This window comes from Typopeltis vanoorti, chromosome 7 (genome assembly GCF_054136105.1).
Source record: "Typopeltis vanoorti isolate ZY-2024b chromosome 7, IOZ_Tvanoo_1.0, whole genome shotgun sequence".
Lineage (NCBI taxonomy): Eukaryota > Metazoa > Arthropoda > Arachnida > Uropygi > Thelyphonidae > Typopeltis > Typopeltis vanoorti.
In genome coordinates this window covers 18,131,795-18,420,152 of record NC_143555.1, presented here as the reverse complement: position 1 = coordinate 18,420,152, position 288,358 = coordinate 18,131,795, and the positions used below count along the sequence as shown (strand labels likewise).

At 36.0% G+C, this 288,358-nt stretch overlaps 2 protein-coding genes across 4 annotated transcripts; both read right to left on the bottom strand.

Moving 5' to 3' along the window:
- Positions 1-72: 72 nt before the first annotated feature.
- On the bottom strand, positions 73-612 carry LOC150104520 (protein GVQW3-like). Its single transcript, XM_090395571.1, has one exon. It carries the CDS (start codon positions 610-612, stop codon positions 73-75), a length of 540 nt encoding a protein of 179 aa, XP_090251697.1.
- Positions 613-47,443: 46,831 nt separating this feature from the next.
- Positions 47,444-279,072, bottom strand: LOC150104519 (splicing regulator SDE2). 3 transcript variants are annotated; one of them, XM_090395712.1, is made up of 9 exons: positions 278,873-279,072; positions 238,685-238,802; positions 220,532-220,643; positions 195,484-195,653; positions 167,218-167,299; positions 145,332-145,713; positions 120,643-120,800; positions 115,263-115,300; positions 47,444-47,716 (listed from the first exon to the last, which is right to left on the bottom strand). In XM_090395712.1, the coding sequence occupies exons 1-8, from the start codon at positions 278,972-278,974 to the stop codon at positions 115,270-115,272; spliced, it is 1,155 nt and encodes a 384-aa protein (XP_090251838.1). In that variant the 5' UTR covers positions 278,975-279,072; the 3' UTR covers positions 47,444-47,716; positions 115,263-115,269. The 3 variants fall into 3 exon arrangements, with proteins under 3 accessions (XP_090251838.1, XP_090251840.1, XP_090251839.1); XM_090395714.1 differs by having other exon boundaries at positions 120,653-120,800; XM_090395713.1 differs by lacking the exons at positions 47,444-47,716; positions 115,263-115,300 and having other exon boundaries at positions 120,224-120,800.
- Positions 279,073-288,358: the final 9,286 nt, after the last annotated feature.

Below are 288,358 nucleotides of genomic sequence, written 5' to 3'. Positions count from 1 at the left end.
AAAGGCCTCTTTAGGAATCGATCGAAGAACCGCTGTCACACGTTCTTCGATTGCCGCCATGTCTGCATAACGTTAGCGATCAACATTGTCTTGACCTTGGACTTTTGCAGGCAATTCATTTTGGGTCGCAGGGAAGACGGTGAACCACCATTCCATCGATTGCCGCTTAGATTCCGGATCAAACTGGTAGCACCAGGTCTCATTTCCTGTGACGATGGTTCGCAGAAAGGATGGATCCTGGTCACACACGGTAATGAAATCTCCAGAGATTTCCATGCATTCTGCTTTTTCTTCGTCTGTCAGCTCGTGTGGCACAAACCGGGAACAGAGCTTCCGCTTACCCAAATCTTTGCGGACGATAGTGCGCACCGTGTCCTTGCTAATGCCCAATTCCTCTGCCAGCAATCGTAGAGTCAGTCGCCGATCTCGTGCCAACATTTGTCGCACTCGCTCGATCTTGTCTGGGATTCTGCTTGTCGACGGCTTACCCGAACGTGGCTCATCCTCAGTCGTTTCCTTCCCGTCGAGAAAGCGTTTCAACCAGTCATAAACACATTTTCTGCTCACGGCTTCCATCCCGTACACTTGCACCAACATTTCATGCGTCTCCATCGCCGTTTTCCCCAATTTGTAGCAGAACTTGATGTTCAATCTGTACTGTGACCCTACCTCTCACACTGACTACGTTCGACTGCCCGCAGCGGGTTTACCTTGATGGTCACGTGTTCTTCATGCTAGGTGGCACTTTTCGACGTGTCTCTGGATAGTCATGCGCATGCACGCGCACCTGGCCCATGTTGCCGTTGAGATATCAGACCATTCACCAAACCTTTCAAACCGCCCCTCGTATATATATCCAGGAAACCAAAGCCTCATAAAGGTTGACTGTTGTCATAAATCTAATCCTGATTTTCCATAGTGTCAGCATAAGAATTAGTGTTACGTTCTGAAAAATACAGTTTCAACTATGAGGCAGCTGAAACTTCAGAGGCAAGGTTCAATCACTTTCATTCCTGATTAGTTGATGGATTAAAATTTCATATTTCTCTCTTAGTGTTGTTACTTTCCACTTTCGGGATTTTTTATTGTCAAATTTACTTTTCCGCTTTCCGTACATTTTGAGAGCACATATATGAAAGGTATTGTAATTAAGTTTACATTAAATTGTCAATAAAGAGCTAAACAAACTACAACAGTTCGCGCTAGCTACGGTTTTGCTGTGGTCTCGGTCACTGATATGTACCATACCTGGTTTGCCTCATTTCTGTATTCCGGCATATCATACGTTCATAATTGCAACTTTTACTACTCGTAAAAGCAGAGGTCATAAAGCGAACAGTCAGATTAAAGAAAACAGAGTTAATCGCCAGATGGATGTTTTCTATTCGCAAACATCCAGATGGGTGTTAATGAATGTCTTTAGATCAAAGATTAGTTTCATCAGGAAACTAATCTTGTGAAACCATACCCTACTTGCCATATTTGGACTTTGGAGCATAATTTCCGGATTATTTTTATGTGAATCCCATCCCTCGTGGATGGGATTCATATTTTTTTTAAAAAAATAGCATAAATACTATTTTAAATCGGAAAGGCTATTTGTGGAGTTGGCAGCAGATAAAATGAAACTCATCACAATCTGCATATGTACCATTGCTTTAATGTATACAACATTTAGGAGACTTTAACAATACTAGCAGTCCATCTTCCATGTACTATCCCTAACCCCAGATTTCGCACTCCAGAACATATTTCTATTATTCGTTTTTCACAATCTTTTACCGTTACAATTTTGAAAAGTATGTAGTGCCAGAGTTTTTTTTTTTATTTTTCTGAAATAATGCTGATCTGATATCCACTTTGCTTATGTAATTTTGTTTCTTTCTTTTCTTTTTTTTTCTATAAAGCGTTTTTATCCCAGGGAGTAGATTTAATAAAATGGACTTTTGTCGTAATATGGTATTACGGGTTAACTGTTCAAAAAATTAACACCACTGGTAACAGCTAAATTGTGTTCGCGTTTTTCTCAATTAGATTAACAAATATTGATGGATGGTGGTGTATTTTAAATTCACATTAGAATGTGTGATAAAAAATACGTTTAATTAAGGATTTCAATTATCAACGATTAGTTCAAGTTATCTCATCTTAGTTGATCCAATCACTCGAAAGCAAATAAATAATTTCTCTTATTCAGAAAGGTCACTCTGCGTATCCATATCGTGGGGAATTGGAAAAAGACCCGTCACAAAGAGACATCGCTGTTCCATCTGAAGCTAAATCCCCTCAAGCAACAAGTCTCACGAATTCTTGGGTGCAGGATCAAAAGGTAAGGTCATATTTGATCGCATTTCTAGACAACCTAACAAATAGACATTAATGCACTTGCAAGTTTCTTTATAAACAAAATTTCTTTTAATGTTTTTTTTTTCTTATATTCACTCCGCAGTTATCTTTTATATTTTATGTTTGTTGTACATATGTGTGTGTGTAGCTGTTTATTTTAACAGTTGCCAATTAAATCATTCCCACTGTTATATGGGTGGAGAGCACACGTGCATTTATTCAGTAGAACTGCAAAAAAAAAAAAAGTTTACCATGAAATAGTCACTTTTTTGTCACAGAAAATTAAGCCACTCATAGATGAAATACTATATATGCCTCTCCTTCCAGACATACAAGACGAAGGCAAAATTATTCCTTTCCCTATATACGGGGTATATCTGAACAGACATCCAAAGTGCTAAATAATCCCCATTCTGCGTTTTGAAACCACGCATGAAACCATCACTATCCTTTATCACCTCTTTAAGGAATGTACAAAGACTTGCTCAACCATGGACAAACAGGAAGAGCTGCTGGCTTCTCTTCATTCAGAGAATACGAAGTATATTTGCTACCATCATTAGGGAAATGAAGGAGTGGAATTTTTACCTCCCATCATATAGGATAAGCGGGAAGAAATCTACGGTACCATGCAGAAGTCTCTACAAGTGAAAGACAATTTTTGGGATCAGCAGCAGTGATGAAATTCACCAAAAAAAGTTGGGTAACAGTTATTTTGACTAAACTAACCTAATAGCACTAAAGGTGTTTTATCCAATATCAGAGGGCGACCAAAGTATGACGTTGAATCTTAGCATTAAAAAGCACTAGAATATGGAAATATCTAACATGAAATCCTCGATATTCATTATCATTTCTTAAATTATTGTAAATAGATAAATATATTAAAATCTAAATTTGTTGAATATTATATCGAAATATCATATGCATTATTACTTGTACATGAAAACTATGTTTATCCATTAAAGCTTGCTACATCTGGCCCTGGCTTATTGCAATTTAATTAGAAGATTCCGAGAGTGGATCAAATGAAATATTGCTACTATAAATGAGCGGCTGTGTTTGTCATAGTAAATAAGAAAATTGCAGTTGTGTTTTTTCCTCTATCTTAAAGGGGTTTTCATGACAAAATTATTAGTTTCGCTTCTGAAATGATTAGCAAGATCTAATGAAATTTCATATGATAATATGGATATCTCTTAATTTATAATTAGCAGTAAAATCGTAAAAACTTTTAAAGTTTTCATTATATTTAGTAATTACTCTTAAAATGGTCTTGAAGAAAAATGTAGAAAAAATGTCTAATGTGAATTGTTTCAGAGTATCGAGATAGGTATTTATTCGCTAAATTTTATTTAGACAGGACGGTTTGTTGGAGACAGATTTACCTCACTTCAAAGGAAAATTCGGTCACTTCTCAATTATAGCTCTCCTCAGAGTCGTACAAAAGTAAGTTTGTTTCTTTTTTTTGCATTAATATTTCATTCTGTTTATAATTTACTTCGATTCCTGTAATGAAACAGATACAGATCCTGTACTGAATTTAGGTGAGGTAGATACAGAGCTATCAGTCGTAACAGAAGAATTGGAAAGTGCTCAGATCAGCAGAGAATATACATGAAAAGTTCTGAAGAAGATGGCACACAGCAGAACACAAAAGCAGGAGGTTGTTCAGGATTTCTTGTCATACTTGCATACCTTCAACGCTATTTAAACTACAGTAAAATTCTATGTAAATCAATGATTATCTTATAAAAGGAAGCAGATATTATATCATATAATCTATAGGCCAAATATTTTTACAACTCAGTAATTTACCAAATATATGAACTATAGGTCAAAAAATAGTTTATCACAATTGTGCAAATCATACCGGGTCGAATGCTGGTCTTGAAATTCACGCTTGCTCTTGCTATCTTCAATCACACCTCTCACTCTCATTCAGGGAGTGAGAGGTGTGATTGAATCTGATTAGCGGAATAATGAATGACTGGCCATTTAAAACTATATATTTAGAAATTTATGTACATTTAATCATACAAATACAACATTTATTTCACAAATGATATTCTATATTTTTCAATTTAGCTACTTGAATACAAATTCTACCCTACGGTTCTTCTTTATGAACTGGTCAATAAAATCGTCATAAAAAGTTACAACTAACTTTATTTTCCCAAGCAACACGCACACCTGTAAAGGCTGGCTGAAGCTCACTGGCTAGAGTTACGTTGACTGCGTATGGCCTGTGTTTAAGCAACAGAGTGAGACGACGTGAAATTGCTATGCGCGCGCATGAAATCACAGTGCTGTAGCGAGGACCTGGAAGCTCCTACAACCGAGCAAGCCAAGGTAACTTTGACTAGACGAGCAAGCATCGGCCTTCGATACACAACGCAAAGCTCAATTATTTCCGCGCAAGCTTAAAACGTCTTCTGTCTACAAAAATAAAATCCTAAATGGAATGCTTATAAATGCATGCATTTATTAACAAATAAATATTACTTCTTTCTCAAGTAATGAGCTTGAGCAGCAAGCATGGAGAATTCGCCCCTGAAATCATATGAACAGGTTTCAGAGCAAGATTCTGTATAATAACTCGTATCCACACTCTTACACTAGTACTATAAATAGTAATGAATATCACCTTCCTGCATCTAGTGTAGATTTCGAGATAGGCTTTAATTATTAATGTCAATCAGAAATAAAAAAACAGCTTAAAACAACAGCCAATTCCAGCAAAGTATATGAAGCTATTAACAATTTTACATGGGTAATTTTTTAGATAATATATAGATAATTCTTATATAAGAACTCTACAGCCAATATGAAGCTGGTATATCAGAAAAGAATTTTAGCAAGGAGATCCGATATCACTCACTGTTTTCTGCTACGTTAGAAGTCTTTAGGAATGTATCGTGAGAAACTGTGGAATTAACATCAATAAAAGAAATCTAAATCGTTAATGTTTTGGAGATGGCGGCGTACTGTTGCAAAAAAAAAAAAAAAAAAAAAAAAAAAATCAGCTATCGTCTTTTTATTCCCGTATATAGGGAGTAGGCGAGGTCGTTTTAGCCCTATCTAACTTTTGGAGACTGAGTGGGCATTTCAATCTCCACTGGTCGCCAATCAGAGATAGCTGGCCCAAGGCTATCACTAATTAACTTGCACACATTGAAGTGAGACGGCTTAGCAAGTGCAGCCATCTCGTGGTCCCTAACAATATATTTAATGTCCGAAATAATGTGGGTTCTACGGTCGATTTTCTTCAGTTTCCGGGAGAAAACACCCGCTTGCCAGAGATCGACTAACTCGGGAACCGGTCGAAGAAAGGCTTAGAAAAATTTCCTCCAGTCGCCGACTAGATTCGAAAGTGAGTCTTCCTTCGTGCGGTCAAGCGCTGTTGTGTGCAAACGTCACATCCACTGATCATAACTCAAAACAAAATGAATAACAAATTCAGATCAAACTGAACTAATATTAGCACACGATTCTATTAACATTGTAAACGACTGTATTTACTTTGGACAGTTAGCTTTAAAAAACAGGAGATAAGAAATAAGTAGAAGAATGGAAATTCCGCCTAGAAATAGTTTTGGCTGTATAAAGATTATTATTATTATTATTGTACGGGCGCTTCCATGGAGTCCGAAGACTAATCGCGGGAGACCCAAACTATCCACACAATATCTATCATACCTCTCCTTGAACCCATTAACAGACAAGGCACTCACAACTGACTCCGGCAATTCATTCCACTCGTTCACAACTCTCCAAGCAAAAAGTCAAGTCCTCATACTCTGACTAAGCACACCTTTATTCAACTTCCAGGGATGACTCCTCTCCTTTTTCTTCTATCAACCAACGCCTGCAATCCACAAACCCTCAAATTATCCTCATAGGGAACATTCTCCACACCACTTACCATCTTGGTTGCTCTCCTCTGAATCTTCTCCACAGCTTCCTCCTCCCCAGGGAACCAGATTTCAGCACACTAATCCAGATGTGGGCATATCGATGCCTTATAAATAGCAATAGCAACTTCCTTGTCTCTACTTGTTGATATGTTCTTCAATAGCCAAGTAATCTTACGAGCTACCTTAGCAATATGTCCTCTAATCTCCAACTCCCTGTCTACCACTATCCCTAAATCTCTAGCTTCATCTATTTCCTACAGTACAGTGCCATCGATGTGATACACAGTTGGTTTCTATTTATCCCAAAATGCATAACTTTAAATTTCTCAACATTAAACTGACACCCAAATTCCTTCTTTTTTTTTTTTCATTCTTATTTCATTCCATTAGTGTTAAATTATTTCTGCACTAAGCATAATAAACGAATCGCAAAAATAAGAAGTATACAAGGTTGGTCGATTGGTAGAGCCTCTGCTACTAATGGCTCACGCAAAAAGTTAAGCAAGTTTGAGCACAGTTAGTAGTTGGAAGGGAATCAATCGTTCTATGCTGTTGGCACACTCTCCCTCGATGAGTCTTTGGACTCCCTGGAAGTGTTCACATAATAATAATACATATTCAATTTTAAAGAATAATTACAAATAAAAGAAAGAGGGAATTGTTTAAAAACTTTTAGATATTTTGTTATTCCAACTTTCATAAGACCTTTGATTAATTACTACTTAATCGTTATTCATTCATTACTAAGAATTAATTATGAACAGAAAACATGATTATATACACAGAGGTTTAACTTGACTATGATGTTATAAGTAACATTGCTTGAGTTTTCTGTTATATATATATTTTTTCCGATAAGTTAAGGGTTTTAGGTGTGTGGGGGGGGGGGAAAGGCTACTGATCTTTCTGTTGTGTCACAAATCCACTAAACTTGTGTAATCTCAAACGATTATTGCATTCATGGTGATCATACAAATACCAGCGAAGCCACCCCCTCCAGATTAAATTGGGAATTAGCAAAGGTGTTTTCTTTATTAATATTAATTATTCGATTTTTTGTAAACATTAAGCAGATATTCTGAAATGTATGGGTCATAATCTCCACAGTTTTTAATTTTTTTTTTTTTTTTTTTTTTTTTTTTTTTTATCCTGTAATGATTCACATTGTAACTGACTACGGTCTTGCTTTGTTAGTGAAAAGCTGAGGAAATGCGATGCGGAAATTATAAGGATTATATTATAAGGAAAGTTAAATATAATATTTCCTTATTTGTTGTCGCTTTTGTAGTTTATGTAAACTTCACCTCATCTGAAACCTAATAAAGATAAAACATTTTTACGCAGAATTATCTCCGTAGTATTTAGAAAAATAAGCAATTCAAATCGCAATTCATCGTATAAAATAAGCAATTCAAACCGTTACGGGACATAATCGTATACGATTATGTCCCGTAAATAAATGTATTTCTTTTACATACAAGTAAAATTAGTTTTTTTACTCATGATATAGAATGGAGATCACCAAATGGAAAGTCGCATCTGGACAGCGAATGATTTGAACTTGAGCGAAGAATATATATTATAGAGATGGCAACAATTCTATATATTTTCGGGGCAAGCTTCTTGTTTTGTGGTTGTCCAACATCTGCTAATTTTCATGTTCTAGCAAATAATAAACTGGAGAGGAGGAATTTCTCCGGTATCTGGCCCACTGAAAAGAACTCCTCCCTTACAATTAGTATTCCGCTAATCTACTCCTTGCTAAATGAAATATTGTCCAGGGAATCGCCAGCTCATGCGCAGCCACAGAACATCTGAACTACAATAACAAGCAAATCTTATTCTTCATATATCTATTAAGCAAACAATAATCTGAAACTTACTGATCCAAATAAGGTTATCAAAACATTCTAGTTTTGCATTTTTTTTTTCGAGTTCTGTTATTCTGATGTAGGATTTTTAAAAAGATCTATCACATTTGTGCACAGATGTCGAGAACAGTTGGCTCCAGATTTTCGAAAATTTCGATCATTAGTGTTTTAATTTACAATGATTATAAATATTTGCTTAGTATTCAGTAAGTAGCTATGAATCATTAATTAATGAAAACTAAATAGAAATGTGTTTTGAAAAATACAATATTGACTTCTGGTTTTTATTAATTTTCGTCTATTTCTTCTTCTATTAAGATATCTGGGCAGTCTCCGCAAGGTCCGGAGACCTCATCAGTGTTTTTTTTTTTTTCCTCTCAGTTCGTTGATAGCTTTATTCGAGTTGGTATTATTTTGCTAATTGTAGTGACTCCTGACGTAGATAGTTCACACATTTAATCTGAACAGGTGTATTTCCTAAAAATATTTCTTCTGTTCAACAGGAGTCGCAAACATTGGAAACGAACATGAAGCTCATCTCCAAATCGAGAGAAAATTTGGACTCTTCTAGTGGAGGAATTTCAAATCCTTCTGCTACTCTGGACCAAGATATGGTAAGAACGAACTGGATTATCCCTCAAAATGATACAGAATACAGTATATAAGGTGGGAACTTAATTTTAGCAGACATGTATTTATTTTTAATATCATTTTTATTCCATAAACTTTGATCAACTTTGGCTGACAACATTCAAAACATTGCATCGCAAAACGATACACTAAAACAGAATAAAGTAGTTGCATTTAGTGACAAACCCTCTTCGCACTACGATGTACAACATCAATAAATGAAGAAAAAATATTAGAAAAGGAGAATTTGTATTATCACATTATACAAAGATTTTTTTTCTTTCTATAGCTTAATTAGTCATACAAAGATATAAAATTACATTAATTCATGCAAAATGCGATGTGTGTGTGTGTGTGTGTGTGTGTGTGTGTGTGTGTGTGTGTGTGTGTGTGTGTGATTTGAAATAGGATATGGAAAAAAAAACCTTCATGCTTGTCAAATATTGCTAAATATTCTAAATTTTTAGTTTTTCAATAAAAATCATTGAAACTGAACAGGCAGAAGTAATTTATGTTTTTGTATATTCTTGTAATTTATATACATCATTGTGCTAATAAATTACTTCCCTTTTCAGGGAAAAATATTTACTTTCATCATTGTGCTCGAGAGCTACTTATTTACAACAGTGTGTTTTATGATAATCCTACTGAAATATCCAATATACATGTATTGTTATTGTGTATCATATTATATTAGTGAGCCTCTGTAGCTCAGTCAGTATAGACTAAGCCCTTTGGTCAGAAAGATCTGGGTTCGATTCCCGCCAGTGACGTTAGGAACCCTTATCTGGGCTCCTTTCGACGAAAGGTGAGTTAGCCGGTTACGGTGGTAGGAGGGTTTTTCGTCCTCCAAACAGGCAAACTGGTCCCGCGAACACACACTTCTGCAGACATAAGACACTCCTGGAATAAGGAGTAGCCAACCTATTCTGTAGGATTCTCGGTTCCGAATGCCTACATGGTAATAAGTATGGGTCTACGCGTGAGCTTAAGATAGGATTATATTAGTACTGTGGATGTGGTATATAATTCGAGAAGCTAACTCGAGAATTCAAAAATGGAACTTTTCAAACCTCCAATAAGCAGGTGTTGGCGGTCTCATACAGTAGGATAAAACTCGTTTTGAGTATCATCTGAATAGCAAGTAACTTGTAAATAATCATTTTTCTTCTCGGAAGCAGAAACTGTTTACCCAACATTAAATAAGTAGTATTATCGGTCACCTCCATACAACAGATGACCTTTCGGTATATGTTAATGTTTCATCGTTCTTGCGGAGTAGAAAAGTTTCTGAAAACGCTCATTTGTTTTGTAATAGAAACGATAACCTTCATAAGTGCCGCAATGTTGTACTCAAAATCGGTCTAATTTCGATGTGAACTGAACTCAGTTATGTTGAAAATACATTATTACACTGTGTAATTACACATAAATAATATTACTTTAACCCTTTAAACTAACCCCTCTTTAGCCGAAGTGCGAGGACAACGCGATGTTTGTGTTTCGGTTGGAAAGCTGAGGGTCTGAATCTCGTCTAGGACGCGATACCTTTTTAATAAGAATTTTTCAAATGGAAGTGAGTTAGCTCACCTCATGTGGATGTGATAAGGTATTCATTCTTCAAAATAGGAAAACTAGTGAATATATATAGATATTGTTTACAGAAATCTAACTTCTTCAAACAAAACTGTTTGAAGAAACTGCGTCATTGTCAAGAACTATTAAGAAGTAACTCTCCTGCATTTTTCATTTTTTTTGTTTTTTCTAATTCTGTTGCATAAAATCTTACGATGGCTTCATAATTTTTTTATGAAGCCATCACTTGCTTTCTAATCTTTTCTTTCAAGAATTGTTTAGCTATACTTCAAACTAATCCACATTAACTTATATTTAGCGTATATATAAAAGAAGGAAGGAATGATTTAAAAATCATACATAAACGAAATGAAGTTTACTCAGTAATCTTTGGCATTCTAAATATAAGTGTGTATTCCATGACACCAGGAGTGGAATAGTGAACGAATGTCTTTCATTGCACTTTTCATATTATAAATCTCTTTAAATAATATTTTTTGATAAGTGCATATTAGCGTACCCGAACACGATAAACTAATTTACTTCTAATGTAAATATATTTTCTTTACTTACAGCTAGAGAGACCTGCAGATGACAGTTTTGCATGTACGGCACTTGAGGATCAGAGGAGTAATATTTCTGCATGTTTACCAGCTTCTGTAGCTCATGAAGGCATATTAAACCAAAGGTGAGAATCTAACTGTACGCTTTCATGGGCATTGGTGTAGTGAACTGGTTATATTTGTTGTCCTTGTATTTTTTTTCTGTGTGAGTTCAGCTTGAAATGGACATAATCATCTTCATACCACTTTGCGCTATCTTTGGAGTGATTTACATTTTGACACATTTAAGTAAAAACATTCTGTGATTAGAAATGCCTACTTGGAAATCCGTCTAGAACACATGGCATATTTATCCTTTTCAACTGAAGCTGAGTATGAGTTATTTGGTCCCGCACAGTATGAAACAACCATTTTTTTTTATTCTATTATCGATCTGGTATTTAATTAGCTCGTTTTCTTTATTTAGAAACAGGATCAGAACTAAGAATGCGGAATAATTCGACATTTAAACTTGTTTTGCCACAAAGTTTGGATCCAATCAAAACACAAAATGATATTTTAAAACGTTATGCGCATGTTTCGAACGGTGTGCAAAACATTCACCGAAAAAAAAAAAAAAGTTCGCTGAATGGAGTGCATTCCCAGTCCACCATTTTACTGATGTTTTATTTTTCTAAATCAAGTGAAAATACGTTGAAACATTTTTAATGTTATCCGATTTAAACAGAAGATTCTGTAATGCTTTATTTTGGAATAAGATTAAAATAAATTTTGGTGTTTCTGAATACTATTTAATTACTTTTAAGCTTACTGTGAATTTCTCTTTGCTTTCCATGTAGACATCCTTTTCAGACTGCAGCAGAAAGTGATAGCGAGATGAGGGATAGTCATAATCTCAGGGACACCTGCAGCAAACTGTTCCCTCGAGAAGAAAGAAGGGGCTGGAGGAACAGTTACGCAGTATGTATATTGATTTGTTTTTACAAGTAGTTAATTTTCCAATATTCATGAAAGCATGAGAATAAATATAATAGAAATTGGTACTTAATTAATTTCATTTGGAGACACAAAATGATATTTTTATGATTATTCCAAATACAAGAAGTTTCGGGACCTTTTACTACACCGAGGTGCATACCAGGTGGCGCACCTCGCTGCCTTGCAGATCTCTCTCTCTCTCTCTCTCTCTCTATATATATATATATATATATATATATATATATATATATATATATATATATATAATTTCTTGATATTTTATCTAAGTATTTAAATGACTGACGTTATGATTTTCGTAGTTTGCATTTCTGTTGACTTCTTTTAAATCTGCGCTATTAGTTCGTAACATTTTTGTATTGAATTCCGAATTATTACACCCTCGGTGACTTTATGAATTGAAAAAAAATAAAATTAAATTAACACAGAAATATTTAGCGTCAGATCCTAATTACGAAAAAAGAATCTTAGTGGTATTCTATTTGAATATTTAGTAGACTATAGTTCTTTTTTTTAAACAAAACTATAGCAAGAAAGATTTTTCCGAACACTGGAGGAATAGATAGCTAAATAACATACACTTCGTTAATAATGAGATGGTTGGTAAGGGAATGGCTGATATCGGTTTTCCTGGTATTTCAAATAAAGTAGCTGAAATAAAATCTACAAATGATGTCGGATGAATCATGAGAATAAAATTATTTGAAGAAAAACACGAACAGAGAACTGAATGTCTGCTGCGGAAACCAGATGTAAGAAAGCAGAACAATGAAACATGGATCATTTATTAAATGAACTTCCCCTTAACAGAATCAACACTTTTCTGCAGTTGTAGAGGTATAAACAAAGATGTGGCGACCTTATTTTGTGATAAGATCTGTTTTGGATTGATTAAATAGTTGAGAGAGAGAAAACAATAATTGTAAATAAATTAAAATTTCTTTAATTTTAAATTAAGGAAAACTAGCTTTTTTAATGCTGAGAGAATGCGATACAGTGAACTCTTACTATACGGTGAATAATCTTATGTGCTTGAGTATTTTAAAAGGGAACGGAAATTCCGCTTGACATCTCAATTAATAAATGCTAGGTAACCCTACAATAGAAAGACATCAATACTGCCCTATCACATGTTAGACATAGAAAAGATGTCGTTGGCGTTCCTACAAGAATGAGAAATCACCTGGATCGGATGATATAGCAACAGAGTCTTGGAAACGACTATTAAATTATCAGTAATACAGTTCTACCTCCATGGAAAGTGGGCTTAATGATGCCGCCCTTCCCAAAAAAGGCAATCTAAACAACTCAGAAAATTACAGAGGAATCGCACTACTTCCTACCACGCTAATTCTACAGGATGCTTCTATACCAAATTGAACAATATATAATATCTCTTCTGCTCAAATTCAAACGGTTTATTGAAAAAACAAGAACTGCCGAACACATCCACTGGCTTAGACAGGAGCAAGAAATAAAACCTTCCCTTGATCTTGAACTCCATAAATTTCTCAACAGCTTTCGATTCAATCAATAAACAAAGGATGTTCATCTCAGTTATTAAGTCATTCCCTTGAAAATAATCAGAGAAATAGTAGAACCGTATCAGAATTATCCAGCAAGAGTAGTAGTTAATAGAAGATGACCAAGAACTTTCCTATTTCCACAGGAGTTTTTCAGGAACACTCTTTGGCACCATATCTTTTTATAACTAGTTTTGGGCTATGTATTCATACTCATACGAAATGGGTACGGAATAACTCTCGAAATTTAGGCTTAGTGACCATACTCTTGAAGTAAATGATTTTCACCTCCTACATCGATATTCTGTGAAAATAAAGCACAAAACTCTTCAATTCCATACAAGACTAACTAATCGCCACAAATACCAAATTTTGTCTGCACAAAACTACTAGTGTTCAGCCGTATTTACCAGACAGTTTCCCAGACATGAAACATCACTACTCAACGAGCATTTAACATCACCAATAGTTTTGTGACAGCATGATTGCGATCAATACTAGGATACTCACGGCAAGGTCACATTCCTAATGCTGTCATTCTTGAAGAAAGTCAGCAATGACCCCCCCCCTCAATAGAAACAATTCAGAAACATCAGCTGAGGTGATTGAGACGCAAACTAAATGTCCTTCACCAACGTTCAGTGCTCTATCTTCGACAGACCAACTAATGGACACGGAGGAAGACCAAGAAAACGGTTTTGGCACTACATAAGAAAATTCTTTCTTGAAGATGACTTCCGAACCGTTTGACATTGACATAGCATTTGGCACGAAACGGAACAACTTGTCTCGCTTTCATTTGATAGACTTTATCTCCATGAGTTGTTATATGAATTTGTGTATACTGTATATATTTTCCTATTCATACCTGAATAAATGATGATGACCGATAATTATTTGCGAAACCCTAAAGCAGTAATATAAAACCATATAGCCTAACTACAAAGTAATTTTAGGAGAACCCAAATAAATTTCCAAAGCTTATAAGATTTGGAAGCAGTTAGCAGACACTGATGCTACGACAGGATTTGTGTAGCTTGCGGTTGATCTTGTACACGAAACTCCACCGAAACTGGTGAGTTTATTTGCCACAGATTAATTATATTCGTGTGTCTGATTTTAATTGTTATTATAATTTGAATTATTAGAACATGGTGAAATTTTAAATGTCTCATTTAAGTTTCATTTTTAGCATTACAAGATGTTTTCTAGCAATTTGTATATAAATGCTCTATATAGCAGATTTCATTGTAGTGGAATGTTTCATGCAGAATGAGAATGTATTTTTGGGTTGCATTATAGAAATGTCTGTTTATAATATGCCAGAACCTTTTTCATTTTAAAGTAGCACTATAAGTTTAGCTTGACAGAAATACGCCTGATATCGCTAAATCCAAATGCCACACTTTTCTACTGAAAAGTTTAATTACTGTCATCGGCCTTTAGGCCAATGACAGTATCCGAGAAGAGTGAACGGGGAAGAAATGGAAAAGGTTCGTGTGTGCGTACACGCCCATTTGCATGCCCCTGCAAGATAACAGAAACGGAAGTAAAAGAAAAAAAAAGTAATTTGTTTTTGAATAATACGTTTAACTGTTCTGTTTTCTTTTAATTTGCAGAGTATCTATACTAACAACATGTCATCCGTTTCTGACCACGACAAGATTAAACCAAAGGAATCTATATATAACGTACCTGGAAATGTAAGTGTTTCGGACTATTCAAACAAACTCCGGGAAACTTCCAGAAATTCCACATGTACGCTAGAGCCATCTAGTCAACTATCTCCAATCTTAAGCTCCAGGTTTGTTCACGGTAATAACATGACAGTCTTTCGGACTGCACCGGCCTCTGGCATCACCGAAGAAAGTCATTTTGACCAAACATCTACTCATCGGGGAATAGCAAATGACAAAATACAAGCCAAGTTCGACAAGCAATCCAGAAACACGGGTTCCCATGCGGAAGATATTAATGAACTATATAAGTCGTCGTCAGAATCAGGACGAGGAACTTTACACAGCAGTGGACGTGGCGCTAAAAGTCCAGTGTTCAATAACAACGGTCCAGTAAATGCTGGAAGTGTTTTAGATACTAGTCAGGAATCGGACCACAGTGATACTAGGTGGATGCATCTTCATGACACAAATACGCAGGCAAATGTTCGCGAGAGATTTTCAAATTATACGATCTACCCACAAGAAACACAGCAACAGTGCACAGCAAAAACCGAAGACTTGGACAAAGATAAGGCTGAAAATAATACATCAGACTGTTCAGCAAGCGAGTGTTTATCAGTAACGCCTCCTCTGCCACCGCTGACTCCCCCTCTCTCCTCAGCGAGAAATTTTCGAGAGTTACCTCACAAATCGAAGTTTTCATTCAGGTAAGCTGGCTAGTGCTTTTTATGTTTCTTTTTCTTATTTATGAACATGAATAGGCGTTTAAACTTTCTTTTCTCATAATGTACAACAGGTTTCTAAATCATATTATTGCACAATCGTATTATTTTTTTCTTCCTTAACTAAATTTGCCTTACCATGGCCAAATTCCAAAACACGGTGTTAATCATTGATGGAAAAGACGTGAATTTGAATCTAATCGACTATATAAGGAATGTTTTCAGGGCATTTTAAACTGAAATTGAGTTATCAGGTATTTCGCTTCCTCGAAATAAACCATCGACACACAATATTGGAGTGAAAACTTCAGATAAGAATTCTACTCATAACATTAAATCAAGTTTCAACAACTGTTTCACATCAGGTAAACTCCGATAGAATTTTATATTTAACGCAACTGTGGCATAAGTAACTGTAAAATAACGCATACGGGCAAGGAAATGATCCAAGGGAAACCACTGTATTTGCGATATCTTGGACAGAAATAAGGCTAAAAATAATATAATCCAAATGTTCAAGCCAGTGCTTATAAGTACGCCTCCTCTGCCCTGCACTTTATTTGTGGTAGAGTGCATTTTGTGATTGCATTTTGGACAGTGGCCTTTCATTATCACGACCGAACACAGTTGTTTAAAATCTTATAAGCATATTTTAATCGAATGGGTAGGTAAAACTGTCGATTTCAAATTGTTTTCGATACAAATAAATTATAAAGGTGGAAGGTACAGAGAAACGTTTCTAAAGCAATTGTGAACCAAGAATCGGCTTGTTAACAAAACTGCTGCACGTTATTCGTCCAATCACACAGCGTCATGTACAAGTAGTGTTCCCTCTAAGAAACTCGGGTTATTAATCCCACAATTCATGAAAATACTACAGAACTCGCATTATTTAAATAATAGTTAATGTAAAGGCTAGGGACTGCGAGATGGCGCACTTGTCTGCCATCCTCTCCTCCCTGGATACCTATTAAAATCGTTAAGTCTTTGCCAGCTACCATTGATTGGCTAAGCGTGGAGATTAACTGTTCCTCCCCAGTCTCCAAAAGTTACTGCTAAATGGCCTCACCTACTCCTTTGTGGGAATAAAAGGCGTTAGCGGATCATTATTAGTCACACTGGCATGAGGGTAAATGCTTCATAGTTCTTTATGTATGATATAGTATTATATGAGTTTGAATTTCGATTGTCGATATTTCGTTATTATCGCAATGTCCATGACAGAATTACGTTAATCAAAGAATTGATGTCGTAATGGTCATAATCAAGTTCTATGTACACTCGAAAGGTACACACACACACACAGCATAATAATACATGATTAAGTTTACTTTATTCTTAACGTCCTAAGAGGATTTTGTTTTCAAATTAATCGGTTACATTTCGGGTTCCTCGTCTTAGGTGGCCTTCTTGGACGCTACTAAAGCTGCATCAATCTACCGAGCTTTGGTCTATCTTTAGACCTTTACTCCCTGCCATTTTGGAATCGGACACTTGCTCTCCTGTTCTGTTTAAATGATACCAAATTAGAGTAGTTATTCGTAATATCTTCATTTTAAAAAGGAATGCCATTAATACCATTTGTGCACTCCTATTTTTTCTCAGAATTCTTACCTGTAGCCTTTGATCAGCTGTTTTATTTCTAACTGATCTCTCAGACCAAGGTCCATATGTTAAAATTGGTTTAAACACTGCCTTGTATACTGCTAGCTTAATGTTTTGGCTACTCTCTCTCTCTCTCTCTCTCTCTCTCTCTCTCTCTCTCTCTCTCTCTTAGGCCATAATAATTTATTCATTTGGCTCCCAACTATGCCAGCTTTGCATAGTCTAAAATTTGCCATCCTCACTAAAAATTGTCTAAAACAGCTTAAATATTAACTGGTGTAGACACAAGTTTGTCCAAATACAATACAGGATCTCCAATTTAAGTTTTCATTGAAAACTCCCAATGAAGTTTTCATTTTCAGAGTTTCTCCTTTTTTTTTATTGTTGCTGTTCATATCAAATGTATTATTACGGCAGTTACTCAATTCAGTTAAAGAATTCTGAAGACTTCGTTGAGTTTAAGGGCATAATATTATGAGTAAGGATATAACAAAGTAATCGATCTTCAATTCTGATTTCATATTTAATGCTACTTTCTTATAGATTGTTAATAGTGCGTACTTTTTTTTTTATACCTGAGTGTACCTCAAATCATCTACTACCTCCTTCAGTCTAATTGTTGACTTACAACTTATACACACACACACACACACACACACACACACACACACACACAGTAAAACCCCTTTTTTTACACTTTTCAGGGGACTGATGGAAAAAAGTGCAAATAGCAGGAAATGTAAAAAAAACATTATAAAAAGGCTAAAAGATGACTTGCTGCTAGTATGTGAGTCTACATACTAGATTACAAAATTTAATAACTGAAAATAAATGAATTTACAATTACTTACATTTATCTATTTTAAAAAATCTTTAATTGTTGATTGTTTTTGCTTTTTTTTTTTTTTTTTTTTGACTTAGCGCCAGATTGCTTTGCATTGAGTTTAATGCTTGACCTGTTTTTTTACTATCGTGTTCAAAGTGGAGGCGGAGAGTCCAAGATCTTATGCTAAATACACACTATGTTCCGGCATGCCAATTTACACGTCGCAGAATTCCCATCTTTTCTTCTACCGAAATACATTTTCTGTATTTTTTCTCCATGTTACTAACATGAATAATCCACCACAACTTGAAAGCAACTTTCACACGCTAAATTACGTTGCAGAAATTCTGCAATATCAATTCGTACTGTGATTGAAAAATCACGGTATCGCTCATCACTACAGCACATGCGCGCAAGTCACCGTGATGGCGGAAACAAAACTACAGCCGAAAGCAACGCCGCCACCTGAGAACAGAAATGTGCAGATTTCCGCTGAATCGATTCGAAAATCGGTATTGCCACCGAGAAAAAAAAAAAAAAAAAACGCAAATCACGGGAAATAACGTCCATATGAAGTTGTTAATGGCGGGAAAACAATACATCGTGAGAATAGGCCTTAAGACGGGACCAACAGAAAATGACGTAAATTGCAGGAACGTAAAAACGGGGTTTTACTGTGTATGTGTGTATGTATGTATATATATATATATATATATATACACATACACACACACACACACACACACACACACACACCGTGTATTTCTCTGTGGAAGTTTACACCTTATAACTGTAAGTTTTGAAAGCTTTTCCTTTGAGTGGAAAATGTGATCCTGACAACCCTATTTGGTCTGTGCCCAGCCAAATTGCCCTGAAAGTGTCTCTTCTACAATTGAAGAGCATATTTCCAAAGTGATGTATCTCCAATTTTTAATTTTTTGAGCTGACTACGCCATCACGTTGCTAATTCCGGTGCTTTATATCTTCACCGTTTGTTTTATTTCCAATATGGTGTAAATCCCTATAAAAAGGATTTGCAATGTGGCGCATTTCGTTGTCGTATTTGTGGTTTTCTGAAAATTTGAACTTGATGGAGATACGTCACTTTGGAAATAAGCTCTTCAACTTCTCTTAGCCTTTTCTCAATGATGCCTGCATAAATATTACCTTAATGGTTCAGTATGGAACAGTGGCGGCCGGTGAAAATTTTAAGTGGGGGGGGCTGCATATATATATATATATATATATATATATATATATATATATATATATATATATAAAAAGAGAACTTTTTTCCTAATCAGTAACTAATTTATTAATAAATAAATTTACATATTAAAAATTGCTTTATTAAAAATATTTCATCCTCACCACGAACAAACACCAATAATAAAAGTTTTGTATCAATAGCAATGGCAAGTTCAAACGAATATCGGCGTTAGATCGCAGTGCATTTGTTTCGTAATCTAAAGCATTAATCGAACAATTCCAATTATTAACTATTCAATCAATGTCAAAACATAAGCTGTAACCTTTAACATGTTGTAATGCATTTATATAATGTTGTAAGCATTGTTATTATTTATAGACACAAACAAAATTTATTTTTTTAATTTTTTCCTTGGGGGTTCTGCAGTGTCTCAGTGCTTATGTACTGGCCGCCACCGGTATGGAACTTTCTCGATAATTTCCATTACCGGTATTTTATTTCAATTTCTATAACAGTAGAGCTGTACTATTACAGCTCTGCTGCAATTGTGTGGAATTTGAGTTCTGGTCAAGACTTCAGAAGTATGCGGTTTAACCCTTGTGAACTGTTATACCCAATATTTTAGCATTTCTGATCGAATATAATCTACTCCAGATACACATTTAATTTCCTCCGTCCATCAGCTCGTTGGATATAATCAGATGCCGTATGATCACTCCTTTCCTTGTTAATGTTCCATGCGATCCTGTCAATTCTAGGAAGATCAGGCATTCCAGACACACCATTCATCCATCCATCTCATTGAAGGTCTACCCCTTCCTCTTTTTCAAGGGACTTGACCTTCTATTATTGTTTTGAGAAGTTCTCCTTCCATCCTTTCGATGTGTCCAAAGTACTTCATCTTTCTTCTGCGAATATCTTTAAAGAACTTTAAAGATCTTCCGTTCTTTTCTAGCATCCATACATTTTGACCACCTTTCAGTATATGATATCCTCAAACCTGTAAAATCCTTCTGTAACACCACATCTCAAAAGCAGCTATTCCTTTTCCTATCAGATTTATTGGGTTCAAGGCCTCGTTGGAAAAACAGCTGCATCCAGAATCCTCAACTTTTGTTTCTGTGGAGAGAGATTGATCATTCCAGATTTTAGATAAGTCTCTGACTGTTGTGTTAGCCATTCCCAGACGTCTTCTGAACAGCAGTTCTTCACATTAATAATGGAACCCAGGTATGAGAACTTGCTGATTACCTCAATTCTTATGGTACGCATGTTTTTCACGAACTTCCCTGTATATTTCCTTTGAGAACCAAAATCTTTGTCTTGCTAGGATTGAATGCCTGTTTCATGCAGTAACATTATTTTATGTTACCTTTTTTAGCTTCTTTACTGTACGCTTTCCTCCATTTCTAATTTTTATTTCCAAGAGTTGGCCTCAAACATTTTGCCATCTTCCTGATATTTATCTTCCATATTCGTACGAACGTTTTCTCTATGACTTTTTGTTTGGGTACTTTTACACATGTTTTTCTGTGTTATTTCAGAACACCTACTGACTTAGTTTCTAGGAACATTTGATATTCTTTCTTATTTTCCAGGCTTTTCTTTAGATTCTTCAGCTCACAATGAAGTTAGGATTTTTTTGTCCTTGCAAACAACTTCACCACATGCTTTCCTGAGTGAATAAGTCAATATTTTCTTTAAAGTTTACTACTGTATCTCCAGGGTTGGGTTCTTTGCTTTCAAAGTCTTTATTCGTTCTTATCTTGAATAATAATTACATATTGGATTCTGCTATTCACTTTTGAAGACTACACTTTTATACTTTATGCAATATTCTTACACATTCTCTTTTTGAATGATTTCGATCCTTCTCAAAACTAAATGGTGATTAATTACTATTATAAATCTCCTGTATAGTATTTTATCCCGAGTTAATTTGAAGTTGAAGATATCACTTCAACAGTTTTCGTTTCTTGTGTCTTCTCCCGATGTGAATTCATTCTTGGTTGGAACATATTTGTAACCAGCTGATGTTCTGAATAGTGATCCAGCAGATGCTTACCATTATTACTAGATTTGCTCTTTTCTTTAAAATGTTCTTTCTAGATCTTATATTCACTTCCTCTGCTGTTTAGATCTCCACAGTGTGATGGAGTGGATTGGATGATATTCACTTATAAAAGTGATGACATTTTTATAAGTGGACTTTAAAAGCTGGATGTTACTTATAAAAGTGGCGTGCCAATGGAAGTATACATGAAGCACGTGGGTGGGTGGATGGATGGATATATATATATGCAACAATGTGCACATTATACATTCATACACCATTTAGGACTAAATAAGTGATGAGAGATAATTTTAATAATAATAAACATAATAAACATTCTCAATAATTAAAATAATTAATGCCAGTCAAGGAGCCTCTTGACTGGCGTTAATGGGGGGTATGAACGTACCTGAGTTTTTGTAAGTAATGATGGATGATGTATTTCGTAGTGAATTTGAGAAATGGCACCGAATTATATAGATGATAATTGTATCAGATGGAAAATAATGTGAAGCCAATAAATAAAATAAAATGCCAAGATATGAAATATTTAAATAAATGAAAAGGATAAAAGCCAATAAGTCGCGCGCGCACACACATAATAGTAGGGTATTCAGCTACCGTTGAATATTATTTGTTACTAAACAATTAAAAAAAAAAAAAAAAAAAAAAACTCAGTTTTTCTTTTTTTTTTTTTTTCATGAATGACTTAACCATTCCGAAAATACTTAGTGTGGTTTTGAAACCATGAACACCATTGCTACTGATAGTTTGACCTCTTTTGTCGATATACTTGTTTGCACATAAGAACGTAAGTAAGACAAGTCAGAACTGCAGTTTCTTATTCGTGTGGCAGCACAGAGAAAGACTTAACTGAATAGCGGATGCAATTTAATCTCTTCTGGGAACAGGTGCTCGCCTGCCCATCAATACTTAAGTAACAGGAAACCAGTTCCGCAATCTCTTGTATTGAGAAATGTTTTTTTTTTAAATATAAATGTTCATTCTAAATACAGAATGAAACAAGATTCTAAGGGCAAAATGTCATTTAGAATTTACTCGGAAGGAAGCTGAGGTATGTTATGTTAACAAAGCCGCTGTTACATTTCTCAATTGCATTTGGTCTATGGCCAGTTTGACTATCTTGCCACGTCCGCCATCTAAAATGGCTAAGAATAAAAGCAGTGGACGGGAAAAACTAACGTTGCGTTAAGTATTTAAGTACTCACAGTGGGTTCATCATCTGAACGTACAGGCACTTTATGCAGTTTTTCGACGTTTTGACATGAAGTTAAATCTTACTCTAGTTATCAGCATTGATATCTGTTAAAATCGGCCAAAATAGACAAACTAATTCAGTTTGTCTATTTTGGCCATAAATAATTTAATTGTAATCATAGCTGATACTTATGCACTTAGGGGAAGCATGATATTCTCTTTGGTTAGATCAGTTGGAATCCAGTTACTAGAGGACTAGTAACTAGTCTCATATGGGTAATGATGTGCTTCCTCCCTCAAAAAAAAAAAAAAAAAAAAAAAAAAAAAAAACTTTAAGACACCCTCAGGCATAATACATTCCCTCGTGTTCTTAATTGCTTTTGCTACTCTCGTATAATTAAATACGATTACTATAACGTTATAATTCATACAAATGCGTTTATTGTAACCACTCTCTACCCATAATAATTACATAATTCACTATTAAACGCTGGTGCTTTAAGTATTAAAGTTTTAAATTGTTTTAATGCTATGTAATCATTGTCGTCCAAAATTCTTGTGTTAAAAATTGGCCTTCCTTCCCCCCCCCCCCACACACACTAGCATCTTTTTATGGCCTCAAGTAGTCCTTTCAGCAAAATGCAGTATCTCGTTTATCCCGAGTTAGTTTGAAGTTGAAGATATCACGGCAAGAGTTCTCATTTCTTGTGTCTTCTCCCCATGTGAATTCATTCGAACATCATATAATCCATGAATTAACGTGTAAAAGACGATTAAGTTACCTTTTTCATGTTCTATTTCACATTAAAAAAAAAAGCTCTAACAAGTGGAATTTTCTGAATATCCATCTTTTGGCATAATCTAGTATTGGCTTGATCAGCGACTTATGGTATCATACTTTCTTTCAGGTACGCATCTAATTAAATCAATAACTTTCTGAATTTTATCAGTATAATTCCTTAACTTATTCGTTCATAACCAACATACCCTGATCTCTATATTCCGTAACTCTCTTAAGAGCCTTTCAATTCATTTCGCTTGTATCTTACACACACACTCGCGAAAGGTAGAAGGGCCTTAACAAATAAATGCCGTGTGTGGCCAGAGGTCAGGAATAGAGTAATGTGTTAATATTCTTTGGAAGTCCTCCAGGAGAGACTGTTCCAGAGTGAGGTGGATGGAATGAAAGACGACCGGGAGTAGCTGGATCAGTGAGTATGCAGTTCGACTGTAAAGGGATATTTAGCAGCAGCTGTTCGAGTTCCTGTGGATCTGGCAGAAACGGGAGGCATAATTGATGCTAGTACCTCTGAACAATGGCCACAGAAATATCTGAAGAAGAGACGAAATTCAGAAACTGATTTTCTATTTAAAAGTGGCTGAAGAGAGAGAGTGTAAGATATATCAATAGAACTGCCCTTTCCTTGAACAGCTATCATGAATTTTTAGGAAGGTCTTAGAGACACCACTCCAAACATGACAGCAGTATTCTTAAGGTCGGTGGAATTTGTACAGAATAGCTGTTCAGCAGAGACGTACTGTCTTAAGCGGAAAAAGTATGTCAATTTTTTTGGAAGATGATGCTATGGGAGTGATATGATTGTGCGAGGAAAGGTTTGAAGTAAGAGAGTCGGTCCTGGAATGGAGATTTGTTCTTGACTGTTGATGATGTTGAGCTGAACATTATCAAAATTAAGTGGAGAACAACTGAAGTACTTTTTTGCGAGGAAACAAGCAAAACGCTGTTTAGGAAGCTTTTAAATTGACTTTTCACTCCTGTTCAAGGTTATTGTGATATCAGTATTTAGGGCACTTGTTACAAATGATCTTGAATCTTTGAACACTCCATGGCTTATCATATGAGTGGAGTGTGCTATCATTAGTAAAACTGTGAATAGGGTTTGCAGCCAATGAAAACTGATCATTTATATAAATCGCAAAAAGATCTAAATCTAGCTTATCAATTCTCCTAACACTTCTCTACACGAAATTTTAATTCCCCACTTTCTCTTCCAGACTGACCTTTTAGGATTGTCCTGAAAGATTCTGAGATCATACAGGCACTTTTTCTTCTAACTAGTTTTACGCAATGAGCAAATAGCGTTTTGCTGATGGCGTGATGATTCATTAACCTAAGTTATGCAATTTTTCTTAATTATTCTCTAAAATACTAATTTTGTTTCTGAGAACCAAATCGTTCACGAGGCCAGAGTAGCAAGCTGCTGTATTTAATCGAATAACTCGTACTAAAAGGAAGTTGTTTATATTAATGAAATAGATTCTGTCAGTTTGTATACATTAATGATTCTCTTGTGAGAAGAATATTTTAGATTTGTTTCATAGTGAGGCTTAGGGAAAAAATATTCCGAAACGTAACATTACTGTGTGTGCAGCAACTGTCGGAAAGAAAAAAAAAATTCTGGTATTGTGGTTGTGCAACACTTCCATTGTACCACCTGTCCAGGTATAATTCCTAAGCCTTAATGGCTTTAGTCGCTGAGTATTACTGTCGCTTATATGGAGAAGGTGGTGGCATTTATCTGAGAGAGGAACAAACTTGACTATTCGTTTTCTCCGAATTTTTCACCAGACATCGCTATCCAATGTTTATTTGTGGAAAATATCGATATAATATGCTTACCGCAACCTTTATTGACATTGTTCGGCAGAACGCAGCTGTTTCTCTTTCTTTCAGTAGCATGTATCTTTAATATATAGGCAGCATTTGAAAATATCCGTTACTAGTATGAAAAATGTCTTGAACGTGAAGCACACCTGGTGCGTTTCTGCAATAAATTAGTGTGTATATATGCCTTTGCATACTCTTTATTTCGGTCTACCTCTTGTAGCCACATTGTGTATTGTAAATGTAAAATAATGCTAATTTTTATTTATTTTATTTATTTTTTTTTATTTTTGCTTCTTTTAGCGCCTTTCCAAAGAACCACCAGTCATGTTCTCGTGTCACTAGTAAAAAACTTCACGATGGTCCAAACCAGAAAACAGAAATCTCGCTACCTTCTTTCAATAAAATCACGTTAGATAAAAAGCGAAACACCCACCGAACTCCAAATTTAACCCAAAATACATATCGCTCATGGAATTCTAAAGGAAAAGAGTTTTATAGATTTTCTGGTCTACCTGAACAATGGCAAGAAAAATCGAGTCCGATGTGCGTCGTAAATAACAGCTTCACTTCCAACCATTTAGGTAAGTCTACTGAAACTAGTGGCTTATAGCAAAGATGGTTTCGTATACTTTTTCATTTTTCGCATAAAATCCCTCACTTTTCAGCACATTTTCTCCTGAAGCTAATTTAAATCCGTGGATAAACGTCGAGGTAAGTAATTCTCACTTTATCGAAAGTTTTACCTTGAGAATGAACTGTTGATGTATTTAATAATAAGTGAAATGATTTTGATAGTCCTCCACTAGAACAACTGACAGGACTTCTGAATGCCTCTTAACAAAAACGATGCATGTGTCACCCCTGAATTCGTCACGTTGTTTGATGTTGTTAGACTACGCATGCAAGCCATTTCAGTTAACCGAAAAGAGAAGTGGCCTCGTACTACTAAAGCATTTCCAATTGGCCTTACTCGATATAATTTTATGCAAATTAAGCAGGTTTGTGCGAACCCCCCTACCACTACAAAACGCATTTCTCTAGATTATTAACGTATATTACTTCAGTAACTCAGATACAAATGCAGCCAACAAAATTAATAAAACAAATCGCATTAATTCGCTAGAAATATCTCTAACGATAAATTTCTAACTAGTGTTTTCATAATATATAGTTAAATGATGGACAGTTACAATAACTGATGAAGGATCCGTTGATTCCGTTTTTTTTTTTTATAGTAAAAACAGAAGGTTCAGAATTCAGATACAACACATAAGCCTGATGTTTCGTTAATAGTAACACAACAGAAAAGTGGTGTGCCTAAGGTCTAGGTAGAACTTGAATAGATCGTTATTGTAAAGTGTGTATTTTATTTTTTAATGAATATCATTGGGACTATTAGTGGAGGGCTTTATTCTTCTCACGCGTATGCTTCCTTTAAAAAGGAGTGAATTCCTGGGCGATTTCGTTGTTACAATTTTAAATATATCCGGAAAATGGCTTCAGAATTAGACATATACGGTAGATCGACGGCATATATAAAACATGATAAAAGTTTGTTTTTCTTTATTTTATATATAGCTAAATAAACTATCCTTCAAACGTCTGTGTGTGTGTCCAGTTCAAGCTGGATTCAAGAAATTGAAATCGCTACCGAAGAAACTATAGCTAGGAGGCGTATTTGCGGGATGAAAAATCTGAGTTTACTAAATGCTATCACCACCACCGTATGATCCACACTGACACTCGTTAAGTCGAAAAGCTCTCATAAACGAGATTCGAACCCAAGCAAATGTTGAGACATCTCACAGTAGTGAAACGTCTCAGGATTTCAAGACGGGTGGGAAGAGATTTTTTGGAGGGGGATGGTAACTTAGTTTTCTTCTGAATGGAATGTTATTGCAATCCGGGGACTTCTAGCCTTCGAACTATTGCAGAATGTTAAAATATATCTGGAGGTCATCTGATATTATTGAAGAACCTTCTCTATATTTGAACTGATACAGTACATAAAAATGTTACCAGGACAATGGAATCTTTGTGATGCTTCCCTTTGAAGAATGACAGAATTGGGTTTTAATAAAAGGCCCTCACCAGTGGCACATATTCTGTTGTTCCAATAGTGAAAATGCTCGATACTGCGATTCAGCCAGTGGGCAAAGTGAATAGCATTCTCCCTCTCCAAACCACAGGTTGTGTGTTCAAATCCCGCCTTGTGTATGGAAATAGATTTAAAAAAAAAAAACTCCACTTTTAGTCAATGCAGGTAGTTGAGTTATTATTTTAAAACAATGGAGTGAGTAGGACAGAAAAGTTTATTGCGGCCATTTGGTATTCTGTATATTAATGAAATATTCTGAGATGTGAGATTAAAAATACCAGCGTGCGGCAGAAAAAAACAAACAAACTTTCCCTGTGCCGAAGATCGACTAACTCGCAGATCACCTGGGGAGTAGGAAGGGGAAAAAAATCAAAATAAGCAAAAAAAGTTTCTCTAGTCAGCAACTAGAATCAAACCTGTAAATCTTTCTTCTAGCGTTATGAACACCGAAAGTTGCCAACAAGCTACACAGATCTCATCGGAGTCTCGGTGTGCTTATAACCTTCGAGAAAGGATGCATATACCCATATAAGCAAAATTGGTTGATGGACAACAGCAATCGTCTTCTTTAAATTAGGATACAAAAGAACTTGATATTTTATACTAAAATTAGTATTAAAATCGATTTTTTGCTTAAATTCCAAAACCTTATTCTATTTATGATGAAAATACCGTGAGAATCTGCATAAGGAAGTCATTAAGAGAGGGCATCTGATTTTCTGAAAGCTTGCATTGTTTTACTCCTCCTTTAATTTTCTTTCCCACTGCAAAAAAAAAGTTGAGTTAAAATATATGCCTATATAATGTGCAAGTAAAGAATAAAATTGGGTTTTAAGGTATTTTTACTAGCAATTAAACTTCAAAGCACGAATGTTTTTGTAGACATGTTTGGTTCTAAAGTTTTCGCAGCTGTCGATTTCGAAGATTCGGCTTGGTGTAAAGGACATGGGTTCGAATTCCATTCATGAAGCTAAGAACCTTTATCAGGGATTTTCTTCTTCTTCCTTTCCAGGCTTATAAGCTAAGTGGCTTGTTCCGGACTCAATTCCATCTTTTTAAGGGTCTTCCTCTGCATCGAGTACCTTTTGGGTGGTAATTTAGAATTTGTTTAGGTATTCTGCTTCGATTCATTCTCAGTATGTGTTCTTTCCATTTTTCTCTATAGCAAATAACTACTTTCATTTAGGGAGGTTGTAATTCCTAGTTGTTTTCTGATTTTTCTGCTTTTCATTTTGTTCGTTATTGTCTCCTTCAGTTCTGCGCAGAAATTTCATTTCGGATGATTCAATTCTTCTTTCATCTGCTTTTTTTATTGTCCGTATCTCACTGCCATCAAGAGTTTTCATCTTGCAAACTGGCAAGAAGAACGCACACATTTAGCATCCATAATGCACTTGTTCATAATTAACTGCACTATCAGAGCATTAAATAGATTTAAACGATGCTTAGTTACTTGGCAGTGACAGGCCATTGAGCATATGCTCTGTGGTCTGTCACATTTTGTTATACGTCCAGTCATGCTTTTTTGGCCTTTGGGATGTAATGGGACAACATTTCTGGCAAAAACCAGCAGGGTTTCTAAATTACTATTGAACTCAAAAGTAAGAAGAAACATCTATGGGAGTCTCGTTAACTACTGAGTGTATCATCACAGATAAAAAGAAAATTTATTTAGTTCTTGCCTCAACGCATTCTATTCACCGTTCCAAGAGGGAAGAGAGAACATTCTCCACTAAACTATACATTTCGATCATACCATATCACCTCTTCTATTGAGCAAGCTTTCAATTCACCTTTCTTCAGTCGGTTCCAGTAGTAGAGTCCTGATATAGGTAATTTAATTGCATCCAATAGGAGACATAAGGAATTTGGTTTGAATATATGAAACCACGTATTCAAACCAAACACTCGTATTATCTGTACACAGTTCTGGATTAATAGTATACTGATATTTTCGCCCTGCTCATTGTATGCCAAACTTCACTCAGTGAACAGTCATTGTTAAAATAAAGTCCACAGTCCCTAAAAACTGGTGTGAATATCTCTCCTTCTGAATATAATAAATAAATCTCTAACTTGCTCCTGGATCGGGGGCGGGGTTGAGTACGAACGTCAGATTATTGAGGAAATAATTTTCTACACAGTAGTAAAATGGTATATTACCATATTATTAAAGACTCCGTATCCTAAAGCGTTACGAGAGGTTTGATAGGAAATTATATTCTTGTTTTAATCCTTTACCCAGGCGTAAGTAAAGTTTGAACTATCTTTACGACTAGTCTACTTAGAGCCTTTGTACACAGAGGCGAAATAACCTATGAGACCTCAATGAACGTCAAAATCGATCCAGGTGGTTATCTTTCCCATAATGTTTTTGCATCATGAGATACTGGAGGAAACTAATGAGAAGTCAACTCTTATGTATACAAGTAAACTTATCGTGAAGATACTTAAGGCTAAAACTGCTGGCTTATGTTTGGGACAAGGATTAAAACAAAAATATAATTTCATCAGTTATGATATACTGTACATCATTTTTATAATGCAAGTTGTAAATGTATACACTATGTCCGCAAAAGTAATTACACACCTAGTTGTGGTTAAAAAAAAACAAAAAAAACATTGCGTTTCAATTATATTTTTAGTGCCGATTGGGACCAGCTTGGGCCTAAATAAGAGCAACTACCTTTTCAGGACCTGCTTTCAACCAATTTCTCATGCGTCGCAACAAGAATATTCTTCCATTTTTCGCGCAAATTAACCCCTATTGCTGATGACGGCCGCTGTGGTCTGGAGATAATTCAACGTTCTAAGTCGTCCCAAAGATGCTCGATGGGGTTGAGGTCTAGACTCTGAGCCGGCCAGTCCAACACTTTAACGTTGTTTTGTGGAAACCAGTCTCGGACACAGTGTAGTATGGCGTGGAGCAATGTTGTGGTTAAACATGCAAGGGTCACTGCCATAGTACTTCCACAGTCGTGAGCATGAAGTTGTCCAAATAGCCATCACCATCGACGTCATGGTTTTGGGCATCTCCACCAATGGACCAAGCCCATGTAACTGAACCCCCCCCCCAATACTATTACCTAGCAAACCTGACAGTTGAAATGATGCAGTCTTGCCGGAACAGTTTCCCAGGGAGCCTCCAGATCGAAGCACGTCAAATCCAAACATCAGAATGAAACGTTTGGAAAAGTTATTCGTCGTTCTACAGATCCTTTTTCCAGTCATCTACGATCCAGGAACGGTCTTAAAAAAAAATACCAGTCCAGACGTCGTTTGCGTCAAGTGGGGTGATGTGTGGCCTGTTACAGGAAGTCTACCATGGTAACCTAAAGCATGAAACTCTCTGCGGAGAGATATCTGTGTCATTTTCCAGGTTGATTGGGAGGTCTGCCAGTGATGACATGCGGGATTCTTGAACTTTCCGAGACTGAGCTCGTCGATCTCGGTTGGAATGTTAGATCATCCCACATGCACTTTCCTGTTGTGATAGCGCTATCAACTTTCCATCTACAAATTACATAAGCAGCGGTGGACTTTTATTACCAGACTTACGCATACACTCCCTAAATATATGCATGTGGTAGGCTCCGAAATTGCATGGCACGTAGGGTATCTAAATACTTTTAATACAGTATATAATAATAAGCGAAGTTTATCTGGGGTCCTCCATTGGATCTTAGTTTGCTTATTTGCTTACTATATTGAGCAAGTGTGACGATAACGTGAACAGTTCAAAATAGTTAAAGAAAATTAAAATATATACTCGCATCATTAGCATTCATGATTTTTGATTTCATCAATTAATCCATAGAATAAACGAGTGCTAAAAAATATTCCCTTTTTTCCCTTTATTTTCATAGAGCCTCATAGTGATTTCCTATGTAGTACAGATTTGGGAGATCCGGATGTAACATCAACCACCACTGGTTTGGATGTGGAGAGTCTGCTTGGAGAAACAGATGATTGTAGCACTGACGTTAGTGCCACTACCAGTAATATGGATGGCAGTGAGGTTGGAGTGATTAGAAAGCAACTGGAAGGTTTGGAGACGATGTATTCAGAGGTAATTTAAATTTAGATCGAAGTACCATTTTACATACACAATTCATCCATTGTGTACTTAAGATTTTTTAAAAAAAAGCAAAACGTGTTGCTATCGTTATAAATAAACACTCACTTACACATAATCACACAGGATGAGTGATATTCTTAATAAATTAGAAAAGAGTATGTCCATCCTGTTGCGATTTCTGAAACAATCACAGTGGGTAGCGGTGATGATTGGCATAGCTGTTTCATTTCCAAGTTTGTTTTTTATTTGAATCCCATCCATGAAGAAATGTTGTACATTAGTAATCTGTGCTCAAACCAAATACGATAATTTTTTAAGCCACTAATGGCCTTTAGTGGCTGATCGTTTAGCACCCCTTTCATAACCGCGCGCGCACACACTCAATTTCGACGGATCCCTCTTGTCCTTTCTATACCTTCCGTGTAAGGAAAAATTTTATCAACAGATATCCTATAACGCCCTGTCAGAAGTTCATAGACTTTAATCATATCATCCCCCTTTCTCCTCTGTAACAGCGTCTGTAGTCCACATGCTCGCAATCTACCATAATCTTAATATCATCTTTGGAACTCTTTCCACAGCCTTTTATACCCTCCAAACTTAGGAGACCATATCTGTGTATAGTAGTCCAAGTACGGTCTTATCAAGGCCTAGTAAACAGGCTAAATGACTTGAACATCAATGACTTCCTTACGTGTCAATGTTTGTTTCGACATTGGAGTTATTCTGAGTTGTATTTGCAATTTTTGCTATATGACCCTGTAACTTTCTATCCACCATAACTCCAAGTATAATCACACCAATATAACATACCATTGGATATTTCATCTGGCCAAAGTGCATAATTTACACTTACCAACATCGAAATGAAAACCATTATCGGTTGCCCACGCTTCCAGCTGGAGTTGCAAATTTACCGACTTTATTTTTTTTTTATTACCGGTAATACGATAAATTTTCAAGACATTATCGGTCATTTTAAAATTTTGACACCAAATGCGAAAATTTTAATATAAACATCGTGCTGATATTTAATTTAATATTTTTATTTATTAAACACTTATAAGGCTATATTGTTATTTTTCTTAGTGTGTAGAAAATATGCTCTTAAAAAACAGTGTATTTAAACTACCATCCTCCAGTCGTGATCAAATCTTGGTGCAGATGGCTTGCGTTAGAAAAGGATCTCCCTCTCTGCTTCAATACTTGTGTGGCAAATTGTAATTACACATCAAAAGTTATCTGTAAAAATTTTTCTTTAATATTCTGCTCTTCGAAATATTTCATTTCTTTTCTTACTATTTCTTTATTTGTTTATTGTGAGTTATATATATTTGTTCATTATTAGATTCTTTTGTTTTAATAAACAAATTCACTTTTTCCTTCATTGTTAAATCTTTATTGGAAAATTCTGATCCGGGAGTTACAGCCAGCGATAGCGAAACTGAAGTTGATGATGGTATTGAATTTGTATCATTATCAGTTATTTGTTTTGCCTTTTTGTGTATCTTTTTCCTTGGTATGTATACGTTTTGAGCAATTCGAGAATTCCATTTGTTATAGCAGTTTTATTGCTATTATTAAAAATTCCGTAACCATCGCCAACATTTAATTTTTTAGGATTATGTAAATATCGTAAAACATCAGAACAAATGGTATCTCTTTCTTCCATTTCTTTTTTCCTATTTTCGAGCATTACTTAAAGTTTTTTGTTTACTTAGTTCGTCCAGCATGAATTCTAATGTTATGTCACTAACATGAAGATCTTTTTTCTTTACATCATGTTTCTACAGCTATTGGGAGAGTATCCAAGTTCACTTTCTTCTAAACTAATATTTGAATGTATATCAATAAGGCTCTTTCTTACGTATATATATATTTTTTTCATTTCAGAAAAACGTTTATTGGTCTAACATGGCCAAAAAAACTGTTCCAGCGAGTTTTTGAATCTAATTTCTTTGCCAATTTCCGCGTTTATGTGTTTTTACAGTATATAATCATTTTTTGCATGTTGATTTGCGAAATATTTTAATCACATTTCTTGTCGTCGTCCGGTAGCATCCTCTAGCAAGAAGGTTGCAGCAGATGAGCAGCTCTTCTCCATTTCTCTCTCTGTCGCTTCCATCATTCTTAAACCAGTCCATTCCACGATGTCATTGAACCACTCTCTAGTTGGTCTTCCACGTCTTCTCTTCCCCTCAAATTTCCCTTGTAATATAGTTCTTGTCAGGTGTCCCGAAGAACCTCTCAGAAGATGTCCTGTAAATCTGGTCTTTCTTCGCATAATGTTCTTGAGCCAGTGTTCTTTCCATCCCAACTCTTCTTAAAACTTCTTGATTTGACATTCTCTCTGTATAGCTAATCTTTTCCATCTTTCTATAACACCACATTTCCAATGCATTAATTCTTTCCATATCTCTCTTTCTTAGTGTCCATGACTCACTTCCATAACTTGCAATACTCCAAACTGTTGCTTTAACTATTCCAATTCTAACGCCTATTTTAGTGTTCTTGTTTATTAAAATTCTTTTCATTTCCATAAATGTCGATTTAGCTTTGCCTATTCTATTTCTAATGTCCAACTCTGAAGTTCCTTTCTCTGAGATCCAACTACCTAAATATTGAAATCTTTCCACTTCTAAAATCTTTCCTCCACATCTTATTTTTACACTATCTCCTATTTTTCTACCATTATCATTATCTTGGTCTTTTTTGTGTTAATTCTTAGTCCATACTCTTTAAAAGAGTTTTCAATTCTTTGAATAATTTGTTGTAACCTATTTTCACTTCTATCATCCGCATATCTTAAGTTATTAATGATTCTTCCGCTTATTTTTATTCCTTCTTCTACATCCTCAAGTGCCTCTCTAAACATTTGTTCACTATAAAAGTTAAACAATAATGATGATAACTTGCATCTTTGTCTGACTCCTCTCTCCACCGGGAATTCTCCTGTTTCCTCTCCATTTACACACACTGACGCTATTTGTGACCAATATAATCTCTTTAAAATTTCCAAATCATAAGAGTCAATATCAATATTTTCTAGAATGTCAAAAAGCCTTTCATGTTTCACTGTATCAAATGCCTTTTCAAAATCTAGAAATCCCAAAAACAACTTTCCACCATGGTTTAGTGTTTTATCCCCAATAATTCTTAGACAAGTTATAGCCTCTCTAGTTCCTCTGTTGGTTCTGAATCCAAACTGTTCCTTGTTCATTTAGTTTTCTATTTTATTCCTAATTCTCTATAAAATTATTTGCACCAAAATTTTTGCTGTGTGAGTTATAAGACTTATCGTTCTAAAATTGTTACAGTCTAAAACTCCCGTCTTTTTTGGAATGGGGATAAAAATTGATCTTCTGAATTCCTCTGGTAATTCTTGTCCTTCATAAATTCCGTTAATAATTTGCCATAACACTTCCATACCTTTTTCACCTATATTCCTTATAAGTTCTATCTGTATACCATCTATTCCAAGGGATTTTCCTTCTTTCATCTTTTGAATTGCTAGATTCAATTCCTCCCTCGTGATGCACAGTCTCTGCCTACTATGTTCTTTCCTTTGATTTTCTCCTCTTTCCCTGTCTTCGTAAAGTTTACTTACATATTCTTCCCATCTCTGTAATATCTTCTCTTTTTCTATCAGAATTTCACCTCTTTCATTCTTGATTGCTCCAGTCCTTAGCATCTTTCTCCTTCCTGTCATCATATTAATGTTTTTATAAACACCTTTTATGTCCTTTATTTCTGCCTTTGCTGTTGTATCTTTACTTAGTTCATCTAACCATACTTGCTTTTTCCTTCTTATCTCTCTTTGTATCTCCCTACTCAAGTCTTTATATTGCTTTTTTTTCCCTCCTCTAATCACGTTACTAATTTTTGATATTAATGAAGTAAGTTGCGTATTTTGTAAAACTGGTAACAAAATTGTCATATATTTCTAAAACCATCAATTTCGTTTTCAGTAAATTTTTCTGAATTTGAATCTTCGTCGTTACTTCCCCTGTTTCTTGAGAGTTGATGTTGGAAAGTACTTCAATTACAGCCAAATGGATCTCGCGGGCAATGCATAATTGTTTATCAATATTCAAAATTCTTGAAACATTTCATTAGAGTGCGCCATATGTTATTAATGAATTGACATTTTTGACCGAAATATTGAATTCTTTTAATTTGTGTCCTACAAATTCGACACATTGTTCTGCCGGCAAAAGATCCACAAATACGCTGCAACCCAAGATTCCAAAATTTATCAGCAGCATGAAGATCGATATTCATATACCGCTGGAGAGCGGATATGCTAACCACTCGGCCAATCAGGACGGTTAAAAAAGTTTAAACGGAAGTCCATCGCATCTATAATCTATGAATAAATTATTATTACGTGACACTACGAGGGAGTCCAAAGACTCATCGAGGGAGGGCACCTACTCTACAGGTGTCGCCACCACTCAATCCATCAACTACAACGAACCGCAACTACCTTCATCTACACCAACGCCATCTACCGCCGACCATCGCCAGTATTTTCACAGATAATCACAAACATCCATGCCCACGCGGGATTCGAACCGCAGCCTTTTGACTGGAGAGCGGATACACTAACCACTCAGCCAACCAGGCTGGCAAGTGGTGTAAATTCCACAAAGACTAAGATTTTCCCCTATATAAGCTTCATGCGGAAGTCAGATGAAGCCGGTATATTATAATTAATGTATTTTTACCGTGGAAGCAAGTTTTGGAAACGTAACTGATCTATTAGTAAATGTGCCAGGTTAATTTTTGGTATAATCCACTTTGGCCATGCCAAATTGTAAAGATGTACATCCTGTCTGTGTGTACGCGAAAGTTATTCATGTACGGCTCCTTTGTTTCCGAAAATGAAAGTTTTTTTTTTCTTTCAAAAAACATAATTTATATAACAATGGACATTGAATAGGTTAATCCTTCCCCAGTGTTCTATTATTTTCAACCAAGTATCCATCATTCCCTATACACAGTTTGGCCATTGCTAAGTGAGATGCTGAAAGTCACCCTCTTAGTCTGCTCCGACTTCTGAGCTCCTCACAAATAGCTCATTTCACTTCGTCGTCTTTCACAAATAGGATCCTCGGAATTACGCAAGTGGTAGTCAGAGGGGAACCAGATCCGTGCTATGGGCGTGTACTTGTGCAGTCACACAAAGAACAATAAAAATCCACACGAGAGTAAAGCTGAATCCATACCTGAATGTAAGAGTGTTGAGAGTGGAATTCCATGTGAAGAGAAGAAGAAACTGACTTACAGATTTAGCTTCACTATGATTGGTGTCACGTCAATGGCATAGTTTCCTCCTCGACGTTATCTTATGTTCAGTTATACTTAATTCTGTTTAAACAGTAACTACTATTTTGTTTCAATAGCGCACTTCTGCTACTGCTGATGTATAATAATAAACTTAGTACGCTTTGCTGGCTTATCTTCTGTGAACTAAAATATTTAATTTTTTTTTAACCTCATTACTCTCTTCGTGTTGGCATAATACCTGCATTGAAACATGGCACGGCCTGCTCCATCATCGTGTTGAAAGAGACAAAAGCAAAAGTCTGTTCTAAAACTGCAACTATGTAGAAAGTATTGCATTATTCAGAATTTTTGCACATCCAGTAGGATTCATTCTTATCACTTTCTTACTTTCCAAATCGAAAAATTAAAACATGGCCATTTAAACATGAAGTGCAATAATAAATGAAAACATTTATTATTGCATTTCATGTTAAAATAAAAATTGAAAAAAAATCAGCTAACGCCTTTTTTATTCCCGTATACGGGGAGTAGTTGAAATATTTAAAAACTTATTAAAAATCAAACAGTATTAAGAATGTATACATGGCACAATCACAGCGAGACAGTTCTCATAAATCAATAAATTAAAATATTTTTTAAAAAATGTTTTATATATAAAAAAAATCAATGCACTGATAGCACTAAGCAAGCCAAATTGCTGCAGGTTCGAAGCGGTTGTTTGGTTAGTTATTATTAGTGTTATTGCAATTGCAGAGGAGCATTTGTAGTCAAAATTAATATTTTTCTCTGCCCTTGCACATTTTTGCGTTATTCTAATTAGACCACTTTTATTTACATAACGATTCGAAAACATAATTTGTGGACGTGTGGAGCGAGTTAGATGGACGAAAGATGGACTATATAAGATGGATAGTTTGCATTTGAATGGATTCGGTGTAAGGAGACTTGAAAAAGGGTTGTTGAACGAAATGAAGAACCAAGGAAACTAGATTTATTAAGGGGGGGGTTAAGTAGATATGCAGACCTTAGGGAGGCAGATGAGTGCATGAATGAGAATAATATGCCCGAGCGAATAAGGAGGACAACAAATCAGAATGGGATAGTTAGTATAAGGCATCAAGGTAGGGATGGGACTAATGGGTTTCTGCAATTCATGTATACTAATGCTAGTAGTATTAGGAACAAGAAGGAAGAATTTTTGGCCATGATTGGCACTTCCAGACCACAGGTTATTGACATTAGTGAAACATGGCTGACTGAAGATGATATAGCTAGTGGGATTGAATGTGAGGGGTATAATGTGTTCAAGAGTGACAGGGAGAATAAAATGGGGGAAGGAGTATTATTGATGAGCTGCAGCAAAGGAGAATAGAAGTTGAATTTCAGGATAGAGAAAAGAGCACATTTGAGGCCATTTGGTGTGAAATTGAGGCTAGCAGAACAAAATATACAATTGGGGGCTGCTATAGACCAGGTGATGGAAAAGATGGTGGAGATAGTATGCATAAGCAAATAGAAGAAATGAGTGGAAGGAGGGTAATTATTATGGGAGATTTCAGCTATGGTAACATTGATTTGGAAGGAGGAGAGGACATGGGAGGAAGGAATTGGATTTTATGTGGTTATTAAGGGATAACTATCTGTGACAGCATGTAATGGAAAATACTAGGGGTCAGAGAGTGCTTGACCTAGTAATTGCATCTGAGGATTTGACTGTAACGAATATGACCACATTGCCACCAATTGGTGAGAGTGATCATAAGGTCCTGACTTGGGAGGTGGCTAAAGGAGTGGAATTTACAATTAAGATAGGGTACATGTGGAATTATCGGGCTGGTAAGTATGACAAGCTTAGGAGTTTGATTGGTTCAGTGCCATGGCATGTGCAACTGCAAGGGCTAGAAGTTGATAGTGCAAACACTTCTTAACCGCATGAGAGGCGGTTAAGAAGTGTTTGCAGGAGGCAATGGCTGACAGTATATTTAGAGTCCGAATATTATATCAAGTATGGATTAAATGGGTGAATAACACCATTAAGCTTGAGCTGCAAAAAAAAGAAACAACTATGGAGGGAATTTAAGGAGAAAGGTGACCTGCAGGCACATGAACGGTATAAAGGCCATGCCAGAAGGGTGACGAGTGTGGTAAGAAAAGCAAAAGCGGATTATGAAAGAACATCAGCCATGCAGGATAAAGAGAATCCCAAACAGTTTTTTCGATATGTTGCAAGTAAAAGAAAAAATGTATATGGCAGAATGATTTTAAAGAATGCCGATTGTAGGGAGGTAACCGAATCAGTTGATTTAGAAGAATTACTCAGTGAGCAATTTGCAAGAGTATATCATCCAGGTAGTAACATTGCAGAAATGGAAGAACCAGCAGCTTATATGGGAATTGTGGTGAATGAAGTGGAGGTGAATAGTCTATTACAAAACCTCAATGTTAATACATCGGCGGGATTGGATGGTATACCAGCTCTGTTGTACGAGAAGCGGCTAAAGAATTGTCAGTGCCGTTGACCATTTTGTTTAATTTGAGTCTCGGGGATAGGTTAGTCCCAAGGGGGTGGAATGAGGGGAAAATAGTTCCACTGCATAAAGGGGGTTCCAAGACTGCTGTTGAAAATTATCGGCCGATCAACATATCAGGAATTGTTGTCAAGGTTTTGGAGAAAATAGTCAAGAGGAAAATACAAGATTGGATAGATGAAAATAGGATAGTGTAAGGGGAATAGCATGGTTTTGTGAAGGGTAGATCATGCCTCAGTAACTTGCTCACGTTCTATAACACAGTGAACGACTGAACTGGATAAGGGTAATGGGTTTACAGTGATTCTACTGGCCCTTGCTAAAGCCTTTGATAGGACGCCACATAGAATTCTAATCAGTAAACTGCAGCATATGAGAATGGATATAGGGTTGGTGAGATGGATAGGAGGGGGGGGGGTTGACGGAGAGATATCAGAGAGTGGTTTATTCATGAGTAGAGTCCAAAAGACGGCCTCTGACTAGTGGTGTGCCACAGGGTTCTGTTCTTGGACCACTACTGTTTAATTTGTTCATTAACGATATAGGAAAGGATCTGAGAGGAACTGTGCATCTGTTTGCAGATGATGCAAAGTTGGGTAGAGCAATAGTGAATGCTCAGGATGTCAAAATTTTGCAGGATGATTTGGAGGACTGGCTAAGGAGAATTGATGTCAATTTAATGTGGAAAAATGTCAGGCTTTGCATTTTGGGGTGAAAAGATTAGCAGCAGTATATAACATTGGTGGAACTGTACTCCAGGAGATTGACGAGGCCAGGGATTTGGGAGTGTTGGTGGATAGGGAGTTGAAGTTTAGGGGACACATCGCAAAGGTGGCAAAATCAGCTCATCAAATCACTAGGTTGCTGAAAAACACTTTAACGAGCAGAGACATACAGGTTATTGTTCCTCTGTATCGAGCCTTGATAAGACCCCATTTAGACTACTATGCCCAAATATGGGCGCCAGGGTTTCTTCTTGATGGGGAGGAGATGGAGAGGACCCAGAGACGAGTGACCAAGATACAGGACTATGGAATGAACCTTATGAGAACAAGTTGAAGATTTGTGGGCTGCAGAAATTGGTTGATAGGCGAAAAAAAAGGGGTGATATGATTGAGATATTCAAATTACTGAAGGGTTTCTATAAGATTAATTCAGAAGATATTTTTCAGAATAGGACTGGTAGTGGGAGGACTAGGGCCATCCATGGAAACTTGGTAAGAGTGTGGTTATCAAGGGTGTTAGAGCTAGATTTTTTACTTGGAGAGTGATAAATGAGTGGAATAAGCTGCCAGTCTGTTGTGGGTGCCATGACTGTAAATGAGTTCAAGGTGAAGTATGATAGATACTGTGTGAATGTTGAATAGTTGTTCTTGACATGATGGAAAACTCTATGGAAAACTGACTGCATATTCTAATAACAGATGGGTATTTTAATCTAGTTGGATATGTATATCTGAGTTCATTAGTATTTATTTTTTCTTTTAGATTCTAAAAGCGCTTGGACTGCCACGAGGGATCAAATCTTCCAATTCACGTGAATTGATGTCGGACTTTTCGCGTATGTCGCGTCGAAAAGCGCACGGTAGTATTTTTTCCCTGACAAGTCGTCCTGGTGGCGGAAGAACGCCACACACAAGCCGTGAGAAATGGTCATCTAGCGACAAAAGGAAACACAAAGAATATCGAACTGGGTAAGCAGAGATATTGTTATTCTTTCAGAAAAGTATTACAAAAAGAAGTTCGGTGTATTGTGTCTAATGCGACTTGTGCAATTGTTGAATGAGCATGTTACTAGTATCAATTACAGTAAACCCTCGATTTAACGGACAAAATTTCCGGTCCGTATGTTACATGTGAAAATTAACACCCTGTTAATTTTAAAATGCTTTTAACCAAGACTTGCGTATAATTAAATTAACAGGTTATTTTTTGGTATTAATTACCTGTTATTTTTAACAAATTTTGGCGAATAGGCCCTCATATGTTGGAAAAACACTGTAGTAATTTAGCCGACATAAATGAGTCACCGCTCATAAAACATATTCGGAGAATGATTAGCGCATGGTCACGCCAATCGCGCTGTAATTGGTTCTTTTGTCGCGTGGTGTGACTTTTGCGTCAGTTTTAACGCGTTCAAAGCAGGATTACCTAAACCAAGCGCCACAACATCGAACATTAAGTTCACGCCGGAACGGAAGTGTCTGGATATATCATCATCCGAAGACGAATAAATAGGAAAAATATTTTGTATTTTTATAAAATTTAAATTTTGTTTTGTTTTTAAGAACATTATATCTTTATTTAAATATAATTAAAGCTTATTTTCGGGGGGGGGGGGGGGGAATGTTGATTTATTTCGATATAGATCGCAGACTTGTTTTTTAGAGTCTCAAAACCACGGTGAGGTTATAAGCAATAATATATATCGAAAACTTTTCTGTGAAATTAAATTTTTCCTAGCTACAGTACTTAATTTTAATTACGTAAAAGTTTCTACATAAGTAAAAACATGTAAATTAGCTAATTTGACAATTTTTTAACATACGCATTCGAAAATCAACTTTATTATATAACGGACTTTCGGATTTAACGGGCACCCCCTCCCCCGAATTAGTCCGTTATATCGAGGTTTACTGTACTGTCACTTTTATTTGATTTTTTTTTGGCGGCGCGGGGGGGGGGGGGGAAGATTGGGTGAGCATTATTCTCAGTTAACTTGACCAGCCACATCAGGATTTCACTTTACGGCAGTTATGCGACTGTTGATATGGAAGTTATAGCAAGATTCTGGAATATCATAACGCAGTCAAAAGAACTGAATTATATTTGCAAAAAAAAATTAAAAAAAAACTGATTTCATTTCAAACACAGGCCCGGCGCGAGGCAGGGGTGGAATGGGCGGATGCCGCAGGCAGAAAAGTGAAAAGGCGGAAAACTTTTGTTACAATTTTACAATTATACTGGAGTTATTAAATAAACTAAATAAATAAATAAATAATTAAACAAAAGTTTAATTAATACTGGAGTTATTAATTAAACTTTTGTTACAATTATACTGGAGGCAGAAAAAATTTAAAAAAAAATTAAATTGGATACATCATATTTAAAAAATATTAAATTTATATCTACATATTTATAAAGATAATTATATTTTAATCTAATTATATAAGCTCCAAATAATTATTTTTATTTTGATAATCCCTGGGACAGTACCGTCGATAGTGTGTAGCATAGAGGCAGCCTGCTTCATGGCTCTGCTTAATAAGGGCGCTCGTTCAGCCGTATTATGACAAGATATTTTACAAAAATACAGTGTTTAGTTTACCAAATAAAAAAAGCGCCATTTCCCATTGACAGTTAAATATGTGCTTATTATATTTTATTAATAAAAAAATTAGTCATACATACCGAAACTAAATATTTTCCAACCCACTTATTAGATCAGGCGTTCCTAACCCTATGCCCGCGAGCACCATGGCGCCCGTTGACCAATTTGTGTGCACGCCGCTGTTCAATCATGTGCCGTATAGTTTGAAATAATCACGCAACAATTCATGGCATGCTATATGACGCATGCGTTAACGCATACAATGTAAAGTAGACGCGCATTCGAAGTTGTTCATTATCTGTTGCTAGTTATATGCGTATAATTTTAACGGTGTCTTGTACTTACATTTTTGAAATATTTTGATTTTTAATCCTAAAATGAGTGAATCAAGTAAAAGACAACACGAACCTATAATTTTAACACTGACTGGGAGGAAACATTGTTTCGTTAATTTTAAAGATAATTGTGTTTGTTTGTTGTGCGTTGCAATTCCGGAAAAACACAATGTTGAATGTCACTTCCAGACAATGCTACTTTTAATATGAATTATCCACCTAAATCTGAAATAAGAACGAAAAAAAAAAAATCAACTAAAATCGAACCTGTCGAACAAGATAAAATCGTTTTGGGGTTCCACATACCTTTGCGAATAATTGTTTTCAACCATGAATATCATAAAATCAAAATATAGATCACGACTCACTGATGAGCATCTTGATGATTGTTTAAGAACTGGAATATCATCATATTCTCCTAATTATGAAGCACTATCCAATGAAATGCAATGCCAAAGATCACACTAACTTACATAAATATATTTACATTTTTATATAATGTAAACTTTGTATGTATTCATTTAACAATTCAAAAAATTTGCTTGAAAAAATGGATGATGCGCATCGCCCTACCAGTATTTTAGAATGTGTTCTAGGAAACAAAGTTGGGAACCCCTTTATTAGATACTTAAGGAAACAATCCATAAAGTATCATACGATGTGAATTTCATAAACTTTTAGTCTCTCTCTCTCTCTCTCTCTCTCTCTATATATATATATATTAAATTATATTATTCATGAATTCTCCTACTCAAATTGTGAGTCACTATCTCCCCGACTTTAACGTTTTAGCGATAATTTGCTCCCTGCAGTAAACAATACGTCCTCCACAGCAGCAACTATACTGCAGAAACACGAAAAACAATTAGTTTTATCATGTCACTGAATAAGGTTCACAGACATTTGCAGACTGTAATATATTTCTCAACAAATAGTGCAATTACAGACAACTGGGAATATAAACACTACCCCGTCATGAACGTGTTAAAACTAAGAAATATATAGTAAATGTATTTCAGATATTATGGAAATCGGTTTAAGAGAATAAGCATTTCCATTCAGTTATCAGCTTGCTTTTTGTTTGGTTCACGCGATCTTTTGTTAATACCGCACCAATCATATGCACTTCTTAATAGCTGTTCTTTCTCTGTTGGCCTACAATCGCGCACATCTTTCACTTCTCATTAGTAATTTGTCAATGATTGTTTATTACGTATCTCAAGTCTTAAATTACTGGTAATTTTTGCTTGATATAAATGGGAAAGAAGATGACTCTATTTGGGTAGATAACTTTGATTGCACGCAAGGAAACCACTCTCTAGGACAGAAGAAGTGAATGAGAATAGAAGCTTCGTGGTAAGTCATAACCATTTTCAGTTTTTTTTTTTTTTGAAAACTTTAGTTTCCGAAACTCCTCGCATATATCTCCAACCACGATTTTTTAGTAAATTTCTTTAATTTTGGGAAAAAAGTGCGAGTTATATTAGAGTAAATACTGTCAGTTATTTAGCTTTCAAATTCCTAAGTATGGATCATTGGTTAAAGGCTGGATTTATAAAACGCACAAAAGAGAGCAATACAGCAGATATAGAAATAAGCAAGTTCACACTTCTCATTGATGATGAAAAAATGTATAGTATCTTTATAAATTTTTTTCTATTAAAAATAAAGCTTTTTTTTTATTTATTTAAATGTACATCTAAATTCAAATAAAACAGACATTTACAATGAAATATATTTTTATTTACCGGTATTTATTATTATTTTTTCTTTTGATAAGGTACTTGGTAATAATGAAAATGGAAGAAGGGGTACACAATTATCTGAAATTTCAGAACCACTGATCTATCCAAATATTTAGTCTGAAACATAGATGTATATTACGCTGTTCGTTTTCTTAAATTCCGCTTCGAATTTGAATAGACGAAACAGCGTGATATGCACTTACATTTTATTCAGCGTCATTTCAATTTTAAATGTGAAACATATTGAGTGTATGGTGTATTCTGTGTTTAAGGGACTTTGGACAATTTTTGACATTATTTTTAATTGTGCTTATTTTTGGATTTTTGATAGACAAATAAAATTTTAAAGATAATAGTTTATAAAATATAACCATATCAATCAGAGGCGCATTTTGATAAAATGCCAAAATCATTCGTTGGGCAGTATACTTTACGTCTTATATTGCCCTCAATAATTATAGTTAACCTTTAATTATCAAATTTTCAAATTATTGTATAAATTAATTATTTATAGTAAAAATCCGAAATAGGCAACTGTTTAAAATCGATTTTTTAAAAAAATAAGATTTAATTGTTTTAAAACTTTAAAATTGATAAATAAATTAACACGTATTAATAGAAAAAGAATTTATCAATACAAAATTTATTGCCATTTAGATCAGTAATTTGAAAGAGAAAAAGTTATCGGGAGCTGCTTTTCTCAAATGGAAAAGAGAAAAGGAAGAGCAAGTAAAGAAAGCAACAAGCGATATAAGATTTGGAATTTGTGTGAGCAAGGGAGTGAAGAGCAGGTTTTTTGCATGGAGAGTGGTGAGTGATTGGAATGGATTGCCCGAGAGTGTGGTGAGTGCAGAGACAGTGAATATATTTAAGGCGCGGTATGATAACCTATATGTATAATAGTGGACCTCCCACGATGAGTCTTTGACTCCATGGAGGTTTTTATAATAATAATAATTATTATTATAAATCGTTCACATATACGCAAAATTTTCTTACATGCCAGTTCGCTCTCCCTGTATTAATGTGTATTATATTATTAGCTCGCCGAATGAATTTTGTTGCCTCATATTTATGAAGGTAAGTTTTTAGTTAAATATGTGATTTATCTTAGTAATGATTTTTTAAATAAATTATTCATTTTATTTTCTTTGTAGCCATGTTGTTTTTAACTATTTTTTTTAATTTTATTTTACGAACTCTTGCATATATTTGAAATTGTGCCCATTGACTACTGTAGGGAGTTTTACCCTAATATTAAACAAGGTAATTTTTAATTTTATTTTGCCAATTTATTTGTTTTCTTAATGCAGTAAAATCAGATAAAAATGATTGTATGAAGGGGCGAGACTTGGCAAATGGCGATTCAATTCTAAATTTTTTACTTTGTTTTGGCCCATACTTTATGGAAAAAAAATTTTTTTTTTTTTTTGGATTTCAGAAACAAACAAAAATAGCAGATCAGAGAAACAAAATTAAAACCCTTTCTGGTCAACAATACGGAAAAAGACCAGCAGAATGAGAAGTTATTCGAGCTCGGCAAGAAAATCAATTGCGGAAAATTTTGAAATTATCAGAAACAAGTCAGTGAAAGCGACGTTCCCGTAGAGTCTCCCACTGACAATGAGTCTGAAAATTCTAATTTGTGTTTAGATGATAATCAGGCTCTTGAGAAACATCCAATAGCTTCGACTTCAAATACAAGTATCTCAACACTAAATTACGAGCTTTTTGATGATCCAGCTTTATGGCCAAACTTGTCCAATTCAATAACTGATATATTAGTAAAACGAGGTCCTCCTGCTGAATCAAAAGAGACTTTTTTTCCACGCGATGAACATAGTAGAAGTTTTCATGTATTGCATTATAATAGGATTTTGAGTAACGGAGAAATCATTAAAAGATCTTGGTTAATTTACTCAAGTTCAAAAAATGTAGTATTTTGTTTCTGCTGCAAATTATTTTCTAATATTCGAACTATGAACTTAATTTCGGAAGGAAATAAAGATTGGAAACATATATCCCAAGTTCTTCAGCGCCACGAAAAATCTCAAGAACATTTTAATAATTTTGAAAAATGGATTGATTTGTAAAAGTGTTTAAAAAATGAAACTACAATTGATAAACATCGGCCAAAATTACTCAAAAAAAGAACAAGAACACTGGATGCATGTTTTAATATGCATAATATCGGTTAAATTTCTTGCAAAAGAAAACATATCGTTCAGAGGAAGTTCATATACTCTATATACAAATAATAATGAAAAATTTTTGAAACTGATTGAATTATTCTCAAAATTTTTAGTATTACAAAAACATGTAGAACGCATAAAAACAATGAAATTCGCGTTCATTATTTAGGGAAATGTATACAAAACGAAATCATTAATATATTGAGTAATGAAATTTAAAAAAAAAATTGTATCTAAAATAATGAATGCTAAGTATTTTTCAATAATTGTTGATTGCACCACTGATATTTCGCGGCAGGAGCAAATGTCCTTAATTGTAAGATGTTTCTATAAAAGAAAAAAAGGAAGAAACTGAAGATATTATACAACTAGATGAAAGAATTCTAGATTTTATTAAAATTAATAATACAACAGGAAGGGGTATGGCAGAAGTAATTTTAAAATTATTAAAGAAAAAAACTTAAATATTCAAAATATCCTTGGTCAGGAGTATAACAATGGGTCAAATACGAAGGGGAAGAATGCAGGGGTACAAGCACTTTTAAGGAACAAAAATCTTAGAGCATTTTTTGTTCCGTGTTGTACACATTCCTTGAACTTGGTATTGAGCGATGCTGCAATGCAGATACGGTTTTATTTTTTGACATTATTCAGTCAATCTATAATTCCTTTCGTCATCGATGGGAAGTTCTTCTAAACCACATCCAAAATTTTACTTTAAAACCTTTATGCACGAGATGGGAAAGTCGCGTTGAAGCTGTAAAAACAATACGAAATAAGTAAAAGAAATACATGCAGCTTTAATTTTCATCACAGAAGATGACAGCTTAATTGGGCAACAAGGCATTAAAACAAAATTGGAAGCTAGTTCATTAGCAAAAAAAAATAATTCTTTCAAGTTTATATTTGGCACATTTGTTTGTATGATATTCTAAGTGAAGTCATTGCATCTTGCAAACAATTAGAAAATATCACTTGCAATATTATGGAAGCCTTGAAATCATTTGATGTCACGAAAAAATTCTTGACGTCATACAGAAGCGAAATTAGTTTTTGAAGCCCATAACTTTGCTCTAAATATTGGTTAAATGCTGATTTCCAAAAACTAACCACACACGAACTCGACATGTAAAAACTCAGTTCGATTATGAATGTCCTGACGAATCAATTACTAATTTTGGGCAACAGTTTCAAATTAATTTTTAATGTAATTCTTGATTCGGCAATAACATCAATTACTGAGAAATTTGAACACAGCTAAATAAATATAAATCAATTTTTGGGTTTCTCTTTAACATTGGTAACTTAAAATTTATTATTATTATTTCGGGAAACTCCAGGAGTCCTTAGACTCATCGAGGGAGGCCCTAAACAGTATCTATCATACCTTGCCCTGAACTCGTTCACTGTCATAGCACCCACAACAGACTCTGGCAGCTTATTCCACTCATTTGCCACTCGAAAAGTAAAGAACCCAGCTCTAACACTCCTGCTAACCACACTCTTGCCCAGCTTCCATAGGTGTCCCCTAGTTCTCCCACCACTAGTCCTGATCTCAAAAATATCCTCTGAATTAATCCTATAGAATCCCTTTAGCAATTTGAATGTTTCAATCATATCTCCCCTCCTCCGCCTATCAACTAGTTTCTGCAACCCACAAATCTTCAACCTGTTCTCATATGGTTCATTCCATAGACCTGTTATCATCTTAGTCACTCGCCTCTGGATCCTCTCCACCTCCTCCCCATCAAGAAGGAACCGAGGTGAGCAAATCTGGGCATAGTAGTCGAGATGAGGTCTTATCAAGGCTCGGTACAGAGGTTCAATAACTTGCTTGTCTCTGCTCGTCAAGGTATTTTTCAACAACCAAGTGAGTTGATAAGCTAATTTAGCTACTTTTGCAATGTGCCCCCTAAACTTCATCTCCCTATCCACCAACACTCCCAAGACCCTGGCCTCATCAATCTCTTGGAGTACAGTTCCACCAATGTGGTATACTGCTGCTAATCTTTTCACCGCAAAATGCATAACCTTACATTTTGTCACATTAAATTGACATCCATTCTCCTTAGCCCAGAACTCCAATCTATCTAAGTCATCCTGCAAGACTTTGACATCTTCTGCATTCACTATTGCCCTACCCAACTTTGCATCATCAGCGAACAAATGAGTTGTTCCACTTAGATCCTTCCCTATATCGTTAATGAACAGATTAAACAGCAGTGGTCCAAGAACAGAACCCTGCGGCACACCACTAGTCACAGGCCGTCTTTTGGACTCTACTCCTGAATAAACTACTCTTTGATATCTCTCCATCAACCAACCACCTATCCATCTTACCAACTCTATATCCATTCCCATATGTTGTAGTTTACGGATTAGTATTCCATGTGGTATCCTGTCAAATGCCTTTGCCAGTTCCAGCAGTATCACTGTAAACCTATTTCCCTTATCCAGTTCAGCCGTCACCTTGTTATAAAACTTGAGCAAGTTACTGAAGCATGATCTACCCTTCACAAAGCCATGCTGTCCCCTGTACAGTATCTCGTTTTCATCAATCCATTCCTGTATTTTTCCCTTGACTACTTTCTCTAAGACCTTGACAACGACTCCTGATATGCTGATTGGTCGGTAATTTGCAACCGTAGTCTTGGATCCTCCTTTATGCAGTGAAACTATTTTCCCCTCTTTCCACACCTTCGGGACTAAACCAGACATGAGACTCAGATTAAACAACATGGTCAAAGGCACTGATAATTCTTTAGCCGCTTCACTCAAGACCCGTGCCGGTATACCATCCAATCCCACAGATGTGTTCACATTAAGGTTCTTTAATAGACTAGTCACCTCCACTTCATTCATCACTATTCCCGTATAAACTAATGGTTCCTTCATTTTTTTCAATGTTACCACCTGGATGATATGCTTTTGCAAAGTGCGTGCTCAGTAACTCCACTATATCGACTGATTTAGTGACCTCCTTACCATCGTCATTCCATAAAATTATTTTGCCGTGTACAGTTTTTTCTTGCTTGCAGCATATTGAAAGAACTGTTTGGGATTCTCTTTTACTTGCAAAGCTAGTTTCCTTTCATAATCCGCTTTTGCTTTTTTTTTACCACACTCGTTACCTTTCTGGCCTGCACTTTATACCGTTCGTGTGCCTGCAGGTCATCCCTTTCTTTAAATTCCCTCCACAGTTGTTTCTTTTTTTGCAGCTCAAGCTTAATGGTGTTATTCAACCATTTAACTCCTACATGTTTTACTATTCGGACCCTAGGTATACAATCAGCCATAACCTCCTGTAAATGCTCCTTGACCACTTCCCATGCTCTATCGACGTCCAGCCCTTGCAGTTGTACATGCCATGGCACTGATCCAAGCAATCTCAGCAATTTGATAATGATACAGTAATAAAAGCTTGTTTCGACTTAGAAACTGTTCTGTCTGATGATGATCAAAAAGATATTTCAGCAATAGATTTATTAGATGAATTAAAGATATTGTCTCGGAGGATATCAAATAATTATTCTCCCAAAGAAATATTAAATTATATTTGTGCAAATAACTGCATAAGTCTTTTTCCTAATGTGTACACATTACTACGAATTCTTTTAACAATCCCAACTACAGTTGCAAGTGCAGAGCGCAGTTTTTCTAAATTAAGACTTATTAAAAATTATTTGACGTCCACAATGTCCCAGGAGAGATTAAATGTCTTAGCTACTTTATCTAATGAAAGTGACATAGCAGAGACATTAGATCTAGAAGTAGTAAAGTCTTTTGCCGAAATTAAGGCTAGAAAGGTTTCTTTTTTTAAATAATTAAAACTGTTAATTTTTAATTTAGATTTTTTCATATTTGTTTTGTCATATTTAATATGATTTATGTAATATAAATTGTGTTAAAAATATGTACTCATTATATAATAAACACAAAAATATTTTATTTATTACATTATTATTATTTATTTATTCACTATATATATATATATATATATATATATATATATATATATATAGATGCATATACAATTTCGACCGAAGGGTGGAAAAAAAAATCTTGCCCACACTCAAAAATTTGCTTGGGCTGGCGCTGCTTCTAGCCTGCTGCTTATAATTTTCATAACAACATCCTTATATGCACATCTTTTTCTTATGAATTTCTTGCTTAATAATAGTATACATCCATTTTACTCCTACCTTATTTATTCTTTAAGATCTAGGGACAAATTCTGATAGTGCATCATTTAAGTATTTTTAAATGCTTCCCATGACTGTGAATATTCTTCCCGTCCAGCAAATCCCATTCCACTGAACTCAGTATCCTCCTCAGATGGTCATAATTCTTGCTTTGTGGTTCAGCATGTCACTTTTCCTGAACAGAACATTCATAAACTTACTCACTTCCCAAGTGAGTAAGTTTATGAATTGATCACTGTCACTAACCAGGGGCATAATAGTTAACGTCTTTAACTGAAAACCCCCTCTGACACTATAATCTGATCTTAACACTCTTTGACCACAAGTTTCTTCTCTTACATACTGCTCGAGGAAGTCATCTCGCAACAAATTCAGCTCAATAAATTCAGTTTCGTTCTTCTCATGTGATTTTACAGCTACCCAATCAATCTTGATATAATTAAAGTCCCACATTATTACTTTTTTTGCACTCATCATTTTTGATGCATATCTTCATCACTAACAACCAACAATCCACCAGGTTTGTGACAACTCCCCACTATGTATTTACATAGTGGGGTGTTGTCACAAATAGATGGCTTGAAACTCATTGATACATAAGTTGCTACTATTGCAGTCATGGCCATATAAAACCCACTTATATAAGATATTACACCATAACAGGAGAAAAGGTGAGAATCTATGCATAAGAGACCAGGTTATGCAACTGTGTTAATGATATGAATGTGAACATAATCATAGAGATGGTTCTGGTGAAAGGATAATTGTATGCTCGTCCGGTTTGAACTTGTGCAAGGATATCTACATAAATGGGGCACTACATATGAATAGGGATCTGTAAGTTGTCCAACTGGATCATGCAAACTATTGAGATGAGTATGCAAAAAAAAAAAAAAACCTGGAGTTTTTTTTGTGGCTTTCCTGTACAACAAAAAATGCCCTCATAGAATCATCTGCTGCATTTAATTTAGGAGGAAAGAAACCTAAATGTAAATACAAAAAGTAGCAACAACCCCCCCCCCTCCCCTTCCTTGCAAAGAATATGGTGGTAGCAGTGAAAACTTTAATGCTGTATTTTTAGACAAAATTTGAGGTAGCATTAAATGAACTGTCTTTGATAAAGTGAAATACCATTTTCAATAATCACATCACTTATTATTAGTTATATTGTTCTTTAAATAATGTTAACTCTCACAATTATTTAATTTTAAATCCTTAACAAAATTTTTCTTCAAACCAAGATTAATACGGAAGGGAACGTTTTCAGAAATATGAGTGATGCCGAATGTTTCTCATTTGCAAAGAATGACATTGACTCCTGTTGAACTGCATAATGGTCCATTTTCCTACTTATGTATAAAGCAACATTTTGTGAAGCATGTCCATTTATAAGGTCATCGCAAATGTTTCACCCGTATAGGTAATATATTTAAACTTATGTGAATACTTTTTTTATGTGCAGATGTCACCTTGCAAAATTCACATAGAAAATGCCAGATTATATGGATTGGAAAATCAGCCATGGCATTCTGAGTGGTAGCCACACACATTATTCTTCTTCTCTCTGTCAGGTGTCTTCTCCCTCCAGGAGAATGACTACCATGTGTCTCCACCATGTTCTATTCTGCGCCTCTCTGCTGCATTCCTCATATGAGAGATAAGTCCAGTCTTCTATATTTTTCATGCGCTCGTCTTTGTCTTCTTCTCATTCTCTTTCCCTCAACAGTTCCTTAGAGAAGTGTCCTTTGTAGGCAGTTATGTCTCACAATATGTCCAAAATATCTGACTTTTCTCTTTTTAATTTCTTTCATCAGGCTCCTGTTGACAACTGCCATCTCTAGTACCTCTTCATTTGTCTTTTTTTCTTTCCATAATATTCTCATAATTCTTCGCAGCATCCACATTTCAAAGGCCTCTAATTTTTACACACTCAGATTGGATAGTGTCCATGTCTCTACTCCGTATAATAACGTAGACCATATGTAGCATTTGGAGATTCTTAGTCTTGTTTTCAGATTTAATTCTCTAGATGTTTGTAGATTTTTCATACTGTTGAAAGTTGACCTTGCGATTTCAATCCTTTTTCTAATTTCATCTTCTGTCCTGCCTTTCTCTGTGATCAAGTGTCCGAGGTATATGTATTTTTGCACCTGTTCTAATTTATTTCCTTTTATATCGATGCATATTTTTGGTATTTTCTTTTCTCTTGAAATTATCATGATTTTTGTCTTTTTAAAGTTGAAACTGAGGCCATACTGTTCGCTATACTTGAGGGTTTCATCTATAAGAGTTTTAAGGTTATTTGTTTTTAGCTAGAAGAACCGTGTCACCTGCATATCTTAGGTTATTAATATTTCTGCCCTCTACAGTGATTCCTTTAAGGTTACTAATTTTATTAAATATTTCTTGTGTGTATAGGTTAAAGAGAATCGGAGAAAAGACACAGCCTTGTCTCACACCTTTCTGAACTGGGAATTCTTCTGAGGTCTCTATTTATTCTCAAAGATGCAGTCTGTTCCCAGTAAAGATTAGTTACCAGCCTAATGTCTTTTCCATCCATGCCTATTTTTGAAAGAATTTCAATTAATTGTTTATGTTGGACATTGTTGAATGCCTTTTTGTAATTTATGGAGCAGAGGTACACATCTTTTTGTTTTTCTAGATATCTTTCTATGATTGTTCTGACGTTGAAAATACCTTCTCTTGTACCTACATTTTCCTTGAAGCTACTTTGTGTATAATTTATTTCTATGTTTATTTTTCTTTTATTTCTTTCAAGAATAACGTATAGGAGGACTTTTGATACTTGACTGATGAGGCTGATTGTCCTGAACTCTTCACATCTTGTAGCTTTTGTTTTTTTGGGGGGAATTGGAACGAAAATTGAGTGATTAATATCTTTGGGTAGAAATCCAGTCTCGTATATTTTATTGCATAATTTTGTTAGAAATTTCAGTCCTCCTTCATCGAAAGCCCTCAACCATTCTGCCAAGATGTTATCTATTCATGCAGCTTTGTGGTTTTAGTTTTCTGACGGCATTTTCAACTTCATAGAGTGAAATGGATGGTCCTTCTAAATCAGTCTGTTCAGGAATATTATTTCTTTGTTCCTCATATAATTTCCTTGTGTATTCAATCCATCTTTCCATGATTTCTTTTTTATCCATTAGAATATGGTCTCTTGCGTCTCTAGTGACACTTGCATGGTTTGCTGTATTTGTTCTGCTTGTCATTTCTCTGATCTTTTCATGCATTTCTCTGCTTCTGTGTTTTCTATCAAGGTTTTCTATATCTATACATTTATATTTAATCCATTCCTCTTTGGTTTTCCTGCATTCTTTTTTTATTTCTTTATTCATGCTTTTATATTCAGGTTTATTTTTAACTTTTTTTCTTTGTTCCATCAACGTCAGTATTTTTTCATTCATCCAAAGTTTATTCCTTTTCCTTTTTTAATTGTGGGAGTGTATTTTTGGCTGCTTCATTGATGCTATTCTTGAATGTTTGCCATTTAATTTCATCAATTGGCGTTCTATTTTCTGTGTGAGTTGTGGTGTCAGACTTCAGGGATTTTGTGAATTCTTTTATAAAGCAATCTTTAACATCTTGGTTGTTAAGTGAGTCTGAATTATAAGTTTCTCTTATGAATTGTTGGCTTGGTATCTTAAATTTTATTTTGATTTTTGCAATCACTGGGTTGTAGTCCGATCTTATGTCTGCTCCAGGATATGTTTTTGTTTGTGTTATTGCATTTCGGAATCTTTTGCTTATTATTATATATAGTCAATTTGATTTCTATAGATGTCCCCAGGACTTGTCCAGGTATATAGTCTTCTGGGAGGATGTTTAAACAGTGTATTGGCAATTATTAGGTCATTGGTTTCACAGAATTAAATTAATCTTTCACCTCTTTCATTTCTGATTCCAAGCCCTTGGTTTCCCATGCAAAATGAATTTTTTCTGAGCCCACTTACACTTCCCAGTTTCAAGCTCTTCTTCCATGTAGCTATAAGAGCTGATGGTTGCAGGGGTCTCAACCACATCTCTAACTTCATATTGTGACATGGTGTGTTTCATGGTTGACAATAGATAAATACGTGGTGAGGCTCCGATCTCTTCCACGACGGCTGGCCACAAGTCCCTTAGATGTCAGGAGTGTGCCCTCGATGTGACGCACATCTTGCTGTCATGCCCTTGATCAGTCAGTGTTGATTCTTCTGCCATCTTGGCCATTCCAGACTAAGTGCACATAAAGGGGGGACATTCCATATTTACAGCATTCTATAAAGCTGATACCCTCACTTAGTTTAGTCCGCCAGCCGAGACGGTTTACTGGGGTGTGGCCGCTGGTGTGCACTACTAACTTCTTGAAGCCATAAGTGAGAGTTGAGTGTATGTGAGGACCAGAGCCCAACATCCTGATCCTGAGATCAGCGGCTGACATTGATACTAAGGTGCTACCTCTCCATACATTCTTCTTAGTAGTGTAATAACACTTAGTGCATCACATGGCATAAGCCTTGTTCCTCTGCATCCCCTAGAATGCTCATCTAAACTGACTCAGTTTTCATATTTTCCTTAACAAAAGATACTTTTTGTATTTTCTTAGGCAAAGAGAAAAAAAAACTAGAATAATATGGTTCATTTTTGTATTCAGCATATGCAAATATTAAAATTATCAACTTCTGCCTAAAGGTAAACTTAAATCTTGTAAAATGTAAACAACACAAGTAGTTTACATTTTATTCTCTAATTATCAAACCTGTCATTAATATTAATAAACATACTTGATTTCAGGTGTATTTATTAAGGAATAAACGACTATTTTTAAATAATGTTACTCTTTACAAAAAATTTTGTACTCGCCCTGTATTCATTTTTGATAATCAAGATCATTATTCTCCTTAGGAGAATGAAAATTTTCCATACACTGGTGTAAGTTGATATCACATTGATATCATATTTGTTCTTTTAATCTTTGGCAAGATTTTTAAAATGCTAGAGTGAAATGCTTCTCATGAAACTGAAGAAGCAATTGAAGGAAAGTGAAAAATTTAAGTATGGCATAAGTATGACATCACGTAAGGACAATTCCTAAACACTGATTTATATGTATATTTGTTCTTTTTCTGTTGTCTAGTGGAGCGGGTAAACGTCTTCAACGTTTAGAAAGCCATGTTGTCACATTAGCCAGAAGTGTCGCTCATCTGTCCTCAGAAATGAGAACTCAACACGTGCTGATTCAAGAGCTTGGGAATGTTAGGCGAGAAGTAGCATGGTTGCAGCAAAAGATAAGAGAAATTGAACTGACTGCAGATGGAGCTGGAGGACTGAACTACCTCATGCAGTTTGATAAAGACACCTATCTTTCTCTGTCCAAAGGCTGCTCACTTTCAACACTGCAGGGCCTTCTTAATCCAGATAGAGCAAAGAAGTTAACAAAGTAAGTATGCCAGTGCTATGTCACCACTCACATAACAGTAGTACTAATGAAATTAGCTGTTTTTTTAGATAATCCAGAAACACTGCTCAAGAGATAAAATTTGGTTATCCTTCGAACCACTTCAGGTGCCACAGTGAAATTAAAACCCACAGCATTTTGGTTGAGCATGAAGATGGTATCCATTATGTCTTCACTATTATTTAGAGACAAAAAAATAGTGTAAGATATTCTACTTGCTATTCAAAATATGATTACTAAGTGACATTTTAAGGAATTACTCATGAGTATGACCACCTACATGTTGGGCCTCCTTTTAGAACTGAACTACCACAGATGGTGTCCTCAGTTATTCTGAACCAAGTAGACAAAATAACATCCCAAGGTCAACAACCAAGTGAGGTATTGCCGTTGACCAGTGAATGTTGTTTTTCACATTATCCCACAAATGACTAATATTCAATGGGATTCAAATCAGAAGAATTTGGTGGCCAGGGAGTACACACAAAATGCATATTCTTTGAACCATGATTGCATAATGCAATCCTTTTGATATGGAGCATTTTCCTGCTGGAAACATCCAGATCCATCAGATCATGCTGTCATCATGTAGAGCAATACTTGGTCTAAAACAACCGTCCCCCCCCAGCAAAGTAAGTATCAGTGGTCAAGGTGTGTTCAGATGGAGATGAGAGGAGCCAGTTCCACAAGAGCAATACCCCATACCAGGATACACCAGCCTGTTTCTGGCTTGAGTATATGTCCTTATTCGCATGAAACTAGTATGAGATTGATGCATTTATCTGAAAGTGTGACGAATGAACCTCTAAATGCAATGTAAAGGTAACCAAATTTGTATCTTCACCATTCAGGACGTGAATGCTTAATATGACAAATTATTCTTTAATGGGGGTTCTGTTAGTAGTTATGCAGATTACACAGATTTCCAAGGGAAAAAAAATAACATATAGATATTAATTTGTGTAATATGTAAGTTATAAACTTAAATTCAATCACCTCTAAAATTCTCAAATCATTTGATAAGAGTAAAATCAAATGATACGCTCCTACCACAGCTGGCTCTAGGCATTCACAAAGCAAGTTCGTGTTTGCCATGGCACACATTTAAAGGCAGCAGTCTGTCAATATATAAAATAATTTTTTTTCTTAGAAATCCTCAATATTGTAATTTTGTGATTATATTAAAATATAATTTGACTACATTAGTAAGAGAAGTATTAATTTAATGAAATACAAATTTGTTCTTTTTTTTCCTTCAATTTTGAAATAAAAAAGGATGGCAAATAACTTGGAGCACGTTGACTCATATACCATTTTTCAGGAATAATAACATTATTCACGAGTAAATTAATACAAGTATACACAATATTATATACACTCTCAAACAACTATTATAATTTTGGTGCTCTCTTTTAAAATGGCAAGTAAACCTAGTCTGTGGCCAAGAAAGTTAAGCAATTCCCTTAACAGATTCTTTCTGAACCCAGATAAGATTGTATAACTTCATAATAGTAATATTTCTTAAATTCTCAAAGCTACAAGTTACCTGATCAAGAAATGTAAAGACGCCATGCATATAGGACTGCATTTGAATGTTTCTCTGCTGTTCCAAACAATAGAGGGTGGTACATAAAGGAAAACTTTATTTTTTAAGTACATGGAACTAAAAAATAAACCCTATTATCTGCTTCATCGAGGTGGTTAGTGCTTCAAAGCATCTAGTTGATGATTGATAAAAACCTGAAATTTAGGGGACATATTGCAAAGGTGGTGAAGGTGACACAGAGGATTGATGCAATAATAATAAGGACGTTGACCTACAGAGATAAAACGGTTATCATTCCGTTGTATAAGACCCTGATCAGACTACTGTTCTCAGATTTGGTCCCCAGGATTTGAAGGGGATAAATTAACTGTGGAAAGGATACAAAGGCGGATATCAAAGATGGGTTCAGGACTGTACAACGATAGTTATGAGGATCAGATGACGGAATGTGGACTGCAGTTTGGTGGATAGAAGGAGAGGTGATATGATTGAGACTTTTAAACTGTTGAGAGATGGTTACAGGGTTGACACTGGGGAGTTCTTTCACTTGGTTGAACAGCAGGAAGGAGTGATGACAAGAGGCCATCCCTGGAAGTTACGAAAGGAATCTATGAGCAAGAGGGTGAGGAGTGGTTTCTTTGCATGGAGGGTGGTTGAACTATGAAATGCATTGCCTGATGGAGTGGGGAGAGCAAGAACGGTCAATGAGTTTAAGGAGTGGTATGATAGATTGTTTCTTAGGGGGGACCGCCCCCCTTGATGAGTCTTAATAGACTTTGTGTTTCTTAGGAAGGACCTCCCACGATGAGTCTTTTGCCTCCATGGAGGCCTGAATAATAATAATAATAGATCAATTTAAGCCTGATTGTTCAGAATTCACGGCACTGTCAGTGGTAGCATGATTTCGTCAGTCCTCAGAAAAAGAAGATAGATCGTTTACTTGACTGACTTAATTAATCATGTAGTTTCCAGTGCAACTAGCATGATTAATATCTGTAAGGCACGAAAGGTGGTAATTTCATCTCCACTCCTGCCCACTCGTATCTGATTCAGCTGTACTGCAATAACACTTTCAACCTTCCTTAAGGGCTATGTAATTGCCCCAACACGTTCGCTGCCAACTACGAGTATACTGGTAGTTGGTATATGAGCCCCCACAAACCAGCTAAGAATATACTCGTATGACGCTCACCGCCGGCAACGAGATTACCCGTACTAACCTTGAAGAAGTGAAAATGTTTGGCGTGTGGAGCTAGCAGCAAAAATGTGTATACTCGTAGATGGTATATGCTCCTCACAAGCCAAACTACAAGTATACTCGTATGTCGATTACCGCCGACAACGAGATTACCCGTACTGACCTTGAAGAAGTGAAATTGCTTGGCGTATGGGAACAAACTATGCCGAAGTAGCGTGGCAGCGAACGTGTTACGCACTTCTCTCTTAAATAAAGCTATTTCACTTCAGAATTAAGTAAATGCTTGAGACATATAAACTGAGATGTAGTTAGGAGGAGAAGAGCCTATCCTTGGAAGTTATGAATGGTAACTGAGAATAAGGCTTTTTTTTTTCCTTTTGAATGGAGGAGGATGGTTGGACTGTGGAATGTATTACCTGATAAATAAACTGAGATGTAGTTAGGAGGAGAAGAGCCTATCCTTGGAAGTTATAAATGGTAACTGAGAGTAAGGCTTTTTATTCCCCTTTTGAATGGAGGAGGATGGTTGGACTGTGGAATGTATTACCTGATAAAGTAGTGAAAGTATGAACAGTGAATAACTAAATGAAATGGAAAAATATACTGTGTTCTGTAGGATGGGCTTGCTATGATGTCTTGACTCCATGCACGTTCTTAATATTTTATTTATGCACGAACTTTTCTGTTAATAACGATTTGTATTTTACTTCTCATTTGCAGTCTTCATAAGTGATTAACATCTTATATATACACACACACATAAATCTGTGTGGTGGCCTTTTAAGGTTATGTTTAGGCCTTTATCCGTTAATTAGCATTCTTTTTATTTGAGTTTATTTTTAATCAATTTCTATTTCTTCTACCAAACTTTTCCAAGATCCCATACAACCATTGTTGTATGAGGATGGTCTGAAAAGTTCTCGATCTCACAATGAAAAAACGAATTTATAATTTCAAAATTATTTTTATTTTTCAGCATAATCTCCCTTAGAATAATGCATTTATTCAAGTGAAGCTCCAGCACTATTATCCTGTTCCTATAGTGGTTCTCAGTAATATCTGCAAAATACCCCTCTACAGCTGCAATTACCTCTTGATTCAAAGAAAAATGCTGACTAGCGAGGAAGAGTTTTAGTTTTGGGAAGAGATAGAAGTCAGAGGGAGCCAAATCTGGAGAATAGGGTGGATGCTCCAACAATTCATAAAGCAGATCCCTTAATTTTCCCATTGCCAAAACACCTTTGTGGGCAGGTGCATTGTCCTCATGAAAGATGATTTTTTAATTCTGCAAACCAGGTCTTTTCTCACGGATGTTTTCATCTAGTCTGGTTAAAAGATCGGAATAATATTCGCAGGTTATTGTTTTGCCCTTTTCAATATCATTGATAAACAAAATGTCTCAAGCATCCCAAAATACCGATCCCATGACCTTTCCTGCTGATGGAACTGACTTTGTTTTCTTTGGTGCTGAACAGCCGGCTTGTCCACTGTTTTGACTGTTGTTTGGATTCTAGTGTGTAATGATGAATCCAAGTCTCATCCATAGTAATAAATCGACACACAAAATCAGTTTTATTCTTGTTAAAACATTCCAAGCACTGTTCAGAGATTTTCATGCAAGTGCATGTTTGATCTCCTGTGAGCAAGCGCAATACCCATCTTGTGCAAAGCTTCTTCATTTGCAATTCTTCACTTTTGCTTCAGACAGCTGTATAAAACAAACTACTTGATAGAATGACTTGCAATTTTACATGGATGCTTATAACAGATGTACCAACTTAGAAGAAATAAAATCTTGCCAATAGTGTTGCCATCTATGGGTGAAGCCCAGAACTTTTCAGACTTTCCCTCGTATAATACACATCACTGTCTGACTCCTCTTTTTACATCTGGCCATTGTAAAGTATGTTATTTGATTTTATTACTGATTCCAGTCATATGCATCATTTATTATCCTGAAATGTTCTAAATCCAGACCAGTTTTCTAAGATTCCTGAAAGTTTATCATAAGAGACAACATCAAATGCTTTTCAAAATCTATGAATCAGAGGTAGACCTGTTTTCATATAGCAGCTGAATTGTTGCATATAATTCTAAGATTTATTATTAACACTAGACATCCTTGGAGTCGAAAGACTCATCTTGGAATGTAGATACTGTTAGATACAAAGCTTAACACACTATACTTTAAACTCATTCAATGTATCCTCATTAGCTACACATGCATTCCATCAGCAACCACCTCATGCAAAGAACCTGCTCCTTATGCCCTTGCTCACACCTTCATTTATAGTTTCCTGCGTCCTCTCCTATTCTATGAAAAATTTCTTTTGCATTAACCTTGTAAAAACCTCTTATCAACTTGAATGCCTCACTCATATCCTCTCTCTCATCCTCCTATTTCATAGATTTTCAAACTGCATTCCTTCAATCTGTTTTCATATCTGACATTCCAGAGAACAGTTACTACTTTAGTCACTCTTTGCTGGACCCTTTCTAATTTATCCTTATTATGAAAAGCAGGGGACCAAATCCTGGGAGAGGTCACCTAGTCATATTGCAGAATGCTGTGCAGTTATCTCTCAGATGTGGAGGATCTTAACATGCAGAAATAAAGGTTATGGTTCCGTTGTCCCCCACTCCCAGGTCTCATCTCAACCAACTTCAAAATTTCTCCACCAAGGGTATACTTTACAACACTGAACACAGTCCCACTCATACAATTTATTCAAGTTCTCCTGTAAGCAGGGCTGGCCATCTCGGGGGTGCAATGCTCCCAGGCCCAATGATTGAGTGGGCACAGTCAGTACACATTTGCGGAAATGTAATATATTTCGAATGTGTTTTTTTTTTTTTTTTTTTTTTTGTTTTCCTGTGCCAAAATCATTTGCAAGTAAGAGGTTTTACAATACGTTTATTTCGAATCCTTTAATTTTTACCTTTGAAAAATATTTTAGGGCCCCAAAAGGTTTCTTGCACCAGTCCCTTTATAGAGAAGGCCGGCCCTGCCTGTAAGGCTACACTTCCTTTCTGCACCATCTGCAAACAGTTGTACATCCTTCAATTAAACTCATTCCATTATAATTAATATACAAATTATACATCCATGGCTTCAAAAACTGACTCCTGTAGCACACCACTAGTAATGACTAATCTTTAGGAGTACCGCACCCCTCCATACATAACTTCCTGATATCTATCTAACAACCAATCACTAATCTAGCATCCAATTCCATTACCAACTTGGCGTGTGGCAATCTATCAAAAGCAAGCCTTTACAAAATTAAGTATACCACAGTATATATATATATATATATATATATATATGCCTCTCTCTCTCCAACACTTTCTCTGGAGTTGTGGTTAAACAAATCAGCCTATAGTTTGTAGCCTTTACCTTCTATTCTTGAGACATTAAATTAAGAAATATAAAAACATTAACGCAAGAAAATTTTAATTTGCCAAATATTTCAGTCTGAAATTAACAGACTATCCTCAGTGGCTTGATAGGAACAGTTTTTACAAGGTGGAATACAAACAATTGATCACTCAAAAGTAGAATGAGCCACATGATGTTACATTGCTAAGCACTAAAGAGAGAGAGAAATTTCATCAGAGTGATGAACAAATTATAGGTAATAATTTACAATTTCATATAATAATCTTATTTAGAAATTCAATTAAAGATAAAATCAGACTAATGTCGGAATTAGGTCTCAATTAAAAAAAAAAAAAAAAAAAGCTAGTGTGTTATCCGGATTAAACTTCCCATATTTTTGAAAAGGATAGGCAATCGTTTAGATTCAAGTTAGGGTGTTGAAGTAAGGCCTCAGCACTCACTTTGAATAAGCATTCGAATTTATAGCGATACACAGAACTTGATATACACCAGGCAGCAACAAAATGTCCACCTATTTCCCATCTTCTAAAGATGAACGGTAAAATATTATCCTAAGAAATAATTGAAGCATTGCTTATTAAGCTAAATGTTTTGTAATCAGCACAATTCAGTGAATTTACCTTTTTTGGCATTGGAATAGCTATCGTGTTTTTTGTAGTTTTTTTAAGCAAGTTGCTAAAATATTAACTGGATGATACCTTTTATCTTCAATTAAATCTGGACTTGGCATTTTATTTTTCATTCTTCACTTAGAATTATGGAATCATCAGTTTGATTCTCAATGTGTTTTTAGGTCGTCCTTGTTGTCAAAATATGGGTCTTTAATATATTTTTCTCGGCATAATAGGCTGGCCTGGTTGGCCGAGAGGTTAGCATATCCACTTTCCCAGCCAAAAGGCTGTGGGTTCGAATCCTGCCATGGATGTTTGTGATTGTCTGTGAAAATACTAGTGGTGGTCGGTAGATAGAATTGTTGTAAGTGCAATTAGTTGTAGAGTAGGTGTTCTCCCTCAATGAGTCTTTTGACTCCCTGGAGGTGTCACATAATAATACGATATGTCTCTTAGAATAATTAATAAAGTTTTTATTATTATTATGAACATCTGACCTCCATGTAGTCAGACTCATTGTGGGAGCTACACACACAATGCTCATACACCCATGGCTTAAACTGATTCATTGTCTACATCAATATGCCCTCAAGAGAGGCATTCAACTCTCCATGCAAAGAACCTACTTCTCACTCTTCTGTTCACACCCTCCTTATACAGTTTCTAGCAGTGGCCTCTTGTTCTATCCTCTCTCCCATACCATTAAAAATTTATTCCATGTCAACCTGATAACAACCCCCTGACTATCTTATGTCTCAATCATATCCCCTTCCTTCTATTCACGAGGCTTTGCAATTTACATTCTCTCATTTTGTCCTCATACTCCACATTCTAAAGACTACTAACCACCTCTGTGAATCTTCTCTGGACTCTCTAACATCCTTGTCACCGTGAAAACCATTGACCAAAAATAAGGCCCGATACCTTATATGATGTCATCATAGCTTCTTTATTTCTGCATATCAGGCTTCTCTGCATCATTGCCATTATCCAATGTGATGTCTTCACAACATGTGCAACGTGGTCCCTGAATTTCAGGTCCTTATCCACCACCTCCCAGATCTCTCACATCTCCTAAGTTTCACCACCAAGTGTATACTTTGCATCCCATCGTTGCTTGCTAAAATTCCAAAACTTGCGCTTTGCAACATTGAACTGACAATTCCACTTACTTGCTCATTTATGCTATATATTAATGTCCTTTTGTAAGACCATAATATCTGCATTGCTTACCCCATTTTTGCATCATCTGCATATCACCAGTTAAACCCATCCTAATATCATTAATATACAAATCGAACAATAATGGTCCCAAAATTGACCCCTGGGGCACACTGCTGGTGACCCTCTTCTTTTGGGATACTGCATCCCCACATCCAACTTTCTGATACCTATCTGACAGCCAGTCACTGATCCAACTAAGAAGTCTGTTATCTAATCCCATCCATTTTAATTTATTTAACAGCTTGTTGTGTGGCAGTTCTGTCAAAAGCTTTTGCAAAATCAAAATATACAACTGTATATGCATCTTCCTTGTTTAAGGCATTTGTCATCTTGTTATAGTACATAAGTTAATAAAGCATGCTCTTTTAACAAACCTATGCTGATGACCACAGAGAATACTGATGTTATCAACCCATTTCTGTATCCTGTTTCTCACCAATCTCTCTAATACCTTCATCACAACTCCAGATATACATATTTGCCTATAATTTGTAGCCACACAGCCTTACCACCATCTTTATGCAGGAGAACAATTTTATCTTCTTTCCACTCCCATGGAACCCATTCTGTTGTAAGACACAGACATGCCAATGCTACTGCCAGTTCCCGTAAGACAAGTGGTAACATGTTATTGACATCAAGGTTATTTATTTCCTCAAATACCTCCTGCTCACTCACATCTGAGTGAGCAGGAGGTCATACAACTGAGGTGTTTGTTCCTTTTCTTAAGTTAGTTCTCAGTTTCTTGACATTTGCCATTCAACCATATTTCTGAGTTAATTCTGTAATTTTCTACTTTACTTAGATCTTTACTTTCTAATTAACTTGGAGTTAATTAAAACTAATTAACTAAAAAACTAATGAGTCAACTATTATTTCCTTATTTTTTGGAGGTATTACATCTTCTGATGTTTGGGAAGATTTTAAGCATTCTAGGATTTTAAAAACAATCAGTTTCAAATGTGAATATCAATCACTTCTGTCATTCTTTAGGTCTATTAAAACATTCCATTTGAGATCTGATAATCTACTTACTCCCTAGTTTTTTTTGTTTGGAATGTCAGATATAGAGTGGAAGATAAAACAATATTGGCTATGTAACAATGAAGGTGGTCTACATTGTGAGGCACCTTTACAGAAGATTTTCTGAATCAGAGATGAGTTAGCAGAGATTTTTCTGCTTAAAACGGTTTTTCATCCTGGGAAAAAAAAAGGGGGGGGGGAGATAACCTGAATCAGAGGAGAAATTCCATTTTTAAAGAAGATTGTTGAGCATTCTCTTATTAGTTCATTTTTGGGATCTCACTTTTGCACAAGACCATTTTTTGAATTAACCTCCTCAGTGGTAAATATGAGGAGTAAATATTGTTTTAATACCATTCGAGGTGTAAGCAGGCAAAATTCCTTGACTAAGGCTATTGCATTTAAAGGATGTTGACTTCACATCAGTTGCCTTAGTTCATTCCTGGATCATAGTAAATTTCATTAGTACCACGTATTAGATGTGATTTCTCTATACCTTCCTTGAGCCATTTCTTTTTCTCCTTATCCATCTCAGAACCTTCTTCAAATCCAACTATTTTCCCTACATCCAAGGGCCATTAGCACGTGAAGGCAGCTGGATGCAATGTATAATGTGAGCTGTTTTTTAAAAGATAATAGTAGTAAGAAAAGATACTGTTTATTTCATGACAAAACTGGTTAAGTTTGCAGTATTCAAATTGACAGTTTCTTGTATAATTCTGTGGTGGCCACCAGTTTGACTACTACACCTAGCCCCCCCCCCCCCACCACCGCCACCATTTAAAGACTACGTTATTCATAACTTAGTTGATGATTTTGAAGCTTGCTATACATGCGGCATGCATGCATTCCATTGTTTAACAATGAGACAGAAATGTATGTGTACATGAAATATAGGCAGTGGGAAACCTAAGTGTCTTGATCTCAGGATTTAGCAGTGGTGGAGATAGTGTTTCAAAAATGTTAGACTTATGTATAGATTTAGCCTTGGGCAGTTTAGCAGATGGTCATGATTGTGTATGTCAACTGAAAGCAGAATATGTGGAGAGAGAGAAATAGAACTGCTAAGTAAGATGGAAGGAATGAAGACTTCAACTCAGTGAATGAAGATCTTGGAAGAATAGGGAGATTGGCCTAGTGTGAGAGGAATGAGTAGATGTAAGAGAATTACATCAGAGAGCAAGGAGGAAAAATGATAGCGGATATTTATCTTGCTGAGTAGAGATGGGAATCGGATGACATAGTTAACTATTTAATAATCAGTTTATTAGGGTTCAATCCTGGTTCTGCTTTATTCCTAGAAGCATAATGAACTTCCCACAATGAATCTTGTAACACCATGGAGCTCAGGAAAATAATAATAATCTCATAGGGCATAACATACTTCCTTTTGGACATGTATATTACTTTGCATTATGAGAGAAAATCCAGACTAGTTTCATCAGTGGAATTGAAAGCCTATGTTAATGCATAGGCTTTTCATATATACAAAAAGGAATGGTGCATCATCATCATCATTATTAAAATAATCTGAATCAGAGATAGTAGTAGAAAGGAGAATCCCAAGGTGTTTTTTGCTATGTGGCGAGTAGGAGGAAAGATGATAGTGGATTTTTATCTTGCTGGGTAGAGATGGGAATCGGGTGACCAAAACAGATGACATAGTTAACTATTTTATGATCGCTTGGTTAGAAGATCATTATCTTTGATTATGAAACTTAGTCCTTGAATATTGAAAATAATTCTTCTGCTTTGATTTAGTTGGTCTTGTATTTTGTAAAATCATGGTGACTGTCTTCATTTTATTGACATTTTCCATTCAACCATTCCACTACCCAGTCTGGGTAGTGACTCTTCTCATAATGCAAAGCAATTTCTGAGTCCCAAAGGAGGTGTGCTACACATTATATTTTCTTTTTCCCTCTTTTACCTTGCAGTGTCAAGGGTTTTCTATTCATTGAACTGCAACTGTACACAAGGATAAGGTGATTAGTCCTATGCCTGTAGAAGCATTGAGTGCTCAAGGCCAGTTTGCCTGATGAAAACCTCCAGATAAACTGGGGAGGAAAAACCTTGCAGTCCATGGCCAAGACTGGCCATGTCATCCTAGATATGTATTGCAGAGGATTTATTAATAATAAATTAATACAAATGTGCATATGCAAAATGATATAGCAATAATAAACCACAGAAGAAAAGATTTACATGAGAAATTTGAAGAACTTAATAGAAACACTAATGAAGTTGGATTACAAATTAACAAAGAGAAGAATATGCAATGTGAAAAAACAATAAATGAAAACATTACAAGATATAACATAGGTGAATACAGTTTTGAACTTGTAGATAGTTTTAAATATTTAGGTTCATTAATAACAAACAAACAATATCTGAAGAAATTAATACTAGAATCATGGTTAGAAATAAATGTGATTATATTTATAAAAAGTTAATGAGTAATAAGATTCTTAATCGTAATTCTAAACTAAAACTTTATAAAACAATTATAAGACCTGTAACAACACATGGATGTGAAACGTGGCCACTAACACAAAAAGATAGATTGAGAATCTTTGAAAGGAAAATATATGGACCAATAAAAGAAGAAAATGGGATATGGAGAATTAGAACAAATAATGAACTTGAACAACTAACTAATGGGGAAGATAATATATAAACCCACAAAGAATAGCATGGTCAGGGTATATAGAAAGAATGGAAAAAATAGAGTTAAAAAAATATATTTGAATGGAAACTATTAGGACAAAGAGAAAAAGATGGACTGATTATGTACAAAAAAAATCTTACAGCTCTATAAGTTAAGAATGGCTAAAAATTGTTCTGCAAGCTAAAACTCAAAGTTGTAAAGCTAGAAGAAGAAGAAGAAATGTGTTGCCAGTATTCTTACCACAAAAAATATGGGATAGAAATAATTTATTGATTAGTCAACTATATTCATGAAATTTACATGTTTCTCATCACCCAGAAATGTAAGTGAATAAACTAAAAAAAAAAAAAAAGATTATAACAGCTAACATAAAAGTGTGCATATGCTATGAAGTTATTTGCTGGTTTGTGGTCTGCTGCGAACTAGTGGTAGCTGCATGCATGTCATGTTTAACTAGAGAAAACCAGACTTGATGTAAAATCATCGCTTGCTTTCTGTTGCACTGTTAAGGATGTTTTGTCGTTTCAGCTGACTCCATGAATGATCTTGAGAAAGTCTATGCAGTTAGCCAAGTGGCTTTGCGCTTTGCAACCACATGCCTGGGGAAGGAGTGTCCTAGGTTCGATTCCCGTCAACGACGCAGGTTTTTTTCTGCCAGTTTATCTGGTATTTTTCATCCCACAAGCAGGCAAACCGGTCCGAGGACACACACAGATTACAGTCAGGAATACTGACCAAGCCATAGGTCTGTTTGTCAGCCTATGCCGGTTCTGGAGCCTGGCTAAAAAAAAATTTTTTTTTTTTTTTTTTGGGGGGGGGGACTAGATGGTAACGTGAACTCTCGTAAAAAGGGGAAACGCTGTATCATCACACGGAATTTAATTTATCTTGAGAAAAATCTAATCTGTGGACTATTTGGGTTTGTTGCCATAATACTTATTTGTTTTCAGTTGTGTGTGTACTGTCATTCCCGATTTGTTTCTTCTCATTCTCTACGTCTTTGATATGTTCCAGTTTGCATACCTGACCTGCCTGTCTGTCTATCCAACGTAGCAGAAACTACAGGTACAATTGATCTTGTAGAACCTAGGTTTGAGAGGTGGATGGTTGGTGTAGATGATGATTGTAGTTGGGGTTCGTTACAGTTCGTGGATTGAGTGGTAGAGACAGAGAGCTGTAGAGTAAATGCCCTCCCTCGATGAGTCTTCGGACTCGCTGGAGGTGTCATGTAATAATAATATCATTCACATAAAGTAAAGAGCTGAGATTAAACCTGATATTTCATATCAGGTTTAATACCACTTTCCTTCATAACCTGATCCATATAGATAATGAATAACAGAGGGAATAAGGTACATCCTTGTCTGACACCAGAGTTAACATCAAACCGTCTTCCTGTACTTTCAATTCTAACTACTGACTTATAACTCAAATAAAGACTAAGTATTGCAAATAATATGACAAAATGTCATTATTTGCATATTGACTAAATATGACAAAGTGCCAAGAGTTTCTCTTGGCACTTTGTCATATGCCTCTTGCAGGTCTACAAAAACTGAATTCAGATCATTGTTATATTTATATTCCCACAGATCTTTGTTATATTTGTCACATTATGACAAATAGTTTCTGAACTATTCATTGTAATGTGAAAATCTGATCCTAATATCCTGTATTTGGCCTGAATCACCAAGCTTCCCTTCCACAATTCTTCTCAACCATTTCTCATATACATTTGCATAATCTTACTAGGAATACTTAGTAAGGAAATACCTCTGTAATTCTCACATTCAATTTTTTATTTCCCTTTTTATTATGGGTACTATTGAGAGCTCTACTCCCAATCATCTGGCATTCGTCCTTCTGAACTATGCAGTGCAGCCACTCTAAGACTTTTATACCTCCATACTTCAGCATTTCTGGTCAAATATCTACTCCTGCTGCCATCAAATATTTCAGCTTTTGATTGATTTTTCTACTTCAGGTATAGATATGCAATGAGGAATACAAGTCTGAGTGTTTTTTACTACTGTGCTGTCATCACTGCTTGTTTCATTTAGCAATTTTTCAAAGTAATTCGTCCATACTTCAAGGATATCTTTTTCTCCTGTTTTCATGTCACCTTTTTCATCTCTAACTCCTTTTACAGCACTCTTTCCTCCATTTCTGAGCTTTATCAACAGCCTCCAGAATACTTTGCCACCTTCCTGATATTTATTTTCTATGTTCTTACCAAAGTCTTCCCATGACTTTTGTTTAGCTAGTTTTACACACTGTTTAGCTTTCTTACATTTGTCTCTGTATTCTCTAAGAGCATAAGCTGACTTATTTGCCAACAACTTTTCATATGCTTTCTTCTTTTCTTCACTGCCTCCTCCTTAACTTCCTGTGTCCACTATGGAGTTCTGATTTTTCTATCATTGCAGACAACCTCACCACATGCCTCTCTGGCTGAGTCATCAATGTTTTCTTCAGGGCTTGCCACTGATTGGTAGAGCCTCTGCTACTAATGGCTCACGCAAAAAGTTAAGAAGTTTGAGCATGGTTAGTAGTTGGAAGGGGTTCAATCAATAATTCAATGCTGTTGGCACACACTTTCCCTCGAGTCTTTGGACTCCCTGGAGGTGTCACATAATAATAATCTCCAAGGTTTGGTTGCTGTTCTCAAACTCTTTCATTCACGTAAAAAGATTATTTAATAGTATAATTTTTGCCTGTGTGTCACAGGCATCTTCAGTACATTTTAAGCTCAAATTATACAATAACTGACAATTCCTTTTTGAAATTGTCAGTTACTGTTTATTTTGAGCTTAAAATGTTCTGAAGATGCCTGTGACACACAGGCAAAAATTATACTATTAAATAATCTTTTTACGTGAGTTTTTCATTATTAATTTTGTATTTATGTCTGCTCACGGTTTGCCATTATTAAAACTTTTTGAATAATGTTTATGTATTTTAGTCTACAGTTCACATCTGAGAGCTGCTCAACTTTTATTTGCTTTTAAACTTTCTTACATGTTCTTCTTTTCAATATGAAATTCATTTTTATCCTGCTCAAAACTAAATAGTGATCACTTCCAATTTCAAATTCTCTGTATGCTCTAGTGTCCTGCACCAATGGGAAAACATTACTATCAACAATAACAGTCAATGAGACTTCTCTCCATGCGAATTTGTGCACATTATGTTGAAACATTGTGTTAGTAATAACCAGTTCATGTCCTGAGCAGAAATCCAACAGGTATTTGCCATTATTATTAGCTTTGCTCTTTTCTCTAAATTTTTGCGAAATGTTTTTGTATGTTTGACGATCATTTTCTACTCTGCTATTTAGTTCCCCAACAAGGACCAACTTTTCCTTTTTCATTGTCAATTGCTTTCTCTAAAGCTTCAAAAAATTCCTCCACTTTTACCTTAGTGGAACCATAGGCTCAAATAAGTCTCATTGTCCCATTCCCCATTCTGATATTTGCCCACATCACTACTTGATACTGCCTGCCATTCAGGAAGACTATCCTCATATTTAGTGTTGAATACTATAGCTACTCCTTTTCCCTGAATATAACATAACATTTTCTATGTATTGCATAGAAAGATCTCACCAGTTTTTGTCTTGTTTTTATTTCATTTCAGTCACCCTTATTATGTCAATCTGGTACTTATTCAATTCCTCAGCTAGCTCCATTTCTTTGCTATCAGGCTTATATTTATAGTACCAATCTTGAACTCTGATGTTGAGTTAGGATGTGTTTTAGTATTTGTTCCAGTAGCTGACTATTTGCTATTCGCCCTGGTTCCCTGGCAAAAACAATGGGGGCCTTGTTTAAACGGGCAATTCCCCAGCCAGCATGAAATTTTATCGTACTGTACCATCATTTTACGTTGTGGTTTTACGCCAATAAAAATATAATTTTATCGGCTAAATCCCAAATTGCCAGCCCATTCTCATCGATTCATTCAGTATCTTGGTAGATACCTAATAGGATGCACCATGAAAAGGTGAGAATTGGACATTAGGTCAGAGTCAAACATAGAACTGCTACAGTGAAATTTCCGTCATGCATAAGGATGAAGAACAAGGTATCAAAAATAGGAGAGACGTGGCTGAGACTATAAATTATAGTGCTTTCCATAGATATAAAAAATTTCTCACATGGTGGCACATAAGAACAACATAAGGCCATCCTGATAGTTGAAGAGAGAAATAAGATTTTTTGCATGAAGGGGAAAGGTGAGAGAGAGAGGAATGCATTGTGGTGGTCATCATTAAATCAAAAACTAAATAAATTTAAAGCATGGTATAAACATTATTATAACAGTTAAAGTAAACCTCCTTGCACTGGCTCTTGTGAATTTATGGACACCTAAAAATAATAATAATACTTCTAACAACATACTTAAGTCAGTCCGTGTTCTTTCAGGTTTTTCGGTGATGAACCCCCACTGCTTCGACAATTTTTAAAAGAACTTGGATATCAGGTAAAACTGCATGTATTCAAAAGTATATTGACTTAAACATAATTTATTCAAGGAAATCTGATAATCAAATTCCTAACATGTACCATCTAGAAGTGTACAGGATACTATGACAGTAGCATGATTTACATTATTACTAACTTCTTATCAAAATTTTTATCCATATTTTGTCTGTTAATTATCAGGACATCAATATTTTTAGTCTTCTATACCCATTCTAACTGCATCAAACACCTCTCTTGCTTGTTAATAACATCTGGTTCCTTCCTAATGTCTTTCTTTTTCATGCAATTTAGCCATTGATGATATGACTGTTTACATGTCTAATTTTTCAAAACTTTCATAGCTCAGTCAGTATCAATTATGCCTTTGCCTGGAAAAACATGGGATCAAATCCTGTCTATGACATGAAGAAATTTTAATGTGCTTCTTAAGTGAAGGAGAATCAGCCAATTTCAGATAGATTTGCCAGGTTTTTTTCCTTCCAAAAACTGAACCTTTTCATTCTACAAAGAAGCCAAAAGAACACATGCATCTAAAAACATCAATGTATGGCTATGAGGCCAGTGTACACTGGCCCCACAGTATTTTACAGTACATCAAACACTAATTGGTTTTCAAAACTCTCGTCTATAGTGTTGAAAGTTTATTTTTCACTTGGTTAGACTATAATAAATTTAGTTTAATCCTTTATCCAAGTGTGAGCAAACAAAGTTTGCACCTGAAAGTATTTTCAGGACTGGGGTAAGGTGGTACAACACCAGGCAACTTGTTGCAAAGGTAGAGCAAGCTCACAACACTCCTATCTCAGTATCTCCCATAATACAAAACACATCTCCTTGCAGATATGCATAATGTTATGCATTAAGGGGAGGGCCACTACCCAGACTAGTTTCGACCTTTATTGAGGTCTCTTCAGTGGAAGCCAGGCCCGAGTGGAGATACCAGGCAAAAGCATTAGCAAGGTCATCTCTACCTATAGGAGTTGCCAAATGGGTGTGCCACCTTTTTATTAAATTACTCTGGATTTAGAGAAAGATGTTGAAAGTTTATAATTCACTTGGTTAGACTATAATAAATTTAGTTTAATCCTTTATCCAAGTGTGAGCAAACAAAGTTTGCACCTGAAAGTATCTTCAGGACTGGGGTAAGGTGGTACAACACCAGGAAACTTGTTGCAAAGGTAGAGCAAGCTCACAACACTCCTATCTCAGTATCTCCCATAATACAAAACACATCTCCTTGCAGATATGTATAATATTATGCATTAAGGGTTGTGAGCTTGCTCCACCTTTGCAATGAGTTGCCCGGTATTCTAACACCTTACCCCAGTCCTGAAGATAGTTTCAGGTGCAAACTTTGTTTGCTCACACTTGGATAAAGGATTAAACTAAATTTATTATTATTCTCATCTGTAGTCTTGATTCTTTGATTCACTGTTTTATTTCTAACTTAACTCTCTGATTCATAAGTTAAAATTGGGTATGAACCCTGAGATGCATAATGCTAGTTCAGTGTTTTGAATAATTTATCCATTCCATATATGGAATTCATTTGGCTCTGCTACTAGCTTTATTTTCTTTTTATTCTATTTGTTATCTATATTTAACTTGCCATCTTCACTAAACATTGTGTTTAAGCAGCTAAAATATTTCACTTGTTCTATAGGTTCACCATTCATAATGCCAATATTTTCAATGATCCTACCTATTTTCCTCTTTTTATTGCTAATTTTTATGCCAAATTAATTACAGCAGTTGTTTAATTCAGTTCAGGAATCCTGCAGACCAGTTTTTTTTATAACATTATCATCTGTATAATAGAGTAAATGGCTAATGTGAATATCCCCAATTTTTATATCAGGTTTAATTCCCCTTTCCTTCAAAATATGATCCATGACGATGAATGAGAATGGAAATAGCATGCACCATTGTTGTATAGCATTTGACATAAAACCATGTTCCTATATCTCCCTCAATTCTAACTGCTGCCTTACAACTTAAATATAAACTAGTACTGCTCTGTCTAATGCTCCATTTACTCGATATAACTGTAGCAGTTTTTTATATCGATACCTTGTCATATGCCTTTCCCAGATCTACAAAACAATTTTCTGTTCATTGTGTAGAATTATGGAGCCAAATGCCATAATTCTCCACACATAATTTACTTTTTTATTTTACTTAAAATTAAAATAACATGTGAAGTTTCAACCTTTATGTTAAGGTCATCATGAATACATGCAACATATATATACAGGATGGTTCAAAATTCCACATACAAACTTTGAGGGGAGGTAGAGAACATCAACCACATTCATATAGTAAAGCATGACCAGAAACGCCACCTAAAAGTGATAGGTGGCGCTGTTCACCAGCACTCCAGGTGAGCAATTGGGGCTTCCTCATTCAAGCTTTCGACGTTGTATGAAGAACATACGTTGTTTTATGAATGCTGAGATAGAAGATACATGCACCTCGTTTACCATGTTATGTATCCAACTACTATTGAACTGTTCAGTTACGCCTAATAAAGTTTTTTAAACTACTTACTGTCTTGTGTTATTTCTGTATCTTTGTGTCCCTGTTAGTACCTTCCAGTGGCGTTTCCGGTCATACTTGATTTTGGTTGATTGGTCGAATATGGTTGATTTTGATGTTCTCTACCTCCCCTCCAACTTTGTACGTGGAATTTTGAATCGCCCTGTATATATAAAAACAACACAATATACTCACATTAGGTCACAAGCTACATTAAGATACGGTATAGTAGGCTACAGCACTGCTAACCCTAGCCTGACCTGTGAAGGATAAAGAAAACAAAAAAAAAGATAGAGGATTTTGTTATTCCCCAGAAGGATCTCTTTTAGTCCCAACTTTTTAAAGACAGGTAGGCAGACAGATTCCACCCTTCAGGCCTTCGCTGATAGTGAGCCCAAGCCATCAATTCCATGACTACTGAAAGAGTATAAGAGACAAGTGCGGCTATCTTGTAGCTCAAAACTCTACCATTCTGTAATAATGGAAGTTCTACACTTGCCCATAACAAAGATGGACTAACTCAGGAACTAGCTGAAGCAAGGCCTAGATAAAGTTGGGAACCCTAGGGGTATGGATGCAATTTTTTTTTCCTCTGAGCTACACAGGCACCCAAAAATAAATAATAAAATGGAATTAACTACATGTGTATACTGTTTAATGTCTGGGGACGACCAGTTAGATAATGATCTCTATTTCTATTCCTCCTGCTTTGTGTATCCAGTATATGGTTATTTTATTTGGAGAATTGTTGGAGTTCTGCAGTCATGCTGGTCTGTGATCCTTTTTCCCCAGATATTACACAGGTTGCAGATTGGCCATCCAAAACATTCTTGTTGATACTGAAATTAGTGTACTTTGAATATTCATTCTTACCAAGTTTAAGAATATTCATTCTTACCTCCCTCAACCCTCCATTAAGGATCCCTGTTTTCCCCCACGAATGGTAAGTTACAACTGCACTGAATTGGGTATACACTGAGGTGGGCAAGGAGCAGAGTAAACTTGAATTTTATAGGTGGTTTAAATGTATTCTTAATGTTGTATTTTTTCAGTATTCTACAAAAAACACCCAGCTTACTGAGATGGCTGAAGGAGCAAAGGTTCTGGTTTCTGTTCTCCTCTCTTCATGTGTTGAGTGGTAATCTTCAAGTGCATGCCAAACATGGAGAGAGACTAACACTGCCTCCATTTCAAGCATGAAGCAATAAAAATGGTGGTGCCCAAGATCCCTCAGAAAATCAACAAATTCACCCTTCTTGTTCCATATTTCTTTCTTTCAATCTACATTCCTATAATTAAAATCTATCACCTTCTTTTTACATGTCCAACCAATTTATCTAAACATTTTGCAATCACTACTCTCTACATTCTCTTGCTTACAGCAACATCCTATTATACTCTTGTTAATTTGAAAGTTGAAGTTTCCATCTTTCTCTTTTGGTGGACACAATTCCTCTATCATGAACAGAATCACCTCCCCTCAACTCTCCATTTCTATTCCTGACAATATATCATCCTCAGACAACCAAGTTTTTTTTACACCAATTCCTTTTGTCCATACTGACTCAAGCAACAAAACCAACTCGGCTCCCTTTCTAATATTCCTTATTAGAAACTGAATCACTGAAAAACTTCCTCTCAAAATAGAATGCTCTCTATACTGATGATTTCACAATTTACTGTAGCATGAAGGAGATTGAAAGACAACAATCAATTTATCATGGCAGTTTGCGTTTTTAGTAGAAAAAGGTGTCTGTGTCTGCCAAAAATGCACTTTCCACACCATATTTAACCACCATACCAGCCTTGACATTACATATATCTATAATTGCAGGGATGCAAAGTGTCTATTGAAGGCAATATAAACGTCAGATCTTATAGAAATAATATTGATGTGGAGCATATATTTTTGATATAGTTTATCTGTGTGGGTATTTGGGTAGTTAAGGGGACAAACTACTATCCCATTAGCAACAAAGGTAAGGTTCTTAAGTTCATTTCTGACAGAAAGCTATGTTTCTAGCAAATAAAAGAAAGCATCAAATATCCTTTGCACTGTCCATGGAATGGAGTGCTGATTGATGTTCCTTGCTCTGCCTTTATCATGCACTTTTCACTTACTTAAAGTCTGATATGGGTCTAAGTCTATGCTTCTGCAAGGGACAGTGCCTTGAGGGTCAAATTCTATTCATCATTAAGGTATAAGAATAGCTACTGATGCATTTTGCACAAGTAAACTGCTCTTTCACTTCAAAGGCAGGTGTTTAACCATACCCTAAAATTCCAGTTGTTGCCTAAGTATCCACATAGCAGTATTATTTTCCCTACATTGGGAAGTTCAATATTACATGTATTTGCAATTTGCCCATTTAGTATTTATTCATGTGAAAGAGATTATACAAGCTGGTGGAATGAATGTTGTCATCACCTGCACTGAACATGATAGTATTCCTCCATGGCAAATCTGCACTAGAACTCTGATTTATTATGTATCTATACTGATGGGTTGAGATCTGAAACTGCTGTTGGTTGTGCTGCTGTTTTTTTCTGTCCAAATGAATGCAGTAATTATACTGCTGAGGTCCATGTCATTCATTTCACTTGAACAACATAAGAAAACTGCTTCGAAATATATGATATAAATATATGGACCCAATGAGTTCACTACAGGTCATCCCTTCTGTGCACAATCCACAGCCACTGTTTTATGTTCTACAGTTATTGCAGAGAAAGACTCTTAATTTTGATGTTTCATTGTGCTGGATATCCAAGAAATGGAGAATCTGCTAACTTTAAGAAAAGTTGAAGCCAAAGAACAGAGGTGGCATAGAAGTTAACTGAGTTTTTGGAGTTGGATTGTAAATGGGTGTTGGTTAGCAGCAGCTCTTGTTCTTAGCACTTTAGAGAAATGTGGAGGAAAGATGTTAGCCAATTCAGCAGATCACCATCAATGAAAGTATCTGTAGAACAGGTATAAAGTGGATCTCTCTCCCTCTGTGTATGGGAGAGAGGGATCATTAATTCTGAATAGCATTAAACGACTTTAGGATTTTGGTGCGCCACATGAAATGAGTGAGATGATCTACAAGTTGTATAAAGTTAGCAACTGGTGATATACAAAGTAGTGTCTTGAACACAAAAGTACATATTTTTGTTTTGGCAGCTCCAGGAGCTGTGATTATGTTTGTGCCAGAAAAGTGTAGGTCATTCCAAAAAGATAAAATATGATCATGTCTGAATATCTGAGTATTACTGAAAGTTAAGGGAAGAGATGTAAAATTTTGAGAGAGATTAAACAGGACTGAGTTTTGTTGGGATTGGAGTTTGCTTTATGCCACTAAAATACAGCTAGGCTATCACAGTTCAGGGCAGGGTGGATCTTAAGGGTTCTAACAATCATGCAAATAGTGCAAAATGTTTTTTTTTTATTTCACTGAGAAAATTTGTGTTCACCCAATATTCAGCATGATCATCGACACTGTCATCCTTATAAACTAGCAAAGTATTTATTAAGGACATTAGAAAATCAAATGAAGAATAAACAAACTAACACACACATTTATGTCAGTTCTGATATCTGTTCTTTATTCACTGTTTCATATTTCAAAAATTAATTTTGCCCTTTTGTGAGCATGGAAATTAGTAACAGCAAGCAGCCCTGCAGATAACTTCAGTGATGCTAGATTGGATTTGACTCAAGTCACCAGCTGACAGAGCATTTTTGTTAGTATTATTTATGTCTCAGTATCTCCCTGGAGTCATGAACTTATCATGCAAGATTTGCTTAACACAATCTATCATACTGCTATTTATGATTTAATCCTTTATCTAAGTGTAAGCAAACAACGTTTGCGCATTAAGTAACATCAAGACTGTTCTACTTATATAGAAGGCTAATGACTTCACAGTAATTGCCTTAGTATCCTGTAATGCAAAGCACACAACCTTTCATTAGTGTATAATGCTATGCATTATGGGAGGAGCTACTACTCAGACCAGTTTCATAAGGCATGACACTAGTTGACTACTCATGTGCAAGATATGACTTCTGCATTACTTCAACCTTGGGATCTCTTCTGGGTATGGCTCCCACTGATGAGACCTCAATAAAGTTTGATACTGGTCTGCATATTTGCTCTTCCCATAATGCATAGTATTATACACTTCTGAAAGGCTGTGTGCTTTGCATTACAGGATATTAATGTTAAGTCGTTAGCCTTCTATATAAGTAACACAGTCATGATGTTACTTAACGTGCAAACGTTGTTTGCTTACACTAGAATTAAACCAAGAATATAATTTCTTAACACCTTTAATATACAGTATAATCAAGTGAAAAAACTTTCAATATTCCATGGTCCTGATATTATTTTCTATTATCTTCCATGTACTCTAAGATTTCATTTCTTCGAAATATTAGTGACCAGATTGGTGGAACCACCACCATCTTTTATCTTGAGAGGGCAGTGACCTTCATAGTAGTACAGCAATCCTCTTGGTTGTTTTCACCACCACAATATGCTCCCTAAACACCAAATTTCTACCATCGTTCATGATCCCTTGCTTCCTCCAGTACATAACACCAATTGAGAATGCAGTCTCTTATCAGCTGACCCTAAAATTTCAAAACCTTATACTTAATTATGTTAAACAAGCAGACTGATTTCCCAACTTTCCAGCTTATTCAAACTTCCTGAACAGCCACAACATCTGCACTGTTATTAACAATGCTCCACAGCTTCCAGTCATCTTCAAGCAATTAAATTTCTCCCTGAAATCTAGTGACAACATCACTGACATAAAAGTTAAACACTAATGGCCCAAGTATTAAGCATTGTGGAAAATTTAATTTGCTGTCCTCCTTTTCCCGATGTTGCCTGCCATAAACAATTAGCTCAGCAGTAAAATGTCAGTCCGCTAGCACTATTCGAATATAGTAAAACATATACTGTAATTTAATTTTTATAAATTTTGCAGAATCATTTAACAGGTTGCCACATGACAAACTGATATACAAGTTGCAATGTATTGTTGTTTCAGTGATTCCTGTACTATCTGGCTTCACAAATTAGCATTATAACAGAAGAAAAACAGTGAACTTAATATACTTAATAGCTATATATTTCAACCTTGTAATTTTCAGGCAGTTGAATACAAAGTGGAACAGGAATAATGGATTATTTAAACACAAGAGCCAGGTGATGTTATATATACATAGAACATGAATGAATAACAGAGAAAACAGTATTATTATTTTTAAAAATAAATTTTAATAATGTGTGATTAGAACAAGACTATCATATGTTTGATAGTGAGAGGCAGTCACTCTGATTCACAATATCCTATCGTTGTTACCATAAGTTAAAATGTCCGTTTAAAGAAAGCACTAAGCCTTACTGCACTGTTGGAACCTGAATGACTGTCTCTCGTTATTAAAGATACGGGAAAGTCTTATTCTAATCACACACCATTTAACTTTTTTTTTTAAATAATAATGTTTCCTTTGTTCTATGTATAACAAAATGTGGCTCTTACTGTTTTAAAATAATTTGTGTTCTACTTTGTATTCAAGTTTCTGGTTCAAATATTGTGTTATGCTAATTTGTGCAAGTTGCATGTAGGAGAATGTACAAGTTCATCCTACATTTCAACTTATGTGGCAACTTGTTAAATGATTTTGCAAAATCCAGAAAAAATATAATACATCAACAACTATCCTTTTTCTTTATTATAAAAGGTGACTATATTACTGAAACAGTATCCCCCTTAACAAATCCATGTCAATCTTCAGAAACATCACCCTAACTTGATTAATTTCTCAAATCTTAATTTCTAACTGGTCTACAGTCTGATGCATCTATTCTACCCTCCCTCCAGCAGTAAACCTTACTTTCCTTCTGTTTCCTTCATTTCAAAACCTTATACTTAACTATGTTAAACAAGCATAGCGATTTCCTAACTTTCCAGCTTATTCAAACTTCCCGAACAGCCAGCTCCATAGTATTGTCATAATTCCTTTAAAACATAACATTTCATTGATCCACTGCCTGCCTTTCTGATACCTAAAACACTTAAATACATCATTCTCTTCATGCACTCCTAAACATAGACCTTCCCCATTCCTACAGGAAACAAGTCTGCTTTTCCATGATGAAATAATTCAATAAAGATAAACAGGTCTTCTATATCATCTGTATTAGTCTAATTTAGGACTTGGGATTTTCCTTGAATTATAATGTTAGTCCCTTTACATATTCCAATTTTGCCTTCCTTACTATACTTCATGCTCTGGAGAACAGTTGGTTCTCCACCAATTGGTTATACACTTTTTATTTCATAACATTTTTCACTGCAATTCACATTCGATTTCTCTGCTCTCTATCTTGCTTGCTCAAAGCATAAAACTTGCTAGTGTTACTATTAATCTCATTCCCAAGTTAGGTGATCTTTAGAAGTAGGTAAGCCTTTATCTCCTAGAACTCTGATTTTAATTCAACAACTTGGAGAGAGAGAGGGGAAAAAAATCACCTGTAGAACACGCAATAATACTTATTAGGATTAGAAACATGAGCGAGTGGTGCAGTTGACTAATTTCTATAAGACAGAGTGCAACCTTCTCCCTTTGGAAACAAAGAGAGAGAATAATAATTTTTTTTATATTTATCGTGGGTGTTTATGATATGTTTATCATCAGAAATGCTTGCAGTGTTGCACTGCATAGTTCCGAAAGCCAGAACAGAGGGGATGAATTCCAGATGATTGGAGTAGAGCTCTCATAGTACCCATATATAAAGAGAGAAATAAAACTGAATGTGAGAATTATACTTATTTCCCTACTGCATGTTCCTGGTAAGATTTATGCAAGCATACTTGAGAAACGGTTGAGAAGGATTGTGAAAGAGAAGCTTGGTGAAGAACAAGCTGAATTCAGGCCAGATACAGGTTGTTAGGATCAGATTTTCACATTATGACAAATAGTTAAGAAACTATTTGTCGTAATGTGACAAATATAACAAAGATCAGTATTTAAGTTTTGTAGAATAAAGACTAAGTATTGCTTGATATAATGCCCCATTGAGTTGTAACTCAGCAGTTAGAATTGAAAGAAGTACAGGAAGATAGTTTAATGTTAAATCTGGTGTCAGACAAGGATGTACATTATTTCCTCTGTTATTTATTAGCTACAAGGATGGTCTGGGAAGTTCTCAGCCTCAACCATAGATGGCAACACTATTGGCAAGATTTTTTTTTCTTTCTGAGTTGGTACATCTGTCATAAGCATCCATGTGAAATTGCAAAGCATATATAAAACAAGCAGTTTGTTTTATACAGCTATCTGAAGCAAAAGTGTTGTCTGTATCCTTTGAAATGGATAAAATTGAGTATCACGTGGTTATAAAATGCTTTGTAAAAGAAGGTTTAACACCAAAAGAAATTCATTCAAAGTTCATAAAAGTTTATGGGTACTCTTCTTCGTTTTGGACAATTAAGAAATGGGCTGCCTTGAAGATGATCCATGTGAAAGACGTCCAAAAAGTGCAACACCACCAGAAATCATTGATCAAGTGCATGATATGATATTGGATGACCGGCGAGTCAAAGTGCGTGAAATTGCTGAGACTATAGGCATTTCAAAAGAATGTGTAGGATATATTTTGCATGAAGAATTGCAAATGAAAAAGCTTTGCGCAAGATGAGTTCCTAGCTTGCTCACTGGAGATCAAAAATGCACCTCCATGAAAATCTCTGAACAGTGTTTTAACAAGAATAAAACTGATTTTGTGCATCGATTTATTACTATGGATGAGACTTGGATTCCCCATTACACACTAGAATCCAAACAAGTCAAAATAGTGGACAGAAGCTTGTTGTTCAGCGCGAAAGAAGACAAAGTTGGGCCCATCAGCAGGAAAGGTCATGGCATCACTGTTTTGGGATGCTAAAGTCATTTTGTTGATTGATTTTTATCCTTATCTTGAAAAGGATAAAACAGTAACCAGGGAATATTATTCTGATCTTTTAACCAGAATATACGAAAAAATTCATGAGAAAAGACCCAGTTTGCAGAAGAAAAAAATCATCTTTCATCAGGACAATGCACCTGCCCACAAAGGTGTTTTGGCAATGGGAAAATTAGGGGAGCTGCACTATGAATTGTTCAAACATCTACCCTACTCTCCAGATTTGGCTCCTTCTGACTTCTACCTCTTTCTAAAATTAAACTCCTCCTTGCTGGTCAGTGCTTTTCTTCAAATCAAGTTGTGATTGCAGCTGTAGAGGGGTATTTTGCAGGTCTTACTGAGAACCACTACAGGGACAGGATAATGGCGCTGGAGTATCTCTAATAAATGTATTAGTCTTAAGGGAGATTATGTTGAAAAATAAAAATAATTTTGAAATTATAAATTTGTTTTTTCATTGTTAGGCTGAGAACTTTTCAGACTACCCTCGTACTCGTTCATTTTTAAGATATGATATACTGTGTATAGTACTAACCAACCACCTGCGTTTGATGCAATAGACTATCTATAAATATATTTACTCTATCTTATTTCATTAATGGGAGAAAACTCCACTAATTCTAAACCTTGGAGGAAATTCCAAATCTAAGGGAGGATTCCTTCCTGAGTAGGTCAGTGAAGAATATTAGTCAAAGAACCATTTTCAAATAAGATTTAGGATTAAATATGTTTCATTACATATTTATTCCTAAATGGTGTATGAATGTATAACGTGCAAATCTTTACTATATATAAGTTCTTAGTTAATAATAAATATATCTTTCCTGAAACCTAGATACCTCTAGACGGATAAATACACACTCTTATCATAAAATGCAAAAGGCGTATTATACTCCTCAAAACTCTAATGCCTTTAAAATTTTAAGATGGAGCCTGGAATCACCCTGTACATAGGTCTGGACCCATCTTGCATTTTTCCAATATAGTACAAATGTTGACAACCTGTAATGTAGATAGAAAGCAAAATGTTAATAACCTCACAGAAAGTTCAAAATGTCCTCTGTTGACTACACCACTGAATTCATAATTTGGTCCTATAATTAAGATCTCAAAGGTTTTGGGTCAGGTATTGAGGAGACCATAGTAATCCACTTTGACCAATCCATCATTCAACAAACCTTTGATCCCACCATCTCAAGACTAGTGGCACTCCATCATGAACGAACACATTTTTCCTGACTGCCAAGGGAAAGTCATTCACATCATAGAAGATGTTAGCAAGAAGTCAGTGTACAAAGTCTTGTAAACCTGTTTGGAAAAACATATGGTCCTATTACAATGTTACATTGGAAAACTGCTGCTGATGTCTTCACTGATTAACTGTGTGAGGTTTTTGTTTGGCTACATACGATTGCTGCAATAATTGAAAATAACAGCAGCCATGGTCTGTGAACATGCTACAGAAATCGTTAGTCCTGTGTATCATTGTATAAATCTCACAAAATGCCAGTCGACGACGATGATCATCGGATAAGAGTGCTTGAACTCGGGGAAGGGATAGGAATGAAAATTATTTTTGGAGTGCTTTCCATACAGCAGCTTGGGAAACACCATTTCCCACTGCAATTCTTATGCTAGTGCATGGATTTTGTGCAAGATTCAATTTTTTTTTTTAGTTCCTGGATCTTCACTTCATCATATGAATACTGCTTAAATAAGATGAGCTAGAGTTCAAGAGAAAAGTTGATGACTAGGGAAAGTCTCTTGATAAAATCCATGTGCTTCATGTATCTTCCATTGGCATGCCACTTTTATAAGTAATGTCCAGTTTTTTAAAGTCCACTTATAAAAATGTCACCGCACCACTTATAAGAGAATATCATCCAATTCACTCCATCACACTGTGGAGATCTAAACAGTAGAGGAAGTGGATGTAAGATCTAGAAAGAAAATTTTAAAGAAAAGAGCAAATCTAGTAATAATGGTAAGCATCTGCTGGATTACTATTCAGAACATCAGCTGGTTACAAATATGTTCCAACCAAGATGTTGGAATGAATTTGCATGGAGAGAAGACAAGAAATGAGAACTCTTGAAGTGATATTTTCTACTTCAAACTAACTCGGGTAAAATACTATATAGGAGATTTGAAATAATAAGTAATCACCATTTAGTTTTGAGAAAGATAAAAATCATTCAAAAGGAGAATGTGTAAGAATGTTGCATGAAGTAGCAAAGTGTAGTTTTCAAAAGTGAATAGCAGAATCAAATATGTAATTATTATTCAAGATAAGAATGAATAAAGACTTTGAAAGCAAAGAACCAAACCATGGAGATACAAATATAAGAAATATAAGATCTGATAATGTTGGAGTCTTGACAGATAACAGATTGATTTGGAGGAAAATTGCTGATATGAAATTAGTACTACATGAAAAACTTTCATCATTACTATCATAATATCCTGTTCATCCCTTGAGGGTAATATCAGGAATTTGATGATGGCGATCATGGGTGTTTGAGCACTGACTTACCTAATGTCATTTTGTATTTAATAAACAGCTCCACTACCAAACAAACTGAGGATATTGCCTGTGTGTGTTGGGGGGGTTATGTTAAAACTTTCCAGACAGTACTCTTGACAAAACTTTGAAGAAAATAAGCGCTCTGGTTCAGATATGTTTATTGTGAATTAATCACATGGACTAAACTTTACATACATTATCTGAAAACCATCTTACATCTATCTTCAAGTTAGAAAAGTGGTCAGGTACCTTTTTTTTGATACCGTTTAGACACCAATGAAGAGCTAAAGAAATTACTGGTAGTGATTGAGGTAGAGTATATGAGGCATTAAGTAAAAATAAATTAAAAAAAGTGAAAACACATGATATGTCATCAAGTATAATGATAATGTTTCTAGGAGTTAACAACAGCAATAACATATTTAATTTACAATAGTCTTACAAGAAGGAATATATCTCCAAAGGAATAAGAGGATAAAATTTACAAGAAGTGGGATGAGAAGTGAGGCTTTAAGTTAAAAACCAGTCAGTATCTGGAGAGTTAGCAGCTAAGATATCAAAAGTTGAAGACTAAGATGCAGAACTGAATTTGTAAATGATGGAAGGTCATATTTTAGAAATTAATATATTACAACAAGGTGATGATGTACAGGGCATGGGAGATGCATAAACGATAGTATATGAAGATTTAATATAGGTCTTTGATGGATTGTGAACATAGCAAATTGGTATTTGAACTGGGATAGATGGGGTAGGATTAACAAGCTGGATAAGAAAAGGAACCTGTTTTTGGTACAATGCAACTTATGTTATTCAAAAAGGTTTCAATAAGGATATACAGTTATTTTCAGATGATGCAAAACTAGGGAGGACTATAAGGAGTTGAAAGAAATCTTGTGGCTTTATAGATTTATAGCTTGTGGATTTATAGCTAGTTTATGTAGGATGATTGGTACAAAAACAAAAGTCAAACTGCACCATAGTAAATGTAAGAGCTATAAATAAACTGTCAAAGAAAAATTCAGTCAAATAGAAATGAGTAAGCAATATGCATGCATAAAAATCAAGTTTAGCAATGCAGTATCTATATATAAACAAGGTTACACAAATAAACAAGGTCAAAGGCTACAGCAATACATAATTAGTCAAAAATTAACTAGTAAAGATATGTATCATTTACTAGTTAAGCAATGCAGTATCTATATATAAACAAAATTACAGTCAAATGTGGCTATACAATTTAATTCTTTGTAGAAAGTTAAAATCATCATGCAATCTGCATGAGCATATGTGGCTTGGCTAGATGAGTAAAAATTTCATTCCTCTCTCGCTCTCGTGCATAAAGTGCTGGCACTCCACCACAATATGACAAATAGTGAGACGTGTATTGCATTTTTCACACATGGGAGGGTCATCAGCCCTCAGTAAATAAAAATGTGTGAGATGACTATGACCTATGCAGAGCCTAGGAAGAACAACTTCCTCACCTCTTTTCATAAGTTGACTAGAATGCCAATGCATAATATCATATAATTTGTTTGTCAATGCTTCCTGCTACTGCGCAATTAGCTTTGATCTTATAAACTATCTGTAGTCTGTATATGGTAGTCAAACAGTACGTGGAGAAAGTATGAGCTGATTTAGCATCTGCAGTCTCATTTCCTTTAATTCCAATGTGGCCGAGAATCCAGCACAACTGGACATCAAAATTAAGGATTTTCATTTTGTATAACAGATGTTAACACCTCATACAGCACTAGATGTCGATTATACATAGAAGAAGAGTCTGTAAAGAGCTCAATGAGTCTGTATAAATTACACTTTTGGTAGTGGTTTTCTTTTATATGTGCAAATGCAAGCTGAATGCCATGTAACTCTGCTTATAATTACTGAAATCAGGTGGGATCAGGTTGGAGATAATTTCAGGAAACACAGCAGCTCAGCCAACAGATGTATCAATTATATATTTGGTTTAATCCTTTATCCAAGGGTAAGCAAACAAAGTTTGTGCCTGAAATATTTTCAGGACTGGGGAAACTCGTGGAAAGGTGGAGTAAGTTCTGATCACTTGCCTTAGTAACTCCCATAATGCAAAGCACATCACCTTGAGGACGTGTATAATGCTATGCATCAATGGAAGGGCCATTACTCAGACCGGTTTCGACTTTATTGAGGTCTCATCAGTGGGAGCCAGACCCAGAGGCAAGTGATCAGAGGCTGAGATAAGTATCAGAACTTACTCCACCTTTACCAGCCAAGTGAAAAAACTTCCATCAACTATCTCTAATCAAGAGAATTTTAATAATAAGGTGTTGACACCTTTTGGCAACTGGTATATGGTATGACTTCTGCATTACTTCCACCTTAGTATCACCACCTGTGGGCCTGGCTCCCACTGATGAGACCACAATAAAGGTTAAAATAGGTCTGGGTAGTGGCCCTTCCCTTAATGCATAGAATTATACATGTCTGCAAGGATGTGCTTTTCATTATGGGAGATACTAAGGAAAGTGATCAGAACTTACCCTACCTTTACCACGAGTTGCCCAGTCCTGAAAATACTTCAGGCGTAAACTTTGTTTGCTTACACTTGGATAAAGGATTAAACCAAATATATAATTGGTAGCATAGCCAAGTGAAAAAACTTCCATCAGAGGTATTAATTGTTGACCCATCAGTCTAGATGTGCAAGAAATCGTAGTGTGCTGCTCTGTGTACATTAAACAATTGTAGGTAAACAGGTGATGGAGTATGAGACTTCGGTAGCTGACAAAGTGAGAGGTTGGGATAGAGTGCAAACTTGCCATGGAGGGATGCTGTTATGTTTAGTGTAGGCAATGTTGTCAACACTCATATCAACAGCTTGTACAGTCTCTTTAACATGCATAACAAAAGGAAGTGTGGCAGTCTGAAGTGTGTGATATTGAGCTTCCCAATGCAGAGAAAAGACACTAGTCTATGTAGGATGATCTGATAGAAACTTTATCTTTAGGACATCATTAAGAGACAATTGTTTCCATCTAAATGATAGAGCCAGTTCAATGATTCATCATACAGGCTTTGAGTGAGTGATGTGCAGAAGGCACCAGTAGCCATCTATACACCCTGATGATGGATGGGATCCAACCATCACGTTACTCCTTGAAAAACCATAATCCAGCTTTGAACATATACATGCACGATAAGGATGGAGCAATGAAGATCAGCACCTCCACTAGAGGACAGAGTGCAAAGGAGGTTCAATGCTCTCTTGCACTTTTCTCTTAATTGTCGAATATGTGCAAGGAATGCAAGTTTTCCGGTCAAAGATGACTCACAAGAACTTGGCTTCTGTAGCTCTTGGAATAACAGTTCATCTCATTCTTAATTCAGGATCTGGGTGAAGAGTGCGTTTCTGACAGAAGTGTACAGAGATGCTTTTTTCTGTTGAAAACCTGAACCCATTACCAAGAGCCCACAGAGAAACATGATTAATTGATTGAGGTTGTCTTGCAATTACCCTCATGTTATGAGAATGACAGTAAATTGTGAAGTCATCAACATATATAGTATTGTCTACAGTGGGAGGAAGCTGTGATTGAATTAACTTTACAGCAAAAAGTGTCACACTTAATAGAGGGAGCCTTGGAGCCCACCCTGTCTGTTCTTGATGATATGGTCGAGATAGCATACTTCCCACTCTGTCCAGGTGAACTTTGAAGTGAAAGTGAACAAGTGAGAAAGTTTTTAATAAATACAGGAAGATGTACTCTGAGACCCAGCTTATAGAGGTCTTTTAATATGCCATATCTCCAGGCTGTGTTATAAGATTCTTCCATGTCAAAGAAAACTCAAACAAGATGTTATTGCTTCAGAAATGCATTTCTTATACAAATTTCTAAACAAAGGTCTAAAGATGAACAATGTCTACAGAACCTACATTATGCAATGAAGAGAAGATCGTTGCTTTCTAGAGAAGTCTGGCATTAACCATTTTCACTAGTGTCTTACAAAGACAGCTGGTCATAACAATAGGTTGATAATTATTTGCTTGTGTTGGATCCTTTCCTGGTTTGGGGATAGTAATGACAACTGACTTATGCCAAGAATTCAGAACCTCTTCCTCTGCCAGTATTCTGTTGTATATTAAGAGAATGAGATCCACAGAAGATGATGGTAGATGTTTTATCATTTCATAATGGATGTCATTTTGGAAAAATATGAAGGTGTTGCTGAGATTTCTGGCAAAATTTTCTCCTGAAGTATTTACAATAGCTTTTGGGATCAGCAATAACACTTCCATTATGATCTAAGGTACACAAACGGTGTGTTCTATATCTACCTTTCATTTTCTGGATTTTATCCCATACAATTTTTGGACTGGTCATTTGATTCATTGATGTGGTAAATTGGATTCATGATTGTTTTTGACTCTGATGTCACAAATAATGTACTTTGGCATGAGCATGTTTAAAAGCTATTAAGTTTCATGTGGTGGGGTATCTATGAAATATACCCCATGCTCTGTGTTGATCCTTTTTTTTTTTTTGGCTATCTAGCATTCTGGGTTCCATAAAGGCTTTGAATAGAATAGAAATAGAGATGATGTTTTCAGGATGGAGGCGGTTGCTGCCTGGACAATGCACTCTGTTATATACTTTACTGCTTCATTGATGGTATCAGCATTATATTTTGCAAGATGAGAAAGTGTTTCAGTCAGCCTAGTCCATTTTCCATATGGGCATCCATGTGAGTGAACATGGTTCCTATGAAGACATTGTGCAAAGAGCAGGAAAGTGATCACTTACATATATGTTATCTTCAATGTCCCACATGAGCAGTGGAAAAATGGAAGGTAGCAGATTGTACGATCAATTGTACATGAGCAGATATGAGCAGGTAGGCATATGGAAGAAAGTATTGAGTCTATTATTCAAAAGGGAGAGGTCATTATTATCAAGGATTCTTTCAATGATTCAACCTCATCTATTAGTGTTGGCGCTACCCACAGAGTATTGTGACCATTTAAAGTCACCCATCAAAAGTATGGGTTCAGGTAGTTGCCAAGAATTTCATTTAACTCAGCAGTAAATAAACTGAAAATACTATAAAAAGAAATCCCACGGAGAGGCGAATCACTACTGCTTCCAGATCAGTATTAAGTTGGCCATGATGGAAAGGAATATGCCTGCCCACTTGGATAGCTCCTCCATGAGCAGGACTACCTCCAGTTGTCCTTGCATACAATGGTGAAATACCTGAAGGTATTTCACACTTAAGACCCTCATTGGGTCTTAAGTACATTTCCCTGTAGAAAGAAACAAAGTTTGTGTTTCTGCAACAAAATCTTTATCGATATTCTGACAAAATCCACGATAGTTCCATTGTAAAAATTTTCCTATTGTTTTGGCTTTATAGACTTATCTGTAGGTGTAAAAGTTGTGCAATTATTAGCATAATACATTGCAGGATTTTGTTATGAGAAAATGCTAGAGATGGTGGATAAGAATATAAAGTTCAAAGGTCATGTTGCAAAAACTACAATGTAATAATTCAGAGGATAACTGTAATATTGACACATAGGGATGAGATTTTTCCTCTTTTACATGGCCTTGATACGACTGCACCTGGATTACTCTGTGTAGATTGGTCTCCTGGGTGAAGAGAATAAAGAAGCTGTTGAAAGAGTGAATAGAAGAGTAACCAAGATTATATCAGGATTATGGAATGTCAGACAGATGCTGGTAAACAAGAGAGAGATGGTATGTAAAGGCCCTATAAACTTCTGAATAGGTGTTAAATTGTCTCATGGAAGTTGGGAAAAGAACATGAGAACATCTAATAAAATTCACTTTATGTGTAGTTAAGGGGCAAGAGCTAGATTTTTCTCTCAAAGAGCAAGGGCAGTGAGTGGATTAGTGGAAATGAGTTCAAGAGAAGGTATTACAGATTGTGTGAGTGTTGTACGGTCTCCCTCAATGAGTGACTTCCTAGGGTTCTCAGAAAATAATAATAAACGTGTTGGAAGAACAAAAATACATCTTATTTTGTTTAACAGTAAAACAAACAAAAATTAATCTTTTTTTTTTTAACCAGTGTACATGCCAATAAATGTGGGTGCAATGTGCTCATTGAAATTGAAATAACATTGATATAGAGCATAAATAGGTGGCATAAGATTTTGTCTGAATTTTTTCATTCTATGGAAGTTAGAGAGAGAGAGAGAGAGAAAAAAAATAAGACCATCCAGGGAAGTTTGCGTGCAGTTAAGTAAGAGATAAGGGCTAGATTTCTCTCACAGAGTAGCGAGTGGAACATTCTGCCTGTTGAAGCAATGGGTGCTTCTAGTGTGAATGACTTTGAGATGATATGACACTCCGCATCGGTGATCCATGGCCTACTTAAATGAGTCCCTGACTCCCTGATAACTCATTTACAAGATTGTAAATCTACAGCACAGTAAATCTTGGAGTTCTGTTCTAAATACTATAATATCTTGAGAAGGATTCTGGATACTTTTTCAAGCCACTGGAGGTAGCCCTGTTCATGGAGGGGCTATCCAAGAGGGCAGACTGCGAGATGAAAATCGTCTGATATTTAATCTATATACATTATTTTTATTTTGTAGAAATAGTTGATCTGATAATTGTACAAAGGTTGTCAAAATTTGCAAGCTGACAGGTGAATGTTATCAAATTACCAACAGGTGCTTTTAAGCATGTTATGAAATTTTCAAGAATAGAAATAAACGAGTAAGATGTTACTGTTGAATGTCGCACTCCTTTTTTGACCTTAGTGAAAAGGGACACAATATTTGATCTGATAATTATTATTATTATTATTCAGGCCTCCATGGAGTCAAAAGACTCGTCGTGGGAGGGCCTTCCTAAGAACATAAAGTCTGTCAAGACTCATCGAGGGGAGGTTCCCCCTAAGAAACACGAAGTCTATCATACCACTCCTTAAACTCATTGACCGTTCTTGCCCTCACCACTCTATCAGGCAATGCATTCCACGGCTCAACCACCCCCCATGCAGAGAAACCACTCCTCACCCTCTTGCTCACAGTTTCCTTTCGTAACTTCCAGGGATGGCCTCTTGTCATCACTCCTTCCTGCTGTTCAACCAAGTGAAAGAACTCCCCAGTGTTAGCCCTGTAACCACCTCTCAACAGTTTAAAAGTCTCAATCATATCACCTCTCCTTCTATCTGCCAAACTCTGCAGTCCACATTCCCTCAGCCGATTCTCATAACTATCCTTGTACAGTCCTGAGACCATCTTTGTCATCCGTCTTTGTATCTTTTCCACAGTTAATTTATCCCCTTCAAATCCTGGGGACCAAATCTGTACAGTCTTGAGACCATCTTTGTATCTTTTCCACAGTTAATTTATCCCCTTCAAATCCTGGGGACCAAATCTGAGAACAATAATCCAAGCGTGGTCTGATCAGAGACTTATACAACAGAATGATAACCCTCTTATCTCTGCAGGTCAGTGTCCTTCTCATAATTGCAGCAATCCTCTGTGTTACCTTCACCACCTTTGCAATGTGTCCCCTAAACTTCAGGTTTCCATCAATCATCAACCCCAGATCTCGTCTCCAACTTCCTCCAGTATAACTCCTCCCATAGAGTATGCAGCATCCCATCGATGTTTCCCAAACCTCAAGACCTTACATTTTGCTGCATTAAACTGACACCCCCATTCATTTACCCTATTCAAATCCTCTTGCAGGGCTACCACATCTGCACTATTACTAAATCCTTCCCAGCTTCGCATCATCCGCAAACAACTGAATATCCCCCTGCAATCCACTGGCTATGTCATTGATATAAAGGTTAAACAATATAGATCCTAGTACTGAGCCCTGTGGGACCCCACTTGTAACCTTCTGTCTCCTTGAAACTGCTCCACCATACACAACTCTCTGATAACTATCAGACAGCCAATCCTGAATCCAGTTGATAACTCTGACATCCAGACCCATGTGTTGCAACTTAAATATCAGCTTATCATGTGGCACCCATTCATAATGCCTTTGCTAAGTCTAAGAAAATTGCAGTATACTCCTTTCCCTCATCTAATGTTCTTGTAACTTTATTATAAAAGGCTAGCATATTGCTAAAACAAGAGCACCCTTTCACTAATCCATGTTGACTCTCACAGATAACATTACCCTCATCTGCCCAGTGCTGTATACGGTCCCTCACTACTTTCTCCAAGATCTTAACAACTATTGATGACACACAGACTGGTCTATAATTAGACACTTCCAGTCTGTTACCACCCTTATGCAATGGCACTATCTTACCTTCCTTCCATTCCCTGGGCACCTTTGCCGAAGCCAGACTTTCATTGAAAAGCCAGGTTAAAGGCAATGTCAGTTCCCTAGCACATTCTCTCAAAACTCGTGGTGAAATACCATCCAGTCCCAAAGCTTTATTGACATCCAGAGTTCTCAGTATCTGAAACACACTCTCCTCCTGTACCTCTAAACCTTGAACCTGCCCTATCCCTCTAGCATTAAAACTGACTCCTCCAGGATGAAATACTCCAATAAAGTGGTCATTGAACAATTCCACTATGTCCTCTGCATCAGTCACTCTATTCTCATTTTTATCCCACAATATCATTCTTCCACAGTCATTTCTGCTCCTGCTGGCCACATAGCTAAAAAATTCCCTAGGATATTCTTTGGATCTTAGGGCCAATCTCCTCTCATATTCCAGTTTTGCTTTCCTTACCACACTAGTCACTCTTCTGGCCTGTGTCTTATATTCTTCACACATCCTCTCTTCACCTGTCTCCTTATATCTCTTCCATAGCCTCTTTTTCACATGCAATTCCTGTTTAATATTGATCCACTTTACTCCAAATTGTGTCCTCTTCTTCACTCTTGGTATACAACTTACCATTGCTGCTAACAAATATTTTTTCACAACTTCCCACACACTAACGATATCCCAGCCTTCCAATTCTTCCCTCCATGAAACTTCCCGAAGTTGACGTCTAAGACTATTATAATCACCTGCATTATAATTCCACATAAGTTCCCGTCTCTTTGATACTCCTGCATGTCTATTCATTTTCCAAGTCAAAACCATATGGTCACTCTCTCTCCAACTGGTGGGAGAGATGTCATCTCAGTTATTATCAACTCTTCTGATGCTCTAACCAAATCTAAAACTCTTGAACCTCTTGTTCCCTCTGTTACATGTTGCCTAAGACATTTGTCCCTCAAGAATTCTAGAAATTCCATTCCACTATTGCTACATGCATCTTCCTCTCTCCAATTTACACTACTGTAGTTAAAATCTCCCATAACAATCATTCTTCTTGCACTAGCCAAACTTAGCTGTCTAAACATCTCCTGGTCCCCATCCTCTGTGCTCCTGGGTCTGTAGCAACACCCCACTAAATATCCTGTCTTGCCTACCTCTACCTCACACCATACGCTCTCAAAATCATTTGTCTCACTTCCTTCCAAATTCTCCACTCTTCGAGGACATAGGTCATCACTTATCATAAGCAGTACCCCACCACCACGCTTTCCCCTCCTATCCTGACGAAAAATGCTATACCCAGCGACTTCTATTCCTGTTATTATATCCCCTTCTGTCAACCACGTCTCAGTGATCCCAATAATTTTTGGCCAGGCTGATGCTATCTGCACCACCAATTCCTCTCCCTTATTCTGGATACTCCTGGCATTAGTATAAAGCATATAAATGCCATTGTTTCTATACCCAGCATCATCCCTTCTAGACTCCACTGGGCTTAGTGTTACCTGACATCGTCTCCCTTCTCCCAAGTATCCATTCCCACAAGAGGCCACCCCTGCTATCATCCTCCCTGGGACACACTGACTCGTTCAGAACAGCAATCTCTCCAGATGCCTACGTCCTTCCTCATTCAAATGTAAACTGTCTCTCGCATACAATTCCTCTCTTTCCTCAAACGCACTCCAAGCATCCACATACCAGTCCTCTCTTGTCACACATTCTTGCTATTATGCCATTCAATATCACCGCTCTTCTGCTCAGCTTATCATACCTAGGCAACACACACACACTATTTTTCCTCTCTCTGTCTTCTTCCGTACAGTCTCAAGCAAAAACCTCATATCTCTCGCTGCCCGACTTACATTACCACTCAAGTCATTCGTTCCTACCATCACAATCATCTCATCCACCCTTTCACCTCTCTTAATTGCCATAGCCACCCTTTCTATTGTTCCTCCTGGCAAACACTCCTCACGCATCCTATCTTGAACACCACGGATCATTGAGTCGCCATACATTATACCTCTTACCGTTCCCTCTCTCCTATTGTTTCCATTCTCTCCTCTTCTTTCATTCCTATAGGTCTCTCTCATTCCCTCTCCTCTATTGCTATTCTCTCTTCTAGCATTCTCATACCTCTCTCTCCTACTGTTTCCATTTTCTCCACTTCTAGCACTTCCATATCTCTCTCTCATTCTGTATCTCCTACTGTTTCCATCCTCTCGTCTGCTAGCATTCCCATACCTCTTTCTCATTCCCTCTCTTCTACTGTTTCCATTCTCTCCTCTTCTAGCACTCCCATAACTCTCTCATACTCCCTAAATTCTCTCTCTCTGCTACTCTGATTCTCCTTGCATTTATCTCTTCCATTCTCCTAATCTTATCTTTCATACTTCTGCTCTCATTCACAAGACATTCCACCTCCTCTTTCAACCCATGTATCTCCCTCTGCAGGTCAGTCACTCTTAATCTAAATTCACTCTCCCAAACAAAACCATCTCCTAAACTTTCACAGTCACTCACACCTTCCACACTATCAACTATTATTTTTTCATTCATATATATATTTTTTTCATTCTCTCCTATCACACTACTTGTCTTCCTACATTCATTCCCCGTTCCTGGAGCAACAAAGTCGGATATCAATATTTCTAATGCACTTATTTCTAATGTTTCCTGTTATTTCGATATTTCTAATGCACTTTAAAAACTGCCTGCATTTTGCGCATATATGCTCTCTTTCACAAGCCGCATATCTAATTCCCGAGACGCATACATGCCGCAAGTACTGCATGTCACAAAGTCCCTTATGATATTGCTAATAATTGAGTTCCTAAATGGCGGAGGACTTGGCGATACGCCACTTGCGACTGCTGCTGAATCCGTCATCATTCCTTACTGCCGAATAGCGTAATCATTAATTATTCAATTAATAAATTCCGTTAAATAAATAGAAAAGAAAAAGTACAAACAATTACAAGCAAAACAAAACATTTAAGTACACTAAATAAAATGAAATATAACTAAATACAGTAACGAAAACTTAACTTCGTTTTGTCTTCCACCGTTATGCATTCGATTCCGAAGGTAACCAAAACATATTATATCGCGACAGCAACTAACTTCCAAAAAAACAACCACTGAAGTACACTCGTATTCAAAGAAACAATTTAGCACTCAAAAACATAGAAAAACAGGGAAAAAAAAAACGGACTATTCACCAATTAAAAATCACTTTCTTCTACACAGCTCAAATACACCACCACATGCTACGGCGACGCTAGCGCCACTCAAGCACTTCCTTTGCACAATTGTGCAAAGATTGTCAAAATTTGCAAGCTGACAGGTGAATGTTATCAAATTACCAATGGGTGCTTTTAAGCATGTTATGAAATTTTCAGGAAGAATAGAAATAAACTGGTAAGATGCTACTGTTAAATGTCACACTCCTTTTTTGACCTTAGTGAAAAGGGACACAATATATCTATATCCATAAATCACGCTTGGTAATTATTTAAAGTTTTTTCATTTGGTTACACTATAAATTATATATTTAGTTTAATCCTTTATCCAAGTGTAAGCAAACAACATTTGCGCATGAAGTATCTTCAGGACTGGGGTAACTCGTGGCAAAGGTGGACTGACTTCACATCACTTGCCTTAGTATCCCATAATGCAAAGCACATCTCCATGCAGACATGTATTAATGCTATGCATTATGGGAAGAGTCACTACTCAGACCAGTTTTGACCTTTATTTAGGTCTCTTCAGTGGTAGCCAGACCAGAGGTGATACCAAGGTTGAAGCAATGCCAATTTCCATATACAAGTTGCCAAAAGGTGTCACATCTTATTATTAAATTACTCTGGATTAGAGAAAGTTGTTGGAAGTTTTTTCACTTGATTAGACTATAAATTATATATTTAGTTTACTCCTTTATCCAAGTGTAAGCAAACAAGTTTGCGCCTGAAATATCTTTAGGACTGGGACAACTCAGTCCACCTTTGCAACGAGTTGTCCCCAGTCCTGAAGATACTTCAGACGGGGAGGTAAAAATTCTTTATACTTTTTAATATGCATATGTATTTTTAGTACACAGAAAACGTTAATTTGAGGTATAAAGATCCTATTTACCAAGTCATGGTAAATTGAAGAAAAGGCGATATGGCAGAAAATGATAGCAATATGCAAGTGAAGGGGAGTTAATGTGTAGACTTTGTTCACTGTCTACAACATGTGCATACATTTATTTAGAAGTCCATCCCTGAACATGTGTATCATATAATATAATATATAATTTATTGATTTCTAAAATATTTAGACATATAGAATGATCACCTTGAGTGACATTCTAACTTATAATGTTTACAAAATTCAGCACTAAGTGATATATGATTAATTTTCTACATTGGATTTCAATTAAAAATTTCAATTTTTGCCTCTATATTATATTTACAACACATGTTCTTCGAATATTAACGATATAGATTGTACAGAATTTTCAGTATAATGAATGACTAATATAATAATGCTAATAATAATAATAGTTTAAGTTAAGGGATATTACATCCCATATCGTTCCTTAGCCGAATAAGAAACTCAAAGCATTTCATGACGAATATAGTAGAAACTATATAAAGTTTGGCGATTCCAAGTGTAAGCAAATACCTGGAAACTGCAGCAACTGACCCTAAAGGTAGTGCAAGCTACCTTTAGGGTCAGTTGATAGTATTAAAATACTACTATTAATATATCTAATAATAATAGTATTTTTTTTTCACACTGAGAAGATTTATCATACATAGTATTTACGTATATATACATGAGACATATTTTCTGTACATTACAAAGATTCAGTACAATATGCAGATTTTTTTTTTTTTTTTTTTTTAAGGTTTGAGAAAGAGTGATTATACATACAAATTTCTGTATTTGCTTACAAGGATTACTTGTAGATGAGTGAGGCAAGTTAATCCCACCTACTTCGAAGCTTGGGTTAGCTTTTATGAAGAGAGTGGGATTTAGCCTTCACTATTTGTGTTGTTGCTACTGTTTATGTATAGAATGTAGGCATTGGATGTTAGTGATTTGTGATGTGTATATTAGTGTTAATGGTTTCTTAACTTTGTTGGTATATTTTCCAGAGTTCGTTTTTTAATGTTCTGTAGTTATCTACGTGTTTTAACTTTCTTGGTAGGTTGTTGAAGGGTGTGGGGTTGTAGAGAGTTGTTGTAGGTCATGTTATACGATATGTGTCTCTGTTGTTTTGGTAGGTGATGTTGAAGTAATTCCTTGTTAATGTCATGTAGTGTTTCAGGTTTTTAATGCTCAGAATTCTGTGTGTCGCTGTGTGCTTGTCGGATATTGGTTGTTGCGTGTAAGGTGTCCAGATTACTGTTAACACGATTTTCCTGTGTAGTGTTTCTAATTTTGTGAGGTGGCTGTTTGATGTATTTACATAGACTGTTATTCCGTATCTGAGTAGGGATTTGCAGATACCGTGATATAGGAGTTTTTTTTATGTTGGGTGGAATAATGTCTTTAACTTGGAAGAGTTTTGCTGCGATGATCCGGAGTTTGGTGTGTAGGTATTCTATATGTTTTGTCCATTTAAGGTGGGAATCTATATAGAGACCGAGGTATTTTGCGTGTGTTACAGGTTTGATTTTGGAACATTGGCAGGTATTTTTGTTGTTAATGCAGCGGTATGTGTGACAATTTATCGATAGTGATGCAGGGAGTATGATTCTTGGGTTATGTAATATCAACATCTGTATTTTGGTGCCGTTGATTAGAATTGCGTTTTGGTGGAAGTATGTTGTGATTTCGTTTAGGTCTTGTTGTGCTTTGCAGAGAGCTGTGTTAATGTCTGCGTGGATTGCTAGTAGTGGCGTGTCGTCTGCATATTGAAATATTTGACTTCTTATGGATATGTTATGAACATCGTTAATGTATATGTTGAATAGAGTGGGTGATAACATGGCACCTTGAGGTACACCATGTTTTACTTGTATACTCCAACTGTGACATGTACCTATTTTTGTTACTTGTGTTCTGTTTGAGAGGTAGTTCTTGAACCATGTATGCAGTGTTCCTCTTATGCCTATAAGAGGAACACTGCATACATGGTTCTTCTATAAATTCTGAAAATTTATACTTCTGTAAATTTTTATTCCTATTAGATTTATGTAAATTAACATGCATCAGCTTGTTTTTACTAGTGTGAACGCAACTGAATAATACAATGATTTTAATATTCAACATATTTTTTTCATTTTTCTTCCCAGAAATATGCCTCATTGTTTGAGGCTGAGAAAATTGGTGTTACAGAACTTCCCTACTTAACAGAGGAACGCCTAGAGAAAATTGGAATACCCATGGGGCCACGAATACGAATTCTTCAAGAAGCTCAATTATCATATCGACTAAATAAGTACAAAATTTATGTTGTCTGAATAGCTTACATTTTGAGGATTCCACAATACAGGCCCATAAAGTAACCTATTACTCACAAAAATGTTCCACTGGAAAAAAAAAAAACTTAAAGAATTTGTTTCTTTTCACCAGGAGCAGATTGGTGCAACTTTGCAAGAATAACATATTAAGTTGTTCTGCAGTTTAATGTAGAATAAATAAATTTTAGTATTCTGTTGTATATGCACTGTTTATTTTTTAGTAAGGTTACATATTTCTACTATATGCTAACATTAGGGAACAAGGAGCTCAGAAGAAGTATTAAGCAGGTGGATAGAATGGCTGCAACGATTTGAAATAATGCAGTATTGGTAGTTTTGAATTTTTGGGTGAAAAACCCTCTACCTTCGTATGAACCTGGCTAATTCACCTTTAGGTCGAAAGATATCAACCAAAGGGCTTCGACTGAGCTACAGAGGCTCTTATTTCAAATAATGAGGAGAGCAGATGGACAAAAAAATTCAACTTCACTCAAATACCACTTGTTACAAGAACTTCACTGCATTGACTAAATACACAACCAGCTGAATAATATTGAGGTATCAAATGATATATATTTTTCCATGTAGTTATTATTTTTTTTTTCCAGTTGCATTTAAAATTCATGGAGTCAATACACATAAGACAAACTCAAGATTTTGCCCAACACTCAACTTATTTTTCACTTTGTAAAGAAGAAAAGTCAGCCAGATATTCAGAGATAAACAAGAAAATAAATATGACCATCATGACAAATTGTGTGGCACATAATCTAAGACTAATTATCAAAGAGAAGATTTCCATTTCACTGCATATCCAGAATTTTTATAACTGAAGCCATAGATGATCAATTGTATAATCAAGAATGGCGGGTACACTTTTTTTTTATTGGTCAAGATGACAGTGAGAAGATTCTGGAGAAATCAATAGATAGATGTCTGATATTAAAGTACAAAAAATAACCACAACTTAAGTAAGAGTTACATTCTATAAACCTTCATGTTACACAAGTTGGATTAATATGCTTTACAGTAATTTACCTTTCAAACATGTTAATGTATGCAGTTGTACATTAACATATTTTAAAGTTTCTTTATTATTTCCATGCGATACATACAAATTAATTTTAATATGTAGTTATTAATATGTCCGCGCGGTTAGCCTAGTGGCTTTGTGCTTCGCAACCATATGCCTGGGGAAGGAGTGTCCTAGGTTCGATTCCCATTAGAGACGTGAGGAGCTGAAGGATCTTCCTCAGCCATAGCCAAGTTAGCCGGTCTTGGGCGCGGCAGTAGGGTTTTTTTCGCCAGTTTATCTGGTGTTTTTCATCCCGCAAGCAGGCAAACCGGCCCCTTGAACACACAGGGATACAGCCAAGAATACATTGAGGCATAGGAGTGACCATTCTATCCTCGTATTTCGGTTACGAAATCCAAGCATGCTTGGAAGGTTGTGGGCCTTAAAGGCCTGTTAAAGCCATTGGGATAGGATAGGATAGTTATTAATACAAAGTAATATAATACAGTATACATAGTATTAGAATATAGAAAAAAAAGTTTAGACCTGCCATTCAACCTTCCTTATAACATTGGCAAGAGATGACTGAATGGTGGCTTCTTTCCTCTCATAAAATTTAGTAATAGATGTGTGAAAGCATGACTTATTGTGACGCCAAAATCACATTCTATGGCAGTTAAGCTCTGTCCACCTTCATATTTCTATATAATGTTCATTTTCATCTCTAGATCAATTTTGATGCATTTACACATGCATAATTTTTTACTCTATCACATTTACTCTTTGTTGCATCCATACCCTGTGGTAGAGGATGAATGTAATCTACTACAGGGTATAGATACATATACGAATTCCTGCTGTCTGGAATTCGTCCTGGATGACTGGAGTAGAGCTCTCAATAGTACCCATATATATAAAGGGAATTAAAACTGAATGTGAGAATTACAGAGGTATATCTCTACTGAGCTTTCCTGCTAAGATTTATTCAAGTATACTTGAGAAACGGTTGAGAAGGATTGTGGAAGCGAAGCTTGGTGAAGAACAAGCTGGATTCAAGCCAAATAGAGGCTGTCAGTATCAAATTTTCATGTTACGACAAATATAGTTGAGAAATAATGGGAATATAACTAAGATCTGTATTTAAGTTTTGTAGATCTGGAAAAGGTGTATGACAGGGTAACAAGAGAGAAGCTGTTCAGAGTGCTACAGTTGTATGGCAATGCAGCATTATATCAAGCAATACTTAGTCTTTATTTGAGTTGTAAGTCAGCAGTTAGAATTGAAGAGGTACAGGAAGATTGTTTTATGTTAAATCTAAATAAATCCAGTGCAAGTCTGTTAGAGTCCCTGACTAAATTTAATAACTCTTTTAATAGATTTGGTATGAAGGCCAGCAATAACAAGATAAGGACAATAAAAACAGGAAGAAGGATTGAAACTATCAACTGCATTTTGAATGGAGAACCAGTAGAACAAGTAAAACATTTCAGCTACTTTGGCACGATTTTTAGTGAAAATGGTAAATTAAATATGAATGTTCATTAAATATGAATCCAGTTATGGAGAAAATAAAGTGGACTGAAAAAATCACCAATGAAGAAGTATTACAAAGAGTTGAAGAAGAAAGGAATTTACTAAAGACCATAAGAAGAAAGTATAACTGGATAGGACATGTATTAAGAGGAGAAAATCTACTGAAAAGAATGATAGAAAGGAAAATTGAAGGAAAGCAACAAAGAGGAAGGAGACGACTAATGATGCTTGATGATATAATGGGCACAAGAGGGTATCAGGAAATGAAGGACGAAGCAAGAGACATAGGAAATTGGAGGAAGAGAATCTGCTGAGTTATATCATTGGACCTGTCAAGACACAGAACACTGATAATGATAGACAACAGAGTCAACAAAGCTGGTATGGTAGGAAGTCAACTGAATAAATTTATATGGAATAAGAGAGAAATTAGTCAAAACACACTAAATTAAAGATTAGAGGGGTGAACAGATGGTATCAATGGCAATATCATATTAAAAACAAGGCTATTAGGAAAGAACTTGACATTGTTAGCATCAAGGAATGCGTTAGCAGAGCTAATCTCAGATGGTATGTCACTTAAACAGAATGGAAGAGACAAGATTAGCAAAACAAGTGTTCTCTGTCAGGTTGACAGGAAAAAGACCAAGATATAGGTGGATTGATACAGTAAAAAGTGCCTTAGAAGATAGAAATATAAGATCTAATAATGTTGAAGTCTTGACAGGTAAAAGATTGATTTGGAGGAAAATTGTAGATAGGAAGTTAGTAATGGTGTAAGTTTACCATGCAGTACTATCATATCTTGTATACTCCTTGAAGGTATATGTCAGGAATTTGATGATGATGATACATACAATACTAAACCTAAACATAATAAATTGTCAGTGCCCTTGACCATTTTGTTTAATTTGAGCGTCAGGACCTGGGTCAGTTCCAAGGGGGTGGAAAGAGGGGAAAATAGTTCCACTGCACAAAGGTGGTTCCAAGGCTGCTGTTGAAAATTACCGGCCAATCAGCATAACAGGAATCATTATCAAGGTCTTAGAGAAAATAGTCAAGAGGAAAATACAAAATTGGATAGAAGAAAATGGGATACTGTATCGGGGACAGCATGGTTTTGTGAAGGGTAGCCTCAGTAACTTGCTCACGCATTATAACACAGTGACGGCTGAACTGGATAAGGGTAATGGGTTTACAGTGATTCTACTGGACCTTGCTAAGGCCTTTGACAGGATACCACATGGAATTCTAATCAGTAAATTGCAGCATATGGGAATGGACATAGGGTTGGTGAGATGGATAGGAGGGTGGTTGAAGGAGAGATATCAGAGAGTGGTTTACTCAGGAGTAGAGTCCACAAGACGGCCTGTGACTAGTGGTGTGCCACAAGGATCTGTTCTTGGACCACTGCTGTTTAATTTGTTCATAAACGATATAGGAAAGGATCTGAGAGGAACAGTTCATTTGTTTGCGGATGATACGTAGTTGGGTAGGGCAATAGTGAATGCAGATGACATCAAAATTTTGCAGGATGATTTGGATAGATTGGAGGTCTGGGCTAGGGAGAATGGATGTCAATTTAATGTGGCAAAATGTAAGGTTATGCATTTTGGGGTGAAAAGATTGGAGGCAGTTTACTGCATTGGTGGAACCGTGCTCCAGGAAATTGATGAGGCACGAGATTTAGGAGTGTTGGTGGATAAGGAATTGAAATTTAGGGGACACATTGCAAAAGTGGCCAAACCAGCTCATCAAATCACTTGGTTGCAGAAGAATATGTTGACAAGCAGAGACAAGCAGGCTATTGTTCCTCTGTATCGAGTCTTGATAAGACCCCATCTCGACTACTGTGCTCAGATTTGGTCACCTAGGTTTCTTCTTGATGGGGAGGAGGTGGAGAGGATCCAGAGGCGAGTGACTAAGATGATAGCAGGTCTGTGGAATGAACCGTATGAGAACAGGTTGAGGATTTGTGGGTTGCAAAAATTGGTTGATAGGTGGAAGAAGGGAGATATGATTGAGACATTCAAATTACTGAAGGGTTCTATAAAATTAATTCAGAAGATATTTTTGAGAACAGGGCTGGTTGTGGGAGGACTAGGGGACATCAAAGGAAACTGGGCAAAAGTGTGGTTAGTAAAGGTGTTAGAGCTGGGTTCTTTACTTTTAGAGTAGTGAATGAGTGGAATGCGCTCCCTGAGTCTGTGGTGGATGCTGTGACAGTGAATGAATTTAAGGCCAGGTATGATAGATACTGTATGAATGTCGAATAGTTGTGATGAATAGGATTGGGGCCTCCCTCGATGAGTCTAATGACTCCCTGGAGTTGCCCGTAATAATAATAGTAATATAAAAAAATATTATTCCGCAACACAAATGTTTCACTAAAAATAAAGTTTACAGCACTAAATCAACTGCTAGCCACACATCACAGTGCCATCTTCCCAATTTTAACTACCTTTAACGTGTGTCCCAGCAATTTCCTATCCATTACTGAAGGCAGTGCAAACTGCACAGCAAAAGAGTGAAAAGCAATGTTAGAGATGGTGCAACAGAAAAGTGTGCAGAAGGATAGTGAGTGCATTGACTTAATATGATACTACAGAGATCAGGAAGCAACTCATAATAATGAGATATGGAGAATGTACAGCAGAAAAGAGGTTTAGAATGTTTAGAGTACTTCTGATGAGAGAAAAGGGAAGTATGCAATGTAGGTGTATCTGAGCAGAGAGAGATGCAGGTACAAGAAATGGTTCTTTGAGCAAGCTGAATTGTATATGCTGCTTGTTAGAGGTTGTGATGAGCAGCACTGATACATTACAAAGCAGAGTGGAAATTAGGAAGAACATTTGGAACTAATGAAAATACTGACAATGTACTATTTTTTCTATATATAAATAACAGAAGTATCAGGAAAAAGAGAAATGAGTTTGTGGCCTTGATATACTCAGTATACCAAAAGAATGTCTCCTGATATCAGTGAAACATGGTTAACAACATATGCTGTCCTGACTTGAGTAGAAGTTTAAAGATATAGAATGTTTCAGGAGGGTGAGAGATTAGTTATAACAGCAGGCAAGCTACGCCCCATCAAGCACGGAAGTAGGAGGATAATAATAGTGATGCCTTATTGGTATCAGAGGTGAGCAGAACAGGATATTTAGCAAAATGTTGGTACAGATTGGGAATAGAGATGGCAATGAGCATGAAATATTTTGGCAAATTAGCTTAGTGAGTGCAGAATAGTGATCACTGTGGGAAATTTCAACTCTAAGAATATAGGGACAAACTATCTTAGGCAGTATATAGCAGAGGTTGTTATTGCTGATGCTATTTGAGATTATGGTTGAAACAAACTAAGGCTGTGAGACCAGTGTATTTTGTCTATCATCAGTATAGCCTTCTGGTTAAGATGAAAATCTCATACTTCCAGGAGGAAAAAGCCATGTCCTTTCCGTGTATGACAGGTTAACTTGCCATGGTAGACAGAACATTAGAATGAAGAGTTTCAGATTGTGAATGGGACATCATCCTTGTTCAATATTGGTGAGAATAATTTTGACATTAGGGGATGAGCAGGTATTTTACAGTCTCAAGAAGAAAGGAATTTGTGGAAAACAATGATTAAGATAGATTTAGAATCCAGCAAGCTTGAGGCAATATTGTAGACGGAAGAATTTTTAAAGAGAGGTTGGTGATGCATGGGAGCTAGTTAAGAAAAGTTTGTTAACAAAAATGGCTTCGTATCTCCAGATGAGAAAAAGTTATTTGCAAAAATAGATGACTAAAGATATCACACAAGAATTTCATAAAAGGGGAGGAGGAGAGAGACTAATATTGCAGCCCATGGAAAAACCAATAAACAGTTCTGTTATGTGACGAGTGTAATGTTGCAAAGGTGTTGAAGACAAATCTTTCCGGAATGCTGACCAGCAGAGAAGTTATGATTCCATTGTATATGTCCTTTATCAGATTGAATCTATGTTATTGTCTTGGATCATGTTAAGTTTAACAGGAATGAAGAGACTTTAGAGTGGTAAAAAAATATGATTAACAAAAAATGATGATTATAAAGATGGACATTTAATCTGCACTATATAGTAGATAGAAGATGAATTGGTAATATCATCAAAACATTATGCTGTTGAGAGGTACTTACCAGATGGAAACTAGGAAAGCTTTTCAAAAGATAGAAAGAAGGAATAGACAAGAGTTACACTAGTGGCCAAAATTGTGGAAACCTTTTGGAAAAAGTGTATTTCTGAGGTTTGATGACTCATAACACCACTTTTTTTTTGGAATAATACCATAAAATTATATATCAATGGAAAGATAAATTAATCAAAGATGTACTGCAATAACTTTTATGAAGGATTTTTTATTAGAACAGCAGTTATAAAGAAGAAAAGTAAAACACATAGAAAAAATGAGATATACAAAATTCTCACAATGCAAGTTAATACTTAGTTGGGTAACCTTTAGCATTAATTACGGCTTTACAAAGCCTTCCCATGGAGTGAACCAAGTTTTTTTTTCTGCAGCTGTTATAATGTGAAACCAAGATTGAATTATTGCTTCTATTAATTGGGTTTTATTGGTGGGTTGCTTCTGACTAACAAGTTTCTTTAGTCGGCTCCATAGATTTCGATTGGGTTAAGGTCTGGGTTATTCCCAGGCCATTCCAGCAGTGGAATATGATTATCTTGAAACCACTTTTTGCACACAGCAGCAACATGACATGGAGCTGAATCCTATTGAGATATAAATGCTTCATTATCTTGGAAAAGATCACGTGTGGAAGGCTTCAGTTTGGGCTCGAGTATTTCATTTATGTATTTTTGGGCATTTATATTCCCATTAATCACGCAAATTCTGCCCACACCTTTTGATGTCATACAACCCCAGATCATAACACTAAGTGGGTGTTTCACGGTAAGTGTAATGCAATCAGGATGCAAATCTTCTCCTTACGTATTTTATGCCATCACTACCAAACAGGGAGATTTTTGTCTCATCACTCCAAATAACACTGTCCAGTTAACATGAGTTTTAGCCCAGTTTAATCTTTTCAACTTTGTTTGAGAGATAAAAATGGCTTTTTTCATGGAATTCTAGCATTTAGACCAAATTCCTGCAGTCTGCACTGAACAGTCCTTGCACTCAACTTCACATTGTATTGCGCCATTTCATCTTGTATACACCCAGATGATTTTCTTCTGTCATGTAAGCACAGTCTCTCAATTCTTCTATCACTTGCTGTTGTGCACCTTTACCAATCTGGTTTTGTAGTTACTGAGTCTCCTTATACCTCTTCAAAAATTTAGAAATGCCACCTTTGGTTAAGTTTCCACCAATTTTTCTTCTAATTTCTTGTTCACTTAATAGTACTTTTTACATCACTTTCTGGGTGACCAGTCAACTCTTTGCACCATTTCTTTAATTTATTACGTTTTACAAGCTCACTAAATGAAAGAACACAAAAAAAACCCAACCAACTTGATAGCAATCACATAACACACTGACAAATGTCCTCCTCTCAGCTCCAATACATGACATCAATAGCTGAATCCTACTGTGACCTTATTGGCTCATTGCCAAAACAAGATGACACCTGATTGGTTCTCTAAACACTCGTGCTCATTGGCTACATTCAAATGAAGGAAAGCTACTTCATATCAACCTAAGCAAATTGTGCTTCTTTTTTATGGTTATTTGGCTATAACTTTTCATGGAATACAGATAATTAAACAAACTTTCTTGCATTAAATTCTTGATTAAATTATCTTTCCATTGCTATATAATTTTATGGTATTACACCAAAAAAAAGTGATGTTTTGAGCCATCAAACCTCAAAAAAACACTTTTTCCAAAAGGCTTCCACAATTTTGGCCACTAGTGTAGATTAGATGGAATTAGCTGAAGCACCTTTAGATGAAGATGAATTTCATTATCCAGTATGAGACCACCGTCATCCTGCTTACTGGAGAATCCTGAGTATTTTACCTTTTGTCCACTCATGGTACTACATGTACAAGAGGAATGTACAATTTTTCGTGCATGGGATTCAGAAAAAACTAAAACCAAGGCCAGTATATTATGTCTGTTGACTGCACACATTTTTCTGGCCAGTTTGCCTATTTGAAGAAAGAAAACAGTTTGAAGGGCAGGGACTACTACTTCCACATAAAACCAGCAAACTCACCAACTGAAAAGCAGTTAAATTTCATCCCAGATGAAATTGAAACCCAAATCTTTAAAAACAAGGGCATCATTGATACAGAATGAACTACGGAAGCAACTAAAAATACAACAGACCATTCATGGAACATGGATACAACCATGATAGTGCAAACAGTGAATGAATAAGAAGTGCAGATTTTAGAAACTGCAGATTCTGTAGCCAAAAGGTAGATCTCCTGCAAAGAGTTGCATAATGTGGCAATCCTGTGATAATAACAATAATAATGCAAAAATTCTCTAGACAGTTTTATGGAAAGTATATGAGAAAGTGAATGAATCAGTCTGTAAGAAAGGAAGGTAATAATCAGACTGCCCTTTTCTGGACTTTTCAATGCACTGCCCACTCCCTAAATGTGAGTGCAACATGAATATCACGTATGGTGTTAGCAATTGTACAAGTGAAAAGTCGTGTTGTGAGCAGAAAAGAACACCTAATTTTTTGGAGGATGAAAAGACTATCAAAGTGATATGTTTGTGACAAGAAAGGTTAGAAGTGTAAGACAGTTCAAAAAGAGAAGATCTTATTTGAGATCTAGGTATTATCAGAAGCAAGAGAAAGTGAGATCTTCCTTGTGAGAAATAAAATTGCATTTTCATTTAGAAATTATGTTCAAAAGTTTATCCTTGTCCTGCTGAAGAACAGCAAGGAGATGTAAATTAATGTAACCAGTTAATGGAAGATCTTGAAGCTTGGAATGATTGTTATGGGCTTTGTTTATATGAAGTTTTTTTGGTTTAATGACACATGGCTCTAGCACCAGTACACAAAGTAATAAATAAGCAGCACATAAAGATATAAAAAGACAAATGTAATGTCTCAGCAGTACATTAGCTAACAGATAAATTAACAAATATAAAAATCAGTGTAGAAAAAGATGAAAAAAAAAGAAAAAAGGAGCATAAAAAGCCCTGCTTTAAAAGCATATATACATAATTTATATAAGATGGTAAACACTGCTACTCTGTAAAAATCTGAGAGCTCAGACAAATTATGAATGCAACTAAAATAATGACTGCACTCATTGGTGAAATGTGGGCAAACAATTAAAATACGAAAAACAGTCAATCCAGTATCATATAACACAGTTATGTGATACTGGATTGACTGTTTGCTTACACACTCATTTCAATAGGAATGAGTGTGTAAGCAATTAAAAAAAGATGACTATGACTTATGTGAAGCAGAGCAAGTACAACTTCCTCTTTCACGGTTGCAGTGTAGATTAGCTAGACTCCCACGATTGAATTTTCTTCTCAATTCAATAGTTGTTATATATTGGTCTCTGCATTTCATGATGACTGCCACTGAGATAAAAATCTGTCTTATGATCTGCCTGTAATCAACGTATGGGACAGACAGACAGATGATGGAAGCTCTAAACAAGCTGATCCAGCTTGTTTCTCTTAACCCCAACATGGCTTGGAATTCAAAAGAAGTGCATATCCAGGTATAGCTTTCATAACTGATAAAGGACATGTTGGATTTGAAAAAGCCATGGATATGTTTAGCAGCTCTACACATTGTATTGCCTATAGTGAATACGTGAATCTGAATATATTATGCAGTTTAGGTAGAGATGCAATCTCACGTATTTTAAAATCCAAGCTCTAAACAGCTCAGCAGTAAGTAAAGTCGTTATATTCTAGGAGGATCTGAGGAGATATTATGTTGTCTGGGAAGATAGAAGAAGATACAGTATCTGATTTTGAATCGTCAGTATAAAATAGGTTGACCAGACTTTCAAAACAAAAAAAAAAGGACATTTTGAAATGTTCAGCAATTAAAAAAAAGAGACAAAAACAGGACACTTCTGGTACGCTGAACATAAAAATGGAATAACATATAATTACAATACACAGGACTGACGTGTGCACTATAATTATGGAGTATCGGCATTATCATTATTATTATATATGAAGACATTATTTCATTATTTCTTCCAAAACTGTTGGTTCTTTCAAGATGCACTCAATACACAAAATGTCAGTGTGTCTTAATCATAATTATTGTTTTCACAATCTTGGTGTTGAAGCGGTTCTTTTCATCAGACCACTAAGAATTCATGAGAGAAAAAAATTCTCTCTACAGCTGCATTTGTTCCTGGGATTGCCATAACAAACACAACAACTTGCAGTATGTTTTTGTAGTAGATATTTTTTCCTTGGATCACCTTAAACATGTCACACCACTTTTTGTCCACTTCAGCATTTGTGTCCTTCCATTCTTCCATCTTGGAGTTTCAAAACATTATTTATATGGCTGACTTCATCAAATAATTCATCTTCATCAACAATACTGAATATTTTGCAGTCAACATCACTGATTACTTTTAGGCTGCTTGCAACTTCAGCCCAAGTTAGTGGAGTTTTCAACTTAATCCAGTGAAATGCTTTCAATGGCTAGAAATGATAAGTCCATTTGCTAAACATTCAAGGAAAGTATCATAAAATAAATTTGTAGTGTCTAAAAATTATTTTTTATAAAAGACATCCTCATCCTTGAACTCTGAAATAATTAATGACATTTTAAATGTTTGAAAGTTCTCAGCTTTCTTATTTGTAATTTTCTGTCTGAGCAATTCTAATTCTTCTACCACTAATGTCGCCAAAATATTTTCCCTTTATCCACTCTGTTTTTCATTTTCATTATCTATATAGATCACATTATGAAGAAAAGTGGTATTAAACATGATATCAAAACTGAAGATGTTAATGTCAGCTCTTTACTTTATGCGGACGATGTTATACTTCTAAATAAATCTGCTACAAGTTTGCAAGATTCCCTGACTAAATTGAATAACTGTTGTAATAGATATGGTATGAAGGTCACAATAAAAATACAAAGACAATGAAAATAGGCAGAATTGTTGAAAATGTCAACTGCGTTGTGAACAGAGAACCTGTGGAACAAGTAAAACATTTCAGCTACTTAGGCATGATTTTTAGTGAATATTACTATTATTACGTGCAACTCCAGGGAGTCATTAGACTCATCGAGGGAGGCCCAAATCATATTCATCACAACTATTCGACATTCATACAGTATCTATCATACCTCGCCTTAAACTCATTCACTGTCACAGCATCCACCACAGACTCAGGGAGTGCATTCCACTCATTCACTACTCTAAAAGTAAAGAACCCAGCTCTAACACCTTTACTAACCACATTTTTGCCCAGTTTCCATGGATGTCCCCTAGTCCTCTCACAACCAGCCCTGTTCTCAAAAATATCTTCTGAATCAATTTTATAGAAACCCTTCAGTAATTTGAATGTCTCAATCATATCTCTCCTCCTCCGCCTATCAACCAATTTTTGCAACCCACAAATCCTCAACCTGTTCTCATACGGTTCATTCCACAGACCTGCTATCATCTTAGTCACTCGCCTCTGGATCCTCTCCACCTCCTCCCCATCAAGAAGAAACCTAGGTGACCAAATCTGAGCACAGTAGTCGAGATGGGGTCTTATCAAGACTCGATACAGAGGAACAATAGCCTGCTTGTCTCTGCTTGTCAACGTATTCTTCTGCAACCAAGTGATTTGATGAGCTGATTTGGCCACTTTTGCAATGTGTCCCCAAAATTTCAATTCCTTATCCACCAACACTCCTAAATCTCGTGCCTCATAAATTTCCTGGAGCACGGTTCCACCAATGCAGTAAATAAATTAAATATGGAAATAGACAACAGAATCAACAAAGCTGGTATGGTAGGAAGTCAATTGAATAAATTCATATGGAATAAGAGAGAAATTAGTCGGAACACTAAATTAGCTGTATACAAGACAGTATTCAAACCAATTTTAACTTATGGATCTGAGAGCTGGATCAGAAGTAAAACACTTGACCAGAGACTAGAGACTGCAGATATGAGAGTCCTGAGAAAGATTAGAGGCATGAACAGATGGCATCAATGGCAATATCATATTAAAAACTAGGATATTAGGAAAGAATTTGATATTGTCAGCATCTAGTAATGCGTTAGCAGAGCTAATCTCAGGTGGTATGGTCAATTGAACAGAACGGGCAAGGAAAGATTAGCAAAACAAGTGTTCTCTGCCAGGAAAACGATCCAGAGGAAGACCAAGATATAGGTGGATTGATACGGTACAATGTGCCTTACACGATAGAAATATAAGATCTGATAATGTTGGAGTCTTGACAAGTAACAGACTGATTTGAAGGAAAATTGTAGATAAGTTAGTAATGATGTAAATTTTTTATGTAGTACTATCATATCCTGTAAACCCCTTGATGGTACATGGCAGGAATTTGATGATGATGATGATTTTCTTTATTGTTGCTGAGAATATTTTCAGCTGGCTTTGCATGAAATGGAGCCAAAGTCTTGATTGTTGGTTACTGAAAAATGATTTCAACAATGTAATATTTATCTTGTGATAAAAAGTAAGATCTGAGTCCATCATACATGTCAATAATCCTATTCATAGCTGGTAGTAATGATAACCATCTTGTACACTACCTAGAACACGCTTGTATTCAATTTCTGCAAATGCACAGAAATTCTTCAATTCCTCTACTAATTTGCAGAAAATCTATCACTTTAACCTGTAAATGTGGAAATACTGAAATATTTTATTTACAATTGTTTTGATATCAATAAGCAAAATATCAGCACTCGTCTGTACACCATTATGAACAACATGAGCAGCACAGCCAATAGCATGAATGTTCATTTTTAACCCTCTGTTGAGTCTTGAAAATACATTATTGGAACCACCTCAATTTGTATCCACCAAAGTTGGTGTTGCAGTTATCTGCAGAAAATGCAATAATTTTCTCAGTCAGCTGCTGTTTCTGTAAAATATCCAATATATGATATGCAAGCAGTTCTGCTGTTTCTCCTGTTATGTTCTGAAAATCCATCACTTTAACCTGAATACCTTTATTTAGGCTGAAGTACCTAACAAGGACACGCACCAACTTCAAATCTCTGTGGTTTGATGTGTCTACCATAACTGACACATATTTGGCTTGTTTCAATTCAATTGCTATTTCTCGCATTGCATAAAGTGCCAGGACATTCACTAAAATTGACTGGCACTTTGTTCTCCCATAAATTTCTTTTGAAATAAACTTCTCACAATTGCAGAGATGCAGTCCATTGACCTCAAAGAAAGGTTATGTTTCACTACATGAAATGCAAACAAACCTTCTTGAGCTACAAGACATTTACTTTCGCTAAATGTTGTTGGAGATTTTTTATTAACTTGTGCAAAAAGCAAATTTATTAAGTTAGCTAAATTTATCACCTTAAATGGTATATAGCAGTAGGAGTATACAGGATATTCTTTATCTCAAATAGAGATGGAGAATATCCTGTTAATAAGATCTGCTTTTCCTGAGGGGACCCACATCAGAAAAAGTAAATTGCATAGATTTTCCCCTACCCAACAAACTCTTGTATTATGTTACTGTTTTTAGCTTATTATTATCATATTTGAACTGGTACAATATCATTATACAATTTTGCTAATAAAATTGGAATATTAAAATTAAAATGAAATATTAATTTTTTTTCTATGTGATCTATAATAAGAATTACTGCATTTTCCATTAGGCAATCCATACTACATTTATAAAAAAACAAAAAAAAATCAACAGGAAAGGAGCAGCTGTGAATGCTGTATACAGAAACCAAAGTGCTCATTAATCTTTGCTTTCCATGGACTCCTTTGCTAAATAATATGCTGAGGTTTTAAAAAAATAAAAAATAAAAAAATAAATTTTAAAAAAATTGCACATCATTTCTCATAAAAGCAGAAAAACAAACATCTAATATATATACAACATCACTAATAGTTCATAATTAACCATATTAAATAAGATCAAAAGGTGACAGATACCAAAAATATTAATACATACACAATTTGGTGTTGTATTATAAAATATTCAAAGCATAATTCATAAAAATGCTACCAAATACTTAAACTTACAACGAAATCATTGAACGAACTCCTTCAATTTGAGATACCTGTAACAACAGACTGTGCTTCAATTCTTCATACTGATTAAAAAAAAACTGAGCAAAACAGTTAATGGAAAGGTTGATCAATCACTTCAATAACAGATATAGTTATAGAAGCAGCAGTATATTTCTAGTTTCTCTGATTACTCAAACTATATTTAAGCAGAGGGAAGGAGAGAGAGAGAGAGATTTCTTTTTTAAACACAGAATAATGTTTTGAAAATAACTGTTTGTTTAGGGCAGGCTTTAGCTTTTGAATTTTTGGTTCAATGCAAACAGATAATGCATTTTTTGTAACCATATAACCTATAAAGAAACTCATGTTTTTAATAATGTTATCTATTAATGGGGATGACTCGACTCCGAATCATCCCCACCAATTCATCATTAATGAATCCAGGTGACAAGATCTTTACACAGTAGTCCAGATGTGGCCTTATTAAAGTTTTATTGAGGAGAATAATAACCTCCCAACCTTGCTTGTCAGTATGTTCTTCAACAATCACCCCCAAGTTTCTGTCCTTTGTTTCCTCTTCACCAGATATGCATATATATTCCATTCCTTTCTCCTTTCATTCCATAAAGAAAATGCAGACTACAGGTGTATAATACACCCCTAGCAGGATGTTCCATAGCATTTTCAAAAACAAAAATAATTTTCCATTTTAAATTGAATTATATCAAAAATTGCAAACCTATTTATTCATTTTTTTAAATCCTACACAATGAGAAAAGTATCCCATCCCATCATCTTGGACTAAAAAATTCAATGGACTTTTCTTATCAATTGTATACCCATAAAGTGTCATACAAATTTCAGCTTCCTAGTTCCACACAGAGTGGGTAAGCATTTAACTTGTCAATCAGCTGTCGCTTAATAATATTCACACTTGGCCATTCAGCATGTATACAAAAATACTGCACTTTGGAGTGCAACAATGCAGAATGCTATTCAATCATACGAGGGTGGTCTAAAAAGTTCTCAGCCTCGACCATAGATGGCAACACTATTGGCAAAATCTTTTTTTCCAATTTGGTACATCTGTCATAAGCATCCATGTGAAATTGCAAGTCATTCTATCAAGTAGTTTGTTTTATACAGCTTTCTGAAGCAAAAGTGTTGTCTGTATCCCCTGAAATGGATAAAATTGAATATTGTGCGATTATAAAATTCTTTGTAAAAGAAGATTTAATGCCAGAAGAAATTCATTTGAAGTTCATAAAAGTTCATGGGCACTCTTCTCCTTTGTTTTTGACAATTAAGAAATGGGTTGCCGAGTTTAAATGCTGTACCAGCCTTGAAGATGATCCACATAAAGGACGTCCAAAAAGTGTAACAACACCAGAAATCATTGATCAAGTGCATGATTATGGTATTGGATGACCGGTGAGTCAAAGCACGTAAAATGGCTGAGACTATAGGCATTTCAAAAGAATGTGTAGGATATATTTTGCATGAAAAATTGCAAATGAAAAAGCTTTGCGTGAGATGAGTGCTGCACTTGCTCACAGTAGTTCAAAAAAGCACTTGCATGAAAATCTCTGAACAGTGCTTGGAGCGTTTTAACAAGAATAAAAATTTTGTTCATTGATTTATTACTATGGATGAGATTTGGATTCACCATTACACACCAGAATCCAAACAGCAGTCAAAAGTGGACAGAAGCCAGTTGTTCAGTGCCAAAGAAGACAAAGTCGGTTCCCAAAGCAGGAAAGGTCATGACCTCAGTGTTTTGGGATGCTAAAAGCATTTTGTTTATTAATTATCTTGAAAAGGGAAAAACAATAACTGGAGAATATTATTCCGATCTTTTAACCAGACTAGACAAAAAAATTCGCGAGAAAAGACCTGGTTTGCAGAAGAAAAAGCTCATCTTTCATCAGGACAATGCACCTGGCCACAAAGGTGTTTTTGGCAATGGGAAAATTAAGGAATCTAGCACTATGAATTGTTGGAACATCCACCCTCCCAGATTTGGTTCCCTCTGACTTCTATCTCTTCCCAAAACTAAAACTCTTCCTTGTTGGTGAGCATTTTCTTTGATCAAGAGGTGATTGCAGGTGCAGAGAGGTATTTTGCAGATCTTACTGAGAACCACTACAGGGACGGGATAATGGCACTGGAGCATCACTGGAATAAATGTATTAGTCTTAAGGGAGACAATGTTGAAAAGTAAAAATAATTTTGAAATCATAAATTCATTTTGTCATTGTTAGGCAGAAGATTTTTCAGACCACCCTCGTATGTCGTTATGTTTTCCAATTTTCTTTCCCCCTTAAATTTAGAAACAAAAATGTGAACAGAAGTTCACAAAAACAGGAAGTTTTCATTGAACTGCTTAATTTAACAAGCAATTTTTCTTCAGGGATACACAAATGATCTAAGAGATCTGGTTAAAAATCCATAGAAATAAATTAAAAACCAAGTAGCCAAGAAATTATATCCTTGTTTTATTCTTCATCCAAGTGTAAGCGAACAAAGTTTGAGCAGTATTATTTTTCTTCATGACTAGGCTACTTGGATATATAGACTAACGACTGTAGATTAATTGCCTTAGTATCTCATAATGCAAAGCACACATCCTTCCAGGTGTGTATAATGCTATTCATTATAGGAATGGCCATTACTCAGACCAGTTTTACCTTTGTATCTCTTCTGAGTGTGGTTCTGTCTGAAAATCCGAGTTGTGGTCCCAGGTACAAGTTGCGAAGAAACTTCGTATGCAAACTTTGCTTACACTTGGAGAAAAGATTAGACAATATAATTATTTGTCGTTTTTAATTTAATTTATAGCCAAGTGAAAAAACTTGCTATGAAAACACAGAACTGATAGACATAACATGCAATGCAAGTGGGATTAATTGTCCTATCACAGTTTTGATTAGGCTAAAATTAAACAAAGTTACACGATGATAACAAGCCATCAAGCCTAATGTGATAAGGAAGAGGTGGTCAACTGAGTTTTTTCTTTGTTAAATATGTGAATTCTACATATGAAAGGTTGTAAACCTTAGTACCATAAAAGTGTGGTGAGAGTCAGATACTTGAGAAACCCCACTATAGAGACAAAATATTAAACTTTTTCAAGCCACACCTGAAGCTTCCTACAAGATAATGAAAGTCATCTAGCACCTAAAAGTTCAGTTAGTTTCTTTTAACTTATATATTTTCATTGCACTTCCTTCTTGAAATTATACTGATCTAACAATTCCTTAATAAATATAAGTTAAAACAAATATAAATTAAAAGAAACTAACTGAACTTTTAGGTGCTAGATCACTTTATCTTGTAGGAAGCTATAGATCTGGCTTGAAAAAGTTTCATATTTTGTCTCTATAGTGACAGTTATAAAAGCTGAAGTAAATTAGAAGCAGCAAGTTCAGCAGATTAAGCAGCACACATTTGATCTAGTTACTTATGGAGGGAGACAGATACACTGCACAGTTAATAGTTTTATGTTACAAACTTTATTATATATTTTAGATTAGAAAGTAAAAAAAAAAAAAAGAGGGGCATCAATCAGTGATGTGATATTACAAAAGATTATACACACAAAGTGACAGCCAAAATTTTGATAATGTAAAAATGTACTTATGATAGCATTTGCTCAAGTTGACCTTTAATCTGATATCAAAACAGTAAACGATTGATTTGTAAACTGATTTTTTTTATTAAAAATAAATTTTCTATTTAAAATTACATTTTCTAATATAGAAGTGACTATCAGCATGGAGGGATTCTTATCTTCTCAAGAAAAATGGATTATGGCAAGTAAACTACCTTGCTATACTGAAACTTTTGAGCTTGTAGATGGAATTATAATTACAACTAGTATATAAATTTGCTGTAATATAACGATGTCAGATTTAAGCAGCATGATCCATAATTAAGCGTAGTGGTATAACTAACACCAAGAGGAAAAAATACATTTATTAAACTCACTAATATTTTGCTGGTTTTTTCTACCCAGCATAATCAGAGCTCAACGAAACTGTGACAGGCACACAGCACTAAACCAATTAATTGTAGAAACAATTTAAATCGTAACTAACATCTAACATCCTTATATGGCACTCTCTATGGATCAGATAACTACAAAGTAAATTCAGAGAAGTCTGGCTATTAGGTCTTAAAATGATAATTTGCCAAAGATCTGGGAGACTAATACGAAACCATATTTTATTGAGGTTGGGATCGTGCTTCATAGCTGATTCTGAGAATAGCCTTTCAAACCTGTAACGACTTATGTAATAAAGATGTTTTTCTCCAACTGATCCTATGTGAAAGAGTATCCACATAATGGCTGCCAATCCCGACTTGCCATATAGATGATCTCGGATGTAATTTTTATGTTCTTCAAGAACTGATCTACTAGTCTGTCCATACAAAAGTAGCAAGCTGAATGAAAGGTTTGAAAGGGGTAAGGAGATCATATATGCAAAGAACTTGGGATATGTTTTCTGATGTATCTTTAACATATATGTTCTCCTAAAGATCAACTACATCCTCTTGAACACCCAGGAGTGTATAAAGCTCCTTGTGCCTGCAAGTTAGTCTACTTCAGACAGACTAGTAAATCAGTTAACACAGCTTGAAGAACATAAAAATTACATCCAAGATCATCTGTATGGCAAGTCGGGATTGGAAGACCATGCTCCTTCACATACGATCAGATGGAGAAAAACATCTTTATTACATAGAAGTCATTACAGGACTGAGAGGCTATGATCTCCATAGAATCAACATTAGCTATGAAGCACTCTCCCAATCTCAACAAATATGGTTGCATTAATTTACCAAAGATCTGGGAGACTATTATTTTAAGATCTAATAGATAGACTTCCTGAATTAACTTCGTAGTTATCTGACCCACAGAGGGTGTCATGTAAGTTACAATTTAAACTGTTTCTGGAATTACTTGGTTTAGTTCTGTTTGCCTGTTACAGTTTCACTGCGCTCTGATGCTGCTAGGTAGAAAACCAGCAAAGTATTAGTGAGCTTAGTAAACGTACTTTTTCCTCTCAGTGTTAGTTATACCATTAAGCTTTATTATGGATAATGAACTGTACGAATTAAGCAGCATGAGTACCAAATTGACTGATTTTTTTCCCTTTTTATATGGATCAATTTTTATTGGCATTATACTAGTTATATTAATACACGACAGATGAAAAGGATTTTTATCTATTATGAACAAACAAAACTAAACTTCTAGGAAATTATTCCACTAGCTAATGTCCAGAGTAAAGGAAATAACTGACCAAATACTTTCATTTATATATGTATGTGAATTCTCATTATTCTTTTCATAAATAAAATTCAGTTTTAACTTGAAATTGTTTTTAACTTTTCATTACGAAATGCCCAAAGGCGTTCTGCTCTCTGCTGAAGTGTTCCACCACATTTCATTTTCAATGCCAGTAAGGCATATTTTAATCGATCTAATCCTAACTCTATCAGCTCTTCAATACTCTGAAACGCAATCAAGTCCAATGGTTCTTGTTCCTGAAATTAAAAACAATTATTAATGATCAAGATGGCAATAATTTTAAAAACATTTCATTATAGCAATTTAGTTTCAACATAAAATGCTAACAATAACATATCTTTTATGTATAACAGCAAAACAGTAATTAATAATAAATATTATCAATTGATGCAGAAATTAATTATTTCCACGTTATTTTAATACACTGAACCACGTTAAATATTATTCTAATTTTGTGAATGTTTCCAAATAACAGTTTTCTTATAATTTATGTTACATTTCAAATGTTTACATGGTTATATAATCTACAAAGTACATAGTTTAGATGATGCTAATTCATATTTGATGATAATTATTTTCTATGCAATATATCAGAATTGCAAATCCTTCGTCATTCTAATTTTTTGATTCGAAGGTATATATTATCTGTTAAATGTGTGCATGTGTTCTCTAGTCAGTAAAATCTTAATTCCTTTAGCTGAAAAGCCATTAGAAATGCTCCTCACATCCCAAAATTGAAGATCCATTGGCATGCAATCCAAGATTCATAAAATCATGGAATGTGGATCTCTCATAATCAAAGCACAAGGACAAATGAGACAATAATAGATCATGAATATGAGGAAAGTTTACTCACGTTTCCGGTGCAGAATCAAATTCTTTTCAGTTTTTGGAGCATTGACTCTTTCATTGCCAGTCATTAAAGATTTCAGTAAATTGCACCAAATTCTATACACTTTCTGTTCTGCAATGAACAGTGACCACTAGCAACAAACAACACTTGCTAAATATGCTGGGAGGATTGAACATCCCCCACACAGCCCAGACTTTATCCTTCTTGTGACTCCTCTTTGATCCTGAAGCAGATTCAAAGGGCAACACTTCCAGTCATATGCTGAAATGGAACACAATGTTACACTGGATTACCTAGCAATCAAAGAACTCTTCCAGAGTATTTTTTTTTATGTTGAGCCCATACACAAGAGGTTGGTGATCAACCTATAGTGCATTAGTACTGTATATGAATAGTGGGTTGGGAAAGGAGAAACTTGTTTACATTTGATTTAAATGCCTGTATATTGTATTCCTTATGCCTGTATATTGTATTTCTTCCTCCTTCATCCCTGCTACTGCTGTTCCACAGAACAGCAGTAGCAGGGATGAAGGAGGAAGAAAAGAAACTTGTTCTGTGGATTTCAAGGTATACTGAAATGGCAGCTGTGGGTCTTCCAATGGGCTAAGTATTAAGTGGGGGAATTACTGATGCTATTTCAGATGAACATTTGCTGTGGAAATATTTACAGAATAGAATACACAAGCTGCAGAGACCAAACATCTGTGTTAAAGTGGAGAGATTGAGTTTGTAAGAGATGGGTCATTTATCAATCTAATTGCTCTCCTCTGTATTGAGATGCATTTTGAGGTATCTTTTAGGAGTCCCACTCCAAATTTGAGAGCAGTATTCGATAGCTGGATGGATTTGTGTGCATAAGGTTAACAGCTATTCAGAAGTGAAGTAACGTCTTGAGTGAAAGAGAAATTTTAGTTTTTTTGGAAGCAGAGGATGCAATGGTTGTGATGTGTTTATGCCAGGAGAGGCTTCTTGATTCCAAGAAGAGAAATCTCATCTTGTCTGGAAATTTGAGTGTTATCAAAAATAATACTGGGGGAAAATGGTTCTTTTTTTTTCTGAGAGAGAAATAAGACAGAACTGGATTTTAATAGCATTGAAATTGATAAGGTTGAATAGCATTGAAATTGACAATGAGCCCCATTGGAGGATGGCTTGGAGATCAGAATTGAGGGCAGTGGTGGTTGATGTTCTGTAGGTTGAGGTGAGTTGTGTAGAGTAATGTTTATCAAATGAAAGGGATGAGTACAATGTGCTGTCATCTGCAAAACTGTGTATTGGGTTAGAGGTCAACTGAAGTAGGGCATTAATATACAGAAGAGGGTTAGTGAGCAAACAGAATCTTGTTCAACTCCGGCATTACTTGGATGGCGAGAGGATAAGGAACCATCTACCATCACCCATAGTGTGCATCCAGACAGAAAGCTGGCAATCCAGCTGCAGAAGTCCTGAGACAGTCAAAATGATAGAAATGAGGTGAGTGAGATAGGGAGGTAGTTAGATGGCAGTGAATATAGATCACCCTTCTTGGGAATGGGTTGAATATAGACCAACTGCCAGGCTCTGGGAAAGATACCAGTGGAGTAAGTATGTACATGCAGCATAGGATAGGAGTCAGTTCTGGTGCACAAACCTTCAGGACAATAGGAGGAATGCTAGTGGGGCCAGAAGACTTTTTTTTGCATCTAATTTAGACAACAGGTTTCTGATCTCTTTCTAGCAAAAGAATATAGAGGCAGTGGTGGATTACCCATTAAGGCAATGAGGCACGTGCCTAGGGGCATCAAACTTTAAGGGGTCCCCAAGTCATTTTCCTATAGTGTTTTAAAATATTGTTTTCAGTAAAATCATAAAAATCTTGATTATTTTAAGCGAAAATTTTTTTCAAATAATTATTACATTCTAATACATATTTTGAACAGCACGCACTATCTATGCTTTAAATAATGCCATTGTCGGCGCTAGTTGACAAGCTTCGTATTTTGAACAGCACGCGCTATCTATGCTTTAAATTAAACCACGTTACCAATGTCAGTGCACGGCACTGTTGACAGCTTGAAGGTCACGAAAACTGATTGCATTGCTGAGATAGGAAGTTTCGCCTGGTTCCTCCTTAATTCATTTGTTATTGAATCGTGTAAGAATGAGGTGTTTGTTTCAAAAATAACTTTTTAGTGTGACTTTTCGTGCTTTCATTATTTGAGTGTAGTGCAAGTAAAAAAAAACTTCGTAAAATTGTAAAAAAAAATGATAAAAAATTTAAAAAATAAATAAATAAAAAGTTTTATTATTTATCATCCTTTAACCCTTTAACAGGAAGAAAAATCCAGAAGTTCAAAAAATTCAGAAGTACAAAATTTCATTTATTTGCCACCTAACTTTTATTTTTTTATTATTTTTTGGGGGGCACCCAAATATAATTTGCCTAGGTCCCTAACTATCCTTAATCTGCCACTGTATAGAGGACATTTATTATTGTCAGTTATGAATGTGCTGGAGGCAAAGTGTGAAGCCAGAAGATTAGTCTTTTCTGTGGGTGATGATGCAATAGAGCCATTTGGGTATGATAGGGGTGGGAATAGTGTTGGGCAAAAGTTACAACCAATTGTTTTGGAAAGAGTCCAAAAGGCACAGCTGCCATTTGGACAGGCTGCAAGTTTCCTGTTTTTTGCCCATTCAAATTCTGTTTTGGAAGCATTCATAGTTTCATGCATCTATTTTGAGTTTAGGTATAAGCACTGGAAGATGGAATTCTTGATGTAAGCCAGTTGTGGTATGCTTGATTTTTCATTTGTACAGCCTTGGTACATCTTTAATCTTTTGGAGAACACAGGTTTAGTTTGGTGATACATTCGGTGCATGTGTTTGGATTAAAAGACTAGAAACAATAATCCAACTGGGAATGAGGTACAGAAGTCACAGAGGCTGTCCCACTTAGCACTGTTATAATGCCAAACTACTCTTGTATGGGAGTGGCTGTGTAAGAGTTGTTGCATGGGGGGGGGGGGGGGGTAACTGAAGGAAGATCTAGCGAGTTTGGGGAGTGGTTCAGGTTTTCTGGAATTCTGGTTGGCATATGAATAATTTGTAAGGTTGTTAGTAATGGCAAATCTCAGCATCTCTGCCTGCAAGATCTGTACAACTGGAAAAGGAAAGCCAGTTGGTGCTGTGGACATTAAAATCTCCTAGGAGGATGATTTCAGTGTTAGGAGTGTGAGAATGGAGAAAATCAGTTTTTAAAGAAAGGAAATTAAAGAGCTCAGAGTGATTGGTGGCATTATGAGAGCAATAGAGAAAATGAATTTGATTGAGTGGGGAAGGGATATTTTCAACTAAAGAAGATCAAAGTTAGGTGATTCTAGATTAGGTGCTCTCTGGCAAAGGTATGTCAGAGCAGATATATGCGTGCTCTTGGGTCGAAAGGAGTTAAAGATTGTGTAGTTTGGAAGGTTGAGAGGATTAAGATAGAATTAACTGCCTTATCATGATCAAAAACTTAAGAATCCAAGATAACTAGACTTAACTGGCCTGATAGTTGAAGGAGGATGAAAGCTTTTAAATTTTTGTTCCCCAACCCATCCTTCCAAAATATCTTGACATTATGTTCAAGTTCAAACTCAAACCTAGTTGTTTTTTTTGTTGTTGGAAGTTTTTCCACCTTGCAGACATGTATAATGCTATGCATTCTAGGAAGGGTCACTACCCAGACCAGTTTTGATCTTTATTGAAGTCTCATCAATGGGAGCCAGACCCAGAGGTGATACTCAGGTTGAAGTAGTGCAGAAGTCATATCTTCATACACAAGTTGCGAAAAGGTGTCACACCTTATTATTAAAATACTCTGGATTAGAGAAAGTTGTTGGAAGTTTTTCCACTTGATTATATTATAAATTAAAAACCGGTTGAAACCGGTCTGGTTAGTGGCCATTCCCATAATGCATAGCATTATAAATGTCTGCAAGGAGATGTGCTTTGCATTATGGGATATTAAGGCAAGTGATGTGAAGTCATCAGCTTCTTTATATGAGTTGCCCCCAGTCGTGAAAACAGTTCAGGCACAAAACTTGTTTGCTTACAAATGGATAAAGGATTAAATCCAGTATATAATTTCTTGGTATCTTTAATTTATAGTTCCTCCCCCCCCTCAGAACAAGTATAGTCTACCTTCAAAGATTTTAAGTATTCCAGAGAGTGAGCAAGTGTGAATGTATGTGTTTTAACAGAAATTCCATAAAAAATAAATAAATAAATAAAATAAATGTTGTGAGCTATAAGCTAAGGGCTACATAATCTAGAACCATATTTTAGAGAACAAACATGTTACTTCGAGACAATTCTTGGGACATTAATGGTCTGGTGATGTGTAACATAATCTCACCAATCCAAGCCACTAATTATTTATGCCCTTCCCATGGTGTAGCCTGTTTCCACAAAGAAGACTCTGAAGAGCATTGCATCCATAAATACATAACTTCTTAATTAGAGGATATGCCAACAAGACCACTGGATAGCATATGGCTTTCACTGTAAAAGAGTCCCACTTTACTTATTATTGCTAGATAGCTATATTCCATCTATAACTATTCTCCATCAAAATGATGAAATACATAATACACAATTACAGTATCACAGCAGATCCAAACTCACCTCCTAAATAAACAAACCATGCCACATCCACTTCAGATCCTCAAAGCCTATGTACACTGCCTCTCAGACACACACACACTCAATTGCTATTTATATTTTATTTAAACTCCATAGCTCAGCTGGTAATGGACATGACATTTTGTTGGAAGGACCTGAGTCTGAATCCTGTCTAGGATACAAAATGACGAATTAGCAGGTCTCATCCAGAGGTGGCAGGTTCTAACTCTCCCCCACCCCCCCAAAAAAAAACAACAAACAGTACTGAACTTTGACACCCCCCCTATGAGATATACTTCAACTGCAGGCACATTAATAGAAAAGCATCTGCAGAGTCTACACCAGCCTTAACCTGGACGGCAGCACCCCCTGGGAATGATGGGGGGGGGGGGGGCAGTAAGCATTAGGAGCACTCAGGGGGCTGTAAGTATTATAATACTACTAATATAATAAAAGCAAAAAACTCCGTATTTAATCTAGCATCCCTATTTATATTGTATGTTTAGCAACACTGTTCAAATTTCAACGTAGAATTTTTTACATCGCAAATAATTTGGGCTATTTTTAGCAGAATCCACTACTTTTATAAGCTTTATCTGCTATCTGACAACCCTGGTTTGCAGTTTACATCTGGCCCATGGTATCAACGAAGTGTGCCACACTTTGTTGATATTGTGTAGCACTGTAGCCCATTAAAATGAGTGAAAAAAGAAAGCATTGTCAATATTCAAGTGAATATTTAAAATATGGAGTTATTCCATCTACAAATAATGAGCAGTTATCAATGTGCTTAATGTGTGAAAAAACTTTCTCAAATGAAGGAATGAAGCCTTCAAGAATGATTGAGCATTTAACAAAGCACCCAAATAAAGCAAAAAAGGATGTGGAGTGCTTTCGGGAATTAAAGACTAGATTTAAAAATTGCCCTGGAGTTGAAAGCTTGGTTTTGCCTAATAAAGTAACCAACAAATGGGATTTGTTGTGTCTTACAAACTTTCAAAATTAATTGCCAAATGTGGAAAGAAACATAACCGATAGTATGTGGCTTTCCACATACTATCGGTATTGGAAAGATGATTGGCCCAGGTATAAGTAATATGATGTCGGCACAGGATAATGTTATGTACCAACTCTTTATATGGTTTGCATATTCTTTAACTATATTACCTTTGTATCTTTATCTAATCTTGTTAGTTTTATATATACCCTACTCACTCATACAAATTTCCCTTTCTTTAAAGAAGCTAAATTTAGGCCGTTCTTAAGTTTAGTCTCGTGTAATTTAATTTATGATTAGGGCTTTGTCCAAGTATGGGACGCTGCTCTTAGGCATATCCTCTGAGACAGTTCATCTGATAATATTGACAAATTTATATTTTAAATGCACCAGCCAATACTGAGGATAGATGAGGCTCTTATCCAAGGTGGCTCTCTCAGAGTGACACACAGTAATAAACTTCCAACAATTATTATTATTATTATTGTTGTTGTTCCGGGAAACTCCAAGGAGTCGACAGACTCATCGAGGGAGGCCCTAACATCATGTCAAGAACAACTATTCAACATTCACACAGTATCTATCATACCTTGCCTTGAACTCATTCACGGTCGTAGCACCCACAACAGACTCTGGAAGCTTATTCCACTCATTTACCACTCTCCAAGTAAAGAACCTAGCTCTAACACCCTTATCAACCACGCTCTTGCCCAGCTTCCATGCATGGCCCCTAGTCCTCCCACCACCAGTCATATTTTCAAATATATCTTCTGGATCAATCTTATAAAAACCCTTCAGTAGTTTGAATGTCTCAATCATATCACCCCTCCTTTGCCTATCGTCCAATTTCTGCAACCCACAAATCTTCAACCTATTCTCATAAGGTTCATTCCACAGACCTGCTATCATCTTGGTCACTCGTCTCTGGACCCTCTCCACTTCCTCCCCATCACGAAGAAACCCTGGTGCCCATAGCTGGGCACAGAAGTCCAGATGGGGTCTTATCAAGGCTCGATACAGAGGAACAACAACTTGTTCGTCTCTGCATGTTAAAGTATTTTTCAGAAGCCAAGTGATTTGGTGAGCTGTTTTAGTTACTTTTGCAATGTGCCCCCTAAACTTCAACTCCCTATCCACCAACACTCCCAAATCCCTGGCCTCATCAATCTCCTGGGGTATGATTCCACCAATGCGATATACTGCTGCTATTCTTTTCACCCCAAAGTGCATAACCTTACACTTTGCCACATTAAATTCACATCCATTTTTCCTAGCCCAGTCCTCCAAACTATCCAAATCATCCTGTAAAATTTTGACATCTTGTGCACTCACAATTGCTCTACCCAACTTTGCATCATCAGCAAACAAGTGAACACTTCCTCTCAGATCCTTTCCAATATCATTGATGAACAAATTGAAAAGCAGTGGTCCAAGAACAGAGCCCTGTGGCACTCCACTAGTCACAAGACGTCTTTTAGACTCCACTCCTGAATAAACCACTCTTTGATATCTCTCCTTCAACCACCCTCTTATCCATCTCACCAACCCTATATCTATACCCATCTGCTCCAGTTTACTGATTAGGGTTCCATGTGGTATCCTATCAAAGGCCTTTGCAAGGTCCAGTAGTATCACTGTAAACCCATTACCCCTATCCAGTTCTGCCGTCACTGTGTTATAAAACGTCAGCAAGTTACTGAGGCATGATCTACACTTCACAAAACCATGTTGTCCCCCATACAATATCCCATTTTCATCTATCCAATCCAATCCTAATAAATAAACTAATTTCTGTTCTCTTTATCTTAGCATGCAGTCATGGCTCTAAATATCAAATCATACTTGTGGGTCCTTCCCGCTAGGTTCGATGGTAATTTTATGAGTGGCTATTTGAATTCATATAACAAGCTGGACACAGGCAAATGCTATGAAACGTATTTATTAAATCAAGAAATCATACATGAGAAAACATAAATGCATGGTTAACTATACTGAGTTGCTAGCGAGACCTCAATTTCAATATTAAAATTACAATACATGAACAAATTACTTGGACCATTTCTATGTATAACTTAACAAACTTCTAGCTTATGTAGCCTATCCTTTATCACTGACATGGTCACTTGTTATATTTCTCAACATATCACAATCATCTCTTATACAAATCCCTTCTAGGGAAACATTTCTCTAACAAGGACAGGTCAATGCTAAATTAGGGATGGTTCCTAAAGTTCCTTACAATAAGTCCATTACACAAAATATCCTAAAGATTTCGCACATAAATCTTCAACTGGAAAACAGAATATGACAATCTACATTACCGTTCCTAGAATGACTTTCAGTTCTTTCTTCAGCCTTTCTGGACATCAAGGCTCCTTCAAGGTCTACAATTCTCCGGGTCACACACGATAGCTGCACGGCCAGATTCTCTGAATTGGAAAGGCTATGTGCCGCTCAGGACTTTCACTAGTATCGCAGGCACACATCTGGATTACCGTTGCACGATATAGCAAATCTATCCTGGTCTGAGGAAATTGCTAGCCCTAACTCGCATGTTACAGCAGACGACTCATAACTTCCACGGCCAGCCTAGAATCTTCTCTGCTGGCGGAGACCGAGAGCCAACGTCCAGGAGGTCAGGAAACAGGAACCAAAAAGAGCTGTGTGTGTGTGGAGGGGGGGGGGTGCCGTTTATATTGCCTGCATCAATCTCAGAGATTCACGCACTTTGCCACATTGTTTATCGCACACCGCACACCTCCACGTGCGCATGGCGTGTTTTCTTAGAAAGTTCCAGCTTCCTTTTCGTATAACTTCATTTTCCCTCCGGCCATATACTATTTTGGACGGCTAAAATGTGACCCTTGGACCCTAGCTTATACACTTTGCTTTCTTATAATACATGAACAAATTGCTTTAAATAAATTAATATCCTAAATAGATTTCTCTATTAGACTTCCTGCAAAACAGGTTAAGTCTCACATATTTTTCATATTAAATATTTCTTCACTTCTATCTTAGTGTTATTTATACATATATACATGCCGTTCATATATTACCCAGAGGCAAACATATGTGCTTATTTTCCTGTTTGTCGGGAAACTCATGTTGAACTGTGAAAGAATTGGAATTTCTAAGATGCATAATCTATCACAATTCAACAACAGACAACGAGACAACTTTACTTGACAACGAAGCTTTGTTAATGGCCTACATGCGCTATATAAATACTAACGAAGAAATTATTGAAGAGTTCCTATTTGTGGAATAACTGAAAATTGACACAAAGGGTTCTACAATTTTTAAGGTTGTTAAAGACTTTTTAATGCTAAAAACATTCCTATCACAAATATTATTGTGTATGCAACTGATGGAGCACCAGCTATTATTGGTCATCAGTGTGGATTTATAGTACATTTAAAAGAAGCAGTTCCAGGACCTCTTTACAATTCATTGCATTCTTCATACAGGACTCAGCTGCAAAACACCTTAGCAGTAGACCACATAAGACTTTGGATGGTGTTATTAAAGCAGTGAATAAAATTAATTGCCAAATGTGGAAAGCCACATACTACTCTCATCTTACTGGCTATAAATGAAGTTTTAGATAAGATGACTGGCCCAGGTAAAAGTAATATGACGTCAATTCTTCTCAGCAATAGTTCAGTATCAACAAGAATACCTGTATTTTTTGGGAACTTTGCCATGAAAATGAAGAATTTGAGCATCTTTTGCTTTCTTTTGCTTCGCACTGAAAGTCAGATGGCTCTCAAATGAAAACTGTCTGTAACGTTTTAATGATCTCTACGATACTGTATTTTGGAATTTCTTAATTCATGCGATGAGAATGTATAATGTTCTAAAAAAGGAAAAGTTGACATCGCATATCTTTCCGATATTTTCACCAAATTAAATGTGGTTAACATCAAACTGAAGGGAAGCAACATGAATCTTATTAAATCAAAGGAAATTATAACTGCTTTTATCAGCAAATTAACATTCTATAAGCAGAGCATTGAAAGACTAGATTTTCTGCAGTTCCCAAGACTACAAATAATAGATCACGATTTAATATTAGATACAGATTTAGATTGTTATTGTTCCCATCTTCTGACACTGAAAGAAAACTTGATGATCAGATTCAAAGACTTTGATGAACTTAAAATACCTGATTGGGTCATAAATCCATTTCTTTCTTATGCCACTTCTGTTCATCCAAATTTGTGTGAAGAATTTATTGACTTAAAAAATGATTTTGGAGCTCAAGTACACTTTCAGTAGTGTGGATATGAAAGATTCTGGAAAACATGCAATGCACATATCCCCAGCTTTGGCAAGAAATAAACTTACTGCTCATTGCTTTTCCTTCTTCATACTTGGTCGAGAAAGGATTTGGCATAGTGTTGCATTGCAATTGTTAGCTAAGCAGTGTTATATCTCGGCCTCTTTTCTTTCTAATTTTTATATATATATGTGTGTGTGTGTGTGTGTGTGTGTGGTGATAAGCTTTAAACTTTTCTTAAACTATCATCAGTGAGTGTCTTTCATAACTTTCAATCTAGGCCGGTAAGCAATTTTACAAGATGTGAAGACAAAGGAAATGTCGTTAATTGGTGCCAATTCCTTTGTTTCATTTCAGGTACTGGTTCCTTCTTAATTTTAGATAAAATTTATATTTATACTGCACCACCCTAAAATGTATTTGATGAATATTTATTCATGGAACCAAACACAGTCTCGTAATTCTTAAACAATCTCGCTGTTAGGATTTATCTCGCAGTCGTAGCCCCTTAATTTATGTTTGTCAATCTTATCCCCCACTTAGGTGCGAACTTTTATGAACGGTTCAGTAAAATGGACATCAGGCAAGTCTTCATATTCAATTCAAAAGAAATTAACATTTAATATACTGAACAGACATAATACATGTTATAATCAATTTTTACTGACATAAAATTAATTTTTAATATTATTGGGAAGAGAGTAATTTCACTTATGACTGCTAAATCTCCTGTAACATATTAGATAATCATTTCAAATCATTCCTTCTAACAAAGATCTAACTCTCATCTATGTAAGATACCATTAAAGACTATACTTTCTATAATTCACATACATTCACAATTATCTTCTCACTACTATTCAAGTTTTCATCGTAATCGGTTACCTGACTAAAGTTTACGGACTGCTCTCCTTCATTATTACATTGATTTTTTTGCGTTCTCTTTTCTTTCTTATGTTCCTTTTCTGATTTACTTATTTTTGGAATTATCAGTTTCTTTGATGATAATAATTTGGCCCAAGGTAGATGTGGGATAAATATCGCTGAGCATCTGTTCTTTCTCTTTAACTGCATTGTAACAATCCTCCAAGTTTGTTAGTTCTTTCTTGTATGCAGTTTCTCTCAATTCTAATTTTAAACCCTGCTTGAATTGATGTAATACTGCTCAATCCAGGTGAAGTCTATCATTACTTGAGACACTGAGACTGTTGGATAGGGTCAGCGGACGATTGAAATATTCTGATACACTTTCCCTATCCTTCTGAGCGCTTCTCTGTAACTTCCATAGATTAGGCCCTATGCTTCTTAGTTTGGAGAAATGAGAGATTAACACATCTTTAAATTTTTGATAATCTAAAGTTTTTTTCAATATCAGGGAGGAATACAGGAAGTTTTCGTTTTGCCAATTAATTTACTCCTAAATAAAATCAGCAACTGGAAATCAGACCAATTTGCCAATTTTCTTAGTTCTTCGACGTATGAGAAGAATGCCAATACGTCATTGGATTCCTCCCCAGAAAATTGTGGAAAGACTTCCTGCGGATTCACTGTCCTAAAAAATTCGCTGTTATTCATTTCCATACTGGATGCTAGAGCCATTTCAATGTATCAATTACAACTTTCTTTTTTCCAACAAAATTATAAATTTCAAAGTTTTTTAGAATTTATCTTGCCTGATTTATTTTACAACCTGTTCACTTTGGTTAATTTATTTTAATATCTTAATCCCACGAACCAAATCCTGTCGAACTGCGTCATTGTTATATCTCAGCCTCGTTTCTTTCTAATTTTATTTTACTTTTATTCATATATATATCTTCTTTTCTGACCTCCCCTTTTTAGTAATTTCTTCAACTATCATCAGTGAGTCATGTCTTAACTTTCAATCTAGGCCGATAAGCAATTTTCCAAGATGTGCACATTTTACAAGATATGAAGACAAAGGAAATGTCGTTAATTGGTGCCAATTCCTTTGTTTCATTTCAGGTACTGGTTCCTTCTTAATTTTAGATAAAATTTATATTTATACTGTGCCACCCTAAAATGTACTTGATGAATATTTATTCATGGAACCAAACACAGTCGGTCTCGTAATTCTTAAACAATCTCACTGTTAGGATTTATCTCGCAGTCGTAGCCCCTTAATTTATGTTTGTCAATCTTATCTCCTGCTTAGGTTTGAACTTTTATGAACGGTTCAGTAAAATGAAAATCGGGCAAGTCTTCATATTCAATTCAAAAGAAATTAACATTTAATACATTGAATAGACATAATACATGTTGTAATCAATTTTCACTGACATAAAATTAATTTTTAATAATATTGGGAAGAGAGTAGTTTCACTTATGACTGCTAAATCTCCTGTAACATATTAGATAATCATTTCAAATTATTCCTTCTAACAAAGATCTATATAAGACACCATTAAAGACTATACTTTCTATAATTCACATACATTCACAACTATCTTCACTCTATTATTTCAATTATTCACAGTTATCTTCTCACTACTATTTCAATTAAAGTATAGAGTTCCTAAGTTTCATCAGCATAACTCCTAAAGTTCTTTCAAGGAGAGCTCAGTCCTGAGTTGAAGATTTACTTATATCTAAATTAATGTCCCCTACACAATTTTTTTACATAACAAACAAGAGTCTACATTACCAGTAGTTGAGGATGCACTAGGCCTTCATGTATATCCCTACAGCACTTTCAATTTCCAGATTAACCTTCCAGATTTACCTCGGCTTTTCTATACATCAGTTGAATTCAGACATGACACACTGCTGACAGGGAAAACAATTCTGGCTCCCCGCTCGCTCATCAGTCAGCTGGGCATGGGTCTGTGATCTCTGGCTTGATCTGGAACTTAATCATGTCAGGTCATTCCATAGCCTAGAAATGCCCATGGACACTGCCGCTAGCTGTGATGACCTCACGATGGACTTCACCGTTGATGATCACTCCAGTACAGGGGACGAGAAAAAAGCCTCGAGCTGGCGGCGCAACGTGATGCGCACCCTATGTTTCTTGCCTACGTCATCCTGATTTCTCCCAGTGCATCACTCCTATGAACACCTAGCGCCAATCTCACTCCTAGCGTTCTATTCGGAGGACATCTGCGTGCACATTCTATTAGGTGCACGTGTATGACTTCAGGCCATTGCTGTATAATCAGATTACCTTTTGCCTTCAACATTGTAATAGCACTTTGTTGGATCCTATTTCGTCTTAACCTATACCTTGGACCCATCAACTTGTCACTACAATGTTCTTAAAAAAAAATAAGTTGCTAGTTGATTTCTAATCCAAATATAGAGAAAATTTGTATTTATTGACTGCACCACTCTATATCTAAATTAGTCAAAGAATTAAAGTAAAACCAACTCTCAACTATTTCCTTTTTATGTGTTGTTATTATATATACATGACAAGTTTATTTAACTTATTTATTTCACCCACTTTGATTCGATTATTTTATGAACGGTGCAGTAAAAGAGATTCAGACAAAGTACAACTTAGATCAACAAAACAAACATTTAATATAGGCTTACAAATTATACACTTTAGTTTAAGTCACTGAATAAGGTATTACAAACATTTTGGCTCATCTGGTATAGTCATATCATTTCAGGCAATGGTTAATCTGTTGTCTGAAATACAGCTTTCACAAAATTCAATTAACCATTTGAAAAATGCAATGTCATAAGTTCCTTAGTAACCAACTACAATAATATCTTATAGTTACTTAAGTTTCAAATACAATATAAAGGTGGCAACACTTCTTCACAAGTATACACTCTTAAAACCACACTCCAGCTATTCTCTGCAAAAGTTACTGTTAATGTAGGGATATTTTAGGAAGAAACACACACATATCTCTGCATAGGAGTAACAAAGTTGGTTAATTCTTACCGGTATTTTTCCTTGTTCATCTACTTATGTATGGACACCTTTTATAACTGTATTCACTTAAAACAATTAACAGCACTCATTAAAAACAAATCCTCTTAGTAATAACTGAATAAATTAATGGTCGCAATTCACATAATTATAAGGTTCTTGCTTGGAGCAAAACGCTTGTACTATCTTTGACATCACTTAACCAATTCAGTATTCTACCAATAACTCATGAACTAAGCACGCAGCAATTCTTTAACTTGAAGTTTTTATGCACAGTTGCCTATTCTTCCAGCATTTAATTAATCTTTCAGGAACTATATCTCTTAGCACAGCTGTCATTTAAATTTAACTTTGCTGCCTCTACTAATTCTCTTAGTTACTCCGTGCTATTCTTCAAGTTTCTGTGTGTCCTTGAAAGGTCAGTCTAGAGTCAAAATCCCAACTAAATTATCGCTAGTCATCCAGTTGCTACTTTGTTATCTTCCATTGCTTTATTTGTCGTTCTGCAACTTATTAGCTAACTCGCTCCTCGACAAGTAGACCTTAGCGAGCTACTTGACTGACTCACCGACTCACTGTTATCTCTCTACTTGCTATTATCCCACTCTGATTCCCTGAATGAATCGTTTTGTCTCTTCTTCGTTTATATATCCCCCTCTTCCCGCCGAAATTATTCTCGTGCTCTCTTTTTATTAAAATCCTTTTCCAGCCCTTCAATACCAATCTGCCACGCTCTATTCTAAACTCGCGCTAGCTATCTTACATATGTCTCCATGACAACTAAAACAAAATATAATAAAACTGAGGCACTGCACAACGTTATACCTCTACATACAGGAACAAATAAGGAATATTTACATTTCAATTAATATGCAGTTAAAATGTTGAATACAAATCCTTATAATATTAACATAGCAATAAATAAAATAAACTAAATAATATTTTAATACAGAGTCCTTTCACTATTATTATATATCCTTGATTTATTAATTAATTATTAATAGAACTTAAAAGGTAGTTACATGAATATTAATTTATAAACAAGTGATTTACATTAAATAATAATTACAAGTCTAGCTTATGTGATGGAAGATCATGTTAGATTCTGAAGTAAATATTAATTACTCAAATCTCTATATATTCAAAATCCAACAACTTACATAGATTACACATAGTTTAGACTTCACAAAACACTTAATTAATTTCAACATAATGCATTAGGTAAAACTTTCTTAAATATTAACGTAACTGATAATTTACAATTGATTATTTTTCTCTCAATATATCGATACTGGCTCCGGAATTGATAAACCTTGTTAAATCTGAATGAAGGTAAAGGTTTTGATTTTTCCTTTCATTCAGAGTATAACAGCAGCGAAATAGATCGCAAATAAATGAAAGAGGAGACTTGAGACTTCAAGTCTCCTCTTTCATTTATTTGCGATAAATGAAAGAGGAGACGAGGAGACTTGAGACTTCATTTGTCGAATATTGAACCTGATATTGAAAAATTAGCAGGACCTCATCAGGTGCAGGGTAGCCATTAATGACTGGCTTACTAAATTCAGTAAAATTTATATCTTTTGAGTAAAAATTAATTTACATCAGTCATTAATTTTTAATAATCAGTTCAGCTATGTTGATGGTAATTTAGGTTTGCCTAATAATATATTATAATTATCTTATTGAGTCATTAATCTAGTGTAAAATTGAGCAGGGGAGGCAGCAGGACATACAAATAGTTGAAAGGGGACAGACATCAGGCAAAAAAAGGTTAAGAACTGCAGGTCTACACCATTACATTTATCTGTAGCAATGGTGTTCATGTTGGAAGAAAGAATGTTTATTATTGAGCATTATTTTCATTCAATAAGGAGTTGGTAGAGCAAATGGCCCAGGCCTACCTGGTATACACCAGGTAGGTCTTTAGTAGAGCAGATAAGGGATGCCAATTTAGGTTTTTTTTTTTCAGATATAGGGTATGGTGATGGATTTAGAGTAATCCTTGTTGTGAGGGGGGGGGGTTTACTGGTTTCAATATTTTTTGGATTTGGGGGGGGGGGGGTAGCCATTGGCTAAGAAAGTGTTGAGAATGTGGTTTAGTTCTGTATACCACCATGACCTGCCTCCAAACCTTGATGAAGTAAGGGATAAAATTACACAATATGTCCAGCAGATGTCCCAACCCGTGTTCTCCAAGATGACAGAGAACCTTTTGAATGCACTATGAAACTTGTCTTGAAAGACAAGGTACCTGTTTCGAGCATGTAATCTATCATTATTAATGCTTTACTCAACCAAGATTCCACTGATAGTTGTGGATGTACCATCATATGTAAACATATAATATTTTTAATAAACCTGTTTGCTCCTTAACATTGCAATTATTTAGTATTGTTTCTTTGTTTGTGCCATACTGTATAATGATCTCAGACTTAGTTTCTTTTGGGCATGATTCAACCCTATTTCTTCTATTTCTAATAGATTAACTGGCAGCAACAACAATCACTGTTCACTTCAAGTAACTACATTCTATGTGATTCCTTTCATCAAAAGAGAGGTACATACATATATTAATTCACATAAGTACATGGAGAGTACAAAGCACTGAACCATGTAACAAGCAAATTATGGATATCATCTCTCCTCTTGTAATCTTATCAAAGTTTACTTTTTCTACAGAATACTCTTCCCCTAGCCACTATCAGCTTCACAATCTCCAGCATTACAATTGCATCAAATAGAATGATTTCCATGATTTATATGCTTATTATTTGTGCAGGCATTTCTATTAGTCTTACAATTTACTGTGGGAGTGCTAAACATTATTCACAGAATGCTTATCATTCTATGAATATGATAAAAGGATCCTATTAAAAAATTAGTCATCACATTCTTGTTAACTACACTCTTACTCAATCCCTGAATGTGTGTGTGGGGGGGGGCTTCCTTGTTTTTTCCCTCCTAAGTAATAAAAGTTTCTTCTGTATCTATCCTATAAAATACCCTTGGTCACCTGCTGGTGAATCCTCTCTCCCCACCACTTTCTCATATCTGCAAAAATCCAGGCATGACTGAATCTAAACAGAGAAGTCCAGAAGTAGTTGTATGTCAAGGCCTTATGGAAAGAGTTCATTATCTCTACTTGTGTGTTTCGCAATATTTAACTGATCCTATTTGGAATTTTTACCCATTTTTGTATTATGTCCCAGGAACTTCAATTTCCTCTCCACAATCACCCCAGAGATCCTTAGCCTCATACGTTCCTTACACTGCAATTCCATCAATGAGATATGCAACCTGTGTGCAGCCTGATATTTTGCCACTCTGACCTGGCAACCAATATCCTTTGCCCACAATATCCATCTATTCAAATCCAGGCCTCCGCATCACTTTCATTTATGAGGGTGGTCTGAGAAGTTCTCAGCCTAACAATGTAAAAATGAATTTATAATTTCAAAATTATTTTTATTCTTCAACATAATCTCTCTTAAGACTAATAGATTTATTCCAGCGATGCTCCACCACTATTATCGCGCCCCTGTAGTGGTTCTCAGGAAGATTTGCAAAATACCCCTCTACAGCTGCAATCACCTCTTGATTCAAAGAAAAACACTGACCAGCAAGGAAGAGTTTAATTTTGGGAAGAGATAGAAGTCAGAGGGAGCCAAATCTAGGGAGCAGGGTGGATGTTCCAACAATTCATAGTGCAGATCCCTTAATTTTCCCATTGCCCAAACACCTTTGTGGACGCATTGTCCTGATGAAAGATGATTTTTTTCTTCTGCAAACTGGGTCTTTATATTCTGGTTAAAAGATCAGAATAATATTCCCTGGTTATTGTTTTACCCTTTTCAAGATAATTAATAAACAAAATGCAAAATATATCCTACCCGTTCTTTTGAAATGCCTATAGTCTCAGCAATTTTATGCGTTTTGACTCGCCAGTCATCCAATACCATATCCTGCACTCGATCAATGATTTCTGGTGTTGTTACACTTTTTGGACATCCTTCATGTGGATCATCTTCAAGACTGGGACGGCAACATTTAAACTCGGCAGCCCATTTCTTAATTGTCAAAAACGAAGGAGAAGAATGTACATAAACTTTTATGAACTTTGAATGAATTTCTTCTGGCATTAAACTTTCTTTTACAAAGAATTTTATAATCGCACAATACTCAATTTTATCCATTTCAGGGATACAGACAACACTTTTGCTTCAGACAGCTGCATAAAACAAACTACTTGATAGAATGACTTGCAATTTCACATGGCTGCTTATGACAGAAGATGTACTAACTTAGAAAAAAAAAATCTTGCCGATAGTGTTGCCATCTATGGTCAAGGTCGAGAACTTTTCAGATCTCCCTCGTAAATGATGTGATCTCTATTTGGCCTCATGGTCTAGACTAGGACTATAATAATAATGACTTAAATCAACTAGCCACAAAACATTTTACTCACCCACAATACTCACTTTTTATGATGCACTCACTAGTGTGACATGATCCAGTTTTTGACTTGTCTTTGCATGACAATTTTATTATTTAAATAACAGTATTAAAAAGCATTTTCGTAATGTAAAATTTTCAAGCATTTGATTACACTAAGCTAATTCATGTTGTGAGCTAGGGCAACACTATATTATGATTGCACACTGACTTAAGGGGAAAAGGTGTTGGAAGAATAAGAGGCATAAATGTACTACAGTATTTAATTGTGATACATTAAATACTGTAATACATGATTGGTTTGTCAATGAAATCACATTATGGGAAAAATATAACTTTTTTTTTTTTTCAAATAATACATGGTCTATTACATATATCATGCATACTTAGGGATCCCAGATGTCCCATATTTTATGGACGTTTTACGAAATTTATTCTTCAGAAAAGTATTGCAAGAGTGAGCAAGGCAAGTCTGATTAATTAATAAGAATATTGTCAGGTGAGAAGAGCATTAGTGTATTAACAATCTATTTTGTATCTGTAATAGTTAAGTAAAAAACCATTTGAAGGCAACTTAAAGTGGCTTAATGAAAATATGCAGCCTAACAATTGGATTTACTATTTGTTTACTTATACTTAGTAAAGTGTGTGCATAGTAAACCTTACCACGCACACACTTGGAAAGTTAGAATCATTTTGTAAGGCTGGCATATGTGATGGATGTGCATACTAAACTTTCACCTTTAGTAATAAGCGTCCCGTATTTTTTTTCCAATGTATCTGGGATCCCTATGCATACTGTATATATGTGTAAGATTAATACTGAACTAATTCGATTAAATTTAAATGTATTCTTGATATGAAAAACTTACTTGAAGCCTTGTACACTTCAAGTGTGTGACATTTACTGTTTTCAAGTAAAACACTAACTATAACATGTAATGGCAGCTCATTTCTCTCTCCTTATGACTGAAATGACAACCAAAGCATGTAGTGAAGCATGCATGGAGTGAAAAGAACACTATATAATACCTGCTGTGAGAAAAAGGGATTTTGGAACTTGATAACAGAAATTTATGAAGCCTTTCATATAGAAAGAAAAACGTTTAAAAGTTATCAATTGTTTTACAATCATGACAACTTTGGGGGGGGGGGGGGAGGATACAGTAGGTAGAATTTTAATGACCATTCATTTTTTCATAGTCTTTCATATTAGAAAGAAAAATAAAGTTGTGAACCTTAAAGGAGATAAAAGGACAGAAGAAAGTGAAGATTATTCAAGTTATGACTAAGTTAGGGAGATAATAAATTCCTCATTATTTTAAAGACGGATACGAAACTCGGAGATAGAAATCCAAGAGTTTCATGCCGAAGAAGTTTCGGCGAGTCCAAGCACAAGTCAACACCTGGTAGTACAACACTAGGGCAACTCGGAGCAAAGGTGGAGCAAGTTCCATCACTATCCTTAATATTTTCTCATAATGTAAAATGCAGCTCCTAGGAGATGTATTACTGTTTAACATTATGAGGAGAGGTCACCACTCAGACTGCTTTCGACCTTTATTAAGGTCTCATCAGTTATGTTATAAGTTATGACTTTTCGAGAAAACTGGCAGTCAAAATTGCAAGTGTTTTTGCAATTCTTTAAAATAAATTGCTGTATGTTCAAAGTAAGAATTTCAGATCCACAAATTTTATTTCCAACTCTCTGGAAATAAAATTTCTTTAATAAATTTGTTGACAGACACCAATGATTAAATAACTTGACAGTGAACGAGATGATGTTTTCAAATGAAACAAAAAGGCGTAAATTATGCAAAGAAAATAATATATTTTGAATGCATTTAGAACAAGGTTAAAAATTCACTTGCCACTTGTCTCTGATAACTTACCAGTGCTAAGTGGATTTCTGGGGCCTTGGACTAGACACATTATACTCTTCCCTTCCCCTCAAGTTGACATCCAAGAAAACATTTTACTATGGAAAAACAGACTAAAAACAGCCAATAATAAGAGATGCCACCACATTTTTCTATCTAATGGCTAATTCCAATAGCATTAACAAGACAGTTAATTCTTTCCCCAGTTCTCAACCTTCTCCTCAGAAAGATAATAATACAATCAGTATTCATACTATGCATGGGATATGTCATCAAAAAACGGCATTTTTTTTTAAAGTATAATCTTGCACTTTTTTGTAGTATTTCTACTTTCTCTTTAAAAAACCAACCTAATTTAAATAAATATGGATGTGTTACAGTTCCTAAAATAACAAACATTAATTCTCAGGCATTCAGTATGAAGGGTGCCTGTGCCCAAACTATGGGTCCCGAGTTCTCATTATAAAGATACTTTTCATAGTTAGGATCCAGACTTTAGTCTACCAAGTTTAGTTTCACTTTACTTTCTGCTGATTGTGTGTGAGTATGTGTCAATTTATATTGTATTATATGACTGAAAAGAAATACTAGATGCATTAAACAGTTGTTTAATTCTTTCAAAGTGCAATTTTCACTTCATTAAGCCTCAAACATGAGTTCTACTCAGCACTTAAGTTCACACACATGAAGAAGAGGTGTACTAAATGAAATAAGTAATGACATAAGTAAGAAATCACTTGATAAGAGGCTGATTGATGACTGATATTTTTTATGAAACAAACAAAATAAGAATACATTTAGAAATGTTATGGTTTGCTATGGTTGGTAAGAGAAGAATACTGTGTCTTCAGAACAATTACCAGAGTGAACAAATTGTACATGTACAGTGATTCTTGCATAGGTGATCACATAACTAGGGAAGTTTTCTGGCTGGCTGTAAATTTCGGACTGTATTCTACTCATTTTAATTGCCAGTTTGCTGATATATGTATAATATAGAAATATTATTATATTATTGTATCTCTATGGAGTCAGACTCATTGAGGAGATCCAAACTATCCACACAATCTATTGTACCTCTCCTTGAATCCATTACCAGACAGAGCACTCACAACTGATCTGGGAACCCTATTCCATTCATTCATCTCTCTCTCCAATTGAAAAATGTAATCCTCATACACTCTTACCCAAGTTATAGGGATAACCTCTTGTCTTGCCCCTTCTAGCCAAGTGCTAAAACATTTCCCCATCAATCCTATAAAATCCTTGAAGTAATTTAAATATTTCTATCACATCCCATTGTTTTTAACTAACAACCAACTTTTGCAATTCACAAACCTTCAAGCTATCCTCATACAGAGCATTCCACAGACCACTCACCATCTTGGTCACTCATCTCTGGATCCTCTCCACTACTTTCTTATTCCCAAAAAATCCAGATCTGAGCATAGTAATCCAGATGTGTTCATATTGTCTTTTATAAAGAGCAATGATAACTTCCTTATCTCTGCTTATTAGTGTGTTCTTCAATAACCAAGTACCCACTTGATGTACCTTGGAAATCTTAGCATAATATGACCTCTAAACTTAAACTCTATCTACTACTACTCCCAAATTCCTAGCTTCAATTTCCTGGAGTACAGTTCCCTCAATATGGCACCCAACTTATAATCTTTTTGGGCCCAAAATGCATAACTTTACACTTTTCTGCATTAAATCAACTTCACTTATGTTCTGTTCATACTGTCAGCATATTTAAATCATCGTGCAAGGCCTTTATGTCATATCGATAATGATAACCATACACAACTTTGCCTTATCAGAAAACAACTGAAATATCTCCCTTCCAATTATTTCCTATATCATTTATGTACAAACTAAACAGCAGTGCTCCAAGCATAGAGCCTTGAAGCACACTGGTCATCACTTGCTTTCTCTTGGATTCTGCTCCTCCACATACTACTTTTTGGTATCCTGTCCACTAGCCACCCTTGTATCCCTATTATGTTTCATATCTATCTCCATTTGTTCCAGTTTGCATAACAGAGTGTGGCATCCTGTCAAACACGTTTACAAAATCCAATAGTATAATCCTGGTACCATTCCCTTTATCCAACTCAGCTGCCACTATTATAAAAATTTAGCAAAGTGCTAAAGGCATGACTGCCTCTTCACAAAGCCATGCTGCCCCTCATAAAGCATCATATTCTTATCCACCCATTCTCTTTTTGCCCAACTTTTTCCAACACTTTTACCAGAACTCCTGAGATACTGATTGATTTATAATTTACTACTACAGACTTAGATCCACCTTTATGCAGAGGAATTATTTGGCCCTCCTTCCACTACCTTGGGACTTTGCTAGAACTGAGACTTAAATTAAACAGCCTAGTCAAAAGCATCACGAGTCCCTTGAACACTCTTGTAAAGCAAACTGATATCCCATCTAATCCCACAGATATATTCACACTGAGATCCTTCAATATCCTAAGTACTTCCAAATGATCAATGTCTGTTCTCACATCAGTCCCTGTCACCTCTACTGCAGCTGAAGTTAATATGAGATTAAAATAATATTAATAATACTATTAATAATATTAATATAAGAACCCACTAAAAATACTGAGAACAACAGGACCTGCAGAAATTTAACTAGTAAAATAATTTGAGAGAAAAGGCTAGCAAATAAAAAATTAATTGAAGAAACTGAAGATAATGCAAATAACTAAAATAACTAAAAGTATAACAATCAATCCAACTTGGTTGTTATATGTTGTTGAGCTAGCAGATAATTTTAACTATCTAGATATCAATATCAAAACAGAAGATGGCCAATCATGGATATTTTTCAATTTTACAACTCTTAAAATCTAGAATATTATCAAGAAAATCCACAGAAAAACTCTAAGCTATATATGGCCAATATTAAACCATGGCAACTGTAAGCATGGCCAACAACAAAAGAAGATAAAATAAAACTTATCGCATTTGAAAGAAAAGTACTGGGAAAAATTATTGGAATAGTTTACAATTTAAATAGGTGCATAAATGAACAAAGACATAATGAGGGACTTGTGTTATATGTTTCAAAATTCCAATTCTATTATTTATAAGAAGTAAGAGCTGTTTGGTCACATTTGGTGAGCAAATAACTCATTAATTAGAAGTACTTACAAATAAAATTGACAAAAGACCCAGGAAGATCCCAAGCATGATGGATGTAGTAATGAAAGATCTAAGACAGCTGGATGAATGCTTTACAACAGATGCTACATATGACAGAGATAGATGAAGAAACCTAGCGCTGGCAGCATTACACTTAAATGATCCATTTAGCTGCTGAGGAGGAGCAGGTTATTCCGCCCTCTCTCATAAATAAGGTTACAGACAGAACTGGAGAAATCTTCTCTCTATGTTAGTTTAATTAGTTATTAAAGCTCATTTCAGAAGATGATCAGAGTACCAGCAAAACAAGTAAAATAGCTATTAAAACAATCCTGTAGGCACATATATCATTTCTCAAAACGAAATCAATAGCAATTATGAAAGCCACTACAGTCTGCTTAATAAGTTCAGTTTTTTTTTACTTTGAAATTTGTTCATATAGACTCAGTATTTTATATTTCATATGTAATATGAACATATTATATACATCTTCTGCCCAGTGTTCCCACACATTTTTTTTAAATTTAATACTGCAATAAAATTAGTTTCATTATTTCAAAAACAAACTATCATGTCAGCTAACTACTTACTGATTCATCTTTAAATTGGTCTACCTGTGAAGCAACAGCATTATCATCAGCAATGCGGTTTAATGATTCATCTGCTATCTCACAGCTGTTCACTTCAATATTGTCATTTACTTGAGATTCAAATGAACTTGGGGAGGAAGAAGTTGTGGTACTGCTACATTTGGAGATGCTGGTGACTCTATTAGACTCAAACATTTTGCTGTTGCTTGCTACAGATACTTGACTGCTCATGTTTACCTGAGTGCAGTGAGAGAAATCATCTTTGTAATCAGATGAATTGAGATAGTCAGTAGTATCAAAATCTTTAAAGACTGGAAGTGGTTCCTCTGATTTGCTCCCACCTGCCCCATCCTCTTCTGAATCATTTTCTTCTAATTCCAACCTAAAAGTATTTAGAGAGAGAGAGAAAGAAAAAAGAAATGGATCAAAATCCACACAGATACTTAGTTTAAAAAAAAAAAATTGTCCTTGTATGAAACATATTAAGGATTCAATAATGTATGAATGAATGAATGAAACTTACATTCTAAATAATAAGTATATTATTTAGAATGTAAATTCATGTTTATATAAAGATCTATGTAAAAGTTTTTTCTTTTCCCAATGGAAAAAAGACAAAGACTGATATGTAAATATTTCATCCCAAGTATCTTGGAACACTTGGGATGAAACAGGGTAAACTACATGCTAGAATCTTTTTTTAAAAAAGTGCAGACGCAATAAACTCATTCCAATGATGGCAAAACTAAAAGAAGTCATCAAATCTCCAGGTGCTAATAAAATCTACCAGAAAGCAAGCCATTCCTTACTACTTAATCAGTTACAAGTTTCTAAACATGAATTGGCAACAAATAATTTAAAATTTACAGAACTAGAAGCAGAATTGTCAAATACGTTAAATCAAGAATTGCTATAATTGATTATCAGTGTCTCAAAAAATTCAGGGATAAAAGCATGCAATAAAAGTAATATTAATCTACATAAAAAATAACTTAACTTGCTAAATCGATCTAAGAAAATTACTAATAAATTACAGACAGAAAAATGGATGGTCAACTTATCTAACCGTCCACTAACAACAGATGAATTAAATGTTCTAGCAAGAAGTCATAAATTTGAAATTTCACCTAAATGCTTTCCATATTTAGATTTTATACATAACATTGAGAGAAACATCGGCCATCTTTCCAGTATTGAAGCCAACAGACTTCGTTTCGAAATAACAAAAATCATCTATGATGCCAAATCTTCGAACTCAAATATCCCACCATCAGAATTGAAAGCTCTTACCTCCTTAAAACGTAATAAAAACATAATCATCACTAGAGCTGACAAAGGAAATTTGTATCTAGAACCAAAAACCACTGTGGTTGTAGATACCAATTCATATGACCGAAAAATGAATTTACTACTCCGAGATCGAAATACTTATGCCAACCCAGATTATGATCCTACAAAAAGACAACTCAAGAAACTAAACAAGTTACTTGATGAAACCTCTTCCTTAGATGAAGAAATAATTAAAAAACTCGGGACATACCATGCTTGATCTCCTAGAATATATGTCTTATCTAAGCTTCGCAAGAATTTTTTTTCACAAGAAGGAAAAAAAAACGTTCCACTCAGACCCATCGTAGATTCTATTAGCAGCCCGACTTATAAGTTATCAAGATTTTTATCTAACCTTCTCCGTCCTCACATAGGCCACTCAGCCTCAGAGTTCCACAGTTTCATGCAAAAATAAAAGACATTCAACTGTTAAAAATCGACATGTTAATTAGCTTCGACATTGCCTCCCTCTTCACTAACATTCCCCATAAGGAAAAAGTAGAGTTATTAACTCAAAAATTTCCATGTAATATTGTTGAATTATTCAAATTTGTTATTACGTCTGGCTACTTTACTTGGAAAGGAAAAATTTACAAGCAAGAGGAAGGAACAGCAAACGGGTCTCCCTTTATCACCAAACTTAGCAAACCTGTTTCTATAATACCTTGAAGAAAAAATTTTCACATTTGAACCCAAACCAAAAATTTGGCTACGATATGTCGACGACGTCTTTGCAGTCTGGGATCATTCCAAACAAGAATTACACCTGTTTCTAGATAAAATAAATTACAAACTCATCAACCAGATCTATAACTTGTTACCTTCTCCTAAAGACAAACTCTCACCTCTGATGTTACATGGCATGTATGAGGTCCCATGCTCCTGCAAGTGTTGTCTTACTATGGACAGGTAGATCTGTTCAGAAATGCATTTCGGAACATCAGGACCACAAGCGTCTTTTCAAACCACAGAAATCAGGCCTCGCTCAACACAGAGTTGAAACAAACCATAGGATCCATTGAGAAAAGACAAAACTTTTACATAGATCTTTATATAAACATGATCATCATCATCAAATTCCTGACATGTACCCTCAAGGGGTGTACAGGACATGATAGTACTACATGAAAAATTTACACCATTACTAACTTCCTATCTACAATTTTCCTCCAAATCAGTCTGTTACTTGTCAAGACTCCAATATTATCATTATCAGATCTTATATTTCTATCATCTAAGGCACGTTGTACAGTATCAATCCGCCTATATCTTGGTCTTCCTCTGGGTCGTTTTCCTGCCAACCTGGCAGAGAACACTTGTTTTGCTAATCATTCTTCGCCCATTCTGTTTAAGTGACCATACCATCTGAGATTAGCTCTGCTAACGCATTCCTGGATGCTGACAATGTCAAGTTCTTTCCTAATATCCTCATTTTTAATATGATATTGCCATTGATGCCATCTGTTCACGCCTCTAATCTTTCTCAGGACTCTCATATCTGCGGTCTCTAGTCTTTGGTCAAGTGTTTTACTTCTGACCCAGCTCTCAGATCCATAAGTTAAAACTGGTTTGAACACTGTCTTGTATACAGCTAATTTAGTGTTCCGACTAATTTCTCATTTAATTCCATATGAATTTATTCAATTGATTTCCTACCATACCAGCTTTGTTGATTCTGTTGTCTATTTCCATATTTAACTTACCATCTTCACTAAAAATTGTGCCTAAGTAGCCGAAATGTTTTACTTGTTATACAAGTTCTCCATTCACAATGCAGTTGATATTTTCAATGTTTCTGCCTATTTTCATTGTCTCTGTCTTTTTAATGCTGACCATACCTTATCTATTACAACAGTTATTCAATTTAGTCAGGGAATCTTGCAAACTTGTAGAGGATTTATTTAGAAGTATAACATTGTCCGCATAAAGCAAAGAGCTGACATTAACATCTCCAATTCTGATATCATGTTTAATACCACTTTTTTTTTCATAATGTGATCCATATAGATAATGTACATCCTTGTCTCACAACAGATTTAACATTAAACCATCTCCCTATACTTCTTTCAATTCTAACTGCTGACTTACAACTCAAATAAAAACTAAGTATTGCTTGATATAATGCCCCATTGACACCATATAACCGTAGCGTATTGAATAGCTTCTCTCTCTTGGCACCTTGTCATATGCCTTTTCAGGATCGACAAAACTTAAATACAGATCTTTGTTATATTCCCATGCTTTCTAGACTATTTGTCATAAAGTGAAGATCTGATCCTAACAGCCTCTATTTGGCCTGAATCCAGCTTGTTCTTCACCAAGATTTTCTTCCACAATTCTTCTCAATTGTTTCTCGAGTATTCTTGCATAGAGCTTGGCAGGAACACTCAGTAGGGAAATACCTCTGTAATTCTCACATTCAGTTTTATTTCCCTTTTTATATATGGGCACTATTAGAGTTCTACTCCAATCATCGGGAATTCGTCCCTCTGTCCAGACTTTCTGAACTATGCAGTGCAGCCACTGCAAGACTTTTATACCACCATACTTTAGCATTTCTGGTCGAATATCATCTACTCCTGCTGCCTTTCCACATTTCAAGCCTTTGATGGCTTTTCTACTTTAAGTATGGATATGTATCCTGACTGTATGCCTGTTGGGTGTTTTTTTACCACTGTGCTATCACTGCTTGTTTCATTTAGCAATTTTTCGAAGTAATTACTCCATACCTCAAGGATATCTATTTCTCCTGTTTTCATGCCACCTTTATCATCTCTAACTCCTTTTACAGCACTCTTTCCTCCATTTCTAAGCTTCTTCAACAACTTTCAGAATATCTTACCACCTTCTTGATATTTATTTTCTATGTTCTTGCCAAAGTTCTCCCATGACTTTTGTTTAGCTAGTTTTACACAGTGTTTCGCTTTCTTGTATTTGTCTCTGTATTCTCTAAGAGCAAAAGCTGACTTATTTGCCAGGAACTTTTGATATGCTTTCTTTTTTTCCTTCACTGCCTCTTTAACTTCCTGTGTCCACCATGGAGTCCTGATTTTTCTATCCTTGCAGACTACCTCACCACATGCCTCTCTGGCTGAATCAATCAGGGTTTTCTTCAAGGCTTGCAACTGAATCTCCAAGGTTTGGTTCCTGTTCTTAAACTCTTTCATATAAACATGAATGTTTATATAAAGAAAGTGCTGAAGCCCTACTACACAGACCAAATTTAAACTGTAATGACGTTCTTGCAATTCCTAAAGTACAGGTAATTGTTATACAAAATAGTGTAAAATAATCTCTTTATATATGTTATCTTTTTTTTTTTCCAGTTATATTTTAATTTAATTCTATAGCATGCTACTGCATGCATATTGGGATTCCATTGTAATTATGCACCCTAACTGTATGTTATTCCTAGTATTGTTTGAATTACTGTACTGAGATACTTGGTATTACTGTACTGAGATACAAGATACTTGGTCATCCCAAGTATCTTGGGACATCCTCTTAAAAAGAGGATGTCCCAAGTCTTAAAACTTATCACTGAGGTTAGTGCGTGTGTTTTTTAGTGTCATATACAAGGTGATTAAATATTTGGTACCTGACCACTGAAAACATAATATAATAATTTAACAATGGATGATGACAACATGCATTATTGCAGATTACTGGATACTAAGTAGGCTTAGTATCAGGTAATATAACACACACATCCTTATGGACATATATAATGCTATGCATTAAGGAAAGGGCCACTATCTAGAACGGTTTCAACCTTCCTTGAAGTGAAAAAGTAAACGAGGGTGCTCATCATAGGCCTAGAGTAGTTAGTATAGGGGTACAAGAGAACCAGATAGTATCAAGAGAAAGAAAATATAGTATGATAGATAGTATGGGAGAATAGAGAAAAGGCTTCAGTGTCAAAGACTATCAGTTTTTCTTTTTCACCAATCTCATATAGATAAACGACCAAAAGACCAATTAAAACTAAAGTGCAAAGATGACTGATACCCAGGTGGTTAGCCTTATCTCAGTTAACCACCTTGAGTTGTCCTTCTCTGCCAGGGATTGCTCTCCAGTCATCCTTGCAAACGACTATAAGATTACACTGAATTATGAGAATGGAACCATTTAGAAAACCTTTCATAGCAAAATTTGACTATGAGCAAACAAAGTTTGCACCGGAAAATATCTTAAGGACTGAGGTAAGGCAGTACAACACCAGGCAACTCACAGCAAAGGTGGATCAAGCTCTCAACTCCTTGTCTCAATGGGTAGTGGCCCTTACCTTAATGCATAGCATTAAGGGAAGGACCACTACCCATACTGGTTTCGACCTTTATTGAGGTCTCGTCAGTGGGAGCCAGGCCCAGAGTGGAGATACTAAGGCAGAAGCAACAGGAGAGGTCATCCTTACCTATAGGATACTGAGACAAGGAGTTGAGAACTTGATCCACCTTTGCTGTGAGTTGCTCGGTGTTGTACTACCTTACCTCAGTCCTGAAGATATTTTCAGGTGCAAACTTTGTTTGCTCACACTTGGATAAAGGATTAAACTAAATTTATTATAGTCTAACCAAGTGAAAATAAACTTTCAAACATCTTTCTCTAAATCCAGAGTAATTTAATAATAAGGTGGCATACTTTTGGCAACTCCTATAGGTAAGGATGATCTCTCCTATTGCTTCTGCCTTAGTATCTCCATTCTAGGCCTCGCTCACTGACGAGACCTCAATAAAGGTCGAAACCGGTATGGGTAGCAGCCCTTCCCTTAATGCAGAGCAGTATACATGTCTGCAAGGAGATGTGCTGTGCATTATGGGAGATACTGAGACAAGGAGTTGAGAGCTTGATCCACCTTTGCTGTGAGTTGCTCGGTGTTGTACTACCTTACCTCAGTCCTGAAGATATTTTCAGGTGCAAACTTTGTTTGCTCACACTTGGATAAAGGATTAAACTAAATTTATTTTAGTCTAACCAAGTGAAAAATAAACTTTCAAGCAAATATTGACAGAATTTTATCTTCTCCAAGTGAACATTGCAAAATATGGGTGGTCTACACCACCTAGCCAACAATTTGATATCTCTTAGAATGCTTCTTTCTAAATACAAAAATTGTCTGAGTGAACAATAAAATTTCCACAATACAATATTATAAAGCATTTGAATGTCATATTCCTGGTTTTCAAATCGATATTTCTTTCTAACTTTCCATAAATGTTCTTTTAATTCGTAGAAAGTTTTTTTACCTTGGGCTATACGTTAAAGCAATTTTATAAACTTGGTTTTAATCCTTTTTCCCAAGTAAGCAAACAGACAAGTCAGTCAAGTTTGCACCTGAAGCATTTTCAGGTCTGAGTCAACTCATGGTAAAAGTGGAGTAAGCTCTGATCACTTTCCCTTAGTATCTCCCCTAATACAAAGCACATCTTGCAGAGATGTATGATGATATGCATTAAGGGAAGGGCCACTACCTGGACTGGTTTCGACCTTTATTGAGGTCTCGTCAGTGGAAGCCAGACCCAGAGATGCCAAGGTTGAAGTAATGCAGAGCTTATAAATTTTACCTATACAAGTTGCCACAAGGTGCTTTGACCTTATTAAATAAAAATCTCAGAATGAAAGAAAGATGTAGAAAATTTTTTACCTTGAGTATACTATACGTTAAAGATACCAAGCAATTTTATAAACTGTTTTAATTCTTTTTCCCAAGTAAGCAAAGAGACAAGTAAGTCAAGTTTGCGCCTGAAGCATTTTCAGGTCTGAGGCAACTCGTGATAAAGGTGGAATAAGTTCTGATCATTTTCCCTTAGTAGGCATCATATCTCCGCAAAGAGATATGCTTTACATTAGGGGTGATACTAAGGGTCTTTTAATTCATTAACGGTAGTGATGCGAACACAGATTGTTAAGAAAATAACTATTTATCAACTTAAAAGCTAATATTTCGCTGGTATTATGCCTAGCATCTTCAGAGCACACAAACACAGTTTGATACAATAGCGAGACAACCACAATCCGGTGTAACAGTGGGGCTAGTATAAGTAATTGCAGTGTGCAACAAGACTCAAGTCCTAATTAGGCGCCATCTAAGTTATTAAAAAAAAAAAAAAAAACAGTAGTCCAAAGTTTTGCAAAAAATAGTAGTCCAAATAGTAGTTTTTGAAAGTTTTGAAAAATAGTAGTCCAAAGTTTTGGAAAAAAAAAAAAAAATTTAGTCTTAGGATGACTGTCTTCCAAATCTTTGGTAGATTTATACAGCCATACTTGTTAAGGTTTGGAGTATGTTTTAAGGCTTCTGTTTCCAGGAACAACCTCTCTGACTTGTAGAAGCTTCTGTGCAGTACTTTTGTTTTTTTCCAATTGATCCTGTGTGCTGGGGTATCCAAAGCATAGTCTGCCAGACCCAACTTGCCATAGCGAAAGTGCCAGACATAATTTTTGTGTTCACCGAGACGGATGTCCACAGTAGGCTCGATGACATGAACAGGGCATTTCATAGACTCCTGGATGTGATAAAGGAGTGAATCTGTCCTTAGGTGAACGGATGAGAGTTGCCAATTTCACATAAGGTTTAAATACGGTGTGCAGTTGGTGTTTGTTAAGCACCCTAGATATCTTTTCAGATGTGCCTTTAATGTATGGGATGGTGATAGTTTTGTTGTAGTCTTCTGTGGTAGACAGTGGGGGGGGGGAGATTTCTGGGTAGCATTTAGTATTTTATCTATCTTATTGGGATTATAGCCATTGGTCAGGAAGGTGTGACACAGGTGAAAAAGTTCAGCAGTGAGAGCAATGTCATTGGAACAGATTGCTCTAGCTCTATCGGTTAGTGTTTTTAAGATACCATATTGTTAAGAAGGGTGATGGTGTGATTGTGTAAATATCTCCCTGTATGTGTGCCCACAAACAATCACACCATCACCCATCTCAACAATAATCTTAAAAACACACAGTTTTAATTCATTAATTATAAAAATCAAAATTCTCTCCCATTGCTGACAGGTGGTGGATACTGCAAAAAAATAACCTGTTCTGTTATAAGTAATGGAATGTCCAACACAATCCATAATTTGTCCCAAATATGCAGAGTAGGAGGGAAGCTGTAGAATGCATGTTCTACTGTTTTAAATTCGTAACAGATGTCAGAGATTGGATCTCCAATGTTAAAGTACCCCCATTTCATGGTATTGATTGGAAGGTGACCATATGCAATTCTCCAAGCAAGATTCTCCCTGTTAGGGTATCCTTGGAACTTCAATAAGTTATGAAACAAAGTGTTGTTGTCAGTACCCAACTGCAGAAGTTTGCAATGAATGAGATTAAAGATTTCTTTGTACTAAATTTTACTTTTTTTAATCTCTGATCTTTTGGACCTTTAATAATCATTTACTCCAAAAAGGGAAAGATGAAAACCCAGGTAGTACCAGAGAAGGTCTGCACATGTGTGATTGGTCTGCAGTATTTTATGGATTTTTGGAGCTGTATTACTTAAATAGAAGAATTTTAAGACTGGAAGCCCAAATCCGCTTGCTTCTTTGATAGTTGAAGAAATTCCTTTTTAACTTCTTGGTATCAGCTATATGACCAAAAAAATTGCATAGGCTTACTATATAATTGCTTTTCTTCAGCTTCTGTGATGTCTGTAATATTAATTATGTACAACTGAGCAAGGAAGATTATTGTTTTGAGTAGTGTGGCTTTAGAAGAAAAGGAAAGTGGTCCTATTTTTCCAATCTCGAAGTTTCAATTTTATTGCAGATAAGTTCTTGAACAGGTAATATTGAGTGAGTGGAGAAGTGAATTCTATAATGAAGGATTTTCTCTTAAGAGTTAGTCCAAAAGGAATGCCTCCAAGATCCAACTTTTCAAAAGCTTTTAATTTTGTCTTGCTTGCATTAGTAGTTAATCCACTGATCTTAATGAATTTTTCCAAAATACCAATATATATATATATATATATATATATATATATATATATATATATAGAATCACTATCCTTCAAAGTGCCCACTACATCATCGCCATATGCTATACCTTATTTTCCTTCATAGCGGAAGGAACTGTTATTCCTTACACAGTATGTGCATTGTTGACTTCCTGTAAGAACGGTTCAAGAACCAGAGCAATGGACTAAGAAGTCAACCTTGCTTGACTCTTTTTTTGAATTTTGACTAGTTCTGACAGGAACTCATTAACTAGGGTGCAGGCAGTTGCATTGGCACAGGATAATGGATAGTAGCTTTTTACCCCACACAAATTTGCTGGAGGATGTGGAACAGAAAGAGATGCTGGACATTATCAAATGCTTGAATAATTCTACTGCTCACCATGGAACTCCATACACCTGTGTGCTTTTAATTTTGTATCTCATTCCCACTTTGAGCATGTTATTGATAATGCAGAAAAATATTTGTAGTCAGTATTAGATAGAGAAATAGGTCTCCATCAGTGGGAGCCAGCCCCAGAAGTAATACCAAGGTTGAAGTAATGCAGAAGTCATATTACGAGGTGGTATCAAAAAGTTTCAAGACTAGCTCTGTTTACGAGAAATTATATCACCTTCAAAATAGTCCCTTTGCATAGCAAAAAAGTGCTCCCAGTGTTCCTGTCACTTCTGGAATGTGTCCTGAAAGTCTTCTTTTCGAAGCGTATCAAGCACATCTTCTGCGATTCGCATGGATCCCTGCAATGGTGTCAAAATGGCGACCTTTGAGCTGGATCTTCATCTTCGGGAAGAGGCCGAAGTCTGCAGGAGCCAAATCTGGTGAGTAGGGCGAGTGCAGAAGTGAGATCATGTTGTTTCCAGTGAGAAACTCACGTGTGAGGAGAGCTCGGTGACAGGGTGCATTGTCATCGTGGAGTATCCAGTTTTGTGCATGCCACAGATCCGGTTGCTTTTGCCAAATACTCTCCCTCAGGTGCCTTAAAACTTGGCAGTAGAACTCGCTATTGACAGTCTGGCTCCTGGGGACGAATTCTCGATGCACAATGCCGCAAATGTCGAAAAAGACGATGAGCATGCACCTGGTAGAGCTGCCGACCTGGCTCGCCTTTTTTGGTCATAGAGATGATGGGCTCTTCCACTGTGAAGACTATTGCTTCGTCTCAGGGTCGTACCCATACACCCAAGTTTTGTCACCAGTAATGATTCTCAACATGAAAGACGGGTCATCCACGGCACGCTGATGGAGTTCTTGGCAGACTTCGACACGGTGTTCCTTCTGCTCTTGGGTTAGCAGCCTGGGGACGAACTTGGCAGCAACACGACGCATGTTCAAATCACATGTGAGGATTGCCTGGACTGTTCCGTATGACACACCAACAATGTTGTGGGGTGTTCTCCGACGATCCTCATGCACAAGTTGCCAAATGGTTTTGACATTTTTGGGGGTTGAGCTCATTGAAGGTCTTCCTGATCTCTTGTCATCTTCCAGTGATGTTCTTCCACTCTTGAAGGTGCGTGCCACACAAAACACCTCGAATGACTCATTGCAGCATTGCCGTAAACTTGCTGAATCATCTCAAACGTCTCTGTGGCAGATTTGCCCAGTTTCATGCAGAATTTCACATTCGTGCTTTGTTCTAACTTGCTGTACATGATGAAATCGCAGACATGGTTAGAATAGCACCAGCTGCACAGCTCCCGATGTACACAGAACAATGTCTTTTGGCATACTGACTTATGAAGGTCGGTGCTCCCTGTGACTGTGTGTGCAGCCTTGTGCTGCCATCTGTCGGCGTGTTACAAACCTAGTCTTGAAACATTTTGATACCACCTCGTATTTCCATATGCAAGTAGCCAAAAGAAGTTACACCTTATTAGTAAAATACTTTGGATTATATATATATATATATATATATATATATATTATATATATTTTAACTCCTAATTCTAAGTATGCAAACAATTCAGTTTGCACCTGAAACACAGTTCAAGTCTAAAGATGTTACAACACCAGGGCAACTCATTGTAAAGGTGGGTAAAGCTCTGATCACTATTCTTAGTATTTTCCCATAATGTAAAGCACATCTCACTAGAAGATGTATACTGCAATGCATTATGGGTGGGGTCACTACCCAGACCGGTTTCAACCTTTTTTGAGGTCTCCTCAGTAAGTAGATAGACCCTAAATACCATACCAAGGTTTTAGTAATACGGAGCCTTATCACCTTTACCTATAGAAGTTGCAACAAGGTGTTTTTATTTTTAATTTTAGATTTGAACTGTGTTTCAGGCACAAACTTAATTTACACACACACACACACATATATATGCATACACACTACCTTAGTATCCTATAATGCAATGTACATATCCTTATGGACATGTATAATGCTATGCATTAATGGAAGGGCCATATCCTGACCAGTTTTGACCTTTATTGAGGTCTCATCAGTGGGACCCAAACCAATGCACATAACTGTAAGGATGTGTGTGTGTTGTATATTGTATGTGTGCATTGACTATTTGTATATAGAAATATGACTTCTACATTACTTCAATATAATTCTTCCCATAATACATAGTATTATACATATCTGTAAGGATTTGTGCATTGCATTATCAGATGCTAAAGCAATTGATGTGAAGTCATTAGCCTCTACATACAAGTAACCCAGCCATGAAGTACTTCACATACAAACTTTGTGTGCCTACACTTGGATAAAAGATGAAACTGAGATTATAATCTCTTTAATTTAGTTATTCATACTAGCACTTCACAGTATTAATCTGCAAAGAACAGGGAGACACACATCTGAGAACAGGTAGTCAGACTTCTCCAAATTAACTTACTTATCTGGCACATAGAGGGTGCCATTTGAGAATATTAGTTTAATTTTAATTACATTTGGATTGCATCCAATGATTTAGTTGAGTGTCTTGTCGAAGTTAAAATTTATTCTCAGAAGATGCTGGTTAGAAAACCAGTGAAATATTCGTAAGTTTCTATAAATTAATTTTTTCTTCTGTTGGGTGTTGTTAATAACATGAAGCACAGTATGAAAATATCACAGGTGATATATATAAAAAAACACTTATGTAAATAAGAAAAGTACATATAGGAATGGCATGAGTGTACAAAATGTGAATCTGCCCATTCTAAAAATCGTCTGAGAAATATAACATACCTAAAAAAATTTCGTATATCTATTTACTTATATATCATATGTTTATTTAATTTTTTTTAATCCAATGACTACTGTTTCTCCTTTTCTTTGTTAGCTATAATGCTATTTTGAAAATAAATAAATAAATAAATAAAATAAGCAAAAACACCTGAGAAAGTGCTTACTGCCGTCTTTTTTTTTTTTTTTTTTTGCATCTGTTGATAAATATAATAACTTTGTATGTTGAAAATGTCACAGATTATAACAAAATATAATAATTTGTTCCATCAGCACTGTTCTTATTATCATTAAACTTCAACATGAACCATAATGAACATATAATCTTCAACAGTATAGCAAAATATATTTAAGACGATCTTTCCACATGCAGCAATCACAGTCATAATCATGCATCTAAATACATCTCTGAAAAATGAAGTACTGCAAAACATTTTTTTTTTCCATTAAGAGAGGTATCATAAAAAGAGGAATAAGTATTTTTGAAAGATATCAAAATTTTGAAAAATGCATACATCTGATCAACAAATATGACTAGACTCATCCATGGCTTCTAATTTCAAGTCAGAGGCCATGGTTAGATTATGGATTCGAGAAAAGAATCAAGAGTTAATGTTATATAAAGCAGGAATTCTTTAATTTTTGAAATATTAAGAAATATCATTTTGAAATATGCACTTTTAATATGATATATTACAAAATTCAAATTCAAATTCAAATGAAGTGTTGTAAAAAAATAAGCTGTTAGCAGGTTACAAAGAATAATATTTAAAATAAACAGCAATTTAAATATGTTTGATTTTTTAAAATTTTATTTAGGCCATTAATTGGGAAAGTGATGTTAGTTGTTAAGTTAGCATTAAGAATTAATGGAGAGATGGTTAGATAATGTACCCTTATACCTGATTTTGTTTATCATGTACAGCAAATGCTCACTGTAACAAACTAAAAGGTTCTTTATATAGGAAACTTTTACTATATTTATTTAATGTAATGAAAGGTTCGCTATATCCTCTGTTATAACTAATATTTAAGGAATTGACAGCATATACTAGAAATATAGATTAAATAAACTTTAATATATACTTTCTGATATTTCGGCGAACGTCACGTTGCCATCTTCTTGGGAACTTACTACAAAGACACGTGCACACGAGTACTAATAACAGCAAATGAGACTGAAGCTAGGAAGCTAGCGTTTTCCTAAATTCCTGATGGTGCCCCCTGGCGGGCTATATTGGTAGTTCTTGGCCTTTGGGATGAAGTTCTTCTGATAAAAGTTTCCCAAATTTGGGGCAGTCTCATGCATCCAAATTTGTTGAGGTTTGGCATGTTCCTAAGGGCCGATGCTGATTCCATGAATAGTCTTTCATACTTGAACTTTCTGCGGTGTATTACTGTGGCTTTCTTCCATCTTATTCTGTGGCGAGTATCCAGAGCGTGGTCTGCAAGCCCAGAGTGGCTGTACTGGTGAAATCGGATGTAATCCTTGTGTTCTGAGATTCTGATATTTGCTGTCCTGCCTGTTTGGCCAAAGTAGGACAGTTTACAGCTGCAAGGGACCTGGTATACACCAGGTAGGTCTAGGGGAAGTGGTTGGTCTTTGGTGGAGCAGATAAGGGATGCCAGTTTTTTATGTGGTCTGTAACAAGTGGTCAAGTCATGTTTTTTTAAGATTTTATTGATTTTTTCCGAGGTGCCTTGGATGTAGGGAATGGTGATGGAGTTAGAGTAATCTTTTTTGTGAAGGGGAGGGGGTGGTGGGTTGTGGATAACTGGGTTAAGTATTTTTTGGATTTTTTGGAGGGGGTAGCCGTTGGCTGAGAAAGTGTCACGGATGTGATTTAGTTCAGTGGTTAGGGCTTGATCATTAGAACAGATTATTTTTGCCCTGTTGAATAATGTCTTAATAACTCCATATTGTTGTGAGGGGGGGGGGGGGGTGATGGGATTGTTGGTGAATGTATCTGCCTGTATATTCACCAACAATCCCATCACCCCCCCCCTCACAACAATATGGAGTTATTAAAATATTATTCAACAGGGCAAAAATAATCTGTTCTAATGATCAAGCCCTAACCACTGAACTAAATCACATCCGTGACACTTTCTCAGCCAACGGCTACCCCCTCCAAAAAATCCAAAAAATACTTAACCCAGTTATCCACAACCCACCACCCCCTCCCCTTCACAAAAAAGATTACTCTAAATCCATCACCATTCCCTACATCCGAGGCACCCCTCGGAAAAAATCAATAAAATCTTAAAAAAACATGACTTGACCACTTGTTACAGACCACATAAAAAACTGGCATCCCTTATCCGCTCCACCAAAGACCAACCACTTCCCCTAGACCTACCTGGTGTATACCAGGTCCCTTGCAGCTGTAAACTGTCCTACTTTGGCCAAACAGGCAGGACAGCAAATATCAGAATCTCAGAACACAAGGATTACATCCGATTTCACCAGTACAGCCACTCTGGGCTTGCAGATCACGCTCTCGATACTCGCCACAGAATAAGATGGAAGAAAGCCACAGTAATACACCGCAGAAAGTTCAAGTATGAAAGACTATTCATGGAATCAGCCTCGGCCCTTAGGAACATGCCAAACCTCAACAAATTTGGATGCATGAGACTGCCTCAAATTTGGGAAACTTTTATCAGAAGAACTTCAGCCCAAAGGCCAAGAACTACCAATATAGCTCGCCAGGGGGCACCATCAGGAATTTAGGAAAACGCTAGCTTCCTAGCTTCAGTCTCATTTGCTGTTATTAGTACTCGTGTGCACGTGTCTTTGTAGTAAGTTCCCAAGAAGATGGCAACGTGACGTTCGCCGAAATATCGGAAAGTATATATTAAAGTTTATTTAATCTATATTTCTAGTATATGCTGTCAATTCCTTAAATATTAGTTATCATGTTTAACCAGCGTATAAGCCTCTCAACAAGAATATATCCTCTGTTATTCACCATCTATATGGATCACTAGTTTTGTTAGAAATAAAACACTTGCTGGAGACCACATATATCAGGGTTAGGGTTACCACACGTCAGCATTCATGCGGACATGTCCACATTTTGATAATGAAAATATCTGTCTGCATACATTTTCAAAAAAAAACCGTTTTGTCTGCATTTGTGTGGGAGCATTTCAGCTTTTTTCTCCAGGAGTTTCTCCTGTGTTCGTAACATTGCTGAAACAAGAATGCAGGAGGTTGGTTATATTATAGACCAATTGAATCAATAATCGAATCGAATTGTGCTTTTAGATATCCACACACTCATTTTTTTTTTCAACTTTTCGTTCTCTCTCGCTGGCCTCACGTAAATGGCATTACTGCATGCTTAGTGCTATGATAGTGGTGGTGTTTGAAGTGGAAATCAAGACGCATCCTTAGTTTTGTTCGTTCTTAAATTAGTATTAATGACCTTACCAAGTAAGATATTAAATTATCAAATTATTCTTCTGGTTCCCATCTGCCATACGGCCGCGGGAGGGTAGCTAAATGCTACCATTCTAGGGAGAGATGATTATGAGCAAGGTGGTTTCCCCTTGCCTTCCTTGCCGTAAGTATTTATGACTGTAACCTGTGTGTTCACGGGGCCGGTTTGCCTGCTTGCGGGATGAAAAACCCCAGATAAACTGGCGGAAAAAACCCTGCTGCCCATGCCCAAGACCGGCTAACTTGGCTATGGCTGAGGAAGATCCTTAAGCTCCTCACGTCGTGGACGGGAATCGAGCCTAGGACACTCCTTCCCCAGGCATATGGTTACGAAGCGCAAAGCCACTAGGCTAACTGCGCGGACTATCAAATTATATTAGAATTAAAATATATACCACGTTTTAGGTTATAACTGTTATGTAGGCCTACCTAAACATTATGATATAATTTTATATCATCTTAGTTATATTTATTTCAGATTATCTGGAGGATGTCTAAAGCTAAAAGAAAGTGCTCTTTCAATGATAATCATAGGAAAAAATTTCCATGTTTTCGCCCTGGATGTGAGCCATGGGAAGATGAATGTATGGTATGCAGTCTTGGTACATACGTTTCGGTCGCACAGCATGGGATAAGAGACTTGGAACTAGTGTTCCAAATTTCTGACATTCTGGAACCTTCGGGAATCTAGAACAGGAAATCGTATTTCCAGAGAATTCCCGAAATAATCTTTTTTATTTAATTTTCGTTGATTATCTGTAATAATGGCTATAACAGTAAATGTTAATAAACAGAAAAGCCGTAGAGAAGGTTGGGCAATCGGAGTTCGTGGCCCCAGCGCAGTCTTTCAGAGGCTTTGAGACACTCCTATATGTAAAAGGTCGAAGCAAAAAATGAGTAAATGAAATTTCCTAAATGGAGATCGACCGGAATTTCATGACTACTGCATCTCTTGCCCTGAGTGCTAAACAGGGGTCACTACGGTATCATTTTGGCTAGGTTTCTGTTATATTTCAGGTTTTCTCAAAATATAAAAAATGCAATTAATGCAAACTTTATTTAACCAAACCTTATAGTATACAGTGAGTTTTTAGATATATCACACAACGTATTAGCATTCCCAATCTGATTTAAATATTTTATTTATTAAATTAAACATTAATAGAAAACAAATGCAAATATTATTCGTTTGAAAATTAAAAAATACTTCAAATATTTGTAATTTTTAAAATGAAACTTTAAGAAACATAGAGCATTAATTGCCCGATCAGACAATCGTGATCTTTGCTTTGCAACAAACATACTTGATGTGGAAAAATTTCTTTCATTTTCTGTAGACGTTGGTCGAATTGTTAAGAGTGCGTCTAAAAGCATCTTCAAGTTGGGAGTGAGAGAATGCGTTGTTTCATATAAGCTCATCTCCTTCCTTAGAGAAGCAAATATTTTGTCTGCATGCATAGGGCTAGGCTTTGATGTCGAAATTGATATTGCTTTAGTCAATTCACTCTTCATATCAGATTCTGATTTAATGTCAGAACTCTCTGTAAGGACATCCTATTTCTTTTATTGGAACTTCTTCTGCTGTAAATGTTCCTTTAAAAAGTCTTTCCATTAATGACTTCGCCAATCATGCAATTTCATTCTTACTTAACAAGAAAAAAATTCATCCTCTTCCATCTCACATAAACAACTAACGTTGCTCAAGTACTTTGTGAGAGACACAAGATCTCTATTTCTACGTTTAACCAATTCAAATTTTATTTCCTTTAAAAACATTTGGCTCATTGAAGAATTCTGTTTTTCTAAATTACTGAACAGGAACTTAAAAATTCCTTCACTTGTGAGAATATTAGCTTCTCTGTTGCTTAAAGCTTCAACTGCTAATCTTACAGGTTTTAAGTCGATATACCTCTCAATATTTCATAATACTCTTCTTTCCAGAAGTGATCGAGTTTCAGCTCTCGTAAAACAGTCTTAATAGGATTTACAATCTTTAAAAACTCTATCATTCTCTCCAGCGTGTTTTATAGTCCAAAATGACTTCTAGTTCCCTCTCTTTACTCTTGGTTATTTTTTAGTTATTTCTTGCTGTTGAATAAAAAACTACTCCTGAGGTACTACTTGGTAAGGATTATACCATCCATATCCCAAAAGACAATGGCAAGAATCTTCCTTGCTGACTTTTGGGTTCGGAACCTCTTTGGCTGTGGAGAAAAAAAAAATGTTGTATCTCCACTCCACTGATTATTGTTTGGTCTCTAGGTGATAGTATTGAAGCCATGTTTCACCAAGAGTCATAATACAAGGCAAAAAATTTGCATCTGATTTCTTAAAATGACCCAAAATCTCGTGAGATGACAGTAAGCCTGGGAAACCATTCCTCTGAGTGCTTCTGCATGTCCAGACATTAGTGGATAATGACCCAAACTTGTTCCCTGGATATCCCTAGGGTCTTTGTAATGTTTTTGACTGGTATTCATCTATCATCAAGGATCATGGCATCAATGTTTTCAGGTGTGCTTGCCGTGGAAGGAATTCCTGACCTGGGGACATCTGTTGTCTCAGGATGCCAGCTTTAAACTTGGCCACCCATCTAGCAACTGTTGGATATGCTGAAAAACTTGATGACATGCAACTCAGTGTCTTTGAATTTCTTCAAACCCCTGACATGTCTTCTTATATATTCTAAAAGAACAAATTATTACAATTTGATGACACATAGAGACTAAAAGGTTTTAAGACATTTTCTTTCTTGTGGTTATATCAGTTGCTTTATGATCATTTTTGTTATAGGTGTTTATCAGAACTTTTCAGATCCCCCCCCCCTCTCATTTACTACAATTTTATGCTTATTCCAGTTTACAATGCATAATAAACTTATGGTAGGTTCTACTTGCTATAAAGAATTGTGACCAATGTTACATTTCCATTATCAAATACTGCAATTTCAGAAAAAATATTTTCCTTCCTATTGATACTGTTTTCATCTGAAAAAATAATATAAAGAAATGCAGTGTGCATATCCTTTTTTCAAGTAAAACAAAAGCATATTCCAACTCTGAATACAACAACTTTTCAGTATCCTCTAAATTATTTAATAGAGTTGATTCTCATTATAGCAAATACCACTATAGTAAACTTGCTTGGTTTTACAAACTACTAAAAAGTCCCAACCAAAGCCAAATCATACAATAGTGTGATAAGAGAAATTCACTACAGCAAACTATCTACTATAACCAGTGCTTTTTTTATGGGGGGGGGGGGGATAGTATGCAACAGTACTACATACTGGCACATTTATTAACAGTGATGTGTGGCATGTGGATGTGATCTGAAAATTTGTAATATTCAGTCATTTTTTACACCTTTATCTAATATGTAAATAAGATTAGTTATTTAATGAAATATATATTTATCACTACATCTATTGTTCATGATATTTGCTATATAAATTTTTTTTTTTTTTACTAAAATTAAGGGGATATTAGATTCCACATAGTTTTAAAACCAAATAAGAAACTCAAAGATCGGAATCAGAGAGTTTCTTGCCGAATATAATAAACTATAAAGTATCGGCGAACACTAGTGTTAGCCAATGCAAGTGATCCTAGTAGGTAGTACAATCTCGGGCAACTCGTTGCAAAGGTGTGTAAAGTTCAGATTGCTATTCTTAGGTATTTTCCATAATGTAAAAACACATTTCCTAGGAAATGTATGCTGTTATTACATTATGGAGGGAGGTCACTACCCAGACCGGTTTCAGCCTTTTTTGAGGCTTCATCAGTGAGTAGCTAGACCTAATTCTTTTTTTTTTTTAATATTTGATATGGAACATTTTCATTTAAAATGATTGCATGCATTTTTTTTTTAAATATACACTTGTACAATAAATTTATACTGATTAAACAGTATGTTATATACTAATAATTTGCTGTTCATATTCCAAAAACATTATCACTCTATGAAAGGGGGGGGGGTTCTTTTTATATCCTTTTAATTTTATATTTTTCTTGCTATCAAAGAAATAGTACCAGCACCTATTGTTTTGCAAAAGAAACACTGACTACAACAACTATTCTTGTGGTCACTATTAGTTGGGTAGAGCAAGAGTTGACTATACTACTGCTGTCTCAACACACTACTGAACCTTTGAAGAAAAAAAAAAGTATTGTGATGTGTATCCTCTGGCAGTAATACTGTTTTGTGATAAGCAAAAAGCATTATTCTAGCATTATTTCAAAATTGAATGTAGACACTATGAAAGTTCCATAAGTTGACCAGAGAGCTTGCAGAAATACGTTCCTTGGCATTCTTGGAACTTGCAATATTCCTGCACACTCTCTGGTCAACTCAGGTAACTTTCATAGTTTCTACATTCGACTTTGAAATAATGCTGGATCTAATATACACTTTGCTTATGTAATTTTGCATTGCTGAACTGAAGCTTTTTGGCTCTTTATTTTAGTAATTACTTTTGTGCACCGACCGAGAGTTCGCTTATGAAAAATATATTTCTGACATTTCAAATTCCTTAGAACTGAATAAGAGTTTTTCTCTCTTAAGGTTTCTGCCTGGTCTCTGTAGAGATGCAACCAGTTCGAAACAGCTATCAGGCCAATAAAACCTTATCAAAATGGACTAATAAAACAAGAATATATAGGCACTGCCCAAAGAACATATCTTTGGGCAGCGCCTATGTCTTTTAAGTAGGCCACACTAAGGTAACTCGTGATTACTGAGGAATGTATTCCCACAAGCTCTCTGGTCAACTTATGGAACTTTCATAGTTTCTACATTCAGCTTTGAAATAATGCTGGATCTAATATACACTTTGCTTATATAATTTTGCATCGCCGAACTGAAGCCTTTTGGCTCTTTTTTTTTTTTTTTAAGTAATTACTGTTATGAAGAAAGCTATTAATAATCTAAATAATCCTACAAGCAAATTATTGAGGAACAAATATGACACCTGCAAACTAGCATAAGCAAGAATGCTCCTAAATACAGTTGACTCTCACTACAGCAAACTTCTAGGGATTAGTTTGTTATAGTTGATAGCCTGTTATAGCAAATTTCTTTTAGTGCAGCACTGCACTTAGGGGATCACTGGTTAAGACTTTTCAGTAGTTTGCTATAGTGATGGTTGCCACAGTGAGAATCAATTGCAGTTTCCTCTGTCTTGAATTTAATACCTATTGGCTTAAGGGATGAGGGAGATGAAGCTGTAAAGATTTGCCACAGGCCAGATAGTTTTGATAAGTTCAGTATATACCCAGCTTGATGTCCCCTAAACATTATTAGTGGTTATGACTTCGAATAGTTTTAGCTCAATTAGAAACAGCAAGATGTGCATCCTAAGTTCACTATTCAGAAAAAAATAGTTTCCGTAAAACACATCTCTCTATATGATTACCATTAGTCAGATTAACTTAAAAACAAACCAATCTATATACAAACAATAAAAATGGAAAGTGGCCTTAGATGTTTTCTGCTAGTAAGCAGATACAAGAAAAATTAAGGTTATTTGATTTTCCATATCCATGCAGAGTTGGTTTTCCATAGTCAATCATCTGAGACTTGAAGAAGATGGTGAACATTTTTTTGTTTCTTGCTTAAACAACACTCCACTTTGATATGCTACTGTGTTGGCCAGATTAAGGTAATGTCTACATTCATAAGTTTGATTATGACTGCTGGGAAGCAATTCCTGATAAGAAATTTTTTTAAAAAAACTTTTTCCATTTGCAATAGTAAGCCTAAAACAGCACAGCTGCTGTTTTTGGCTTACCATATGCTAATAAATAGGATTTTTTTGACAGCTCATAATGAGAATCAAACTGGACTGATACATTTTGATATAATGGCGGTTGCAACAGTGGAAGTTGACCATTTCCTGAAGACATAAAATTTTATTAATGCACTGCATTACTGTTCTGGTATGGAAAGGTTCTCTCACATATCAGAAATAAATTTATTTATACTTACCAGAGACATGGTTTTTTAACACTTTTACTTTTATCATCAACCTTCCTTTTTTTATTTGGTAAAGAATTCTTTTTGGAAAAACCTATAAAAAAATGAGTACTTAATACTTTTAGCATTAAAAACCTTTTTCTTAAAAATGTAAATAAGAAATGACTGCTCAATGTAAATTATACCTTTGAATTAACAAATTTTGTACCCAGAATAGTATTCTTGAAGAATTTGGGAAGACAGAAAGAAATGGAGAGCTTTGATCTGCCTGATCTGAGAATTTCTTGTTGGCAATCTATTTAATTATCAAATTTTACTTCTTATTTGTAATATAGCTTGTATGCATAGTGAGCACCCCAATACCACAACTGGAAAAACATTGCAACCATCAAATGGAAAAAAACACTTTGATTCTCATTATGATCAGAGGAATCTTTATGGGCTTTTTCAAGTGAAAGCAAGTTAGCTAATTTCAAATGGAGGTAGCAGGATTTATTCTCACAGAAACTTGGATTTTTCATCCTACATACAGGGTAACTTGTCAAACAACATATACAATTTATAGACAAAAATTACATTATAACAACCAGTAGTGTTACACTGGTTTCATAAGATGGGGCTGTATCTACCTATATGGGACTTGTGGCTGTTGTATCATCATATGCTGAATAAAAAATAAATGTATTATTATTATTATAATAATAACAGTATCTTCATGGAGTCAGAAGACTCATTATGGGAAATCCTAATTTGACACACAACACCTATCATATCTCTCCTTAAACTCATTCACAGGCAACTCACTAACAACCACCTCTGGTAACGTTCCATACATTCACCACCCTCCAAGCAAATCTAGTCCTCAGCATAACACCCTTGTTAACCACACTCTCTTACATAATTTCCCGACCCCTTGTTCTCTTCCTTCCTGCACTATAAAGAAAAAAGTCATCAGTATCAATCCTATGAAACCACTTTAATAACTTATATGCTTCTATCATATCTCCTCTCTTGCACATATCAGCTAGTCTTTGGAGTTCACAGACCTTCAGTCTTTCCTCATAGGCAACATTTCACAGACCACAATAATCTTTGTCACTTGCCTCTTGATCCTCTCCACAACTTCATCACCAAGGAATCCAAGGTGACCAAATCTGTGCAGAATAATCCAAATGTGGCCTTATTAATGCCTTATAAAGTGGAACAATAACTTCCCTACCCATGCTTGTCAGTGTGTTCTTCAACTACCATGCAAGTTGATGTGCTGTTTTATATTCTCTGTACAAAATAACCTCCAAGTTTCTTGCCTCATCAACTTCTTGCAGTTCAATTCTATTAATATAGTATACAGCAGGTGGTCTCATCCTCCTCAAGCTCATTACATTACACTTTGCCATGCTAAACTGACAGCCATTTACCTTTGCCCATACTGACAGCATATTGAAGTCAATGTGCAAGATATGCATCACCTTCACTGACTATCACTCTTCCCAATTTTGCATCATCAGCAAACAAGTGGACATTTCCTGTCAAATTATTTCCAGTATCGTTAAAATATCATATAAAGTACAAATTAAACAATAGCAGACCAAGTTACTGAGCCCTGAGGTTTACCATTAGTCACTTGCCTTCTCATGGGCTTGGCTCCTCCATAAACCACTCTTCATAAACAAATCACCAGCTTTGGTTTCATTCCCATTTGCTCCAATTTTCTAAAACAGAGTTCCACGTGGAATCATGCAAAGTCAAGCAGTATCACTAAGTAAGGATTTCCTTTATTCAACTCCATTGTTACTTTATTACGGAAAGTAAATAAGTTACTAAGGCAAGACCTATCCTTCACAAAACCATGTTGTCCCTTATAAAGTATCATATTTCTGTCCACCCAGTTCTGAATTCTATTTTTTTTTTCAATTTCTTCAAAACCTTGACCATCAACTCCTGTATGATTGGCCTATAAATTGCTACTTCTGTCTTGGAGCCTCCCTTATGCAGTGGAATTATTTTTTGCTCTTTCTACTCTACTGGAACTTTACCAGGTCAGAGGAGGTGCTAATTCTCTTGCACATTTCCTAACACATGGGCCAATATGCCATCTAACTCTATGGCAGTGTTAGCATTAAGGTTCTATAATACACTAAGTAACTCTATTTCTTCTATTCTCTTGACTCTCAACAGTCAGTGACACATTCGACATTGCAATATCACAACCAAAATTTTCCAAAATGATCACTAAGTAATTCAACTAACTGAAATCCTAGAGAACTTCTTAGGATTTATTTTGGACTCATCAGCTAGCTTCCTCTCATAATTAGCTTCGGCCTTCCTTACCATACAGGTTACCCTCCCTGCCTGTATCATGTACTGCTCATGGATATGCTGATCAACTTTTTCTTTATACTTCCTCCACAACCTTTTCTTTATCTGCAATTCCTGATTAATAATACTATTTATCCATCTTATTCCTAATTGAATTCTCCTCCTGACTCTGGGTATACAGTCTGATACTACTTTCCTCAAACACCCTTTGACAATCTCCCATGCACTATCAACATCTCTCCCCTTAAAATTCTCGTGCCATAGCACTGCTAAAAGCTGATTTCTCAGCTTGTCATAATCACTAGCCTTGTAATTCCATGTATACCCCTTGTTAACAGAAAACTCAGCACTTCTTAGAATCTTCCAGGTCAAGACAACATGATCGCTTTCCAAGTGGAGACAGGGACTAAATCAGTAATTGATATGTTCTCTGATGCTATGATCAGATGCAACACCCTTGAACCTCTTGTCCCTTCCATTACATGCTGTCTCAGGTAATTATCTCTTAGCAACTGTATAAACTCCATTTCCTTCTCTCCTTGTGACCATTCCCCATGGTTAAAATCCCCCCATAATAATTACTCGCTCTTCAATCAACATGCAACTTTGCTTATGCATACCATCTACATTCTCCCTTATATCCCAGGGATTACGACATCAACCAATTACATATTTCATCCGATCAATCTCTACCTCATGCCAAATAGCTTCAAATGAAGTGCCCTCTGCATACCTGTCATCTTGAGGCACTTCTACTCTTTTTGGCTTCAACTCTTGGCCTATCATTAGCAAAACTCCTCTCCCCCCATTCTGCCCCCTGTCCTCAAAAATACTGTATCCCTTACATTCTATCCCCATATCATTCTTAGTTAACCAAGTCTAATTAATTCCTATAATTTTTGGCCAAGTTGTACTAACTAATGCCAAAAATTCCTTACACTTATCAATAAATGTTCTCAATGATATACATCCAATCCAATTAAATGATATCACTCTTAAAAAATTCATTCCTTTTATCAAACTCATCCATCATTCATAAAATGAATATTCAGTTTAATTTCTTTACAAAAGCTTTTGCACAATCTGAACTTCATACCATTTGCTATAATCGCTCTTCTGTTTAATTCATCAGTGTCGAATCTTGGTAGCACAGTTCAAGTCTGTTCCCACAACTACAATAATGTTACTCACTCTATCCCTTTGCAACTTCACAGCCTCCGGTTATATCCCTAAACTTTGACCTTGGATAACATGCTTTAATGACTCTACCATCTCTCACACTCTTAATTATAGAATCCCCCATACAGCACAATATCTTTTTTTTCTCTTTTTAATCTTCACATCCCTTACATCCACTGCTGGTCTTGTCCCTGTTCTTCTCTCATTGTAAACTCTCAATAAAGATATTTCTAGCATGGAATGCTTTATTTATTATTCAATAATATCAGATATGCTAGATGTAATTTATTTCTTGCAATCTAATTACATTTATGTCAGGAACAGACACAATTAAATACATACAGTCAAGTGAATTCCTGCCTGAAGGAAAACATGAATGAGACACTGCCTGGAATGAACATGTTAATTAAATAAGATATATATTGTATCATAATTTAAAAAAAAAAAAAAAAAACTATAGACAACTACAGTTTAGTAGATTGTTGCTATAGGAACGATAATGTGGAAAATGGTGAGATGGAATTGTTTAGGCAAATAAGATGTGTGTGGTTAACTGGTGTGGCTAAAAAGAAAAAGGTGATCGTTATGAGCAGTATCAGTTATGGTATATAGACTAGAATGAAGAGTGTCTGGAACTGAAGAGAATAAATTTGGTAGACTGGTCTATAATTGGCCTTAGTCTTATCATCCCCTTTTATGAAGAGGAACAGTTTAGCCCTGTTTCCACTCCTCTGGAACTTGGGCCAATCTAAGACTCATTAAAAAGGTAAGTTAAAACTGTTGCTAACTCCTTAAAACATTCCTTCATTGCTAAGGCTTTATTGGCATCAATGAGCATTTAGGCTTAAGTGCTGGTTTACACTCATAATACAATTTAATGGAATAACTACAGCACAAACAGAAATGATTAAACAGGTTTAATCATTTCAATATTTTGTCTGTGTCACAAAGACATCTTAAGGAATATTATTATATTATTATTATTACGTGACACCTTCAGGGAGTCTAAAGACTCATTGAGGGAATGTACCTACTCTACAACTCTCTCTCTCTCTACCTACTACAACAAACTGCAACTACATCAACACCACCTTCCACCCACCATCACTAGTATTTCAAAGAGACAATCACAAACATCCATGCCCATGGTGGGATTCAAACCTGCAGCGTTATGGCTGGAGAGCGGATAGGCTAACCACTCAGGCAATCAGGCTGGCATACAATGCTAAGAATACAATGCCAAGAATAAAATTGTAATAACACAGACAAAAGCGCACAAGAAAGAAACAATAAGTTGAAGAAATGATATTAGACAATTAAATACATACAGTCAAGTGAATTCCTGCCTGAAGGAATATATACTATATATTAAATACATACTTGACTGTATGTATTTAATTATGTAATAATATTTCTTCAACTTATTGTTTCTTTCTTGTGTGCTTTTCTGTGTGTTAATACAATTTTATTCTTGGCATTGTATTCTTAGCAATAATATTCCTGATATTAGACTTGGGAAGTTTGTATTTGCTGTGCTAGAGAATGAGTATTTTCTTCCATCTGATTCTGTGCAAGGTATTCAAAGCATGGTCTGCTAGACTTGAATGACCATAGCTGTGGCAGGATTTAGCAGTTAATAAATGGTGCAGTCTATGAGCAATACATTCTTTTTCTTTTATTATTATAATCACTGGAATTGAGGACAACAGTAGCATCATTTTTTTCAACTCTAGTAACAATTATGTTGTTGTCTTTACATAGTGCTGACACTACATAAAAAAAAAAAAAAAATCTTACCAAGTCTCAGAAAAAAACTCCATTAAAAAGGCTTCTGAAAAATGTCACATTATGACTGCAGAGTTTGGTGGATAAAAGAAGGAGAGATGATATGATTGAGACTTTTAAACTGTTGAGAGGTGGTTACAGGATTGACACTGGGGAGTTCTTTCGCTTGGTTGAACAGTGGGAATTACGAAAGGAAACTGTGAGCAAGAGGGTAAGGAGTGGTTTCTTTGTGTGGAGGGTGGTTGAACCATGGAATGCATTGCCTGATGGAGTGGTGGGAGCGAGAACGGTCAATGAGTTTAAGGAGTGGTATGATAGACTTTGTGTTTCTTAGGGGGGGACTTCCCCTCGATGAGTCTTGACAGACTTTTTATGATCTTAGGAAGGACCTCCCATGATGAGTCTTTCGACTCCATGGAGGCCTGAATAATAATGATAATAATAATGAGCTCCTCAAATTGTTAAAAAAAACACCTCAAACCTTTTAGTTCCTCCCTCCCTCCAGATATATGAAATCCTAAAAATTCGTAAACCCAATTACCCTCTCTGACTCCACAGTAGATGCTACTGACAACTCACCTCCCCCTTTAAATTAGCTAAACAGTTAGCCAAATCTTTAATTCCATTTAATGGCCAAACTACTTCTTAGATAAAAAAAAAAATAATTCCACACATTTCAAATCCCTAATCCAGAGGTTAGTTTTAATAATGATACACCATGATATCATTATTGTGAGCTTTGATATCATCTCCTTATTCACAGACATTCCCCTTTCTGACACTCTAAATTTACTGAAAAATGCATTCCCAAAAATTCTTTAATTTTGCCATCCATACTGATTAGTTTTCTTGGAAGGGCACCTTATACAAACAGAAGATATCCATGGGCTTTCCCTTGCCAGCTAATTTCTGTATGAAGCAGTTTGAAAAACATGTTCTTGATACTACCAATCTCAATCCTTCTATTTGGTTAAGATATATTGATGATGTGTTCTCTATTTGGCAACATGGCTTAAACACACAGTTCTGTCTTATTTCTCACAAAAAAAGAAACATTTTCTCTCAATATTATTTTTGACAACACTCAAATTTCTAGACAACATGTGATTTCTCTTCTTGGAATCGCCCTGACATAAATACTTCACAACCATTGCATCCTCAGCTATTATAAAACTAGAATTTCTTTTTCTTCAGCTCAAGACGTTACTTCACCTCTGACCAGATGTTAACTGTATACAAATCACAAATCCATCCAGCTATTTATTACCTATAACATGCATGCCACAGTAAATAGCTTTTTAATTATGTAAATATTTCATCTCCAATTTACCAATTATGGAGATGAAACATTTACATAATTAAAAATTGGAGATGTTAATGTCAGCTCTTTGCTTTATGCGGATGATGTTATACTTCTAAATAAATCCGCTACAAGTCTGCAAGATTCACAGACAAAATTGAATAACTGTTGTAATAGATATGGTATGAAAGTCAGCAATAAAAAGACAAAGACAATGAAAATAGGCAGAATCATTGAAAATGTCTACTGTGTTGTGAATGGAGAACCTGTGGAACAAGTAAAACATTTCAGCTACTTAGGCACAATTTTTAGTGAAGATGGTAAATTAAATATAGAAATAGACAACAGAATCAGCAAAGCTGGCATGATAGGAAGTCAACTGAATAAATTCATATGGAATAAGAGAGAAATTAGTCGGAACACTAAATTAGCTGTATACAAGACAGTATTCAAACCAGTTTTAACTTATGGATTTGAGAGCTGGGTCAGAAGTAAAACATTTGACCACAGACTAGAGACCGCAGATATGAGAGTCCTGAGAAAGATTAGAGGCGTGAACAGATGGCATCAATGGCAATATCATATTAAAAACGAGGATATTAGGAAAGAATTTGACATTGGCAGCATCCAGGAATGCGTTAGGAGAGCTAATCTCAAGTGGTATGGTCACTTAAACAGAATGGGAGAGGAAAGATTAGCAAAACAAGTGTTCTCTGCCAGGTTGGCAGGAAAACGACCCAGAGGAACACCGAGATATAGGTGGATTGATACGGTACAAAGTGCCTTAGATGATAGAAATATAAGATCTGATAATGTTGGAGTCTTGACAAGTACCAGACTGATTTGGAGGAAAATTGTAGATAGGAAATTAGTAATGATGTAAATTTTTCGTGTAGCACTATCTTATCTTGTATACCCCTTGAGGGTACATGGCAGGAATTTGATGAAGATGATGATGAAATATTTCATCTTATGTATCACAGATATCAATACAATTATCAAACAACAATAAGAACTGAATTCAAAAAACAGTAATAAGCATGCTTAAATTGGAATCCTTCTATGTATATATGGATTAAAACTATGGGACTGAAATTAAAATTAATTAAATTAAATCAAAACATTAAAACTAAAATTAAAAACCCGGACACTGGGGAGGGCAAATTAGTCTTCTCATTGCCGGTCCCAAGCCCGGAAAAATGGGGAGGGTTGGCATCCAGAAGGACATCCAGCCATAAAAAAAACCATGCCAAAACCAAGGATGAAATGTTGAATAACAGAGAAAGGACCACGGCTAGGGCGTACCCCGTAAGCGACGTGCAGTTCAGTCACCCGAGGACTGTGAGAAGTGGGCTAGGGCTACTGAACCAAGGATGGGTTTGGCTAAAGAAGCTAGTCCAACAGAAAGAGAATGTGTGTAAAGTAAGAATCAGGTCGCTGAATGTGGGTATGATGAATGAGTAAGATAGTGGACATGATGAGATGAAGGAAGCTGAAGATCGTGTGCGTGCAGGAGACAAGGTGGAAGGGCAATAAAGCAAAGGAGCTGGCGGAGGGATATAAACTGTTTTATAGTGGTGTGAATGAGAAGGGAAGAAATGGAGTTGGAATTATTATCAATAAGGAGGTGAAAGGTGGAGTCTGCGAAGTGTGCCGGAAGAATGATCGGATTATGAGCGTTAAGCTTGAGATGGGAGGAAGTGTGGCTACTATAGTGTGTGGCTACGCCCCACAAGTAGGTTGTGATGAGGAGGAGAAAGAGACATTCTGGAGAGAACTTGATCAAGTAGTAGTGGGAATCCCTGATGGTGAGAGAGTGATCGTCGGAGCTGATCTGAATGGGCATGTAGGAAGGCGATGAAGCGGTGAAGAAAGGGTACATGGGGGTTGGAGTAGTGGTGAAAGAAATGAAGAAGGTAAAAGAATCATAAAAGGGACCGCCTGAGGATAAGGAGGCATGGTGGTTGAATGAGGAGGTGCAGTTGGAGATCAAGGAAAAGAAAGAGGCAAAGAAAAAATGGTACATGACTGGAACTAGAGCCGACAAGGAGGCATATAGATTAGCGAAGAAGAATGCAAAGAGAGCTGTGGCAAGGGCGAAAGCGAGGGCAGTTGATGAGGTTTATGAAGAACTGGAGAGAAACGGTAGTGAAGCTCAGTTGTTGAGAATAGCGAAAGCCAGAGATAAGGCCTTGAAAGACATAACATCAGTCAAGCAGATAACGGATGCCTCAGGAGTAGTATTACAAGAGGAGGACAAAATCAGAGGAAGATGGAAAGAATATTTCCGTAAACTACTAAACTCTTACCAATAATGCTACCTGGTGTATACGAAGTACCATGTTCATGTAATTTGAATGACAAACAGGAAGATCTATAAATAAACATATCTTTGAACATCAAGAACACATCCATCTTATCAAATCTCACAATTCTGACTTTGCACAACATGGAATTGAAAATGCTAACCACAGGATTCAGTGGCAAAACACTGAGCTACTACATAGATCCATATATAAACATGAACGTTTATATAAAGAAAGTGCTGAAGCCATACTTCATAGATCCAGTCTTAATCGAAGTGACTGTCTCACTATTCCAAAAGTTTGAGAAATTGCTATCCTCAATTGTATTAAATAATTTATCTGTTATATTTTAATTTAATTTAATTAATTTTAATTTCAGTCCCATAGTTTTAATCCATATATACATAGAGGGATTCCAATTTAAACATGCTTATTACTGTTTTTTTAATTCAATTCTTATTGTTGTTCGATAATTGTAAAGATGAAATATTTACATAATTAAAAAGCTATTTACTGTCAGTTGTTTCTGCCATATTTCAGTTAGTATCAGCATGATACAGTTCAAATGATGGGATTCGTCAGACCAGGCAACACTGTTCCAGTCATCAGCTATCCAGTGTTGGTGATCACTTGCCCACTAAAAACATCTTCCCATTCACAGCTGACAGCACTGGGATCTGGGATGGTCGTCCACTCTTGTACTCCATTCGTGACAGTGTGCAATGGACTATGCACTCCAAGATGATCTGACCACTACTATTATGCTGAGCCATGATCCGACCCATTGTGGCCCTCCTGTCTTGTTTCACAATCCTTGCCATTCTTCTCTGACCTTGTGTATCAAAGAGTTGTTTCCATCCACAGGACTGCTGTTGGCTTGAAGTTGTCTGGTTATTACACCACATTGTGCCTGAAAAGCCCAGAAGAATAGACATTTGTGAGATATTGGCACCAACAATCATATAAAGCTCAAAGTCACTTAAGTCATATCTTTTATCCATTCTGATACATCAAAAAAAGTCTGATGCCTATCTGCCTGATTTTTATAGCAAACTGATTCCACATATTCAAGAATGGTCTTGTCCTAAATAGGGAGGCATTCCTAATAGAGCGGCAACTCCATGTATATTTATATTCTGATTTGATACTACTGATGGCACATCTAAAAAAAGAATGCTGGTCCACCCCACTCTTACTTTCAATGCCAATTTTTGATAAAACTATGCAAATAGATTTCAGCTACTTTTCGTGATGATAATAAACAGCTGCGAACAGACTGTACAAGCTGAAAAGTGAGATTGATCATTTGAAGGGGGGGGAAAATGCAGAAGTGTTTTACACATTGAGAAATTGGTGTACTGATGTAAGTATAATGGGTTGGAAGGATGGACTGAATTTTAGGCAGTTCATTCCTTCTAAGAGATAAATGTTTTGGAATAAGTGTTTGTCCTTTGTGACTGTGGAACAGGCTATATACAGGGTGGTTCAAAATTCCACGTACAAACTTTGAGGGGGAGGTATAGAACATCAAAATCAACCAAATTCACATAAGAAAGCATCACCAGAAACGCCACCCGAAAGTGATAAGTGGCACTGGCTCCAGGTGAGCAATTGGGGCTTCCTCGTTCAAGCTTTCGATGTTGTACGAAGAACATGCATCGTTTTATGAACACTGGCAGACATGCACCTCGTTTACGGGTTAGCTGAGGTAATGGATGAGCCACAGTAAGAATGTATTGCGAAAGGTACTCAAACAGACGTGTACCATATCACCAAATGTTTGCACATTTGCATCATAATTTGTGTAACTATGGATCATTCAGGGATCACAGGCATGATAGTGGGCGGCCACGATCAACACAAAATCCCACCATGGAAGAGGAGGTGTTGCATGCAATGAACAATAATCCAGAGACAAGCAAACATGCCATTGCCTCCGCTATAGGAGTATCTCGATCCAATGTATTACGCATTTTGCACTCTTGAGTCCTTACATCCGTTTCATTTGCAACGGGTCCAGTTACTGATGGCCAAAGATTATCCTCGATGTGTGGAATTCACGCAGTGGTTTCAGCAGAAACGAGACATAGACATGGATTTTCCAACTTGTGTTTTGTTCACGGATGAAGCTTCATTTACCCACGAAGGGGTCTTCAATCACCACAATGCTCAAGTGTGGGCCCATGAGAACCCAAACGTTGTGCAATCACATGCTGCACAACAACGCTTCGCCATTAATGTATGGGCAGGTATCGTCGCTGACTGTTTAGTAGGCCCATACCTGTTACCATCCCAACTAGACTCCCAGAAGTATCGAACCTTCCTGGAAGAAGTTCTGCCAGATTTACTGAACAATGTTCCAATGACTGTGCATCGGCAGATGTGGTTCCAACACGACGGGGCTCCAGCCCATTTTGGCATTTCTGTGTGTCAGTATTTGGACAGGTCCTTTGGGCTCGATGGATTGGGCATGGTGGACCCGTCGCATGATCCCATGCTCACCTGATTTATCGAGCATTGATTTCTTTCTGTGTGGGGACCCTTAAAAGCTATGGTGTATAAAATGCCTGTTACCTCTGGCATGGACCTCGTGGCAAGAATTGGCATTGCTGCTGCTAATATCTGGGAAACTCCAGGTATTTTCAAAAATGTACGGCAATCAATGCATTGTCGGTGTCAAGCATGCATCACTGCTAATGATCGTAACTTTGAGCACCTGATATGAAACCATATTATGTATCCAACTACTATTGAACTGTTGAGTTAGGCCTAATAAAGTTTTTTTACACTACTTACTGCCTTGAGTTCTTTCTGTATCTTTGTGTCCCTGTTAGTACCTTCTGGTGGCATTTCCAGTCATGCTTTTCTATGTGAATATGGTTGATTTTGATGTTCTCTACCTTCTCCTCAAAGTCTGTACATGGAATTTTGAACCATCCTATATAACAGGGGTGTTCAACCGGTCGATCGCGGAGTGATTTTTGGTCAATCTCTTGTGTATTCCTACTTACTTACAAATTTAATTAAAACTGAAAACATAATATTTTATTTATGTATTATTTTTAATGCACTTTAAGTGTATTGCTATTGTTTATTTATTTTTCGTTAAAATTGTCAAATCAGTAATTTTCTTATAAGTCCGGGTAAATGAATTAATTTGGATCAGTGAAAGTCAAACAGCGAGCCAAGTGAAAACGATTATAAGCAAAGGGTAAAAACTCGATTGTAGTTTAAATATTAAATATTCCAAAGCACATTACATCAATTTTTTACTTAGATTAAGTCCCATGTGAATATTGTAAAAAAATAAACTTTGTTTGTCTCGGTATAGTTTGTATTAGATGTTTTTGTAAATAACTCTTTTGAAGCTAACTGTATATACTGCTTTAATAAGAATATGTTAGAGTGTTAAAAACAAAGGCAATGTTTTTGTCGCTGAAGCTGTACATGGCGGCATTAGAAAGATTGTTAAACTTGTGTGTATGAGAAAGGCTTGCGGGCTCTAAGTGTAAACATCTCCGAAGTCAGTCAGAAAGAGTTCAAACAACTTTACGATGGCCGGCAACTTGCAATCAAAAGAAAGCCGAGGAGAACAAAAGGCGTGCCGAACTTGAAACTTGAGATGAAAGACTCATACCGATTCTTTGTGGATTGTCAAACTTCATGTGAGGTCTCAGAGGAGGACTAATAAAAAGATAAGCCACAGATAAGGTTTCAAATTTCCAAAAGGAAAAGTTCCAATTGCCGGAGAAAAGTTTCCAAGCCAGGTTAATGTCAGACATTCACCAGTGTGCTGCATTTTCATTACAATTTGATGAATCAAATGACCTCACTGATATTGCTCAGTTAATAGTATTTATTCGCATGGTATTTCAAGATTATTCAAGTAAAGAAGAACTTTTGAAAATTATACCGTTATTGGGAAAGACTAGGGGAGAAGACATTTTTTCGGCATTTGATGAATTTGTGAAACAACACAAACGTCCCCTTTTTAAACTTGTGTCTATTACTACTGATGGTGCTAATGCAATGATAGGTAATAAATCAGGCTTTATTTCATTATGTAAAAACGATGACAAATATCCAAAACACAAAAGATGTTTTGGATATTACATTTAAAATTGTAAATTCTGTTCGAGGAAAGGCCCTGCAATTGCGGTTATTTAAATTACAGGCAGATAATGATAGGGAATTTCTGTTGTACAATGTTCGCTGGCTCAGCAGAAGTGAATTTTTAGAAAGATTTCTTGTTAATACAAGATAAAAAAAATAAAAATATAAAATAAAAATAAAAAAAAGATAAAAAAAATTTTCTTGATGAAAAAGGAGATATTTATCCACAATTGAGTGATAAAAGATGGTTGTTACACTTATCATTTTTAGTAGATTTCTGTACGAAATTAAGCAATTTAAATTTAGAGTTACAAGGTAGAGATAAAAATTTAATTGACATGTTAAGTTCAATAAAAACTTTCCGACTATACTTACTTTTATTAAAGAAAAATATAAATGACTGCGAATTTAGATATCTCCCATATTTATTAAAAATTTTTGAACAAAATCAAGACATGCTTCGCAATGATTTAAAAGAATTTATTCGTGAAATAGAATTAGTTGAGGAAGAAATAAATTCAAGATTTAAAGATTTTAATAAAACTGAAATGATTGCATCTTTTATCAATAATCCATTTCAAGAAAACTCGAACATCACAGAAATTTCAAATAAAATTAGTAGGCTGTTTGTTATAAACCAAGCTGAAGTAGAACTTGAGATAATAAACATTCAGAATAGTTTACATTTAAAATCAATAAACAATGAAGTCATTTGGAAGTATGCACATGAAAAATTCCCAATATTAACTGATATTGCGCGAAAAATTCTGTCGTGTTTCGGATCGACATACTTGCCAGAATCCGCTTTTTCAAATATGACCGTCATAAAAAATCAATTAATTAAAACCAAATTACAAATGATCATTTGGATCATTGTCTGCGATTGGCCACTTCTTCATATCAACTTGACTATGAAAATATTGTGAGGTCCCAACAATGCCAAATTTCACATTAACTTCTTTTTTTTTTTTTTTTTTTTAATCAACCGGCATTTCCTGTAACTTGTGAGTTTATAATCAATCTGTTGTGTTTTTCTAACTTTGGTTTTCCAAAATAGAGAAATAAATATTTTATTCCAATATATTTGTTTGTTTTTTTTTGTTGTATTAAAATAATTAAAAGATAAATAACTTTTTAAATACACAAATAAAATGTTGTATATTTTTTTAGTTGTTTATTTGTGCATAATAAGATATCAGGTTAGGGGAACGTGATCTATATAAGGGAGTAGATCGCCAAATAACTTTTTATAGAAAAGTAGCTCGCGTAGTAAAAAAGGCTGAACACCATTGCTATATAAGATCCTATTGCTTATACTGGTTCTGATACAGCAGTAGTAAATGAGCTTTGGTTATATGATATTAATATGATAATAATGATAACAATACTATTAGAGCCACATTTAGATAAAAGGCATTGTTTATTTGTTTACAATTGGTATATACAAGTTCAGATTTGTTCAAATATTTGTCCTAAAGAAAAACAGGTGCATATGTGACAGGTATGACAAATTGAAAAAATATGGCTTGATTTTGTGTGGGGGGGGGGGAATGAACATGAGTCAAAGATTTGTGATGAACTGCTTTCTGTCTTAATAAACATGATGAGTTTATATATGTACTTCATTTCATAATGGACGTTATGGTAACTATGGATAATAATGACAGAAACACCAGACAAAAAATTGCAAAACCAGTTTGTGTGCCATATTATAATGCAAACATGGCATTGGACTTGTAGACAGTTATATTCAAATAAGTTTTTCAGAAACTATGAGAAAATCAAAGAAATGGTACATAAAACTTTTCTTTCATCTGTTGGATATTTCTTAATAAATGTGTACATCCTGTTTCTTTTGAAAACTGGGAAGAAATCTCAACCAACCGACGTTAGGCTACAGGTAATTCACCAGCTAACCGAAGAGTACAATAAACTAAGGAAATCACCTAAAAGTGGAAGATCTAGAGCTCTTGATCCACTGCATTTGACTGGAAGACAATTCCCAGCTACTGTGCCTTCTACTGATGGGGAAAAAACAACTCAAAGAAGGTATGTGTGCTGTGAAATATATTTTTTCCCTTTTGGAGAGAGAGGGGAAAGTCAAAAAAAGCTCACTCAAAAAAAAAGGTCCAAAATCATTACAAAAGAAAATAAATTCATCCTAATCAAGAATGCAAACTCACATCACATGCATTAGCTGTCACTGGATAAAGAGTGGAGATGACAACTGGCAAAAGTAAAATTTGAGATGTTAAAAGATTTCCAGATGTCATTTGATATGTTTCCTTGGTTTCTGCTGAGTTGAGAGATCTGTGTATATAGATAACTGTAATGGATTCTTATATCTGTTTTTGTGCTAATAATAAACACCCGGAAGAAATGTGTGTGAGAGAGAGACTAGTTAGTATAAGTTTCAAATTGCCAACTAATAAAAAAAAATCCTTGTTAAAGCTCAGCTATTCAGTTTGTAATGCTATGATATATTCATAGTTTCAATGGCATCTGCAACACAATAATAGTAAATTCACTGAAATTAATCATATATTGCCAGCATAAAATAAGCAATCCACAGACCAAATATAAGGTAAATACAACAAAAAGTTAACCATAACAAGTGCCACAAGCTGGAAGTATCATATCAAATATAAATAATCATTTCTGATATCTGCATAGGACAGGAGTATCTCATAAACTTTCAGGATCACTTTCAGGATAAGGCAATCATTCTGATTTAAATTCAGATGGTGTAAAAGGACATATGAATATTATATGAAGCAGACAAATATCATTCCAGCAGATACTGCATTGTGTGATATCTGACTTTTGAAGTTTAAGATACTCAAATGTAGTATTGACATCCACTAATTATTTTTTTCCAGTGACTGGTCAGAAAAACCAAATTATGTTAAATTACACTCATAAGGAGTCTGGTAAATGAGCCTGGATTGAGTTTAAACAATGGTGAAAGAAATGGGAAATTAAATGAGGTGATTGAAAGTAGTGGTAAGATAATGCATGCAAAAGTTGCAGCTGCAGAAAATCAGGACAATGTAGAAGGCCTGAATATGGAAATAGCTTGCTTGTGTAGTCCATTCACAGAAAAAAACACAAGACTGAAAGGTTGCAAAAATTAATGATATTTGTAATGCTGTCAAGAATGTAGAAAGGGAAGGTGAAAGGATTAATAGTTTTGGCTGGAACCAATGACCTGAGAGGTGAGAAGTACTGCATGAGGGAATATGGGAAAGGGCTACTGGAAGAAGTGAAAAAGAGGAGCGAGAGGATGACGTTTGTAAGTCTGCTACCACACTAAGATAGAGGCAAACTGAGAAGGAGAGCAAAAATAGCTAATGAATCAATACACAGATTATGCAGAAGGAATGATGTAGAGTTTGTGGACTTATGGCCTGAGTTTGATGGACAAAGATTTGTACAATGCTGATGAAGTGTACTTAAATGGATTCAGAGTTATATATTTAGAAAGAGCTTTGTTCACTGAGAGTGCAAAAGTGCAAAATCAGGAAAACTAAAGAAATTAGGATGAATGCAGAGAATATGCGTGGAGGCATTCATGAAGCAAATGAGCGTGAGAATGATCTACGATAGCAGAATCCAGTCTCTCAAGAAAAATCTTGAATGAATAGGATAGTCAATTCAGGAAGTACAGGTGGTGTTGGGGGCTTAAAGGGATGCTGCAGTTTCTATATAATAATACCAGAAGTATCAGGAACAACAGAACAACAGGAGGAGTTTATGGCATTCATGGCATCCAAAAAATTAACAAAAATCCTAAGGAAATATGACCTTACAACTAGTTACAGACCATATAAGAAATTGGCATCTCTTATCCACTACACTAAAGACAAGTGCCAAAAACAAATCCCCTAGACCAGTGATGGTGAATCTTTTTACCCAGGTGTGTCAAACTTTTTTTTTTAAATATTGACGTTGTTGATGTGCCACTTGCATATATGCATTATAAATGTAATTACATAATCATAAATGATGACTTATATATATCAGATTAGGCTGTCTATTTAATAGGACATTGATATAAAATCTATGAATTCATATTATACAATTAATTTAATAAACTGAAATTACAAACTTACATTGCATTTAATGACTTTTCTGTTGCTGAGTACTGGTAGAAAGTTCTTTCAATGAACAAACCTACCTTCACCTTAACTGAGAGCGATCTTACACGATTTATCACAGTTTTTTCATCAGAATACCAATATTTTTCAACATTCAAGGTGTGTCACCTGAAACCCTCAAGTGTGTCAGTGCTGACACGCATGTCATAGGTTCGCCATCACTGCCCTAGACCTACCAGGGGTATACCTAGTACCTTGCAGTTGTAGACTGTTCTACTACAGCCAAAAAGGCAGGACATCCAATATCAGGATATATGAACATGAGGACTACATTCAATTCCACCAGTAAAGCCACTCAGGACTTGCTGACCATGCCTTGGACACTGATCACAGGATATGCTGACAGAAGGTCACTCTATTATACCACAGCAAATAAAGTATGAAAGACTATTCATCAAATCTGCCTCAGCTCTAAAACAAACACTCTCCAAACATCAACAAATTTAGGTGCATGAGACTTCCCCAAATTTGGGAAGCTTGCATTTTAAGATCATCAACCCAACAGCCAAGACAACCCAATTTAGCCCACTATGGGGCATGGTTAAGGACTCTAGGTCTGATTTCTGTTGCGTTTATTCAACCTAATTTGCTCATTGTAGTGCTTGCATGCACATATCGTTTTTTGTGATTCCTGATGATGGCAATGTAACACTGTCGAAAAATAGGAAGGTATTGATTAAAGTTTTTTTAATTAATATTCTAGTATACGTTGTCATTTCTTGAAAAATTAAAAGCTAAGATTAGAAGTTAGTTGGTTAGAAGGCAGTTCTTTTGAGTCAATCTGGTAAGAGATTAAGGCCAATAGCACAAAATATAAAATTGCTTGCTGCTATAGACCAGGGGATGCCATGGATGATGTGGAAGACATGCATCAGCAGATTAGTATGAGTGCAAGTTGAATAATTATTATGGGCGACTTCAACTTCGAAGACATAGATTGGCAGGAGGAAAGATGACAAGACAGAAAGAAAATGGAATTTATACACTTTACTTGAAGCAGAATATGACGGAGGGGACTCGGGGTACGAGGGTGTTGGATCAAGTTATAGGATCAGAAGATCTATCCATAACTAAGGCGACTATATTGCCTCCAATGGGGGAAAGTGATCATGTAGTCTTGACTTGGGAGGTTGCAAAATATGTGGAAATTCCATGGAATTATAAGGATGATTATGATACACTTAGGATGTAGCTTGAAGCAGTACCATGGCATAAAGATCTGCACAGAAAGGATGTTCATAATGCATACGGAATAGTCAAGGGGCATATAGAGGAAGGAATATCACACTGTATACCCAAATTCAGGAGAGTAAATCAGGTAGGAGTTAGATGGATGAGTAGTATCATTAAGCATGAGCTGCAAGCAAAGAAAATGCTGAGGAGGGTATATAAGGAGAAAGGTGACCAGCTAACTCATGAACAGAACAAGCATCAGGCAAGAAAGGGACCAGCAATGGTAAGGAAGGCAAAATTAAATGAGAAGAGATTAGCTGAGCAGGCAAAAGGAAATCCCAAAAAGTTTTTTTCATTATGTGGTAAGTAGGAGGAAGAATGACTATGGAAGGATAACTTTAATGAGTGCAGGTGGCAGAGAGGTAACGGAGGCACATGAAATTGGCAGGAGGAAAACAGAGGTTGAAGAGTTGGAGGTACTTAGTATATTGTAGAATCTGAATGCAAATACAGCTGTGGGATTGGATGGGATATTTATGGCCTGAGATTCCCTGTAATGATTTCTGCTCCTGCCAGGGTTAGACCTGCAATTATCAGGATAGCTTGTTTCCCTTATTTGGCGATCCTTTAGTTCAGCTACCATGCTATATAGTCTTGGGAAAATAAGGTGGTGGGTTTCCTTCCACATCACAGTGATGCAGCCACAAAAAACCTCTACTGTCCATGCCACACTTGTCTGGTCTTCAGCATCAATCCAGTACCAGTAACATAGCTGCTCACGGGCAGACCGGGATGTTCTTTTTGAGCATTTCACTGTTTTCCAAATGCTACATAATCACAAATGAATTCTTTGTGTAATATTTTCCTGTCAGCCTCCCTCTACTGTGATCTTTTGTCTTTCTTTTTACTCTCTGAATTTAGTTCATTAATGATTTGTTGAAGTTCTTCTGCAGGGTTTCCTAAGAGAACAATGCATTCAGCAAATCACAGGTGATTTAGTTCTTTCCAATTTATTATAATCTCTCTATTTTTCAATTCCAAATTTTTAAAAATTTCTTCTACAGCTGCAGTAAACAGATTAGGGAAAATGTCATCTCCCCATCTAATTCCATTTTTGCAGGAAATTTCATATTTGCCCCTGATTTTATAAATGCAATTGAATTTTTGTTTATATGACTAAGTATATCAATAAGTTCATTTTCAATTCCTTCTAAAAAATATGTAACATGGAAAATGAATGAAATGCCTTTCAAAATCAATAAAGGCTGATCCTTAAGGTTTTTGGTATTCATCTGTCTTTTCAATAATTTCTCTTATTACATACAAATCAATACTGCTGTAGTATTTTTTCACCCCTCCTCCTTTATTCCTCATTATCATCTATTTCCAGATGTGCACCTACAAGGGTGCTCAGGTTACTATGACAGCACTACATGAATAAATTTACATTATTATTAATCTCCTATTAACAATTTTCCTCCAAATCAATTTATTAACTTGTGAGCACTCCAAGATTGTCATATCTAACATTTTGCGATTCTAAGGTATTTCTGACTGAATCAATCCACTCCATCTAGACCTCGGTCTTCCTCTGGGTCTCTCCTTCCTACCCCCTTGGCATCAAAACCTGTTTTGCTAATCTTTCTTCACCCATTCTATTTAAGTGGCCATATCACCTTAGATTAGCTCTACTTACATATTCTTGAATGCTAATAATATCAAGCTCCTTTCTAATATCTTCATTTTTAATATGATTCTGCCATTGATGTCATCATTCACACCCCTAATTTTCCTCAGAATCCTCATATCTGTGGTCTCTAGTCTTTGATCAAGTGCTTTATTTCTAACCCAACTCTCAGATCCATAACTTAAAACTGATTGTTTTAAGTTATGTTTTATACTGCTAATTTGGTGTTTAGGCTAATTTCTCTCTTATTTCATATACATTTATTCAGCTGGCTACCCAATCATACCAGCTTTGCTTATTCTGTTGTCTATTTCCAGATTTAACCTACCATCTTCACTAAAAACTGTGCCTAAATAGCTGAAATATTTTACTTGTTCTATAGGATCTCCATTCAGAATGCCCTTCAAGTTTTCTATGCTCCTGCCTATTTTCATAGTTTTGGTCTTTTTATGGCTGCCAAATTTGTTACAGCCATTATTCAATTTAGTTAGTGAATCCTGGAGACTTGCACTAGATGTGTTTAAGTGGACAACATCATTCCTGTACTTCCTTCCATTCCAACTGCTGACTGACAACTTAAATATAGACTATGTATTGTTCTGTATAATGTTCCATTCACCCCATATAATTGTAGTGTTTTGAAAAGCTTATCTATAGGCACTTTGTCGTATGCCTTTTCCAGATCTACAAAACTTAAGTACAGATCCCTGTCATATTCCCACGATTTCTCAACTATTTATCTTAAAGTGAAAATCTGATCTTGACAACCTCTATTTGGCCTGAACCCGGGTTGTTCCTCTCCAAGTTTCTTTTCCACAATCCTTCGCAACCTCTTTTCAAGTATGCTTACATAAATCTTACCTGAAACATTTAGGAGTGAAATTCCTCTGTAATTCTCACATTCAGTTTTATTCTCTATTTTATAGATGGGTACTATGAGAGCTCTACTCCAATCTTTGGAAATTCGACCTTCTGACCAGGCCCTCTGAATTATGCAGTGTAGCCACTGCAAAACCTTTACATTTATTTCTGGTCGAATATCATCTACTCCAGCTGCCTTTCCACATTTCAAGTTTTTGATGGCCATTTCTACCTCAAGTATTGATATGTACTTCTTTTTGTATTTCTATTGAAAATTTTCTAGTATGGTTCTGTCACTGCTTGGTTCATTTAACAGTCTTTCAAAGTAATTACTCCAAACATCTAGAATATTCTTATCTTCAGTTTTCGTGTCACCTTTATCATCTTTGATTCCTTTTACAATACTCTTTACTCCATTTCTAAGTTTCTTCAATAGCTTCCAGAACAATTTGCCATTTTCCTGATATTTATTTTCTATATTCTTACCAAAGTCTTCCCATGACTTTTGTTTAGTTACTTTTACACACACAGCTTAGCTCTCTTATATTTTTCTCTGTATTGTTTTAGGGCATCTGCTAAAGCCTCCGTAGCTCAGTCGGTATAGGCGAAGCCCTTTGGTCGGAAAGACCTGGGTTCGATTCCCATCCATGATATGAGAAACCCTTATCTGGTCTCTTTTGATTAAAGGTGAGTTAGCAGGTCTCATATGAAGATAGAGGGGTTTTTCTCTCAGAAACTCAGATTTTTTGTCCCTCAGAACATGTAAACTTGCACTGTGAACACACGCTGCCAAGGTCAAAAAACTATATACTTAATCTCTCATTAGGAGGGCTCAACCAGTCCTAAGAGGCGGTCAAGGACATGAATAAAATAAATAAAAGGGCATCTGCTGACTTATTTAGTAGGAACTTTTGATATGCCTTCTTCTTTTCCAGGACTGCTTCTTTAACTCCTTGTTAAATATACATAAAAACATCATGTACACCATGATGTTCTTATTTTTCTATTATTGCAGACAACTTCACATCTCCCTAGCTGAATCAATCAACGTCTTCTTCAGAGTTTGCCACCGAGACTCCAAGGTTTGGTTCTTGTTTTCAATTTGCTTCATTTTTCCTTCAAATAATGTTTGTATAAGTTAAGTCTACAATTTACTCACAAAAGCTGTTCAACTTTAATTATTTTTAAAACTTTTTACATAATGTTTTTTTCAATGCAATATCCATTTTCATCCTGTTTAGTACTAAGTAATGGCCAATTCCAATTTCAAATCCTCTGTACACTCTTGTATCCTGAATGAGCAAGAAGATATTACTATCAACAATGACATGGTCAATGAGGCTTTTATTTCTTTCATGTCTTCTCTCTATGTGATCATCTTTATGTTGAAACATGGTGTTAGTAATGACTAGTTCATGTCCTGAGCAGGTCCAGTAGATACTTATTATTATTAGCTTTGTCCTTTTCTCCAAATTTTCTCAAAATGTTCTTATATGCTTGGTGAGATTAATTTCCTACTCTACTGTTTAGATCTCCAACAAGGACCACTTTTCCATTTTCTTTATGTCAGTTGCCAGTTCTAATAACTCAAAAAATTCCTCCACTTCTTCCTTGGAAGAACCTTCTGTGGGACAATAGGCACAAATAAATACTTGAAATTGCCTTCCAATCAAGAAGTTTATCTTCATGTTTGGTATTGAATACTATCGCTACTCCTTTGTTTCCTTGATCCTTATTGCCTGAAAATAACATCCTGTACTTATTATTTAGTAAGATCTCACCTGTTTTTGCCTTCTTTGTCTCAGTAATGCTAATTATGTTCACATAGTACTCATCCAATTCTTCTGCAAATTTGATTTCCTTTCCATTAATACTCCTTATATTGATGGTTCCTATCTTCTGATGTTGGATTTATTCTTCTTCATCTCTAGATGTTGATTTGGAGCTTGTTCCAGTAGCTGACTTATCATTGTTTGCCTTGGTTCCCTGACGAAAACAGTAGCCGCTTTGTTTAACCAGGCAATGCCCCCAGACAGCACGAAATAGCTCTATAGTTTAAGCCAATAGAAAGTACAAATTGTTTGGCTAAGTCCCAAATTGCCAGCCCATCCTCGTTCGTTGAGTACCCAGTATATACCTACTAACAGGATGCACCATGTGAGGGTGAGGATTGGACATTAGGTCAGAAGCCCCAGTCAGTTCTCTGCACTCCTGAAAGGTGATGTGGAGGTCTCCTCCAATTTTCCTTCCTTCCTTTATTCTGTTGGTAATGATAGCTGTAAAAATATTGCCAATTGCTGGAGGCTGAGTGGATGGTAATTTTTAATATCTTCCTTTTTAAATGTATAATAAGGATAGCATTATTGCAACTCTTTTGTATTCTCTTCTGTCCTAAATAGGATGTTTGGTTTGCAACCTCCTTACAAACATACATCTCACCTTTTCCTAGTGCCTTTCTATTCAATGCTTCACATTGCATCCTGAAGGTCTTTTAAATCAGGACATATTTCTTCTTCCATTTGGAATATTTCATTTTTGCTTTCATACTGGTTTCAGTTTTGGGAGTCATCATATAAGTTGGAATAGAAAGAATCTATTCTTTGCCTTAATCTGTACTCCATTTTTATTTTTAAGGGCTATTAATTTATTTTGCATAATAGTCAATTCTCTTCTCATCCCTTTTAGACATATTTTTTTTTGTAATTCTGCTTTTCCTTATTATGAAGTTTCTAATTTTTTGTGTCATCCTTTTCCTTATTGTTTTACATAGCTCGGATAATTCTATTCTACTTATATTGTCTACATCATTTTTTTTTATTTCTCTTTTCTTTCTGAGAAGGTTTAGAGTTTCTTCAGATAATTTTCCTTCATCCTTCTTTAGGTTAGGTTAATTCCACCAATATCTCTTCCTCTATTTAGTAGGATTTCTGTTATCATCTGATAGTTTTTATTCAAGCTTTAATTTATATCAATATTATCAAACTAGAGGAACTTTTTCTAAGCCCTTTTTGACTAGTTCCTGAGTTAATCTATCTCTAGAACAGGCAAGTGGATTTTTTCTCCTGGAAACTCAGATTTTTCATCCTGTAAACTCAAGAAAATTGAATCGACTGTAGAACCCACACTACTTCAGACATTAAAAATATTGTGTTATGGTTAAGGACCACAAGATGGCAGAACTTGTTGTGCTGTCTCTTCACTGTGGCCACTTAAATTATTGTTAGCCTTTGGTCAGCTATCTCTGATTGGCTACCAGTGGAGACTGAACTGCCCATTCAGTCCCCAAAAGTTAGATAGGACTAAAATGGCTTCACCCACTCCCTATACGGGCATTAACTGATATATTTATTTATTTATTTTATTATCAAACTTTGCTTCTCTCTCTCTCTCTTTTTTTTTTAAGAGTTATTTCCAAATTTGGTAAATTAACAGAATATTTTACTTTTAATCAGTTTCTGTGTTCTGATAACAATTTCTGATCTCACTAATCTACGGTCAGTAACTGTATTGAAACTACTGATTATATCTGTCTTGGAGACAACATTTTCTGTTGGTTAAAATATAGTCTATTTCAATAAACACCTCTCCATGCCTGTAAGTAAAAATAAAAATAAGTATCAGCATATTAAGCAGTGGCATAATCAATTTAAAAATACCAGCAATGTTTAAACACACACACACACACACACACACACACACACACACACACACACACACACACACACACACACACACACACACACACACACACACACGTGCAGGCGGGCGGGCACACAGCAATCAAATTCTTAAGAGGTATGCTGAAAGCAGATAGTCCCAAAGTTGTAGCTATTCCTACTGAATGCCATACTTTTGAAAGTATTTATTCCCCAAAAACTAATTCTAGAGAAAGCGATACTTATTCCTCTTGCTGTATAATGCACTGCTTCCCATATATTCACTATAGTAAGTGTATACATCTTCTGTCAATAGGCACTAATTACACTTTCTAGGACATGAACATATAAACCCCAGTACTCTATGGTCATTCAAAACTTCTTAAGCTGGTAGTACTTTTTAGAGATAATATATTGAGGAATGATGTAGTGAATTTTTTTTTTTTTTTTTTTTTTTTGGGGTATCTACCTGGATACTGAACAAATGAGGATGGGCTGGCAATTTGGAATTTAGCCGACCAAATTGTATTCTTATTGGCTTAAACCAATATACAAAATCAGGGTACAACTTGACAAAATTTCATGCAGGCTGGGGCATCACCCAGTTAAACAAGGCACTCGTTCTTTTCACCAGGAAACCATGGCGAACAGCGAAAAGTTAGCTACTGGAACAAATCTGAAAGCACACCCCAACTCAACATCACCAGAGTTAAAGATCGGTACTATCAACATAACAGGCCTGAATGGCAAAGAAATGGAGCTAGCTGAGGAATTAGATAAGTACCAGATCGACATAATAGGGGTGACAAATAAAAAAAAAAAAAAAAACCGGTGAGATTTTGCTGGGCAATAAATACAAAATGTCATATTCAGGCAATGACAATCAAGGAAAAGAAGGAATAGCCATAGTATTCAACACAAAATACGAGGCTAATCTTCTTGAATGGCAGTCACTCTCAAGTAGAGTAATGTGGGCAAATATGAGAATGGGGAACTGGACAATGAGACTTATTAGGTCCCACAGAAGGTTCTACTACGGTAGAAGTGGAGGAATTTGATGCTTTAGAAAAAGCAACTGACACAATGAAAAAGGAAAAGTTGGTCCTTGTTGGGGATCTAAATAGCAGAGTAGGAAATGATTGTCAGACATACAAAAATCATTGGGAAAATCTGGAGAAAAGAGGAAAGATGATAATAATTGCAAATACCTGTTGGATATCTGCTCAGGATATGGACTGGTTATTACTAACACCATGTTCCAACATAAAAATGTGCACAAATTCACATGGAGAGAAGAAGCAAGGAATAAGAAAAGTCTCATTGATTATGTTATTTGTTGATAGTGATGTTTTCTGACTGATGCAGGACACAAGAGTGTACAGAGGATTTGAAATTGGAAATGATCACCATTTAGTCTTGAGCAGGATAAAATTGAATTTCATATCGAAAAGAAGAACATGTAAGAAAGTTTTAAAGCAAATAAAATTTGAGCAGCTCTCAGATGTGAACTGTAGACTAAAATATAGAAATATGATCGAAGAAAAAATGAAAGAGTTTGAGAACAGGAACCAAACCTTGGAGATTCAGTGGCAAACTCTGAAGGAAACATTGATTGATTCTGCCAGAGAGGCATGTGGTGAGGTAGTCTGCAAGGATAGAAAAATCAGAATTCCATGGTGGACACAGGAAGTTAAAAAGGCAGTGAAGGAAAAAAAGAAAGCATATCAAAAGTTCCTGGCAAATAAGTCAGCTTTTGCTCTTAGAGAATACAGAGACAAATACAAGAAAGCGAAACACTGTGTAAAACTAGCTAAACAAAAGTCATGGGAGAACTTTGGCAAGAACATAGAAAATAAATATCAAGAAGGTGGTAAGATATTCTGGAAGTTGTTGAAGAAGCTTAGAAATGTAGGAAAGAGTGCTGTAAAAGGAGTTAGAGATGATGAAGGTGACATGAAAATGGGAGAAAAAGATATCCTTGAAGTATGGAGTAATTACTTCGAAAAATTGCTAAATGAAACAAGCAGTGATAGCACAGTGGTAAAAAACACTGAACAGGCATACAGTCAGGAATAATATCCATACTTGAAGTAGAAAAAAACCATGAAAGGCTTGAAATTGTGGAAAGGCAGAAGAAGTAGATGATATTTGACCAGAAATGCTGAAGTATGGTGGTATAAAAGTCTTACAGTGGCTGCACTGCATAGTTCAGAAAACCTGGACAGAGGGTTGAATTCCCAATGACTGGAGTAGAGCTCTAATAGTACCCATATATAAAAAGGGAAATAAAACTGAATGTGAGAATTGCAGAGGTATTTCCCTACTAAGTGTTGTTAGCAAGATCTATGCAAGTATACTTGAGAAACAGTTGAGAAGAATTGTGGAAGAAAAGCGTGATGAAGAACAAGCTAGATTCAGGTCAAATAGAGGCTGTCAAGATCACATCTTCACAACATGGCAAACAGTTGAGAAAGCATGGGAATATAACAAAGATCTGTATTTAAGTTTTGTCGATCTTGAAAAGGTATTCGACAAGGTGCCAAGAGAGAAGCTATTCAATACGCTACAGTTATATGGTGTCAATGGGGCATTATATCAAGCAATACTTAGTCTTTATTTGAGTTGTAAGTCAGCAGTTAGAATTGAAAGAAGTACAGGGAGATGGTTTAATGTTAAATCTGGTGTGAGACAAGGATGTACATTATCCACTCTTTTATTCATTATCTATATGGATCACATTATGAAGAAAAGTGGTATTAAACATGATATCAGAATTGGAGATGTTAATGTCAGCTCTTTGCTTTATGCAGATGATGTTATACATCTAAATAAATCCGCTACAAGTTTGCAAGATTCCCTGGCTAAATTGAATAACTTGATATGGTATGAAGGTCAGCATTAAAAAGACAATGAAAATAGGCAGAATTGTTGAAAATGTCAACTGTGTTCTGAATGGGGAACCTGTGGAACAAGTAAAACATTTCAGCTACTTAGGCACAATTTTTAGTGAAGATGATAAATTAAATATGGAAATAGACAACAGAATCAACAAAGCTGGTATGATAGGAAGTCAATTGAATAAATTCATATGGAATAAGAGAGAAATTAGTTGGAACACTAAGTTAGCTGTATACAAGACAGTGTTAAAACCAGTTTTAACTTATGGATCTGAGAGCTGTGTCAGAAGTAAAACACTTAACCAAATACTAGAGACCATAGATATGAGAGTCCTGAGAAAGATTAGAGGTGTGAACAGATGGCATCAATGGCAATATCATATTAAAAACGAGGATATTAGGAAAGAATTTGACATTGGCAGCATCCAGGAATGCGTTAGGAGAGCTAATCTCAGGTGGTATGGTCACATAAACAGAATGGGCGAGGAAAGATTAGCAAAACAAGTGTTCTCTGCCAGGTTGGCAGGAAAAAGACCCAGAGGAAGATCAAGATATAAGTGGATTGATACAGTACAAAGTGATTTAGATGATAGAAATATAATATCTGATAATGTTGGAGTCTTGACAAGTAACAGGCTGATTTGGATGAAAATTGTAGATAGGAAGATAGTAATGATGTAAATTTTTCATGTAGTACTATCACATCCTGTACATCCCTTAAAGGTACATGTTGTAAGGAATTTGATGATGATGATGATGATTATTTTTTTTTTTTGTATCAGTAAATGCTGAAAATAAATTCTGATATCAATATTCGAGACTTTATGATTACTAAGCTACATTACCTTGCATGAGAGCACTATCAATCTGTTCATGGAGTTCTGATCGCTGCTTATCATAAACTGGATCACAAAAACTATGATTTGGGAGAGAAGTCAATCTTTCTAGTTTGTCCCTCCTCCTTTTGGCTTCAGCTTCTTCACGTTCAGCCTGTGTTGCTAACCACCTCTTCAACCTAATATTAAAATCAGTTAGCATGATTTACATACAAACATCTTCAGTCATTCAGTTATTTGATTTTAAAAATATAAGAATCTGAATTAAGAATATTAAACATCACATTAAATGTAATGAGGTGATCTGTGACTATTCATATGATTTTAGACTCCAGGTATCATGTCATTCCATGAAATGGTGGTGTGATGTAGATCTGTGCAAAATATGAGTGCAAGTGGCATAGCTTTTTCAAAAATGGTGAGGTGCTGTGAATGCTTGGGGAGAGAGAGATTGAAGATATTTATGTGGAGAGGATTAATAGGAGATGAGAGAGTTTGGATGTGCAAGAGGTGTAAGATGCTTATGGATTATGAAATGTCATTGAATGTGGGCAGTAATGGGCAAAAGATAATGTATGTAGCTACAGGAGTAAGTGAAATTGACGGTATGGGTTTGAGTTGAGTGCTTGAATGGTAATGGTAAGACAGTGGACGTGCAAAATAGTGAAAATGCAACTGGTGTAAATGGCAGTGAAAAAGTAATTGAGGAGATGGAAGTGAAGTTGGTAAAGTTGAGGCAAGAGATTAAACACATGAGAAATGAACTGAGGAGAATTACAGATCCGCATTGAAATGTGAGGAAAAATAGAACAAAATGTTTGAAAGAAATATCAAATGATTTAAGAGTAACAATGTCATCATCATCATCAAATTCCTGCCATGTACCCTCAAGGGGTGTACAGGATATGACAGTACTACATGAAAAAATTACATCATTACAAACTTCCTATCTACAATTTTCCTCCAAATAAGTCTGTCACTTGTCAAGACTCCAACATTATCAGATCTTATATTTCTATCGTCTAAGGCACTTTGTACCGTATCAATCCACCTATATCTTGGTCTTCCTCTGGGTCGTTTTCCTGCCAACCTGGCAGAGAACACTTGTTTTGCTAATCTTTCCTCGCCCATTCTATTTAAGTGACCATACCATCTGAGATTAGCTCTGCTAACGCATTCCTGGATGCTGACAATGTCAAGTTCTTTCCTAATATCCTCATTTTTAATATGATATTGCCATTGATGCCATCTGTTCACGCCTCTAATCTTTCTCAGGACTCTCATATCTGCGGTCTCTAGTCTTTGGTCAAGTGTTTTACTTCTGACCCAGCTCTCAGATCCATAAGTTAAAATTGGTTTGAACACAGTCTTGTATACAGCTAATTTAGTGTTCCGACTAATTTCTCTCTTATTCCATATAAATTTATTCAATTGACTTCCCACGATACCAGCTTTGCTGATTCTGTTTATTTCTATATTTAGTTTACCATCTTCAGTAAAAATTGTGCCTAAGTAGCTGAAATGTTTTACTTGTTCCACAGGTTCTCCATTCACAACACAGTTGACATTTTCAATGATTCTGCCTATTTTCATTGTCTTTGTCTTTTTATTGCTGACCTTCATACCATATCTATTACAACAGCTATTCAATTTAGTCAGAGAATCTTGCAGACTTGTAGCGGATTTATTTAGAAGTATAACATCATCCGCATAAAGCAAAGAGCTGACATTAACATCTCCAATTTTGATATCAGGTTTAATACCACATTCCTTCATAATGTGATCCATATAGATAATGAATAACAGAGGGGATAATGTACATCCTTGTCTCACACCAGATTTAACATTAAACCATCTTCCTGTACTTCCTTCAATTCTAACTGCTGACTCACAACTCAAATAAAGACTAAGTATTGCTTGATATAATGCCCCATTGACACCATATAACTGGAGCGTATTGAATAGCTTCTCTCTTGGCACCTTGTCATATGCCTTTTCCAAATCGACAAAACTTAAATACAGATCTTTGTTATATTCCCATGCTTTCTCAACTATTTGTCGTAAAGTGAAGATCTGATCCTGACAGCCTCTATTTGGCCTGAATCCAGCTTGTTCTTCACCAAGCTTTTCTTCCACAATTCTTCTCAACCGTTTCTCAAGTATACTTGCATAGATCTTGCCAGGAACACTCAGTAGGGAAATACCTCTGTAATTCTCACATTCAGTTTTATTTCCCTTTTTATATATGGGTACTATGAGAGCTCTACTCCAATCATCGGGAATTCGTCCCTCTGTCCAGGCTTTCTGAACTATGCAGTGCAGCCACTGTAAGACTCTTATACCACCATACTTCAGCATTTCTGGTCGAATATCATCTACTCCTGCTGCCTTTCCACATTTCAAGCCTTTGATGGCTTTTTCTACTTCAAGTATGGATATGTATTCCTGACTGCATGCCTGGTCAGTGTTTTTTTATCACTGTGCTGTCATCACTGCTTGTTTCATTTAGCAGTTTTTCAAAGTAATTACTCCATACTTCAAGGATATCTTTTTCTCCTGTTTTCATTTCACCTTTATCATCTCTAACTCCTTTTACAGCACTCTTTCCTCCATTCCTAAGCTTCTTCAACAACCTCCAGAATATTTTGCCACCTTCGTGATATTTATTTTCTATATTCTTGCCAAAGTCCTCCCATGACTTTTGTTTAGCTAGTTTTACACACTGTTTAGCTTTCTTACATTTGTCTCTGTATTCTGTAAGAGTAAAAGCTGACTTATTTGCCAGGAACTTTTGATATGCTTTCTTCTTTTCCTTCACTGCCTCTTTAACTTCCTGTGTCCACCAGGGAGTTCTGATTTTTTTATCCTTGCACACAACCTCACCACATGCCTCTCTGGCAGAATCAATCAATGTTTCCTTCAGAGTTTGCCACTGAATCTCCAAGGTTTGATTCCTGTTCTCAAACTCTTTCATTTTCTTTTCAATAATATTTCTGTATTTTAGTCTACAGTTCACATCAGAGAGCTGCTCAACTTTTATTCGCTTTAAAACTTTCTTACATGTTATTCTTTTCAATATGAAATTCAATTTTATCCTGCTCAAGACTAAATAGTGATCACTTCCAATTTCAAATCCTCTGTACACTCTGGTGTCCTGCACCAGGGAGAAAACATCACTATCAACAATAACATAGTCAATGAGACTTTTCTTATTCCTAGCCTCTTCTCACCATGTGAATTTGTGCACATTTTTATGTTGGAACATGGTGTTAGTAATAACCAGTCCATGTCCTGAGCAGAAATCCAACAGATATTTGCCATTATTATTAGCTTTGCTCTTTTCTCCAAATTTTTCCAAAATATTTTTGTATGTCTCACAATCATTTCCAACTCTACTATTTAGATCCCCAACAAGGACCAACTTTTCCTTTTTCATTGTGTCAGTTGCTTTTTCTAAAGCCTCAAAAAATTCCTCCACTTCTACCTTAGTAGAACCTTCTGTGGGACCATAGGCACAAATAAGTCTCATTGTCCAGTTCCCCATTCTCATATTTGCCCACATTACTCTACTTGAGACTGACTGCCATTCAAGAAGATTAGCCTCGTATTTTGTGTTGAATACTATGGCAACTCCTTCTTTTCCTTGATTGTCATTGCCTGAATATAACATTTTGTATTTATTGCTCAGAAAGATCTCACCAGTTTTGGTCTTTTTTGTTTCAGTCACCCCTATTATGTCGATCTGGTACTTATCTAATTCCTCCGCTAGCTCCATTTCTTTGCCATTCAGTCTTCTTATATTGATAGTACCGATCTTTAACTCTGGTGATGTTGAGTTGGGGTTTGTTTTCAGATTTGTTCCAGTAGCTGACTTTTCGCTGTTCGCCCTGGTTCCCTGGCGAAAACAACGGGGGCCTTGTTTAACCGGGTGACGCCCAAGCCGGCATGAAATTTTGTCATGTTGTACCATCATTTTTTATTTTGGTTTAACCAATAAGAATACAATTTGGTCGGCTAAATCCCAAATTGCCAGCCCATCCTCGTTCGTTCAGTATCAAAGTAGATACCCAACAGGGTGCACCACGAGAAGGTGAGGATTGGACATTAGGTCAGAAGCCCTGGTCGGTTCTTCACATTCCTTTAAAGGCTATGTGGAGGTCTCCTCTCAGTTATACAGCTTTGACCCTTAAGCACTGGAAATTAATTTGATGATTAGAGGTGTGGTGAGTGAAAATGTGCCAAGGCTCATTTTCTGAAAGGTAGAAATAGATCTGAATGAGTGAGTGTGTAAGGATGTCAGTTTAATGTAACAAAATGTAAGTTTTTAAAATTTAGGAAGCAAAGATGGGATGCTGAGTACAGGATTAATGGGGATATCTTAGAGTAGGTAAAGGAGATTAACAATCTGGGGATGGAGGGGGGAGCAGAGTGATTGAAACATTGGATAAGAGGAGTATGAGAGCAAAAGAGTTGGTAGTGGTAGTTGGCACAAATGTTAAAGGAGAGTGAAAAAGTGTGCTGCCGAAGTATGATAATGATGAGTTGGGAAGGCGAGCAAAGATTATGAATGGTTGAAGTGTATCCTAGCAGACTTCTGTGAGGAAAAAGCAGTTCATTTTGTAAATGTGTGGGATGAATTTGAGGGACAGGTACAGCCGTATAAAAGAGATGGGCTACATTTAAATGGAGTTAGTGTGGTCAGATAGCAAAACTGTTATTGCAAGAGAAAATGACTGAAGTGAATGGAAGACATGAGGAAGCAAGAGGTGTCATGGAAGAGCAAGAAAGTAAGGTAGGAGACTTTATAAATGGAGAGAGAAGGAACACAAGCCAGATAAGAAATGTGGGTGTAGGGAAATCACAGTGGACAGAGAGACACTGCATGAGAAGTGTAGATGGTTTTGGGAATAGATGTGTGAGTGTACTAGATGTGGGGGTGACAGTTAAGCTTGGAGAGAAGTGTGATATCAGTGATTATTAGAGGAATAATCAGGTGAAGTATGGAAGAGTCATATCCAAGAAGTGGGACTTCTTACAGAAACAGAAATTAGTTAGAATGAGGTGAACAGGATGAAATGTTTAGTAGGGTGTTGCTATAGGCTTGATAATGTGAAAGATGATGACGAGAAGGAAATGTTTAGGCAAATTAGTCTGACAAATAAAAAAAAAAGGGTGATCATTACAGGCAATTTCAATTATGGTAATATACACTGGAATGTGGTGTCTGAAACCAAAGAAAATGAATTTGAGGTTTTGAGGGACAGCTGTCTTAGGCAGTACATAACAGAGGATGCACAATGATCGAGGATCTAGGATTTGATTATCCCATCAGAAGATATTGTAAATGAATTGTCAAATCTTCCTCCAGTTGGTGAAAGTGGCCATGAAGTAATCACCTGGTTGGTGACCAGCCATATCAGGATGCAGGTGATTATGACAAATTGAGGAGGTGGCTTGCAGCAACTTCATGGAATGAGGAATTGAATGGGAAAGAATCAGTACCACTTGGTCTCTACTTAGGAACTATCTTGCAGAGACAATGTTGAGTGTATTCCAAAAGTCAGAAGATTAAATAAAGTAAGTGTAGGATGGAAGATTGAAGAGGTGAAGCATACAATTTGGCAAAAAAGGCATTGCGGAGGTAGCACAAGATGAGTGGCAATAATCAGTTACGTGAGGAGTACAAAGAGCAAACAAGGAAGGTGACTCACCTGGTAAGTGTAGCGAAAGTGCAGTATAAGCAGTAAATGGTGCTAAAAGAAATCCTAGGGATTTTTTGTTGACATGTGGCCAGTAGAAGGAAGGTTTACAGGAGGATGTTGGTCAGTGATAATGGGAGAATGTAGTCAGTGATAATGGGAGAATGATAAACAATGTGGAGAATATAGTAGAGGTGTTTAATGAGCAGTTCATTAAAGTATTCCATCCTTGTGATTGTAAAATAATGCAGAACTTGGGAATGGGAAGGAACCACTGATGATGAGTGAGCAAGCGGTACATAAGGAATTGAATGCTCCAAGCACTGTTCAGAGATTTTCATGTGACTGCATTTTTGATTTGCTGTGAGCAAGCGCAGCACCGGTCATCCAATACCATATCGTGCACTTGATCAATGATTTCTGGTGTTGTTACAGTTTTTGGAGGTCCTTCACGTGGATCATCTTCAAGGCTGGTTAGCCACGTTTAAACTCGGTAGCCCATTTCTTAATTATTGAAAATGAAGGAGAAGTGCGCCCATAAACTTTTATGAACTTCATATGAATTTCTTTTGGTGCTAAACCTTCTTTTAAAAAGAATTTTATAATTGCACAATACTCAATTTTATCCATTTCAAGGGATACAGACAACACTTTTGCTTCAAACAGCTCTATAAAACAAACTAATTGATAGAATGACTTGCAATTTCACATGAATGCTTATGACAGATGTATCAACCTAAAACAAAAAAAACTTGCCAATAGTGTTGCCACCTATGGTCGAGGCTGAGAACTTTTCAGACTACCCCTGTATAGGCCAATCTGCTTATGTGGAGTTATTAGTCATCGTGTTAGAGAAACTAGTGAGGACAAGGAATAAGAACTGGGTTAACAGCAGCAGAATTCTGTTTGATGGAACAGCTAGGTATCAACAGGTTGTGTATGTGGGACACTAACCCAAAAAAGGAAAGTCGCTAGTGGTGTGCCACAGGAGTCAGTTCTGGAGCCATTGTTGTTAATTTGTATGTAAATGACATTGGGAAGGGCTTGAATGGTGATGTACAATTGTTTTCAGATGATGCTAAGTATGGTGTGAAGTGGAGAATAGTACTTGAATAGATTGTGTGAATGGACAAGCATGTGGGGATGTCACTTTAATATAGCTAAGTGTAAGGTTTTAAAATTTGGAGCACAAAGATGGGATATAGATTATTGGACTGTTGGAGATATCTTAGAGGAGGTGGAGGAGATGAAAGATCTGGGAGGTGATGGTGGATAAGGACTTGAAATTTTGGGGACATTTTGCTAAAATTAAGAGGAGAACACAATGGATTAAGACCCACGTGGTTAGCTTAGTGGCTTTGCGTTTCGCAACCATGTGTCCTGGGTTCGATGCCATTGCCAACGCGAGGAACTTAAGGATCTTCCTCAGCCATAGCCAAGTTAGCCGGCCTTGAGAGTGAACAGCAGGGTTCCCCCCCCCCCCCCCAGTTTATCTGGGGTTTTTCATCCTGCAAGCAGGCAAACCGAGGGAGAAAAGGAAGGAAACTCCATATGAATAAATAAATAAATAAATGGATTAAAGCAATGATGCAGAGTAAGGCTGTTATGATTCTGCTGCACAAGGCCCTGATCAGGCTGCATATGGATTATTGTGCAGAGATATGGTTGCCTGATTTTCAAAAGGATGATGAGTTGATGGAGAGGGTTTAGAGATGATTAACTAAGTTTGTTTCTGGTTTCTGAAATGTGAAGTATTAGGAGAGACTGAGAGAATGCAAAATTTCAGAGCCTAGTGGATAAAGAAGGGGGAGGAAGCGATCAGAACATATAAATTGGTAAGGGATAATTATCAGATTAATGTGGATAGATTTTTCACAGAATGTCTGAAGACAGGAGGAGAACAAGAGGCCATTACTGGAAGCTATATAAGGAAGGTGTGAGCAAGTAGGTGAGTAGTAGATTTTTGCATGGAGAGTGGTAGATTGGAATGCACTCTCTGAAAGTGTTTTTGAGTGCACAGACAGTGAATGCATTTAAGTTAAAGGTATAATGAGCTGTGCTTGTGAGAGTGGGGGGGGGTGACCTCCTGCAATGAGTCTCTTGACTCCATGGAGGTCTGATGATGATAATTTCACATGTCCTAGATGGAGTTAACATCTAAGTCTTTCCTATCAAAATGCAAATTGTTGTGTCATCTTCATAACTGTGGAGATATTCCAACAACATGTGCAATTTTACTATTACTTCTGTGAAGTTATGTGATAGCCAAGCAGTAATGCTGAAGAGTTGATAGTCATCCTCTTATGTTACAGATACAGTAATTCATAACAATTTTATATGGCTGTTTGATTTTTCCACTGAAAATGGTCCAATTTATACCAAGATCTACATGACTAAATAAAGATTCATAGACAGCCTTAACACCAAATTTCAGTAATCTCCATCCTGCAGAAGTTATTATTTTTATCAATTTGAATTTTTTCCAATTTTGATAGTATGACTTGTTCAAATTAAATCAAAATGGGCATGACTCAACGAACAAGAATAGAGATCCTAAATACCAAATTTCATTAAACTCCCTGGCAGAGTGGAGTATGTAATGAAGCAAGTTAACTGTGCAGCAATTCAAATCATCCAGCCAAATTAATTTAAATCAAAACTAAGTAAGTACAAATTTTAGTAAAGATCACAAAAACAATATAATAAAATCCTTATCCAGAGAGGAGAAGTAACAGTATGCATAAATGGGCAGAAGAAGCAGAACTAATTACAGTGACTCCTTTAATATCCATCATCAACTAGTTAGATAATAGTACAATGGATGTCAAGTCGTAATAAAGTTACTAATCTGAACACCTGCTGGTGGTGCTGCTAGTAAACTGAAGCTGTTCAATGGTACGTAACATACATACCATTTCCAGATGCAAAAAGGTAAGTCAAAGGAAATTATCTCTTGGTTGTTACAAATGATTTGAGAGGCAAGAAGTATTCTATGAGGGAGGATGTAAAGGAGTTGTTACAAGAGGCAAAACTGAAGAGCGAGAAAGTGAAGACTGTAAGTCTCCTACCACACTATGATAGAGGTGGACTGAGGAGGAGGACATTGATAGCCAATGAGTCTATATGTGTATTGTGCAAAAGGAATGATGTAGAATTTGTGGATCAGTGGTCTCTGTTTGACAAAAAGAAGGATTTGTACAATGCATCTAAATGGTTTTGGTGTCAGGTGTCTGGAAAGAGCTTTGTTTACTGAGCATGCTGAAGTGCATAAGTGTAAATGATAACAAAAATTATAAAATGTGTGAGAAAGAGAAACAGAATACAAGTCTTACAATAGCTACACTCTATATGTGCAGCTATGTGTTATTTAGATAAAAACACAACTGAGGTTTAAAAAAAATTCAGTTGAGAATAACAATTTCCAAACTCTAAGGAAAGAAAGAAAGGCAGTCATTATGATTAGTTTTGGTCAATGAAATAGGGCTTTAGCACTTTCCTTGAATAAACATTCATATTTATATGTACAGCTATATAAAAGTATGGTATTATTCCTCCACTGGAACCTGTGGCTAATACCGTGATCTCTGTGTTATGCTAGGCCAGATTTTTGAGGTTTGATAAACTGGATATGGTCTTGATGCTCAGAAATATGTTTTTTGACTGATCTTCCTATTTGTCCATAATAAGTTTCATGAATATGGAACTTGGTAAACACCAGGTATGATCATTGATGAAAAGCTGTCCTTTGGATAAGGTAAGAAATTATGAATTTGATTAATGGACTTGAGTTTGTTTCCTCATAATCTTTGCTACATGTTCAGAAATGCCCTCATGTAAAGGTATAGGCAGTTGACTTCTTCCCTCAGAGTTTGTATGGGGGTGGGGTCTATTATCTTCTGTGTTATTTTCACATTATAGCCATTTAGTAAATCTATTGGATAGTTTCCAGTTTTTGTTGAAAGATCCTTCAGAGGAACAAATTTTGTGTGCTCTGAGCACTAATAAATATAGACTAAAAAAACTAATACCAACCTTTACCAGGTTAAAAGAAGTTATTAAATCACCAGGTGCTCGTAAAATTTTCCTTAAAGCTAGCAATTCTCTATTGCTTAGCCAGTTATGCATTTCAAAAATGGAATTAAATATAAATCTTAGAAAACCAACAGAGATGGCAACCAATCTATCGAGTATATTAAAATGTCACAAAATGTAGGAACTAGAGCCTTTGAAACAGTGTTATAAATCTTAATCGAAAATATTCAACCTTATTATAATTGCAGAAAAATACATTCAAATTACCTATTGACAAATGGGTTACCAATTCATCAAGGCTGAACTCTAAAAGAAGATGAACTGAATGTCCTAGCACAAGTCATGTTCGTTATTTCTACTAAATGAATTCCCTATCTAGAATTTATGCAAAATACAGAAAAGAACATCTTTCTAGCAATCAGGGTAGCAGATTTTGTTTTGAAAGTGGCAAAGTTATTTCTGATGCCCATCTATCAGAACTGAATATTCCATCTTCTGAATTGAAAGTCCCGAAGTCTTTAAAATGCAATGTATAACAACATTTCATCATACGCAAGCTAACAAAGGAACACATCACTGTACTCTTGAATTCCAAATCTAATTAAAATAAAATTGCTCCTTCACAATAGGTACTCTCTGATTAGTAGGGATTCTACCAAAATTCAATTTAACAAACTTAACAAGTTATTGGATAAGACCACATTGACAGAACAAGAAGCTATTAAAAACCTTGAATATATTCTAGGAGTCGTTCCATGCAAAGCTGCAGACTATATTAAAAGATTCCATGTTTATATTCTGGGTGGCTTGTAAGTTTTTTTTTTTTTTTAGGTGAGATGAATTTCATCATCACTGCCCATGTTTATGGGAGTCCTGAAGTGGCTTGAAAAAGTTCCATGTCTGTTCTACAGAGCAGGGTTTCCAGACAATGTAAAAAATAAATAAATGAAAAAAAAAATACAAAAAATAAAAATTAATTTAATAAAAATGGGGAAAAAAATCCTTAGTCCACCCAGGGTATGAATGTACAACAGATTTATAGAAGCCATTTATGGATGAGAGTATACATAAAAAGACATGGCAAAAATAAAATAAAAACAATTGTCCACTTCAATCTATTGTGGATTGTAGAGGGAGTCCCACTTATAAACTTTAGAATTTTTTTTAACCTTCTACAACCTCTCATAGAAACACCCTCACCTTTGATAAAATATTCTATAGAATTTTTCACAAAAAATAAAAGATAAAATTGGCATCTTTGGATATGATGGTGAGTTTTGACAATGTCTTATATTCCTGATACTAAAACAATAGAATTTTTAGCCCAAGAATTTCTATCAGACATTGTGGATTCATTCATTCAGGATCACATTTGGATACATCATGTGGAAGGATAAACTATACAAACAAGTTGAAGGAACTGTGATGTGCTCACCACTATCACCAATTTTGCTATCTGGAATCATGCAGAATTAAAACTCTGTTTTTTTTTTTTTTTTTTTTTTTTTTTTAAATCAACAATTTACATCCTTGAATTTAATTTACACTACATAAAAGAAATTTCAACAGAAATTCCTGTTTTTTTTTTTTGTTTTTTTTTTTGTACAAGCATATCAAATGGAAACATGATGGATCATTTTCAATATCTGGTTAAAAATATGGTTAAAACTGTACTTGAATTACAATAGTGCAATTCAAGTATAGTATTATACAATCCTTAGTGTCCAGATCATACAAAATGTGTTCCTTTAAAGGATCTCTCCAACAATAACTGGAAACTGTCAAACAAACTTTACTAAATGACTACAATGCAAGAATGACACAGAAAACAATTAACAGTCCACTATACAAGATCCAAGGGAAGAATGAGCCCAAACTCTTGTACCTCATATCATCATCAGTTGCATCAGTCTTGGGACTGGTAGCTCAGCAGCAATTTTCTCCATTCCGCTCTGTCATTGGCTTTCTTCTTAACCTCCTGGTAACTCTTCAAATAAGTGCTGTCTTTGATTTGGTCAAGAAAGCTTTTCCTTGGTCTGCCTCTTCTTCTTTTCCCCTCTAATTATGCCTTCAGTTATTCTTTTCACAAGTCTATCATGTTGAAATATATGTCCAAACTATCTATCCCTTCTAATTTTGATCGATTTTATTAGAGTTCTTGTTTTGTTTATCTCTCTCAGGACTTGTTGGTTTGATTTTTTTTCTATCCATTTTATTTTGTTCATGCGATGCCAGCACCTCATTTCAAAAGCCTCCAATCTTCTTACATCTTCTCTGCCTAGAATCCAGGTTTCACATCCATACAGTACAATTCTCCATATCAATATCTCTACTAATTTTTTTTTTCAATTGTAGGTTGAGATTTCCTGTTAAAATGCTTTTCATCTTAGAGAATTGGGCTTTCGCATTGTTTATTCTTGATCTTATGTCTTCTCTTGTTCTGCCATCTTCTGTTATTAGGCTTCCTAAATATTTAAAGCTTTTCACTTGTTTTATTTGTTCCCCGCTGATGTCTATATGCTCTGTATTATAGGGATTTTGCCTGTAACAACGATTTTAGTCTTATCTGTGCTGGTTTTCATTTTATATTTCTCAAGGTTATTATTTAGTAATTCTAGCATTGTTTTTAACGTTCTTCTGTTTTCTGCTACAAGGGATATGTCATCAGCAAATCTTATACACATGACTTGTTCCCCAATTATCTTTATGCCACTATTTATTTTATCTTTAGTTTTTCCTGAATGGCCTTTTCAATATATAAATTAAATAAAAGTGGTGAAAGCATACATCCTTGTCTTACTTCACTCCTGATATTTATTATTTTCTCCTTATCATTGATTTTAATCCATCCATTTTGATTTTTGTAAATTTGATAAATTATTTTCCTATCCCTCAAATCTATGCCGATATTAGTTAGACAATTTAGGAGTATTTGCTGGTTTACTTTATCAAACGCTTTCTCTAAATCAAGGAAGCAAATGTAAGTATTTTGACTAAGGTCTAATCTTCTCTCTATTATTGTTCTTAAACAGAGTATTGCCTCTCTTGTTCTTTTATTCTTTCTGATTCCAAATTCGTCTTCATCCAATAGACAATCTATTTTTGAATAAATTCTATTTTGAATAATTTTTAGCAGAATTTTGCTAACATGTGAGATTAAAGCTATTGTTCTAGATTGGCTGCATTTGTTTGCATTATTCTTTTTTGGTATTGGTATTATGGTTGATTTCATATAAACTCCTTTGGTATTTCTCCTCTATCATAGATTTGGGCTATTAATTGATAGAGTAAGGTTTTTGTCTCATCACCTAGATTTTGAAGCATACGATAAATCATCAGCTGGATTTTGTACCCCATATATTAAGAGTATTTCTGAATGTGCAGCAAAGATTATTAGAAAATATGAAATACTTTCAAGCCTATCAACCAAATTTGCAATCTTCTCCAAAGGAGAAACTCTGGATATCAAAATTGGAGATGTTAATCTCAGCTCTTACTTTATGCAGATGATGTTATACTTCTAAATAAATCAGTACAAGTCTGCAAGATTTCCTGACTAAATTGAATAACTGTTGTAATAGATGTTGGAAGTTTTTCCATTTGGTTAGACTATAAATTAAAGATACCAAGAAATTATATACTAGATTTAATCCTTTATCCAAGTGTAGGCAAACAAGTTTGCACCTTAACTATGTTCAGGACTGAGCAACTCGTATAAAGAAGCTAATGACTTCACATCACTTGCCTTAGTGTCTCATAATGCAAAACACATCTCATTGCAGAGAAGTATAATGCTATCACTTGCCTTAGTGCCCCATAATGCAAAGCACATCTCAGAGATGTATAATGCTATGCATTATGGGAAGGGTCACTACCCAGACCAGTTTCAACCTTTATTGAGGTCTCTTCAGTGGGAGCCAAAGCAGAAGTGATACCAAGGTTGAAGTAATGCAGAAGTCATATTTTCATATACAAGTTGCCAAAAGGCTTCCAACAACTATCTCTAATCCAGAGTATTTTAATAATAAGGTGTGACATCTTTTGACAACTCATACATGAAAATATGACTTGTGCATTACTTCAACCTTGGTATCATGCCTGGTCTGGCAGCCACTGACGAGACCTCAAGAAAGGTTGAAACCGGTCTGTGTAGTTGACTAATTTTGACGGTAATATATCAGAACACAGAAAGATAAGTAAATAGTTATTTATTGACTTATTGCTGATATTTCACTGGTGTTATAACCAGCATCTTCAGAGCACAAAACACAATTTGTCACAGTATGCAAGACTACAACATGGTGTAATAATGGGACTAGTTTCAAAAATTGTAGCAACAACACAAATTAGGTACCATCTATATTAATAAAATAAATAAATAAAACAGAGGAAAAAGCAGGTACTAGTTAACTGTGTTTTGTGGGCTGAAGATGCTGGTTATAACACCAGCGAAATATCAGCAATAAGTCAATAAATAATTACTTATCTTTCTATGTTCTGATATATTACTGTCAAAATTAGTCAACATGTAATGAACATATAAGCCTTTCTACATGGTCTTGGTGGTGACCCTTCCCATTATGGGATACTAAGGCAAGTGATGTGAAGCTATAAGCTTCTATATACGAGTTGTCCCAGTCCTGAAAATAGTTCAGGAGCAAACTCGTTTGCCTACACTTGGACAAAGGATTAAACCAAGTATATAATTTCTTGGTATCTTTAATTTGCTGTAATAGATTTGGTATGAAGGTCAGCAATAACAAGACAGAGATGATGAAAATAGGCAGAAGCACTGAAAATATCAATTGCCTTGTGAATGGAGAACCTTCATTCATCATCATCAAATACCTCACATCTACCCTCAAGGGGTATACAGGATATGATAGCACTACATGAAAAATTTACATCATTACTAACTTCCTATCTACAATTTTCCTCCAAATCAGTCTGTTACTTGTCAAGACTCCAACATTATCAGATCCTATATTTCTATTGTCTAAAGCACTTTGTACTGTATCAATCCACCTATATCTTGGTCTTCCTCTGGGTCTTTTTCCTGCCAACCTGGCAGAGAACACTTGTTTTGCTAATCTTTCCTCGCCCATTCTGTTTAAGTGATCATACCACCTGAGATTAGCTCTGCTAACACATTCCTGGATACTGACAAGGTCAAGTTCTTTCCTAATATCCTCAATTTTTAATATGATATTGCCATTGATGCCATCTGTTCATGCCCCTAATCTTTCTCAGGACTCTCATTTGCTGTCTCTAGTCTTTGGTCAAGTGTTTTACTTCTGACCCAGCTCTCAGATCCATAAGTTAAAACTGGTTTGAACACGGTCTTGTATACAGCTAATTTAGTGTTCCGATAATTTCTCTCTTATTCCATATGAATTTATTCAATTGACTTCCTACCATACCAGCTTTGTTGATTCTGTTGTCTATTTCCATATTTAATTTACCATCTTCACTAAAAATCGTGCCTAAGTAGCTGAAATGTTTTACTTGAATTCCACAGGTTCTCCACTCAGAACACAGTTGACAGGTTCAACGATTCTGCCTATTTTCATTGTCTTTGTCTTTTTATTGCTGACCTTCATACCATATCTATTGCAACAGTTATTCAATATAGTCAGAGAATCTTGCAAACTTGTAGAGGATTTATTTAGAAGTATAACATCGTCGTCATAAAGCAAAGAGCTGACATTAACATCTCCAATTTTGATATCATGTCTAATACTACTTTCCTTCATAATGCAATCCATATAGATAATGAATAATAGAGGGGATAATGTACATCCTTGTCTCACACCAGATTTAACATTAAACCATCTTCAATTCTAACTGCTGACTTACAACTCAAATAAAGACTAAGTATTGATTGATATAATGCCCCATTGACACCATATAACTGTAGCGTATTGAATAGCTGAATGGAGAACCTATACAACAAATAAAACATTTCAGCTACTTAGGTACAATTTTTAGTGAAGATGGTAAATTATATATGGAAATAGACAACAGAATCAACAGGAAGTAAGTCAACTGAATAAATTCATATGGAATAAGAGAGAAATCAGTCAAAACACTAAATTAGCAGTACATAAGACAGTGTTCAAACCAATTTTAACTTATGGATCTGAGAGCTGGGTTAGAAATAAAACACTTGACCAAAGACTACAGATCACAAATATGAGAGTCCTAAGAAGGATTAAAGGCATGAATAGATGGCATCAGTGACAATATCATATTAAAAATGGGGATATTAGGAAAGAACTTAACATTTATAGCATTCAGGAATGTGTTAACGGAGCTAATCTCAGGTGGTATGGTCACTTAAACAGAATGGGAGGAAAGATTAGCAAAACAAGTGTCCTCTGCCAGGTAGGCAGGAAAAATATCCAGAGGAAGACCAAGATATAGGTTGATTGATACAGTAAAACACCTTAAGAGACAGAAATATAAGATTTGATAATGTTGGAGCCTTGACAAATAACAGACTGATTTGGAGGAAAATTGTAGATAGGAAGTTAGTAATGATGTAAGTTTTTCATGTACTATTATCATATCATGTACACTTGAGTGTACATATCAGGAATCTGATGATGAACTGTATTAAATATATTTTTACCCCAATAGTGTTTCTATCCTTACTGAAAGAGGACTCACGTACAGAGAGATTCTAACATAACACACATGGACTCTTGTTTCTTTTGCTCAAATTTAATCACTGTTGTTCATTTACACTGATGTCATATGATATATGACAAAATATTTGTAGAATAAATAATTTTTACTGTGGTTCACATAACTGTTATGATAAAACATAAATGACTTACTCCCAATCACCACTAATCCTATTTACAGCTTTGCTGATAAAAATATCTCCATTCATCCTCCTCACATTTGGCAAACTATGCAGTGCTCAGACATCCCAAGCAATCAAGATAATCTTCGACCAGTATCTTAAGCACTGATTTGCATACCATCCTTCATTGGGAAAGGACAATCCGGTCACCTTAAATACTAACAAAACACAGTCTTGCCTTTTCTCTCTCAAAAGGGATCTCAGCCCACCTATCTAACATATATCAATCATCAGACAAGATCAGATCTATCCCCCCCCCCCAGACTAACATTTAACCCCAGCCACTCCAGGATTGAACAATGACAGCTTTCACATCATCTAAAAAACTTGGCTCTGTCTTCTGCTAAAGAAGCTATTTTACACCCACCCAGGTACTAACTCTATACAAATCCACTCATCCTTAGACTAGTGTTTACATGTTTTGGGATGGTGCAGCTAAAAATGCTCATGCAATTCGACTCATAGATGATCCCTCCCACATATTCACTTGACTTCTATTGCATGCAAATCCAATGTTTAAGCACTATGTCTATTCCACAAGTACTTCCATGGTCACCACTCTACTGAACCAATAAGCACCATTCCTCCACTTTCTGTTGGGCCTGTTAAAACAAGAGCAGCAACTAGCCAGTATCCTTTTTCAGTGCAATTGTAAATATAGTGAAACTGCTTCTCCTCTGAAACAGCATTCTTCAAGAACTATTCCCAAAAAAATATAACCTGCAAATCTGCAAAAAAAATATCAAGGAACTTAATGAATCCTCACCTGCACCACTCTGCACACAGCACTGACATGCTCATAGGTTCGTCAAGCTCTTGTATACACAAGGATCAATATGTGTGATTTTATAATTATGGAAGCTCTGCAGGTCTCAGTATATTAGGAAATTATAAAACCCTTTTAATAACTGATATGTTTCTTTTCAGCCTAAAACCAATTATATAATCTACAAAGCAATCAGTCATCACAGAAAGCATTCCACAGACTTGTCACTATTGTTGACAAATCTGTGGAATGCACTAACCTATGCACAACAGTCAGGATGTGAGTGTGTTAAAACCATGTTAGGAGGGATAATAATCTGCTTCTCTCAACATGTCGGTAATTCTTTAACCACTGATGAATAATCTGAGGAGTTATACTAGCCATTTTTGCAATATGCCTGCAGACCTTTAACTCCACATTCACCATTGCTCCCATATTTCAGCTTCAACAACCTTCATTAGCACAGTACAATTCCATTAATGTAGTATATAACTTGTAAAATTCCAAAAACCTTATACATCAGTCACGTTAAAAACTGACAACCATTATCCTATGTCAAGCTACTTAAGCCATCCTTCAGGATCTCTACATCATCTTTATTGCTACTGCTGCCCAAGCCAACTGTGCACTAATAGCAAATAACTTGATAACCCCCTCCCTCAAATCATGTCCAATATCATTATGCTCTATTAAAATGCAGTGGTCCAAGCACAGAGCCCTGAAGCATGCTACTGGTCAATCACTTATCTTTATGTGGTTTCAACTTTGCTGCCCTCTGATGCTCAGCTACTATTTTATCCAATTAGTCAGCTTCATATCTATACCCTATTTGCCACAGTTCCATGTGGTATCTTGTCAGATGCCCTTGAAAAGTGCAGCAGTACCATTAGACATTTCATTATTTGTAATAAGGGAAATGACTAATGGAAAAAAATGTCTAAGGGAAATAAAAGGAATCTTTTTATAATAAAATAACTTAATTGTTATTTTATAATAAAAAAAAAGTGAGTCATACCAAGGCAATGCCTATATTCACAAAATCTGTGGCGGGAACATGAGGAAGAGCACAATTATATATCCAACTATCCGTCCCAGAATTTTTCCAATACCTTAACTACCACTCCTAAGATACTGATATCAATCCATAATTTGCTATTTCTGTCTTGGAGCATTCTTCATGTAACAGAAGTATTTTGTCCTTATTCTACTCCCATGGGTGATGATTTCTTTTTAATGGTGTAAGGACAGCAAAGGTTATAGTAGTACACAAGATAAGACAATTACAAACATCCATGCCCACAGTGGATTCAAAACTACAACCTATGGGTTGGAGAGCAAGCAAGCTAACCACTTGGCCAACCAGGCCGGCACTCCCCTAGGTATCGCTGTAAAAGTGATCCTCCGGTAACCCAATGGCACTCATTAATTATCCTTCTGCAATCATTCTTCCATTTACTTGTCTTGTAGCAAAAGAACTCTGATTACCTTTGTCCTGTTTGATAAATTTGCTCTCATAATCTGATTCTGCCTTCTTTGCCATACCTCATTTGTACTCTGTACTGCTTGTGAGTTTGCTATCATTTTTCCTTATACATTCCTTCATAGCAGTGGGTTTATTTTTGTAGCTCTGGCTTGATTGCTACTCATTTAATTCCTACCTGATTTATCCTACAGACTGTGGATATATGTAGTCTGACAGTGTTTCTTTCAAATATCACCTTAACCAGTGCTAACATCTTTCCTTGCAGATTTTTACAATGGCATTTGTTTCAGGCCACCTAGTAAGCTTCTTTTAATCACCTGCCTTATGGTCCCACATATATATCCTTTCTTAACTGAAATTTCCACATTTGGCAACCTCATAGGTCAAAAGTGCATGATCACTCTTTCCAATCAGAGGCGATGTGGCCACCTTGGATACTGAACAAATCCTCTAATGCTATCAGAGATCTGGCATTCTCTCAAACCCTAATCCCATCAGATGCTATTTCAGACTGCATAAATCACATGCTGTATGAATTCCATTTCTTTCCATCCTTGCGACCTTTCACCCATAATAATTACTCACCCTACACTCATTGTGTTAATCTGCTGATGCATACTGTTTTCGCACTCTCCCATGCATCCCCCCCACAACCTTTAACAACAATCAACTAGATATTCTGTCCCAATAGCTTCTATCATAATAGACTGCCTCGAATGCAATGCCTTCTGCAATTCTGCCCTCTGATGAACTATTACTGTTTTTTCTGCAATTCTTCTGCTATCATTATCGATGCCCCTTCCCCCATCCAGTTCTCTCTATCCTGCAAAAAAAGAAACTGTGGAGGGCATATAAGGACAAAGGTGACCAGCTAACTAACAAACAGTACAGGGATCAGAAAAGAAAGGTGACAGCATAGTAAAAAAGGAAAATCAGATTATGAGAAAAAAATTAGCTGAACAGGTAAAAGAAAATCCCAAAAAGTGCAGATGGTAGATAACGGAGGCATATGAAATTGTTGAGCTACTGAGTGATCATTTTGCAAGAGTACATGATCCAAGTGATGATATTGTTATGACTTAGGATACTGCTAACTTGTTATGCAATATCCTAAGTACCTCCAATTCATCAATCTCAGCTATGTGAGAGCAGAGGTTGATGAATTTGAGGTAATTAATACTGCAGAATCTGAATGCAAATACAACTGTGGGATTGGATGCGATATATAGGCTTGCATTTTAAGAGAATATGCAGGGAAACTGGTGATGTCTTTGACTAGACTGTTTAAATTAAGTGTCAGCTCTGGCAAAATCCCAAGAGAGGGGCAGGAGGACAAAATAATTCCTTTACATAAGTGAGGATCTAAATTTCTGGTAGCATCTCAGGAACGTGGTAAAAGTACTGGAAATATTGGTCAAAAAGATACCAGAATGGGTGGATAAGAATATTTACTTTTAGTATTTTAGCGTGTATGTGATTTTTGTGTGTTTTTTGAGTATTTTAATAGTAAATTGATAGATACGATTATCTGTGCACATGGCTCCCATAAAGAGGATTACAAAGATGATGTCCAGGTCACCATATTTGTCTAAAAATCTGTGATAGTGTGATAGTGGTAGCAGGTACAAATGCTTTGAAAGGAAACAAAAAGGCTATGAGTGAGAATGTGAAGGAATTGCTTCAAGTAGCAAAAGAGAAGAGTGAGAGAGTTAGGATGGTGAGGCTGTTGCCACAGTATGACAGTGAAGAGTATAGAAGGAGGGCCATAATTGCAAATGACTTTATGTGTGAATTATGTTTGATGAGTGGTGTGGAATTTGTGGATGTGTGGAATTAGTTCGATGGGCAAAAGGATTTATATAAAATGGATGGTTTGCATTTGAATGGATTTGGTGTACGGAAATTGAAAAGGTGTTGTCGAATGTAGTGGAAGTGAATGTGCAGAATCAGAGAAACTAGAGTTATTAAGGAGGGGAGGGGGTATAGATATGCAGATTTTAGGGAGACAGTTGAGTGTGTGAATGTGTGTAATATGCCCAAGCAAGTAGGAAAGACCATGAATCAGAATGGGATAGTTAGTATAAGGCATCAAAATAGGGATGGGACAAATCGGCTTCTGCAATTCATGTATACAAATGCCAGAAGTATTAGGAACAAGAAGGAAGAATTTTTGGCCTTGGTTGGCACTTCCAGACCACAGGTTATTGGCATTACTGAAACATGGCTGACAGAAGATGACACAGCTAGTTGGATTGAATGTGAGGGGTATGGTGTTTTCAGGAGTGACCAGGAGAATAAAATAGGGGGAGGAGTGTTATTGATGATAGCTGATGAGCTACAGCCAAGAATAGAAGTGGAACTGCAGGATAGAGAAAAGAGCACATTTAAGGCTATTTGGTTTGAGATTGAAACTAGCAGAACAAAATATACAGTTGAGTGCTGCTATAGACCAGGTGATGGACTAGATGGTGGGGATAGTATGCACAAGCAAATAGAAGAAATGAATGGAAGGAGGGTAATTATTATGGGAGATTTCAACTATGGTAACATTGACTAGAAGGAGGAGAGGACACATGGGAGGAAGGAATTAGATTTTATGCGGTTATTAAGGGATAACTATCTGCGACAGCATGTAATGGAAAATACTAGGGGTCAGAGAGTGCTTGACCTGGTAATTGCATCTGAGAATTTGGCTGTAACGAATATAGCCACGTTGCCACCAACTGGTGAGATCATAGGGTCTTGACTTGGGAGAGAAGGCTAAAGGTGTGGAATTTACAATTAAGACAGGGTACATGTGGAATTATCAGGCTGGTAAGTATGACAAGCTTAGGAGATTGATTGGTTCAGTGCCATGGCATGTACAACTGCAAGGGCTAGAAGTTGACAGTGCATGGGAGGTAGTTAAGAAGTGTTTGCATGAAGCAATGGCTGACTGTATACCTACAGTCTGAATAATAAATCAAGTAGGGGTTAAATGGATGAATAACACCATTAAGCTTGAGCTGCAAAAAAAGAAACAACCATAGAGGGAATTTAAGGAGAAAGGTGACCGGCAGGCACATGAACGGTATACAGTGCAGGCCAGAAGGGTAATGAGTGTGGTAAGAAAAGCAAAAAAGGATTACGAAAGAACATTGGCCATGCAGGCTAAAGAGAATCCTAAACAGTTTTATCGATATGTAAGAAAAAATGTATATGGCAGAATGATTTTAAAGAATGCCGATGGTAGGGAGGTAATCGAATCAGTTGATATAGTTGAATTACTGAGCAAGCACTTTACAAGAATATATCATCCAGGTGGTGACACTGCAGAAATGAATGAACCAATAGATTATATGGGAATTGTGGTGAATGAAGTGGAGAGGTGAGTAGTCTATTGCAAAACCTCAATGTCAATACATCTGTGGGATTGGATGTATACCAGCTCGTGTCGTACGTGAAGCAGCTAAAGAATTGTCAGTACCCTTGACCATTTTGGTAAATTTGAGTCTCGGTTCTGGGTTAGTCCCGAGGGGGGTGGGAAGAGGGGAAAATAGTTCCACTGCATAAAGGAGGTTCCAAGACTGCTGTTGTAAATTACTGACCGATTAGCATATCAGGAATCATTGTCAAGGTATTGGAGAAATTAGTCAAGAGAAGAATACAAGATTGGATGGATGAAAATGGGATACTGTATGGGGGACAACATGGTTTTGTGAAGGGTAGATCATGCCTCAGTAACTTGCTCACGTTTTATAACACAGTGGTGGCTGAACTGGATAAGGGTAATGGGTTTACAGTGATTCTACTGGACCTTGCCAAGGTCTTTGACAGGATACCATATGGAACTCTAATCAGTAAACTGGAGCAATAGGGATGGATATAGGGTTGGTGAGATGGATAGGAAGGTGGTTGATGGAGAGATACCAGAGAGTGGTTTATTCAGGAGTGGAGTCCAAAAGAAGGCTTGTGACTAGTAGTGTGCCGCAGGGTTCTGTTCTTGGACCACTACTTTTCAATTTGTTCATTAACGATATAGTAAAGGATCTGAGAGAAAGTGTTCACTTGTATGCTGATGATGCGAAGTTGGGTAGAGCAATTGTGAGTGCACAGGATGTCAAAATTTTGCAGGATGATTTGGATAGTTTAGAGGACTGGGCCAGGGAAAATGGATGTCAATTTAATGTGGCAAAGTGTAAGGTTATGCATTTTGGAGTGAAAAGATTAGCAGCAGTATATCACATTGGTGGAACCGTACTCCAAGAGATTGATGAGGCCAGGGATTTGGGAGTGTTGGTGGATAGGAAGTTGAAGTTTAGGGGGCACATTGCAAAAGTGGCTAAATCAGTTCATCAAATCACTTGGTTGCTGAAAAATACTTTAACAAGCAGAGACAAACAAGTTATTGTTCCTCTATATCGAGCCTTCATAAGACCCCATCTAGACTACTGTGCCCAGATATGGGCGCCAGGGTTTCTTCTTGATGGGGAGGAGGTGGAGAGGATCCAGAGACGAGTGACCAAAATGATAGCAGGTCTGTGGAATGAACCTTATGAGAACAGGTTGAAGATTTGTGGGTTGCAAAAATTGGTTGATAGGCAGAAAAGGGGTGATATGATCGAGACATTCAAATTACTGAAGGGTTTCTATAAGATTAATCCAGAAGATATTTTTGAGAATAGGACTGGTGGTGGGAGGACTAGGGTCCATACATGGAAGCTGGGCAAGAATGTGGTTAGCAGGGGTGTTAGAGCTAGATTTTTTACTTGGAGGGTGGTGAATGAGTGGAACAAGCTGCTAGAGTCTGTTGTGAGTGCTATGACTGTGAATGAGTTCAAGGCGAGGTATGATAAATACTGTGTGAATGTCGAATAGTTGTTCTTGACATGATGTTAGGGCCTCCCTCGATGAGTCTGTCGACTCCTTGGAGTTGCCCAAAATAATAATAATATGATACTCTATGAGGGGCAGCATGGATTTGTAAAGGGTAAATCATACCTTAGTAATCTATTAACTTTTTATAATAGTGACAGCTGAGTTAAATAAAGGGAATGGCTACATGATGATACTGGTGGATTTTATAAAAGTATTTAATAGGACATCACATAGAACTCTATTACGCCAACTTCAACAAATGGGGATGGATATGAAACTGGCCATATTGACAAAAGGATGGCTGCTAGACAGATACCAAAAAGAATATATAGAGGAGAAGGAAGGTAAAAGTGGTGTGCCACAGGGCTCTGTGTTTGAAAGGTTGTTGTTTAATTTGTCCATAAATGATATAGGAAATAATTTGAAGAAAGATATTTAGTTATCTGATGATGCAAAGTTGGTTAGCATAATAGTTAATCAAGGTGATGTACAGAGCTTGCAGGATGATTTATATATGCTGCAGTATGGGCAAAACATAATGGATATCAATTTAATGTGAAAAAGTGAAAAGTTATGCTTTTTGAAATACAAAGAATACAAGCTGTGTACCACATTGAGGGAAGTGTACTTATGGAGACTGATGAAGCCTGTGATCTGGGGGTAGTAGTAGATAGAGAGCTGAAGTTTAGAGGACATATTGCTAAAGTAGCAAGGGTAGCTCACATTATTACTTGGTTATTGAAGAAGACATTAATAAGCAGAGATAAGTGAGTTATCATTTTTTATTCCTCTTTATAAAGCCTTAATATGACCACATCTGGACTACAGTGCTCAGGTCTGGTTACCTGAGTTTCTTGGGAATGAAAAAGTAGTGGAGAGAATCCAGAGGCGAGTGACCAAGATGGTGAGTGGTCTGTGGAATGCTCCTTATGAAGATAGATTGAGGGTTTGTGGAATGCAAAAGTTGATTAATAGGTGGCAAAATAAAAAAAAAAGGTGGGGGAGAGGGAGAGAGATGATAAAAACATTTAAGTTCTTTAAAGGATTTTATAGTCTTAATGCAGAGATAATTGTTTCACCACATGGCTGGAGAAAGCAGAACAAGAGGTCATCCTTGGAAGTGGGGTAAGAGTGCAGTTAGCAAGGGAATGAAGACTAGTTTTTAGTCTGGAGAGTGGTGAATGAATGGAATGGATTGCCTGAGTGAATTGTAAGTGCTTTGTCTGTTAATGGTTTCAAGGAGAGATACAATAGGTAATGTTGATAGTTTAAGTCTGCCACGATGAGTCTTACAACTTATCATGGGAGACTCAAAATTGATTAACCACAAAACTAATTACATTGTTTCCTACCTTTGTTCTTCATTTATATCACGCAATCTTCTTCCACTTAAGTCACGACATGCCTCACGATTTGTAGTTTTCTCTATCTGAGCTCCAATTGCACGTAACATCGACCCAAATCCTGAAAACAGTAATGCATGGGTAAATATACAATTAGCAATATCCCAAAGTACAGACTGATATATGACACTAATACTAATTCAAAAGAATTTAAATTAGAGATAGGTGGTACATGTTTATAAGCCAGCAGTTATGCATTTTCCAATGCCCTATACTCTGACAGTACTGTTATTGCTGAATTGTAAATTATTAGTGATGAAAATATTCATCACTGTTATATATTAGCGCAAAAAAGATGCTATTAATGGCAAGTTTAGTATTAGAATTTATTTCCTTCCCTTTTCATCCATTCCTTGGGATGGGTAGTCTCCTGATGAGGGGTTACGACAAATTAATGCAGCCTGCTCATTACTCCTCTGTTGCATCCCCTAAGGGGAAGTATTCATGACTGTAGATCCGTGCATGCTCACAAGGCCAGTTTGCCTGTTCTGAGGGACGAAAAACCAGTTTCCAAAAAAACCCTCTACCTCTGTATGAGACTGAAATTAAATCATCTTTAGTCGAAAGAGACCAGATAAAGCTTCTTCATGTCATAGACGGAAATCGAACCCGTCTTCCGGACCAAAGGGCTTCATCTCTACCGACTGAGCTATGGAGGCTCTAGTATTAGAATTTAGAGCATAAATTTTTATTTATATTATTACACTAGACACGAATAGGAAACCTAAGGAGAGACAAAAATACAGGAAGATTGTTCCAAAGAGATGGAGATCAGAGAAAAGAATAGTGTTATTATATTACACTTCATATAATATACACCCCCCCCCACCTCTAGTATATGAAGGAAACAGAAGAAAATATTATTCTTACCTATAAAACAATGCATGAAAACTGTAGAATTGAAACAAATAGAGATTTACTAGGAAACTGAATTGTGTAGTGTTGTATTTTTAAACCTTAGGGATAATTTATTAAAAGATAGTCATATATTAGGTAAATTAATAAGAAATCAATTAAATATAAGTTGTTTCAATACAGGTAAACATTAAGAGAAGGACCAGTGAAACTAATGTTGTCTGTAAGCAAGGAGAGAGGGAGTCACTCAGGTTAGCCTACAAGAATTTTGCTTAACTAACTCTCCCTCCAAATGCACAGCTGATGTTACCTCTCCTCTTGGCAACTCTAATCATAACCATGTCTGCATTTCTTTTCCTACAAATGGTCTTTCTCACAGCCAATCTCAGCCTCATATTCTATGGCACTACAATCATGCCAACTGAGATAATCTTCAGAATTTCTCTCTCTTTTCTGCAGTGGGTTATTCCTTCTGTTCTCCTGATCCAAGCACATGCTCTGATTTAATAATTGAAATTATTCTTGCAGAGATGCATGCCTTTACTCCACATTCCTTTCGAAATCGTTATCCAAGCAGTCATTTTTTAACAACTGCTATTCCAAAGCAATTCAACCTAAAATGCAGGGCACATCACTGAAATTAAAACTATCAGCTTACATTATGGCCCTTAACTGCAAAAAACATCAAAAAATCTAAAGCAGACTAAGTAAGAGCCAAATGCACTAAATACTCACCTCCTGCTCAAGTGGCAGTTAAGCCTTCTTGATTCCTTACCAACACTCGTGGGAAACTTCTGTCCTATTATGTTTCCACCTTTCTCTCTTATCCTAATAGAATAATGGAAACATCTAAAGATAAGGCAGACCTCTTGACATCAGTCTTTCCCCTCCAACTCTTATTTAGATGATTAAGATGAATCTTATACAGTTCATCAAAACACTTGAGCATGCCTCCTATGACTAGAAGGAAAATGCTAACCGGCATTGATACTTGTAAGTCCCCTGGCGTAGATGGTATTTCTCGGTTGAACAACAAGCCTGTGTTCTAGAACTAACACTGACCATCCTGTATCTCATTTACAAGCTGTCAAACTCACATGGTATCTGTCAAGCTTTTATCTGGCTTGTTCATAAACGTGAGATAAAAGTCTCAAATGTGATGGAAAAGGCTATCAATAACCAGCTTTTTTCACTATCTAGATACCCACCAGTTCATTAGTGATCACTAATATGGTTCTCATTCATAGCAGACTTCATCCTCACTAACCTTACGTTCCTCTGGACAGAGGCCATGGAAAAACCTGCAGAATCCAAGTCAATCTTGAATTTTCAAGGCATCTGATGAGTCTGAAGAAAAATGAAACATGTGAAACCTTCATAAAACAAACCAAACTATTCGTTCTTCATATTTTCTCTCAGACATGCAGCAGAGTATACTAGCCAAAGGATTTGATTTTGCAATATCTCCATCATACATTCCTAAAGTAGACATTATAGCAAATATAAAAAAAAAACTTATATAGAAAGAATTCCTAAAGATTCAGCAGACATCATATGCATAACAGCAGCAATTTTAATTCATTCTAAACCACCATCTAGGAATATCTCCACTGCTAAATACAATGCTTTGAAAGATCTTAAAAGAAATTAGAGCATCCTAGTCTTAAAAGCTGACAAAAGAAATACTGCTATTTCGGATTCAAATGATATAAACAAAATGAATCATCTGCAAAATGACAACATGTACACCATATGTTCATTGGGCATCAATAGATGTTGTATGGTCACTCCAATGCTCAGTGATGTGTCACGCCACGCTTCACCACATAGTCCTGTTGTATGCTTTTCTGGAGGAGTGACTGATCTTTGACTCTCTGAAGATCAGTCACTCCCCACACACATAATCCATCCATCTCATTGACGGTCTACCCACTTCCTCTTTTTCCTGGAACTTTACCTTCATTACTGTTCAGAGAAGTCCTCCTTCCTTCCTCCATAGTCCTGTTGAATGCTTTTCTGGAGGAGTGACTGATCTTCGACTCTCTGAAGATCAGTTCTACTCATCTTTTATAACACCTTTTCATTTGTATGCCTTTCAGTATATGATATCCTCAGCAGCCATCTGCAACACACATCTCAAAAGCAGCCATCCTTTTCTTATCTGACTTCTTTATGTTCCAAGTCATAAGCTGCTGTTGTAAAAAGAACTGCATCCAAAATTCAAAACTTTGTTCCTGTGGAGATAGATCCATCTTTCCAGATTTTAGACAAGTCCCTGACTTGTTTTCGCCATTCCTAATCTTCTTCTGACGTCTCCGGAACAGCAAATCTTCACATAATAATGGATCACAGGTACTCAAACATGCTGACTTAATCAATTCTTTCTCCATTAAGGTATACACTTGTTTCTCAAAGGCTTCCCTATTTATATTTCCTTTGAGAACCATAATCTTTGTCTTGTTAGGATTGAGCTGAAGTCCTCTGTTATTACTGATCTTTTAACTTCATCAAGAATTTGTTCTAGTTCTACTTTGTCATTACATAGGAGTATGTTATCATCAGCATACCTCAGATTACTGATCAATCTATTGTTACATCAGCTGAGATATTGTTACGACGTTGGTTTTCTGTTATTTTTTCTATCTTTATCCCTGTTGTATCTACCAAGCTTGAAATCTCTAACCTATCTCTCTGGGTCCGTTTCTCCTTTCGGAACTCTAACAAAATTTGTTTGATATAGCTGCGGCAGCCAGAGTCCTAGTACAGAAGAATTCTTGTACAAAGAAACCTTCCCAGAGTTCAAGTATTACCTAATCTTGTTAAAGAATTAAGTGCCTATAGAAATTTCAACATTGCAGTCATGGCCTAAAACTTTCTTTAATTTCCCCTTATTCATAGGTTCGAACTTTAGCGAGTGGTAAAACCAGTCTCATGCTCAGACAAACTGAGGCTTACATAGAAAATTATTAAATATCAAACTGCATACAAATAAACTTCCACACATCAAAGGTATGCCATATCAAAATTCTAATTCACTAGCTAAGCAATAAGGAACATTCAGAATATCAATTACACTATTTACATCTCAAGGTTAAATAAGTACACATTCATCATAAAACACTAGTTTAAAATTCAAAGTAAAGTTCGCTAACAAAGATCAATTCACATTCAACTGAGTGTTGCATACTCTCAGGCTTTCAGACTACTAGTCCAATAGGATTAACATGTTGCTGAGCACAAAAGTCACTTAAAAGTTCTCTTTCCTTTCAATCAGAAATCGTTCTTCTCTCTTTGCTCTATTACTAATGTTATATGAATAAGGAAATATCTGTACATTACCAGTGTCGTGAGAGGATATCGCACTCTTTCGTCCATCCTTTGTAGTCATATGTCTTTCTGCTTTATCGAGTCGTGTCCATGTGGAGGTTACGCTGATCAACATAAATCGCCATTCCTTGCACTTTGCCGGACAAACATTCGTCTACCGGATTGATATCATCATCTCGGCCATCCTTCAGACCTTGGACAACAGTAAAGGGGAACTTTACCGCTGTCTCGCATCGGTAAACTCTTACAGATGGCCCTAGTTGATGTCTGCCATCAGCTCACATATAGCATGCCTGACCCCCTTCAGCTAGCAACCGGGAAGGAGATTACTTCCAGCACTGTCGATCGGTCAGCACTCTGCTTGTCCACACGAGAAAACAAGAACAGAAAAAACGGGGGTCAAAACCATGTGAACTTGCCTTTTATTCTTCTTTCTAGTGCCCTCTTTTCGTATCGGAGGATCTCTCATTGCACTTTCCTATTCGCCCCTATGTGGTTGCGTCATACTTCTGCTCCTTGAAGATCACTCTTTTTTGCCTGAAAGTATCTTCAGGACTGGGTTACCCCAGTCCTGAAGATACTTTCAGGTGCAAACTTTGTTTGCTCACACTTGGATAAAGGATTAAACTAAATTTATTATACTCTAACCAAGTGAAAAATAAACTTTCAACATCTTTCTCTAAATCCAGAGTAATTTATTAAAAAAAGGGTGGCACACCATTTGGCAACTCCTATAGGTAGAGATGACCTGCTAATGCTTCTGTCTGGTATCTCCACTTGGGCCTGGCTCCCACTGAAGAGAGCTCAATAAAGGTTGAAACTAGTCTGGGTTGTGGCCCTTCCCTTAATGCATAACATTAGACATATCTGCAAGGAGCTGTGTTTTGCATTATGGGAGATACTGAGATAGGAGTGTTGTTAGCTTGCTCCACTTTCGCAAGGAGTTCACTAGTGTTGTACCACCTTACCCCAGTCCTGAAGATACTTTCAGGCGCAAACTTTGTTTGCTCACACTTGGATAAAGGATTAAACTAAATTTATTATACTATGGACCTTTGTCTGCACTTAGACATACATTCTTACACAGAGTATAATTTTGACATCGATAACTTTAAACAATATAATTCTACTTAGACATACAATTTTCTTCTCTACTTTACTTCTTTCTAAGGTAATTCTAACAGGTTTTCTTTTATATTTTGATTTCTTAACTAATGGTATAAGTATTTCTAGCTCAGAATTTTGTTTCTTGTTAATCTTGAATGAATGACTCTTTTGTTGAAAGAGTCCTCATTCAAGATCTAACAAAGGCCTCCCCCTTTTTCTAAAAATTTTCTCCCCAAGAAAATTTTCCTTTTAATTTTTTCTCTTTTCTCTTGAGATGACTCTTCCATTTTGTCTGGGCGTGAAATCCAACCTTCACCTAGGCCAGCCATTCTCTGAGCCCTCAGCAATTACTTGGCACATGCAAACAGCTTTGTTTTTCTCATCCTGCTTTCTCTGAAATATACATGTCACTGAAGGGGTCATCTTCTGCTGCCCCTTCGTGGGTGTTATTCTGCCTCTCACATGTGATTTGCTTATTATCTGTCTCCTAGACTTCATCAGTAATTCTAGTATTGTTTCTCATTCTCCTGTGATGAGGCAATCTCATTAGATCTTGACTGAGTGCCAGCCATGCGGTTCTCCCTTTCCTTAGTCAATTCAGCATCCTCTATGAATTGGGGCTTGTTGTTCAGAGGGATGGCTCCCGTATCTTGATCTCTAGAGCTCTGATTCATTATAGTAAAATTCCTTCTTCCAAGGAATCGAATCTCTTCTCTGGAATAGTCACATGAGAAGACATACTTTCTCAAGAAGTCCTCCCCTAGAATCAACCCAATTTGAGAGAGTGAGTTCTTGGGTAGAACCAATAAGTTATGCCATGCATATAAGCCAAACTCTGGCAGTCCCACTCTCAGTCTTACTAATTTAGTGGCATAAGTTGTGGAAGGGGATATCCTTAAGAGTTTGATGGATTTTCTCAGCTGCTTTATTCTTCCCTTTACATAGGGCTCCAGTTCCTTGAGGTACCTCTCAGATATTATGGAAGCTTTGGAAGCGGTGTCAATGAGTGCCCTAAAATCCTTCACACAAATTCTTCCATTTACTACTATCCCAGAGATATGTCCCTTGCCCTGTTGCCTCTTTTTGTCAAATGGTATAGCACAAATATGTGACGTTGTTTCTGTTGATACCTTGTTCTCGAGCTTCCTGGTGTAACAAAACAGTCTCGGGCAATATGCCTTAATTTGTTACAATTGTAGCACCTAGGAATTTCTCAGTGGTAATCTCTTTTAGCCTCTCCATCCAAGGACAAAGGAGAGTTCGTTCCACACTTGGCAGACATTTCTATAAACTTTTTCATCATGGAAACCATTCTCGCCAGCATTGGTTGTTGTAATCTTTCTATCTCTCTATGAATAATACTAGTTATTTTATCTTCTTGAAAAACAGGAGATTCTTGATCCTTGGGAGGACCCAACGTTAACTGTCTGATGACTGAATCAAGACGCTCCATAAGCGGCTGTTGTAACTTCTCCACCTCCTTCCTGACTAGGGAGCGAACCTCGCCAAAATCACAGGCACCAACAGCAACACTATATACTGGTCCAGTCCTATTTCCTTCAGCTCCTCTCTGCACCTTTTGTTTTTCCTTCCTTTCCAATCCCTGCTTTATAGGATTGGGACCCCTTCAGTGTCTCTACTTTCTGTGGTCATATTAACTGGTCCTACTGCAGCTGCGGGACAAATATCCCCAAGCAGCTGTTCTCGTTCCTTTACTGCTTCGTAACAACTCTTCAAACTGTTTTTCTCCCTTTCCCAAAAGCGGTTTCCCTCAGTTCCTGCCTTAAGCCAATTCTGAAGTGTTAAAAAACAGCCCAATCAAAGTGATGATTTTCCTATTCGGACACACTCATAGTACTAGCAAGGGTAAGCAGCCTGTTATGAAAATCTGAGACACTTTCCTTTTCATTTTGTAACATCCTTTGTAATTTCCACAGGTTAGGCCCTACATTTTTCGCTTTAGAAAATTGGGAAATGAGGATTTCCTTAAACCTCTGGTAATCGAAAGTTTCTTTTTAGGATTCATGAAGAGTAAAAGAAGCTTTTCACTCTTCTAACTAGCTTACTGCGAAGCAGGATAAGCAGCTGGAAGTCACTCCATCGCTCAATCTTTCTAAGCTCTTCTATATACTCAAAGAAAGATCTCACATCATCTGTGTCTTCTCCCGAGAATTCAAGAAAAATCTGTTGGGGTTTATGGTCTTAAGAAATTCCAAGTCAGAAGCTGAATCATTTAACTCAGAGCTCGACGGAAGAGACATACCTGTACTTTTAGTTTACACTGTCTTACAAAGTTCAATTTTCAAAGTTCCCTTCCAAAATTTTCCTGATCGCTGTGCATGAGACTAAGACCAACTTACTGTGATTGACAAATTCCTTTATTTTATGGATCAAACACATCCTGTCGACTGCTGCGTCACTGTTATGTCATTCGTTTTCCATTATTTTTTCTATCTTTATCCCTGTCGTACCTACCAAGCTTGAAATCCCTAACCTATCTCTCTGGGTCCACTTCTCCTTTCGGAACTCTAACAAAATTTGTTAGATATAGCTGCAGCAGCCAGAATCCAAGTACAAAAGAATTCTTGTACAAAGAAACCTTCCCAGAGTTCAAGTATTACCTAATCTTGTTAAAGAATTAAGTGCCTGTAGAAATTTCAACACTGCAGTCATGACCTAAAACTTTCTTAATTTCCCTTTATTCACAAGTTCGAACTTTAGCAAGTGGTAAAATCAGTCTCATGCTCAGACAAACTCAGACTTGCATAGAAAAAACATGTTTATTAAATATCAAATTGCATACAAATAAACTTCCACACATCAAAGGTATGTCATATCAAAATTCTAATTCACTAGCTAAGCAATAAGGAACATTCAGAATATCAATTACACTATTTACATCTCAAGGTTAAATAAGTACACATTCATCATAAAACACTAGTTCAAAATTCAAAGTAAAGTTCGCTAACAAACATCAATTCGCATTCAAATGAGTGTTGCATACTCTCAGGCTTTCATACTACTAGTCCAATAGGATTAACACGTTGCTGAGCACAAAAGTCACTTAAAAGTTCTCTTTCCTTTAAATTAGAAATCTGTTCTTTCTTTGCTCCAATACTAATTGTTATATGAATAAGGAAATTACCAGTGTACATTACTTATTCATATGCTAATTGTTATATGAATAAGGAAATTTCTGTACATTACCAGTGTCCTGAGAGGATATCGCGCTTCTTTCGTCCGTCCTTTGTAGTCATATGTCTTTCTGTTTTATTGAGTCGTACCCACGTGGAGGTTACGCTGATCGACACAAATTGCCATTCCTTGCACTTGGCCGGACAAACGTTCGTCTACCGGATCGATATTGTCATCTCGGCCGTCCTTCAAAGGGGAACTTTTCCGCTATCTCGCATCGGTAAACTCTTACGGATGGCCCTAGTTGATGTCTGCCATCAGCTCACGTATAGGATGCCTGACTCCTTCAGTAGCAACCGAGAAGGAGATTACTTCCGGCGCTGTCGATCGGTCAGCACTCTGCTTGTCAAGATCTAACACTACCAACTATCCTAATTCCTGTCTTGAGCATATCCAATGCTTCGTGCATGATGTACTCTGCATATACTAAACATTGAAGAGAAGGTAAAAATCCTTGCCTAACCCCTTTTCCAACCTGAAGCCAATCAGTTAATCCAACACCTGTTCTTACTGTGGCTTCTTGCTCCCTGTACGAGTTTGCTATCAACCTGATAGTGTGTTGAGAAAAACCCATTCTTTTCATTACTTCCCACAGTTTCACATGCTCAACACAGTCAAAAGCTTTAGAGTAGTCTAAGAGACATATTACCAGAGGAAGTCTAAATTCTTCCTATTTTTCTGTAATCTGTCTAAGGGAAAGGATCTGATCTCTGATGCCCTTACCTTTCCTAAAACCTGCTTGTTCCTCAGGCATCTCTGCCTCAACTTTGGCCTCAATTCTATTTAGCATGATCTTCAATAAAATTTTGCTTGCATGAGATATTAAACTAATAGTTCTATAGGTCTTGAAAGCCTTCATATCTCCCTTCTTATGTAGTGGTATGAAAACCGACTTCTTCCAGTCTCTAGGCCGTGATCCTGTCTCCTATATCCTTATAATCAACCTAAGAAACACTCTTATCCCTCTATCTCCTGTGGCCTAAAATTAACTATGCTAGGATTCCATCTGCACCTGGGGCCTTACTGCTGTTAAGCTGCTCAACTGCTCTTTCAACTTTATGCCTAAGTGGAGGAGGTTCCAAATCAGAATTTTCCTAGTGAGAGAGCTTCTCCAAATTTTCTTTATCCACTCTATTGTACAGTTCCTCACAGTATTCTTTCCATCTGTATCCTCCATTATCATCTTGACTTTTTCCCCCAAAGCATTTCTGGTGAGTTCTCCTCATTGGTCTCCAAAAAATCATCCAACTGAGCTGATGTTTCTTCTGTGGAATTAGGAATTACTTGAACGTCTTGTGGATTTGCCTAACTAGGAAGTTTTCGGACTCTTAGTTTTGCTTTGGCTCTTACTAGCTGATGGTCTGTACCACAATCTGCTCCAGGACAAGTATGCACATCAGAGATGCTTGTCTTCCACTGCTCAAGAGCCAGGATGTAATCAATCTGGTGCATTGACCAATCAATGTTAGATATCCAAGTATAGGTCCACTGTGGGTGTTTCTGAAAGCACGTATTGGTAATAACTAATCTGTTAGCAAGGGACATAAACAAATTCCAACAGTCTTTCACCAAGGGTGTTATGTTCACCTAGACCAAACATGGCACACTCTGACATAACTCTCGTACTCTTTCCCACTTTCGCATTTACCATATTTTTGGGCGATAAGATGAACTGGACTATAACATGCACCCGAAATTTATGAGATAATTTTTAGAAAAAATATACAAAAATATTCACAAACCTTAAATTTCATTTATTATTACCATAACTTGTACCAACAGCATTCAGTTCATTCAGAATTCAGAAACAGATATTCCGATATGTTGTAATAGATTTAACGGTATTGATATGAACACAGATGGATAAGAAAATAATTATTTATTAACTTAAAAGCTAATATTTTACTGGTATTATATCCAGCATCTTCAGAGCAGACAACACAAAGTTTGTTACAAATGCAAGACAACCACAATCCGGTGTAACAGTGGGGCTAGTATAAGTAATTGCAGAGTGCAACACAAGACTAAAGTCCTAATAAGGCGTCATCTAGGTTAAAAAAAAAGTATTTCAAAGTTTTGAAATAGTAGTCCAAATAATAGTCTTAGAAAGTTTGAAAAAAATAAAATAACATAAAATAAAAGTAATAAATATTAATTTGGTCTTAGGATGATTGTCTCCCAAATCTTTGGTAGATTTATACATCCATACTTGTTAAGGTTTGGAGTATGTTCTGAGGCTTCTGTTGATTCCATGAACAACTTCTCTGACTTGTAGAAGCTTCTGTGCATTACTTTGTTTTTCTCCAATTGATCCTGTGTGCTAGGGTATCCAAAGCATGGTCTGCCAGACCCGACTTGCCATAGCGAAAGTGTCTGATATATTTTTTGTGTTCACTGAGGCGGATGTCCACAGTTCTTCCTGTCTGTCCGTAGTAGGCTTGATGGCAAGAACAGGGCACGTCATAGACTCCTGGATGCGATAAAGGAGTGCATTTGTCCTTAGGTGAACGGATGAGAGTTGCTAATTTCACATAAGGTTTAAATATGGTGTGCAGTTGGTGTTTGTTAAGCACCCTAGATATCTTTTCAGATGTGCCTTTAATGTATGGGATGGTGATAGTTTTGTCATAGTCTTCTGTGGTATATAGAGGGGATTTCTGGGTAGTATTTAGTATGTTATCTATCTTATGGGGATTATAACCATTGGTTAAGAAGGTGTGACGTAGGTGAGGAAGTTCAGCAGTGAGAGCAATGTCATTGGAACAGATTGCTCTAGCTCTATGGGTTAGTGTTTTTAAGATACCATATTGTTGAGAAGGGTGATGGTGTGATTGTTTGTGTTAGTATCTCCCTGTATGTGTGGGTTTTCTATAAACCGAAAATGATAAGGAACCTTCTGGAAGACGTGTGATCAGTGTGTCCAGGAAGGGCAGGCAGTCATAAATGACTGCCTGCCCTTCAAAATGTCAGATAATATCTGACATTTTGAACTTGGGCTATGGAATATCTTGGATAGAATCTGACTCAACTCGACAGCCAATAAAGAATTTGCTAAAGTTAAAAACCGACACCGAAAAAATTTGAAATCTTCCAGCAAAGCAAATTTCGCAGCGGCTGCAATTTCATCAAGATGGCGTCGTTGTGAACCTATCATCGACAACCTTATTCAGAGGCCACGATTGCATTAAGTCTTGGACATAATTTTGCCATTACTCCTAAAGAAGTTCCTAAAACCAAAATAATGGTTTCTGTTGAATGCGGGATATACCACTTGCCTCCAGCTATAGCCAATAATATTAGGTTAGACGTGGCCAATATCTTAATCCATTCTAAGCCTCCCAAAAATAATATCCCACATAAAGAAATAATAGCTCTAAAAGAACTAAGCAATAATAACCACATTACAATAACCAAATCAGACAAAGAAAACACCACTGTAGTAATGGATCAACAAAATATGAAAGCAAAATGCATGCACTGCTCCAAGACCAGTCTACATATCAAATCATAGATCGAGGTCCCACCAACTCACAAAAGAATAAGGTGTGCAAGTTACTGAATAAAGTCACTTCCTGGCCAAAACAGATTGTCAAAAATACTCAAACCCTTGCACATTAAAACAACCAGAATATATGGTGCTCTTAAAATACACAAACAAGGTACACCTTTGTGTCCTATTGTGGATAGCATAAACAGTCTTACATATAAACTAGCTAAACATTTAGCCAAATTACTAGCCACTTAAACAAACAATTCTCCCTCTTTTGTTAAAAATTCTACCCACCTAAATAGTATTTTAGAAAACCACATCTTAAATAGTTCAGACCTAATGGTGAGTTTTGATGTCACCTCATTATTCACTAATGTACCACTGATTGAAACACTTAACTTACTAAATTCACAATTTCCCCCAGATATATTTCAGCTATTTAAATTCACAGTACAGGCAGGTTATTTTACATGGAAACGGAAAATATATAAAACAATTAGATGGGACAGCTATGGGTTCCCCCCTTAACCAACTTCTACATAGAACATCTGGAAAAACTAGCTATCAACACAGCCACTCTCAAAGTCTCTGGCTACACTATGTTGATTATGCACCAAAAATTTATTCATTTTTGGTGCAAAATTTCAAAAATTTTGGTGCATCTATTTAGATGCACCAAAAAATGTATTCAATGTCTGGGCCATGTGGCCCAGACATTGAATACATTTTTTGGTGCATCTAAATAGCCGGCACGCTAAAATCCACTTTACAATGGAACTAGAAGCCAATGACTGTCTGCCCTTCCTGGACACACTGATCACACGTCTTCCAGAAGGTTCCTTATCATTTTCGGTTTATAGAAAACCCACACATGCAGGGAGATACTTACACAAACAATCACACTATCACCCTTCTCAACAATATGGTATCTTAAAAACACTAACCCATAGAGCTAGAGCAATCTGTTCCAATGACATTGTTCTCACTGCTGAACTTTCTCACCTACGTCACACCTTCTTAACCAATGGTTATAATCTCCATAAGATAGATAACATACTAAATACTACCCAGAAATTCCCTCTATCTACCACAGAAGACCACGACAAAACTATCACCATCCCATACATTAAAGGCACATCTGAAAAGATATCTAGGGTGCTTAACAAACACCAACTGCACACCGTATTTAAACCTTATGTGAAATTAGCAACTCTCATCCGTTCACCTAAGGACAAATGCACTTCTTTATCGCATCCAGGAGTCTATGAAGTGCCCTGTTCTTGCCATCAAGCCTACTATGGACAGACAGGAAGAACTGTGGACATACTAAATACTACCCAGAAATTCCCTCTATCTACCACAGAAGACCACGACAAAACTATCACCATCCCATACATTAAAGGCACATCTGAAAAGATATCTAGGGTGCTTAACAAACACCAACTGCACACCGTATTTAAACCTTATGTGAAATTAGCAACTCTCATCCGTTCACCTAAGGACAAATGCACTTCTTTATCGCATCCAGGAGTCTATGAAGTGCCCTGTTCTTGCCATCAAGCCTACTATGGACAGACAGGAAGAACTGTGAACATCCGCCTCAGTGAACACAAAAAATATATCAGACACTTTCGCTATGGCAAGTCGGGTCTGGCAGACCACGCTTTGGATACCCTAGCACACAGGATCAATTGGAGAAAAACAAAGTAATGCACAGAAGTTTCTACAAGTCAGAGAGGGTTGTTCATGGAATCAACAGAAGCCTAAAAACACTCCAAACCTTAACAAGTATGGCTGTATAAATCTACCAAAGATTTGAGAGACAGTCATCCTAAGACCAAATTAATATTTATTACTTTTATTTTATGTTATTTTATTTTTTTCAAACTTTCTAAGACTATTATTTGGACTACTATTTCAAAACTTTGAACTACTTTTTTTTTTTTTAACCTAGATGACGCCCTATTAGGACTTTAGTCATGTGTTGCATGCTGCAATTACTTATACTAGCCCCACTGTTACACCGGATTGTGGTTGTCTTGCATTTGTAACAAACTTTGTGTTGTGTGCTCTGAAGATGTTGGATATAATACCAGCAAAATATTAGCTTTTAAGTTAATAAATAGTTATTTTCTTATCCATCTGTGTTCATATCAATACCGTTAAATCTATTACAACATGTCTAACGAACACATAAGCCTACCCACATGTTTAGATATTCTGATACTATGCAGATTTGTTATCCAATTTTTCATTGGAAATTTTTATGTAAGAAAAATGTCATTTTATATAAAAAATTAAGGATTTTATAAAGAAAATAAGAAATATTAAACTTAATCCCACAGACATCCTGGCTATTTTGGTCATAAAAACTTATTCACCAATGTTATAAGAGAAGAAAATCTCAATTTTAGAAAGAAAGCATTTTCCCTGATACTGCTAAACTTTTTAGACATTGCCTAGAGAACACTTTCTTCAAATTCCAGGGCCCTATTTTGAAGTAGACTTAGCAATGGGTGATGAAATTTATCCACACCCTGCCTACACACAGAAAAGTTGAAGTCGGGTATTGAAAAATACCACACCAAACCAAGATTATGGGTGAGATATGCTGATGATATTTTCATAATTTGGCCAGGCTCAGAAAAATCTTTTCAAAACTTTAGAGACTTCCTTAATGGTGTAAATCAAAAAATCCAATTTACCTCAGAGACAAAAAAAATATAAATTCATTTCCTTCTTGAATGTTCTCATCTCGGTTGAAGATCATAGTAATCTCATGTTTGAAATATGTAGAGAAAAGTTCTCATCACCACCCATATTCTTGCAGAAAATAATAAATGTTATATCCTGTAACATTTCATTTCAACATCTGTTGTCTGTTGAATAAATTTTTAAAAAAAATGGTTTGGTATTTAGAAACCTCTATGTTAATAACGCTTCATAATTGTGTTTATTGTATCAATCTGAAGAAGTAATCAATAATGTTGTATAAAACTAGTCATCGCTTTTATTAAATTGTCTTACTTTAAGTTTTTTTTTTTACTAGTATTAATTTAATAATTATGTATGAGGTAGGTTTCAAAAGTTTCCGGCCTGACATACAAAATTTGCACCAATTTTAAATGGCTGTGCATGATAGATAACATCATCTATGGGGAGCTCAGCTGGAGGCACTCATTTGACTGGTACATGGCACGCTAAGTGATGATAATATTAAAAATTGAGTACCATGCTGTAATAAACTTTTTTTTTGCCAAAGAAGGCTTTCTCCAAGTACTATCAAACTGTGAGTGGATGGTGTTTATGTGGCAGCTTCTCCTTCATATTCCACTGTGAAGGAATAGGCAAAATAGTTTCACCTAGGAAGAGACAGAATCAAAGATGACCCTTGTGATGATCGGCCTGTGGAAGTGATGACTGAGGAAAATGTCTCAGTCATCACTGAGGAAAATGCGAAAGCCCAAATCTCAGCAAGGTTGGGATTTTCTATAATAACCGTCTTTCACATCATTCATGAGAAGCTTCACATGACGAAGGTCAGTAGATACCCTGATTTTTCTCTTCAATTCAGAAGGAGCATCGTGTGTGTGTTCCCATAAGTTTTTAGAGTTTTGCCACGGGAATGGGAGAGAAGTGCTGGAATTATGTTGTGATCCTCTTTCCAAAAGGAAATTCATAGTGATGCAAACCAACCGAAACATTGTCAAGAAAAGCCAGGGTCACTCAGTCCACCAAGATCATGGCAACAATCTTTTAGGATTGCTGGGGAATTCTCTTGATTGATTTCAAGGAAAAGAATACCACCATGAATGTAGAATATTATGCTTCACTCCTGCACAAACTGTGCGATGCCACAAAGTAGAAGAGATGAGGAATATGGAGTCATGATCTTTGCTTGCTTCACAAGAATGCCCAAGTCCATATAGCTATTGTTGCAAAGTCTGCAGTGAAGGACTGTGGCTTCTGAGGTGATTGAACCCACCCTACAGCCCAAATCTAGCATCCAAAACTGAAGAAAGATATTTGAGGAAGAAAACTTGTAGATAACAATGAAGTGAAAGATACAGTTTTAGGCCATTTTGCAGACAAAAGTACAGACTTTTTTTTAAGGACATAGAAATGTTAATTCAAAGATGTGAAAAATATGTTGAAGTAAAGGGAGATTATGTTGAAAAGTAAAAAAGTTGTTTTCTTTCTATCATCTAAAAGTTAGTCAGGCCAGAAGCTTATGGAACCACCCACATATCATTATATTTAATAATTATGTACCATTTTAATTTTATTTTTTTTTTTATTTGTACCAAAAGGTCAGGTTAAGTACGGCATGTTGCCAGTTGCTTAAATTATTGTGTGTGTGAGAGAGAGATCCACATCTTTGTGTGTGTAAACAGATAAAGATGTGGATACATCCCCCAAAGATAACGTAAAGGTTGAAATTTAAAAATTTTAATATTATTAAAATTTATCACAAATGGTAGTTGATTCTATAAATCTAATATAGGGACACTTGTATTTATATTTGTTGCAGTGGAGAAGGAGGAGAGCAGTCTTCTTCCAGCATATCCTATGATGGGTGTCCAAAGCATGGTCAGCAAGTCTTTAGTGGTTGTAGTGGTAGAATTGGATGCAGCCTTGTGTTTGGAAATTCTGATGTTAAGTCATAAGAGAATGTTAACAACTACAAGGAACCTGGTATACAGCTAGCATGTATAGAAACTGTGGCTGATTTTTTTTGTTAAGTGAATAATGAATGCAATTTTTTATTATTGATTTTTTTGATTTTTGCTAAAATAGTGAAAATATTAATTACATTTATGGTAATTAATATTAGCCTAGCTGTAATTTTCTTTAAAAAAATATATTTTCTTTGGCACGTCCCCCCCACCACCACCTTTTATTTCATGGAAAGCCTTAAATTCTGCTCCACACTGTTCACTGTTTGGCTACACTATGTAGATGATGTGTTCTCCATTTTTCCCATATGGCCTGGATGCTCTTAACACCCCCCCCCTCCTCCTCCTTTGATCACAATGCCTGATGGATCCCTGGCAATTTCTATTCACAGATGATTCACATTACATTCATTAACAGTTTTCCCCGCTTCCTCCAAACAGTATGGAATTATTTAAATTATATAAATGGACAAAATTAATTACTTCTGATAACAGTACCCTAACCATTGAACTTGACCACATTCAGAAAACCTTAGGCAATGGATACAATTCCCACCATATTAAAAAAAATATTAAAACCCGAAAGCCCAGAGACTTCCAAAGCCATTCCATATATCAAGGATACATCTCAAAAACTAACAAAAAAATAAATAAATAAATCCGACAAAATTACAACACTTAAATAGTATAAAAAGCATCCCTCATCTGCTCCAACCTCTAGATCTGCCAGATGTTTACCAGGATCCTTGTAGTTGTAAACTATCCTACTATGGCCAAACAGACAGGAAGGTCAACATCAGAATCACCAAACACAGAGACTACTAAATTCATTTCCACCACTACAGACATTCAGACTTGATGTACATGCTTTGGACACACCAGAGAATATGCCCTACTGCAGCAATATAAATATATAAATACAAGCTATTCTTTGAATCTGCCTCAGCCTTAGGAAACTATCCAAACTGCAACAAATTTCAATGCATGAAACTGTCCCCAAATATGGGTAGCACTCATCCTACGTAATTTAGTCCAACACTTAAGGACACTCATTTTAGATCATGGGGGGGAGAAGAGGATTTAGGACTTGAGGATCACTTTTGGTTGGCATGCCTTAGCCTCATTACCCAGTATAATGACTGGGTGCATGTATCATATTGTATTGTGTTCCCCTGATGACGGTAATTTAACTTTTCCAAAATATTGGAAATATTAATTAAATTAATTGTAATTTCCTTAAAAATACAGTCAATTCTCACTAAAACAAACTTTAAAGCACCTAAAAAAAAAAAAAAAATTATTGTATAGCAAAATGATGAAGAGCTTTGACTGGAATTTTCTTGGGAGTTTGCTAGGGTTAAAGTCTACTGTATTTCAAAAATAAAATACAAGTCAGCGATAATCAATCTCAGCAACAAAATAAAAAAAAAATACGTAAGATCAGTTACTAACCTCCTTTGCCACCTTGCAGAGAAAGGAGTACATGAATAATACTGTCTTCAGAAATGTTAGAATCATCTTTTAAATAATGACCGTTATATACAGCAGTAAGGTATTTCTTTGGAATACCCTAAAAATAATGAATGGAAAAAATTCATATACTATGGATAGTTTTTTTTTATTTTAAATAAAAAATAAAAAGACAAACCCTTTAAACTCAGAGAGCTATATAAATGTATCTATAGCAGGCTTTCACAAACATCCATGTCCATAGGGGGATTGAAACCCACAACCTGTTGGTTGGAGAAATGATATGATATCTGCTCAGCCAACCAGGGCAAGCAATCACACTATATTCATATCATATTTTGAAAAGTGACACCTCACAAACATTTTACATCAACAAGTGCATATAAGCTACATATTTTGATGGTTTTGTGTGACAGTGCAGAAATAAAACAATACTATTTAAACAACAAACTGGTTATTTTACACTTTAGATGGTTTACACTTTAGGAATACTTGTATAATGATTTAGCATTTTATGTAACATTATATAAAAACATACATGATACAGACTACATTCAAAAATTCTTTAAGCAGTAGATTATCTTTAATTGATCAAATCAAAGCACATTTTCCTGTAAGCATTCTCTGATTTATTAATTCGATCGATCCATCTTCCATATTAATAACAGCTAGTTTTGAAAAACAAGGTATGTCTCGCACAACAATTGGCTAACAGGTTTCATGGCAAGTGTTGAGTACGTGTTATTAAACTACTGGAATCTTTTTAAATGGTTTAACATACAAAGGGTGTGTTATTGATTTATATATAAATCAATAAAAATTGTTAGGGGAGAAAAAGGATATAAAAGCTAAGTAATGCGGTTCCAGATCAGAATTTCCAAACATTTAGGCACAGCTAACTCATATTTTCAATTCATGGGAACACCGTAGCAAGGGATAAGAACTCTCCTTGAAATCATGTTTCTAAGTGAAACTGCCCCTATTAATTAGCTTGGTGCCTTTTCCAAGTATTAATGTCTAGTATCAATCCATGATGAGCCAATCTGGAATTGAGAAGTCTGACACAACAGCTGTAGCTTATTCCAATTTTCTTCTCAATGGAATAGCTGGTTTGAGTAAATTAAAATATTAACATTGCACTTGATACATAATGGGAGAAGAGCTTGGCTATACTTCATAGACAATAAATCTGGTGACTTCATGTAGGGTGTGATAATATATATGAATACATTATGGAAAATTATGGAGACAACTACTGTGTTAGAGCAAAACTTTAGTTTAATATAAACCAAAATGAACACTTGATGTTTCAACCTTCATATCAAGGTCATTATCTGGAATATACACATATATATATATGGAGAAACAAGCTGCCCTACAATCTACATGGTTTGCTGAAGTTACTGACCAACCGTTACAACGATTATTGGCATAATCTCCGGTGCAAAAAAAAAAAAAAAAAAAATTTACTACATCAAAGCTAGAGTCCTATTATTATTATCTATTAGGTTACAAAATTAAATTGGGCTGGAGAGCAACATGTTTATATATATATATATATATATATATATATATATATATATATGTGATGATCAGCTTTTACTCGGTTGTTATACATTTGAAAAAAGTATAGATTTAATGACTATAAGACCGAGATAACATATAAAGATTTTAATGATAAATACTACTAGTTTCGGCATATAGCAGCCTTCTTCGGGTATTTATAAAGGAAAAGAATACTAATAAACATTGAATTATTTAACAAACTGGAAATTACAGGTACAAATTGCCTCACATAATCGATACATAAAAACGTATTTTTTCAAGTTGTTCCAACTGGCGTGCCATTGTTTGTTGCAATTGTGCGTGCAGGTTCACGTGAACGCCAATATTGAATAACTGCAGCATGGCTATCTGGGATGTTATAACTTAAATTGTTGTTTAAGTGGACCGGGTTCAGTAGGATTTCTCTTGATTCTACGATTTTCCTTTCAAACTCATCATCACAGCGAAAGATATTTTCTGATCTATTCCAGCAGACAGAGTGGCTTCGTTGGTCATCATTAGGATTATTTGAAAAAAGAACATGACTGGATAACGCAGTTGCATGAGATCTTTTGTAAGAGATGTCTCTCTTATGCTCTTCTATTCGTTGTTCAATAGATTTGTTAGTTTGACCAAAGTATGGGATATTGCAATCGCACCACAATTTATATACTCCAGGGTACTTAAGGTTGTGATGAATAGGTTTTGGATGGCTGATTAGAGAACGGATTTTTGGAAGTGTGGTGAAGAAGGTCCTGATATTATATTTTTTAAGGACTTTAGCTATTTTCTTAGAGACTGTGCTAATGTATGGAATGGAGATGCTACCTTTAAAATTAATAGTCTCTGTTGTGCACTGCCTAGGAGGATTCAGAAGAAATTTCTTGATTGTTTTTTCAGAGTATCCATTTTGTTTAAAAATAAGAGTGAGGATTCATTTCTTTTTGTAGTTCATTTTGTTCGTTTAAGAGAGAACGTGCTCTGTGTCCTAAGGTAGATATAATTCCAAGTTTTTGTGGAGGAAAATGATGAGAAAGATTATGCAGATATCTATTGGTATGCATAGGTTTTCTGTACATAGAGATTTTTAATCTTTCAGAACATCGTGTAAGCATAACATCCAAGAAAGGTAAGGAGTTATTATTTTCTAGATCAGCAGTAAATTTTATATTAGGATGTTGGATGACGAAGAAAATCTGTGAGAGATGTGTGCCCGTGATTCCAAATAATGAATATATCATCAACATATCTTTTCCATACTTTTGGTTTAAATGAGAAGGAAGATATGGCTTTCTTTTCAAAATCTTCAAGGAAGATGTTAGCTAGCACTGGGGACAAAGGGTTGCCCATTGCCAGGCCTTGTTTTTGTTGGTAAATGGAGTCCTGATATCTGAAGTAACCAGAATGAATGCAATGCTTTAATAAAGTGAACATTTTTTTGTTGATAATTTGTCCTGTAGTAATGTAAGTACCTCGTCCGTAGGAACATTAGTAAATAAAGATATAATGTCAAAACTAGCTAGAATGTCATTTTCATCGAAGGGAATATCTTTAATATGAGAAACAAAATCTGTGGTGTTTTTGATGAAAGATGAAGATTTATTGGAGAAACACTTGAGGTACTTTGCTAAATATTTTGAAAGTTTATATGTAGGTGAATCAATTCCTTCCACAATTGGGCAAAGAGGGATGTTTTCTTTATAAATTTTTGGAACTCCATAGATGCGTGGGATAAGAGGATGTACAGAGCGTAATGAGAGGCGAATATTATGAGGAAGTTCACTCGCAGTCTTTAACAAGTTGTTTGTACGGTTTTGTAATTCTCTTGTAGGATCTTCCTGAAAAATTGAATATATTGAACTATCTTCAAGTAATTGAAGCATTTTGTTGTGGTAATCTTCAGAGTTGAGGATGACTGTAGAGTTGCCTTTATCTGCAGGTAAAATAATAACGTTACTGTTCTGTTTTAGATTTTTTAGGGCTTTTCTTTCAGCCACTGAAATATTATCTGTTGGAGGTTTGGCATTATTTATAATGAAAATCGATTCAATACGAAGAAGTTTCGCCAAATGATTAGGAATGAGTGAACTTGCTTTTTCTATTTTTGTAAGAAGAGATTCTTTAGGGATAAATTCTTTAGAGATAAAATTGTGCACAACAGAGACTATTAATTTTAAAGGTAGCAATCTCCATTCCATACATTAGCACAGTCTCTAAGAAAATAGCTAAAGTCCTTAAAAAATATAATATCAGGACCTTCTTCACCACACTTCCAAAAATCCATTCTCTAATCAGCCATCCAAAACCTACTCATCACAACCTTAAGTACCCTGGAGTATATAAATTGTGGTGCGATTGCAATATCCCATACTTTGGTCAAACTAACAAATCTATTGAACAACGAATAGAAGAGCATAAGAGAGACATCTCTTAAAAAAGATCTCATGCAACTGCGTTATCCAGTCATGTTCTTTTTTCAAATAATCCTAATGATGACCAATGAAGCCACTCTGTCTGCTGGAATAGATCAGAAAATATCTTTCGCTGTGATGATGAGTCTGAAAGGAAAATCCTACTGAACCCGGTCCACTTAAACAACAATTTAAGTTATAACATCCCAGATAGCCATGCTGCAGTTATTCAATATTAGCGTTCACGTGAACCTGCATGCACAATTGCAACAAACAATGGCACGCCAGTTGGAACAACTTGAAAAAATACAACGTTTTTATGTATCGATTATGTGAGGCAATTTGTACCTGTAATTTCCAGTTTGTTAAATAATTCAATGTTTATTAGTATTCTTTTCCTTTATAAATACCCGAAGAAGGCTGCTATATGCCGAAACTAGTAGTATTTATCATTAAAATCTTCATATGTTATCTTGGTCTTATAGTCATTAAATCTATATTTTTTTCATATATATATATATGTTACCGCTAAAGCTCGAAAGCCGTTAATGTGCACATCACCTAGATAATCTGCAGATTAACTGATTTGCTCCGTTAACGTGCGGAATCAAGAGTTTTCCGCATTTTACTTAGGTAATGTGCACATTAACGGTTTCCCTATCGTTAAAGTTCAAAAGTTTGTTTCTCTCATTTCCTTTCCCTACTCCTTCCCCCCTCTCCCTCCACTTTTACTTTGGTTTCGCCAGTGTCATATGTTTTGCAAATTCATTTCCTTAATTGTAATAATATTTTAAACCATTTGATTCTTTGTATTATAGTTTTTTAATTGATTGATTCTATCAACTAATTTGTTGATTGTTTGATTGTATTAACTTGATTCTTTAGATATCGAAAAATAAATAAATAACATTATGTTAATTTAAGCGTACAGAAACGTTGCTGTTGTTCCAGCAAAGATCTTATTTTCACTTTAACGAGTGCCTAGTAGGTAATTTGCAGATTACCTAGGTAATTTGAGAAATTAAACAATTTTCGGCACTTTAACGGATCACCCTAGTTAATCTGCACAATACCTAGATAATCTATAGAATAACTGATTTCTGCACTTTAGCAGTAACATATATATATATATATATATATATAATAAAATAAAAAATTAAAATTAAGTATCTACATTCGACGTTTTGACCTTTATGTCAAGGTCATGTTCTGTAGCATACAACTATACACAGGAAACAAGCTATACTACAATCAAACTGGTTTGTTAAAGACACTGACCAACCGCTACAACAATTGTTGGCCTGACCTCTGGTGAGAAAAAATAAAATAAATAAACAAAAACAGGCTAAAATATAGCCGTTAATTATATTAAAAAATAAAAATAATAAAAAAGACTGATTATACATATAAATTTCGACCAATTGGTAAGGAATAGTTTCCAATAAAAGTTAAAAATTGCTTAACGTCCTAAAGTATGCTAGACTAAGTAGGCTGAATATGTGTCATCCAAATTCTTGGAATTTTTATGTCACCATTATTGTTGAGATTAGGGTGGTTAATCAGAATTTCACAGGCTTCTTTAAAATTTCTTTCATACCAGGTTTTTGTATGATGTAAAGAGCAGGCACTTTTCCAACGAATTTGGTGTATGGTGTTGAGAGTATTATCTGAGAGGCCTGTTTCACAAAAATTGTTATATTTAATGTGTCTTTTTTGTTTTTTTTGACATATAGGGATTGTATGTCCAGTTTCACCAATATAAGGTAAGTAACAGATGCAGCAGATGCAATAAACTCCAGGATGTGCAAGTGGGAGGAGAGGATCCTTAGAGGAGTTGAATATGTTTTTTAATTTTATAGGTGGTTTAAAAGTTTAAAAGTGGCATTGATATAATGGTGTAGGATTCTAGTGATTTTTTTTTCTGTTAACCCTTTAATATATGGGATGGCTATGGTTTTACTGTAATCTATATTTGTTTTTGATGAAGTTTTATGAAGAACTTTATTAATAGTATTTTTGTTATAGCCATTATTTATAAATGTGTTGCTAATAAACTTTAATTCTTGTTTAGGGCTTGTTGATGAGAGCAAATTGTTATAGCTCTGTTTTTAGGGGTGTTAATGACTCCAAATTTTTGCAATGAGTGATATGAGTTAGCATGTATATATTGGCCAGTATGTGTCAGTTTGTGGTAAACCGTGAAGGATAGACTGCCTGAGGGAAGACGCGTGACCAGTTATCCAAATGTTATAAAAATTAGTTTTAATGACTATATACCGAGAATGAAAAAGAATAAGGTTTAATGTTAAGATACTACTAGTTTCGTTGAATAAATCAACTTCTTCAGGTATCACAGGCAAAGAATATATAAAATAACAGAGACATGATAAAATTACATCAACAGATCTAGTATAAAACACAATAATACATTTTAAAACAGGAACGTGTGCTGGAGTTCCAAATGAAGCTGCCTACGTGCGTGAGCTGTCACGAGTGCGCCAATACTGGACAGTGACAAAGAAATTGATTTATTCAACGAAACTAGTATTATCTTAACATTAAACCTTATTGTTTTTCATTCTCGGTATATAGTCATTCAAACTAATTTTTATAACATTATCTACCGAGTAAATATGAACGATAATATCAATTGTCATGATGAGATGAGGAATAAAATTTGCTCATCAAAGAATATCAGAAAACTCTCAGGATCATTGAAATATTCGTTAACAGATTAGTCTTTGTTAAAAGATTTAAGTGCCATTCTATCATCCCCCGTTTTATTAATTTTAAGGAATCCATTAAAACTGCTAGAGCTCAAAGAATTTACCACAGAGCTAAATTGGAGCTTTTATCCAAATGTATTTTTGATACTAAATGTAGTCTAGCTGCTTATTTCTCTAAGAAAACATCTCTTGAAATCTGTTTATCTAATTCTCTAGACATTTCATCTTGGAACAATTTAAAAGAAATTAGCACTCTAAAAGCTTCTAAAGCCCAGAATACAAATAAAATTAATCTCATCAGAAAATCTGATTCTCTAAAACGAATGCAGGATCGTCCCACATCCCATCATAATTCTACCTTTTTAAAAAAAGTTGTAATAAATAATTCTTCCCATCCACTTTCATTGGCAGAAGAAAGTGTACTTGCTAAAGGTTTCAATTTTGTTATCGCGCCTACTGCCATACCTAAAGAACTATTCTTAACCAAGATAGAAAAAGCAGCATCCATATTAGCAAACCAAGAGGCAAACCTTCTTCGTATGGAAGCTATATTCATCATAAATCATGCAAAACTGCCATCTGACAATATTTCTCATTCTGAAAGATCAGCTATAAAAAACTTAAGAAATAATAATGACATCATTATTCTCTCTGCAGACAAAGGGAATGCTACTGTCATCTTAAACAAATCTGATTACCATAACAAAATTTTGCCATTTTTTTCCATTGCTAAACACTGACACTTACTTTGAAATAAATAGTGACCCTACAAAAGAACTGCAAAATAGGACCAACAATTTACTGAAAACCACCTCAGAGTTATCAAGAAAATCTGTCTTTCCCTCAAGTTGATTCTTCCGCTAATCCCAAGATTATATGGACTCCCAAAGATTATTATTATTATTATTATTTCGGGCGACTCCAGGAGTCCTTAGACTCATCGAGGGAGGCCCTAAACATCATGTCCACACAACTATGCGATTACATTCTCACAGTATCTATCATACCTTGTCTTGAACTCGTTCACCGTCATAGCACCCACAACAGACTCTGGCAGCTTATTCCACTCATTTACCACTCTAAAAGTAAAGAACCCAGCTCTAACACCCCTGCTAACCACACTCTTGCCCAGCTTCCATAGACGTCCCCTAGTTCTCCCACCACCAGTCCTGATCTCAAAAATATCCTCCGAATTAATCCTATAGAATCCCTTTAGCAATTTGAATGTCTCAATCATATCTCCCCTCCTCCGCCTATCAACTAGTTTCTGCAACCCACAAATCTTCAACCTGTTCTCATATGGTTCATTCCATAGACCTGTTATCATCTTAGTCACTCGCCTCTGGCTCCTCTCCACCTCCTCCCCATCAAGAAGGAACCGAGGTGACCAAATCTGGGCACAGTAATCGAGATGAGGTCTTATCAAGGCTCGGTACAGAGGTACAATAACTTGCTTGTCTCTGCACGTCAAGGTATTTTTCAACAACCAAGTGAGTTGATGAGCTGATTTAGCTACTTTTGCAGTGTGCCCCCTAAACTTCATCTCCTTATCCACCAACACTCCCAAGTCCCTGGCCTCATCAATCTCTTGGAGTACAGTTCCACCAATGTGGTATACTGCTGCTAATCTTTTCACCCCAAAATGCATAACCTTACATTTTGTCACATTAAATTGACATCCATTCTCCTTAGCCCAGAACTCCAATCTATCTAAGTCATCCTGCAAGACTTTGACATCTTCTGCATTCACTATTGCACTACCCAACTTTGCATCATCAGCGAACAAATGAGTTGTTCCACTTAGATCCTTCCCTATAGAACAGATTAAACAGAAGTGGTCCAAGAACAGAACCCTGCGGCACACCACTAGTCACAGGCCGTCTTTTGGACTCTACTCCTGAATAAACTACTCTTTGATATCTCTCCATCAACCAACCACCTATCCATCTCACCAACCCTATATCCATTCCCATATGTTGTAGTTTACGGATTAGTATTCCATGTGGTATCCTGTCAAACGCCTTTGCCAGGTCCAGCAGTATCACTGTAAATCCATTTCCCTTATTCAGTTCAGCCGTCACCTTGTTATAAAACTTGAGCAAGTTACTGAAGCATGATCTACCCTTCACAAAGCCATGCTGTCCCCTGTACAGTATCTTGTTTTCATCAATCCATTCCTGTATTTTTCCCTTGACTACTTTCTCTAAGACCTTGACAACGACTCCTGATATGCTGATCGGTCGGTAATTTGCAACCATCTTGGATCCTCCTTTATGCAGGGAAACTATTTTCCCCTCTTTCCACACCTTCGGGACTAAGCCAGACCTGAGACTCAGATTAAACAACATGGTCAAGGGCATTGATAATTCTTTAGCCGCTTCACGCAAGACCCGTGCCGGTATACCATCCAATCCCACAGATGTGTTCACATTAAGGTTCTGTAATAAACTAGTCACCTCCACTTCATTCATCACTATTCCCGTATAAACTAATGGTTCCTTCACTTTTTCAATGTCACCACCTGGATGATATGCTTTTGCAAAGTGCGCGCTCAGTAACTCCACTATATCGACTGATTTAGTGACCTCCTTACCATCGTCATTCCTTAAAATCATTTTGCCGTGTACAGTTTTTTTCTTGCTTGCAGCATATTGAAAGAACTGTTTTGGATTCTCTTTTGCTTGCAAAGCTAGTTTCCTTTCATAATCCACTTTTGCTTTTTTTTTACCACACTCGTTACCTTTCTGGCCTGCACTTTATACCGTTCGTGTGCCTGCAGGTCACCCCTTTCTTTAAATTCCTTCCACAGTTGTTTCTTTTTTTGCAGCTCAAGCTTAATGGTGTTATTCATCCATTTAACCCCTACTTGTTTTACTATTCGGAACCTAGGTATACAATCAGCCATTACCTCCTGTAAATGCTCCTTGACCACTTCCCATGCTCTATCGACGTCCAGCCCTTGCAGTTGATCCAAGGACTTCCAGCCCTTGGATCAGTGCAATGGCTTCAATGCCATAGCACTGATCCAAGCAATCTCCTAAGCTTGTCATACTTGCCAGCACGGTAATTCCACATATACCCTGTCTTAATCGAAAATTCCACACCTTTAGCCATCTCCCAGGTCAAGACCTTATGATCACTCTCACCAATAGGTGGCAACATGGTCATATTCATTACAGTCAAATTCTCAGATGCTATTACCAGGTCAAGCACTCTCACACCCCTAGTATTTTCAATTACATGCTGTCTCAGATAGTTATCCCTTAATAATTTAATAAAATCCTTTTCCTTCCTCACATGTGTCCTCTCCTCCTTCCAATCAATGTTACCATAGTTGAAATCCCCCATAATAATTACCCTCCTTCCACTCATTTCATCAATTTCCCTATGCATACTATCTCCACCATCTATTCCAAAAAGATCCATAAATTAAACTCTCTCTCAGACCAATCATTGAAGGCATAAACTCCCCTACTTACAACCTATCTAGATACCTTGCATCCTTTTTAAAAAAACCTATCTGGAACTTCCTCTTCTCATATAAAAAATTCAGCTGATTTTGTGTCCAAAATCAAAGACATCAAACTCAACAAATCAGATTTAATGGCAAGTTTCGATATAGTTTCTCTCTTCACAAATGTACCTACTCAAGAAGTCCTGCATCTTTTCCAGAACAAACTATCCAAGAAATTTTTTTCCTTACTTTCTCCTTAATTTCCTTAAATTCAGGATACTTCAAATTCGAAAACAAGATTTACAAACTCAGGATTGGCTATGGGCAGTCCCCTCTCTCCGATTCTTGTTGACATATTTCTTAAGGAATTTGATGAAAAAGCAATTAATTCCTCGCCTCTTAAACCCAAAATATGGTATCGTTATATAGACGATGTATTCCTCATCTGGGAACACAGTGTCAACAACCTCAATTTTTTTCTAGACCACCTCAACAAGTTTCATGAGAAAATCTATTTTACCTACGAACTGGAATCCAACGACTGTCTCCCCTTTCTGGACTTGAAACTTACGAGATGCAGTGAAAATATCAAAATCTCCATTTTTAGAAAACCCACACACACACAGACAGATATCTTCATGCTTCTTCCCATCACTACCCTCTGCAAAAATTTGGTATTATTTCAACCCTGACATATCGAGCCAGATCTCTACTAACAGATGAAACAGAAAATGAAAATGAACTCCATTTACTAAAAAGGACATTTGTCAATAATGGTTTCTCTCTTAAAAAGATTGATAAATTTTTCTCTTTCCATCGCTCAACTGCTATTGAAGATTCTTCTCCCCCAAGAGCTTTTATATCTTGCCATACATCAGCTCTCTCTCCCCAAAACTGGCAAAAATTCTTAAGAAATTCAACATTAGAACTTGCTTCACTACGTTTCCAAAACTTCGCTCCATACTAAGTAGACTTAAAATAAATTTAGTTTAATCCTTTATCCAAGTGTGAGCAAACAAAGTTTGCGCCTGAAAGTATCTTCAGGACTGGGTTAAGGTGATACAACACCAGGGCAACTCGTTGCAAAGGTGGAGCAAGCTACCAACACTCCTATCTTAGTATCTCCTATAATGCAAAACACATCTCCTTGCGGATATGTCTAATGTTATGCATTAAGGGAAGGACCACTACCCAGACCGGTTTCGACCTTTATTGAGGTCTCTTCAGTGGGAGCCAGGCCCATAGGAGATACTAAGATAGGAGTGTTGGTAGCTTGCTCCACCTTTGCAACGAGTTGCCCTGGTGTTGTATCACCTTAACCCAGTCCTGAAGATACTTTCAGGCGCAAACTTTGTTTGCTCACACTTGGATAAAGGATTAAACTAAATTTATTATACTCTAACCAAGTGGAAAATAAACTTTCAACATCTTTCTCTAAATCCAGAGTAATTTATTAAAAAAGGGTGACACACCAATTGGCAATTCCTATAGGTGGAGATGACCTGCTAATGCTTCTGCCTGATATCTCGACTTGGGCCTGGCTCCCACTGAAGAGACCTCAATAAAGGTCGAAACCGGTCTGGGTAGTGGCCCTTCCCTTAATGCATAACATTAGACATATCCGCAAGGAGATGTGTTTTGCATTATAGGAGATACTAAGATAGGAGTGTTGGTAGCTTGCTCCACCTTTGCAACGAGTTGCCCTGGCGTTGTATCACCTTAACCCAGTCCTGAAGATACTTTCAGGCGCAAACTTTGTTTGCTCACACTTGGATAAAGGATTAAACTAAATTTATTATACTCTAACCAAGTGGAAAATAAACTTTCAATAAGTAGACCTAAAGTGAAACATCTTCGTAGTCAGAAGTCTACAAGATTTTGTGTGAACGTGGCAAACCATATTATGGCCAGACAGCTAAATCCATCCTTTTACATATGGAAGAACATCAAAGAAACATATCCTAAAATAGGACCAGGACCAGCGCTCTCTCTAGCCATGTTCTCTTCTCTATCAACTCGGATGAAGGCTGCCAACACCTCGTACACTGGCCGCAAACTTCTAATATCCATGTCTGTTATGATGAACTTGAAAGAAAGATTATCGAATCTAGAAAAATATCCCTCAATTCATCCCATATTAACAACAGCTTTAACTACAATCTTTCTGATGCACACATTGCCACTGTCCAGTATTGGCGCACTCTTGACAGCTCATGCACATAGTCAACTTCAATTGGAACTCCAGCATGCATTCCTGTTTTAAAATGTACTATTGCGTTTTATACTAGATCTTTTACTGTAATTTTATCGTGTCTCTGTTATTTTATATAATTCTTTGCCTGTGATACCTGAAGAAGTTGATTTATTCAATGAAACTAGTAGTATCTTAACATTAAAACTTATTCTTTTTCATTCTCGGTATATAGTCATTCAAACTAATTTTTATATATAAATATGTTTATATAAACATATATAAAAACCATAGCCATCCCATACATTAAAGAGTTATCAGAAAAAAATCAATAGAATCCTACACCATTATAATCTCAATGCCACATTTAAACCACCTTAAATTAAAAAACATATTCAACTCCTCTAAGGATCATCTCCTCTCACTGGCACATTCTGGATTTTATTACATCTACTGCACCCTGTAACTTACCTTATTTTGGTGAAACTGAACGTACAATCCCTATACGTCATAAAGAACACAAAGAACACATTAAATATAACACTTGTAGAGAGGCTTATACACTGGTTAAACATGATAACTAATAATTAGGGAATTGACAGCGTACACTAGAAATATAAATTAAATAAACTTTAATATATACTTTCCGATATTTCAGCAAACGTCACATTGCCATCTTCTTGGGAACTTAATACAAAGACACGTGCACACAAGTACTACATAACAGCAAATGAGAACCGAAGCTAGGAAGCTAACGTTTTCTTAAAGAAAGAAAGCCACAGTAATACACCGCAGCAAGTTCAAGTATGAAAGACTATTCATGGAATCAACCTCAACCCTTAGGAACATGCCAAACCTCAACAAATTTGGATGCATGAGACTGCCCAAATTTGGGAAACGTTTATCAGAAGAACTTCAGCCCAAAGGCCAAGAACTACCAATATAGCCTGCCAGGGGGCACCATCAGGACTTCAGGAAAACGTTAGCTTCCTAGCTTCGGTTATCATTTGCTGTTATGTAGTACTTGTGTGCACGTGTCTTTGTATTAAGTTACCAAGAAGATGGCAACGTGACGTTTGCCAAAATATTGGAAAGTATATATTAAAGTTTATTTAATTTATATTTCTAGTATACACTGTCAATTCCTTAATTATTAGTTATCATTAAATATAACAATTTTGGTGAAACAGGCCTCTCAGATCATACTCTCAGCACCCTACACCAAATTGATTGAAAAGTACCTGCTCTTTACATCATACAAAAACCTGGTATGAAATAAAATTTAAAGAAGCCTGTGAAATTCTGATTAACCACCCTAATCTCAACACTAATGGTGGCATAAAAATTCCAAGAATTTAGATGGCACATATTCAGCCTACTTAGTATCTAGCATACTTTATGATGTTAAGCAATTTTTGGCTTTTATTGGAAACTATTCCTTATCAATTGGTTGAAATTTATATGTATAATCAGTTTTTTTTTTATTATTTTTATTTTATTATATATATATATATATATATATATATATATATATTTTTTTTTTTTTAACTTGGGGATATTGTATATTAGGATAACCAAGTAATTTTATAAACTTGGTTACTTTAACTCCTAATCCCAAGTATGCAAACAATTAAGTTTGCGCCTGAAACAAAGTTCAAGTCTAAAGATGGTATAACACCAGGGCAACTCATTGTAAAGGTGGGTAAAGCTCTGATCACTATTCTTAGTATTTTCCCATAATGTAAAGCACATCTCACTAGAAGATGTATACTGCAATGCATTATGGGTCGGTTCGCTACCCAGACCGGTTTCAACCTTTTTTGAGGTCTCCTCAGTGAGTAGCTAGACCCTAAATAATAAATAAGTCTAAAGATGGTGTTATATCATCTTTAGACTTGAACTTTGTTTCAGACACAAACTTAATTGTTTGCATACTTGGGATTAGGAGTTAAAATAACCAAGTTTATAAAATTACTTGGTTATCCTAATATATATATATATAAACATGTTGCTCACCAGCTCAATTTAATTTTGTAACCCACTAGATAATAACAGGACTCTAGCTTTGATGTAGTAAAGTTTTTTTTTTTTTTTTCCACCAGAGATCGGGCCAATAATTTTTGTAACGGTTGGTCAGTAACTTTAGCAAACCATGTAAATTGTAGTGCATCTTGTTTCTCTGTATATATGAGTATGCTCCAGATAATGACCTTGATATGAAGGTTGAAATGTCGAGTGTTCAGTTTGGTTTATATTAAATTAAAGTTTTGCTCTAACACAGTAGATGTCTCCATAATTTTCCAAAATGTATTCTGATCACCGTGTAAGCATGAAAGAAAGGATAATACATATGAAATTCTTTTTTTTTTTTATTTTTTTTTTTTTTTAACTGCAGCAGTAGTTAAAATGAAGATGATGTGTAATTATAAAGGATTATTTGGTTAGCTTTACATCATCATCCATTTTGATGAATCAAAAGGTTTAATAGTACAGTGTCCATGCCACAAAGTTCAGTCCATGGTGCCATAACTTAGTTTGTTTGGCACCATATTTATTTGAAGAACAATGTACTGAAATCTTTTGTGATTAACTTTATCATAAATTTCATCAAAACATCAGCACACAAACAGACAGACAGACAGAGCAGAAACTTAATAAATGAAAGTGGATATTTTAGGGTTTTACATGATTTACCAAATGGACAGCTAGTAGCCAACCCACTGCAATATCATCTGTTTGCAGATCTCATTTTTTTAACTAAAATAATCAGTAAATTAAAGATGCCAAAAGGATGAAATCAAGAATAATTTCTTGGCATCTTTAATTTATAATATAACCAAGTGGAAAAATTTCAACAAATAAAATAATCAGTACATCATAAAGCAAACATTAATGAAATTCAAAAAAAAATCTTCAATTAAAAGATGGAAAATATCTGCTGGCTTAAGAATGATGTCTAATCTTCGTCAGTAATTGGACAGAATTCCTGATGCAATTTGAATGGCCTATATGTACACTTAGAAGAGTAAATATTGTTTTGTAGTAGATGGGTTAATATTTCTTTAATATTATTTATCATAATCAAATTCCTGACATTTATCCTCAAGGGGTGTATAGGATATGATAGTACTATATGAAAAATTTACATCATTACTAACTTCCTATCTACAATATTCCTTCAAATGAATATGTAACCTGTCAAGGCTCAAACATTGTCAGATCTTATATTTTTTATCTTTTAAGGCACTTTTAACAGTATCATTCCACCTATATTTTGGTCTTTCTCTGGGTCTTTTTTCATGCCAACCTGGCCGAGAACACTTGTTTCGCTAATCTTTCCTCTCCCATTCTGTTTAAGTGACCATACCACCTGAGATTAGCTCTGTTAACACATTACTGGGTGCTAATAATGTCAGGTTCGTTCCAAATATCCTCGTTTTTAATATGATGTTGCCATTGATGCCACTTGTTCATGCCTCTAATCTTTCTCATGTCTCTCATATCTGCGGTCTCTAGTCTTTGGTCAAGTTTTTTACTTCTGACCCAGCTCTCAGATCTATAAGTTACAATTAATTTGTCTTGAATACAGCTAATTTAGTGTTTTGACCAATTTCTCTCTTATTCCATATAAATTTATTCAGTTGACTTCCTATCATACCAGCTTTGTTGATTCTGTTGTCTATTTCCATATTTAATTTACTATCTTCACTAAAAATTGTGCATATGTAGCTGAAATGTTTTACTTATTCTACAGGTTCTTCATTCAAAATATAGTTGATATTTTCAATGCTTCTGCCTATTTTCATTATTTTTGTCTTTTTGTTTTTTGTTATTGCTGAACATTACCATATCTATTACAACATGATAACTAATATTTAAGGAATTGACAGCGTATACTAGAAATATAGATTAAATAAACTTTGATATATACTTTCCGATATTTCGGCGAACGTCACGTTGCCATCTTCTTGGGAACTTACTACAAAGACACGTGCACACAAGTACTAATAACAACAAACGAGACTGAAGCTAGGAAGCTAGCGTTTTCCTAAAGTCCTGATGGTGTCCCCTGGTGGGCTATATTGGTAGTTCTTGGCCTTTGGGCTGAAGTTCTTCTGATGAAAGTTTCCCAAATTTGGGGCAGTTTCATGCATCCAAATTTGTTGAGGTTTGGCATGTTCCTAAGGGCCGAAGCTGATTCCACGAATAGTCTTTCATACTTGAACTTGTTGCGGTGTATTACTGTGGCTTTCTTCCATCTTATTCTGTGGCTAGTATCCAGAGCGTGGTCTGCAAGCCCAGAGTGGCTGTACTGGTGAAATCGGATGTAATCCTTGTGTTCTGAGATTCTGATATTTGCTGTCCTGCCTGTTTGGCCAAAGTAGGACAGTTTACAGCTGCAAGCGACCTGGTATACACCAGGTAGGTCTAAGGGAAGTGGTTGGTCTTTGGTGGAGCGGATAAGGGATGCCAGTTTTCTATGTGGTCTGTAACAGGTGGTCAAGTCATGTTTTTTTAGGATTTTATTCATTTTTTCTGAGGTGCCTCTGATGTAGGGAATAGTGATGGATTTAGAGTAATCTTTTTTGTGAAGGGGAGGGGGTGGTGGGTTGTGGATAACTGGGTTAAGTATTTTTTGGATTTTTTGGAGGGGGTAGCCGTTGGCTGAGAAAGTGTCACGGATGTGATTTAGTTCAGTGATTAGGGCTTGATCATTAGAACAGATTATTTTTGCCCTGTTGAATAATGTTTTAATAACTCCATATTGTTGTGAGGGGGGGGGGGGAATTGTTGGTGAATGTATCTGCCTGTATGGGTGGGTTTTCTATAAACTGAGAAAACCAAGGTTCCATCAGGTTGGCAGGTGACTAGTGTGTCTAGGAAGGGGAGGTTATCGTTTTCCTCTTTTTCCAGGGTGAATTTGATTCTAGGGTGTTGGTTGTTCAAGTGTGTTAGGAAGGAGAGGAGTGAATCTGGGCCATGTGGCCAAATAGTGAAAACATCATCAACGTAGCGAAGCCATATGGTAGGTTTTTGTGGGGCTGAGTTTAAGGCTTTCTCTTCAAACATCTCCATGAAGAAGTTGGCCAAGGGTGGGGAAAGTGGTGAACCCATGGCTGTCCCCTCTATCTGTTTGTAGAATTTTTCCTGCCAAACGAAATAGCCTAAGTTCATTGTAAACTGAAATAGGGCTGAGATATGCCGGCCTGGATGGCCAAGTGGTTAGTGTATCCGCTCTCCAGCCAAAAGGTGCAGGTTCGAATCCCGCCTAAGGCATGGATGTTTGTGATTATCCTGTTAACTGTGTGGAAAGGGCATCTCCCACCCTACGACTTCTTATATATCAAACTACAAGAAAATAAATTATTCAAGCGCCTCCGTAGCGCAATTGGAAGAACGACAGTACATTGCACCCTTCGATTGGAATAGGCCTAAGTTCGATTCTCGTCGCGACGGGAGGAATTTTTATCTGGTCGATTTCAATCGATGGTGAGTTAGCCGATCTCATACAGAGGTAGCAGGGTTTTTTCTCCCGGAAACTCGGGTTTTTCATCCCGCATACATACAAATCGGCCCTTCAGAACACATGCAATTTACAGACAAAAATTAATAGTTGTGGTGGTGTTGGAGGCGGGCGGTAGATGGCGTTGATTGGTAGTAGAGGTAAGGTGTAGAGACAGTTGAAGATGTCCTCCCGCGATGAGTCTTCGGACTCCTTGGAGGTATCAGGAATAATAATAATAATAATAATAATAATAATATTGGGAGGAAATTTAGCTTGGATTAGCTCTAAGGTTTCTTTGAGGGGGACATTCGTGAATAGGGAGGAGACATCAAAACTGGCCATTATGTCATTATGTTGGAGTGTAAGGTTTTCTATACTGGCTTTGAAGTGGGCTGAGTTTTTTATGTGTGATGGTGTATTGCCAGTATAGTGTGAGAGCGCTTTGGCTAAATGCTTGGCTAGTTTGTAAGTGCGGGAATCAATGCCATCCACTATGGGACGTAATGGCACATTTTCTTTGTGTATTTTTGGGAGCCCATATATGCGGGGGGGTCTAGAGTTATAGGGTTTTAGTCTGTTGGTAATCTCCACAGGCCAAGAAGTGACCTTCTTAAGGAGCCTATGGAGTTTTCTAATTTGTGAGTTGGTGGGATTGTAATCAATGGGGAGGTAAGTGGAACGATCTAATAATAAAGCCTTGAGCTTACCTGTGTAGTCTTTAAGATTGAGTACCACAGTGTCGTTTCCCTTATCCGCTTTGGTGATCACTATTTTTTTGTTTCTCTTCAATTCTTGTAGTGCCTTGTATTCACTACTGGATATGTTGGATTTTGGAGCTTTTGCTTTGTTGAGAACACAGGCTACATCCAATCTGATATCGTTGGCGATGTGGTTTGGAAGTTGGCGAATCCCGCGTTCAATTTGAATCATTAATTCCTCGGCCGGTAATTTCCTAGGAGCAATGGCGAAGTTGTGACCACGTGACAGAGCGTGGGGTGCTTCTGGCTTTATAGTAAGTTCCTTTGTAATAAGTTCTTTGTAGTAAGTAAGTATCTTTGTAGTAAGTTCCCAAGAAGATGGCAACGTGACGTTCGCCGAAATATCGGAAAGTATATATTAAAGTTTATTTAATCTATATTTCTAGTATACGCTGTCAATTCCTTAAATATTAGTTATCATGTTTAACCAGCGTATAAGCCTCTCAACAAGAATAATCTATTACAACAATTATTCAATTTAGTCAGGGAATCTTGCAGACTTGTAGTGGATTTATTTATAAGTATAACATCATCTGCATAAAGCAAAGAGATCTATTAACATCTTCAATTTTGATACCAGTTTTAATACCCATTCCTTCATAATGTGATTCATATAGACAGTAGTGAGCTATGGAAATTTTAACAAAGGGCTCGCATCGTCGAGCAAAACAAAACTGTATTTCACACAAAACGTTTTATTTAATACAGCTTATGTACAAATGCCAATCAAAGAGTATTAGAAGACAATCAACCTCTAAAGGCTATCATTTTTAAACAAATATTTCATGATCTAAACATGAAGTATTTGCACACAGTCATCTGTGTTAATTTATATTACATAAGAAAAACATTTTTTAACTATCAAAATATATAAATAAAATAAAAAATAAATCAGCTGATGCCTTTCATTCCTTTATATAATCGCACATATGCGATAGCCTGCAATTTTTATAAACAAAATAAATTTTTGTTTGCGCTAGAAGTTTTTATGACAAACAATCTATAAATAATAAATAAATATTATCTAAACAGAATAATATTGAAATACGTTATATTTCTCTTTTGTTTTTATACTTCCTTCAAGTGATAATCAACGGTACCAATCAAGGGGCATTATTTTATAGTCCCATTTATTTATATGTGATTACCAAAAGTGAATTCTTATTTGTAAAATGGTAGTAGCAGTAAGTATAATATTTTATTTAATAAAATCACTTTGTTAGGTTACCGTAAGAGTTTGATGCTTAATATATTTAAAAAAATTATTTGAAATATATTTGTTAAATTTGAGAAAAATTTAACAAAGGGCTCAGGCAAGCGCCCCCCCCCCTGCGAGCCCCTTATAGCTCACCACTGCATATACATAATAAATAACAGAGGGGATAATGTATATCCTTGTCTAACACCAGATTTAACATTAAACCATCTTCCTGTAATTCCTTCAATTCTAACTGCTGACTTACAACTCAAATAAAGACTAAGTATTGCTTGATATAATGCCCCACTGACACATATAACTTAGCGTTTTGAATAGCTTCTCTCTTCGCAACTTGTCATACACCTTTTCCAGCTCTACAAAAATTAAATACAGATCTTTGTTATATTCCCATGATTTCTCAATTATCTTGTAAAGTGAAAATATGATCCTGACAGCCTCTATTTCGCCTCATTCCAGCTTGTTTTTCACCAAGCTTTTCTTCCACAATCGTCTCAACAGTTTCTCAAGTATACTTGCTTACTCTTACCAGGAACACTCAGAAGAGAAATACCTCTCTGATTCTCACATTCAGTTTTATTTCCCTTTTTATATATGGGTACTATGACAGCGCTACTCCAATCATCTGGAATTCGCCCCTCTCTCTCCAGGCCCTCTGAACTATGCAGTGCAGCCACTGCAAGACTTTTATACCTCCATACTTGAGCATTTCTGGTCGAATATCATCTACTCCTGCTGCCTTTCCACATTTCAGGCCATTGATGGTTTTTTCTACTTCAATTATGGATATGTATTCCTGATTGCATGCCTGGTCAGTGTTTTTTACCACTGTGCTATCACTGTTTGTTTCATTTAGCAATTTTTCGAAGTAATCTCTTCATACTTCAAGGATATCTTTTTCTCTCATTTTCATGTCACCTTTATCATCCCTAATTCCTTTTATAACACTCTTTCCTGCATTTTTGAGCTTCTTCAACAACCTCCAGAATATTTTGCCACATTCTTGATATTGATTTTCTATGTTCTTATCAACGTCTTCCCATGGCTTTTGTTTAGCTAGTTTTACAGTGTTTAGCTTTCTTACATTTGTCTCTGTATTCCTTGAGGTTTGGGATCCATCGATGGGAAGATGCATACTCGATTGGAGGAGCTGTACTGGAGGAGGTAGGAAAGACAAGAGATCTGGGGATGATGACTGATAGAAAACTGAAATTCAGGGAGCATATTGCAAAAGTGGTTAGGGTAACTCAGAGGATTGCTGCAATACTGAGAAGGACACTGACCTGCAGAGATAAAAGAGTTATCATTCCGTTGTATAAGACCCCGATCAGACCACACATAGACCTTTGTTCTCAGATTTGGTCCCCAGGATTTGAAGGGGATAAATTGACTGTGGAAAGGGTACAGAGGCGGATAACAAAGATGGTTTCAGGACTGTACAACATGGATTATGCGCGTCGACTGAGGGAATGTGGACTGCAGAGTTTGGTGGATAGAAGGAGAGGTGATATGATCGATACTTTTAAACTGTTGAGAGGCAGTTACAGGGTAGACATTGGAGAGTTCTTTCACTTGGTGGAATGCCGGGAAGGGGTGATGACAAGGGGCCATCCCTGGAAGTTACGAAATGAGTCTGTGCGCAAGAAGATGAGATGTGGTTTCTTTGTGTGGAGGGTGGTTGAATCTTGGAATGCATTGCCTGAGAGAGTGGTTGGAGCGGGAACGGTCAATAAGTTCAAGGAGTGGTATCATAAACTGTGTGTTTCCTAAAAACGACCTCCCACGATGAGTCTTTTGATTCCACGGAGGGCTGGATAATAATAATTCTCTAAGAGTACAAGCTGACTTGTTTGCCAGCAACCTTTGATATACTTTCTTCTTTTCCATCACTGCCTCTTTAACTTCCTGTGTCCACCATGGATTTCAGATTTTTCTATCATTGCAGACAACATTACCTCATAACTCTCTGGCTGAATGTTTCTTCAGAGCTGGCAAACTGAATCTCCAAGGTTTAATTCCTGTTCTCAAACTCTTTCCTTTTTTCTTGAATAATGTCTGTCTATTTTAGTCTACAGTTCACATCTGAGAGCTGATCAACTTTTATTTGCTTTAAAACTTTCTTACACGTTCTTCTTTTGAATATGAAATTCAATTTTATCGTGCTGAAGACCAAATGGTGATCACTTCCAATTTCAAATCCTCTCTACACTCTAGTGTCCTGCACCAATAGGAAAACATCACTATCAACAATAACATAGTCAAATGAGACATCTTATTCCTTGCCTCTTCTCTGCATGTGAATTTGTGCACATTTTTATGTTGGAACATGGTGTTAGTAATAACTAGTCCATGTCCTGAGCAGAAATCCAACAAGTATTTGCCACTATTATTAGCTTTGCTCTTTTCTCCAAATTTTCCCAAAATATTTTTGTATGTCTGACAATCATTTCCTACTCTGCTATTTAGATCCCCGACAAGGACCAACTTTTCATTTTTCATTGTGTCAGTTGCTTTCTCTAAAGCCTCAAAAAATTTCTACCTTAGCAGAACCTTCTGTGAGAACATAGGCATAAATAAGTCTCATTGTCCAATTCCCGATATTCTGATATTTGCTCACATCACTCTACTCGAAATTGCCTGCCATTCAAGAAGATTAGAATCATATTTAGTGTTGAATACAATGGCTACTCCTTCTTTTCCTTGATTGTCATTGCCTGAATATAACATTTTGTATTTATTGCTCAGAAAGATCTCACCAGTTTTTGTCTTTTTTGTTTCAATCACCCACTATTATGCCAATCTGGTATTATCCAATTCCTCAGCTTCTTATTTTGATAGAACCGATCTTCAACTCTGGTGATAGTGAGTTGGGGTGTGTTTAAGGATTTGTTCCAGAAGCTGACTTTTTGCTGTTTGCCGTGGTTCCCTGGTGAAAACAATGACGGCCTTGTTTAACTGGGTGACACTCCAGTTGGCATGAAATTCTGCCATGTTGTACCATCATTTAATATTGTGGTTTAAGCTAATAAGAATTCAATTTGGTCAGCTAAATCCCAAATTGCCAACTCATATTCGTTCGTTCAGTATCAAGATAGATATCTAACAGGGTGCACCACGAGAAGGTGAGGAGGATTGGACATTAGGTCAGAAGCCCTGGTCGGTTCTCCGCATTTCTTTAAAGACTATGTGGAGGTCTCCTCTCAGTTATACAGCTCTGACCCTTAAGCACCCCATTATTATTATTATTTATTTTTAAATATCAATCCCACACATGAGAAAGTTGCATAACTTAAAGCAGATCAGTGCTTTGTGTAGTAGTGTAGGGTGGGGGTTAACACAAAGGATCTATCAACATCTTTATGAATAAATGGAGGTTAGAGTTATTAGATGAAATATGTTCCCAAGTAGCAGTATACGGATCAAAAAAGGAGGAAACAAGTAGGTATGGTGGGTTAGCAGGTAAACTGTAAATGGATGGTGAAAGCTGCTCCATGTTATTATTAGCTGAGAAGAAAGTGAACAAATGATGGATTCCAGTTCAAGTGGAACAACACATGTAAAAACAGACCATCTGTGAAACAGCAGTTGGAGTTGGTTTTTCTCTCTGTGAGAGAGAGAGAGAGAGAGAACATCAATTTACCAAACTTCCCTCTTTTGAAACAGCATTTTATTATAATAAAATATTCTAAGAAAATCTGCCCAGAAAACATTCTGGGCAGATTTTGGATTTATATACAACTAGTATTTGGTGCTAACACTTTTTTTGTTGTTGTGTATTTGTATTTGTTGTGCCATGGAAAGGTGATTTTTTATTTTATTTATTTATTTTTTTTTTCAAATGAATGGCATAGCAAGCAGCAAAGCATGTGAGAAAGAATGTGGATGGAAACAACAGAGCATATGGCAATGATATAGGTGTCACAGAAGTGCAAGTATATGAGACAAGGTAATATGGAATCAGTAGGAAACAAAAAAAAAAAAAAAAAAAAAAAAAAGCCATGTTGGAGAATAAAATCTCAATGGCTTCAAGTACTTCACAATATAAAAACATTAATTCAAGAGAGACCGGAAACTACTGGAAAGCTAAGAAAGATGATGAAATAAGGGGGGAGGAGACGAAAGATATGAAATCACAAAAATGAGCAATAAAACGATAAGATAACATATGGTGATTCTATGATAAGGTGCTAAATGATGAATGTCTACCAAGGTAAAACATGAGTGAATTAATTCAAAGAGCATATTGTGCAAGAGAAATTTTTATTATTATTGTGTACACTCCTCCAGGGAGCAGCAAGGACTAACTCACTGAGGAAGGACTATTTCATTTGCTCATACTTTAATATCTATCATACTTCTTTTTGAACATATTCACTGAAGTTACACTCACACAACATTCCTAACAATCTCTGCTTGCCATGAAAAGAATCTAGACCTCACATTTCCTAGTCACGTCCTGAACCAATTTCCAAGGATTCCAAGTTCTGTCTGCACCAGACATAAGCTGCAATATTTCACTTATAGTATAAGCAAAATTTTGCAGTTTATGTTTGGTGATATAGCAGCTATAAGTATGCTCCTAACTAACTTTTTTTTTATGTTGTGCTCATACACATGAGATTGATTGATCAACCAACAGCACATTAGTACCATGTATGGGTAACTTTTATGTTTCTATTATATTTCCTAGCCTCCATCTATTCCTCAAATTTTGAAGACCACATTTCCTCAATCTATTGTCATACATGCAATTCCATAAACATATTTCATATCATGCAATTCCATATCATCTTGGTCATCTTGGCCGCTTCATTTGTACATGAATAATCTTCACAACCTTTCTTCACAAAGATTCTTCATGTACAAATTTTATACATGAAGAATCTTCACAATGAGACTACACTTCAGACACAAATTCTGTTTGCTTACACTTGGATAAAGCATTAAACAAGAATATAATTTCTTGGTGAGTTTTAACTTTTTTTTTTAAATTTAATTTAATTAATAAGGTGATGCACCTTTTTACTACTTATATATGAGAAATAAATGAATTTCTGCATTAATTCAATTTGGTATATCTTCTAGGTCTCGCTCCCACTGATGACATTTAATAATGTTCACTTTGGGGCTTGCTTGCTTCCTGGGAAGTAGAGAAGTTCTGCTCGGTGGCCAGTTTTAGCCAATAACTAAGTAGAGCCACTGCTGAGTTTCCTGTCCTGGAGTGATTCAGGTCAAGAGTAATGAGCTAATGTTCCTTTAGAGTCACTCAGCAAGATTTAGAGTTATCTTATAGATCAGGGGTTGACAACGTTTTCAAACTCGCGGGCCACATTAAACTTTTATTTTTAATAATCGGGCCACATGTGTTTAATTAAACAAAAATAGTGAGTGAAAAAAATACTTACTTATCAATTTTTATTATATCAATCTTAAAAAAATACAGAAAACACGGTTGACTTCGGCCAAGTTGCACAGCGATAAAATTATTTTTAATTTATTATTCATATTATAGAATGTATTATTTAAATAATTCAACATATGAGACACATGCCATGTAAATATGATCAACCTTTTATGGGCAGCCAAAAATGAATGTTTGGGCCACATGTGGCCTGCTGATTGCCGACCCGTTATAGATCACTCAGAGTTTTCGAGAAGTATCCCTGCACTATAACAAATCAAAACCAATTTGGGTAGTGACCCTTTCCATAATGTATAGCAATAAATACTTCAGGAAGTAAATGTGCTTTGCATTACTGGATACTAAGGTAACTGATGTGAAGTTATCAGCCTCTATATATAAGTAGTCTAGTTGTGAAGATATTCTACCTGAAAACTGTCTGCTTACACTTAGATAAAGGATTAAAAAGAATATAATTTCTTGCCAAGTTTAAGTTAATTTCTAACTCAGTGGAAAAACTTTCTACAAATATCCTTATTGCTTGTTCTTATACTTATTAATTTTCCTCTAGTCCATTCTCAATATCATTAATATATACATTAAACAATAATGGCCTGAGTACAGAACCTTGTGGCATCACTCTAATCTTCATGCTCATAAACTCATCTCCATATATCACTTTGATATCTAACAGTCAGCCACATTCCTATCTTATTCCTCTCACAAGTTAGAGTAAATATCTTAGCATTTCTTACTTTGGGATTGTATTAAAAAATAAAATTAAATTAAAAAAATTAAAAAAAACATGCAGAATCTTATCAGATGCCTTGGCAAGATCAAGAAATATAATGCTACATATCTATTCCTCTTATCTAACTGTTGCTCCATTACATATTACATAAACAGATGGTTAAAGCAAGAACAATCTTAACACTGTGGAGGTTGCAGCTGATCTGACAGATACAAACAAATTGTTTAATACAAATATTCTTACATATATCCAGTGTATAACTTGAAGGTTATGACTAGCTGTGCATGCATATATTACGAGTGATATTCCATACTGTTTATATGGTCAGTTTTGGTTTAACACGTGTTATGTGAAGGTGTGTGATATTTCATAGTAAATTGAAATTATGGATGGATTATGGAGGCAGCATAAGAGAAGTGGAATAACCAATTCCATGAGGACTACAAAGACCAGGCAAGGCGGGTGACTTGGTTGGTGGTGAGGGTAGCTAAAGAGAGGTATGAACAGCAGTTAGCTAATGAAGCCAAAAAGAATCCCAAGGAGTTCTTTCGATATGTAGCCAGTAAAAGAAAGAATGATTATGGAAGGATAACACTGATTGGAGGAAATGGTATAAAGACAGCTGTTGCAGGTGTGGTGAAGATACTTAATGAGCAGTCTATAAAGGTCTTTCAATCTTGTGAATGTGACTTCATGGAGATATTGAGAGCAGTTGGTGATGAGGAAGAGAGACTGACTGTAAGTGAGCAAAGGTGTATGGGGGAGTTGAGCAAACTAGATGTAAATAAGGCTGTGGGACTTGATAATAATGTTAAAAGTTTATTTTTCACTTGGTTAGACTATAATAAATTTAGTTTAATCCTTTATCCAAGTGTATGCAAACAAAGTTTGCGCCTGAAAGTATCTTCAGGACTGGGGTAAAGTGGTACAACACTGGGCAACTCCTTGCAAAGGTGGAGCAAGCTAACATCACTCTTATCTCAGTATCTCCCATAATATTATACATATCTGCAAGGAGATGTCGGCCTTGACATATTTTTTTAATATGAGTCTTGCACTGGATCAAGTTCCTAAGGAGTGGAAGGGCAAGATTGTGCCACTTCATAAAGGAGGTGATAGAACTCAAGCATCAAACTGGTTTATCTGTGTGTCAGGTGTTGTAGTTAAGTTATTGGAGAAGCTTGTGAGAATTAGGATACAGAACTGGGTTGACAACAATGGTATTATCTTTCATGGATAGCATGGATTTACTAAATGGAGGCCATTTTAGTAATCTACTTACTTATTGTAATAAGTAAGTAATCTACTTACTTATTACAATAAGGTGACTGCTTCCATGGACAGAGGAGAAGAATACACAGTAACATACTTAGATTTTGCAAAGGCTTTCGATAGATTACTGCATGATAAGTTGAGTCAAACTAGAGTGGATGGGGTTGGATATTAGATGGGTGCATTGGATTGGAGACTAGCTATTTGATAGGTATCAACAAGTTGTGTATGGGGGAGTGATATCCAGGAAAAGAAAAAGTCTGTTTTAGGGTTATTGCTGTTTAACTTGTATATTAATGATATTGAGAAGATTTGGATGGAGATATTCAGTTGTTTGCAGATGATGTAAAGTTGGGACGAACCATGAACAGTAGAGAAGATGTTGTGGCCTTACAAGAAGATTTGAATAAATTCAGTAATTGGGAATGGGGATGTGAGTTCAATGTTGCAAAATGTAAGGTTTTAAAATTTGGAAAACAATAATGGGATGCAGAATTTATGCTTGGTGAGGATATATCGTCGGAGGTGGAGGAAATAAGAGATCTGGGGGTGATAGTGGAAAAGGATCTGAAATTTTGGGGACACAGCCAAAACTGTGAAGACAACACAAGGGCTTCTGAGAATGATGCAGAGGACACTGACTTGCAGAAGTAGGGAGATTCTTGTTCCATTGTATAAGGTCACACATGGACTATTGTGCCCAGATTTGGTCACCTGGTTTTCAGAAGAATGAAGAGATGTTGGAAAGGGTCCAAAGGCGACTGACTAAGGTAGTTTCTAACCTCTGGAATATCGAGTATGAGGAAAGATTGAGAAGATGCAACTTGCAGAGTCTGGTGGACAGGAAGAAGAGGGGAGATATGATAGAAACCTACAAGTTATTAAGAGGTTTATAGGATCAATGCTGGAGAGGTTCTACAGAAAATAGTGGGAAATCAGGGAAGAACCACAGGTCATCCCTGGAAACTGTATAAAGAGGGTGTGAGTAGGGGAGTGAAAAGCAGGTTTTTATCATGTAGTTGTGAATGATTGGAATACCTTGCTTGAGAGTGTGGTGTCTGCAGAGAATTTGAGTGTGTTTAAAGCATGGCATGATGAGCTGTGTGTATGATAAAAGGACCTCCTAGATGAGTCTTTGACTCTATGGAGTCTTCGGTAATAATAATAATAACTGTATCTGAGAGATGTCAGTATAGTATTGGTTCAGTTGTTGTTTTTTTATTTACCGTTGAAAATGGCTGGAAAAAAATATCAATTGGATAATCCATCAGATGTCCACAGAAGAGATTCAGTTATTTTGTTACTCGAGTCCGATGATGAGAATGATAGAGTCGAATGCGAAAGTGAAAGTGATATTTGATAGTAAATTGTAGCTGAGAGATACCGTGGACTCCGATGTCAGTATAGCACTGGTTTAGTTGTTTTTTTTAATTTTTGTTTCTTTGTTCAATAATTTCTAGATTGTAACTGAAAATAAATAAACCATCATGCATTATATTTGCAGTGTTTTTATTTTAAGTTTTATTGCATTTTAGCACATACCTGTAATGAATGTATCTCTCAGATACACACGATCTACGCGGCAATTTTTTTTGACCGCAACCTCCACAGGGTTAATAAATCCACATTATCCTGTATAGAGGATGCCAGTGCTGTCAACCCACCTCTGGATGCAATTCCAAATCAATTACTCCAAAATCTGGATGACCACACCAGAAATACTGATCAGTCTATAATTTGCTGCATCAGTCTTAGCTTTGCCCACATTATTCTTTGAAATTATCTAACTCTTCTGCCACTTGTTAGGAATCAGTGCTTATGTTTAGACTAAAGTTAAACAACCATCCTAACTCTTACACTTTCTTTTGTATTTATAATATCCCATCCACTCAGACTGTCATATTCAAATCAATTTTTTTTTTGTAATAGCAATATTTTACCTGGGGTGCTTAAGGGTCAAAGCTGTATAACTGAGAGGAGACCTCCACATAGCCTTTAAAGGAATGTGGAAAACCGACCAGGGCTTCTGACCTAATGTCCAATCCTCACCTTCTCATGGTGCACCCTGTTGGGTATCTACTTTGATAGTGAACGAACGAGGATGGGCTGGCAATTTGGGATTTAGCCGACCAAATTGTATTCTTATTGGTTAAACCAAAATAAAAATATGATGGTACAACATGACAAAATTTCATGCCGGCTGGGAAGTCGCCCGGTTAAACAAGGCCCCCGTTGTTTTCGCCAGGGAACCAGGGCAAACAGCGAAAAGTCAGCTACTGGAACAAATCTGAAAACAAACCCCAACTCAACATCACCAGAGTTAAAGATCGGTACTATCAACGTAAGAAGCCTGAATGGCAAAGAAATGGAGCTAGCTGAGGAATTAGATAAGTACCAGATCGACATAATAGGGGTGACTGAAACAAAAAAGACCAAAACTGGTGAGATCTTTCTGAGCAATAAATACAAAATGTTATATTCAGGCAATGACAATCAAGGAAAAGAAGGAGTAGCCATAGTATTCAACACAAAATACGAGGCTAATCTTCTTAAATGGCAGTCATTCTCAAGTAGAGTAATGTGGGCAAATATGAGAATGGGGAACTGGACATTGAGACTTATTTGTGCCTATGGTCCCACAGAAGGTTCTACTAAGGTAGAAGTGGAGGAATTTTTTGAGGCTTTAGAAAAAGCAACTGACACAATGAAAAAAGAAAAGTTGGTCCTTGTTGGGGATCTAAATAGCAGAGTAGGAAATGATTGTGAGACATACAGAAATATTTTGGGAAAATTTGGAGAAAACAGCAAAGCTAATAATAATGGCAAATATCTGTTGGATTTCTGCTCAGGACATGGACTGGTTAATACTAACACCATGTTCCAACATAAAAATGTGCACAAATTCACATGGAGAGAAGAGGGTAGGAATAAGAAAAGTCTCATTGACTATGTTATTGTTGATAGTGATGTTTTCTCCCTGGTGCAGGACACCGGAGTGTACAGAGGATTTGAAATTGGAAGCGATCACTATTTAGTCTTGAGCAGGATAAAATTGAATTTCATATTGAAAAGAATAACATGTAAGAAAGTTTTAAAGCGAATAAAAGTTGAGCAGCTCTCACATGTGAACTGCAGACTAAAATACAGAAAGATTATTGAAAAGAAAATGAAAGAGTTTGAGAACAGGAATCAAACCTTGGAGATTCAGTGGAAAACTCTGAAGAAAACATTGATTGATTCTGCCAGAGAGGCATGTGGTGAGGTTGTGTGCAAGGATAAAAAAATCAGAACTCCCTGGTGGACACAGGAAGTTAAAGAGGCAGTGAAGGAAAAGAAGAAAGCATATCAAAAGTTCCTGGCAAATAAGTCAGCTTTTACTCTTACAGAATACAGAGACAAATGTAAGAAAGCTAAACAGTGTGTAAAACTAGCTAAACAAAAGTCATGGGAGGACTTTGGCAAGAATATAGAAAATAAATATCAAGAAGGTGGCAAAATATTCTGGAGGTTGTTGAAGAAAGTTTATGAGGAGTCCCATAAAGCATTAAACTGAACTTGCTTTGTAAACATAGTCCAAGGTTCTGGAGGTGGTGTCATAGTGTGGGGCATGTTCTGTTGGTATGGAACATGTCCACTAATATTGTTGCAAAGTCGGGTGTCCTCAAAGGAATATCTGAACATTGCTGCTGATTCAAGTCGATCTTGCAATGTTGACTTTTTATCCAGCAGGCAACTTTCATGGACTACAATGATACTGCACAAGAATTCTTCAGCAGTGGTTCAGCGAGCATGACAGTGACTTCCACCATCTTCCCTGGTCACCACAAAGCCTGGATCTCAACCCCAGAATGTATGGGTCATGTTAGAAAAACAGATCCAGGAGTAAATTGCTCTTCCATCAAATCTGAGTGAGGTCACTCATCTCACTAACTTGATGAAAAAAAATGTATACTGTTCATAACAATATATTATGCTAGCATGTAACGACTTTTAGTTATATATTTATTATTAGGTATTTATTTATAATAGTTATTTTATAAATTTCTTAGTTTTAATTTTCAATTTGGTAACCATTGATGATACAGCCCATCTAAACAAAGGCTCATGGAAGTTCCTCGGTAATTTTTAAGTAAAAGTGTCCTTAGAAAAAAAAAAGTTTGAGAATTGCTGCATTAAACCAATGACATAGTACTATATAAAAAGTTCACATTACTATTAATTCCTAGTGACAATTTCCTCCAATTTAATCTGTTATCTGTCAGTGCTTCAATAGTCAGATTTCTGTCTCTCCTCCACCTTTGTGGTGGTGAGTGGAATTTTGCATAATTTTTCAAGCCCTGATCGAAACATAAAAGAAGCATAAATCTGTTGTCCATCCGTGGGAAATCGTCATCCATAATGGGGGAAAAAAAAAAACACTACTGCAATCTTAGTAAAACAGGTTTGAACTGGTTTTATAAGTTTTTAAAGTTTTAAGTATTTTTTTTTTTAAGTAATAACTTTCATAACTTTACCAGTGACAGAACCATACTAGAACATTTTCATATCAATTTTCAGTACATATCAATACTTGAGGTAGAAAAAGCCATCAAAACCTTGAAATGCAGAAAGGCAGCTGGAGTAGATGATATTCGACCAGAAAAGTATACATGTATTAAAGTTCTGCAATGGCAATACTGCATAATTCAGAAGATAACTGGTCAGAAAATAGAATTGCAGATTATTGGAGTAGAGCTGTAATAGTTGCCATCCATAAAAAAGGGAATAAAGTTGAATATGACAAGGTATCGAGAGAAAAGCTTTTCAAATTACTACAATTATATGGAGTAAATGAAATATTTTACAGAGCAATATACAGTATATATTTGGGTTGATGGTCAGCAGTTGGAATTGAAGGAATTACAGGAAGATGGTCTGATGTAAAACCAGGGGTAAGACAAGGATGCACATTATGAAAGAAAGAGGCATTAGACCTGACATTAGAATTGGAGATGTCAAACTTTGCCTCTTTGCTTTATGCAGATGATAATGTAGTGAAAGTCTCCAGGATTGACTAACTAAATTAAATAACAGATGTAATAAATTTGGCAGGAAAATCAGCAATAAAAGACCAAAAGTATGAAAATAAGCAGAAACACTGAACATGTCACAACTGCATTCTGAATGGAGAGCTTATAACTCTTGCTCTATAACAAGTTAAATATTTCAGCTATTTAGGCACCAAGATATCAAGTTAAATTCTGGAAATAGATAACAGAATAAGCAAAGCAAGTATGGTAGGTAACTAGCTGAATAAATTTATATGGAATAAGAGAGAAATTAGCCAAAACTCCAAACTAACAGTAAACAAGACAATGTTCAAACCAGTTTTAAGTTATATTATTATTTTTATTTTTTCATGACACCTCCATGGAGTCCAAAGACTCATCGCGGGAGGACACCTATTGTACAATTCTCCATCCCAACCTCTACACAACCTCTACTACCAATCATCTATATCAGCGCCATCTACTGTCCAACACCACCACAGCTAGTATTTTTTGTCTGTAAATTGCGTGTGTTCTGAAGGGCTAATTTGTCTGTATGTGGGATGAAAAACCAGAGTTTCCGGGAGAAAAAAACCCTGCTACCTCCGTACGAGATCGGCTAACTCACCTTCAATTGAAATAGTCCATATAAAGATTCCTCCCATCATGACGAGACTCGAACTTAGGACTTTTCCAATTGAAGGGTGCAACGTACTGTCGTTCTTCCCATTGTGCTACAGAGGTACATGGATGTGAAAAGTATGGTTAGAAATAAAGCACTTCATCCAGAGACTAGAGACCACAGATATGCGGTTTCTGAGAAAAATTAGGGGAGTGAATAGATATCAATGGCAGAATCACATTAAAAATGAAAATATTAGAAAGGAAGTCAATATTGTTAGCATTCCAGAATGTGTAAGCAGAGATAATTTAAGGTGGTTTGGCTACTTAATAGCTGCCATAGCTCAGTTAGTATAGACAAAGCCCTATGGTAGGAAAGACCTGAGTTCCATTCCCATCAGTGACATGAGGAACCTTTATCTGGTCTCTTTTGACTAAAGTTGAGTTAGTTGGTCTCATACAGAGACTAACTCAACTAACTCAACACCCGAGTTTCGGGGTTTTTTCCCACTCCGAAACTTGGGTGTTTCATCCCATAGAACAGGCAAACCATCACTGTAAACACACGCTTCTACTAGGACACCTCCATGAATAAGTAGTAACCAACCTATTCTGTAGGACTTCAGTTCCAAATACCTACACAGTAAAGTGTGTAGGTCTATGTGTGAGCGTAAATTATGATAAAATGGCCACTTAAATAAAATGGGTGAGGAAAGGTTAGCAAAACAGGTGTTTGATGAATATGGCAGAAATAGACCCAGAGGAAGACCAAGGTCTAGGTGGATTGATTAAGTCAGAAGTGCCTTAGAAGCATGAAATGTTAGATATGACAATATTGGAGTGCCAACAAGCAATAAACTATTTGAGGAAAATTGTGGATAGGTGATTAATAATAATGCAAGCTTAATCATGTGGTGCTGTCATAATAGCCTGAACACCAACTTGAGGGTACATGCAAGAAACTGATGAACTCTACTATTAAAAAAATAAAAATAACTTGCCCTCAAATGAAGAGCTCTTATACAGGTTTGTTCTTCATATCCCAGACAGAGTGTGCCCTTGTATTAGAAATTTATCTATACCTATGGGCAAAGTCAATAACAATGAGCTATACAGGTTCCTTCTTGGGAGAATACCATTATTACTTCATGTTGCTTGATAGTTATAGTATTCAAAATTATTTTACCCATTACTCAATTCACTGTAAATACATTTTAAAACATGAGAAGCTGAATCCAGACTTCAGGAGTAATTAGAATTTTATGTAAGGAAGGCAATGGAATTCAGAAATAATATTTATTAGCATTTATATTTTTCAATTTTTCAGCTTGTATTATAAATCAAAAGTGTGTGTGTGTGGGGGGGGTGTTCTTATTTAACTGAATGTCACAATATTATTATTGTGTATTAATAAAAATGTTAGTTGGCATTTAAAAATAGAGAATAACCAAACCAATATTATACAGAAATGAAACAAGAACTAAACCAAATCAAACCAAACACCAATCATGGAAAGCCATGATTGGTGTTTGGTAAATTATGAAAAATACAGAAATGGAGAAGAACATGTAGAATGAATGAATATGAAGGGATTATACCCAGATAGATGATGAATTACAAACCAAAGTGATGAAGATGCACCGGCAGAACGATGAATCCTAAGTCAAGACAAAAACAATGTGAAAGTGGAGAGTATGGATAACAAATACTGATACTGTATATGTACTACAGATTTACAACTTTTCATAGATGGAAGTCACATAAAAAAAACAAACGTAACTTATTATTATACAGGTATCTCCATGGAGACAGAAGACCTACTGCAGAAGACATTACTCCTAGACTAGCTATTATACTTCTCCTTAAATTCATTCACTGACGAAGCACTCATAACCACTTTGGGCAACCTGTTCCATCCATTCACCACCATCCAAGCAAAACATCTATACCTAACACCCTTGATAGCCATATACCTAACATTTTCCACAGGTGAACACTTGTTCCTTCCCTTCCTGCCATGTACTGAAAAAAAAAAAAAGTCTTCTGTGTCAATCCTAAAAAACTCTTTAATAACTTATATGCTTCTATCCTGCCTTCTCTGTTTCACTTATCAGGTAGTTTTTGAAGCCATGGATCCTCAATCTATTCTCATAGGAAGCATCCCATAGACCTGCCACAATCTTCGTAATTCACCTCTGGATCCTCTCTGTCACTATGTCATTACCAATTCACTCAATCCTAAATTCTGTTTCCTACTAATATCTATAATACCTTAACCATCACTCTTGGAGATACTGATTGGCCTATAATTTGATACTTCTGTTGTGGAGTTTCCTTTTGCAATGGGACTATTTTGCCTACTTTCTAGTACTGACATTTAAATTAAACAGTTTGATCAGAGTGCTACTTCCTGTGCACATTCTTGTAATGCATGCTGAAATGCCATCTAATACCATAGCCACATTCAAATTAAGGTTCTGCAATATCCTCTGCAATGTAGCTGGAAAAACAATGGAACTTTGTGCCCTTTGATTGGAAAAGAACTAAGTCTGATTCTCATTGTGATAAGAGGAATCGTTATATGGACTTTTTAATTGAAGGTGAGTTAGCTGATCTCATACAGAGGCTACTATGTTTTTTTTTGTTTTTTTCCCTCCTGAAAACTCAGTTTTTCATCTCACATACTAGCAAATCAGCCATGAGAACAGAGGGGAAAAAAAAAAAAAAAACACTGTTAGTGGTGGTAGGCAGTAGATGGCATTGATGGTAATAGTGTCATTAGGTTGTAACTGGAGAATTAAGCAGTGGGTGCAGAGGAGTACAACAGAGCAGAGTGCCATGCCACAACAAGTCTTGGACTCCTTGGAGGTGTCATGTTATAATAATAACATCCTAAGCACCATCAGTTCTTCAACCACTATTCTCTCATCAGTCAATGTCACATTTTCGGAATTGTAATATCACTAACTAGATGGTATACCCTTGCAAAATGGTCACTTCCTTAGTCATTCCTCCTTTTACTTACTACATAGCAAAAGAACATTTTTGGATTTCTTTTGGCCTCTTCTTGGCTTTCTTCCAAAATGTTTTGGCTTTCTTTACCATATAGGTCACCCTTTCTTGCTTAAACCTATACTGTTCATGGGTATGATGAGCACTTTTTTCTTCATACTCATTCCACTTTTTCTTTATCTGCAACTCCTGCTTAACAATGCTACTCATCCATTGAACTTATTTATCCTTCTCCCTCTGAGTATACAGTATGATACTGCTTTCTTCAAACTCTTCTCAGTCAGCTTTTATGCCCACCACCATCTCTCTCAACTCCCAATTCTTATACTACAGTCTGTTGAAAGCTGACTCTTCGAGCATGTCATAATCACCTGCTTTGGAATTCCACTTGTATTCCTTAAGAGAAAATTTTGCATGTCTGGCAATCTCCCAGGTCAAGACTATACAATCACATTCCCCAAGCAGAGGTAGCACAACTAGATTGGTTACTGTTATATTCACTTATGTTATGACCAGATCCAGCACTCTCAAACCCTTTGTCCTCTCCATTACATGCTGTCTCAGGCAGTTCTCTCTTAGCAGCTTATAAATTCCATTTTCTTTCCTCCCTGTTGCCATGCTTTATTCCAATCCATGTCCCCATACTTATAATAATAACAAAATAGCCAAGCAGCAAAATAATGTACAGTAGATTGGAGTTAATTGGTCCACCAGTTAATTGGGTCAGTTGTTTTAATGGGTAAGTCTGGAAGAAAACAAAATGAGAATATAACAAGAATTTACTTCATATATCTAAGATACAAGGCCTTTAAAACAGAGCCTGCCAGTAACTTATGTCACATGGAGTGTTTGAAAAATTAAGTAATTGTGCTTCAAAATTTTATTTGCTGATGGCATCTGCAAAGCTGGTGAAACAGGGCTATTTTACTGCCACATCAGATGGTTCCCAAGTGTTATAAACACACTACGCTGTTTGTATCAATGAAAGCAATGAATCGTACAAGTGTTGTGTTGTTGAAGTAGGTCAGAAATATGTCTCGATGTTTTAAAGGGATTAGAATGGAGATTTTACCAGTTCAGTACTATGTGAACAAAAATGTGAAGATGATGTGGTGGTGAGCAGTAGATGGCATCGACGGAGATGATTTGTAGCAGAGGCTCGGTGTAGTGGTGGAGACAGTTGTATAGTGGGTGTCCTCTCGCAATGAGTCTTTGGACTCCTTGGAGGTGTCACGAATAATAATAATAACTGAATCTTTTAAGAACAGCTTATGAGTTGAAACATGAAATTACAACAGAAATCAAGAAAAATTTCAGTGATTCTTGACAACTGCTAAGGAGGACAGAGAAAAAGTCAATTTTTACAAGCAATACAGTATATTTATAACAGTTGACAAGGAATGAGCAAAAAGACCAAACTGTTTTGTTCACTGTGATTTTAAGCAATCATGGATATGCCAAGTACGGTTGACAGTGAAAATGTGATTCACATCCCATTAGATGTGAATCACATCAGAAACTATGCAAAGTTTACATCCATTGATAGCAGTCTTCATTACCACAATGAAAATGAAGATTATGAGGAGGAAATTGAAGCAAAACATCAGAGGACATTAGAAAAAAAAGAAAGTGATGAAGATAACACTCTCATGGTTGAGTGGGTAACTACCTATCATATTATGCTTTTAACTCATTTACAGTCATGGCACCCACAACAGAATCTGGTAACCTATTCCACACATTCACCACTCTCAAAGCAAAAAATCTAGTCCTGACACCCTTGCTAACTACACTTTTGCTCGGTTCCGGAGGATGGCCCTACTTCACCCAATGCCAGACCTGTTTTGAAAAATTTCCTCTGTATTAATCTTGTAAAAACCATTTAGTAATTTTATGTCTAAATCATATCACCCCTTTTCTGCTTATCAACCAATTTCTGTAAGCCACATTTCTTCGACCTGTCCTCATAAGGTTCACTTGAAAGATCCTCTCCACCTCTTCCTCATCCCCAAGAAACCCAGGTGATCAGATCTGTGCACAGTAGTCAAGATGGGGGAGGGTCTTACCAAGGCTCTATAAAGAGGTATAATAATATGCTTGTCAGGGTATTCTTCAGTAACCAAGTAATCTGATGAGCTGCTTTAGCCACTTTACAATATGCTCTCTAAACTTTAACTCCTATCCACTAACACCCCTGAATTGCTGGTTTCATCAATTTCCTGGAGTACAGTTCCATCAATGTGGTACACAGCTGGAAATTCTTTCACCCCAAAATGCATAACCTTACACTTTGCCACATTAAACTGACATCCATTCTTCTTTTCCCAGACTGCCACTCTATCTAAATCATCCTTCAAAATTTTAACATCTGTATTAACTATTGTTCTACCCAATTTTGCATCATCAGCAAACAACTGAATAGTTCCTCTCAGATCATTTCCCATGTCATTAATGAATCAATTAAATAGTAGTGGCCCAAGAACAGAGCCCTGTGGCATGCCACTAGTCACAGGCCTTCTTCTGGACTCTACTCCTGAATAAACTACTCTCTGCTATCTCTCCATCAACTACCCTCTTATGCATTTCACTGACTTTATACCCATCCTCATGTACTGCAAGTTAAAATGTGAGCAAGTTACTGAGGGTATGATCTATCCTTCACAAAACTACTTTGCCTCCTCATACAGTATCCCATTTCTATGTATCCATTCGTGTATTTTGCTCTTGACCAACATCTCCAGTACCTTGACAACTCCTGATATGCTGATTGGTCGTGAATTTGCTACATTAGTCTTGGAGCCTCCTTCATACAATGGAACTAGTTTCACCCTCTTTTCATCCCCTAGGTGCTAACCAAGAGCTGAGACTTAGAGTAAACAATGTGGTTAAAGGCACTGCCAATTCCCTAGCACCTTCTCATAAAACTCAAGCCAGTATACCATCTAATCCAACTGCTGTATTCACATCAAACTCTACAATATGCTTTAGTGAAGAATAAGAAGCCTATGCCTCTCTTGGCAGTTTCACCAGCCATGGCACTGATCCAAGAAATCTCCTAAGTTTATCATACTTACCAATCTTTAAATTCCACATATACCATAACTGAAAATTTAACACATTTGTCCACCTTCCAGATCATGACCATATGATCACTCTCACCAATTGGTGCCAATATGGTCATATTGGTTATAGACAAATTCTCTATTGCAATTAGTAGATCTAACACTCTCAAACACCTAGTATATTTCATCACATGCTGTCTCAGGTAATTAATCCTTAGTTACCTTCCTTCCTTCCTCCCATGTGTCATCTCCTCATTCCAAGCTATGTTCTCATAGTTGAAGTCCCAATAATAATTACCTGCCTTCCATTCATTGAACTTATTTACTGATGTACACTAGTCCGATCATGCTTTACATCCCTTGTCTATAGAAGCACCTAACTATATAATTTTGTTCTGCTGACCACTATCTCACACCAGAGGGCCTCAAATGTATTATTTTCACTGGCCTGCAGTTTAACTTCTACTCTCCATTTGGTGGCTATCATCAATAACACTCCTCCCTGAACACACTATACCCTTCACATTCTATCCGACAACTATATCATCTTCCATCAGCCATGTCTCACTAATGCCTTTAACTTTTCTCCCAGGTAAACATTAACTACTAAGAACTGCACGTGTTGTGTGTTTAATACATACATAAATGAAACTATTTTTAAGGTAAATATTTTATTTTAATTAAAGCCAGTTGTTTAAGTTCTTAAGTTGGTACTTTTTCTATGCAATAAACGAAAATGCGTATATTCTGTCTTAAGTACATATACCTTTTAAACTCGACGTGCAACTTCGTTTAATTTGGGTACCCCTATAATTCCGCCAAATTATGCTATTCCCGATGTGGCCCAATCAACGGTAATTCACTGTATTTGATTTCAAAACTCGGACGACTGTGAAAACGAAGACAGCTTACAAGAATACATCCTTCGCCCTACTAGTTACCTTAATATTTCAATACTTCAAAAAGAACTTCCGCCCCGAATCTAGGACGGTTGTCTTTTTGTGCGTGTGCTTCTGATTAGGACCAGACTGATCTGACGGTACTCAGGGTATATCGCTTTTAATAATTTGCAATATTATATTTCTATCGACTCTTGTAGGAAAGACCCATAGCATTACTGTAGAATATCCGCTACGACTAGACAATATAAACGGGTGATACGTGTAACAGTTAACAAGTCTACTTCTTAACATTTCATTGCCGAAAACCAAACTCACCGTAATTTCAGAAACTGTTCCCTTTAATTCGGACCAAGAACTGGTAATTTCTGAATTAGTCAGGTGAAAAGCAATCCCGGAATACATTTTCACAAACGGCATGCTTCAAAATTTAATGCTACTAAATGAGTGAAAACTAAATTAAAAATCTTCACTGTCAAAAGTATAAATAAAAGTATTCATACAAACTCCTAATAACACTCGTAACAAACTCGCAGTTCTTATGACAACACAACGAATACAGCGACGCCACCGTTGATTTAGTTTATTATATCTACGGTGATGCATAATAACCATTTAATATGATCACAAAATACAGCATTCTTGTTAATTAACACCTGTATTTAAGCTTTTCTAAGGAATACTTGAATGATAAATCATCGGAAGGTTGCTTAACATAAGTAGAAACCGACGAAAAATTAAACCTTCTCTAACAGTAGATAATATCTGTAAACTGAAAACACAAAGACTGGAATGATAGTTTAATCACGAATATCATCAAGCATGTTAAGTGCAGTCTCTACATTGTTCTGTAATTGTTTCTCTTATGTGATTGCTGGCATAGGAGACGTCTAATGTTACACACGCTAATTATTATTATTATTATGTGACACCTTCAGGGAGTCCAGAGACTCATCGAGAGAGAGTGTGCCAACAGCATCGAATGATTGATCCCTTCCAACTACTAACTGCGTTCAGTCTTGTTTAACTTTTGCGAGCCATTAGTAGCAGAGGCTCTATCAATCGACTGACCTTTATCTGGATGTGAAGGATCATTTCTTACTTTCTATTTAGTGTGTCTTTTGAGCGAATAACCTCAGAGAGCTCCTTGAACAAGTTGTCGAAGTGAATTCCCTTCTAAGCAGCGCATGGAGTATGCTTGCCAATTTACTGCCTTACGTTCTTTGAAGATGTACTTTTTTTTACTTTACTTTCCTTTTCAACATTGCCTGTATGCTCTTTGTTGAGAATTTCGAATCTTCTCCCAGTCTAACCTAGTCTGCATTACAAAACAAGAACTTGCCGAGACTTTTTCAATAAGTGCTCATTGAATAATTTCTTTTAAATTGAAATTAAGCTCTCTGGGAACACAAAGGAAGACGTGATTTCCGATCTAGTTGGCGACTAGAAAAAATTTTTCTAAACCTCTTTTTTGACCAGTTTCAAAGTTAGTCAATCTCTGTTATGGACAAGTGGATTTTTTTCTCCAGGAAATTCGGATTTTTCGTCCCGTAAACTCAAGAAAATCGACCGCAGAACCCATCCTATTTCGGACATTAAATATATTGTGATAGGGATAGGGACCATGAGAAGGTGGCACTTGTTGAGCCATGTCATCAATATCAATAACAGACAACAAAATATGAATAAGAGATATTTTGACATGATGCCATACCTTACAGGAAAATAACAGTTGCTATAAGACAGTATTATATACTTACATGAAAGCAATAGATAACCACACTGTTAAGCACGAGGAGAGTAATAATGTCAGGTCTATGTTGGAAGGTGGACTGTGATGCAGTTACCCTGCTCAGCAAGGAATTGATTCCTTGGATTCCAGACTTGGTGGAAAAGTCTAGGGTGTTGTGCTGTCTGTGATGGTGAAAATGATGGTCATGTAGGATGCTTCTCATCTTTTGTTTGAAGAATGCAAGTGGATTGTCAGACACCTCTCGCTCTGTGAATCTGTTGTGCTGTGTGGTCTTCTTTGTCGAAAATAGAAACATATTACTGCTTTCGCAGTAATCTCAGTGGCTCACATTGCTGCCCACATTCCCAGTACTTGCTTGATAGGTTTAATGAGTGTTTCCCAGTTTCTATCCACGTAAGAGGGCGTGTTTCCTTGATAAATTCATAGGTATTTTTTCTCTCTGCAGACCAGTGACCAGACATTGGGGAATCGGGTTGTTTGATCCATTTGCCATACAACAGTCCTGTGATTTTTATGTTCATATAGTTTGGCTCCTGAGGCTACTTGGTATTTTTGGTATGCTCTTTGTATGCTATAGAAATTCTCTTCTTTACAGGCTATAATTGCAACATCATCAGCATATGCTGTAAGAGTTATGGCTTGGTAAGAAAGTTTATAACGGAGTGCCCTAAGCAGCATGCTTACTCTATGCAAAAAAAGTGCTCTATGGCAATTGTGTAAAGACTACAGGAAAGTTGACAGCCTTGTTTAATACAGCTGCTGTATGGTACAGGTATGTGCTTTAGCATAAAATATCTTAATGGATTGAATAATGCTTGAACCCAAGATGAAGGCTTTCGAACATTTAAATACGTAGGAATGTTCAATGCAGTCGAAAGCTCATTCTTTATCTAATGTTACAAGACCCAATCTTTTACTCTTGTTGTTCTCTATGCTTCTCGGATCCTTATGAGGTGTAGGTTTTCGTAAATAGATCACCCAGAGATAGAATAGCTCTGGTGCCTATCTATTATTTCGTTCAGCGCGGGTTTAAGCTTGTTCACAAGGGCTTTTGATATTATTTTATAGTCGGTGTTTATGATGAAGATTGGCCGCCAAGTTTCTAATTTTGTACCATTTCCTTTTTTGGGATAAACTTAATAACAGCTGTTGACTTCTTGGGTGGGAAGCCATTGGCATTGGCTTCGAGGTTTTGGATTCTATTCTGTAGAGCAGGGGTCGCCAAAGTTATTTGCCCGTCGACCCCCTTCAAGAGTTTCTTGACTTGTTATCGACCCCCTATATTTTACTATTATAATAGGACAAGCAAAAAAAGACGCTTATGTGAGTTTTTAGATTGTTTATTTTATAGCTACAGTGTTTATTGTATGTATAATATAGTATATATTATTATAATACTATCACTAGTAATATCATTGGTATTACTAGTGATATTAATAAACTACTGGTATTAATATCACTGGTATTACTACCAGCGCTGCTCAACTCTTCAACATAGAGAAGTTTAGTTCGTGAATGAATAATGATTGAATTATAATATGTATGTTGATGAATTTTAGAACATTAACGCTCACTTGTATGTCGATGCGCAAAAATGAGACTGGGAACGAATACTTGTAAGTATCAGTAAATAAGAACCACGCAAGTGTTGCAATTTCGCTCCCACTGCGCCGGCCGGCAGGAACCACCAACATCCGTTTATTGGTAAATAGGTAATTTTGGCCTACTTGATTCGCCTCAGTAACTATTTTCATTACCTTACTCCATCTTACAGGTCCTATTCATGGACCTGTAAGATTGAGGTATTGATCCCACTATTCACTCTTAATTGCGTTGTCAAAACCTCATGTCTTTTGTCATGGAGGTAATCCAAGTTAACCGAATTAAATATTACCAATACAATGATGTCTTATATTTTTCTATCGACCCATAACAATGTGATATCGACCCCTTTGGCGACCACTGCTGTAGAGGATAGCTCCAAGCGGTTCTCAGAAGGACTGGTAATATTCAGTGGTGAGGCAGGCTATGCCAGGAGCTTTATCGTTTCGTAAAGAGGTGCAGGCAGTTGTCAAATCGTGTAGCGTGATGAGGAGTTGTGTCTTATGCAGCATTTCTAATGAGAATCTTTCCACATTAGAGAGAATTAGGTCAGTGGTATCCATGGATTTTGGGTTATCTTGGTATAGGTTTTTGTGAACTGCAAAGCATATAAAAGGATTTCGTCATGATTTTCTATGATGCTTCCATTATCTGTTGTTATAGAAGAAATAGGGTTGCACTCTTGTTGGCGTTTCGCATGTGAAAATAAATATTTTGTGGTGCGTCTGCGAAGATAATGTGCCTGCATAGTGCTCTTTTTAATGCTCCTTTTGAGAGTGCTCCTCTAGACGTGAGCATATCGTGCCTTCTAGGGACTGGTAGGCCTGGATGATATAATTGCTGTTGTTGCTGCAGATCATTTAAGACTGAATAATTATTCACGTTCCTCTGGAATATGACTGTACTTTTTTAGTAAATATCCTGACTTTAGCCTTAAAATATGACCATATCAGAAATTGTAGTCACTGAACATGCTCGTAGGGTGCTACGAAGGATAATATTTAAACAACCGCCGTTGGTAGGCAGACGCATTGGATGAAGAGCTTTAGAAACCGGCTGAAACACGAATCTGCATTCTCGGTGGTGGTGATATTCCAGTAGCAGTCAGCTGTTCAACTTCCTGCGTAGACTGCGAATGAGATGTGGCTCGGAAACAGTATCATGAGAGATTCTAGTTTTCCTTTTTGTTCTTTAGATAAATGCGGTATATGATAGCTTTCGCCTAAGTGAAAAGGAAGTTGCATATTTTGCGTCTTCTCTGCTCTCCGTGTAGTAGATACCAATAGTCTTATTGGCAGTATAAATGTGCTCCAAGGTACACTTTAGGTGTACCTTGGAGCATATTTACAGAACACACAAATATCTACTGCTCTGAGTTGAAATTTGTGGAATTTAGTATAATTCTTGAATGTTGTGCTACAACCTCACTGTAGGTCTGCATCTGGCCTGGTACACTTTTTCGTGTAGGGAAGATCCCACAAAAAATCGAGTGGTGTGAGTTTGGGAAGTCTGATAAAGGTACAAGAGGTGAATCAGTAGGTATTCAAGAAAGGTGGTGGTATACTTTCTGAAATTAGTACACAGTATGGAAGAGAAGTTTCGGATGACAAGATTTAAGATGTATGTTTTTGGATTTGGTTGAAAAACGAATACCTTATGTGCATTGATGCCTGGAATGGCCATTTGAACTTATTGATGTTGCTCTTTCGCTTTGTTTGTTTTCACCGGTAAAGGTTGAGGTTTTTAACTGCTGTTTTTTGGTGAGAAGGCCTCCTGTAGTTCTCATAACTGCCCAGCTCCAAGTAGCAAAGAGGAGAGGTTTACCAGTTATTGGACTTTAAATGTTTCTGTTTGAGAAATAAATCTGGTTATTGTGTGATGCGGCTCTACTTTTCCAGTCTTGCAAGGCTTCGCGGTAGAATGGAGAAGTTTAGGATGTGTTGGTGATGACCTTTCGATGGATTGTGGTCTTCTGGTAGCTTCTTTCAGAATGTGTTCGAGAGTTGTCGCGTAGGTCTGGTTAGTGCGAGTGTCCTAAGAAAAAAGATAATCCTGAAAGAGGTGGTTTTAGTTTCGAGGGCAACTAAGCCCTGGCCTCCCTTGTTAAATGGCTTACAGAGTACAGAATAGGTTGTTCACTACTTTTGGTTCCAGAGGAATCGTGTTATTGATATCTGGAACTTTTGGAGAAAGTCTTCAGTAGGTGTCAATATTTTGAAGGTGTTCCATACTACACTAACAACAATCTGGTTGATGATTAGCACTCTTCTAAGTGAAGACGTTGCTCGTCAGTTGTTCCATTTACCTAGTACCTGTTTGAAGCAGTTGTGTAGCTATTTCTAGCTGATTAAATTGTAAGCCTGGATGTTAAAAAGGCAAATTACTAGGTATTGTTGTCTTTTGCTTAACCAGTTGCATTTGATTGGAGAGTCCGTTCTAGCTATCAGGCTAACGGCCTACAACTTTTCAGAATTTAATTTTTCTTCAGAGGATTGTGCATATAATGTATGGACTGCATTTTTTCTTTATCATTGAGTATCATGATTTTGATATCATCTGCTGCTGAGAGGCGATTTTTGCATGTTGTGTTCGTTTAGAAATGGTGTTACATAATTTTCTCACCAATGGTTCGAGAGCTAGTGTGAACAGTTGTCCAGAAAGTGGGCATCATTGTTTGATCCCTCGAGAATGCGGCGATGTGCCGATATGTTGGTTATCTTTAGGCAAAAACATACTTCTCTGTATAATAGTTGCACTGTCTGATCAATAACAGGCCCGCATCAGAATGCTCTCAGATCTTCAGAGATATTCATGCTCTTTTTAGTAAAAGGCTTTTCCCTAGTCAAAACTGATTAGCACTTAATTTTTGTTCTGAATGTTTACGAAGTGGGTAAGATCCCAGATGGATAAATGCAGGTTATCTTGTATTGATCTTCCTGGCACTGAATAGGTTTGTAGTGGTCAATAACAGTAGTTAGTGTGAGGTTCAGATTTGTGATGGCCATTTATGATTTGAAAACTACTGCTACTTTGCATAGGCTGTGGTTTGATGTTTCAAGGTGGGCATACGATGCGTGGCCAGCTACTTGAACAGCTTGACTTTACAGTGGGACTGATAAACGGAAAATCATTTCCCTTATTGCATACTCCCTTATATATAACAAAATCACTAATACCTTTTATTCTGTTATTGGGGTTATGCAAGGTCGTTTTAGACCTAACGTTTTTGGAGACTGAAACAGGAGATCAATCTCCACTAGTAGCCAATCAGAGATAGTCGGGCAAAAAGTATCATAAATTTTAAGAAACATTCCATGAAGAGACTGGCAAAAAAGTGCTGCCTGGTGTCTGTCCCCTAACTCACAACACACAGTATGTTATTGTTTGAAATAGTATGGGTTCTAAGTTGATTTTCTTGAATTTATGGGATGAAAAACTCTGTTTCTGATATTAAAAAACTAGTTGTCCATGAGTCAGGAAACAGGCTTAGGAAAAATTCAACTCTCTCTCTCTATATATATATACACACACCATGTATATACACTGTGTATATATAGTGTGTATATATATATAAATATATATACTCTCTACATACACGGTGTGTGTGTGTGTATATATATATATATATATATATATATATATGAAACGTACTATTAACTCGGGGTTGGGATATGTTCATTTTTTAAATTAACTGACTTAAACCCGAGAATTATAACACAATGACATTTATTTGAAAAAAACGCAACATGTTTCGTCAAAAATGACTTCTTCAGGCGATAAGAACATAGAAAGACAATAAAAGACACTTAAATTAACATTGACACACTCTAAAGCTATACAACTATAAAGCCATAATATTCGACTGTAAATTACAGTTATGAGCTTGAACTTGTAGTTCAAGTTCAAGCTTGAACTTGTAGTTCAAGCTCATAACTGTAATTTACAGTCGAATATTATGGCTTTATAGTTGTATAGCTTTAGAGTGTGTCAATGTTAATTTAAGTGTCTTTTATTGTCTTTCTATGTTCTTATCGCCTGAAGAAGTCATTTTTGATGAAACATGTTGCGTTTTTTTCAAATAAATGTCATTGTGTTATAATTCTCGGGTTTAAGTCAGTTAATTTAAAAAATGAATATATATATATATATATATATATATATATATATATATATATATATATATATATATATATATATATATATATATATATATATATATATGTAGAAAGTATTTTTACCTTGGGTATAAATATGTATATATATATATACATACAAACAGATGGATAAAATATGCATGTATATAAATGCATATACATACATATGAGTAATTAAAAAAATCAGCTAATGCTTTTATTCCCTTATAGGGATAGACAAGGCCTTTCTTCAACTTGTTCCCGAGTTAGTCGATCTCTGGAATAGGAAGCAGGTTTTTACCTTCAAAAAAATCCAAACCTGGATTTTTTTGTCCTGTAAACTCAAGATAAATGACTGTAGAATCCACATTATTTCAGACAATAACATATTCTTTTAGGGTTTGATACCAAGATGACAGCACTTCTCAGCAAGCCTCTTCATCGATAGCAGCTTATAATTAGTTATAGTCCTGGGCTAGCTATCTGTGATTGGCTACTGGTAAAGATCACACTGCCCAATCATTCTCCAAAAGCAGGACAGGGTTAAGATTCCTCACTTACTCCCTATAACGCAATTAAAGATGTTAACCGATTAACCGATATATATATATATATATATATATATATACCAGGTGGTGCAAAAGTAGCGAAGGGGTTGAAAAAGCATAACTTTTTGAAATTCAATATTAGTAGTGTGGTAGGTGCTTTGAACCAGATCAAGATAAGATAAGGAATCGTGATGGGATTGCTTGTTTAGATGAGACATCATTGCGTGCATGACGTCATGAGTTTGGAATTTCCGTGGGAATATGTGTCCGTGACATCAGTTCTTGCGTTTTGGTTCACGTATAGAATTATGGCTGATGGTAGAGATAAGGATTCGTGTCATGATTGGTGGTGCACTTCTGACCAGATCAGGATCAAGATAAGATAAGGAATCGTGACGTGATTGGTTGTTCATTTGATGATGTCATTGTGTGTGACTTATGAGTTTGGAATTTCCCTGTGGGCATATGTCAATGGCTTCAGTTCTTGTGTTTTGGTGCACATATGGAATTATGGGTGATGGTAGAGATAAGGATTCGTGTTGTGTTTGGTGGGACACTTCTGACCAGATCAAGATAAGATAAGGAATCACGTCATGGGTGTGCATTGCTATCAGATGTAGATAAGTGACGTAATTTGTTAGTTGTAAATAAGTAACGTTATTGTTTTGAATGGAAAAGGGAGATATATTAGTGGATAAGGATTCGTTTTGTGATTGGTGGACACTTTTAACCAGATCAAGATCAAGATAAGATAGGGAATCGTGACGTGAATGTTTGTTGTTATCAGAGTATATATATAAATATATATACTCTCTACATACACGGTGTGTATACACACACACACACACACACACACACACAGATGGACAAAATATGCATTTATATGTATATAAATGCATATATATACATACGAGTAATCAAAAAAATCAGCTAATGCTTTTATTCCCTTATGTTATTATTTTGAATGGAAAAGGAAGATATTAATTAGATATTAGAGCCTGTGTAGCTCAGTGGATGTGGCGTTTGCACACCACCGCGCTAGGCCGCACGAAGGAAGTCTTGGTTTCGAGTCTAGTCGGCGACTAGAGGAAATTTTTCTAAGCCTTTTTTCGACCGGTTCCCGAGTTAGTCGATCTCTGGCACGGGCAAGCAGGTTTTTCCTCCCGGAAACTCGGGTTTTTCGTCCTGTAAACTCAAGAAAATCGACCGTAGAACCCACATTATTTCAGACATTAAATATATTGTGTTAGGGTTAGAGACCACGAGATGGCGGCACATTTGAGCCGTCTCTCTTCACTGCGTACCGCTTAATTAGTGATAGCCTTGGGCCATCTGTCTCTGATTGGGTACCAGTGGAGATTGAACTGCCCACTCAGTCTCCAAAAGTTAGATAGGGCTAAATGGCCTCGCCTACTCCCGTTTATACGGGAATAAAAAGGTGTTAGCTGATTTTTTTTTTTTTTTTTTTTTTTTTTTTTTTTTTTTTTTTTTTTTTAAGGAAGATATTATTAGTGGATAAGGATTTGTGTCGGGATTGGTGAGACTATGAAGAAAATAGGGGTAGGGTGAATCGGGAAAGCGACGTCAGTGTCTTGGATGTGCATTGTTATGAGTTGTAGATAAGTAAATGGTTAGCGTATGGCATTATGGGTGATGGTTAGTGATAAGATGAAATTTGGAATTTCGCTGGGGCCCCCCCTTCTGTCAGGGAGATCACGTGGTGTGTTTGGTTCATAAAAGCATTGTGGGTGTGGTTTTTGAGATAAGA

What these genes read in the sequence shown, in the direction of transcription:
- LOC150104520 (XM_090395571.1), bottom strand. Translation starts at nt 612, where the DNA reads ATGGAGACGCATGAAATGTTGGTGCAAGTGTACGGGATGGAAGCCGTG.
- LOC150104519 (XM_090395712.1), bottom strand. Translation starts at nt 278,974, where the DNA reads ATGCCGTTTGTGAAAATGTATTCCGGGATTGCTTTTCACCTGACTAAT. An exon ending in GATATAAATGAAGAACAAAG is followed by an intron (nt 195,654 to 220,531) that starts GTAGGAAACAAT and finishes TTTTAATATTAG; the next exon opens with GTTGAAGAGGTGGTTAGCAA. An exon ending in ACCAATTTAAAGATGAATCA is followed by an intron (nt 120,801 to 145,331) that starts GTAAGTAGTTAG and finishes TTTTAATTTCAG; the next exon opens with GAACAAGAACCATTGGACTT.